Below are 263425 nucleotides of genomic sequence, written 5' to 3'. Positions count from 1 at the left end.
GATTAGTACTTTATATTATGCAATAGGAGTAAAAGCTATTGCAGATGGTAATAGCAAAACAGAGAGTTGATGAGGCTTCAAGATCATACAATTAAGTCCTCCAGGCATTCGATGCATAGTTCAGTTCGGAAAAAAAAATCATCATCAAGCAACAGAGGATTTAACTATCACAAAAGCAGGACAAATAATTTGACAGAACAAACTTAGGAAGCAAAACAGAGTGGATGTTTCTGGGTAAAATGATGTCCCTTGGAAAAGATAAGTGAGGTCAGTCAATATGTCAAACAGAAAAGTGTACTGAAGCAAAATTGGCGAAAGCTCACAAACTGCTATCCTGAAATGCTCTTGGTGAAGCAGGAAAACTCTGCACAAGAGGGATATCCAGCAGGGGGAGCAGAATGCCACAACTCTGGAAAATTAGGATATTTTTAAAGTTGTCGATCTAAAATACAAGTAGTATACAGGAAGAAAGAAAATAACAAGGCTTAGTCAAACCCAATAAGTGAAATAGCCACAGAAAGAAACAAATAACCTTCCTAGAGGTTAACGAAACAGAAAATAATTATTGGTGCATTAAATGAGAAATCGATGGTCACCCCACAGAATTCAAATAGATATTGGCGCAGATGTTTGCGTATTATCTGATGAACTAAAGTGGATTAAAAATATCATATTACAGCCATTCTCCATTCAATTGCAAAGTCCAGGAGGGATTACACTGAAAGTCATAGATCAGCATTTGTAGAACATAGAACATAGAAAATTACAGCGCAGTACAGGCCCTTCGGCCCTCAATGTTGCACCGACCAGTGAAACCAATCTAAAGCCCATCTAACCTACACTATTCCAATATCATCCATATGTTTATCCAATAACCATTTGAATGCTCTTAATGTTGACGAGTCCACTACTGCTGCAGGCAGGGCATTCCACGCCCTTACTACTCTCTGAGTGAAGAACCTACCTCTAACATCTGTCCTATATCTATCACCCCTCAATTTAAAGCTATGTCCCCTCATGTTAGCCATCACCATCTGAGGAAAAAGGCTCTCACTATCCACCCTATCTAATCCTCTGGTCATCTTGTATGCCTCTATTAAGTCACCTCTTAATCTTCTTCTCTCTAACGAAAACAACCTCAAGCCCCTCAGCCTTTCCTCATACGATTTTCCCACCATACCAGGCAACATCCTGGTAAATCTCCTCTGCACCCTTTCAACACTTCCACATCCTTCCTATAATGCGGCGACCAGAACTGTACGCAATACCCCAAGTGCGGCCGCACCAGAGTTTTGAACAGTTGCAACATGACCTCCTGGCTCCGAAACTCAATCCCTCTACCAATAAAAGCTAACACACCGTACGCCTTCTGAACAACCCTATCAACCTGGGTGCCAACTTTCAGGGATCTATGCACATGGACACCGAGATCCCTCTGTTCATCCACACTACCAAGTATCTTACCATTAGCCCAGTACTCTGTATTCCTGTTGATCCACTGGATCCTCATTGATCCACTGGAGCAAGCTGAGAGGGGTGATTGAAAAGCAGCAGTGCTGGTAAGAGATTAATTGGATTAATTGAATTGTTTATTTATTTAATTAGTCAGCTAGTGTGTGTATTTTTTTGGCCTTTACTTTAACAGCAGTTTTTCAAGTTTAAAGTGAAAACTAGAAGTGGGCAGCAAAGGAGTCTGGGAAGGGTTTTTATTTTAACTTTAAAAGTCAGTTACCTGGGAGGTTCCCCCTCAGTAGTAGTTTTTTTTTCTCTCGGGCCCCTAGCCCTATAAATTGGTGCAGAGGAGATACCCGATCCTCTACACTGGTAGAGGATCCCACCCTTCCATCCTCCTCTAACCTAATTATAAGTGTGGGGAAGTTTTTTGTTTTCTTTTTTTCTTGCTGGTAATGGCTTCAGGGATGGCAGTTCAGGCAGTATGCTGCATCTCCTGTGGGATGTATGTGGTGAGGAAATCCAGTAGTGTTTCAGGAGATTTTAGTTGTAAGAAGTGCATTAGATTGCAGCTTCTGGAGGAGCGTGTAAAGGAGCTGGAGGGGGAGGTAGAGGAACTCCGCATAATTCGGGAGGCGGAGGTGGAAGTTGATAGGAGTTATAGAGAAATAGTAACTCCTAGAAATGAGGCTTGGGTCAATGCCAGGAGGAGGGGTAAGAAGCAATCGGGAAGACAATCCCCTGGGGCGGTTCCCCTCCATAATAGGTTTTCGGTGCTGGAGGCTACAGTTGAGGAGGAATCAACTGAGCATAGAGAGCAGATCTCTGGGGGTGAGCCGAGTGAGAAAGCTCAGGTGGTTAGGGGCTGTAAAAGACTGGGCCTTGTGATTGGGGACTCCACAATTAAGGGGACAGATAGGAGGGTCGGAACTAAAGGTAGGGACTCAGGGTTGGTGTGTTGCCTACCAGGGGCTGGGGTCCGGGATGTGTCTGACAGGGTATTCAGGACTCTTAGGGGGGAGGGAGATAAACCACAAGTTATTGTACATGTGGGGACACACGACATAGGGAGGATAGGGGAAGGGGATATTAGGCAGGGATTTATGGAGTTGGGGTGGAAACTAAAGGCCAAGACTGACAGAGTGGTTATCTCTGGACTCTTGCCTGTACCACGGGATAGTTTAGAGAGGAATAGGGAGAGGGAAGGTTTGAATTCATGGCTGAGGGGATGGTGCAGGAGGGAGGGGTTCAGGTACTTAAGCAATTGGGGCTCGTACTGGGGAAGGTGTGACCTCTATGAGAAGGATGGTCTACACCTTAATCAGAAGGGGACCAATATCCTGGGGGGTAAATTTGCTAAGGCCATGCAGGGAGGTTTAAACTGATTCGGGGGGGGGGAGGGATCCTGAGTAGTGGGGCTGAAAGTGAGGGATGCATGGATGGGGACTGCAATGCACGGCATTGCAGAGGTGGGGTGGAGCAGGGTTTGAAATGTGTATACTTCAATGCCAGGAGTATTCGCAATAAAGTGGGTGAACTTGCAGCGTGGATCAGTACCTGGGACTTCGATGTTGTGGCTATTTCAGAGACATGGATAGAGCAGGGGCAGGAATGGATGCTGCAGGTCCCGGGGTTCAAATGTTTTAGTCGAAGTAGGGAAGGAGGTAGAAGAGGGGGAGGGGTAGCATTATTGGTCAGAGATTGTATCACAGTGTCAGAGAGGAGGTTTGATGAGGACTTATCTGTTGAGGTAGTATGGGCGGAGATTAGAAATAGGAGAGGAGAGGTCACCCTGTTGGGAGTCTTTTATAGACCTCCTAAAAGTTCTAGAGAGGTTGAGGAAAGGATTGCGGAGTCAATCCTGCTTAGGAGTGAAAGTAATAGGGCAATTGTTATGGGGGATTTTAACTTGACTAATATTGACTGGAATTGTTATAGCTCTAGCTCGTTAGAGGGGTCAGTTTTTGTTCAAAGCGTGCAGGAAGGTTTTTTGACTCAGTATGTAGACAGGCCAACTAGAGGTGAGGCTATATTGGATCTGGTGCTGGGAAATGAGCCAGACCAGGTGCTAGACTTGGAAGTTGGTGTGCATTTTGGTGATAGTGACCACAATTCGGTTACGTTCACCTTAGTGATGGAAAGGGATAGGCATGAACCTCGGGCCAGTGGTTTTAGCTGGGGGAAGGGTAATTATGAGGCTATTAGGAGAGAATTAGGAAACATAGGTTGGACTAGGAGATTACAGGGACTGGGAACGTCCGACATGTGGAGTTTTTTCAAGGAGCAGCTACTGCGAGTCTGTGATAGGTATGTCCCTGTCAGGCAAGGAGGAATTGGTAGGGCTAGGGAACCGTGGTGCACCAAAAAAGTTTCTTTGTTGGTTAAAAAGAAAAAGGAGGCTTATGTTCGGATGAGACGTGAGCACTCGGGTAGTGCACTAGAAAGCTTTAGATTGGCTAAGAGGGAGTTGAAGAGCGAGCTTAGAAGGGCTAAAAGGGGACATGAGAAGACTTTGGCGGATAGGGTTAAAGAGAATCCTAAGGCGTTCTATAGGTATGTCAAGAACAGAAGGTTGGTTAGGGCAAGTTTAGGGCCAGTTATAGATGGCAGAGGGAAGTTATGTGTGGAACCGGAGGAGATTGGTGAAGCATTGAACCAATATTTCTCTTCGGTGTTCACGCAAGGGGACATGAATATAGCTGAGGAGGACACTGGGTTGCAAGGGAGTAGAATAGACAGTATTACAGTTGATAAGGAGGATGTGCAGGATATTCTGGAGGGTCTGAAAATAGATAAATCCCCTGGTCCGGATGGGATTTATCCAAGGATTCTCTGGGAGGCAAGAGAAGTGATTGCAGAGCCTCTGGCTCTGATCTTCAGGTCGTCGTTGGCCTCTGGTATAGTACCAGAAGATTGGAGGTTAGCGAATGTTGTCCCATTGTTTAAGAAGGGGAACAGAGACTTCCCCGGGAATTATAGACCGGTGAGTCTCACTTCTGTTGTCGGCAAGATGTTGGAAAAAATTATAAGGGATAGGATTTATAGTTATTTGGAGAGTAATGAATTGATAGGTGATAGTCAGCATGGTTTTGTGGCAGGTAGGTCGTGCCTTACTAACCTTATTGAGTTTTTTGAGAAAGTGACCAAGGAGGTGGATGGGGGCAAGGCAGTGGACGTGGTATATATGGATTTTAGTAAGGCGTTTGATAAGGTTCACCATGGTAGGCTTCTGCAGAAAATGCAGATGTATGGGATTGGGGGTGATCTAGGAAATTGGATCAGGAATTGGCTAGCGGATAGGAAACAGAGGGTGGTGGTTGATAGTAAATATTCATCATGGAGTGCGGTTACAAGTGGTGTACCTCAGGGATCTGTTTTGGGGCCACTGCTGTTTGTAATATTTATTAATGATCTGGATGAGGGTATAGTTGGGTGGATTAGCAAATTTGCTGATGACACCAAAGTCGGTGGTGTGGTAGACAGTGAGGAAGGGTGTCGTAGTTTGCAGGAAGACTTAGACAGGTTGCAAAGTTGGGCCGAGAGGTGGCGGATGGAGTTTAATGCGGAGAAGTGTGAGGTAATTCACTTTGGTAGGAATAACAGATGTGTTGAGTATAGGGCTAACGGGAGGACTTTGAATAGTGTGGAGGAGCAGAGGGATCTAGGTGTATGTGTGCATAGATCCCTGAAAGTTGGGAATCAAGTAGATAAGGTTGTTAAGAAGGCATATGGTGTCTTGGCGTTTATTGGTAGGGGGATTGAATTTAGGAGTCGTAGCGTTATGTTGCAACTGTACACAACTCTGGTGCGGCCGCACTTGGAGTACTGTGTGCAGTTCTGGTCCCCACATTACAGGAAGGATGTGGAGGCTTTGGAGAGGGTGCAGAGGAGGTTTACCAGGATGTTGCCTGGTATGGAGGGGAGATCCTATGAGGAGAGGCTGAGGGATTTGGGATTGTTTTCGCTGGAAAGGCGACGGCTAAGAGGGGATCTTATTGAAACATATAAGATGATTAGAGGTTTAGATAGGGTGGATAGTGATAGCCTTTTTCCTCTGATGGAGAAATCCAGCACGAGGGGGCATGGCTTTAAATTGAGGGGGGGTAGTTATAGAACCGATGTCAGGGGTAGGTTCTTTACCCAGAGGGTGGTGAGGGATTGGAATGCCCTGCCAGCATCAGTAGTAAATGCGCCTAGTTTGGGGGCGTTTAAGAGATCCGTAGATAGGTTCATGGATGAAAAGAAATTGGTTTAGGTTGGAGGGTCACAGTTTTTTTTTTTAACTGGTCGGTGCAACATCGTGGGCCGAAGGGCCTGTTCTGCGCTGTAATGTTCTATGTTCTATGTTCTATGTTACTCCTTCCAAAGTGAATCACTTCGCACTTTTCCGCATTAAACTCCATTTGCCATCTCTCAGCCCAGCTCTGCAGCTTATCTATGTCCCTCTGTAACCTGCCACTTCCCTCCGCACTGTCTACAACTCCACCGACTTTAGTGTCATCCGCAAATTTACTAACCCACCCTTCTATGCCCTCATCCAGGTCATTAATAAAAATGACAAACAGCAGTGGCCCTAAAACAGATCCTTGCGGTACACCACTAGTAACTGAACTCCAGGATGAATATTTTCCATCAACTACCACCCTCTGTTTTCTTACAGCTAGCCAATTCCTGATCCAAACCACTAAATCACCCTCAATCCCATGTGTCCGTATTTTCTGCAAAAGCTTACCATGGGGAACCTTATCAAACGCTTTGCTGAAATCCATATACACCACATCAACTGCTTTACCCTCATCCACCTCTTTGGTCACCTTCTCAGAGAACTCAGTAAGGTTTGTGAGGCACGACCTACCCTTCACAAAACCGCTGACTATCCCTAATCAAAATATTGCTTTCCAGGTGATTATAAATCCTATCTCTTATAATCCTTTGTCAAGATTTGTCAAGATTAAGATACAAGAATAAAGAAATTATTGAACCCTGTTGTTATACAGAAGACAGGAGATAGGCTTCGCGCATATCGACACGGAAGTTTACCCCAGTCCAACACCGGCATCTCCACATCACGTTATACAGAAGCAAGAGTCATCTTTATTATTGAGCAGAAAAGCATGTTTTCAGTTGAGGTTGATTGACAAAGATGATGAAATTGTTGATGAGCAGTGCAGAAAAGAACTTCCATCCCTATTTTCAAGTTTAGAAAGGCTGAAGACAGAATATCATTTAACCCGGAGGATGGCTGCTAAGAATATGGGTCAGATTTCCCCTTCCATGCTCGGAGGGCGGTAGCGAGCATCAAAGACTGCATTTTACCAGCCGGCCACACTGGTGGGTTTTAGCATCATATCGTCCACTTCCTGCCTCGCTCCAGGTGCCATATTTAAATAGCACCCATATGTTTTCAATGTCTGCAGCCTAAGACTGTCACAGATAAGAGAGATGGCCCCAGAAGGGAAGAAGAAGCTGCATCCAGACATGGCGATACAGTTAGGAAAGCTAAACAAATTTAGCTCAACACTGGCACAGGTGTTCACAACACATATATAATGTTCACAGATGTAAATAAGAATTACACCATTCCACATCACCACTCATATATGCCTCTTTTTTTAATGATGGGCTGTATTGCTGTCAATCAGACGTGACAACATGGCCTGAATTTTACGCAGTAATAGCACAGCTTGTCTGACTCAAAAGAGTATAAAATTGTGTGTGCAATGTCGAACACGCATCCTAACGTCATTGCACACTTGAACAATATCGTTGGCAGGCATGTGCGAGTCAGAAGCCACTGAAGGCAATTTTATGTTGCCTGTGTGATTTAGTAGCTGTTGCACAGGCAACAGAGGCAGGGGGGCACGGTGGCAGAGTGGTTAGCGCTGCTGCCTCACAGCACCAGGGACCCGAGTTCGATTCCCGGCTTCGGTCACTGTCTGTGCGGAGTCTGCACATTCTCCCCATGTCTGCAGGAGTATCCTCCAGGTGCTCCGGTTTCCTCCCACAGTCCGAAAGATGTGCTGGTTAGGTGCTTTGGCCATGCTAAATTCTCCCTTAGTGTACCCGAACAGGCGCCGGGGTGTGGTGACTAGTGGATTTTCACAGTAAGTCATTGCAATGTTAATGTAAGCCTACTTGCGACTAATAAAAGGATGCCATTCTGTTTTTCCACTTTTCTCATCCAAGTGTGGAATAAAAGAGACCAGAGTACTGACTGTATGAGAGCAAAGTTCAAACGAGAGTTAACTGCTGCTTTATTGCTGAGATTTCATCGCTTTCTGTTATTTCTTCTAAAATATTTGTTTTGTTAGCTTTCGTTTTGATGACTTTTTGTATTGTCAACTCTTTTGGAGCATTTGTTGAGTACAGCTTTCAGTGCACAGGGCAGTGCCATCTACATTTCAGCAGATGTGGACTGTGTACTCTACTGGGAGACCTCCTTTTGAGAAGGATGTGGCGACAGTGTGCCTTTAGGAAATGTATTTGTGTCATGTTTCTTGTGAAGGATTCAACTCTGTTTAAACGGTGCTGCTTTGTCTGCTCCAGGCAGCCACCTACTGGGCGTGGTGGCACAGTGGTTAGCACTGCTACCTCACAGCGCCAGGGACCCAGGTTCGATTCCCAGCTTGGGTCACTGTCTGTGTGGAGTTTGCACATTCTCCGTGTCTGCGTAGATTTCCTCCGGGTTCTCCGGTTTCCCCCCACAGTCCAAAGATGTGCAGGTTAGGTGCATTGATCATGCTAAATTCTCCCTCAGTGTACCTGAATAGGCGCTGGAGTGTGGCGACTAGGGGATTTTCACAGTAACTTCATTGCGGTGTTAATGTAAGTCTACCTGTGACTAATAAATAAATAAACTTAACTTACTGAGAATGCAGAAGAATAATTGCTTATTGTTATTGGGATGTTTGTTTAAATCTGAGTTAATACAGTTTTGTTATTTTTTGGCTTGTCTCCTGGGGGTTGAGAGTAGGGTTTAATTAGGTTGATTGACCAAGAGCAAGTCATGTGTTAATGGGAGGAGTTAGGCTTACAGAGGAAAAAGGCAGGCAGTTTCTGCTTGGATCGGCAAGGAGAGGGAGCACTTCTCTTTCTGAGATTTGAAGACTAGCAGCCCAGCTAGTTTGCTAACTGATTTTGAAGAGTTTAAGTCTATGAGGAATATTGCTTAAATTGGAACTAATAGAGATAGGTTAGCAGTTTAGAATTGTATCTTGTCATGTTTAAGTATTTCATTTGGTAAAAGTTACACTAATTCTTTTTGTTATACTTAAACCATATCATTAAATAAAATTTGTTTTAATAAAAGCTTCTTAGTGGGTCAGTAGAATCACACCTGCAGTGAAATACCTGATCTTCACAGTAATGCCAAAATTAAAAAAAGTTGGGGTCTAGTCTAACTTCATAACATACCTTGGGGTTTCTGATTTAGTCCCTAACAAGGATGAGAGCGGCAAGAGACCAGCTGTCCTTGGGCAGCATTGCAGGGACCAACTTGTGGGAAGAAAGCTGCAGGTACAGAGCTACTCTGACGAAGGGTCATGCAGACTCGAAATGTTGGCTCTATTCTTTCTCCACAGATGCTATCAGACCTGGTGAGTTTCTCCAGCATTTTCTGTTTTCCAGCATTCGCAGCATTTTGCCTTTGCCAATAATTGTAGTTGTGGCCAAGTGATCTACAGGCTTGGGCACAGTGCTGTTTCAAATTCAAAAAGGTGGATAAAGGAGATCAGCTTATAATGCCTGAAGATCTCTCATGGACACAGAGAAAAGATGTTTAAATTTAGGAAAGAAGCACTAGAAGCCACATAGACCTGTGAGAAGTGCTCTGAGCATGTCATGGGATTAAGGATTAAAATTGAAACTGATCACAATTAGTTACCCTTCTTAGCTGGAAGAAAATTGCAAAAATGCTGCCTAGAATTCAATGTTTTAGATTGAGACTCATAAGATATGACTCATTTACTGAGTACGTTCAAGGGAAGTTCTAGACGACAGCAGATGCATTGTCAAGGATACAGTGGAAGGAGTCAAACTGGAAGATTTGAATTTTATTGAGAAAGTGGAAGCATATACTTCATAGAATCATAGAATCCCTACAGTGCAGAAGGAGGCCATTCAGCCCATTGAATTTGCACCGACCACAATCCCGCCCTGGCCCAATTCCCATAACCCCACATATTTACCCTGCTAATCCCCTGATACTAATTTAGCATGGCCAATCAACCTAACCCACACATGTCTGGACTGTGGGAGGAAACCGGAGCACCCAGAGGAAACCCACGCAGACACGGAGAGAATGAGCAAACTCCACAAAGACAGTGGCCTGAGGCCGGAATTGAACCCGGGTCGCTGGCACTTTGAGGCAGCAGTGCTAACCACTGTGCCACTGAGCTGCCCTTCACCCTTTACGAAATACTTAACAAACATGGAAACGAGGTGACATTAGATTAAGCAAGTAAAACAGAATAATGAATGCAAAAAAGAGTATTGCCAGAACTGATGGCTAGATTATACTAATAAACAAATATTTTGAACAGAGAAAACGCTTCACAAATATTGATTTCTTTGTTTTCAATGACTATTCATCCCAAAAACATTGTGCCTCGTAATTCTCCAAAAAAATACATGAAAGTCACTTCAGAATAAGAGCAGTCAGTTTGGTGGCTAGATATTAGTCTCTCAATTGAAGAATTAATCACAAATTACTTTACGGGTGCAGTAAATAGCTAACAGCAGAGCAAACCATTGGCACCCTCTACTTTTCCTTAAAGGCCATGGCAATGCCTGAGAATGGATTGATTTGCGTTTGAAGGCTAAGCTTTCATCATTGATATCTATTTCAGATGATTTGAAGTGAGTAAACTGCACGGCATTACAGTTTCATAACTTTGAGTAGGAATATGTTCATGCATGTGACCAGGTCACCAAGATATCTTCAGTCAAATGGAGAAGCAGAAAGGGAAATTCGAATATTCAAGGAATTGATGAAAAAAAAAATTAACTCAGCTCTTCTTAACGACAGAACCTCACAGCTAATAAATGAGTTCTCACCATCAGGACTATTAATGGGACGATGGCGGCAAGCCCAACTTCCTGCTCTACGATAAACACTGCAGCATAATGTTACCTCAGATGATCATGTGAGGGTTCCGAAGCATGAGGAGCAACAGGCAAACTCGGAATTTCAACTTCAGGCACAGAGCACAAGTCTTGAAAGTGCTACAGCCTGGGGAGAGAGTGTGGCTATTTGATCAACAGAAAGAAGGCATTGTGTAATAGAAAGAGCTCAACAACTCAGTTCATATAGAATTGAGACAGAGCAGGGAAATATCAGAAGGAATTGAAGACATTGGTATAATTGAGAAGGATACCAATGGAATCTCAGACATACTGGGCAAAAGCTTCCATTATTTTTCCTAAGTGCTGGACCTGGCGAGAAAACCGGAGTGCAGCTCACCAGCTGCACAGCAGGCTTTTCTCCCCATTTTTTCCAGCAGTAAAAAAAATGCTGGAAGCACGTCTCATGCTATCACCATAGCAGGGCAGGGCTTGATAGAACTTACACCATCAGCTCTGCAGAGATCAGGGCACCCTTTAAAAAGGGTGCCCCGAACCCAACCTTCCTGTGCGGATACCTCGTTACATCACTGGTGGGAGGACATGGAACTGGAAAATGAGAACTTTGTTTTCCAGCTCTCTCGAGTTTTTTTTTAACGCCAGTGGCGAACCCAGGTGAGAATACCTCCACTATATTTAGATCTGGATGAAGACAAGGAATCATAAACAAGTAGAAACTCTACAACCACCCTGGCAGAAGACACTCTCATCAAACAACAAGAGAGTGCAGTTGGCCTTCAACCTCAGAATGAAATCAGGTTCAGATCAGGGAGATACATCAAAGCATCACAGACACTAACCCTGTGAAGTCTGAGGCTTTTGCGGGAGGAGGCTGTATATAGAAATAGAGTTAACATTCCAGGCTTGGGGTCTTGGTGTTTATGCTCCACAACAATCCACTTTACTTCAACTTTCCCCTTCAACATATTTTCTGTACTGTTCTTCCCCTAAATGCATCTATGTATTTGCCGCAACTGTTTAATGTGGCAGCAAACTGCAATTCTCATCACTCGAGAAAAAATGTTTTTCTTGAATTCCTTATTGGATTTATTAGTTATTATCCTATCCTTAGCCCTTTCCTGTTTATAGGCTTGGGGGAAATATAGAGTAAACGGTTAACATCAGGAGCATCTGATGAAATGTCACATGATTAAATAACTGAGATCTGGTGAGAAGCAGAAATATAACTTGTGTAAAGTACTGAAATGTACATAAATTTGTAAACAAACAAGAATGTTTTTACAAATAATAGTTTATGCTAGCATTCCGTAGGGTAACAGGCAAACCCTAAAGAAATCCCATCTAGATCCTGAATATAGGAACAGAAAAGATCATTAGCAATCTATCTCCTTCACCAACTAGCGAGACAACATCAACATCACCAGCAAGCGACACAACATTAGAGACATCAAACACGATTCCTACAACACTAGAAGCAACAAACACAACATTGCCCATGCAGTGCGTCAACTCACCACTGAGCGATGAATACCAAATCTACAAGGTGGAGGCACAACATCCTACCGTCTAAGTAATACCGTAAGTATGTTGGAAAGGAGAGACATGCTGCCAAAGTTTTTCATCTAGCACTCATCAGGAAAAATGTAAGAATGACAAACTGTAAACAATCACAAACATTTACACTATGATGGAAAAGGACACTGATTTGATTGCCATGTTGACTCTGATTGGCTGAGATGTTGCCAAGGAGAAAGTGACAAAGAGCTGCAGGGTTTTAAAATATTATTTTTGTTTGCAGGGAACAGATCCTTGTAACTGAATGTATGTTGCTTTGTTGTGTACAAATTTCAGTTCCTGTGCAATGCCAGGCATGGAGGCTGTATGTCCCAGTGAATGGCTGATTGAATTGAACAGCATGTTCCTTCAGTTGTTCGTAATAGGCAGTGTGCAGACTATACTCAACCAACCCACCCTTATAGAACCCAAAACAAAGCATCGACTGTTAGATTTGATTACAAGTCATAGATATTTGGATAAGCTTAAGTTTGTGGAGGGATGGCTTGTGTATTGGAATGGTCTAATCAAGAAGTAAGAAAGGTGCGCCTGAGGTTTCAGTAGCAGCAGAGTCAGGCGAATTTTAGGCAATTTTAGTTATGGTATGGGCACCTGGTCGAAAGTTCACTTTGGGCAAGGTTGGAATAGTCAGATTGAACCCCAGACAGTTGTCAAGGAAATGGAGTTGGTGGCTAGGGAGCAGAGCTTATGGCAGGGACTGAAGGCAACAGCTTTGGCCTTCGCTGTACTTATTTATATAAAATTTCTACTCAGCCAGCATTGAATGTCCGACCAGAGGTCTGCGAATTTCGAGACAGTGGGAGGATCAAGAGTGGTGATGGTGAGGTAGAGCTGGGTGTGATCAGACTATGATGTTTTCAGATGTTGTTGCTGAGACCCAACATGTTGATTAGAAACAAGAAAGGGCTACGGGTAGAATAATAAATAATAAATCCAATAAGGAATTCAAGAAAAACATTTTTCCTCAGAGTGATGAAAACGTGCAGTTTGCTGCCACATTAAATGGTTGAGGCAAATGCATAGATGCATTTAGGGGAAGAACAGTACAGAAAATATGTTGATGGGGAAGTTGAAGTAAAGTGGATGAGATTGTTGTGGAGCATAAACACCAAGACAAGCCTGGAACATTAACTCTTTTTCTTGCTCCACAGCTGCTTATCAGACCCGCTGGGAGTTTTCAGCATGTTCTGTTTTAATGCCAGCATATACCTGTTGGGCCCTGCGACCTGTTGCTGTCCTGTACATTCAATGTATGTAATTCTATATATGTAATTTCTCCAACTCTTCCTCTTCTCCCCTTACATTTCCACAATGATATTTCTGTGAAAACTAAGTCAAAGTACTAACTTAATGCAAAAAACAGAAATGTTGGAAATATTCAGGTCAGGCAACAATCTGTGGTAAGAAACAGATTTAATGTTTCTGTTGGTGATGACCCTTCTTCAGAATTCATTTAATATTCCCTCGATTTATTTTGCCTGAATCTTTAAAATGTATTCATAAGATCCTTCTCTACCGTGGCTCAGTTGGTAGAACTCTCACCAACGTACTGGAAATTGGGCGGCACGGTAGCACAGTGGTTAGCACTGCTGCTTCACAGCTCCAGGGTCCCGGGTTCGATTCCCATCTCGGGTCACTGTCTGTGTGGAGTTTGCACATTCTCCTCGTGTCTGCGTGGGTTTCCTCCGGGTGCTCCGGTTTCCTCCCACAGTCCAAAGATGTGCGGGGTAGGTTGGTTGGCCAGGTTAAAAATTGTCCCTGAGATGCGTAGGTTAGAGGGATTAGCGGGTAAATATGTGGGGGTAGGGCCTGGGTGGGATTGTGGTCGGTGCAGACTCGATGGGCCGAATGGCCTCCTTCTGCACTGTAGGGATTCTATGATTGTATATTTAAATTCCATTTCAAGACTTGAGCATCCAAAGCAATACAACATTTACCTTAAAGCATGCAAAATTTGCAAATTATTCAGGACTGCTTGCACTTAACGCATCGCTTTTAATAGTACCCTGCTCCAACAAACCTCATCCAGCGCCTCATGTAATGTTTGAGTGACACTAGAACCATGACAGACCTGATGTTAAAGTTATACAAGTGTACACATGAAATGTTTAATTATGTTTTTGCACATATAGCAAATATCCACACATTTTATTGGGTTGTATATAACACAAATATCTGTGTGTGAGAAAACAGACATCGTGATAATTACACACAGTTGTAATAGGTAAGAAAATGCATTTTTGGTTTAACAACCAAATGTTACAATACACAGTTAAACAAGAGCTCCATTCTCCATCTCACCGAAAAATATATTTTGTTTCTGAAAATCTGCTGGGAGATTTTAGACCATAAGACCATAAGACATAGGAGCGGAAGTAAGGCCATTCGGCCCATCGAGTCCACTCCACCATTCAATCATGGTTGATTTCAACTCCATTTACCCGCTCTCTCCCCATAGCCCTTAATTCCTCGAGAAATCAAGAATTTATCAATTTCTGTCTTGAAGACGCTCAACGTCTCGGCCTCCACAGCCCTCTGTGGCAATGAATTCCACAGACCCACCACTCTCTGGCTGAAGAAATTTCTCCTCATCTCTGTTCTAAAGTGACTCCCTTTTATTCTAAGGCTGTGCCCCCGCGTCCTAGTCTCCCCTGTTAATGGAAACAACTTCCCTACGTCCATCCTATCTAAGCCGTTCATTATCTTGTAAGTTTCTATCAGATCTCCCCTCAACCTCCTAAACTCCAATGAATATAATCCCACGATCCTCAGACGTTCATCGTATGTCAGGCCTACCATTCCTGGGATCATCCGTGTGAATCTCCGCTGGACCCGCTCCAGTGCCAGTATGTCCTTCCTGAGGTGTGGGGCCCAAATTTTGGCTCAGTCCTTACTAAGATTAACTGAAAAATACAGAAACGATTTTACAAGAGGATGCAGTTAATCTTTGTACTGGAAAAGTACCAACTTTCAACACTTGGGAAACATGTGAAGTGAGGTTGGTCTGTGTGGAATTTAAATTATTTGAATAATAGATGTCGGCCTTCACATTAGGAACTCAAACACCGCTGTGAATAAGCCATTAGCGGGCTGTGAAATAAATCTCTGCAGGTTAATTTCCAGTCAGGTCATTAATAGACTTTCACCAACTTTTACAGATGCACCATAGAAAACATTCTTTCTGGTTGTATCACAGCTTGGTATGGCTCCTGCTCTGCCTGAGACCGCAAAAAACGACAAAGGGTTGTGAATGAAGCCCACTCCATCACACAAACCAGCCTCCCATCCATTGACTCTGTCTACACTTCCCGCCTCGGCAAAGCAGCCAGCATAATCAAGGACCCCACGCATCCCAGACATTCTCTCTTCCACCTTCTTCTGTCAGGAAAAACATACAAAAGTCTGAGGTCACAAGCCAACCGACTCAAGGACAGCTTCTTCCCTGCTGCCATCAGACTTTTGGATGGACCTACATCGCATTAAGTTCATCTTTCTCTACACCCTACCTATAACTGTAACACTACATTCTGCACTCTCTCCTTTCCTTCTCTATGAACGGTGTGCTTTGTCTATATTGTGCGCAAGAAACAATACTTTTCACCTTATGCTAATACATGTGACAATAATAAATCAAATCAAAGAATAATACAAAGACATTGCAGTAAGTCACTTGCCTGATCAGACTGAGCTGACCCTCCTCCCTTCCTGATGTCCCTGGAGACCAGGCTGACAGGGTGCTCGCGCTCCATCCCTCAATGGAATTCAAACCCCACCAATCCGCTCACCGCGCGCCAAAACCGCAGCCAATCAGCGTCCTCCTGCCGTTGTTTGTCCGTTGGAGGTTTGAATCTGATTGGCTGCGAGCGGTGTGACGTCACCTGCCCGCAATGCCTCACGGGAGTTGTAGTCCCCCTCGCCCCCGTTACTGAGGGTGAATTATTAATCATTTGCTTTCAGCATTATTTTAAAACCTCGCGGCACAGTGGCTGTCTTTATCACTGGCAGATTGATGCCGACCCTGGCTGGGTTTCCGGCACGTTTTCAGTTCTGGTATTAATTTAAAAAGCCGGAGGTCCCATCTGGACGATCGAGGCAACCATCTGGTTGAGCCAGGCACGGCCATTATCACCTAGCAGCCGCTTTACCTTTAGTTCCCTTACATCTTCTCCCTTTAAAGGCTCTGCCCTTTCAACGGCATGACACCCATCACATTTCAACCTTCCTTCAGCTCCGAAGAACAGCTATGTCAAGTGGAGCACAAGTTGCGCCAAACGCAAAACGTTTGACTTGTTCCACAAGATGCTGCCGGAGCCGCTCAGTATTTCCAGCACCTTCAGATCCCAGCAACCGCAGAGTACTTTGCCTTTACCCGGCACTTGCTGTTTTTATTTTCAGATTTCCAGCTCACGCAAATGATTTTAATTTTGAAAGAGAGCCTCCAAGTGGGAGAGGCGGAGAAATTATAGGAGAATGAGTTTGGGGCATGGGTGGCTGAATGGCGGGATAAAGGAAGGCGGGCATCATTGCAGAGGAAGCCAGAGTTTGGAGGAATCCCGGATTCTAGGAATACTTGGGGGAGAGGAACCGGGAGATATCTGAAACGTAGGTAATAAAACTGATCTGCTTGACCGTTTTGACAATGTTCCCCTTTGCTGTCTGGCTGCTTTGAGTTGTGATGTGGAGATGCCGGCGGTTGGACTGGGGTAAACACAATAAGAAGTCTCACAACACCAGGTTGAAGTCCATCAGGTTTATTTGGTAGCAAAAGCCACTAGCTTTCGGAGCGCTGCCCCTTCGTCAGGTAAGTGGGAGTTCTGTTCACAAGCAGGGCATATAAAGACACAAACTCAATTTACAAAATAATGGTTGGATTATCATTATTTTGTAATGATTGGATTATCATTATTTTGTAAATTGAGTTTGTGTCTTTATATGCCCTGTTTGTGAACAGATCTCCCCACTTACCCGACGAAGGGGCAGCGCTCCAAAAGCTAGTGGCTTTTGCTACCAAATAAACCTGTTGGACTTTGTCCTGGTGTGAGACTTCTTACTGAGCTTTGAGTTGCCCAGTTCCCTGAACTGTGCAGAGCCGCTGTCAATCATGCGGACGTCACAAAGGCCGGGTCGAATGGAGCGGGCGGCTGTGTTCGCATTCCCGGAAGAGGTGACGGGCCCGGCCAGGAGCAGCCGCGGTATGTGTGAGCTATGGAGGGGAAGAAAGTGGAGATTCCAACCGGGGTGCTGGACGATCTCTGCAGGTAAACATCCAAGAAGCAGCGTGTGAGGACACAAAGGCCGGCTTTTCCCATGGCTGCGGATGGGGGGGGGGGACAGGGTGGGGAGGAAAGAAGGAAGTGAGGGCCCAGGAGGAGGAGGAAATGCGCTCCGAGTGGAGAGCCCCACAGTAACCAGGGCCAAAGTTAAAATCGAAACCGATTCAGAGCAAATGGAGTTTGAGGGGATCCTTTGATATTTCAGATAAACCAGGAGAGGGAGAGAGCCATTGGCGAATTTCGTTCTTATTTCGAAACAAAATCGCACGATGCGAAATGTTGTAAAACGAGAGGACATTTTGTGCCATGGCTTTCTTAAAATATTTTACAATTCACATTGTAAAAAAAACCGAAGAGACTTTTAACATTTTTTTTCTTGAAACCCCTAATATTTTAAACGAAAAAGCCTGGGTTAGTGAGTAGCTTTATTCTTTCAAGTTGCAGAGAGGAACTGAATAACCACTATCTTTAATTACCAAAAACAGGAAATGCTGGAAAATCTCAGCAGGTCTGACAGCATCTGTGGAGAGAGAATAGAGCCAAGTCTGGATGACTCTTCGAAGGGGTTTCTGTTTTTGTTTCAGATTCCAGCATCTGCAGTATTTTGCCTTAGTATATCTTTAATTGTCTCTTTATTTTGTACATTGCTTTGCGATGCAGAATTTAACATGCACTTCACAACATAAATAAGCATTTTGGGCAGTACATATTTTATCTTTAAATGCTTTGCTGTATAAGTTTGCACATGTGGGACTTGACAAGATTTCAACAACTATACAATTTATGTAGTCTGTCGACTTTTAGTATGACTTTCAGATTCGCAACGTCCGCCCTTTAGGATGCATTTACAAAACCCCATTGATAATCACAACTGAGTTGGGCTGGTCATGACAATGCACTCGAGCTCTCCATAGACAGTTCACTTTACTGAGTGTCGGGCATTCTGACTACCTGACGGTCAAAGGAATTGCTGCAAGGAAACTCTGAAGGCTTTGATTAGGATCTTTTAGGTATTGACTTCTTGTCCTGGGAGAAGCTCTCACAGGATCACTGTTTTTGAAAGCAAGTGCACATCAGAGGCAGAAAGAAAATGCAAGTGGAGAGGAAAACCCAAGCCAGCAACTTGTCCAAAATGCAATTGTCTGTGGTATCCTGTCCTATTTGCATAGATTGGCTTTTGCAGTCAGTCACTTATCCACCAGACCCCAGGTGATGAACATTTTTGTCCTTCAACCCTCTATGGAGGGATCTCCCCCAATTACGTCGGGGACCTGGGGTGGAGGGTGATGTATGCAGCAGTGCCGCACAACCATAGGATTCACTGGTTCACGGGCTCCGAAGACTGCCCTTTCTGTGGCCTTGTGGAGTCCGTGGACCATGTCTATGTTGTGTGTCTTAGGCTGCACTCCCTTTTTGTTTTCCTAAAGAACCTTTTATTGATGTTTTGTTTGCACTTCAGTCCCACGCTCCTGATCTACGGACACCCGGTGCGGAGAGGGGAGGGTCGGGATGGCGACCTCCTCGTGAACCTGGGCCTGGCGAAACGCGCCATTTACCGGTCCAGGCAGCGGGCGATCGAGGGGGCCGTCCATCCTGACTGTCTGCCCCTCTACCGCAGCTACGTTCGCGGCCGGGTGTCCCTGGAGAGGGAGCATGCGGTGTCCACGGGCGCGGTTGACGCCTTCCGCGCCCGCAGGGGTTGGGGTGCGTTATTGACCCTAATAATCGCATTTTAATTTGATGTTTTTAAGTTTCCTTTGTACTTTGATTTCTGTTCAGGCTGTTCCCCCTCCTTTTTGGGGAGCTGCCCCTTTTACTTTGTCCTGACTTAATCTGAGTTTGTTTATTTGGTTTGACCTAAAAAGAGGGCAAAGATCATCACGAAGACTGCACTTCTGGATCAAAGTGCTTAGCTTTGCCACTAAGAGACAAGCATTGAATCTGGATTTACATTGTCAGACTGAAGTGTAAAACGCATCATTAATGCAGTTGTACTTTTGTGAAAGGTGAAATTATGTTTTCCCTTGTATATATGAATTAACAGGAGTAGGCCACTGGGCCCTTTGAACTTGCTGCAGTTCCTGATTTAATCTGAGTTTGTTTACTTGGTTTGGTTTGACCTGAAAAGAGGACAGTAAGATCGTAACTGATGGAAGGCTCACAATGCCAGGTTAAAGTCCGAAAGGTTTATTTGGAATCACGGGCTTTCGGAGTGTTGCTCCTTCATCAGGTGACTCATTCCAATTAAACCTGTTGGACTTTAGCCTGGTGTTGTGAGACTTCTTACTGTGTTTATTTATTTGTAAGTTTATTTATTAGTCACAAGTAAGGCTTACAATTAAGTTACTGTAAAATTTCCCTAGTCGCTACACTCCAGCGCCTGTTCAGGTCAATGCACCTAATCTGCACGTTTTTCGGACTGGGAAGAAACCGGAGCACCCAGAGGAAACCCACGCAGACACGGGGACAATGTGCAAACTTCACACAGACAGTGACCCAAGCTGGGAATTGAACCAGGGTCCCTGGCGCTGTGAGGCAGTCGTGCTAACCACTGTTGTCATGCCACCCCAGTCCAACGCCGGCATCTCCACGTCATCATAACTAATCTCATTGTAGCCTCAAGTCCCCATTTCTGTCTACCTCCAATAACCTTTCACCCTCTCGCTTATCAAGAATCCATCTACCTTTAAAAGGCTACTTGCATCGCCTTTGAAGGAAGAGAGTTCCAAAGACTTATGGCTCTCAGGAAAAAAATAATTCTTATTTGTGTCTTAAATGGTTGACCCTTTATTTTTAACTAGTGACCCCTAGTTCGAGATTCTCCCACAAGATAAAACATTCTTTCCACACCCACCCTGTTAAGACCTTTCAGGATCTTGTTTCAATCAAGTTGCTTCTTGCTCTTCTAAACTCCAGCAGATATAAGCCTAGCCTATTCAACCTTTCCTCATAAGACAGCCCTTCCATTCCAGGTAGTAAATCTCTGAACTCCTTCCAATGTATTTGCATCCTTCCTTGAATGGGGAGACCAATACTGTACATAGTACTCCAGATGCGATCTCACCAATGCTAAGTATAAATGAAGCATAACCTCTCTAATTTTGCATTCAATTCTCCTCGCCATAAGCAATAGCATTTTATTAGCTTTCCTCATTACTTGCTGCACTATCAGACTGATTTTTTTGCAATTCATGGACTAGGACATCCAGGTCCCTCTGCACCTCAGAGCTCTGCATTCTCTCAGCATTTAGATAATGTGCTTCTTTGCTATTCGTCCTGTCATACTGGACAGTTTGACATTCCTAACATTATACTCCATTTGCCAGATCACTTTATCTATGTCCCCTTTGTAGCCGCCTTATGGCCTCCTCACAAATATATTTTCCTACCTAATTGTATAATCAGCAAATTTAGCAACATGCCCTTTGGTACCTTCATCTAAGTTCTTTAAATTGTAAAAAAACAGGTCCCAGCACTGATCCCTGTAGCACACCATTCATTACATCTTGGCAACGAGAAAAAAACCGCTTTATGCCTATTATCTGTGAGTGAGCCAACATTCTATGCAAATATGTTACCCCTGACACCATGAGGCATTATTTTCCACAGTAATCCTTTGATGTGGCCCTATCAAATGCCTTCTGAAGATTTAAGAACAGTTCATCCATTGGTTTCCCTTCATCTACCGCATGTGTTACTTCAAAGAACTCCAATAAGTTGGTTAAACATAATTTCCCTCTGGTGAAAACATATTGACTTTGTCTGACTACCTTGACTCTATCTATGTGCCCTGTTATAAGATCTTTAATAATAGCTTCCAGCATTTTCCCGATGACAAATGTTAAGCTAACTGGCTTGTATCTTCCTGTTTTCTGTCTCCCTCCACTCTTGAATAAAGGAGTTACGTTTTCCAATCTAATGGAACCTTCCCCGAATCTAGGGAATTTTGGAAAATTAAAACCAATGCATAAATGATCTCCGCAACCACTTCTCTTAAGATCCTAGGATGAAATTCATCAGGACCCAGGCACACCGCAGCTTCAACTATTTACTCAGTAGCATTTGTCTGGTGATTGTAATTTTCTTGAGTTCCTCCCTTCCCTTTCCTGACTTGCAGCTATTTCTGGAATGTTACTTGTACTCTGTAATGAAGACAGATGCAAAATACCTGTCCAGTTAATCTGTTTATTTTCCATTATTAATTCCCTGGATTTGCTTTCTATCGGACCAATACTCACTTTGTTGGCTTTTTAAAAAAAATACTTGTAGAAACTAGCCAGTTTTCTCTCATGCTCTTAATTTTTCCCTCTTTATTAATCTATCGCAGATATGATAGTGAGTTTTAAGGGGCATCTGGACAAATACATGAATGGGATGGGAATAGAGGGATATGGACCCCGGAAGGGTAGGGGGTTTTAGTTCAGTCGGGCAGCATGGTCGGTGCTGGCTTGGAGGGCCGAAGGGCCTGTTCCTGTGCTGTAATTTTCTTTGTTATTTTTAGCTGTTTTCCGCGTTCTGTCCAGTCTTTTGACCTGCCACCCATCCTTGTGCAGTTACATGCTTTTTCATTGTGTCTGATACCAACTCTAACTTTTTTAGTTAACCATATATGGTGGGGCATCCCCTTGGAAATTTTCTTTCTTGTTGGAATTTACAGCAGGACCATTATCTAAGCCTGTTAGGGAGATTGTGCACAGGAGGGAGTCATTCTATATTTAATGTCAGTATCAAGTCAAATTCACTTTGCATTGATGTTGCCAGTTGCATAACTTACCTATTACTAGTTCTGCTGATTATTGTATGAATCGATTACGTACCTTATTTTCTTTTCCAATTTGACTTATCCATGTTTTGTGCCAAAAATGTAAAAAGAATCATAGAATCCCTACAGTGCAGAAAGAGGCCATTTGGCCCATTGAGTCTGCACTGACCATAATCCCACTCGGGTCCCTATTCCCATAACCCCACATGTTTACTCTGCTAAACACTAGGGTCAATTTAGCATGGCCAATCAACCTAACCCGCACATCTTTGGACCCACGTGCCCATGTGGCACCCAATCTGTCTGCCAGCACAATCGTTTTTTTTCCACCGGTGACAACATTGGTGTGTGCCTGTTGTCTTCCTCCCAGGAGTGATTTGGGAGGGGGGGGGGGGGGGGCACCATTAGTGGCCTTGTCTTCAGTTGTCTAGGCCTTAAACATGGAATTCCCACATCTTCTCTGTCTTTCCCCCCCCCTCCTTTCTTTTGGTAGATGATCCTTAAATTCTACCTCTTTGACCAAGCTATAGTAGCTATTACTATTATCAAATCCCTTAATAGTTTTAAATACTTTAGTTAGATCATTCTTTACAAAATCAATGGAATAGTTTATGCGGTTTATCCTCAATTTACATAGAATCAAAAAATATGCAGCATGGAGACAGGCTGTTCAACCAAGCATGTTCACTCTGATGTTTATGCTTCATAGAAGCCTTCAGTCCTTTTTCATCTAACCCTTTTGCTGTAAACTTCTATCCCTTTCTCTGTCACCTTTTATCTAGTTTCTCCTTGAATTCATCTAGTCCTTTAAGCTCTGGTGTTATTCTGGTGGATTTGTTCAACCGCCGAATCCATAGAGTGTGGCCCTGGCGTTCAAGCGCATACGCCACATCCATGGTCGTGACCATTTTGCACTTGGCATGCTCGGTGTAGGTAACCGCATCCCTGATAACATTCTCCAGGAAAACTTTCAGCACCCTGTGGGTCTCCTTGTAGATCAAGCCCGAGATCCGCTTGACCCCACCACGGTGAGCCAGGCAGTGGATGGCTGGCTTGGTGGTGCCCTGGATATTATCACGAAACACTTTGCGGTGCCACTTTACTCCGCCTTTCCCCAGTCCTTTGCCTCCTTTTCCTCTACCAGACATGATTCTTCTTCAGTGTTGCATTCTTTTCAAAGCTAATGCATGTTTCTTGAGATTTTCCCTGTAACATTGCACAGTTGTTTCTACTCAAATAATCATCTAATTCCCTCAATGGAACCTGCCTCCACCACACTTCCAGACACTGCATTCCAGGACCAAACCACTCGCTATGTAAAAAAAAAAGAGCTACCTCTCAACACATCTGCTTCTTTTGCAAATCACTTTAAATCTGTGCCCCTTTCTTATCGATTTTTATTCGAATAGGAACAGTTTCTCCCTATCTATACTTGTCAGCCCCCTCATGATTTTGAACACCTCTATCAAATCTCTGGATGAAAGAGATTTTTGATTACTATTTTGGTGCCGCTTCATGCTCTCGTCGAGACCTCAAAAAATTCATCAACTTCGCTTCTAGTTTCCACCGCTCCATCGCCTTCACCTGGTCCATCTCAGACACTTCCATTCCCTTTCTTGACCTTTCTGTCTCCATTTCGGACAATAGACTATCTACCAATATCCATTACAAGCCCACCGACTCCCACAGCTATCTGGACTACAGCTCTTCGCACCCTACATCCTGTAAGGACTTCATCCCTTTCTCTCAGCTCCTTTGCCTCCATCGCATTTGTTCCATTGATGCCACTTTCCAAAGTGGTACTTCTAAAATGTGCTCCTTTTTCCTCAACCATGGATTCCCATCTACAGTTGTGAACAGGGCCCTCAACAACGTGCGGTCCATCTTCCGCACCACGACCCTCGTCCCCTCCCCTGCCTCCCAGAACAAGGATAGAGTCCCCTTTGTTCTCTCACTTCACCCCACCACCTCCGCATACAAAGCATAATCCTCTGCCATTTTCACCAACTCCAGCGTGATGCCACCACTAAACACATCTTCCCATCACTCCATCTGTCAGCATTCAGCAGAGACTGTTCCCTCTGGGATAACCTAGTCCACTCCTCCACTATACCCAACACCTGTCCTGTCACTCATGGCACCTTCCCATGCAATCGCAGAAGGTGTAACACCTGTCTCTTTACCTCTTCCATGCTTGCCATTCAAGGTCCAAAACATTCATTCCAGGTTAAGCAGCATTTCACTTGCACCTCTTTCAATTTGGTCTATTGCATTCGCTGCTCCCAATGTGGTCTCCCCTATATCAGAGAGACCAAGTGTAGACTGGGTGATCGCTTTGCTGAGCACCTTCGGTCTGTGTGCAATCAGGACCCTGACCTTCCTGTTGCTTGCCATTTTAACACACGATCCTGCTCCCATGCCCACATGTCTGTCCTTGGCCTGCTGCAATGTTCCAGTGAAGCTCAATGCAAACTGGAGAAACAGTATCTCATCTTCTTGGTAGGCACTTTACAGCCTTCCGGTCTCAACATCGAATTCAACAACTTCAGATGATTAGCTCTACCCCACCTCGACCCCTTTGTTTTCATTCTATTTAATTTTTTTACTATTCTCTTATCTTTTATTTCTGTATTGTCTTTCTTCATTTTTCTTTCCCCCCTGCTGGACAAGGTTTAAAGGAGATGGACAAGGCAAGTTTTTTATACAGTGGGTGGTGGGTGCCTGGAACACGCTGCCGGGGGAGGTCGTGGAAGCAGATACGATAGTGACTTTTATGGGGCATCTTGACAAATACATGAATAGGATGGGAAGAGAGGGATATGGTCCCCAGAAGGGTAGGGGGCTTTGGTTCAGTCGGGCAGCATGGTCGGTGCAGGCTTGGAGGGCTGAAGGGCCTGTTCCTATGCTGTAATTTGCTTTGTTCTTTATCCCCCTTTCCTTGCCTTTTCTCCCCCTTCCCCCCCTTTTCTAAATTTTACCCCTCTCTCCCATTCCACCCCCCTCCCCCCGCACCTTTATCTGTCACAGCTCACCCTCTGATTTCAGCCATTCACATCCTTAATTCTCTCTGTGGGCTGCCATTAGCAGTCTTTTCCTTTGGTTTCTGTGGCTATGACTCATCTTTCATTCTCTCACCCTGCGGTATAAATATCTCCCACTTTTTATGCCTTTTAGCTTTGACAAAGGGTCATCTGGACTCGAAACGTCAGCTCTTTTCTCCCCTTACAGATGCTGCCAGACCTGCTGAGATTTTCCAGCATTTTCTCTTTTGGTTTCTATCACATCTCCTCTTAGTCTTTTCCTTTCCCTGAAGAACAGTCCCGACTATCTTCATAACTGAAGTTTCTCATCCCTGAAAGCATTTTTGTAAATCTCTTCTAAATTCTTTCCAATAAATGTGTTCACGCCATTCCTAAATTGTGGTGCCCAGAACTGTTCACTATTCCCCAGCTGAGGTCTCACTCATGTTCTATGCAAGTTCAGCATAACGCCTTGTTCCTGTACTCTATGCCCCTATTAATAGCGCCTAGGATATGTATATTTTATTAACTGCTCTCTCCACCTTTCCTGCTCCCTTTAATGACTTTTCAATTTATTTACGGAATGTGGGCATCGCTGCCTAGGCCAGCATTTATTGCCCATCCTTAATTGCCTTTGAGCAGTTGGTGGCAAGCTGCCTTCTGAACTGCTGTAGTCCCTGTGGCATAGGTACATTCACAGTGCTGTTAGGGATGAAATTCCAGGATTTTGACCCAGTGATAGTGAGAGAATGGCAATATATTTTCAAGTCAGGATGGTGAGTGACATTTGAAGGGAAACTTCCAAGTGGTGGTGACTTTTCCTTCTAGATGTTAGTGATCATGGGTTTGGATAGTGTTGCCTAAGGAACCTTGGTGAGTTCCTGCAGTGCAGCTTGTAGATGGTACGCACTGCTGTCGATGTTCGTCAGTGGTGGAGGGAGTGAACGTTTGTGGAAAGGGTGCCAATCAATTGGGTTTGCTTGGTCCTGAATGGTGTCGAGCTTCTTGGTGTTGTTGGAGTTGCACTCATCCAGGCAAATGTAGAATATTCCAGCAAATTCCTGACTTGTGCCTTGTAGATAGTGGAAAAACCTTGGGGAGTGGGGTGGTGAGTTTGTTGCCACAGATCTCCCAGCCTCTGACCTTCTCTTGTGACCACAGTATTTACCTGGCTAGTCTAGTTCATTTTCTGGTCAATGATAAGCCCCAGGATGTTGATAGTGGGGACTCGGCGATGGTAATGCCCCTGAATGTCATGGGGTAATGGTTGGATTTTCTCTTGTTAGAGATGGTCATTGCTTAGCATTTATGTGGCGCACACATTACTTGTCATCCCAACCCTGGATATTGTCCAGGCCTTGTTGAATTTGGAAATGGACTGCTTCAGTATCTGAGGAATCACAAATGATGCTGCTCATTGTGTAGCCTTCAGTGAACATCCCCACTTCTGACTTCATGATAGAAGAAGGATGGTCATTATTGAAACAGCTGAAGATGTTTGGGCTTTACCCTCAGGAATTCCTACAATGATGTCCTGGACTGAGATGAATGACCTTTAGCCACCACAACCATCTCCTTTTGAAACGCTTATGACTTCAACCAGCAGAGTGTTTTTCCTCTGATTCCTCTGATTTGACTCCAGTTTTGCTCAGGCTCCTTGATGCCACACTGTCAAACGCTGCCTTGATGTTAAGGGCGGCCACTCTGGTGAGCAGTCAGGAGTGCAGGATGGGGAATGCCAAACTCTTGCTTTTGGGAAGCAAGTTGTGGTTTATGCTTATATGTATCTTTGAATTAATTATTTGCTAAGCTATAAGTAAAATTGGACTGATACTTGGAAGCTTGAATTGAAAATTGCATTAGGCTTGTGATAGTCTATTCTTTGGAACCTCTGATATTTTATTAGTAATGGGCAATATTTTGGGAACGAGAGAAGTTTGTAGTGAAGGGATCAAAATCAACAAGACTTAAATTAAATTTGCTCAAAGGTTCAACGCTATAAACTTTCAAACTTCCCCTGATTTATTTTTTACCATGTGCAAGCCGGTGTTTCAGGCTGTTGCAGTGTGTTGTTTATAACACATTGCACAGTAGTATGGCGGGATCTACATCATAAAATTGCGAATCCTTTTATAAATGATAGTGACCCTAACAGTTTAATATTGTAACTATGTGGCTTATTTATTGAACAGCCGATTCATTTTGCATATTCCAAGTGAAGAAAGGGACAATGCGATCAGAGTGTGCTTTCAGATTGAGCTGGCCCATTGGTTTTACTTGGACTTCTACATGCAGAACACACCAGGATTGCCTCAGTGTGGGATAAGAGATTTTGCCAAATCAGATATCCTTTTGACTACATCTGAGGTAGATTTTGTTAACATCTGCAAAATATTTTCCTTGCAGAAATGTCGTGAGCTGATCACGAGATGTGTAACAATGTATTGCTGCCTTTGGAAATAGCAGGTTAGTTTTTGACAGTATGATTTGCTTCTTTGCAATTTCCCTGTCCCTTTTAAGCTCCAAATAAGTTGATTTATCTACTCCTCCCCATACACTTGAACACTTTGTCATGCTCAATTGACTCTTTCCTGGGACTCAAGTTGTGGAAAGCTCTATATTTATTATCTCTTCCATTCCAGCTTTTAAAACCCAAGCTGAGAATCTCCTAATCAGTACTTGAATTACCTGATCTTACCTCTTACTATTGCCACCTTTGTGATATCTTGCGCCATCTGGATTCAAATCTAATTCTCATGGCAAGAAAATCTGCCTGGCTGAAAGACATCTAACCAAAATGTTGTTTATTCCTTTACTGTTGTTGTCAAAATGTTGCTTATTCCTTAACTGCTGTTTGCACTCTTCAGTCACTGTTCATTTTTACTCCGGAAAGGGGATGACGTGGAAAAGATTTTAGATGAATGGAAGGAGTACAAGATGGGAGTGCCAACATATGGTGCAATTATACTGGATGAAACACTGGAAAATGTAAGTAATAACCTAGAATGACTGACTTTTGTAGTGCCAGAGACTCCATATGGTTTCATGTTTGGGAAATGTGAAAGTAGTTTACATCTGTGCAAAAGTCAAGATTGATGTTAAATAAAATGAATGTCAGGTCTTTGCCATATGTTTATGGAAGGAAGGTAGATCATTTTTAAAAAGCTAACGTGGTAAAGGTAGTTCCAACAGCCAGTGAGTCATAGCATCATGTAGGGCATATAAGGAGGCCATTCGGCCTATCAAATCTGTGCTGGATCCCCATGGAGCACCCACTTAGTTCCACTCCTACACTTAGCACTCATACTGCTGCAAATTTATTTCCTTCAAGTGCCCATCCAATTTCTTCTGAAACCTTTGACTCTTTCCACATTCATCACCTTCATGGATAGAGAGTTCTAGATCATTATCATTCACTCTGCATTCCCCCGGAATCTCTTGCTCAAAATCTTAAATGTGTCTCCTAGTCCTCGTACGATCAGTTACCATAAATCACCGCGTATATGCCAGGTCAATTAATAAGAACGTCTCATTTTTCGAGCCCCAAAAATCATGCTTTTGTATATAATCAGAGTGTAGGTTAACTCCTTCCCTGGACTTCCTCCCCTCCCAAACCCCAATAACATGAACTCGCATTAGTAGTCAGCCTCAATCTTTCACTCGACAAATGAATGTTTTATTTACTGATACCTTTACAACTGGGCACAATTGATCAAGCAGGGACTATGGGCTGTGCTGCAAAGATGCAAAAAAAAAAGGGGTTTGAAGAATAGGTTTTGTTTTCATGTAGAGTTGTTAAAAGGTGGAAAGGCCTGTCAGAAACAATACTCAAAACAGAATTAATAACAGTGCTTAAAGACAACTGAATATTGGAACAACACAAGAGAGTGAACAGAGGAAAAGGACTAAATGAATAGATTTTGCACAGAGTTGGCACAAGCATGATGAACCAAATGAGCCACCTGTCTTGTAAAATACAATGATTGTAATAGTTGACTACAATTGGCCTCAGCAGGTCTAAGTTAGGAAGGGGAAAATTCTACTGTTGATGGCTATCCAGTTTTCCTTGTTAGAAGCACACATTCTGGCTGGGTGTGGACATGATCTGGATTCACTATGATACCCATCACAATCATTCACTGATTAGTTACTCTTGAGCTATTCCTGAACAAGGTGTCAAGAGGTGTCAGTGTCTTCTTGTGGATACAAAGAACAGCACAGCACAGCACAGGAACATGCCCTTCGGCCCATCAAGCCTGCAGTGATCACGTTGTCCTTTCTAGACTAACCGCTTGTATCCCACTATTCCCCTCCTGTTCATGTGTCTATTCAGATAAGTCTTAAATGTCACTAATGTGTCTGCCTCAACCACCTCACTTAGCAGTGCATTCCAGATCCCCATCACTCTGTGTGAAACCCCTCCCCCCACCATGAACTTGTGCCCCCTTGTAATTGTCATTTCTGTCTTGTGAAAAAGCTTCCAACTGTTCACCTTATCAATGCTCCTCAGGTCACCCCTCAGCCTCCGTCTTTCCAGGAAGAACAATCCCAGTTTATTCAATCTCTCCTCATAGCTAATACCCTCCATACCAGGCAACATCCTGGTAAACCTTTTCTGCACTCCTCCAAAGCCTTCACGTCCTTGTGGTAGTGAGACCAGAATTGGACACAGTATTCCAAATGTAGCCTAATCAATGTTTTATATAACTGCAACATAATTTGCCAACTTTTATAGTCAATGCTCTGGCCGATGAAGGCAAGCATGCTTTCTTCACCACCATTTCCATCTGTGCAGCTACTTTTAAGGATCTGTGGACCTGTACTCCCAGATCTCTGTGTGACTAAGCTCCTCATGGTTCTGCCATTTATTTTGTAGCTCCCACCTGAGTTGGATCTACCAAAATGCATCACTTCACATTTGTCTGGATTAAATTCCATCTGCCATTTCTCTGCCCAATTTTCTAGTCTATCTGTATGCAGCTGTATTCCCTGACAATCTTCATCACTATCCGCAACTCCAGCAATCTTCGTAACATCTGCAAACTTGCTAATCAGATCAGCTACGTTTTCTTCGAAGTCATTTATTTATATATATATATAACAGCAGAAGTCCCAGCACTGATCCCTGTGGAACACCACTAGTTACAGACCTCCATTCAGAAAAACACCCTTCCACCGCTATCCTCTGTCATCTATGGCCAAGCCAGTTCTGAATCCTTCTAGCTAGTTCATCCCTGATCCCGTGAGATTTAATCTTTTGTACTAGACTGCCATGAGGGACCTAGTCAAGTGCTTTACTAAAATCCACGTAGACAACATCAACGGCTTTTCCCCCCTCAATTATTTTTGTCACCTCCTCAAAAAACTCAATCAAGTTAGTGAGACATGACCTTCGTTCGTACAAAACCATGCAGTCTGTTGCTAATAAGACCATTCAGTTCCAAATGTGTATTGATCCTATCCCTAAGAATCTTCTCCAACAATTTCACTATCACTGACATCAAGCTTACTGGCCTATAATTGTCCGGGTTATCCTCGCTACCCTTCTTAAATAACAGGATAACATTGGCTATCCTCCAGTCCTCTGGGACCTCACCTGTAGCCAACGAGGAAACAAAGATACTGAGAAATATGAGGTTATGAAGGATAGTATTTTCTGTAAGGCAGAAAATACATGCAACTAAATATATCAAATTTGTTAAATAGCCATTTCTTGGGTTCACTACTGAGCAGTAAAACTTTATACAAAATCAGCAAGATTTGAGATACTGGATATACCTTTTCATATTGTGGTTATATTTAAAAGGAAAAACCAACCCACTACACAGCCAATTGGTATGAAAAGTACATTTTGACCTGGTTACTGCACACTATATGATATGGAGTCTGAATAGAGTCAGAGGTTTACAGCATGGAAACAGGCCCTTCAACCCAACTTGTCCATGCTGCCCTTTTTTTTAAACCCCTAAGCTAATCCCAATTACCCGCATTTGGCCCATATTCCTCTATACCCATCTTACCCATGTAACTGTCTAAATGCTTTTTAAAGGACAAAATTGTACCCGCCTCTACTACTACCTCTGGCAGCTTGTTCCAGCCACTCATCACCCTCTGTGTGAAAAAATTGCCCGTCTGGACACTTTTATATCTCTCCCCTCTCACCTATGCCCTCTAGTTTTAGACTCCCCTTCCTTTGGGAAAAGAAATTGACTATCTAGCTGATCTGTGCCCCTCATTATTTTATAGACTTCTATAAGATCACTTCTCGGCCTTCTACGCTCCAGAGATAAAAAGTTCCAGTCTATCCAGCCTCTCCTTATAACTCAATCCATCAAGTCCTGGTAGCATCCTAGTAAATCTTTTCTGCACTCTTTCTAGTTTAATAATATCTTTTCTATAATAGGGTGACCAGAACTACACAGTATTCGAAGTGTGGCCTTACCAATGTCTTGTACAACTTCAACAGACGTCCCAACTCCTGTATTCAATGTTCTGACCAATGAAACCAAGCATGCTGAATGCCTTGTTCACCACTCTGTCCACCTGTGACTCCACTTTCAAGGAGCTATGAACCTGTACCCCTAGATCTCTTTGTTCTGTAACTCTCCCCAACGTCCTACCATTAACTGAGTAAGTCCTGCCCTGGTTCAATCAAGGTGATAAATGCATCACCTCGCATTTATCTAAATTCAACTCCATCTGCCATTCGTCAGCCCACTGGCCGAATTGATCAGGATCCCATTGCAATCGGAGATAACTTTCTTCACTATCCACTATGCCACCAATCTTGGTGTCATCTGCAAACTTACTAACCATGCCTCCTATATTCTCATCCAAACCATTAATATAAATGACAAATAACAGTGGACCCAGCACTGATCCCTGAGGCACACCGCTGGTCACAGGCTTCCGGTTTGAAAAACAACCCGCTATAACCACCCGACAGAAACCAATTTTGTATCCATTTAGATACCATGCAGTACCTTGTCAAAGGCCTTGCTAAAGTCCATGTAGACAACATCAACTGCGCTGCCCTCATCTATCTTCAAAAAACTCAATCAAATTTGATCATGAATAATGAAATCTATTTTAAATTTTTTAATGTACATTTTTATCAAAACTGCACTAAGATCATCCAGTAAGATGAATGGGAAAATGTTATCTTTACAGATTAAAACGCTCCAATCTAGATACCTGAGAAGATATCTAGTACTTACCTGCAGATTGTGTTTGTAGAAGCATAAAAAATAGTAGCAGAAGCAGGCATTTTGGCCCTTTGAGCCTGCTCCATCATTCATTGTGATCATGGCTGATCATCCAACTCAGTAACCTGCTGCCACTGTCCCCTCATATCCTTTGACCCCTTTAGCTCCAAGAGATATATCTAATTCTTTGAAAACAAACAATGTTTTGGCCTCAACTGCTTTCTGGGGTAAAGGGTTCTACAGGCTCACCACTGTCTGGGTGAAGAAGTATCTCCTCATATCAGTCCGAAATGGTCTATCCTCAGACTGTGATCCCTGGTTCTGGACTCCCCCACCATCGGGAACATCCTTCCTGCACCTACCGTCTAGTCCTGTTAGAATTTTATAGGTTCCATGAGATCCCCCTCTCATCCTTCTAAATTCTGAATATAATCCTAACCAAATTAATCTCTTCTCATATGTCAATCCTGCCATCCCAGGAATCAGTCTGGTAAACCGTAACTGCACTCCCTCCATAGCAAGAATATCCTTCCTTAGATAAGGCAACCGAAACTGCACACACTATTCCAGGTGTGGTCCCACCAAGGCCCTGTATAATTGCATCAAGACATCCCTGCTCCTGCACTTGAAGGCCAAAATACCATTTGCCGCCTTCACTGCCTGCTGCACCTGCATGCTTATTTTCAGCGACTGGTGTACGAGGACACCCAGGTCTTGTTGCACATTCCCCTCTCTTAATCTATAGCCATTCAGATAATAATCTGCCTTCTTGATTTTGCTAACAAAATGGATAACCTCGCATTTATCCACATTATACTGCATCTGCCATGCACTTGCCCACTTGCTCAACTTGTCCTAATCACACTGAAACGTCTCTGCATCTCCTCACAGCTCACCCTCCCACCCAGCTTTGTGTCATGTACAAATTTGGAGGTATTACATTTAGTTCATCTAAATCAATAATATACATTGTGAATAGCTGGGGTCCTAGCACTCAAGTCACTGCCTGCCACTTGGAAGAAGACCCGTATATTTCTACTCTTTGTTTCTCGTCTGCCAACCAGATCTTTCTCAATACACTACTAATCCATTGCACTTTAAATTTACACGCTAATCTCTTATGTGGGACCTTGTCAAAAGCATTCTGAAAGTGCCAATAAACCACATCCACAACCCCCCCCCCCCTCATTGACTCTATTAGATTCTCAAAGAATTCTAGTAGACATGATTCTAGTTAAGCATGATTTCCCTTTCGTAGATCCACGTGGTCTGTGGCTGACCCTGCCACTGTTTTCCGAGTGCTCTGCTATTAAATCTTTTACAATGGACTCTAACATTTCCCCTCTAGCATTTGTTAGGATTATATTTGGAATTTAGAAGGAAGAGAGGGGGATCTCATGGAAATCTATAAAATTCTAACAGGACTAGACGGTAGGTGCAGGGAGGATGTTCCTGACGGTGGGGGAATCCAGACCAGGGATCACAGTCTGAGGATAGACCATTTAGGATTGATGTCAGGCTGACTGGTCTAAAATTCCCTGTTTTCTCTCGACCTCCTTTTTTAAATACAGTGGAGCCCCGTTGTAATGCGCTTAGCATTAGAGTTAGCGTGAAATTGGATATGACGCGATCACGCGATGGACCCTTTTTTTGCTATTTCCAGTTTAGTGATTTAGCGCGACCCCGATAACATTCGCGATGACATTTTGTGGACTCCGACCGTCGCGTTACAACGGGGTTCCACTGTAGTATATCTAATGTTTAACTTGTAAATCTAATTCAAAAAATATCAGTTGCAAGACTCCTCTGAAATGAGGCAAATGGGAACTGGAATTGCGATTCATAACTAATATTTTTGGTCACTGTTTCCTCCTGTCTGTTTATAATTATTATACTGTGCATTGCTGTGATATTGGAATGAATTTTAGGGGGACATGTAAGAACTTATTTACTGCAAAATTTGCCACATTCACAATTGTTCCTTTCAAATGTTCTGAATAAATTAGTTTGGCTCAACAACACCAACTTTTATATTTATAGCACCTTTAACATAATGGAGTGCCCCAAGGCACTTTGCAGTAGCACTTTAAAACTAAGTATGACATCGAGCCACACAAAGGACTATTGCGTCAAAAAGCTAACTTTTATGGAGTGTCTTAGAAATGAAAGGTGAGTTAATGAAGGAATTCCAGGTGAAGGGACCCAGGCAGCAAAAAGGTACACCTACCGATGAGGGAGCAGTTATAATTGGCAGTGAACAATAGGCCAGAGTTGGCGACATGCTTTAGATATCTAAGAGGATTGTGGTGCTGGAGGATATCAGACAGAGGGTCAGGGCCAGGGAGGGATTTGAAAATGAGAATGAAAAGAATTCTTCCTGGTGTTGCTGGACCAGCAGCTGTTGTAGGTCAGTGAGCACATGGGTGATTGGGAAATGGGACTTGCTGTGAGTTGAGACACAGATAACAGCTTTTAATGACCTCAAATTTACAAAGAGTAGAATGTGGGAGATCAGCCAGGAGTATATTCAAATGGTCGAGCCTGGAGGTAAAGAGGTGTGAATAAGGGGTTCAGCAGGTGAATGAAAGCGGAGGTGAAATTGAGCAATGGAGGTGTGGTTATGGACAGTTTTAGTGAAGGCACAAATATGAGGTCAAAAGCTCATCTCAGGATCAGATGTGACACCAAGGCTGTGAACAGACTGGCTTAATCTCAAGACTAAGACCAGGAAGCAGGATGTGGTTACAGCAAGGTAACAGTGGTTCCAGTCTACTCTAATTGGAGGAAATCTCTGCTCATACAGCATAGGATGTCTGATGAGCAATCTGATGATTTAGCAACAGTGGAGGAGTCAGTGGTGGTGGTGAGGTAGAGCTGGATGTATTTTGAAAATTAACACTGGGTCTTTCAGGTGATGCTGCCCAGGGACAGCATGTTGGTGAGAAATAGGAGAGTGCCAGTGGGCGCACCAGAGATAATGATGTAGAAGAGAAACCATTGCAAGATAAAGAATGGCTTGGTGACAACATAAATGCGAAGTTCTGAGGAATGTTGTCTCCTTTTTGTTGATCCCATACCTTTCCGAGTACCAACTTTAAAAAAATGGTATTAAAATGTTAAATGTTTTGTAAACAAAGCAGCTTATAATTTGTTGCTGTTCCTATTTATGTAGGTACTGCTTGTTCAGGGTTATTTGGCAAAGTCTGGATGGGGGTTCCCAAAGGGCAAAGTGAACAAAGAGGAGGCCCCACATGACTGTGCTGTGAGAGAGGTAAAGTACAATGTGCATTTAAAAAGAAAATGCATTTTAATATGGATCATTGTAAGTCTTTAAGCAAAGTTACTTCATCTCTCCTCTGTAATCTTAAGACAATTTGTTTAAAACAATTTGTGGCATTGTTATTTCAAAAATATTTTTAAAGAGCTTTTGGGCGGGTTTTCATTCAAGTGCCAGTAGCTAATGTCTAAACTCTCAATCGTAATGCAGAATGTGTATATATACATTTTAGAGCCAGAAATGATTGATGACTAAATTTCCTCAGTATAGTTTTGAATTGTTTTGTCAGTGAATAATGATGAGAAGTGGTGTTCTGTGGAGCACCTCCTTTTTTAATTAACTTTTTGAAAGGGAAAAATCTCATCACTTTTCTTTCTGCCAACCCTCCCCTATAGACCATGCTAAATAGATTGAGAGGGGGATCGAAGCACCGGGAAAAATGCTTCCTTTCTTCATTTGATTACTTTAAATATCGTGCAGTTGTTTAAAAAGTAATTAGCATCGAATTGTATTGAGTTTGATTAAATCAGTGCATATATCTGTAATGTATGTTTGACATTCAGTGATAAGTTTTATATGCTGCTTTCAGGTTCTTGAAGAAACTGGGTTTGACATAAGAGATCGCATTTGTAAAGATGACTTCATTGAGCAAAGAATAAATGATCAATTAGCTCGACTGTATATAATCCCAGGTGTTCCAAAGGATACAAAGTTTAACCCGAAAACCAGAAGAGAAATCCGGGTATAAAATATTTGAACTTGAAAATTTAGTCTTTGTTGCATTTCTAAAGATTGCCCAGAAGTCTTGTGAAGCAGTAGTTCAATGAAGTAGTCATAAGACTGCTTTATTGCTTTGAATAGTGTGTTGAAGAGGATAGGTACATGTCTCTTTTGCCCTCTTGATCTCTTGTAATCAAAAGTTCTCTTCAGCAGTTGAATCATGCTTATTATATGAAGTGCAGATTTATCAAAAAACTTTAAATCTTCAAAAATTATGCAGACCGTTGGAATTGTGTTTAACCCAAAGTTGAGCTTTCTTCTCCACTCTGCCCAAATGACTGTCTTCTGCCTCCTCCCTATTCTCCTCTTTAAAGTTAAAGTTTATTTATTAGTGTCGCAAGTAGGCTTTACATTAACACTGCAATGAAGTTACTGTGAAATCCCCTAGTCGCCACACTCCAGCACTTGTTTGGGTACACTGAGGGAGAATTTAGCATGGACAATGCACCTAACCAGCACATCTTTTGGACTGTGGGAGGAAATTGGAGCACGCAGAGAAAATCCACACACACATGGGGAGAACATGCAGACTCTGCACAGAATTGAAGCAACTACTGTGCCGCTCCATTCTTTGATCTCGAGGCTTGATGTCTTCAGCCTGCTATCTGGCCTTCCCGCACCAGCCTTCCACAAGTTTCAATTTGCTCATAGCCAGACCTTTCACCCAAAGCCAGTTTGTTCCCATCCCATTTTCTCCAGTCTTTCGTATCCCAATGTGTCAATTTCAAAATTCTCATCTCGTTTTCAAATTTTTCCATGCCTGTACCCTGCCTTACTTTGCTGTATGTACTTCACTAACCTTAATATAGGAATTCTCCTTATCCCTGAATGTTGCTGCTCCACCTCTGATAACCTCTGCAGCCACTGTGCTGTAATCTGCAGCTAAAGTCAGTTCCTCTGCTTTGTCACCTCTTCTTGCGTTCAAAACCTTGCAAAAATACTTTTATGTTAAATCACGTCCTTAAGTTCTTATCCTAGCTTAAGCTTCTCTCCTTTTTCCCTAAGTCGTGACCATCCAACCTTTATTTTTGTTAAATGCTCTGTGGTGCTAGCTGGCAGATTTTGAAGTGCTATATAAATGCAAGCTTTTAATTCTATATATTTGGTTTTTAGAATATTGAATGGTTTTCCATCGAGAAGTTGCCATCCCACAGGAATGACATGACTCCCAAGTCAAAATTGGGTTTAGCACCAAATAAGTTTTTCATGGCTATTCCATTTATAAGGTACAGTTGAATGTGTGATGCCTCATCTTTTTTGCTTACAAAACCTAATTTATGATTTTGTTTAACAAAACTGTGTTCTGCCTTCTGTTTAAGGTGGGTTGTTATTTCAAGGTATACACTACCAATCCAGAAGCTTTTTTTCATTATTTAAATTTCTGTTTTGATTATTGGATGAGAAAATTACAAGATCCTCACACTGCACCAGGCTGATGCTAGGTTGTTCATTTATAAAGCTCATTTTGTTGATTTACAAGTTTGGTAAATCTTGTTGATATAAACCTAGCATCTTGTCACAGAAGCAAATTTTATGTTCAGCAGTTACTTCAGAGTTTTAAGTATGCAACTGTTATTAATACAGGCCACTGAGAGACTGGATATCCAAAAACTATGCAGATTCTTCAGATAGTGATGGCCTTGTATCCAATAGCACAACTCCATCCAAAAGTTTATTGGAAAAAGTCAATGCAAGGTAAGTGTTAGCGTATTTTGGATGACAGACATGACTGACATTTGAAAGCTTTGGACTTTGCTAGTATTCTGCAATTTTCTTTTTGTTGGGAAAGTATTGAAGAGATGCTATTACTCAACAGCTGAATTTGTTTTCCGAATATTAAAAACTGAAAATTCAGCGATTTGTTTTAAATTGGGAGTGCCATTTTTTTAATACATTGAACTTGGACTGTGGTTTAAACCACTATTTGCTCCTCTGGTTCTGATGCATTGAAGACCATTTATTTGTCGATATAGTGCCGTCCGGCCAGAGCATGTGTGACTGCTTTCTGTCACTTGCTTTCAGTGTCTCACTGTCTTTTGTAATCTCGTTCGCATTCAATAAATGTAGTGATGCAGCATTTATATCTTTTATATTAGTATAGGACGTAGCCGTTCAGTTTTGTTCTGCTTTGGTCTGGCAGTACTCTAATATGACAGTGGATTTCTATGAAAAACACTGCTCCACGATCCAACTCCAACGTGACGTACTGAAATAAACTCAATCTGTTCTCCTTAGCCCTTGAAGTGGGCATATAGGATGTTACTCTTTTTATAAATGAAAAGGATCACTAGAATTCATATCTAGCAAGTTATAAGTCCCAACAATTAAATAAAGGTGTACAATATTGAGGAATGTTTATCACATGAATTTTGCTCATATTGCACATTAGGTAATATGATAATGATTATTCCCTTTTCATATGCTGAGAAAGTTATTAAAAAAAGACAAGGAATGTTAATGTGTGACTGCAAGCTGTTACAGGTTTCATATTCCTGGGTGAATTTTTGAATGGAGAGAGAGGCTCAGCTGAATCAAAATGGCGCCATTGCCCCTGTGAAGAGAGTTAATAGAGCATTGGGTTACAATTTAATCTAATGTGGAGATGGCTATGGGGAAATTGAAGTGGGGCCAGTTAATGAAGCAGTTTTGACATAGTCAGAAGGCTTAGCTGAAGAGTAGAAAATAATGGGCAATGACCAAGAGCAAGAAACAAATACTGTAGAAGGGGCTAAGATCATCAAAAATCAAATTAGTAAATCAGGAAAAGAATAAGGTCAGTGCTACAAACTACATCAGAGTCAGGATTTAGAGTATGCATGTGAATGCACAAAGCATTCAAAATTATTGGAGACCTGGAAACATTAATAACAATAGATATGATCTAATAACTTTTCTGGAGATGTGGTTTAGGTTTGGACAAGACTGAGAATTGGACATCAACCTGAAACACCTGCCTTAAAATCTGTGCGTATTTATGTTTCGTAGATCAAGGGTACGGCAAAATCCACAGTTACTTGAGAGTTTCACAGGAGAGCAATTGGGATGTTCCAATAAACACAGACCACAGCAGAAGCCTTTCAGCCAAAGCAATCTGTGTGATACCTCTGAGACCACAAAGGCAAAGGTAATATTAACTGACCAAAATATCTAGACTTCCTGTGGAGTGCAAGTTGAGTAAATCTAAAAAAAAATCAATTAAATATAGCATAAAGCACTAAAGCTTTACAGACTCACTAGGGTGGTTTGCTAGCATCAGTCTTGCATGTTTGTTTATAACCTTGCTTCTTGCAAACATTCTAGAAACATAAGGTATTGAGCTCTGGCAGATATTTTGGATATGTAATTATTAATAGAATTTGAACATATAATCATGTAATTTTAATGTAGTACAGAAACAGAGAATAATTATTATTTTTCATTATTTTAGGCAAGTTTCTTACTTGCCTGCAAATCTAACCCCTTTATCTAACCAGTGGAAGCTTGATGTTCTGATCCATGCCTTCCCACTCCCCGCTTCAGACCTGATCTTGTGTTAATAATCACCCTGGCACCCTGCCCAAAGTTTGCCGTTTTTCTTTTAAATATATTTTTTAAGAATTTGTGCTCTCCAAAGGTCAGGCACATAACTTAAAATAAACATGTTGAGGATAATGAAATATAGGAGGTAGAAGTAACATTGAAGATAAATATTGTAAAAATTAAAAAATGTAAGCTGAAATGGAGAACCAACCAATTTCAAATAATGAAGAAGACCTGGGTTATATTTCATTTGTTTGAAGGTAAAATATTGGTGTAGCACCATCTGCTGTATCTGGGGTGGGGGGGCGGATTTATACCAGGAGTATTTTTGTAGTATGAGCTACAACTACATGCTGTTTCAAATTTTGTATTAACTTTGTTTTCAATTTTTCCCCTTTCATCTTCAAGAAATATTCATAATCTTAAATCCTGGTCATTTGTTAACTACAAAGTTAGGAATAATAATGGACAGGAAGAAATCCTCTGGTCTATCCATTCCAATCCCCGCAATTGATATTTTGTGCATCATAATATTTGTGCTTCCCCCTCCGCCCAAAACCACATGATCTGCTGGGAGTGGCAAGGAAGCAAATTTTAAAAACCTAGGCCAATCTGGAAATTTTCTTTACCCTCCCATTGGGTAATTAAAATTAGTTCTGGACATTTACTCTGGCTCGGAGAATTCTATGTAGCATTTACCTTTTATATGTTGTGATTTGCCCCCCACCCAGAAAGGGGTCCAGCTTTCAATTGGTCTAATTCAGTGAATCGGCATCCACTGTGCAAGCCCATAACCACAGTTCTCTTACCTTGCACAACCTAAAATTCTGACCACTGGTGGTCTTAAACTTACTAATGGGAAGTGTATACTCAAACACTATCTATTTCTTTGAGAGTCAAGTGTGTCACTGACCAATCCAAAGGTTGTGAGTCAGAGCCCCACTCCAGGACTGAGCACAACAATCCAGGCTGCCACTGTAGCGCAGTACTGAATGAGTGCTGCATTGTCTGTGATACTGTTTTTAGGTGAGACATTAAACTGGAGCTGTTCCTGCCCTCTTAGATGAACATAAAGATTCCATGGCACTATCTCAAAGGGCAAGGGAGTTATTCCTGGTATCCTGGCCAATATTCTCTCTTCAATGATATTCTTCTTTCAATCAACATCACACAAAAAAAACCCAAATTATTGCAAATTCTGGAATCTGAAACAATAACTGAAAATTCTGGAAAATCTCAGCAGGTCTGACAGCATCTGTGGAGAGAGAATAAAGGGCGGCACGGAGGCACAGTGGTTAACATTGCTGCGCCTCAGCGCGCAGTTCAATTCCTGGCTTGGGTTACTGTGTGGAGTTTGCACATTCTCCCTGTGCCTGCATGGGTTTCCTCCCATTGTTCGAAAGATGTGCTGGTTAGGCAAATTGGCCGTGCTAAATTCCCCCTCAGTGTATCTGAACAGGTGGCAGAGTGTGGCGACCAAGGGATTTTCACAGTAACTTCATTGCAGTGTTGATGTAAGCCTACTTGTGACAGTAATAAATAACCTTTAGAAGACCTTTTAGAGCTAACATTTCAGAGCTCTGACAAAGTATCATCCAGACTCGAAACGTTGGCTCTGTTCTCTATTCACATATGCTGTCAGACCTGAGATTTTCCAGCATTTTCTGTTTCTGTTACACACAAAATTGGTCATTATCGCGTAGCTGCTTGTGGCATCTCATTGTGCACAAATTAATTGTCATGTTTTCTACATTACAACAGTGACAACACTTCCAAAAGTACTTCATTAGCTGTAAAGCTCTTTGGGATGTCCAGTGGTTATGAAAGTTCCTATATAATTGCAATTCTTTTATAAAGATTATGGTTATCCTTTAAATTGAAGGCAACAATCCCAGAATATAGTGAACTACTTGAATATTAGTTCAAGGGGTTTTCATAACAGTTGTCTCTTCTCCTTGAGTACTTTCAGGTAGATACTATCCGGCTCACCTTTATCTATTTTCAAGTTCCTAATTCTATCTAAAACAATATGTTTATCTATGTTAACAGTTTTAATGACATCATTAACATCTAACAATTAAGTATAATTTTTAAAAGTGAAGACTGATGCAAAGTACTCATTTAATATTTCTGAAATAAATGAGGTGTAGATATCTTCATTTGTAGGAAAGTTGCTCTGCTGGTGGGCACTGCCATTTAAATGGAGTGAAGCAAGTGATTTTAAGTTTATTTACTTTTTAAACTTTTGTTAATTTTATATTAGTCACATAATGTCAGAAGTAATGGAAGAAAGCAGTACCAAGATATTCCAAACCAGAAGAAGAAACCTAATGGAGTAAATAATCAGCAAGTCAAACAATATCAGATATTGGTGAGTTTTTGCTATACATTTAGTCAAAATTCTGAATTGCTCTAGTGAAAATGGAAAATATTTGTGGAAAGGAAAAAGGTATGTTTATAATTCCAACAGTCAGTGTTATTTATAATGAAGGAAAAAGCTCACATCTTAAGTTTAGTATGTTGATGTTCTGAAAAAAAGCCATTTCAGATCTGCATCACATTTTAGCAAATTGGTAGGGTGTTTCAGCACATTTGTACAATCATAATATTTTCAGATTGTGTACCAGAGTCTTTATAGTTGTCCTTGGCTAATGGTGACCCCAATTTATACTGCTCCTGCAGCGTGGAGACAAGTTGATAACTCTGGTTGTGACATACATTTCGTGGCTAGCCAAGATTTAGGGTACGATTTTACAAAAAGATTCTAAGGGCTGAATGAGCAAGAAAACGGCAGAGAATTGCACCGGTTTTTTTCTGCGTGCTGCAAGTCGCAATCTAATGGCACTTAGTGCAAAAAAAAAACCAGGATGCAACTCTCACCAAACAATTGGGGAAGGACGGAGCTGGAGCTCACCGGGGAAGCCAGCTGAAGAGCTATTGGAGCGCCATTGTACATGCACCCTGATCTCCCACTACTGTCCCCACCCCCCCTTCCTGACACCGGTGCATCTGAACAAGGTGGCACGGCTACATCTGTGATAACTGAATTGGCATAGGTCCTTCAGGTCCTGGACCCTTGGGGGACACCTGCCAAAGGCATCACAGGCCATGGGGCACAGAACACAGCTGACCACCTCAGATGTGCACCCTGGCATCAGCTGAGACCCATGGCGGGGGGTTATGGACAACAGGTGGGGTTGAAGGCTCCTGGAGTGGATTGGAGGGAGGTTGGAACTGGTGGACCCCACACCACCTAATGGGAGAACCTTCTGACGATGAGAACCTCCCTTGCCATCCTGCCCTAATGGACCCTGGCTGCTGTAGTAGTGGGCCGTGCGAGAACAGTCCAGGCAGCGGAACCGCATCTTCAGCAGTCCGATGCACCACTCAGCACTGGACTGGGTGATAGTGTGGGTCTCATTGTAGCAGGTCCAAATCTCGGTCTCAGGCCTCCGCACCGGCATCATCAGCCATGACCGCAGCATGTAGCCCTTGTTCCCCATGAGCCATCCTAGCAGCCTAGGATGGTCCTTAAAGACCCCGGGGATGTCCGAGCTGCGCAAGATGTAACTATTGTGCACGCTCCCTGGGTGGCGTGCGCACACCTGCATGATGTTCAGCTGGTGGTCACACACTATCTGAACGATCAGAGAGTGGAGTATCTTCTGATTAATAAAGAGCACCCCTTCATCGTATGGGGCCTGCAGAGTGACATGCATTCCGTGGATGTGCACATGGGGTATCTCTGAGATGACAGCGAAGCCTTGGGCTCAGTCCACGTCAAAATGGATGTAGTTGACTGCCCGGGCGTCATCTCACGGATGCACTTGTGTGCAGAGCACTATGAGATGCCACAGAGGTCTCTACCGGAGGCCTGGAAAGGACCCAGTGATGTGGAGATTGAGGGCCGCCTTGACCTTTACTGCCAAAGGGAGCAGGTGTCCTCCTGCTGTGGACCCGGCATAGGTGCTGCACTGTCTCCTTGCTGAGACACATTCTGCAGGCAGCTCATTAAAGGATTTGCTGGGACCTACGTGCCACCTCAATGGGCTACTGACCGTTGCATGGACCTGAATGACTGGTGCACTGCTTTCCAGGAATGGTTTGATGTTCAGACAGATGGTGGAGAAGCACTCTCATGACTTCCATGTGATGGGTGATGGCCATTGCAGGGAGCACTGCAGAGTCCATGCAGTGTGAGGAGCTGTGTTAACATCAGCAGAGTTCACTAGATTGGGGTGACAGCTGCCCAGCCTGGTGCTTGTTACTGTTTGTGGAGCCTGGGATGGAAAGTCGGCAATACACCACAGAGCCTGCCCAGCAGACAGATGGCAGATCAGCCAGAACGACATTAATGGGATTAATGCATATACAACCCTTGGGGGTCGATCAGCGTCCAGGGGGAATGTGCACAACACGGACCCCAAGCCAGCAGCGATCCCAACCTGAGAACCCTCAGAGATACCCAGACTGGCATGAGGCCCCCCCTCAAACCCATGCAAGCCCCCCCCACCCCATCCCACATGATGGCTGAGCTCTAATGATATTGAAACCCAGTCAATCTCATGCTAGATAGGGCGTGAAGCTGTTCGCGCCACTTGGATGCGGCCGTGCAGATTGGAAACCATTTAGCATCGGGTGCAAATCGGATTTTTAACATGGCAAGCTAGTTTCACGGCCCGCTGCGCTGTTTTCTGGGTGCAGCGAGGTGGTAAAATCAAGCCCCATATGACTTCAGAGTTCAGATTTAAGAATGTTTTATCCATAAACTCCAGTTTACAATATGTTACGGTGTCATGCAGCTTCAGAAAGGTGCATATTTGGTCTGTGGCCTTTTGAACTTGCTGATATGAGCCAAGTAGTGACAGAGGCATTGAAGTTGGTCTGTGCGGTCTCTGGATTAGACGAGGGAAAAATCAGTTGTTTTTGGTGTCAAATGATACCAATTTCCCTCTAGTGCAAATGTGATTGTGAAGACAGAATCAGATAACTCAAATATGGCGCCATCATAACCAAATCTAATCCTGTCTCCAGTCAAGGAAAGTAAAGCCATTTTGTTGAAGTACGAGAATAATTCTGATACTTGTAAAACTGTACCTCCTGTATGAAACATCCTCTTCAGAAGAAGAAAGGTGAAAACTTAAAACAACTTGAATCTTTGAGGTGGTTGTGGATCAAACATTCCTTCAAAAAATTAAGGACCAAGTCTGATGTTCAGCATCAATTGATCCATTTGGTACTAATCCCTGAAAGCAGTCATCTTTGATTGGATTCCTCTCTTTCTTTCTGGTCATTTTGAAAGATTCCATACATTTATTCATATTTAAAGAAAAATATAGCCTGCTGCATGGATTACCCACCAGTGCATTATTAGATATTGAATTCAAACTTGAAACATTGTCTGCATTCCCTTGCAAATGTATAATATTATTTTAGAAAGTGGTCAGAAGTTAAAACACTCAATCCAGTTATCAATGTATGTATTTGTAATATTTTAGCATAATATTGATTTTGATATATATTTTTAAGTGAAATGCAGAGAAGTTATTCCACGTTATTTCTTCAAAGGTTTAATGATAGCACTTTACTATAAGCTGAATATTCCCAATACACGGCCTCTGTTAACTGATCTACCTTCCATTAACCAGTCACTTAACCTATTTCTGGCATGCGCTTCTTTACCTAATGCAGATATGTAACTTGTGGACTCATGCTAATTCCTGTATTGTGCTATGTTTTTGTGCTATATCCACAATGTCTTAACAGCCATCTGTTAGTAAACATTTGCTTGTTTCTTTTAAAATCTTTCAGAAATCTGATAAAAAGCTTCAGCCAAGACGATTGCAGGACAATTTTGAAATGGGTATGATCTGTGAAAAATATCCTCCAATGTTGTAAATAAGTACCACTAAATTATGTTAATGTTTATTCATATTTTTAAAACCATTTTGTCTGTGGTTATGGAAATATATATTTTTTTCCACTTAGATGCAGTCTGTGAACTATGCAGCTCTAATCAGTTCTTGGAATATACTGGGACATGCATATCAACTTCTGATCTCTCTGATTCCTGCAGTGGACACTCCAATTTTAGTTTTTCATCCAGGGCGTTTCTCAGCTTCAAGTTTGATCGAGATGCAATTATGAAATGCTTTGACCTATGACAGAAGATTGGGCTTTGACATGAAGAGATCATAAGGTTGCATGGAACAAGTTACAAGATCGATGAAAAACTGACCTTTTGACCCTTGGGTGTTCCTGAGTCCTAAGGATTTTAAAACATAGAGTGGGGTTTTTAAAAAGCGAGCAGAAATAAGTGCGATGAGGTAATGTTTAATGCAATTTAGCCTTTGTACAGAGGGGAACCTATTCAGTCCTTGGAATTGGCCATTGGTTTTCTTTTTAGGTGATTAGTGCAATATTGGAGAGGAATTTTTTTTTTCTAAGTATTATTTTCTTCCTTATTTCTTTTGGGTTATCCCCTTCTTACCCATGACTTTAGCTTGGATATGACATTTTCTGCTGAATGTGCAAATGCAGCTGAAAGATATCTGGTGTTCTGAGTGGGTATTTGGAAATACAGAACAGAATAGATTGTTGCAGCATTATACTTCTGTTTAATGCAGTTTAATGAATCACATTTATGGTGGTATTCATGAACCAGATTATGGGTACTTATTGCTCCTTTCCATTGTTCTGTTTTGTTAGAATGGTCTTCAGTGTTGCTGTAGTTACAGGATGTATTCGACTGTGTTTTCAGCTTATTGACTGTTCATTTCTGATGGTTTTCCCCAGACCCAGTGGTATTAAATGTTTTTTTCCTTCAATGTATTCAGTACCTTTGGTACAGTTTCAGGGAAATTCCTCATACATGGGTCAGATATGTTAACACTCTAGAAGTTCATTGTTAAAATGAAAAACTGACTGAATTTAAAAACCTTTTCAGACTCATTGTTGAGAATATTACCTTGTCCTATTAGTCATTCAGTCCATTAATGAATCAATGTTTAGATTGCATAGAATTCCTTGGTCTGTAAGTTCCAATAATCTATCTACTTAAAAATATTACAAGTGGCTTAGCAACAATTCCATTTATTGAACCTATTGATTCCCTTGACTATGTTTAATGTTTTATTAAAAAAGAAACTCTGGACTAGATAACGCACTTGATGTGATAAGTCACAAATCTTGACCCTGCACATTGGAGATCTAAAGGATGGACAGTCACTGGTTAAAATTCCATCAGTCTTAATCATCTTTGAATATTGCTCCACTGCACAAAGTTATCTGAATTCATTTTGGGAATAGACTTAGTGAGATGAAGGACACTTTTTTTAAAAAAAAGTAATTTCTAGTCCCTTTCCAGCTAATTCGTGCAATCGACATGCAATCTTGACTGCTATCCTACTGTAGACAAAAGAAACCTCAAAAGCCATTACCTTTTTTTTTGCTGAAGTCAGTTGTACGCCCCAAAACCAGTCCCTTTGCAGAAATGATGGTTTATTATAATTGATTTTATATTTCGAGAAATGTAAAAGATTGTGAAATTGAATTTATTTTCAATGTGTGATAATCCTGCTCAACTTCTCTATTTAACATTATAGTACATACAGTTAATGCAGAAGTGGCATCCAACTAATTTATGATAGTAGACTGTTTAATAACAAATAACTACGCTTTATTGAGTTTTATAAAAGTTTTAATTTTAAAATCGTGGCAATATTGTTATGATAAGGGATACACTTATTTTGCTTGTCCCGTTTTCATCATTCACCCTTTGAAGAGGGTGATAACGTGTTGAGATAGACTGTTTTGAGCTTTTATTGAAAATAAAATCAATTACAATAGAATAGAATCCTTGGGTGGGAAATTGTTTCAAAACTGAATGAAACTCTTACAAGTCTCTCAAGGTCTGGTGGTAAAATTTTAGTTTTGGGCATAATCAACAATCTGGCAAATTACACCCATGAATGTGCTATTTTTGAGAATTTTTTGTTTCTCAATTCTGTGCTAAAGCTCATTTGCATGTTGACGAACACACATTCTCCAGGAGCCAGTGCAATTGGGCAGTGTTTTGTAGTGTATTTTTTAATCTGTTGAAATATTTAAGAGTGGTTACTTGGTGCAATTTAATTATACAGCTGCAAATTGGTTTAATCACAAAAATATTTTAAACTATGTCGACCGCCTATGAGTAACCTGAATTTAAACATCTGAAAATAACTTCAAAAATATTTACAGAGCCTAGTTATAATGGAATACTGTAGTCAGTTTCATAGTAAATTAACAAGGGAATTTTACAAATGCTTTTATAATGTATCTCTTAGTGTCCTTTTATCCAAAAGAATCAGATTAAATTTTAGAGTCTCTGTGAAGGCTTTCAAACAAGTGCAATTAGCAGAAACTCCAAACAGTAGTTAACTCAATATGAACACACGCCAATTTGGTGACCACAATATTACTTTTTAAACTAGCGCAAACAAACGTGGACATTCAATCTGTGCTCAAAATTCTGCAATCTTTTGTGCTGGTTTCATTGATTTTTGGACAATTGTGTGTTGAAGAAAAGCTGTACAGCAGAGCAGAACCTCCAGGCCTCTTGTCTTTTATTCTGACCTCAATGCATAACAGAAGTATTATGGTGAAATTTCTGTTCTCTAAAGCTTAATCAACTTTTTAAAAAAAAATTCTGGGTGGTTGAGGCTCCTGATTTGTTTATAAAGCTTCATGCCTAAGACAGTTTTATCCAAAAGGTTACCCCAGAAATATTACAATAGCACTGAATTACAAAATTAGAAATGTCTGTTAAATACTGTTTTATTAAAACATTAACTATTCAAAGGACAAAATAAAACATCTGTGTTAAAATTTTAAAAAATTACTTGATCCCACTGCCTTCAATTCATTTCACTTTGGTTAAAGTGCAATCAAATTTTATAATGTGAATTTTCTCAGTACAGATTATGGGATATGACATAACAATTAACATTGGATATGTCAAAATTATTGTGCGGTGAAATGTTTTGGGTAACTGCCAGCGTTATCTGTGGTTCAAGTTGATAAATTTATTGGCTCAGTGTTGCTTCAAGTTATTACACAGGCTGCAGGTATGAGTAAAGATTAACTAATTGAAAAAAATAAATCCTTGCATATTTATAACTTGGAAAATGCAAAATTGGAATCGTATAAAGTACACTAATTAATTGTGTATTGGGATTATTAATTAATTTCATACAATTGGATAAACGGGAAGATTTTAGAAATCTATCTCCTACTTGTTGAGATCTGCCTGCAAGATTCATATCATTTTGTTGTCATCAGCACTGTTGCTTATAATAATTAAAATGCAACTCTATTACTAAAATGCAAAGTCTCTTGCTCCTCCACTGCCTCCTCCCATCCTCCCACTTTATTCTTATAAAGTGGTGGCTTGTGACTCTGCTGCTTGTGCCCGTGTCTGTCTGTGCCCTGCTTCAGCTCAACTGTTGCTGACATCTTCATCTAAGCCTTTATTTCCTCGAGACTCAACTATTCCAGTGCTTTCCTGGCTGGCTTCCAATCTTATATGCTCATTAAACTTGAACTCAACCAAAACTAATATCTATGTCTTAACTTCCATCAAGTATGATTCACCAATCATGTGAGTGTTTGCTGTCCACGTTATCTCCAGATCCAATCATGTTTTGGTAGTAAACTTCTTACCCTTGTTAGTAACCCCTCTATGACAACCCCTTCCTTACCTATGTAACTTATCCCAGTCCTACAATCTTCCAATTCTGGCTGCTTGCACTTCCCCCAAATTCATCACATCACAATTGTTGATTATGCTTTGAGTGCCTGGCCCTCAAGTTGTGGAATTCCTTTGATAAACCTCTTCATCCCCTATGCTCATTTTAAACCTGCTGCATTGACCAAGCTTATGATAACCTGTCCTAATGTTTTCTCAAGTGGCATGTTGTCAAATGTTTGATAAAGCTCATGTGAAGCAGCTTGGGACATTTTTTTACTACATTAAAGGAATTGTATAAATGCAAATTGTAGTTGATGTGAAGGAATGGAAAACGTATTCTAGTCTTTTTGTTTTTTGCTCAACTGCTTCTCTCAACCCACCATTTTGAACAAAACACATTTATCAAGAGCAATATAAAGAGTAAACATTTATTTGCTCTGTTACAGACATACTTTGATCTCACTATGACTAAGTATAGTATCCCTACCTATGAAATAAGTTTAACTCGGGTCCCTGATGTGAAACTAACATTTCAGGTGGTTAAATAGTAGGCAAAGGATTTTGATCGTCATTTAATATGCAAAAATATTCAAAATCTTGGTAGTAAAGGATAGAAACAAAATTTGTTCCTCAGTAAACTTCATCTATTTTAAAATTGACTTGCAATGATGTAACAGCTGTTCTGAAACTGTTGTGCTTATATATTTTAAACAGGCTTGTGAAGGTTTCAGAGTTGCATCAAGACACTGGATAGAAGTAAAATTGAGTCTTTGCAAATTATGGAACAATTTTAATAGGTTATTATCGCATAAATGGTTTCATAAAATGGGACTTAAATGGATTGTAGTTTTTACTGAAACCTGCCAGCACTGTCCCATAGGTTCACTTCTCAAAATAAAAATTACTAGATAACTGTGAAGCCTTCACCTGCACTTGACCTTCAAGTTCAATTTAGATTAATTTCTAGACTGATGCTTTTTCCTTGCTCTTTGCCTTATTGCATTGTATGCCTTATTTTCCACAACTTTGTCTGAAATTGGTTTGCAAGTGCTCAGACTTATTTACGTTTTCAGTGCAGAAGTAGTTTCTTCAAATTTGTTTGAGATATCATGTTGCCTATCTTGAAGCCCTGAATAGTGTAAAACAGGGGTCACAGATTTGGAAGGTACTGTCAAAAGGAGCCTTGATGAATTGCTGCAGTGCATATTGTAGATGGTACACACTGCTGCCACTGTGCCTCGGTGGTGAAGGGAGTGAATGTTTACAATGGTGGATGGGGTGCCAATCAAGTGTGCTTTGTCCTGGATGGTGTTGAGCTTCTTGTGTGTTGTTGGCGCTGTACCAATGCAGGCAAGCGGAGAGTATTCCATCACACTCATGACTTGTACCTTGAAGATGGTGGACAAGATTTGGGCAGTCAAGAAGTAGGTTAGACTCAAGAGTTCCCCAACCTCTGACCTGCTCTTGTAGCCACAGTATTTATATGGCTGGTCCAGTTCAGTTTCTGGTCAGTGGTAACTCCCAGGATGCTAATAGTGGGAAGTAGGGAACTCAGCAATGTTATGAGAATTGAATGTCAAGAGGAGCTGGTTAGACTCATTGGAAAACAATAATATATTATCTATTTTGTCACCAAGTTCAAGATGAAAAAAATGCTCAATAATATGAAATAACTGTGTTGTAATTGAGAATCATATCAGATTGAGGGGGAAAAGAAATTTAAATCACTATTTCAAATGCTTAAAATAATGACTGCTTTTGAAGATGATGTAGATTGTGGTGCATATCTCCAGTACATTGTTTACAGGTATATAGAATTTGGGGTAAGAACGGTAACACTGGGTGTATTTAAGATGCAGTTGGGCTGCTCTTAAATGGAAGTGAACAAATTGAACTGTAAGCTGAACCCAATAAATATAACTTCTCGTGGCAATGAATGCAAATAAAGATAAACATCAATTTTATCATTCTATCAATTAGGCCAATGAGAGACAGGAGTATGCACTACAGCTTTAAATATTGCAATTTTAAGTAGTAAATGAGTCTAATACAACATCAGCATACATATCAAGCATGTTCCATGGTATTTTTTAAAATTTTATTTTAAATGCTGTCTTTGTTTTTTGTGGATTTACACAAGTGTACTAATTCTAATCATTAAATTACAAAGAGCCAAACTTGTACAGAATATAAAAACTTATACAGATCTGGAAACACAGGTTTGGTATAACAGAACTTGTATTGCTTTAAAAAGAGACATGCTGTTAAAGTTCTTTTGTCTTGTACTTAACAGGACAGGTGGAAAAATGACAAATTTCAAAGCGAACAACAGTTTGTACTGCTTGAGAAAACGGTATTGATTGACAAGTTGGCACAGATTGGTCAAGATGTGCCATGCTTTTGCTTATTCAAAAAAGGTGCAATGTCTGAACATGTTCCTTTTGCCTGCAGAGGATAGAACTTTGCATATGAATAGATATATCCTCTAATAAGTATTAGTGAGCGACATTGTGAGCCTGACTGATGATCTTAATTTGATTGTTTGTATAATTCTTAGCACACTCAATATTGATCAATAGATGCTGCCCAATCATGGAATCAATCTAACATGAGACGTTATGTTCTGAGTTTTGCAAGCATGGATTGAATCAGTAGTCAGTATTCTTGTCTATTGCGAACAACCAAAGGGATGTGCTGTTTGATTTGACCTGCCAGTGGTTGGGCATACATCCGATGTGCCTGGCATCACACTGAAATGCAGATACGATGTTTCTGTTATGTGTGGTAGGCAAGATGCCTTTTCGGCATGATGGCAGCATGCTGTTGGTGGAAAACCGCTTGTGTTGCTATTGTCTTGTATCAGTGTGAATTGACCAGCTTCACCTATTACAAAGAAGCATGAGGTAGACTTGGGTCCTTTTCAGGTCATAAAGTGGGTGGCACAATGGCACACTGCTGCCTCACACACTAGAGACCTGGATTCAATTCTGGATGGCCATATGAAGTTTGCACATTCTCCCCGTGTCTGCATGGGTTTCCTCCCACAGTCAAAAGATGTGTGAGTTAGGTGGATTGGCCATGCTAAATTGACACTTAGTGTCAGAGGATTGGTTGGGTAAATACTTGGGGTTATGGGGATGGCGCCTGGGTGGATTGTTGTTGGTGCAGGCTCAATGGGCCAAATGGCGGCCACCTGCAGTGTAGAGATTCTATGAAAGTGGCCTTAAACCCATTTACTAGAGCATGTCTCTTTTTTCAACAATGTGTGGAAATATCTGGATTTTTTAAAACTGGAGCATTTGGATTACACCAATTGGATGAAATGTGCATAGTTTGAAAATATGCGCAGCAAAGTGTGTGCCTATTGCAAAACTTGAGATGCATTTATTCCATTTTCTAATATTGATAGCTCAAATCCTGATCTGATAAAATTAGATGGTTCATCTGATTTTAGTCGGAGAAATAATTTGATTATATTTTTAAACTAGATTGATTTCACTATAAATTGATGGTATTTAATCTTTCCACACTTGTGCTTGAAAGTGTGTAGAATGCCATTTAAAATATATTGTGTAGTTTATTAATAACATTGTGTATTCATTAGCTTATTTTGAGGTTTTAATTAGGATTCTGATTCTGAAAATACAACTTCTGTTCAGAAATGCCACATTAGATTTTTGTGTGTAGTGATGGAAAACAGTAGGTTTTTGCGGTGCAGAGATGCGATACTCTATATTTATAAAAGGTATTCAGAAGTCATTGCGAAGTGGTATTTTTGAGAGAATCCTTATATTTAAAAAGAATACATTAGCACTGAGAGAAATGATCATAAATTGATGTCCATTTCCTGGCAAGTAAGCAATCTTTTGGTAAGTGCTTTTTGTTGTCAGTGGATCAGAGGTTGCCTTGAAGCTTTTATTTTGTCTTGGGGGCAAGAGGGGAGGAACATGAGATTATAATGTGCTAATCCTATCAAAACTCACCACAGTGTTTGACTAAAATTACATTTAAAACCACAAGTTATTTGGTTTATTTTTAGATTGTGCTTTCTTTGTCACTGGTCCATTTTGAGTAATAGACACTGTGAAAGTATCTTGGCTTTGTATTTCATGTTATTGTATAAATGATTGAGTTACATCTTGAGATTTGTTCATATTTGGTGTTAGTTTACTTTTATACTAAAATTGTTTTGAGTTACCATAAGTGAAACAAGCCATTTTGAATTACATTTAGCAGAGGTATTGTGTAATATGATTTTACAGTTTTATGGTCATATCTTTTGCTTTGGGAAATCCTTTTAATACTGTAAAATTTGTATTCGTCACTTTTACCTGTTCAAGTTTTGAGAGCAAAGTAACAAACCTAGATCTGTAGAGAAACACAGTGCACCTAAACCATTAAAAAAAAACTTGTATTAGAGTGTCATGTGTAGTAACTATGAATAGAATATTTTAAAATTTTAATTTCCATATTTTTGACACAGTTTTGAGCATATAAAAATAAATAAGAATCAATTTGCATTCTGTCAGTTGTCTTTCTTTATTTTGAACGTGATCTTTGTGTTCTAAATTGCAACTGTGTGAATTTGTGTTTAAAGAATGCAGTTGATTATGCATGGAAGTTCAAAGGTTCCACTCAACATTTAAATGTTGTAATAATGTATTTTTTATGAAATTTTTTATTTAGACCCAAGATTATGTGTGCATTTTAGGAAGGGGGAGATGAGATGTAATAGCAGTGTAATTTCTATATTTTCATAGTTGACATTGTAGGTTTTTGTGATTCTGTTAAGCTGCTACTTTAACTTCTGCACCAAAATACAGGTTAAAAATTTATAATAAACTTGTGCTGGTACAATTGAACATTTTACAGGTTTTACAGCTGTGAGCCCAGTCAGCAATTCCAGATCCTCCCCACTAGAAGACAGAGGATAACAGGATCAGTAATTTGCATATTATAACACAAAATGTGGGACATTTGACCCAGTAGGTTTGCCCAGTAATTTTCCCCATGTGAGTCACTACTCTCCTGCTCACTCCCCAAATACTTAAATATTCTGTTTCAAGCAACTGTCTAATTCCCTGTTTTCATTATGTAAAAAATGGTCACTGTTACAACAAATGTTTATAGAAATCAGTTCCATATTCTAAACACCTTGTGTAAAGGAACTATTTTCTAACCTCCTTCTCATTGGTTCATGGAATTCTCCTGGGTCTACTTTTATTTGGCCAGCCTGCACACTGCTCTCAGGATCATCCTAGCAAGCAAAAATAACCCCAGTGGCTCCTTTTCTTCATTATTAGCTATAATTTTAAACCCTCTGGGCTCACTCTTTTCTCTTAACTGTGAGGAGCTCGTGGACTTGTACCACCTAATTAGTTGTCTCTGTTGCATCTTTCCCCCACACTATCCCAAGTCTGAACTGGCATGTTTCTCTAGTTTCTTTCTTGGGTCTATACTGTTTCTGAGCTCATCTTCTTCATTTGATACTTCTGCTCCCTAAACTGCATTCCTACTAAACCGCTGATTGTCCAACATCCCTACCCTGGTTGCCATGCTAGCTGTTTCTTCATTGTCACTGTCAAGGTAGGGAATTACTTGGAGGGTAATGCGCTTTTGTTCTAAGCAGTACAGGCAAGGTTTGGAAAATTCTGTCAAAGAATGCTGTAGTTTATCATGGTCGAGGTTAACTGATTCATCACAGGATGTAGACTGCATCGATGAAGTGCTGATAGTGGAAGAAGTGAACATTTAAAGTGGTGAATGGGATGCCATCTAGTGGGCTGCTTTATCCTGGATGTGGGTGATCTCCTTGAGTGTTAGAGCTGTGCCTACTCAGGTAGGTGCACCTGTCACGCTCCTGACAAGTGCTTTGCAGATGGGGGAAAGGCTTTGGGGAGTTGGGAGCTGAATCACTTTTTGCAGAATTCTTAACCTCTTACCTGCTTTTGTGGCTGGTCCAGTCTGATCTCGAATCTTGATGGTGGTGTATTTGACTCTGGTCATGCTGTTGAATATCAGGGAGATGGTTACTCCCTTCTTAGAGATGATTATTACCTGGCATGGATGCTACTTGCCACTTATCAGCCCAGGCCTGACCATTGTCCAGGTCCTGCTCCATACAGGCATATAGCTTTATTAGCTGAGGAGTTGTGAATGAAACAGCAGTATGCAGTCATCAATGTACGTCCCCACTTCTAATCTAGCAGAAGGGCCTTCGAAACAGCTGAAGATGATTCGGCCTAGTTTGACCAACTGCTGCAGCAGTATTCTGGAGGTGAGATGATTGGCCTCTAACGCTCACAACTGTTTTCCTCAGAACATCCAGTTCCCATAGACAGTGATCATTTTTTTTGTGATGTTGACCAAGATTCCTAATTCTTCAGAATAGTGCAATAGTATCCTTTTATGTCCATCCAAGTGAGAAGATTGGGCCTCTGTTGAGCATTTCAATGTAAGACAACTTGTATACCAGCATAGTAATCCCTCAGTATGGCATTGAAGAGCTGGCCTGGATTATTTGGTCAAGTCCTGAAATGGGACTTGAACCCATAACCTTCTGACCTCAAGGTGATGGTGCGTACCACTAGGCTGACTCCCAAATGTACAGTATTGAAGATGGTCTTCAAACTTAAGTATTATGTAATATGGCACTTACCAACTTGTAAAATAGGAATAATTAAAGGCAGATTCAGAAGCGTACAATTGAACATCCATATGTCAACAGATTTGTATACCATCACAAGCTGTAAGCTCATGGCTATCCCTCACACTTCCATTACCATCAAGGTAGGAGGTCATTTGGTGCAGTGGGGAGGGTAGAAATGGTTGCCAGGAACAACAAATACCTACAATGAAACTTGAGAAATGGGAGCAGTGGACTATCCAGCTCCTCAGGACTGTTCTGCCATCCAGTATGATCATGGTTACATATTAACATTAATTCCACTCTCCTGCCCTGCCAACTCCCCCTATTCCTTAATTCTCTGAAAAATCAATTGATCTCCATGTTGAATATATACTCAACAATGAAAAATCCACAGCCTCTGGGGTGGACAATTCCAGATGCACAATCCTTTGAGTGAAGAAATTAATCTTCATTTCAGTCCTTAAATGATTAACCTTTATCCTGAGGCTGTGACCCCATCTTTTAGACTCCCAGCTAGGAGAAACAATCTCAGAATCTACCCTATCTTGAATATTTCGATGAGATCACCTCTCATTCTTCTAAACACCAGAGAGTATAGACCCATTTACTTGGCCTCTCATCAGAGGACCATCCTCATCCCAGGAACCAATCTAGTGAACGTTCATCGTATTGGCTCCATGGCAAGTATATCCTTCCTTAGATTATGGAGGACAAAACTCTGTACAGTATTCCAGGTGTGGTTTCACCAAGCACTATATAATTGTAGTAGAACTTTCTTGTATGCTAATACTCTTGCAATAAAGGCCAATGTGCTACTTGTCTTCCTGCATGCTAATTTTTGGTGTTCCTTTTAGGAGTACACCCAAGTACCTCCTGAACATCGACATTTACAAGTTTCATACCTTTTATAAACTTTTATATATATTCTGTTTTTCTATTCTAACTTCACATTATACTCCATTTGCCATCCTGTTGCCCACTCATTCTTCTATCTCTTTGCAGCCTCTTTGTCTCCTCCTCATGGCCCATATTCTCACCCAAAATTGTACTGTGAGCAAACATGGATACATTACTCTTGGTCTCTTCATCTAAGTCATTAATATAGATTGTAAATAGCTGGGTTAAAGCACTGTTCCTTGTAGCACTCCACTGCTCATAGCCTGCCAACTTGAAAATGCTCCATTGCTACTTTCTGCTTCCTGTCAACCAAACCTCTACCCATGCTAATATTTCCCAGCTCTGTAAGCCCTTAGTTTGTGTGGCACCTTATTGAATGCCTTTGGAAATTCATATTACATCCATTTGCTCCCATTTATCTACCCTACCTGTTCTTTCCTCAAAAACCTTGAATAAATTTGTCAAACACTATTTCATCTTTGTAAAACCATGTTAACTCTGTCTGATTACTGTGATTTTCTAAGTGCATTGTCCAGATCTCTCTAATCATAGATTCCAGCATTTTTCTGATGTCAGGCTGAGTGTTGTTCCCTGTTCTCTCTCTTCTTCCTGTCTTGAATAATGTTGGTACAGTTGATAACTTCTAATCTGCTGGGATTGTTTGAGAATTTTGGAAAATCCTAACCAGTCCATCCACTATCTCTGTTGCATCCCAATAACATTTATAGTGATTTTCTAATTGACAACTACCAAAACTCATGCCTTCACCTGTGTCATCTTGGTGACCCTACACTTCTTAATCTTACATGGCCTACTGCAATGTTTAGGTGAAGGCCCAACTATGTCTGCACTATGATGTGCGAGCCCTCAGTGATGACCCTCTGAAACTGGATCAAGCTCTGGATCCTCTCAATAAGTCCCCTCAGCCTGGGCCAAGCTCTCAAGGCCTGCAGCTATGGCCTGCTGTGTCTTGAGCATACTCCCGGAGCCTTCAGCCATGGTCCTCAGCAGCTTGGTCATGCCTTGGACCCTTCCACTGATGGCAACCATTTCTTGCCCCAGGCTTTCCACCACGGTCACCACCCTTGGGGTGTTGGCCTGGGTGACACGCAATACCGGCACCACCTCCTGTGACTGAAGGCTGTGAAACTCCTCCAAACAGCCTTGCAGTTGTTGGAATGTTGCTGACAGCCCCTCCTACAATCCCCGGTTCTACCTCTGCATCTCCAGCAGCTTCGGGAGAACTGATGTCAGCAGCTCAGCATCTAACTGGGGGCCAGCTGTTGCCTCGGCTCTGGGATTCTTCTGCCTGCCCGAGCCGTTGGATGTTCCCATCTCCACTTGATGTGCATCAATGGTTGTGGTGTTTACCAGAAAGTGTCCTAGAAGCCTCACCACTAACATGTCCCACTGTGGTGACTATTTGTGCTGGTGGATGGTCCGTGTGATGTCTGTTGACTGTTGGATGCTTTCATCAGAAGTTTCCTTGGAGCTTTCCTCTGAGGTGTCAATGGGGGTCTTAGTGGGGGCTCCGGCAGGGGGTGGGGGAGCGGGGAGGAAGAGCTCCTGATGGTCCAGCCTCATCGGGGCCATCTCCTGCAAAACAAAACACATGGTTCAGTGCAAGGGAGGGAGAAGTATCTGGGCAGATTGCGACTTACTTGAGAGAAATTATATCAATGAAGGTTTTGTGGCTCCTCACTTCTATGGTGCACCCCGACCTGGCTGTTGGTAATGGCACTCTCCTGGAACTCTCCTGACAGCTCGATTGCACGATCCTCGAATGGAGTGAGGAAATGCAGTTCAGGGACCCCACCTCCGGTTTTCCTCCCACATCCAGTGATTATGGGCCATCTTCTCCTGGTGGCAGGGTAGCACAGTGGTTAGCACTGCTGCCTCACAGCGCCGGGGACCCAGGTTCGATTCCTGGCTTGGGTTACTGTGCAGAGTCTGTACGTTCTCCCAGTGTCTGCATGGGTTTCCTCTAGGTACTCCAGTTTCTTCCCACAGTTCGAAAGACGCGCTGGTTAGGTGCATTGGCCATGCTAAATTCTCCCTCTGCACCTGAACAGATGCCAGTGTGTGTCGACTGGGGGATTTTCACAGTAACTTTATCAGTTTTAATTTAAGTCTACTTGTGAGGATAATAAATAAAATTTAAATAAACTTTTAAGTGCCAAAAGATTGAAGTGGAATGCACCCAAAAGATCTGTGCGGGACACCCGTTTTCTCGCTGTTATGAAACTTAGAAAATTTTTGGGACAATTCTGCCCATTGTGGTAAATTAAGTATAGATCTCTCCATCTTTAGCAAAATTTATGTCTATTGTTCAGGTTTTCAACAAAGATGCGTGACAATGCATCTGCTGTGCTTTGTGGTCTGTCTCAATCGTAAACTTTAGACTTGGGACATGACAGCTAATGCTACTTTTTCAATTACAGTGTATGTTTGTTCCATTTCAGTTAATGATTGAGATGTGGAGTATGCTGGTTTGTTTACCATCTCTCTGAGTCTGAAAGAGTACTGCTCCTCGTTCAGTTGATGATGCATCTGCTGCAACTATCACAGGCAGTTCTGGATCATAATGAGCAAATACGCCTGGTGAAATGAGCATCTCTTTTATCCTTTTGAATGCAATTTATTGATTTACGCTCTCGTACAATGCCTGGTCTTGCCTTAGCAATTGTTACAATGGTTCATTTATATGTGCCAGATTAGGTAAGAACTTTCCTAGTTGATTGACCATTCCCATGAAGCACTGAAGCACCACAACATTGCAAGCTGGTGGAACATCTTTGATTGCCATGATTCTTTGAGGATCAGACCTGGTGCACGAATGATTGTCCTAGAAATTTAATGGTTGGTTGCAAAAATGCACATTTATTATTAAGGGTTAATACTGCTTCTTGCAAGCATTGTAACACTGCTTTCACACTGACATCATGCTCTAATGTAGTTGACCCGTGGATCAGGATGTTATCCATGTGATAGATGAAGAATGCTTGTCATTGTCCTCTGAAATATCTCTGGTGCTGATTATAATACCAATGGGTAACCAAAGCATTATCTCCCAAACAATATGATGAATGTTGCCAATAGTTTGGATTCTTCCTCCAAAGTTAGTTGCCACAAGCTACTATTTGTATCCAGTTTAGTTAAAAATGTGCTTTTTGTTGGCTTCGCCAGACTCATCCATAGTCATCATTGGGTGGCTCTCCCTTTCCACAGCTTTGTTTAACTGAGGTCAACTCCAATTTGCAATGAGCTGTATGGTTTTGGGACTGGAATCATATCTGAACACCTACTTGTACATTTTGTTACAGGTAAGATCACCCCCTGAGGCAGCTTTCACTCAATCTTTTGCTTCACATTCTGTAAAAATGGCTGTGGGACTTTCCTCGGGGCAAACAAGCACACTGGTTTGGCATCTGGTCTCGGCGTTATCATGTGCTATTTTCAACTTCCCGAGACCTCTAAATAAGTTTGAAATTTCTGTCCTGAATTCATTCAGTTTGTCTTGGCTTCCCACTTCTTCTACCTTTTATGGATGAGTTTCAGATCTGTGCAAGCTTTTCAGCTTAATGATGAAAACTCTTGGTTTTGAATAATGTACAAAGTTTCTGTGATTTCTTTTCCTTTGCACTGTAGTGGAGCAGTGTCAATCTTCAATTGAATGCCAACTGGACAATGTTGATATCCAGATGAAGCAACTATTATGTCTGAAAGAACTGAAACTCCTGCTCCAGTGTCTAATTTGAAGTTTGTTTTGTGTTTATATTGTCTGTACTCCAATATTTGCCATTAGATCCTGTAATTTCTTCCAAGCATTGCGCTTCATCATCAATACACCTTGCTTTAATTGATTTTTCTTTATATACCTGAGTTGAGAGTTTTTTGACTGCAGCTTTTAGCTTTAAAACGTCCTCTCTGACAGGACGTTCTTTATGTCGATGCAGCCTTATCCCACCACAGTGAAAACACTGAGTAATGACAACTACTGCAGCCTCTTCATCCTTTCCCCATTTTTGAGTAGATGCACTGATACCTCTATGTTCTACAAACTGTCAGCTATTTCTTTCCATGAAATCTCCGTCACCTTGAATAAATACACAATTTTGCTTTCTCACTTCTGCCTGCCTTATTAACTACACCGTCTACTAATATGAAATCGTCCTTCGACTGTAGAAAATCTGAAAGTCTCCTCTGCAACTCGTATAACAATATGATCCTGAATTAATTTGTCTTTCAGGGGTCCATAATCGCAACTCTCAGCTAGCCATTATAAATTGTTAATGAAGGAATTTATTATCTTTCCCAGTCTTTGGGTAACTCTATTGAATTTCACCTTTTTCTGATTGTTTCCTTCGAAGGCTACAATATGTATCAAAAGCTTTTATAACCTCTTCATGTGTCGCAGTTCTTTATTTATGCCCCACCTGATAATTTAGTCATTTGCATGACTGCCGAATGGCATAGAGAAGGCTACTGATCCGGTCCTTGTAGACTTTTCTACTAGTCCTGAAGCGGTTCTGTATCTGGTAAACCTATGACATCAGTTCTACCACTTCTGTGTTTGATCCAGGCCTTCCATGTATTCAAAACACTCTGGTAAGGGTAAGGTTTTCTCCATGATTTGTTTTCACTCTAGTCTTCCTTCACGTTGTGTTGGCACATGTTCCTGTGCTGTCTTTTCCTTGCAGTTTTGTTTGCTGTGTTTTTAGTCACTGAGCCATTTACTTAATGCTTTTTTTCTTTGTCTTTACTGCTATCACCATCTGTTATTATCATAGAATAGAATCTTTACAGTGCATAAGGAGGCCACTTGGCCCATCAAGCCTGTACTGACAACAATCCCACCCAGATCCATCCCCATAACCCATGTATCTATCCTGCTAATCCCCCTGACACTGAGGGTCAATTTAGCATGGCCAATCAACCTAACCTGCCCATCTTTGGACTGTGGGACTAAACCCACGCAGACATGGGGAGAATGTCCATAGAGTCACCCAAGGCTGGAGTCAAACCTGGGTCCCTGGCGCTGTGACGCAGCAGTGCTAACCACTGTGCCACCATGGGTCTTTACTTATGTTATCCTTGGTAAGGATTGATAGAGACTGCTGGAGGCAAGGCTGTTGGTAAACTTCAATTTTTATGGAACATTCTACTTATAGGATGAGGCTGAGCATGAGGCTTCACGTAGAACTATCTCTCAGCATGTTCTGTTGATCTTGCATCACTGATGTAGAAACTCCTTTCACATATTTAACACTAACCCTTTACACTGCACTAGGCATCACACTTCAGGAAAGATGTAAAGGCTATAGAAAGGGTACAAAGGAGGTTTGCTGGGGTGAGGTACTTCAGTTATGAGGAGAGTTGGGATAAGTTAGCACTATTCTCCTTCGAACAGAAAAGTTTAAGATGTAATCTAAAGTGAATTTTCCAGATTTGAAGGCTTTAATAAACTGTATAGAGTTAAGATATTCACTTTACTGCATGGGTCAACAGTTAGTGGTCATATATTTAAAAAGGGAGTTCAGAAAACATATTTTCACACACAGTTGTCAAGAACTGAAATGTTCTACTGACAAGGTGGTGAAAGCTAATTCCAAAAATAATTTGCACGGATACTTGAGAATGAGGAACTTCAACAAAAAGTGGGGACATGACAGGCTGCTCCATCTGACGAAGGAGTAGCGCTCCGAAAGCTAATGGTATTTGCTACCAAAAAAACCTGTTGGACTTTAACCTGGTGTTGTTAAAACTCTTACTGTGTTTACCCCAGTCCAATGCCGGCATCTCCACATCAAGGCTTTCAAAGAGCCAGCGTTGGTACATGTGACAAAAGACTTTCTTCTATGCTTTAAGTTTCTGTGATTGTGTATTATAGACTTTGGTCATTCACCAATAACTGAAGTGAGACTAATTGACCTTTAATTTCACAACTAATCTCATCAGATAAATCACACTCTGCAGTCCTCTAGCACAATTTTCCTTTCCAAAGAATTGTACAAAATTGTCATCAGAACTTCTATTTCTTCCCTACCTTTCTTTAAGATCCTCACAGATGTAAACGATAAAATTTGAGTGTTTTGTTTATCTTAAGTTCAGGTACATCTTGAGTACCAATTATTTTAAAATAATTATCTCCACTATTTGTTCTATTTCCAATAGTTCAAAATTCCTAAAAATCTATCTCCAATATGAAAACTGAAACAAGGTTTAAAACAAACAAAATAAATTATAATCTAAAATAAAAAATGAGAAGTGCAGGACGAGGCTTCAGGTTTGGGACCATTCATCAGAATTGACCTGAAGTATTTTGCCTTTCTCTCTCCCCATAAGATATTTGCTGCCTGACCTGCTGAGTATTTCTAGTATTTTTTGTTTTTATTTATTTGTTTATTTACTGGTCCTCATTATCCACCATGGCTCGCTCCTATTGCTTAACTAAATACAATCCTTTGGTGCTATAATCTGAACATACAACATCAGTTTCTGTGTGTGCCCTGATGCACAGTTCTATCACCACCACCTCTCTCAAACTCTCCTTTGTCTCTTAAATTGTCAGACTGTTCATCTGACATCCAACACTGGATGAGCAGAAATTTCCTTGAACAAATTAAAAATTCAGAATGTGATGATACTGTGCCTTTAAGAAATGTATTGTCATGTTTCTTACGAAGGAGATGATAAAATTCAACTCTATTTATACGGCACCAATTGTCTACAACCGGCAGCCCATGTGCTGAGCATGAGGAAGAATAATTGCTCCTAGTTATTGGGGTGTTTGTTTTGATCTAAGTTATCGCAGTTTTGTTTTTTTGGGTTATCCCCTGAGGTTTCAGAGTACGGTTTAATTAAATTGATTGACAAAAGGAGTCATGTAGATGGGCAGAGTTGGGCTTACAGAAGGACTAGCAGGCAGTTGCTGTTTAAATTTGAAAGGAGCAGCTTTTTCCCTCTGGAAATGGAAGTCAGGGACCGGCTCAAAAATAGGTATCTCTTTCCAGAGGTCTACAAGAAGCATTTTCTCCTTCTCTCTCTCTGGAGTTCTGCTGTTTTAAAGACAGGTCTTTCTCTGGAGTCTGCTGCGTGAGTGTCAGAAGACAGGTGTCTTTCTGTATCTCTGCCCAGAGGGGTTAAAAGGCTTGAGAACTGGCAACTTGCGAAAGCCTGTTTTTTTTTTTTGCTAACTGATGAAGAGAAGTTTACATCTATGGGGAATATTGCTTAAATTGGAACTAAGAGAGATAGTTAGCAGTTGAAAATTATGTCTCGTCATGTTTAAGTATTCCAATTGGTAAAAGTTATGCTAATTTTGTTGTAGTTAAACTGTATTGTTAAATAAAGTTTCATAGTGGGTCAATAGAATCACACCTTATGCTCACACTGATGCCAAAATCAAAAATAGTTGGTGTCTAGTATAACTTCATAGTATACCTTGGAGTTTCTGATCTGGTCCCTAACAGGAAGACAAAGCTTTGGCATTGGTCTCTGCTGCAACCATTTTCCTTACCACCAACTCCATTCCTCTCTTTGGAAACCATCTGAGGCTTAACCAGATTATTTGTGACTTCTGTGTCATATTTAACCTCAAAATAAGTTAAACCTCTGAACATATATCCATGCCATCACTAAGACTGCCTATTTATAACTCTGTAACTTTGCCCCTGTTTCAGCTCAGCTGCTACTAAAAACTGCACATGTATTTCTGTTACTTATAGACTTGACTAGTCCAATATGCTCTTAGTTGGTAATAATGTTCTACCCTTCCTAAACTTGAGGTTATTTTAAACTCTGCTGTGTATGTCCTGACTTGTACCAAATCCTGTTCACCCAACAATCCTATGCTTGCTGAACTACATTGGCTCCTAGTTAAGCAATACCTTGATTCCAAAATTCTCATTGTTTCCAAATCCTTCCACGGCCTTCTCCCTATCTTTATCTCCTCCAGCCCCTGCAAGATATGTGTTCCTTTGAATTTGGTGATGTGCAAGAGACCAGAATCATTGACTCCACCAGTAGTGGCTGTGGCTTCAGCTGCCAGAGCCCTCAGGTCTGGAAATCCCTTTCTAAAATTCTTTACCGCTCCTTCCTCATTAAAATTTACCTCTTTGATTAAGCTTTTGATCATCTACCCTAATGTTTCCTTATGTGGCTTAATATCGGATTTGCTTCATAATGCTTCTATTAAGTGCCTTGGGATGTTTTATGTTAATGGTGTTATAGTTACTATCACTGCTGTCAGTCCCTCATTCTATACTCCAAGTTTGTCTCCATTCTTTTACTGTCCTAATCCTTAAGTAACTAGTTTTACTAATATTACTGTGGCTAAGGGTGGCACAGTGGTTAGCACTGCTGTCTCTCAGCGCCAGGGACCCTGGTTTGATTCCTGGCTTGGCACACTGTCAGTGTGGAGTTTGCATGTTCTCCCCGTGTCTGCGTGGGTTTCCTCTGGGTGCTCCAGTTTCCTCCCAGGTGCATTGACTGACTGGAACAACTGCCAGAGTGTGGCGACTAGGGGAATTTTACATTAACTTCATTGCAATGTTAATGTAAGCCTTACTTGTGACTAATAAATTAACTAATAAAATATGGAACACTTTTCTATTACCCTTTGTTGGCTTGTTAGTTTTCTTTCATGTGCCCTCATGTGTAGCTGCCATTTTCATATATTTTCTATTCATTCTGGCCACCTTTAATAATCCTGTTAAATGCGTTTAAGTTTTAATTTTGATGTAATTTCCTTTATTAATGAAACTCCAATCTTCGATACATTCCCTTTCTTCACGAAATTTACTTGACTGCATGTTTGTTTGGTTTCAATGTTTCCCGTTCTGTTGTTAATGAAATAAAAGTTCGAATGTGAAATCATCTGGGTTTAATAATGCTGCGTGAGTTGGAAAAAAAATCAGCATATTGGAAAACCGCAGATAGCGAGAAAGGATGACAACAGATTTACATGAGGTCAGGAGAGAATCACTGACTTGCAGAGATTGAGAAAACAGCATTAATGCAGGTCGGGAGACAGCTAGCAAATAATAGATCTGTAGAGAACAAATGAGGGGAGGGCAGCAGATTTGTCATTGTCATAATTAGAGCTGTGGGAAGGCTGGGAGAGGGGTACAAAACATGACAATGAAAGCATTTTGAGTCAAGAAGATTGGACCTGTCTGTCTCTCTCTCTCTTTGGTTCTGGGGGTTGACAGAAGAATTGGTGGTCAATCCTATCTTGCATCCAGATGTCGGCAAAGGTGATAGACCCTTCCCTCACCTGACAACAACTCACCCTTTCCCTCCGCGTGCGCAGCTGGCTGGCAGCGAATGCGCAAATGGCCCTGAGCGTGCTGGCTCTGAGTGGATGGGATTTCTTTTGGGGGGGGGGGGGGGTGATGTGGGCTGCGCGCGGAGCGAGGTGGCAGCTGGAGCGTGCAGTTATCGTTTGGAACCCGGTTCTCGTGCGGGTGCGCGCGCGCGCCCTGCCTGCCTGGCTGACTGAATGTGACGTCGGGAGTTTAGGGGCTGGGTGAGGAGAAGATGGCGGCGGCAGTGAGCGCGAGCAGTGGCAGCAGTGACACTTCCAGCACCGGCGAGGAGGAGAGGATGAAGCGGCTCTTTCAGACCTGTGATGGGGATGGCGACGGCTACATCAGCAGGTAGGGCTCGTGTCTTGCTCCTGCTCCAAGCACTGCCTCGGGGCAGGGGAGAAGAGAGAGAGAACATTGAGGTTTGGTGAGATCACCGGAAAATCTTAAATGCTGCGAACAATAGTTTAAAATGCTGAGGAGGGTGCTGGGGGCCAGCTGCAATATGCATGATAAACTTTAACCTCATTTGCTACAGCAGTTGGGAGGGGGGGGGGGAGGGGTGAAGAAACTTTGTAGAAGTCGATGCGTTTTAAATTGCATGAACTAAAATGCGGTAGTGAATAATCGGGAAAGATTGAGTCTGGCACAAGTTGTAACAATATCAAACCATGCACCTTGTATCGTGTGCTGCAGAGAGAAAGCTTTCAGGAGGAAGAGACTTTCTCATTCTGTCCTGAAACTTGCACAGATTTGTTTTGATTCCGAACTTACTAGTGTTTTAACAAAATAAATGATCGAGCATCAGACAGACTTAAAAGACATGGACATTTAAATTGGAAAGCCAAAAGCAACATTTCCCATGTTGGCAGATAATGCGTTTGATAAGAATTTTTGGAGAATCCCGATGCCATCGTTTGAAGTAACACGAATGTGATGAGCCTGAACTAAACGATTGACGAAGTTTTTTTAAATTGACGATTTAATCGAAAAAACTGGTTTGTGATTGGTTGATGTGAAGAAGTAAATTAATAACTAATAATAAATCAAATAAGTCGGGGTTTTTTTCTCTACTTGTTTAAAGGTAAATCTGTGGGTATCCAAAGGTGCCGAACTACTCAGTAGAATAGTTCTCCTGCGTCGTTGAGAGCGGAGCATTGAGACACCAAGTGCACACATGAATAAAGTGCAATTGAACGAAAAATAATTAAACCACGAACAAACACAGCATTGAGTTTACACATCGATTTAAATCACGTCATTGAAATATTTTTTGTAAAAGTTTTAAAGAACGCATAACTGGTGAATACGTTAGCACACTGATTGCGAGGAATAAAGGTAATTCGCTGAAGCGAACAGAATGAATTTTCAAACATATTACACAATCGATGAACTCCAACTGATACTGAACAACTAGCAGAACATATGTGTAAGTAATTGAGCGACAGCCATGCTGAAAAAGAAACACTACTAAAAAAGAAATGTACTCGTAATTGGGGATAGTATAGTTAGAGGCATTGTCATTGTTCTCTGTGACCCAGGATCGAGAATCCCGAAGGTTGTAATGCCTGCCTGGTGCTCGGGTTTGGGATATCTCATCTGGGCTGCAGAGGAACTTGGAGTGGGAGGGTAAAGATCCAGCTGTCGTGGTCCAGGTAGGTACCAACGACATAGGTAGAACAGGAACAAAGGTTCTGCTAAGGGAGTATGAACAGCTAGGAGCTAAATTAAAAAACAGAACCAAAAAGGTAATAATCTCTGGATTACTACCTGATCCGCCAGCTAATTGGCACAGGGTCAATAAGATTAAGGAGGTAAATGCGTGGCTCAAAGATTGGTGTGGGAGGAATGGGTTTGAATTCATGGGACATCGGCACCTATATTGGGGAAAAGAGGACCCGACGGATGGTCTTCATCTGAATCATGTTGAGACCAGAGTCCTGGCGAATCGTATAACTAGGGCTCTAAACTAAATAGGGAGAGAGGAGGGGGGGGGGGGTGTGGTCAGTTGTATGGAGAATTAGAAAATCAAAGTTAAAGGAGAGGGTAGAAGTGCAGGTTAATGATGAGAACTTTCAACTAGTTAAAGGAGCCGAGGGCTCAGGGGAGGTTAGTAAAGTTTCCAGAGCACGTAATAGAACAGAGAAGGTGGCAGGAATGTAACCTCAGGCAGAGCAAAAAAGGTGACAAATATGAGAAGGGAGGTGGTCAATGCAGGACTGAGAGTGTTGTACTTAAATGCGCGCAGTATACAGAACAAGGTAAATGAGCTTGCTGCGCACATTGAAATTGGCTGGTACGATGTTGTGGGCATCACAGAGACGTGGCTGCAAGGGGATTAGGGCTGGGATCTAAATATCCAAGGATATGTGTCCTATTGGAAGGACAGGCAGATGGGCAAAGGGGGTGGGGTTGCATTGTTAGTAAGGAATGAAGTTAAATCGATAACAAGAAGCAATATAAAATCAGAAGGCATAGAATCTCTGGGTAGAGTTGAGGAATCACAAAGGTAAAAAGACCCTGATGGGAGTTATGTACAGGCCCCCTAGGAGTAGTCAGGATGTGGGGCAGAAAATATATCAGGAGATAGAAAAGGCATATTAAAAAAAGGCAATAGTACAATAATCATGGGGGACGTCAATATGCTGGTGGGCTGGGAAAATCAGGTAGGTAGTGGATCCCAAGGAAAGGAATTTGTGGAATGTCCAAGAGATGGTTTTTTTGGAGCAGCTTGTGACAGAGCCTACTAGGGAACAGGCAATTCTGTATTTGGTGATGTGTAATGAGGCAGACTTGATTAGGGAACCTTAAAGGAACATTTAGGGAGCAGTGACCACAATATAATAGAATTTACCCTGCAGTTTGAGAGGGAGAAGTTGGAATCAGATGTAACAATTAAATAAAGGTAGCTACAAAGACATGAGGAAGGAGCTGGCCAGAGTTGATTGGAAAGAGAGCCTAGCAGGGAAGACAGTGGAACAGCAATGGCAGGGATTTTTGGGGGTTATTCGGGTGGCACAATAGAAATTCATTCCAAGGAGGAGGAAATCTGCTAAGGGGAGGATGAGGCATCCATGGCTGACGAGGGAAGTGAAGGACAGCATAAAAGCAAAAGAAAAAGCATACAAAGTGGTGAGGATTAATGGGAAACCAGAGGATTGGAAAGCCTTTAAAAGCGATCAGAGGACAGCTAAAAAAGCAATAAGGGGGGAGAAGATGAAATAGGAGTGTAAATTAGCTAGTAATATAAAAGAAGATAGGGAGTGTTTTTTCAATATATAAAAGGGAAGAGAGAGGCAAAAATAGCCATTGGACCACTGGAAAATGAGGCTGGAGAAGTAATAATAGGAAACAAAGAAATGGCAGAGGAACTGAATAGATACTTTGCATCAGTCTTCACGGTGGAAGACACCAGTGCGATGCCAGAGCTCCAGGAGAATCAGGGGGCACAGGTGAGTGCAGTGGCCATCAATAAGGAGATGATTCTGGGGATACTGAAAGATCTGAAGGGATAAATCACCTGGACCGGATGGACTACACCCCAGGGTTCTCAAAAGCGATAGCTGAGGAAATTGCAGAGGCATTGGTGGTGATCTTTGAGGCATCACCGGAGGCAGGGAGGGTCCCAGAGGACTGGAAAGTAGCTAATGTAACACCGCTGTTTAAGAAGGGAGGGCGGCAGCAGATGGGAAATTATAGGCCGGTTAGCCTGACTTCGGTCATTGGCAAGATTTTAGATTCCATTATTGAAGTTGAGCTAGCGGAGTACTTGGAAGTGCATAAAATAGGACTGAGTCAGCACGGCTTCATCAAGGGGAGGTCATGTCTGACAAATCTGTTAGAGTTCTTTGAGGAGGTAACAAGGAAGTTAGATAAAGGAGAATCAATGGACATGATTTATTAAGATTTCCAGAAGACCTTTGACAAGGTGCCGCATAGGAAACTGTTAAATAAGTTAAGCGCCCATGGTGTTAAGGGTAAGATTCTGGCATGGATAGAGGATTGGCTGACTGGCAGCTGGCAGAGAGTGGGGATAAAGGGGACTTTTTCAGGATGGAAGCTGGTGACTAGTGGTGTGCCTCGGGTCGGTGCTAGGACCACAACTTTTCACAATATACATTAACGATTTGGAAGAAGGAACTGAAGACACTATTGCTAAGTTTTCAGATGATACAAAGATGCGTAGAGGGACAGGTAGTATTGAGGAAGCAGGGGGGGCTGCAGAAGGACTTGGGCAGGTTAAGAGAGTGGGCAAAGAAGTGGCAGATGGAATACAATGTGGAAAAGTGAGGTTATGCAGTTTGGAAGGAGGAATGGAGGCATAGACTATTTTCTAAATGGAAAAATGCTTAGGAAATCAGAAATACAAAGGGACTTGGGAGTCATTGTTCAAGATTCTCTTAAGGTTAACCTGCAGGTTTGGTCGGCAATTAGGCAGGCAAATGCAATGTTGGCATTCATGTCGAGAGGGCTAGAATTCAAGAGCAGGGATGTACTTCTGAAGCTGTATAAGGCTCTGGTCAGACCCCATTTGCAGTATTGTGAGCAGTTTTGGGCCCCGTATCTAAGGAAGGATGTGCTGGCCTTGGAAAGGGGAGGTTCACAAGAACGATCCTGGAATGAAGAGCTTGTCGCATGAGGAACGGTTGAGGACTTTGGGTCTGTACTTGTTGGAGTTTAGAAGGATGAGGGGGGATCTTATTGAAACTTGCAGGATATTGCGAGGCCTGGATAGAGTGGACGTGGAGAGGATGTTTCCACTAGCAGGAAAAACTAGAACCAGAGGGCACAATCTCAGGCTAAATGGACGATCCTTTAAAACAGAGATGAGGAGGAATTTCTTCAGCCAGAGAGTGGTGAATCTGTGGAACTCATTGCTGCAGAAGGCTGTGGAGGCCAGGTCATTGAATGTCTTTAAGACAGAGATAGATTCTTGCTTAATAAGGGGATCAGGGGTTATGGGGAAAAGGCAGGAGAATGGGAATGAGAAAAATATCAGCCATGATTGAATGGCGGAGTATACTCGATGGGCCATATAGCCTAATTCTGCTCCTAAGTCTTATGGTCTTATGAAAATCATAGAATGGTTATAATACAGAAGGAGGTCAATTGGCCTGTTCAGTCGTTGCTGGCCCTCTGCAAGAGCAATTATTTAATCCCATTTCCCTGACCTTTCACTGTCTCTGCAATTTGTTTTCTTCAAGTACTCATTCAATTCTCTTTTGAAAACCATAATTGAATTTGCCTCTACCACCCCATCCGTGTTCCCAGTCTGAATGAATAGCTATGTAAAAGGTTTACCTTCATGTTGCTTTTGGCTCTTTTGCCAATCATATATCTGTGTCCTCTAGTTCTTGACCCTTCCCACAATGGGAGCAGTTTCTACCTGCTATCTAGACTCCTCATGATTTTCAACACCTCTATCAAATCTCCTCTCGACCATCTCAGGAGAACAGCCACAGCTTCCACAATCCATCCACATAAGTCCCCCATCCCTGGAATAATTCTTGTAAACCTTCTCTGCACCCTTTCATGTCCTTCCTAATGTCTAGAATAGGACACAATACTGCAAATGAGGCAAATCAGTTTTTAAAAAACATATTCAGCTTAATTCCTTGCTTTTTTAATCTTTATTTATTAAACTCAGGATCCTGTATGATTTTTTAACCACTTCCTCAGCCTGTTCTGTCACCTTTAAAATTCTATTTTGTTAGAGTCACAAGTAGGCTTGCATTAACACTGCAATGAAATTACTGTGAAAACCCCCTAGTCGCCACACTCCGATGCCTGTTTGGGTACACTGGGGGAGAATTTAGCATGGCCAATGCACCTAACCAGCACATCTTTAGGACTGTGGGAGGAAACTGGAGTACCTGGAGGAAACCCATCATAGAAACCCCACAGTGCAGAAACAGGCCATTCGGCCCATCAAGTCTGCACTGACCACAATCCCACCCAGGCCCTACTCCCATGTCCCTACACATATTACCCGCTAATCCCTCTAACCTATGCATCTCAGGACACTAAGGGGCAATTTTCTAGCATGGCCAATCAACCTAACCCGCACATCTTTGGACTGTGGGAGGAAACCGGAGCACCCGGAGGAAACCCACGCAGACACGAGGAGAATGTGCAAACTCCACACAGACAGTGAGCCAAGCCGGGAATCGAACCCAGGCCCCTGGAGCTGTGAAGCAGCAGTGCTAACCGCTGTGCTACCGTGCCGCCCATGCAGACAGTGGGAGAAGGTGCAGACTCTGCACAAGCCGGGAGTTGAACCCAGGTACCTGGTGCTGAGAGTCAGCCGTGCTAACCACTGTGCCACCGTGCAACCCCGCCTTCAACAATGTGTGTGTTCATATAATATGTAAATAAAATATATATATCCCAGTTGTGTCCATTCATAAGGACAAAACAAATAGGAGCAATAGTAGGTCATACTACCCCCTCTGCTTTCCCTGAGCCTGCAGTACCATTCGATTATATCATGGTTGATCTGATTTTGGCCTCACTCCACTTTCCTGCCTGGACCCCATTAACCTTGACTCCCTTGTATTGTATATGACTGGTACATTGCGTCAACTATTTTAACTTTACCAAGTGCAACGCTGCTAGGGAATATAGTTTTTATAAATGTGGAAGGATGTGGTGAATGTGGTGATTTTTCTTTGTTCATCACTTCAGGAATGACTTGCTAATGGTGTGTCGGCAACTAAACATGGAGGAATCGGTAGCAGAGATTATGCATCAGTTGGGAGCAGATGAGAATGGAAAAATCTCATTTGAGGATTTTGCACGTTGTCGTATGCAGTTGGTTTCTGAAATAAGGAAGGAAGAAGGTGAACTTTCAGTGAAGTCTCAAGAATCTTGCAAAAAAAGAAAATTACGTGATCGAATAGCTTCATGGCCAACCAGCAGCGATAACAGTCTTGGTATGTAGCTGCATAACAGATGAATCTTTACTTCTGTGTAATTTCTAATACACTCTGATGCTGCATGAACATGTTCCACCCTAGTTGTAATTGGTATGCATCTGAATATGTCATAATGTATTTGACAATGTCATAGTTGAATGTGGTGGCTGTAACTTATAATGCTACACTTCAGATTCTCATTCTAAACTTGTATTGAATGTACAATAATCATTAGATCTTCAATGGGAAGATGTCATTTAACATTAACTGCTTGCAGTGCTTTGCTTAGGTTGGCTATGTTTGTCGTGATAGTCATCTGTGATGCAAGGGAAAGTGTGTATGTAATATGGAATAAAACTCATTTTCAATGTATGTTCTTAAATGATTTCAGTTGACTAACTGTCATGGTTTGTGACATTATTTCACTAATATCATTATTTCTAATTTTAATGCCACATTCTTCAAGGGTCCAACGGTAGTTCCCATAGTGAATTTTGTTCCCCTATCCTTGCAGAAATATGCACCTGCCAGACTAACAGTTACCCACATGCTTACTATATTAAATATAGTTTTATGTCATATAACCCCTACTTTTGGACATGGTGAATGTAAACTATGTAGACTGAAATAGCTGATATCTTGATTTGCAATTGAATGGTGCAAAAATCTTTTATATAAAATTCTGTAACAGATCTCATGAAGATTAATTGAAAAGTAAGGAGGTTACGCTGAAGTGTGTTGATCAAAGCCATCTGGAACATTGCTTCATTTTTGTCCATTGAACTCCAGGAAAGATGCATTTGCCTTGGGAGGGATTAGAGTGCAAAATCATTAGAATTATTTGAGGCCTTAAAATTTTGAAATGAAATAAACAGAAAATGCTCAGATCTCAGCATCTGTGCAGGGAGAAATAGAGTCAATGGTTCAGGCTGAAGATATTTCATCAGCGCAGGTTGCATAAACTTGGCATGTATTTCCTTGTGTTTAGAAGGTTGAAAGACCTAATTGAGGCATTTTAAAGGCATTGGATAGGCTGGATTGAGAAAATGTATTTCTTTATGCACGGGAATCCAGGGCATAACACAAGAAATAGAAGCAGGAGTAGACCACAAGGCCCTTGAACCCTCCCCCGCCATTCAATATGATCATGGCTAATCTATTCCGGCCTCAATTCCTTTTTTGTCCCATTTCCCCATGCCCTCTACTCTTGATCTATCTAATATCGATTCACCTCCACTTTTAAGAACTTCTTAAAAAAATGATTTCAGTTGACTAATTGTCATGGTTTGTGACATTATTATTTCACTAAGATCATTATTTCTAATTTTAATACCACGTTCTTCAAGGGTCCATAGTGAATTTTGTCCCCCTATTCTTGCAGAAATATGCACCTGTCAGACAAACAATTACCCACATGCTTACTATATTAAATGTAGTTTTAAAATGTCTTAAAAAGCATTAAAGTAGATAAGTCCCCAGATCTGATGTGATCTACCCCCCAGAATACTGAGGGAGGCAAGGGTAGAAATTGCTGGGGCCTTGACAGAAATCTTTGTATCCTCATTGGTTACAGGTGAATTTCCAGAGGACTGGAGGATAGCTAATGTTGTTCCATTGTTTAAGAATGGCAGCAGGGATAATCCAGGAAATTATAGTTCGGTGAGCTTTGTGTCATTGGTACGGAAATCTTTGGAAAAGATTCTTAGGGACTGGACTTAATCGCATTTGGAAACAAATGGACTTGTTAGTGATAGACAACATGGTTTTATGAAGGAGAGGTCGTGCCTCACTAACTTGATCAAGTTTTTCGAGGAAGTGTTGATAGATGAGGGAAAGGCAGTGGATGTTGAATACATGGACTTCAGTAAAGCCTTTGACAAGGTACCTCATGGTAGACTGGTACGAAAGATGAAGTCACACGGGATCAGAGGAGAGCTGGCAAGGTGATACAGAACTGGCTTGGCCACAGAAGACGGGGGGTAGCAGTAGAGGAGTGGTTTTCTGAATGGAAGGCTGTGACTAGCAGTGTTCCACAGGGATCAGTTCTGGGACCTTTGTTGTTCATAGTATAAATAAATGTAAATGTTTTGGAGGAAAATGTAGCTGGTCTGATTACTAAATTCGCAGACGACTCAAAAATTGGTGACGTTGCGGTTAGTGAAGAGGATTGTCAGAAGATACAGCAAGATATAGGCTGGTTGGAGACTTGGGCATGGAAATGGCAGATGGAGTTTAATCCGGATAAGTGGGAGGTAATGCATTTTGGAAGGTCCAATGCATATAGGAATTACACAGTAAATGGTAGAACCCTTCGGATATTGACAGGCAGAGAGATCTGGACGTACATGTCCATCGATCACTGAAGTGGCAACACAGGTGAATAAGGTAGTCAAGAAGACATACGGCATGTTTGCCTTCATCGGTCGGGGCATTGAGTATAAAAATTGGCAGGCCATGCAGCAGCTGTACAGAACCTTAGTTAGGCTTCATTTAGAATATTGTGTACAATTCTGGCCACCGCACTACCAGAAGGATGTGGATGCTTTGGAGAGGGTACAGAAGAGGTTTATCAGGATGTTGCCTGGTCTGGAGGGTGTTGGCTATGAGGAGAGGTTGAATAAACTTGGTTTGTTCTCACTGGAATGATGGAGGTCGAGGGGTGACCTGATCGAGGTTTACGCGATTGAGTGGCATGGACAGAGTGGATAGTCAGATGCTCTTTCCTAGGGTAGAAAAGTCAAGTACTAGGGGACATAGGTTTAAAGTGCATGGGAAAATGTGTGAGAAGATGTGCGAGGCAAGTTTTTTTTACACAGGGTGGTGAATGTCTGGAACGCGCGCTGCCCAGGGAGATGGTGGAAGCAGATACGATAGTGGCATTTAAGGGGCAACTAGACGATTACATGAATAGGATGAGAATGGAAGGACACGGATTCTGTAAGCGCGCATGGTTTTGGTTTAGGTAGACATCATGATTGGCGCAGACTTGGAGGGCCGAAGGACCTGTTCCTGTGCTGTATTGTTCTTTGTTCTAATGATTCAGCTTCCACTACCCTTTCGGGCAGAGAATTCCAGAAATTTACCAACTTTTGCGAGAAGAAATTTCTGTGCACCTCTGTTTTAAATGACTGGCCCTTTATCTTGTAACTATGTCCCCTTATTTGAGACTCTGCCATTGGTGAAAACATCTCGCCATCTCCCCTGTCAAGTCCCCTCAAGGTCTTGTATGTTTGAATAAGGTCACCTGTCACTCTTTTAAACTCCAAGGAATACAGACCCAGGCTATTTAGTCTCTCTTGATAGGACAACACTCTCATCCCAGGAATTAGCCTGGTGAATCTCCTTTGGACTGTCTCCAACGTTACTATATATATATATACTCCAACATTACTGTCAGGCAGGGAGGAAATGGCCGAGTGAGGGAACCATGGTTCACGAGAGAGGTGGAATGTCTTGTGAAAAGGAAGAGGGAAGCTTATGTAGGGATGAGGAAACAAGGTTCAGATGGCTCGATTGAGGGTTACAAGTTAGCAAGGAATGAGCTGGAAAAGGGGCTTAGGAGAGCTAGGAGGGGACATGAGAAGTCCTTGGCGGGTCGGATCAAGGAAAATCCCAAGGCTTTTTACTCATGTGAGGAATAAAAGAATGACCAGGGTGAGGTTAGGGCCGGTCAAGGACAGTAGTGGGAACTTGTGTATGGAGTCAGTAGAGATAGACGAGGTGATGAATGAATACTTTTCTTCAGTGTTCACCAAGGAGAGGGGCCATGTTTTTGAGGAAGAGAAGGTGTTACAGGCTAATAGGCAGGAGGAAATAGATGTTCGGAGGGAGGATGTACTGGCAGTTTTGAATAAACTGAAGGTCGATAAGTCCCCTGGGCCTGATGAAATATATCCTAGGATTCTCTGGGAGGCAAGGGATGAGATTGCAGAGCCTTTGGCTTTGATCTTTGCGTCCTCACTGTCCACGGGGATGGTGCCAGAGGACTGGAGAGTGGCGAATGTTGTTCCTCTGTTTAAGAAAGGGAATAGAAATGACTCTGGTAATTATAGACCGGTTAGTCTTACTTCGGTGGTTGGTAAATTGATGGAAAAGGTCCTTAGGGATGGGATTTACGACCATTTAGAAAGATGCGGATTAATCCGGGATAGTCAGCACCAATTCGTGAAGGGCAAGTTGTGCCTCACAAATTTGATTGAATTTTTTGAGGAGGTAACTAAGTGTGTTGATGAAGGTAGGGCAATTGATGTCATATACATGGATTTTAGTAAGGCGTTTGATAAGGTCCCCCATGGTCGGCTTATGATGAAAGTAAGGAGGTGTGGGATAAAGGGAAAGTTGGCCGATTGGATAGGTAACTGGCTATCTGATCGAAGACAGAGGGTGGTGGTGGATGGAAAATTTTTGGACTGGAGGCAGGTTGCTAGCGGAGTGCCACAGGGATCAGTGCTTGGTCCTCTGCTCTTTGTGATTTTTATGAATGACTTAGAGGAGGGGGCTGAAGGGTGGATCAGTAAATTTTCTGATGACACCAAGATTGGTGGAGTAGTGGATGAGGTGGAGGGCTGTTGTAGGCTGCAAAGAGACATAGATAGGATGCAAAGCTGGGCTGAAAAATGGCAAATGGAGTTTAACCCTGATAAATGTGAGGTGATTCATTTTGGTAGGACTAATTTAAATGTGGATTACAGGGTCAGAGGTAGGGTTCTGAAGACTGTGGAGGAACAGAAAGATCTTGGGGTCCATATCCACAGATCTCTAAAGGTTGCCACTCAAGTGGATAGAGCTGTGAAGAAGGCCTATAGTGTGTTAGCTTTTATTAACGGGGTTGGAGTTTAAGAGCCGTGGGGTTATGCTGCAACTGTACAGGACCTTGGTGAGACCACATTTGGAATATTGTGTGCAGTTCTGGTCACCTCACTATAAGAAGGATGTGGAAGCGCTGGAAAGAGTGCAGAGGAGATTTACCAGGATGCTGCCTGGTTTGGAGGGTAGGTCTTATGAGGAGTGGTTGAGGGAGCTAGGGCTGTTCTCTCTGGAGCGGAAGAGGCTGAGGGGAGACTTAATAGAGGTTTATAAAATGACGAAGGGGATAGATAGAGTGAACGTTCAAAGACTATTTCCTCGGGTGTATGGAGCTATTACAAGGGGGCATAACTATAGGGTTCATGGTGGGAGATATAGGAAGAATATCAGAGGTAGGTTCTTTACGCAGAGAGTGGTTGGGGTGTGGAATGGACTGCCTGCAGTGATAGTGGAGTCAGACACTTTAGGAACATTTAAGCGGTTATTGGATAGGCACATGGAGCACACCAGGATGATAGGGAGTGGGATAGCTTGATCTTGGTTTCAGATAAAGCTCGGCACAACATCATGGGCCGAAGGGCCTGTTCTGTGCTGTATTGTTCTATGTTCTATATCCTTTTTAAGGTAAGGGGACAGAAACTGTAGGTAGTATTCCAGGTGAGACCTCATCAACACCCTATACAATTGCAACAAAACCTCTCTATTTTTAAACTCCAGCCGCTTTGCAATAAAGGCCAAAATGCTATTTGCCGCCTTTACTACTCGTTGGACCTGTTGGCTAGGCTTTTGATTCATGCACTGGAACACCAAGATTCCTCTGTACTTCACTCACCTGCAGTCTCCCTCCATTTAGATAATCTGCCTTTTGATTCCTCCTACCAAAATGCATGATCTCGCACTTCACCATATTAAACTTCATTTGCCAAGTTTTTGCCAGTCACCCAATCTGTCTACCTCCCGTTGCAGAATCACAATATCCTTGTCATAACCTGCCCTTCCACCTATCTTTGTTTCATTGGCAAATTTGGAAACCTTACATTCTGTCCTTCCTCCAGGACATTAATGTAAATTGTAAACAATCGCGGGCCAAAAACTGATCCCTGGTAGTCCACTAGTCGCATGTTTCCACTCTGAAAAGGGTCCGTTTATTCCAACTCTTTTTTTATGTGACAGCCAGTTTTCAATCCATGCTAACACACAGGGAGGTGATGGCCTAATGGTATTATCGCTAGACTATTAATCCAGAAACTCAGCTAATGTTTTGGGGACCCGGGCTCGAATCCCGCTACGGCAGATGGCAATATTTGAATTCAATTTTTAAAAAATCTGGAATTAAGGATCTACTGATGACCATGAAACCATTGCCGATTGTCGGAAAAAAAACAAGTGGTTCACTCGTCCTTGAGGGAAGGAAATCTGCCCTCCTTACCAGATCAGGCCTACATGTGACTCCAGAGCCGCAGCAATGTGGTTGACTCTCAACTGCCTTCAGGCAACTGGGATGGGCAATAAATGCTGGCCAGCCAGCGATGCCCATGTCCCATGAATGAATTTTTAAAAAAATTCCTCCAATCCCACTGGCGTTTACTTTATGCACCGGCCTCTTATGCAGCACCTTGTCCCTGTTAGTGGGGGAACACTTTGGGACCAGTGATCATAATTCTATTAGTTTTAAATAATTATGGAAAAGGATAGGTCTGGTCCACAAGTTGAAGTTCTAAATTGGGGCAATGCCAATTTTGATGGTATTAGACAGGAACATTAAATATTGATTGGTGGAGGCTATTCACAGGTAAAGGAACGTCTGGCAAGTGGGAGACTTTCAATAATGAGAGAGCAGGGCCAGCCTGTCCCTGCTAGTTTGAAGGGCAAGGATGGCAGGAGTGTGGAACACTGGATGACTAAAGATATTGAGGCTCTGGTCAATAAAAAGAAGGAAACATATGTCAGGTATAGGTAGCTGGGCTCAAGCGAATCCCTTGAGGATAGGGGATGTAGGAGTATACTTAAAAGGAAATCAGGAGGGCAAAAAAGGGAAAAAGTGAGAAGGCATGGGATCCAAGGGGCTGCTGCCCTGTGGATCCCGAAGTGGCTTGCCCAAAGGAGGCAGAGAGTGTGTATAGATGGGTCTTTTTCTAAATGGAGGTCGGTCACCAGTGGTGTGTCCCAGGGATCTGTTCTGGGACCCTTGCTGTTTGTCATTTTCATAAATGACCTGGATGAGGAAGTGGAGGGATGGGTTGGTAAGTTTGCCGACGACACAAAGGTTGGTGGGGGTGTGGATAGTCTGGAGGGATGTCAGAAGTTACAGAGGGACATAGATAGGATGCAAGACTGGGCGGAGAAGTGGCAGATGGACTTCAACCCAGATAAATGTGTAGTGGTCCATTTTGGCAGGTCAAATGGGATGAAGGAGTTCAGTATAAAGGGAAAGACTCTTAGTACTGTAGAGGATCAGAAGGACCTTGGGGTCCGGGTCCATAGGACTATAAAATCGGCCCCGCAGGTGGAGGAGGTGGTTAAGAAGGCGTATGGTGTGCTGGCCTTTATCAATCGAGGGATTGAGTTTAGGAGTCTGGGGATAATGATGCAGCTATATAAGACCCTCGTCAGACCCCACTTGGAGTACTGTGCTCAGTTCTGGTCGCCTCATTACAGGAAGGACATGGAAAAGATTGAAAGGTGCAGAGGCGATTTACAAGGATGTTGCCTGGATTGAGTGGCATGCCTTATGAGGATAGGCTGAGGGAGCTCGGTCTTTTCTCCTTGGAGAGACGTAGGATGAGTGGAGACCTAATAGAGGTATATAAGATGTTGAGAGGCATAGATCGGGTGGACTCTGAGGCTTTTTCCCAGGGTGGAAATGTCTGCTACGAGAGGACACAGGTTTAAGGTGCTGGGGGATAGGTATAGGGGAAATGTTAGGGGTAAGTTTTTCACACAGAGGGTGGTGGGCGAGTGGAATCGGCTGCGTCAGTGGTGGTGGAGGCAAACTCAATGGGTCTTTTAACAGACTCCTCGATGAGTACATGGGACTTAATAGGATGGAGGGTTATAGGTAGGGATATGTTCGGCACAGCTTGTGGGGCCGAAGGGCCTGTTTTGTGCTGTAGTTTTCTATGTTTCTATGAGATAGTTTTGGCAGATAAGGTAAAGGAGAATCCAAAGGGCAAAGAGTAATTAGCGAGAGAATAGGGCCCCTCAGAGGTTAATGGGGTCATCTATGTGTGGAGCCATAGGAGATGGGTGAGATCCTAAACGAATATTTCTTGTCAGTATTTATCCTGGAGAAAGACATCGAAACTAGTGAACTTGGGAAGTAAATAGTGTTATCTTGAAAAGCATCCACATTACAGAAGAAGTCTTGGCCTGAGGTCTTAAAATGCATAAAGGTAGATAAATCCCTATGACCTGATCAAATGTATCCCAGAATATTATGGAAAGCTCGGGAAGAAATTGCAGTGCCCCCAGTGGAAATATTTGGATCATTGAAAGCCAGGGGTGAGGTGCCGGAAGGCTGGAGGCAGGCAAATGTTGTGCCGTTATTTAAGGAAGGCAGCAGGGAAAAGTAAGGGAACTACAGACTGGTGAGCCTAATGTTATTGGTGGATAAATTGTTCTGAGAGACAGGATTTACATGCATTTGGAAAGGCAGGACTGATTAGGGATAGTCAGCACAGCTTGTGTGTGGGAAATCATGTCTTAAAAATTTGAGTCTCTTGAAGGGGAGACCATGAAAATAGATGAGAGCAGTGCAGTAGACTTTAGCAAGGCTTTCGACAAGGTACCGCATGGTAGACAGATCAGTAAAGTTAAATCATATGGGATCCAATGTGAACTAGCCAAGCGGATACAAAATTGACTTGCTGGGAGGGGGTAGAGGGTTGCTTTTCCAGACTGGAGGCCTGTGACCAGTGGTGTGCTGCAGGGATTGGTACTGGGTCCACTGTTCGTCACTTATAGTGTACTCCGACACTTGTCTTCCTTCCCCTGCTGTTCATGGTTTCAACCCAAACTGATTCCACCTCACCATCCGCTGCGACTCAGCACTGCTCTGAAACCTTCTTTGATTAACAACGCTACGCCACTTACTTTCCCCTTTGGCCTGTTCTTTTGGAATATTGTACATCTTGAAATGCTGAGTACCCAATCCAGGTCATCCTGTAACCATGTTTTGATCATTGCTGACACATCATTCTCAACTGGTCCTCGCAACTCATTTAGTTGCAAATTGAGTATTCGGATAAAGTATATTTAGCTTAGATTTTTTTTTACAGTGCTTTACAGCTCTGGATTTGGTCTGTTACGTATTTTTGTTTATGTTTCCTGCCCCAGCCTGTCACATTATGACACTGAACATCCCCTCACTATCCTGTGCCACCGCTCCCTCATATACCCCTGAATTTTTTAGCTTTCCATTCTTGGAACCCTTCCCCCTCCTAGTTAAGGATCTTGTATGAGTCCTTGCTGTAATATAATGTTTTTATGACCTGTCACTACCTGTAGTTTTCTGACATTCAGACTGATCACTAACCTGCAATCCTACTTTTAACTTTGACTTCCCAATTTTCCAAGCAACTGAAACCTCAACCCCACTCTTTAGCTTAAAGCCCTCTTGACTTCCCTAATTATACGGTCTGCAAGAACACTGGTCCCTACATGGTTCAGATGTAGGCGGTCACAATGGCATTTCCCCCACTTTCCCCCAGTACTGATGCCAACGTCCCACGAACCGATATCCACTTCTCCCACATCAGTCTCTGAGCCATGCATTCATCTCTCCAATTTTATGTGCACTTTGTCAATTTGCATGTGGCTCAGGTAATAATCCAGAGATTATAGACTTGGGCGTTCTGTTTTTTAATGTAATGCCTAACTCCTCAAACTACCTACACAGAACCTCATTCTACCCATGTCATTGGTACCTATATGGACCATGACCACAGGATCCTCCCCTCTCCTACCGCATGTTTCTCTTCAACCCAGAGCAGATGTCCTGAACCCTGGCACTGAGCAGGCAACACAGTCTTCAAGACTCTCGATCCTGGCTAGAGAATCATGTAGCCCCTTGAATCTGCTTATAGTTCCGCAGGATCATGGCAGATCTCTGACCTTAACTGTACTTTTCCATTCATTCGCCTTATCCTTTGATTCTCTTTGAGTCCAAAAATCTATTGGTAACAGCCTTGAATATAATCAATGACTGAGCATCCACAATCCTCTGGGTAGGGAATTCTGAAGATCCACACCCTCTGTAAAGAAATGTTTCCACATCCAAGTCCTACATGGTCAACGCTGCAAATCATGACCCAGCCAGGAAATGTAGTTTCTTTGCATCCACCTGTCAAGTCCTCTCAATCTTTTGTTTCAATTAGACCACCTCTCATTCTTCTAAGCTTCAGAGAATATGTGTCCATTCAACTGGATCTCTGCTCAAGTGAAAATCCTCTCATCCGAGGAATCATAGAAACATAGAAACCAATCTATGTTATTAGAAATAGACCATTTAGGAGTACATTTGGAAAGTATTCTGAATGAAATCTTGAACTTGCTTCCCCAAAAGTCTGTGGGTGCTGGGTCGGTTGAAATTTTCAAGAAATAATGCCATCGATAGATTCTTAAGTTATCAAAGGATTAGAAATGAGGGTGGCTAGATAGATTTAAAGTCCAGATCAACCACTATATAATTGAATTGTGGAACAGAATTGAGGGGTGGACTATCAGTTAACAAGTTTCCTGGACTTGATGGCATGCATCTAGGGTCTTAAAAGAAGTGGCTGCAGAGATAGTGCATGCATTGATAGTAGTCTTCCAAAATTCTCTAGATTTTGAAAAGATCCCAGTAGATTGGAAAGCTGCAAATGCTACTATCACTATTCAAGAAAGGAGGAGACAGAAGGATGAAAGGCCTTTTAGCCTAACATCTGTCATTGGGAAAAATGCTAAAATAATTTTTAAGGAAGTAGTAGCAGGACATTTAGAAGGTCATTATACGATCAAGTAGAGTCAGCAATAGGGAAATTGTTTGAAAAAATTATTAAAGCTCTTTAAGGATATAACAAGCAGCTGTTGATTTAGTGCATTTGGTTTTCCAAAAGGCACTGACAAGGTGCCACATAAAAGGTTACTATGCAAAATGAGAACGCATGATGTTGGGGATAATATATTAGCATGGATAGAAGATTGGCTAATTAACAGGAAGCCAAGAGTATGGATACAATATTTTCAGTTTGGCAAACTGTAACTAATGGTCACCACAGTCCTAGGCCTCAACCATATTCATGACTTGGATGAAGTCCTGTATTGTAGCTAAATGTAGATAGCTAAGAAAGCAGGTTGTGAGGATACAAAGAGTCTGCAAAGTGATATGGTATTAAATGAGTGGGTTAAAATGTTATGAATGCAGTATATGTGGGGAAATGTGAAGTTTTCCATTTTGATAAGAACAGAAAAGCAGAACATTAATTAATTGGAGAGAGATTACAGTATACCGTGGTACAGAGGGATCTGAGTGTCCTTGTACATGAATCGCAAATGTTAGTATACAGACACGGCAAATGATTAGGAAGGCAAATAGGGTGTTAGTTTTCATGGCAAGGGGGATGGAGTATAGAATCACAGAATGCTTCCAGCACAGAAGGCGGTCATTTGGCCTGAAGTGTCCCTGCCAGCTTTATTATCTTGTAAATTTCTATCAGATCTCCCCTCAACCTCCTAAACTCCAATGAATATAATCCCACGATCCTCAGACGTTCATCGTATGTCAGGCCTACCATTCCTGGGATCATCCGTGTGAATCTCCGCTGGACCCGCTCCAGTGCCAGTATGTCCTTCCTGAGGTGTGGGGCCCAAAATTGCTCACAGTACTCCAAATGGGGCCTAACCAGTGCTTTATAAAGCCTCAGAAGTACATCCCTGCTTTTGTATTCCAAGCCTCTTGAGATAAATGACAACATTACATTTGCTTTCTTAATTACGGACTCAACCTGCAAGTTTACCTTTAGAGAATCCTGGACTAGGACTCCCAAGTCCCTTTGCACTTTAGCATTATGAATTTTGTCACCGTTTAGAAAATAGTCCATGCCTCTATTCTTTTTTCCAAAGTGTACGACCTCGCACTTGCCCACGTTGAATTTCATCAGCCACTTCTTGGACCACTCTCCTAAACTGTCTAAATCTTTCTGCAGCCTCCCCACCTCCTCAATACTACCTGCCCCTCCACCTATCTTTGTATCATCGGCAAACTTGGCCAGAATGCTCCCAGTCCCGTCATCTAGATCGTTAATATATAAAGAGAACAGCTGTGGCCCCAACACTGAACCCTGAGGGACACCACTTGTCACCGGTTGCCATTCTGAGAAAGAACCTTTTATCCCAACTCTCTGCCTTCTGTCTGACAGCCAATCGTCAATCCATGTTAGTACCTTGCCTCGAATTCCACTTTCTTGCTTTTTCCCCCTGTAATCCTGCCATTTATTTTCTTCAGATAAATATTCAATTTCCTTTTGAAAACCACAATTTAAAGGGGGAAAGTCTTACTCTGACTGTACTGAGCATGGATGAGATTACACCTGGAGTACTTCACACAGCTTTGGCCTCCTGATTTAAGGAGGGAAATATTATGTTGGAGGTAATACTCTGAACTCAGAGAAGGTTCATTTGGTTTTTTCTTGGGATGCAGGGATTGACTTAAGAGGAAAGCTTGAGCAAGTTGGGCTTATGCTTATTGAAACATTCTGAGGGAGCTTGGCATGGTCGATGCTTAAAGGATGTTTTCCCCTCGTGGGGGAATTTCGAACTGGGGGCACAGTTTCTAAACTTAAGATATCAAAGGATTAGAACTGAGGATGGCTAGATAGATTTAAGGTACAGGTCAACCATTATATAATTGAATGGTGGAACGGAATTGAGGGTGGACTATCAGCTAACAAGTTTCCTAAACCTGATGGTATGCATCTAGGATCTTAAAAGAAGTGGCTGCAGAAATAGTGTATATTGATAGTAGTCTTCCAAAATTCTCTAGATTTTGGAAAGATCCCAGTAGATTGGAAAGCTGCAAATGTTACCATCACTATTCAAAAAGGAGGGAGACAGAAGAATGAAAGGCCTAAATGGAATAAAAGGGAGAGCAGGAGGAATTTTTTAAGGAAGTCAAGGAGGGCAGACAGGAGTTGAGGCCACGATCAGATCTACCATGATCTTATTGAAAGGCGGCCAAATGGCCTTTTCTGTACCTATGACTTCCATAGATCTAAGTGATCACCTCTGGGATGTCTCCTTTATGAGGCTGGAATGCTCAACCTTTGCATTGCCTGTTATGATAATGACTAGCTTTGTGATTCATCTCTGCTTCCAATCCTTGAATGTTTCCTTTGTTTTGGCGCCTATTACTAGACACAGTAAGGTGTAGTCCGATGGGAGTTTGTATCATTGCCTTTTCTGTTATGTTATCTATTGTTTTAGTTATGTAGTCCAACATGGTTTTGTTGATTGTTGCACCATGTTAATTAGACATGTTGCGTATCTAGCATATTGAGATCCCTTTAGAAGGCCATCCTACTAAAAAGTGTAGAAATCAGAATGTGGAAATAAAGTGGTGTCACAAATGTCAGGCAAAGGCCATCTCCACCAAGAGGGAATCTAACCATTTTCTCCTGGTTGCAACAGCATTACATACAAACATATGAACAAGGAGCAGGAGTAAGCCATTCAGTTCCTTGGGCCTGCTCTGTAATTTAGTGTGATCATGGTTGATTTGATAGTAACCTCAAATCTGCATCCCGCCTACCCCTGATGACCTATCACCCCCTTGTTTACCAAGAATCCACCTCTGGTTTAAAATATTCAAAGAATCTCCATTTGCTGAATCCCCCACAAATCAACAACTGAAGGGTTATCATTGACCTGAATCTTAACTGGACCAGGCATAATACTGTAGCTCAATACTGTAGCTACAAGATCAGGTCAGAAACTGAGAATCCTGCGATGAGTAATTCACATCCTGATCCCCTGAAGTCTGTCCAACATCTACGAGACACAGGTCAGGAGTGTGATCCACTGGCCTAGGTAAGTGCAACTCCAGTAACACTGAAGCTTGACACTATCCGGTATACTGCAGCCTGCTTGATTGGTGCCTCTCCACCACCAGGCACAGTGGCTGCAGTGTATATTATCTACAAGATGCACTACGCAAAGCTCTTTTAACAACACCTTACAAACATGTGGCCTTACCACCCAGACAGATCAGGGCAGCAGACGCATGGGAACACCACCACCTACAGGTTCCTCCAAGCAACACACCATCCTGACTTGGAAATGTATTGCGTTCCTTCACTGCACCTGGGTCAAAATCCTGGAACTCCTTCCTTAAAGCACTCTGGGTATACATATATGGCATGTAGCTCATCATTGCCCCCTTGAGGTCAGTTAAGGATGGGCAACAAAGGCTGGCCTTGCCAACAATGCTCACAAAATGTGAATTAGTTAAAATTGCAAAGAAGCCATTTGGTCCATTGATTTGCGTTGGCTTTTGAGAGAACAAATAGGGCAAGTAAATTTGATTAGAATTATTTCCATATCCTTTCATCCATTTAGCTATCAAACCCAATCTTGAGAGTTGACATAGTTTCTCTCTCAAACATGAACACTTGAAAGTGAATTCCACAGCCTTCCAACCTGATATAGTTACAGCTGACTTCTGTTCTAAATTTGTTGCATGTTATCTTGTATTTGTGATTCTTAATTTGAGTTCTCAGATCTGCTTTCCTGCATATCCTTTCATAATTTTAAACACTTGCATTGTATTACCTCCTCATCTGCATTCTAATGAAAATCCCAAATTTTAAAATCTTATTTATGTTTCTTACCAGGTACATTCTCGTTAATCTTTATGGTACTTCCCCTAAAGCCTCTATCTTTCCATTAGTATGGAGTCCAGTTCTGCACATATGATATAGCTGAGATTCATTGGAATTTAATGTAGGCTTGTCATTGTCATGCTTTTATATTCTATTGTCACCCTTGATTCAGTGATAGCAAATTCATCTTTAAGATTGTGTTCGAGTCCCACTGTAGGGGCTTAGCACAAAATCTAGGCTGACAGTCCAGTGCTGCACTATTGGAAGTACCATCTTTTGGGTGAGACATTAAACTCCATCTGCCCTTTGAGGTGGGCATAAAAATATCCCATATTTGATTACAAGCGTCAAGGATTATCCCTCAGCTAAAATGTCATTATCACATCACTGTTTGTGAAATCTTTTACATTGGCTGCCATGTTTCTATATTACAATAACGACATTTCAAAGAGTAATTATTTGACAATAGAAGATAGTGTGGGGTTGTGAAGACATTATGTAAAAGTGTCTTCACTTTTCCTTTCTATTCTATAACTCATGATTTAAGCCTAGATCTTGCCTCTAATGTTCTGTGCATTGTACTCAAATTCCTTGGCATGTTTCAGTGTACAATTACTACTGCTGTTTTTTTTCTAACCAGTGTATTGTTCCACACTTGCTGACTTTAATTCTATCTGCCACTTCTTAGCCCTTCCATATCTCATCCGTATCCCTTTGCAAGTTCCTTTGGACTTCGAATGAATTAAATGTACCTCCTAATTTGGTATAATCCACAAATTTATACACTGTCTATACCTACTCAAATCATTGATGTTCACAGTGAATAAAACCTGACCTTAAGGTTTACTGTGATCCGCTTTTGGCGACTGGGAAAAATTGCCGTTCTATTCTTTTTTGACTGTTAAATCATTGAATGAATCATTCATGAATGAACACCGCTCGACAATCACCAGGCAAGACTGTTCTCTTCCTGTTGGGGAGCACTTCAGCGGTCACGGGCATTCGGCCTCTGATATTCGGGTAAGCGTTCTCCAAGGCGGCCTTCACGACACACAACGGCGCAGAGCCGCTGAGCAGAAACTGATAGCCAAGTTCCGTACACATGAGGATGGCCTCAACCGGAATATTGGGTTCATGTCACACTATCTGTAATCCCCACAGCTTGCCTGGACTTGCAGAGTCTCACTGGCTGTCCTGTCTGGAGACAATACACATCTCTTTAACCTGTCTTAATGCTCTCTCCACTCACATTGTTTGTACCTTTTAAGACTTGATTAGTTGTAAATATTCGCATTCCAACCATTATTCTGTAAATTGAGTTTGCGTCTTTATATGCCCTGTTTGTGAACAGAATTCCCACTCACCTGAAAAAGGAGCTTAAGGCTCCGAAAGCTTGTGGCTTTTGCTACCAAATAAACCTGTTGGACTTTAACCTGGTGTTGTTAAACTTCTTACGTTGTCTAAGTACACCAGTGGAGCTTTTGACTAGGGGCTGGGGGCATGGTGGCATAGTGGTTAGCACTGCTGCCTCACAGCGCCAGGGACCCAGGTTCCATTCCCGGCTTGGGTCGCTATCTGTGTAGAGTTTGCATGTACTCCCCGTGTCTGCATAGGTTTCCTCCCATAGTCCGAAAGACGTGCTGGTTAGATGCATTGGCCATGCTAAATTCTTCCTCAGTGTACCTGAACAGGTGTCGGAGTGTGGTGACTAGGGGAGTTTCGCAGTAACATCATTGCAGTGTTAATGTAAGCCTACTTGTGACACTAATAAATAACCTTTAAAAATACTGTTCTTGCATTGTACCTTTATAGTTCTATGAGTACCACCTCTTGTTTGTAGGTTTACCTGTTAACAGTTCATCCCGGTTTATTGTAGCTAGTTTGAAGTAGATCTTGTGGAAATTTAAAACATTAATTTTGTGGCTATTACTTCGTCTCTACGTTAATATGAAATTTATTCGAGTTTGTCACTGTTTCTATGTTCCCTTCCATAAGGAGATCAGAGAAGTTTAGTTGACTTGTGCTCAATATTCTTGAGTGTACTTTTAATTTCAAAGTTTATAAGTTGCTTTTTTTTCCCCTAGGTGCAATGTCAGGAGCCAGAGAGAGTTGGGAGTATGATTCTGGAGCTCGAGACCTTCAGAGCCCAGAACTACATAATAGTCACCCAATGCTTCAGAAACTATTAGAATGTGGCGGAGCTAGTCTGGATCAACAGGTCGCTCTGCAGAAACTCTTGGCACAGGCTTCAAGCTTGAGCCATCCAATGAGTGGCAGTTACTTGGAGCTCGCCAACACAGTGAGTGCTTCAGTTATCGTTAGTTGTATGTATTTATCTTCCCCCTCCCTTGTCTCAAAACAAATTGTTCAAATATGTAAACAACCTGGTTTTAGTGCATATCTGAAATGCAAGATCTGCTTGTAGTAAATCTCTCGACAGGAAAGAATGCCATCTCAAAAGTTAGGGTGTAGCATATACTGTGATTACATGTGTGTGTGTCAGTATGTGGTAGTATGCCAGTTTGCCACAAACTTTTGCCAACTATATGTAGAGACCATTGCTGCAGGATTTGAGTGGAACTGATGCTGAAGGGAGGGGGGAAAATTGATTTCACTGAAGAAATGGAAATGAAAGGGAAAGGACATGGGATAAAACGATTGAAATGAGTTAACGTGATCTAATTAGAGACAAGTGTCATTGTACAGGGGGAGGTGTGAAGATACCAATTTGAAGTAAATTAATAGTTTGTGGTGAGTTGCAAGGGTTGAAAATGCCACGTTAAATTGAGAGGGGCCAGTAGAAGCTTAAACAGGAAAAAGAAACTTTGAATTGAGAGTTGTAGAAAGTGAGAATGAACTGAAAGGATTGGAGAAGGTGGGAGTATTTCTGTGAAAGTGTTGAGAATTGATTTAAGCAATGTGGTTGACTCTCAACTACCCTTGGGCAATAAATGCTGGTCAGCCAGCGATGTCCCACGAATGAATTTTTAAAAAACCACAGTGGACAATCCACTTCAACCTACTGAGGTCTTCACCATCACAGAAGCCAGTGTTCAGCCAATTCAATTAGTGCCTAAGACCTCTGCTCCATGAGCCATGTCTTTAGCCAAGCTGTTCCAGTACAGATACAATGCTGGCATGTACCCAACAAAGTGGAAAATTGCCCAGTACATCCAGTCTACAAAAAGGACAAAGCCAATCCAGTCAATCAGTATAACCTTATCAGTATAATCCAAATCACCCAACAATGTGAGGAAATTCACTTCGGATCAGAATTGTTGGGCTGAAATCCGAACTGCAGATATTGTAGGACATCAGGGAGGAGACGGGGATGGGGATGGATCCACGTAGGAACCAATGATATTATTAGAACGAGGAATTAGGTTCTGTAATAAATTTAGTCAACTATTTTCCGCACCTTGGTTGATTGAACTGCTGTAGTCCATCTGATGTACTTGCTGTTGTTGAGGAGGAAGCTCCAAGATTCTGACTCAGTGGCAGTAAAGGAGTGGTGATTTCAACAGTTGATAGGTTCAGATAAAGGTCAATCACATACTTCCTGCTGCAGCATTGGAAGTAGTTATGGGAAACATGTGGAATCAAAAGTTCAGCTTGAAATTGAATAGGTCTCTTACTAAAATAGTGAATGATCTGGTGCAAACTGGAACAGTGCCCAAAGAGAGGGCGGGAATTTTTGGTAGGAGCTGACATCAATAGCTTCAGTCTTCTTGTATTTAACTGGAGGAAGAAATGGGATGTCTAATGCTGAAATTTCCACAGAAACTGATTGCTTTTTTAAAAAAAAGAAATTTGTACTTTCAGTTGGTAACTGAAAGGATGAGATAACAAAATTTCACAAGACTTTTACTATAACAACCAGATTAAAAGTGCTATTGACTAAACACATTTTGCGTTTAAACAGCAGAACAGAACTTCCCCTTTTTTCTGGTAATGCAATCCCAATACCTATTTCCCAAATATACTTTGTCCCTCATTTGATTTTCCTGGACCTAGTCCAAAATAATTCTTAACTCCTAAGGAATTACATCTGTTCCTTTCCTTTCCCTGGTTGATCTGGTCTCCAGAACCGTCTTTCATTGTGAACATTTTTCCTAGAGATTCTCCCTCTATTGCCAACTAGGTGAATCTTTGCGCCTCCTTTCAAATATTTAGAAATTTGATCTATCCAATTCAAGCGCAAGTTCCTACCCATATTCTTGTGCTGTGAACCGTAGAGACTTTCAACCTCCAGCTGCTCCCTCTCTCCCAGATTCTGGCAGACTATCTGTGTCTGAGAGTTTTCAGGGATATTTCAGAAACCACTCTGCTCTCCAAGCCCATCACCATGGCAATGTAAATCACATGGTCCTTGTATCCAGGTAGAAATGCTTATTAACTTTAAAGACAGCCACAAAACACATTATAAACATCATAATTGTAACAACTTTTCACATAATTGAAGTATTTTGTCTTTCTGATCCAGAAGAGTTCCTGTTATTAACTATGTCTTGTCAGTACTGTTTGTTTTTAAATGGTAGGAATTTATTTTTCCTCCAGGCCATGGAGCATATGAGTTTAGGTGATCACCAAATGGGGGATGATGAGTGTTTTGGTTTGTGCAAGGTGTTTTAATTATTCATTGTGATCCTGGTGTCCGTGGCAAGGCTGACGTTTATTCCCATCCCCAGTATATTGATATAATTGTATGGCTTGCTAGAACATTTCAGATGAAACATAAGAGTCAACCACATTTGGAAATTGCAAAGGACATGCTCGAACCATTTGGAGTTTTTGACAACTTCATGGTCACATATACTAGCTTTGTATTTCCATGTATTTTTTTGTAGCTGAAGTCAAATTTTCAACTTTCATAGTTGGAATAGAGTTTATCCTCTTTGGATTATTAGTGCAGGCCTCTGGATCACCATAACTGATCCACTCCTGGATTCCTGCCTGGTTCCAGATGAATGATAGGTTAATTTATTGTGAGTAATCCCTTTAGAAATGGGTATAAATTAGATTACATCATAATTAGCTGTGCGTGGTGTACTCTGAAAATTGTCGTCGGATTATTATACCAGTGTATCTTTCTTAATTGAACAAAAGGGGGCAGCAGTTCATTGTTATTACATAGAGGGTGCTTCAGTATTTTCTGTTGTCTCTGGAGGAAACAAATTAGACAATTTTAAAAAAACAAATGAAGTTTGCATCAGTCTGAGCTCCCTCGTGTCTTTAAGATTTTCAATTCTGAGTGATCCTAAAGAAATAAGGTCTTCTCAAGGATTGCTGTAATATGTTATGCTGACCTGCATAATTTAAAGTAGAATATGTGTAATCTTTGATAATTAAGTGTAAGCAGAAATGTGTATATTGTGATTGATCCAGGGCAAGGTCAAAGACGGTAAGGCATATAATGTAATTATTACCATAGGAACAGCAAGAGCCATGCGAAAGAGGAGCAGTGGTGAATAGTTGAGTTGGAAAGCCAAGTCTTGAAGAGGCTCTTAAAGATGTGTAGAGAAAGTGATGTTCATTCCAGAGGTAGGACCAAGATAATTGAAGGCTTGCAGTCTTCCCTTTAAAATGTAGTTCATATGTGCAGTTAGTTTTCAATGTGTGGTCCCTTTCATTGGTATGAATTGAGGCCAAGGTGGGAATGTTCCAACAAGAAAGAAAAATTCCAAGGAGAGGGCCCACCATCCATAGAAATCATAGAAACCCTACAGTGCAGAAGGAGGCCATTCGGCCCATCGAGTCTGCACCGACCACAATCCCACCCAGGCCCTACCCCCACACATTTACCCGCTAATCCCTCTAACCTACGCATCTCAGGACTCTAAGGGACAATTTTTAACCTGGCCAATCAACCTAACCCGCACATCTTTTGGACTGTGGGAGGAAACCGGAGCACCCAGAGGAAACCCACGCTGTGCGTGGTGTACTCTGAAAATTGTCGTCGGATTATTATACCAGTGTTTCTTTCTTAATTGAACAAAAGGGGGCAGCAGTTCATTGTTATTACATAGAGGGTCCAAAAGATGTGCGGGTTAGGTTGATTGGCCAGGTTAAAAATTGTCCCTTAGAGTCCTGAGATGCGTAGGTTAGAGGGATTAGCGGGTAAATGTGTGGGGGTAGGGCCTGGGTGGGATTGTGGTCGGTGCAGAACAGCAAAGAATGTGCAAACTCCACACAGACAGTGAATCGAACCCGGGACCCTGGAGCTGTGAAGCAGCAGTGCTAACCACCGTGCTACCGTGCCGCTATGATTAACTAAAAAGTTAAAGACAGCATCAAATGTAAAGAAAAAGAATATAATTATACAGAGATGGGTGGCAAATCAGAAGATTGGATAGAATATGCAGAACAGCAAAGAATGACGAAAAAATTAATAGATAGGGAAAAATTAGAATACCAGAGAAAGCTAGCAGATGGTAAGAGTTTCTATAGATGTTTTTAAAAAAAGAGTTAGTGAGCATAGGTCCATAGAAAGTGAGCCTGGAGAGTTGATAATGGAAAAGAAGGAAATGGCAGATGAATTAACAAGTATTTTGCATCAGTCTTCACTATAGAGGATACAAGCAACATCCCCGAAGCAGCTATGAATCAGGAAATGGGAGGGAGGGAGGAACTCAGGAAATTAACTTCATTCTAGGGTCGTAAAAGATGTGGCTAGGTTATACTTTTCCATAATTCCCTAGATTCGGGGAAGGTTCCATTAGATTGGAAGACAGTGAATATAACTCCTTTCTTCAAAAAGGGTAGGAGGCCAGTTAGCTTAGCATCTGAGATAGGGAAAATGTTGGAAGCTGTTATTAAAGATGTTATGGCAAGGCACTTGGAAAAATTCAAGACAACCTGGCAGAGTCAACATGGCTTGTGAAAGGGAAATCAGGTTTAACGTATTTATTGGAGTTCTTTGAAGAAATAATATGCTGTGAATAAAGGGGAATCAGTGGATGCATTGTTAGATTTTCAGAAGACATTTGGTAAGATGTCACATCAAAGGGTTTTTGCAGAAAATAAAAGTTCATAGTGTAGGTGGTAACATATTGCTATGGATAGAAGATTGGCTAGCTAACAGAAAACAGAGGGTAGCCATAAATGGGGCTTTTTCTGTTTGGCAGGATGTAATGTGTGGCATGCCACAGGAATCAATGCTGGGGCCTTAACTTGCAAGTTATATAAATGACTTGGATGAAGGGAGAGAAGGTATATTTGCCAAGTTTGGTAGAAAAGTGCTAAGTTTGCTGATAGCTGGGTAGAAAGCTGGGTAGAAAACTGCTCAAGTGTTTTTCTCCAATAAATTCAAGTGCAGTATTTTGCATCTTGGAATTATCTTTGAAAGCCAAGTTGGTAATGCCATTTGCATGACTCCATGAAACTATAAACAGCTAACCACTTTATCTAGTGATGTTCCTGGAGATGTAATAATCCAGTTTTTTTTCCAAAAATATTCTCTATTCATAAAATTTGTTAAGATACATAACAGTTCAAATCCTTCAACAGCTTGTTCCAAATCCATGGCCTCCAACACCGAGAAGGACGAGAGTAGCAGGTGCATGGAAACATCGCCACCTGCAAGTTCACTTCCAGGCCATAGGTTATCCAGACTTTGAACTATATTGCCATTCCTTCATTGTCACTGGATCCTAACAGCACTGTAGATGTGCCTACACCACATGGAAAAAAATAGTGGTCTAGCCAGCGACACCCACATCCTATGAAAGAAAAGCAATTGACATTACATAAGCTGCAATGTGTGGTACAGCAGCTCAGTATTTAGCACTGCTGTCTCACAGCACTGGGGACCCAGGTTTAATTCCAGTCTCAGGTCACTGTGTGGCATTTGAACATTCTCCCCGTCTGCGTGGCTTTCCGCTGGGTACTCCCGTTTCCTCCCACACTCTAAATGTGTGTGTGTTAGGTTGATTGGCCATGCAAAATTGCCGCTTAGTGTCAGGGGGACTAGCAGTGTAAATGCATGGGGTTACAGGGATAGAGCCTGGGTGGGATTGTTGTCTGTGTAAGCTCGATGGGCCAATTGACCTCCTCCTCCGCTGTATAGATTCTGTGATTCACATTGGTTTAATTCTTTGGTGTGTGGGATGCCTCAACGCTCTTGCTATTACAGAATCTATTTACAATGTACATTTACATTTCATGTCAAATGTTTTCTGATGCATACATCCCAAAGTGTTTTGCATAGTGTAATGGTCCAGATTAATCGGGATGTGATTACTCTCGTGAAATGATGGTTTCAAGCACTGTTTAATAGAAACTATGGTATTTTTCCTTCAGTATGGTACTCGTATATTCAGAAACATAAACACTGACAATTGTTTTGGTACAAAATGAGCTCAAGTATTCAAGATGTGGTTAGCTTTAATTTTTCATGAATCAAAGTTGTAACAAATGGGTGAAAAAATGTACAAACATGATTGATAAGGTGCATTAAAATAGGAGCTTGTATCAGACTTGTGTGTCAACATGTAACAGATATTCAGTTGGTAGTGCACGTTTTTTCTGCAAATGTGGGGGGCATTGAGTATCTTTAAGTAAGTAAATTGGATTCAGCTGCACAAGTTGCATCTTATATCTAGAGATAATGCATGCAGTTGAGTGACTTTTTTCAGAACAATAAGTTGTAGCAGTTGTACTGCAGTGATCTTGGGACAGTTAAACTGTAGAGGATATTTTGAATCAGATAGGGAAACTTAATTTTGCGAATTTATAGTTTCTGCCCTATTTGTCTGATCAGAGCAGAGGCAATAGTATTAATGAGAATCCTTGTCACCTAGTACTTGGACCAGTTGAAATTTACACCCATTTTCCTTTATCAAATTTGTTTATTTTCCTTTGGAAATAATTACGCTATTTGCCTCACCCACTTTCTGTAGTAGCCAGTTTCTTGTACTAACTTGTCTGAATAAAGAAATTGCTCTTTTTTCCCATTTTGGATTTATTAGTAATTATGTTGTAAAGATAAAATAAAAATCAATTTTAGCAATGCAGAAATTTCAAGGCATCAATCTGCTCCACTCCAGTGATGAGCTGGTGGCAAAACACCTGCTCTGGCTGTTCCTTTCATTGCAATCCATTGTTGTTGTGACAAGTTTACTTTGAATATTCATTCTTTTTCTGAATTTGTTTCTGTGGTGAACCATCGTTGGTTCACCACTGGGGTTGTTATTGTATTACTGTTGGGCTAGGGTGTTGTTGTTATGGGGGTTGTACTATGTTGTTGGGATAGGGTGTTTACCTGTCCTGGGTGTTATCATGGCACACTCCAGTGGGGTCCCGCCTCCGGTGGCAGGGTATAAGACCCCCTGCTCCGGCAGGACCCCTTCAGTCTGAACGGGTGAATTTGTGTTAGTAGTTTCATTGCTAATGTATTAAAGCCTTCAGTTCTAAAGCCTTGTTTCCGGGTGCTCATTGAGGTGCATCAATTTAATACATTAACTGAGAATATGGAACAGATCCTAAAACCGGATCGTCTGACACTGGACCCACGTGCGGTCGGTGCAGCTAACACGTTCGAACATTGGTGGAAGTGCTTCGAGGACTACCTGGCAGCCTCGGTAGCTATCACTACAGACAGTGATAGACTCCAGGTCCTCCACGCAAGGGTAAGCGACACGATTTACCTAGCCATTCGTGCAGCTTCCACTTACCAGGGTGCCGTCGAGCTCCTAAAGAATAGGTACATTACGCCACCCAACGAGATTCACGCTCGTTATCTCCTCGCTACACGATGTCGGCAGTCGGGCGAGACCATAGAAGACTACGCCAATGAACTCCTGCAGCTTGCCAGGGGTTGTGACTGTAAGGATGTCTCCGCCGAGCAGTACATGCAAGACCTCGCCCGAGACGCGTTCGTAGCAGGGGTAGGGTCCTCGTACATCAGACTTAAATTATTAGAAAAGGGGAAACTCAACTTGACCCAGGCAATGGGGATGGCCGTGAGGTTGGAGGCGGCGTCGAAGAGCTTGGCGCTGTACCCCGAGGACCACGTGCAGTCAACGTGGTTGGAGCAAGCTCTGCTCCCTCCTCGCCCCGCGAACCCGCGCTCCCAGATCGATTCGACGACGGCGGCAGCTCCAGGTGGCCAGCGATGCTATTTTTGCGGTGGGGCCAAGCATCCACGGCAACAGTGTCCGGCAAGAACGGCAATCTGCAGCCAGTGCGGTAAAAAAGGCCACTACGGCAAAGTCTGCAGGTCCAAACCTAAAAACGGCAGTGCAGCTTGTAACCCTCCAGAACGGAGACCATCTCTTTCGGCGCTGCAGTACCCACGAGGTCCGACCACGTGCGATCTCAGGACGGCGCCATCGTGGCAGACAGAGGAGGAGGAAGACCACCAGGAGTCGCTGCGCTTGGAGCCCTCGGCCACATGCGATTCATGGGGGCGGCCATCATGGTCCACGACGACTAGGAGCGACCAGCAGGGGTCCTCAGCATCCACATCGGCAGCATGCAGCAGCGACCAGCAGGGGTCCTCAGCATCCACATCGGCAGCATGCAGTGACGCCCAGGGGCCAACGGTGGCGTCGATCTCTCTGGATCAGACCAGGCATTACAGACTGGAACATTCCATGATGGAGGTAAAGGTTAGTGGCAGAACTGTAAATTGTCTGTTTGACAGTGGGAGCACCGAAAGTTTCATACACCCTGAAACTGCTAAAAGGTGTGGACTCCGGGTTCTCCCTGCCAAACAGACAATTTCCATGGCATCACGGTCCCGGTCTGTACCGATCCAAGGACGATGTATGGTAACTCTTGAGGTACAGGGCACAGTTTACGAGCAATACAGGCTCCTTGTGCTACCTCACCTTTGCGCGCCAATTCTCCTCGGACTAAACTTTATGGCCCACATGAGGAGTGTGATCCTACAGTACGGTGGGCCACTCCCTTCACTGGCAGTAGGGAACCAGCCGCAGCCTCCAAATTGCCCAAAGCGCCCCGCGTGCAATCTATCCACCCTGAAGATCACGACACCATCCCTTTTTAAAAATCTGGTACCTGGCTGCAAGCCCATCGCTACTAAAAGTAGGCGTTACAGCGCTGAGGACCGGATCTTTATTAGATCTGAGGTTCAGCGGCTCCTCAAGGAAGGGATCATACAGGCCAGTGCTAGTCCGTGGAGAGCGCAGGTCGTGGTAGTCAAAAGCGGGAACAAACCTCGGATGGTCATCGACTATAGTCAGACCATTAATAGATACACGCAGCTGGATGCGTATCCTCTCCCGCGCATTTCTGATATGGTCAATCAGATTGCGCAGTACCGAGTGTTTTCTACCATAGACCTTAAGTCCGCCTACCATCAACTCCCCATCCGCCCAGAGGACCGACAATATACGGCTTTTGAGGCGGATGGTCGTCTATACCAATTCCTCAGGGTTCCATTTGGTGTCACCAATGGGGTCTCGGTCTTCCAGCGTGCTATGGACCGAATGGTGGACCAGAACGGGTTGCGGGCTACCTTCCCGTACCTGGATAACGTCACCATCTGCGGCCATGACCAGCAGGACCACGACACGAATCTCCAACACTTTCTACGCACTGCATCTCGCCTGAATCTGACCTATAACAGGGAGAAGTGCGTATTCCGTACGCATAGGTTAGCCATCCTCGGATACGTGGTGGAAAACGGGGTCATTGGCCCTGATCCAGACCGTATGCGCCCACTCACTGAACTTCCCTTGCCCGCTAGCACGAAAGCACTGAGGAGATGCCTCGGGTTCTTTTCGTATTATGCACAGTGGGTCCCCAACTACGCGGACAAAGCTCGTCCGCTCATTAAGTCCACGACCTTCCCACTTACGCCGGAGGCCCAATTGGCCTTCAAGGTTTTGAAAAGCGACATCTCGAAAGCCACGATGCACGCGGTGGATGAATCCATCCCTTTCCAGGTGGAGAGTGATGCATCGGACTTCGCCCTAGCCGCCACACTAAACCAGGCAGGCAGGCCCGTCGCGTTTTTTTCCCGCACCCTTCAAGGCCCAGAGATTCGGCACTCAGCGGTGGAAAAGGAGGCTCAGGCCATTGTGGAGGCAGTCAGACACTGGCGCCATTACCTGGCAGGTAAGCGGTTCACCCTGATCACGGATCAACGATCCGTGGCGTTTATGTTCAGTAACACGCAGAGGGGCAAGATCAAGAACGATAAGATCTTGCGGTGGAGAATTGAGCTCTCCACCTATAATTACGATATTATGTATCGTCCAGGGAAGCTCAATGAGCCCTCGGATGCCCTCTCGCGCGGAACATGCGCCATCATGCAGGAGGACCGCTTGAAGGCTCTCCACAATGATCTGTGTCATCCTGGAGTCACCAGACTCTACCACTTCATAAAAGCCCGCAACCTACCCTACTCGGTGGAGGAGGTCAGGTCAGTTACTAGAAGTTGTCGGATTTGCGCAGAATGCAAACCACACTTTTATCGACCAGACCGGGCACATTTGGTCAAGGCCACTCGCCCTTTTGAGAGGCTGAGTGTAGATTTTAAGGGCCCCCTTCCCTCAACGGATCGGAATGTCTATTTTCTTAACATAATAGACGAATTTTCCCGGTTTCCGTTTGTTTTCCCCTGTGCGGACACGTCGACTGCCACCGTCATCAAGGCATTCAGTGAGCTTTTTACCCTGTTCGGGTACCCCTGCTATATTCATAGCGACAGGGGCTCGTCGTTCATGAGCAACGACTTGAGGCAATTCCTGCTCTCATTCGGGATTGCCTCTAGTAGAACCACGAGCTACAACCCTAGGGGTAACGGACAGGTGGAAAGGGAGAATGCTACAGTCTGGAAGGCTGTCCTACTGGCACTGAAATCCAAGGGCCTTCCAGTCTCCCGGTGGCAGGAGGTCCTTCCAACTGCGCTCCATTCTATCCGCTCCCTCCTGTGTACGGCAACCAATGCTACTCCCCACGAGAGGATGTTCTCATTCCCTCGGAAGTCGTCCTCGGGGACCTCATTGCCAGCCTGGTTGACGTACCCAGGACCCGTCCTTCTGCGGCGCCATGTGAGGGCTCGCAAGTCCGACCCCTTGGTCGAACCGGTCCAACTCCTCCACGCCAACCCTCAGTATGCCTATGTGGCATATCCTGACGGGCGAGAGGACACTGTCTCCATTAGAGACCTGGCGCCCGCAGGGGACGTAGCAACTCCTGTCGCTCCTATTCCCCCAGTCACAGATCCACTACTCCTCATTACTTCCCCAGACGTGGCGCGGTCAGCACCGGGACCAGTGCATAACACTTTTACTCCCATGTACAGCTTGCCTGAGACTCGGAGATCGGCGCCACCATCATCACCACCACCACCACCACCAAACGTTCCAGGATCCCCTACACCATCGCCTCATCAGGGCCGGCCGGCCCGGGAGTCTTTGAGGGGACAGCCAGATGTTGTTTTGAGAGAGCCACCGCAAGCACCTGCTCCGGTTTCGCAACCGGTGTTGAGAAGATCGCAGCGTCGGTGCGGTCCTCCAGACCGTCTGGACTTGTGAATCCTGTTATTTTTTTTGTCATTGTCTGTTTTCATCCACCCCGCCACCTTTGGTTCCTAAAGGAGGGGTGAATGTGGTGAACCATCGTTGGTTCACCACTGGGGTTGTTATTGTATTACTGTTGGGCTAGGGTGTTGTTGTTATGGGGGTTGTACTATGTTGTTGGGATAGGGTGTTTACCTGTCCTGGGTGTTATCATGGCACACTCCAGTGGGGTCCCGCCTCCGGTGGCAGGGTATAAGACCCCCTGCTCCGGCAGGACCCCTTCAGTCTGAACGGGTGAATTTGTGTTAGTAGTTTCATTGTTAATGTATTAAAGCCTTCAGTTCTAAAGCCTTGTTTCCGGGTGCTCATTGAGGTGCATCAGTTTCCATGTTAACAAATCAAGAAGTTGAACTTTCAACTTTTAAAGTACCGTAAATTTGAATCAAAGGGTTGGCCTCTAGTTTGAATTCTTCAAGTGGAAACATTGGCTTGGATATTATTGTGAGTAGCAAAGGAACAGCTCTACCCATTTGAAGAAAAACTCCAATAGGTGCCCACAATTTTTTGATAGACTTCAGAGTGGTGACTTCCTGCCTTGGGGTGTAGGTGATCTGTGATCTCTATGCCAGTGTTCTCCCTCCCTCACCCCAGATATTTTGTCGGGTTATAGCGCTGGAGGTTAATAGAAATAAGGAGGGGCAAGGCCATGGAGGTAAGCAGGGAGGACAATTTTAAAATAATATTTCTTAACTGGGAGCTAATGTGGGTCAGCTTGCACAGGTGATGGGTAAGTGGAATTTGGTGGGAGTTGGGATGTGGTTCATTGTTATTGGCCCCTCAGCTAGTTTTTGTTTTATGAAAGTCTAGTGAAGTACATTGGGACTTCCAATTAAATAGCGCCTTTAAAGTAATTAACAAGTTATCACTATTACATTTCATTCTTATTGAACTATGTGTGCCACTTTTTGTCTATTCCATCATCTAATCAATATTACAAGAACTGAGGACACTGGAAAAACTCAGCAGGTCTGCCAGCATCTATCAGGAGAGAAGCAGAGTTAATGTTTCCTTTGCATTATTCACTGGTTGTCTATTTTAGTGTAAGTTTTCATGTAATGTGATATTTACCTAATATCATCAAATAATTTTCTTGAAAATTTCTATCACTTGCTTTTTTAATCATTTTAGCCATTTGCTGCAGAATAGAACAGATTAAAGATGAAAATAGACAGTGTGCTGGTAGCCCTTGAAATGCAACTGTCTACTGTAAACTCCTTCTCCTATTACTTTCTGTAATCTTTTATACGTTTAAATCATTGACCTATTTATTTTTAAATAAATTGTTATCTTGGACTGCTTGATAACTCACTTGAGTCTGAAAGACTTAGTTTTAATTCCCACAGTGGACTTAGCATAAAATGTAAAGCTGATACTCATAAGCACATTAAGAATTGGGAGTAGGTTTAGACCAAACGGTCTGTTTATTCAATACAATCATGGCTGATTAAGTGGCGTTTAGACCATGATCTTATTGAATGACAGAGTATGCTTGAGGAATTGTAAGATCTAGTTGTGCTCTTATTTCTTATGTTCTTATGGCTGATCATCTGCCTCAGTTCCACTTTTCCTGCCTGCACCCCACACTTCCTGAATCCCTGAGAACTAAACAACAATCTCAGTCTTGAATGTACTTAACTAAAGGCAAAATACTGCAGATGCTGGAATCTGAAACAAAAACAGAAAATGTTGGAAAATCTCAGCAGGTCTGACAGCATCTGTGGAAAGAGAATAGAGCAAATGTTTTGAGTCTGGATGACCTTTCAAAGGGTCAAGCCTGCTGAGATTTTCCAGCATTTTCTGTTTTTGAATGTACTTAACCCTGGGATAGATAATTTCAAATATGCACAACCTTCTTAGTGAAGCAAATGTTCCTCATCCAATCTCTAAATGGTCATCCTTTTTATATTGAGACAGTGCCCTGCAGTCTATATTTCCTCACCCAGGGGAAACAATCTTTGTGTCTGCCCTATCAAGTCCCTTCATAATTGTGTATGTTTCAGTGAGATCATCTCTTGTTCTTCTTAAATCCTGACTGGATAGGACCAATTTACTCAGCGTGTCATAGTAACATAGTCCTATAACTTCCTTACTCCCCAGCATCAGATTTGAGAGGATGCCCTACATGAGGAAACGTCCTCGCCACGTCTACTTTGTCAATCCCTTTATTACCTTGTAAGCCTCAATTAAATAATCTCTCATTTTTCTAAATTCCAGGATGTATAGTCCTTAACTGCTCAATCTCTCTTCCTAAGACAAATCCCTCATCTCTGGAAACAATCTAGTGAACATACACTGAACTTCCTCCAATGCAATTATATCCCTCCTCAAGGGGAACAAAACTGTGTACACTATTCTAAGTGTGGTTTCACTAATGCTTTGTATAGTAGCAGCAACACTTCACTACTTCTATATTCTATCCCTTTGGCAATAAAGGCCAAGATTCTATTTTCCTTCCTTATTACCTGCATACTAGTTATCTATGATTCATGCATGAGAACACCCAGATCCCACTGCACTGAAGCACTCTGAACTTTCTCTCCACTTAGATAATTTGCTTTTGTATTTTTCCTACCACAATGGATAACCTCACTTATCTACGTTAAACTCCACCTGCCAAATTTTGCCTCATTCACTTAATCTATCCATATCCATTTCATTATCGCAACTTACAATCCCACCTATTTTAGTGTCATCTGCAAATTTGGCTATGGTGCCTACTATCCCTGCATCCAAGTCATTAGTATAGATTGTAAATAGTTGGGGCCCTTTGGCACCCCACTCGTTACATCTTGCCCACCAGAAAAAGACCCATTTATCCCGACTCTCTGCTTTCTGTTGATTAGCCAGTCCTTTATCCAAACTAATAAATTACCCCTAATCCCATGTGAACTAACCTTGTGTATTAACCTTTTGTGTGGCACCTTATCAAATGCCTTCTGAAAGTCCAGATATACTACATCTACAGGATCACCATTATCCACTTTGCTTGTTACATCTTTGAAGAGCTCAAGCAAATTAGTTAAACATGATTTATCCCTCATAAAACCATGCTGCCTCTGATGGATTGCATTTTAACTTTCTAAATGTCCTATTATTACTTAATAATGGATTCTAGCAATTTCCAATGACAGATGTTAAACTAATTGGCCTACAGTTTCCTATATTTTGCCTCCCTCCCTTCTTGAATAAGAGCATTATATTCGCATTTTTCCAATCCACTGGAATCTATCCTGCATCCAGGGAATTTTGGAATATTGTAATCAATTAATCCATTATCTCCAACATCACTTCCTTTAAGATCCTAGCATGTTGGCCATCAGGCTCTGGGGACTTGCCTGCTTTCAATCCCAATAGTTTGCTCAGTATTTTTTCCCTAGTGGTGGTGGTAGTTCTAAGTTCCTCCTTTTCTATAACCTCTGAATTTTCTGTTACTATTGGGATGGTACTTGTGTCCTCCACTGTGAAAACTGAGGCAAAATATTGATCGCGTGTTTCAGCCATCTCTGGGTTTCCTGCTTTTAACTCCCCAGCCTCATCTTCTGCTATTAACTCCCTAGCCTCATCTTCCAAGGGACCGACATTAACTTCCCTTTATACACTTATAGAAGCTTTTGCTGTCTCTTTTTATATTTTATATCAGATTTTTTTTTGTAATTTACCTTTCCTCGTTTTATTGCTTTTTAGTGACCCTTTCTTGATCTTTAAAAGCTTCCAACCTTCAAGTGTGCCATTGGTCTTTGCAATACATTCTACATCTTGGACTCGAGTGTCGAAATCATTTCACACTACAGCACTCTTCCTTAACTAATGAAGCTGCACCCACCACCTCTTCTTTCCTGCCTATCCTTCCGAAATGCTGAATACCCTTGAACATTCAAGTAAAGTATAAGTAAAAGCAAATTGAAATTCTAAATTAAATACATTCTAATAAAATAGGGATGCAGGGCCAGGCAATGTATTGTAGCTGCAACATGTGGGAATTGGTGGACCCATTGTTATTCACAGCGACCACACCTGTAGCAAATGTTGGTTGCTTGAGGAAATTAGGCTGGGTGTTAGTGAGCGGGAATCTGAGCTTTAGACTTTGTGACACAGCAGGAAGGGGGAGAGACCATGCAAGACTTGAACGTGGAAACATTTGTTTACAGAAGGTGTGGAACTTCAGAATTCCCTACCCAGAGGATTGTAGTTGCTCAGTCATTGATTATATTCAAGGCTGTTATCAATAGATTTTGGACTCAAGAGAATCAAAGGATAAGGGAATTGAATGGAAAAGTGCAGTTGAAGTCAGAGATCTGCCATGATCCTATGGAATAGCAAACAGGTTCAAGGCGCCACGTGGTTCTCTGTAGCCAGGATCAAGAGTCTCAAAGGCTGTGTTGCAGATTTCCACTCCATCTGACAAAGGAGCAGTGCTCCGAAAGCTAATGGTATTTGCCACCAAATAAACCTGTTGGACTTTAACCTGGTGTTGTTAAAACTCTTACTATGCCTGCTCAGTGGCAAGGTTCAGGACATCTGCACTGGGCTGAAGAGAAACATGTGGTAGGAGGGGGGAGGATCCTGTGGTCGTGGTCCATACAGGTACCAACGATATGGGTAGAACAAAGAAGGTGGTTCTGTGTAGGCAGTTTGAGGAGTTAGAACAAAATTGAAGAACAGAACCTTCAAGGTTATAATCTCCGGATTATTACCTGAGCCAAGTGCAAATTGGCATAGGGTACATAAAATCAGAGAGATGAATACATGGCTCAAAGACTGGTGTGGGAGAAGTGGGTTTCAGTTCATGGGGTACGAGAGAAAGTGGGGGCTGTACTGTTGGGACGGCCTACATTTGAACTGTGTTGGGACAGCTTACATTTGAACTGTGCTGGGACCAGTGTTCTTGCGGACTGTATACTTCGGGATGTAGAGAGGGCTTTAAACTAAATAGTGGGCATGAGGGTTCAGTTGCATGGAAAATTAGGAAGTCAAAGTTAAAGAATCTAGGAATACAGGTTAGTGATGAGTCTGAGTGTTAGCAGAAAGTGGTGATAGATCATATGCAAGTCATATTGCACCAAGGACTCTTATAAGATGAGGGAAATTGGATAATAAAACAAACTTAAATGCATTGTATCTGAATCTATAAAGCATTCGGACGTATAGGTATGATTACTGAGATGTGGTTGCAGCCAGTAGAGGTGTCGATGTAGTTGTCCAAAGTAGATAAATGAGCTTTAAACTCTTGTAATTCTAGTGGGTCATGACTTTACACCACTGAGTGGAAGTTATGGCCCATAGAAAATAGGAGCAGGTGTAGGCCATTCGGCCCTTCAAGCCTGCACTGCTATTCAATATGGTCATGGCTGATCCTTTATCTCAATACCATACTCCCATGCTCCTCCCCATACCCCTTGACACTTAAATCCATCTATCTCATCCCAGGAGCCAATCTAGTGAATCTTTGCTGTAGCACTTCCAATGCAAAAATATCCATCCTTATATGGAGATTAGAACTGTGTACAATATTCTAGTTTTAGTCTTACCAAAGTCCTGTACAATTGCAGCATGACTTCCTCATTCTGGTACTCCAATTTTGTAATGAAGGCCAGCACACAATTAACCTTCCTCGTTACTTGCTGCACCTGCATGTTAAATTTGTGTTCCTTGTATGAGTATACCAGAGTACCTCTGAAAATCAACACTTAGAGATTTGGTGCCTTTTCAATAATCTGCTAATCTATTCTTGCAACTAAAGTGAGTAACCTTGCGCTTCCTCATAAAACTTCATCTGCTGCCTTGTTGTCCAGTTACAATATCTGTCTATATCTCTTTGAAGCCTCTGTGTCATCACTGCTTACATTTTCACCTAGCTTTGTATTGTCAGCAAACCTAGATGCATTACTTACAAGTACACAAAACTCATAAGCAGGCCATGTGGCCCGTCCAGCCTGCTCTGCCATTCAGTACAATCACTGAATCAATTGTCCTATCAATATCCTATCAATTGTGACCTTCAGAGGAATGGAATGCTACTCTTTTAGAAGTGCCCGGATTTTGGATAAGATGTTAAACAGAATCTTGGTTTATCTGTGGACTTTTGATTTGTGTGAATTGGCTGTCCTGTTTGCCTATATGATAGTGACTTCTTTGGTTGAGAATGTGATAAGTCACTAAATAAATGCAAATTTGTTTGTCTTAATGAACATGTGATGAAGTAATCTGAGCCCTTTGTGTGTAAAAAAAAAATCAGCTGCTTTCTTTTTAGTGTAACTTTCAGTCTAGGCATCTTATGTCAGTTTGTTAACCAATGGAATAGTCTTTCATGAATGTGCTCGAAATCATCCATAATTTTGAAAACCTCTATTAGATCTTAATTGTAGCTGTTCCAGTGGGGGGAAAAAAACATTTTTTTCCAAGACTTTCTTGATCACTCATTCCTGATATTCTAGTGAATCTTCAATCTCCTCCTTGTCTGGATTTAATATATTTCCTTGTGGCTCAATCAGTGTTATACCAATTCATCACCACTGCCTTGTTTTTATTGTTCAAAACTCGAATTCCCGCGTGATTTCATAAGAGCTGATGGAATTTCCGGAGAGGTAGAGAGGCATTTCTATCTCTCTCCAGCTCTGAAGAAGTCATATGGATGTGAAACATTAACTTTGTTTTTCTCTGCATAGATGCTGCCAGACCTGAATTAAGTAAGGAGTCTGACAACACCAGGTTAAAGTCCAACAGGTTTATTTGGTAGCAAACGCCCTGTTGGACTTTAACCTGGTGTTATTAGACTCCTTACTGTGTTTACCCCAGTCCAACACCAGCATCTCCACATCATGAGACCTGAATTAATCCAGCATTTCCTGTTTTTTATTCCAGATTTCCAGCATCCACAGTATTTTGTTTTCATCCCATCACCAACCTCCTTTTCCTCTCAAGTCCTAGAATCATCGAAATCATAGAAACCCTCCAGTACAGAAACAGGCCATTCGACCCATCGAGTCAGCACCGACCACAATCCCACCCAGGCCCTACTCCCATATCCCTACACATATTACCCGCTAATCCCTCTAACCTACGCATCTCAGGACACTAAGGGGCAATTTTAGCATGGCCAATCAACCTAACCCACACATTTTGGACTGTTGTCACCAAACACCGTTCATAGTCACAAGTTATATCCTGTGTGACTTGGGAAGGTAAACTTTCCTCCTCTATCTTCTTGACATTTCTACAGCCTTTGACCCAGCTGAGCACACCATCTTCCTCAACGTCTGTCACCTGTCAGCTAGCTGGGTGCCACTTCTCTTGCGTTGTTCCATTCTTAGCTATTTAACCATAGTCAGAGAATTAATTACAATGACTTTCTGCTCCTCCACCATTACCCCTGGAGTCCCTCAAGGATCTATCCTTTGCCCCATACTATTTTTCTTTTATGTGCTGCCCTTCAGTGACATCATCTCACAACCACCACAATAGTTTTCACGTTGATAGCTAGTTTAATCTTACAACTTCTCTCTTGACTCCTCCACTGTTATTAAATTCTTGAATGCTTCTTTGACATACAGTACTGGATGAGCAGAAGTTAACTCCAATCGAATAAGAACTGTAAGAAATGGTGGTGTTAGGAATCCTAGAATCAGCAAGCATAGAATTGTGAACGCAACGCAGTAAGTTGTATGCTTTCTTCCTCTTTGGGGGGGGGGAAGCTCTTTGTCACTAGGGACAGAGATCTTTGTCACTAGGGACAGAGATAAACAAAAGTGAAAGCCAAGCAGAACGGTACTCTTGGCTCTCAACTCCGGCTTTTATGTTGACATTCCTGAATGGACAAGCTTGGATCTTGTGTCCTCCAAGTGAAAGAAGTGAGTTAGCAAATGGCACTAGCATGATATAAGCTGAAAGATAATCTCAAGGCAAGCAGTGGACAGGGGAGGTACTTTATCAGAAAGGATGAAACTAGTGACTGATAAAGGGTAAGCTATTGGACTTTAGAAATACAGCATATAAATGTGTATTTGGAGGGACAGCAGAGCAGCCTTTATCAGACAGAAGAAAACTGGCGAAGAACTTCTTAACCCAAAGAGAAAACGCTGGAAAATCTCAGCAAGTCTGGCAGCATCTATAAGGAGAGAAAAGAGCTGATGTTTCGAGTCCAGATGACCCTTTGTCAAAGCTTTGACAAATGGTCATCTGGACTCGAAACATCAGCTCTTTTCTCTCCTTACAGATGCTGCCAGACCTGCTGAGATTTTCCAGCGTTTTCTCTTTTGGTTTCAGATTCCAGCATCTGCAGTAATTTGCTTTTATCAAGAACTACTTAACACTTGGTTAAGAACCAGAAGGAGCTACTACCACCAGTCATCGGCTACAGAGACTAGTTTCACCCATCTGTTCATCCTCCACTTGTTTTTTTTCTGTTTATTTAGTTAATACATTATATATATATACTGTTGCTTCTTACATTATTTTAAAATGAGATCAGCTCCCTCCCCTTTCTTGAATAGTTTGTGATTATCAAACTCATAGAAATTGCTGACATTGTTTTTGGTTTCAACCTGGGGTGAGTCAATGTGTACTTACCTGGCAGAGGTGAAACTATGATCAGGCAGGGGACGCAGCTAGCCCATTGCACTTGGGGTGTGCTGATGCCTGCAATCATGGTTTGTCTGTGCGAGGGTAGAGCAAGTGATTAGGGTAGCCAATGAGGTTAAACCAAGGCTTTACCTGATGCAATTTTTAAAAGCCATCTGGGCCTTTTGGCAAAGATGAAACTCAGGTCAAGTCTGGGAGGGGGTGTAATGCCTCATCCTGTCAGCTTGGATCTGGTTTTGATCAAGCCCAAGATGGGATGTATATCCTGTCTTGTCAGTTTGGATCTGGCTTGCCCTTCATGTGGGGACTTGGATTGGATTTAATTGGCTTTTTTGATTAGGAATAAATTACCGAAAGGTACAAAAAAAACTCCATCTCTCTCTCCTCCTGATAATAGTTTTGTGACCTTGGTTTCACATTTGATCCTGAGATGAACTTCTGACCTCATGTTTCTGCCATCACTATGACCACCTATTACTACCTTCATAAATGCCTGAATTTGTTGTCTCTGCTCATCTGCTGAAACTATTATTTATGCCAGTTACTTCTGAACCTGATGATTTCAATGCATGTCTAGTTGGTTTCCCACATTCTACCCACTGTAAACTTGAAGTCATCCAAAACTCTGCTGCCAGTGCCTGAATTAGCAGCAAGTCCCATTTGCCAACCACCCCTGTACTTGTTGATGTGCTCTGGCGCCTAGTCAAGCAAAGTTTTGATTTTAAAACACTCAATCTTTTCAAATCTCTCCATGATCTTTTCATTCCTTGTATCTGCAATCTCTTCTTAGAATCACAGAATCTTTACATTGCAGAAGGAGGCCATCCTGTCCATTGAGTCTCCACTGGCTTTCTAAAAAAAACACTCTAAGCCCCAGTCCCCTGCCTAATCCCTATAACCTTGTACATTCTTTCTTTTAAGATAGCAATCCCGACCTGTATGTCGGCGGCCCGTCCAACTCGATTCCCGAAGTCTTATCTATACTAGAAAGGATTGGTCGTATTTCGGGGTACAAGCAACACTCATTGTTCCACTGGAGCAAGCAGAGAGGGAGTGATTTGTGGCAGGAGTGCTGGTGAGAGATTGATTGATTTTATTTATTTATTTAGTTAGTTAGTGTGTTTTTTTTGCCTTTATTTTTGTAGTAGTTTTTTTCTTAATTTTAAACTGAAAACCAGAAGTGGGCTGCTAAGGAGTCTGGGAAGGGTTTTTTCAGTGCGCGAAGTATAAAAGGTAGGCCGCAGTATACAGCGGGCAGCGGAGTGTGTGGGTAGCAGAGTGTGAGCTATAAGGGCTTTGGCTCCCAGGCTTCGGGGGACAGGGGGAGCAGGGGTGAGTTTTTTTCATTCTTGTTTACTTTTCTCTGTGTACCTTGGTATAAAGGGGCAAATATGAGTGTGAGGCCACTGTGCTGTTCCCAGTGTAGGATGTGCGAGGTCCTGGAGGCACCTGGCCTCCTGAACATCCACATCTGTGAGGGGTGTGTCGAGCTGCGGTTCCTGAGGGGCCGTGTCAAGGAGCTGGAAGTGCAGCTCGAGGATCTTAGGCTGTTAAGGGAGAATGATGAGGTGATAGACAAGAGCTATCATCAGGTGGTCACACCAGGGCCACGGGTGGAGGCCAAGTGGGTGACGGCCAGGAAGGGTAAAGCTTGGGTGATTGAGAGCACCCCGGTGGATGTGCCCCTACGCAACAAGTACTCCTGCCTGAGTACTGCTGGGGGGGACAGCCCGCCTGGGGGAAGCAGCAGTGGCCGTGTCTCCGGAGTGGAGTCCGGCCCTGTCACTCAGAGGGCTAAGGAAAAGGGGAGGAAGGCAGTGTTAATCGGGGACTCGACAGTAAGGGGGTCGGACAGGCGTTTTTGCGGAGGCAGGCGGGAGTCTCGGATGGTGGTCTGCCTCCCTGGGGCCGGGATCCAGGATGTCACTGGTCGACTCCCGGAAATCCTGAAGGGGGAGGGAGAGGAGCCAGAGGTAGCGGTACATATTGGTACCGCTGATGTGGGAAGGAAGGGGGAAGGGGCCATGAAAAGAGAGTATAGGGAATTAGGGAGACAGCTGAGAAGGAGGAAAGCAAAGGTAGTAATCTCAGGATTGCTGCCTGTGCCACAGGAGGGTGAGGACAGGAATGGAGTGGAGGATGAATGTGTGGCTGAGGGACTGGTGCAGGGGGCAGGGATTCAGGTTCCTGGACCATTGGGACCTCTTTAGGGGCAGGTGTGACCTGTACACAAAAAACGGGTGGCACTTGAATCCCAGGGGGACCAATATCCTGGCGGGAAGGTTGGCTAAGGCTACTGGGAGAGTTTAAACTAGATAGGTTGGGGGGAGGGGATCGAGACGAGGTGACTGGGAGTGAGGAACTTAGCTCGCAAACAGAGAAGGGTTATAGACGATGCAAGAGGGAGGATGGACGGGGGATAGAGAAGGGGAGAGCTCGGACCAAAGGATTGAGATGTGTTTACTTTAATGCCAGGAGCATAGTGAATAAAGGGGATGAGCTCAGAGCGTGGATCGATGCCTGGAAGTGTGATGTGGTGGCCATTACGGAGACTTGGATGTCTCAGGGACAGGACTGGATACTACAGGTGCCGGGATTCAGATGTTTCAGGAAGGACAGGGAGGGAGGCAAGAGAGGGGGTGGAGTGGCACTGCTGATCAGGAATAGTGTCACAGCTGTAGAGAAGGTTTATGCTGTGGAGGGATTGTCTACAGAGTCTCTGTGGGTGGAAGTTCGGAGTGGGAAGGGGTCGATCACTTTGCTGGGAGTTTTCTATAGGCTGCCCAATAGTGACAGGGAGGTGGAGGAGCGGATAGGGAAACAGATCCTGGAGAGATGCAATAATAGCAGAGTTGTTGTGATGGGAGACTTTAATTTCCCAAACATAGATTGGAATATCCCTAGGGTAAGGGGATTGGATGGGGAGGAGTTCATTAGGTGTGTTCAGAAGGGTTTCCTGACACAGCATGTGGACAAGCCTACAAGAGGAGAGGCTGTACTTGATCTGATACTGACCAATGAGCCTGGACAGGTGTCAGATCTCTCAGTGGGAGAGCATCTTGGGGATAGCAATCATAACTCTATCTCCTTTATGCTTGCATTGGAAAAAGAGAGGATCAGGCAAGCTAGGAAAGCATTTATATGGAGTAAGGGGAAATATGAAGACATAAGGCAGCAAATTAGAGGAGTAAATTGGATGGAGGTATTCTCGGGGAAATCTACTGAAGAGAGGTGGCAGTTTTTCAAGGAATGTCTGTCTAGGATTCTACAGGACAATGTTCCGGGCAGACAGGGAGGAGTTGGTAGGTTAAAGGAACCGTGGTGCACGAAAGCTGTGAGGGACCTAGTCGAGAAGAAAAGGAAAGCGTACAAAAGGTTCAGAGAGCTTGGCGAAGATAGGGATCTAGATGAGTATATGGCCTGTAGGAAGGGACTAAAGAAGGAAATTAGGAGAGCCAGAAGGGGTCATGAGAAGGCCTTGGCGAGCAGAATTAAGGAAAACCCTAAGGCGTTCTATAAATATGTGAAGAGTAAAAGGATGAGATGTGAAGGAATAGGGCCTATAAAAGGTGAAGGGGGGAAAATCTGTACGGAACCAGTAGAAATGGCAGAGGTGCTTAATGGGTATTTTGCCTCGGTTTTCACAGAGGAGAAGGACATGGGTGGATGTACTGTGGGCTTGCGGTGGACTGAAAAGATTGAGTATGTGGACTTTAACAAAGAGGTTGTGCTGGAATCTTTGAATGGCATCAAGATAGATAAGTCGCCGGGTCCGGATGGGATGTACCCCAGGTTACTGTGGGAGGCGAGGAAAGAGATTGCAGAGCCTCTGGCGATGATCTTTGCGTTGTCGATGGAGACGGGAGAGGTGCCGGAGGATTGGAGGATTGTGGGTGTGGTTCCTATTTTCAAGAAGGGGAATAGGGATAGCCCAGGAAATTACCGACCGGTGAGTCTAACCTCAGTGGTTGGTAAGCGGATGGAGAAGATCCTGAGGGACAAGATTTATGAGCATTTAGAGAGGTTTAGTATGCTCAAGAATACTCAGCATGGCTTTGTCAAGGGCAGATCGTGCCTTACGAGCCTGGTGGAGTTCTTAGAAAATGTGACTAAACACATTGACGAAGGGAAAGCGGTAGATGTGGTTTATATGGATTTTAGCAAGGCGTTCGATAAGGTCCCCCATGCAAGGCTTCTCGAAAAAGTGAGATGGCATGGGATCCAAGGGGCTGCTGCCCTGTGGATCCAGAACTGGCTTGCCCAAAGGAGGCAGAGAGTGTGTATAGATGGGTCTTTTTCTAATTGGAGGTCGGTCACCAGTGGTGTGCCCCAGGGATCTGTTCTGGGGCCCTTGCTGTTTGTCATTTTCATAAATGACCTGGATGAGGAAGTGGAGGGATGGGTTGGTAAGTTTGCCGACGACACAAAGGTTGGTGGAGTTGTGGATAGTCTGGAGGGATGTCAGAAGTTACAGAGGGACATAGATGGGATGCAAGACTGGGCGGAGAAGTGGCAGATGGGCTTCAACCCAGATAAATGCGTAGTGGTCCATTTTGGCAGGTCGAATGGGATGAAGGAGTACAATATAAAGGGAAAGACTCTTAGAACGGTAGAGGATCAGAAGGACCTTGGGGTCCGGGTCCATAGGACTCTAAAATTGGCCCCGCAGGTGGATGAGGTTGTTAAGAAGGCATGTGGTGTGCTGGCCTTTATCAATCGAGGGATTGAGTTTAGGAGTCCGGGGATAATGTTGCAGCTATATAAGACCCTCGTCAGACCCCACTTGGAGTACTGTGCTCAGTTCTGGTCGCCTCATTACAGGAAGGATGTGGAAAAGATTGAAAGGGTGCAGAGGAGATTTACAAGGATGTTGCCTGGATTGACTGGCATGCCTTATGAGGATAGGTTGAGGGAGCTCGGTCTTTTCTCCTTGGATAGACGTAGGATGAGAGGAGACCTAATAGAGGTATATAAGATGTTGAGAGGCATAGATCGGGTGGACTCTCAGAGGCTTTTTCCCAGGGTGGAAATGGCTGCTACGAGAGGACACAGGTTTAAAGTGCTGGGGGGGAGGTACAGGGGAAATGTTAGGGGGAAGTTTTTCACACAGAGGGTGGTGGGCGAGTGGAATCGGCTGCCTTCAGTGGTGGTGGAGGCAAACTCAATGGGGTCTTTTAACAGACTCCTGGATGAGTACATGGGACTTAATAGGATGGAGGGTTATAGGTAGGCCTAAAAGGTAGGGATATGTTCAGCACAACTTGTGGGGCCGAAGGGCCTGTTTTGTGCTATAGTTTTCTATGTTTCTAAGCTTAACTTGAATAAGAGTGAGCTCCTTCCTATGAATGCAGTGGCTCGTAGCCTCCCGCTCCACACCTTGCCTTTCAAGATTGTCATTAGGCAGTTTACTTACTTGGGAGTGCAAGTGACTAGCAAATTTAGTGGGCTCTTTGGAGCTAACTTTGCTCCACTCATGAGGCGGACGGAACAGGACCTCAAACATTGGTCCATCCTCCTGTTATCGTTAGCGGGCCGTATCAATGCGGTGAAGATGAACATACTACCTAAGTTTTTATCTCTTTCAGTGCATCCCGATGTTCATCCCCAAATCCTTTTTTCACAGACTTGATTGGTTCATTTCAAGCTTTGTCTGGAATAGGAAAAACCCAAGAATACGGAAGATAGTCTTGCAAAGCCCTAAATGGGCGGGGGGTATGAGATTGCCCAATTTTCTATTGTATTATTGGGCAGCCAATATGAGAGCTGTAGTGCGTTGGGTGCAGAGAGAGAGGCAACAGGAGGTTCCTTCTTGGCTGCAGTTAGAATCTTCCTCCTGTGCTCCGTCTTCCCTGGCTGGCTTGATATGTTCCATGGTAAATTTCCCCCCCTCCCAGTATACTAGGAGTGCACTTGTCAAGTCTGGTAGATACCAGTAAGCTGGAGAAGATGAGGTGCATGCTACATGAGTCCACTGCTAGGTTCTATAAGACCTGGCAACTATTTATAGCGCATGTTGGGACACTGCAGTTGGAGCGGGTGAGTAGTTACCTGATGGCCCCATGACCCCGGTCCTCCCACGGAACCCCCCCTCCCCCAATTGGTGGACGTGCCCTGGCCCTTTACCTGAGTACACCCGCCCACCCTGCCGAGGTGTGGGGACCAACATGAGAACTTTTCTCTTTTCCCTCGCTCTCTTTCTTCTCTCTCCTTTGCTGTCTCTCTTTCTTTTCTCTGCTCGCTAGTTTATAGCCTGGGCTGTTTGGGTGCTCAGTTGGTTCTCCAGTGGCATTCCTCTGCTTTTTGTTTTATATTATTACCATCATTACCGGTGCAATTAGATGGGACTTGGGCGGGGTGGGTGCCGGGGGTACCAAGGGCTTGTCCCCTGGCCATGGGGAGCCCTGTGCCCAGTCGTGTTGGAATGTACACGCAAGCACTGTGTGGATCTGTATCTGCGTTTGTTTGCTATGTAAAATATAAGAAAATTTTCAATAAACATATATTAAAAAAAAGCAATCCAATTCCCTTTTGAATAGCTTAATCTGACCTGCCTCCACCACCCTTTCAGGAAGTTCGTTCCAGGCTCCAATTACCCTCTGGGTGAAAACCTTTTCCCTTGCAATCGCCCTCTGGCTGAAAACCTTTTCCTTTGCAATCACCCTCTGGGTGAAAACATTTTCCCTTGCAATCACCCTCTGGGTGAAAACATTTTCTCTTGCAATCATTTTCAGTCCTTTTGCCAATTATTCTGGATCTGTGCTCTCTATTTTTTGATACTTTCTTGAGTGGGAGCAGTTTCTCACTATTTATCCTGTCCATATCCCTCAGCATCTTGAACACCACTATCGTGTCTCCTTTTAGCCACCTTTTCTCCAAGGAAAACAGCCCCAACCCCTCCATTCTATCTTCAGTTCTTTTATCCCTGGAATCATTCTTGTGAGTCTCCTCTGTACGCCTCCAAAGCTTTCAAATTCTTCCTGAAGGATGACATCTAGAACTGGACGCAGTACTCCAGATGAGGGCCAACTAATGTCTCATATAAGTTTCACATGACCTCCTCATTTGTACTCAGCGGCACTATTAATAAAGTCTAAGATGACTGTGCTTTAGTTACTGCTCTCTCAAAATGCCCTGCCACCCTCAATGACTTATGTACATATACACTGAGGTCCCTTTGTTCCTGCACCTCTTTTAGAGTTTCTCTCTTTATTTTATAGTCTCTCCATATTCTTCTTGTCAAAATGAAGCTCTTCTTCTCAGTTCTCTGCATTGAACTTCATCTGCCACTTATCTGCCCAATCCACCAACATGTCTATATTCCTTTGAAGTTCAAGATTATCCTCATCCCAGTTGATAATGTTTCCGATATCCATATCAACACATTTTGAAATTGTGCCTTGAACATCACAGCCTAGGTTATTAATATGCATCAGAAAGAGCAAGGATTTCAACACTGACTCCTGGGGAACTTCACTACAAAGCTTCCTCCAATCTGAAAAAACAATCATTTATCATCATGCTCTGTTCCTGTCACTCAGCCAATTTCTTATCCATGTGCATACTTTCCCTTTTATTCCATGAGCCAAGAGTTTGATCACAAGTCTGTTGAGTGGCATTGTATTAAATCCCTTTTGAAAATCCAGTACACTGCATCAACTGACGAATGGCAGATGGAGTTTAATTTAGACAAATGCGAGGTGATGCATTTTGGTAGATTGAACCAGGGCAGGACTTACTCAGTTAATGGTAGGGCGTTGGGGAGAGTTACAGAACAAAGAGATCTAGGGGTACATGTTCATAGCTCCTTGAAAGTGGAGTCACATGTGGATAGAGTGGTGAAGAAGGCATTCGGCATGCTTGGTTTCATCGGTCAGAACATTGAATACAGGGAGTTGGGATGTCTTGTTGAAGTTGTACAAGACATTGGTAAGGCCACTTGGAATATTGTGTGCAATTCTGGTCACCCTATTATAGAAAGGATATTATTAAACTAGAAAGAGTGCAGAAAAGATTTACTAGGATGCTACTGGGACTTGATGGATTGAGTTATAAGGAGAGGCTGGATAGACTGGGACTTTTTTCTCTGGAGCGTAGGAGGCTGAGGGGTGACCTTTTCGAGGTCTATAAAATAATGAGGGGCATAGACAAGGTATATAGTCAACATCTTTTCCCAAAGGTAGGGGAGTCTAAAACTAGAGGACATAGGTTTAAGGTGAAAGGGGAGAGATACAGAAGTGTCCAGAGGGACGATTGTTTCACACACAGGGTGGTGAGCGTCTGGAACAAGCTGCCAGGGGTAGTAGTAGAGGTGGGTACAATTTTATCTTTTAAAAAGTATTTAGATAGTTACATGGGTACGATGGGTATAGAGGGATATGGGCCAAATGCGGGCAATTAGGACTAGCTTGGGGGTTTTAAAAAAAAGAGCGGTGTGGACAAGTTGGGCCGAAGGGCATGTTTCCATGCTGTAAACCTCTATGACTCTCTAACAGCATTGTCCTTATTAGCTTTCTCTGTTACCTCCTTAAAAACTCCAGCAAGTTAGTTGAACATGATTTTCCCTTAACGAATCCATGCTGGTTTTCCCTAATTATCCTGTAATTATCAAAGTGAATATTGTTTATTCCTGAGCAGAAGTTTCCCTACCACAAAGTCAGACTGAATGGCCTGTAGTTGTCAGCTTTATCTTTGCACCCCCTATGTAACATTCTCAATTCTCCAGTCCTCCAGTCCCTGTGTCTAGGGAATCTAGTTATCACGAGTGCCTGTGCAATTTCCACACTCTCTTCTTTCCATACCCTTTAATGCATCTCATCCTGTCTTGGTCCCTTATCTGCTTTAACTAAAGATAGCCTTTGTATCATGTCCTCCTTCTCAATTTTAAATTCTTCTTGTGTACCAGTCACCTCTTCTCTCCTTGGTCTGGGTTGGATCATCTTTAAAGACGGATGCAAAGTACTTGTTTAATACTTCAGCTACTTCTCCTGTGTTCATGTTCAAGTTGAAGGTTGGTTAGGGCAAGTTTAGGGCCAGTTATAGATGGCAGAGGGAAGTTATGTGTGGAACCGGAGGAGATTGGTGAAGCATTGAACCAATATTTCTCTTCGGTGTTCACGCAAGGGGACATGAATATAGCTGAGGAGGACACTGGGTTGCAAGGGAGTAGAATAGACAGTATTACAGTTGATAAGGAGGATGTGCAGGATATTCTGGAGGGTCTGAAAATAGATAAATCCCCTGGTCCGGATGGGATTTATCCAAGGATTCTCTGGGAGGCAAGAGAAGTGATTGCAGAGCCTCTGGCTCTGATCTTCAGGTCGTCGTTGGCCTCTGGTATAGTACCAGAAGATTGGAGGTTAGCGAATGTTGTCCCATTGTTTAAGAAGGGGAACAGAGACTTCCCCGGGAATTATAGACCGGTGAGTCTCACTTCTGTTGTCGGCAAGATGTTGGAAAAAATTATAAGGGATAGGATTTATAGTTATTTGGAGAGTAATGAATTGATAGGTGATAGTCAGCATGGTTTTGTGGCAGGTAGGTCGTGCCTTACTAACCTTATTGAGTTTTTTGAGAAAGTGACCAAGGAGGTGGATGGGGGCAAGGCAGTGGACGTGGTATATATGGATTTTAGTAAGGCGTTTGATAAGGTTCACCATGGTAGGCTTCTGCAGAAAATGCAGATGTATGGGATTGGGGGTGATCTAGGAAATTGGATCAGGAATTGGCTAGCGGATAGGAAACAGAGGGTGGTGGTTGATAGTAAATATTCATCATGGAGTGCGGTTACAAGTGGTGTACCTCAGGGATCTGTTTTGGGGCCACTGCTGTTTGTAATATTTATTAATGATCTGGATGAGGGTATAGTTGGGTGGATTAGCAAATTTGCTGATGACACCAAAGTCGGTGGTGTGGTAGACAGTGAGGAAGGGTGTCGTAGTTTGCAGGAAGACTTAGACAGGTTGCAAAGTTGGGCCGAGAGGTGGCGGATGGAGTTTAATGCGGAGAAGTGTGAGGTAATTCACTTTGGTAGGAATAACAGATGTGTTGAGTATAGGGCTAACGGGAGGACTTTGAATAGTGTGGAGGAGCAGAGGGATCTAGGTGTATGTGTGCATAGATCCCTGAAAGTTGGGAATCAAGTAGATAAGGTTGTTAAGAAGGCATATGGTGTCTTGGCGTTTATTGGTAGGGGGATTGAATTTAGGAGTCGTAGCGTTATGTTGCAACTGTACACAACTCTGGTGCGGCCGCACTTGGAGTACTGTGTGCAGTTCTGGTCCCCACATTACAGGAAGGATGTGGAGGCTTTGGAGAGGGTGCAGAGGAGGTTTACCAGGATGTTGCCTGGTATGGAGGGGAGATCCTATGAGGAGAGGCTGAGGGATTTGGGATTGTTTTCGCTGGAAAGGCGGCGGCTAAGAGGGGATCTTATTGAAACATATAAGATGATTAGAGGTTTAGATAGGGTGGATAGTGATAGCCTTTTTCCTCTGATGGAGAAATCCAGCACGAGGGGGCATGGCTTTAAATTGAGGGGGGGTAGTTATAGAACCGATGTCAGGGGTAGGTTCTTTACCCAGAGGGTGGTGAGGGATTGGAATGCCCTGCCAGCATCAGTAGTAAATGCGCCTAGTTTGGGGGCGTTTAAGAGATCCGTAGATAGGTTCATGGACGAAAAGAAATTGGTTTAGGTTGGAGGGTCACAGTTTTTTTTTAACTGGTCGGTGCAACATCGTGGGCCGAAGGGCCTGTTCTGCGCTGTAATGTTCTATGTTCTATGTTCTAAGTCCCTTTTTGTTTAATTCCTTTATGGACCCCCCTCCCCCCCGCCCCACCCCATGCAGAGATCTCCCCAACACCCCCACTGCAGAGCACCCACAAGCCCTGCGCCCCCTCCCCACCACAGAACTCGCTCTTCCCCTTCCCCACTGTGTAGAACACCCATAGCCTTTGAGGGATCGGCACACCTCTAATTCTCTTGTGCACCCTAAATTTTAATAGTTCCACTACTGATGGCTGTACGTGTCGTCTAGCGTCAGGCTTTGGAATAATCTTCCTATACATCTATGGCTACCCACCTTGCTTTCATTTTTAAAAGAGCTGCCGAAAACCAATCTCTTTGACGAATCCTTTGGTCATCAGTCTTAATATCTTCATGTGACTTGGTGTCATACTTTGTTTTATAATGCTCCTGCGAAGCACCTTGGGATGTTGTATTGTTTGATTTATTATCATCACATGTATTAGTATACAGTGAAAAGTATTGTTCCTTGCATGTTACACAGACGAAGCATACCGTTCATAGAGAAGGAAAGAAGAGTGCAGAATGTAGCGTTACAACCATAGCTAGGGTGTAGAGAAAGATCAATTTAATGCGGGGTAGGTCCATTCAAAAGTCTGACAGTAGGGAAAAAGCTGTTCTTGAGTCGGTTGGTTTGTGAACTCAGACTTTTGTACCTTTATCCCGACGGAAGAAGGTGGAAGAGAGAATGTCCGGGAGCGTGGGGTCCTTAATTATGCTGGCTGCTTTTCCATGGCAGCGGGAAGTGTAGACAGAGTCAATGGATGAGAGGCTGGTTTGCATGATGGATTGGGCTTCGTTCAGAACCTTTTGTAGGTTCTTGTAGTATTACAATAAAGGCTTGATATAAGTACAAGTTGCTGTTGAACTATTGCCGTTGTAATAGATTAATCGAATCATCATGTGACCTGCCACATTCACATTTTCAGTAAATAATTGAATATGGGCTCAGGCTGTAAAGCAACAAGAATAGAATCAGGGAATGAACAGTTTTCAGTAGTTTGGTAGTACAGAACTTTAGTATTGTTTGAAAAAAGACATTTTCTCAAAGCTTTTCATCTTTTGCTCATCACAAGAATATCAATGTCATGGGAAACAACAGCTTTATATTGTATGAGGAGAGTGCTGATTGGTTGGCACGCAGGCTCAGATTGGTAGAGGCATTGCCATGGAGAATGCACCAGTTAATGGTGACTGCCAGTTAACTGGCAAGCATTGTTTGAAAATTTAAACTGGCAGCTTGACAATTGATTGGTCAAGGGTTTGCATGTACTGGAAATTACATAAATTAATGCACAGGTTCCTGTTCTTTGCAGACAAAGCGCTTTTGAGTCAAGATGCCTAAGTGATCATTGTTCATTGTTACTGCTGCCAACAACTTGCCAGGGGGTTGACACGACAACATGTATTGTAACGACTGGTAATTTTTTGTGTGATCCTATGTTTCTAATCTCTTGCGCTGTTACTATTAAATAATTCAAATCAATCTATCAAAGACAAAATATCTGATTGCCTATCACAGGCAAAATGTTTCATTTTTAACATTCACATTTAATCATTTATATAACTGGAAAACTCAAGGGCTGCAGGGTGGCACAGTGGTTATCACTGCTGCCTCACAGCGCCAGGGACCCGGGTTCGACTCCCGGCTTGAGTATCAATGTGTGGAGTTTGCACATTCTCCCCGTGTCTGCATGGGTTTCGTCCGGGTGCTCTGGTTTCCTCCCACAGTCCAAAGATGTGCAGGTTAGGTGGAATGGCCATGCTAAATTGTCCCTTAGTGTCAGGGGGACTAACTGGGGTAAATGCATGGGGTTATGGGGATAGGGCCTGGGTGGGATTGTGGTTGGTGCAGATTCGATGGGCTGAATGGCCTCCTTCTGCACTGTAGGATTCTATGATTCTATCTCAACAGAAATGTCAGTACTCAAAGGTCCATCAATCTGACACACACCCACTGATCACCACTCTTGTTTTTCCTTAAGTCTGTGGTTATATTCTATTTAATGCTTTAAGTATTTTTGCAACTCTCTTGTGTGGCAACTATCAAAGGCCGTCTGAAAATTTTATATATGAAAAAAATTAATTTATTTATTGCTCTCTATCTAACCATTATATTCCATGGATAATTCATTATTTTATTGAATTCAGTTACTTATTTCTTCCCAATTTATACTGCAAAGGGGACAGAAGTATATCTTAATGTTATAAAATAAGAACAAAATGTGACTTTAATGCCCTGGTTCAATTATTTCTTGCTGTGTAACTTCCCTTCACCTGAAGATATAGTTAGCCTGGAAATTCAGTATGTGCAATATTGTGAAAAAATGATTAGTCCACATTTAATCGCTTGTTAATTACACTGTGCCTTTTAAAGATGCCACACCCAGGTATGGCAAAAAATGAACAACTGAAATGATGAGTTGTTAAATCGCTAAATATCAGTTTGTTTAAATGCAAGTAAATCCTTGTATAGGAGTACCTGTCTTGGCCCCAGTCATTCCCACCTAAGTCCTGCAATTATCTCATTGTCTCTTGTATAATAAGAGTGGAAAATGAAATAGATGAAGAGAAAAGTGAGTGAAAAAGACTTTTATTGATTAAGATAAACGGGGAATGACTTTTGCCACGCTGCTGAAGTGATGTTTGGTCTGTCTGCTGACTTAATGATGCTCCGAAGCCTTTTGGCTTCGTTGCTTGTTTACCCAACTCTAATGATTCCCTGACAGTCAGCCCTGAGTACCCCTCACAGTAAAGGCTAATCAACAGTGTCATAGAAACATAGAAAAACTACAGCACAAAACAGGCCCTTCGGCCCCACAAGTTGTACCGAACATATCCCTACCTTTTAGGCCTACCTATAACCCTCCATCCTATTAAGTCCCATGTACTCATCCAGGAGTCTCTTTAAAGACCCCATTGAGTTTGCCTCCACCACCACTAACGGCAGCCGATTCCACTCGCCCACCACCCTCTGTGTGAAAAATTTCCCCTGTACCTACCCCCCAGCACCTTAAACCTGTGTCCCCTCGTAGCAGCCATTTCCACCCTGGGAAAAAGCCTCTGAGAGTCCACCCGATCTATGCCTCTCAATATCTTATATACCTCTATTAGGCCTCCTCTCATCCTATGTCTCTCCAAGGAGAAAAGACCGAGCTCCCTCAACCTATCCTCATAAGGCATGCCAGTCAATCCAGGCAACATCCTTGTAAATCTCCTCTGCATCCTTTCAATCTTTTCCACATCCTTCCTGTAATGAGGCGACCAGAACTGAGCACAGTACTCCAAGTGGGGTCTGACGAGAGTCTTATATAGCTGCATCATTATCCCCGGACTCCTAAACTCAATCCCTCGATTGATAAAGGCCAGCACACCATACGCCTTCTTAACCACCTCCTCCACCTGCGGGGCCGATTTTAGAGTCCTATGGACCCGGACCCCAAGGTCCTTCTGATCCTCTACAGTACTAAGAGTCTTTCCCTTTATACTGAACTCCTTCATCCCATTTGACCTGCCAAAATGGACCACTACGCATTTATCTGGGTTGAAGTCCATCTGCCACTTCTCCGCCCAGTCTTGCATCCTATCTATGTCCCTCTAACTTCCAGACTATCCACAACCCCACCAACCTTCGTGTCATCGGCAAGCTTACCAACCCATCCCTCCACTTCCTCATCCAGGTCATTTATGAAAATGACAAACAGCAAGGGTCCCAGAACAGATCCCTGGGGCACACCACTGGTGACCGACCTCCATTTAGAAAAAGACCCATCTATACACACTCTCTGCCTTCTTTGGGCAAGCCAGTTCTGGATCCACCGGGCAGCAGCCCCTTGGATCCCATGCCCTCTCACTTTTTCGAGAAGCCTTGCATGGGGGACCTTATCGAACGCCTTGCTAAAATCCATATAAACCACATCTACCGCTTTCCCTTCGTCAATGTGTTTAGTCACATTTTCGAAGAACTCCACCAGACTCGTAAGGCACGATCTGTCTTTGACAAAGCCATGCTGAGTATTCTTGAGCATACTAAACCTCTCTAAATGCGCATAAATCTTGTCCCTCAGGATCTTCTCCATCAGCTTACCAACCACTGAGGTTAGACTCACCGGTCAGTAATTTCCAGGGCTATCCCTATTCCCCTTCATGAAAATAGGAACCACATCCGCAATCCTCCAGCACCTCTCCCATCTCCATCGACAACGCAAAGATCATCGCCAGAGGCTCTGCAATCTCTTTCCTCGCCTCCCACAGTAACCTGGGGTACATCCCATCCGGACCCGGCGACTTATCTATCTTGATGCCATTCAAAGATTCCAGCACAACCTCTTTGTTAAAGTCCACATACTCAATCTTTTCAGTCCACCGCAAGCCCGCAGTACATCCACCCAGGTCCTTCTCCTCTGTGAAAACCGAGGCAAAATACTCATTAAGCACCTCTGCCATTTCTACTGGTTCCGTACAGATTTTCCCGTGTCATTGGCTTTCCGTTGATTTGAGGATGACATCTACTCAGGATCGCAAGTTTCTGCCATGGGGCAGGACATCCAACAAGGTAGTAGAATCTGGAGTGTCGAAGTTGTTTTCTTTTTAACCACTGCTTTGCCTCACCATTAAGACATAGTCACTCAAAGCATGATGCAGCTAGATGGATGTGTTGTTGGCATTCTGAACGTTTGATAGCTAACTCCTCCAGTCATTCATGTCAGTGCTTTTGTACTTCAAGGAGAGCTTCAGAGTGTCTTTGAAATGTTTCTTTAAGCATTGGTCATTTGAGAGTTGAGAAAACAAGACCTAGAGGATGAGATGCTTTTTTGACCACATGGGCACAGTGTACAGTCCATCGAAATTGATTTTATAGGGGTTTTGCTTGAGGACTTGCAGAGCTGGCTTGAAGAAGGACACTAACATTTGGTTGGCGGTCCTCCCATTGAACCTAGAAGATGTGGTGAAGACAGTGATGAAGGAACTTCTCTTGCGCTCTTGTTTGTCATTGATGCGCAGTTCAGGCCTGACTGTTATATAGGAGTGTGATGATGACAACTACTCTGTACATAAGGACTTTTGTTAAACTGCAGAGGGCTTTGTTGTCAAACAATGTGCACCGTAGAGGCTGAATTGGTACAGTTGATCCGGTGTTGGATCTCATCAATAGTGGCCTTCTGAAAGAAGTGGCTGCCATGGTATTGTTGCCAACTGTTCAACATATTCTAGAGACTCTCCTTCAATCTGGGAGGAGAAATATTTAGCTGACTAGATTGATATGTTTTGTTCTGCTAACATTCAACGACAGGATTGTGGGCAGAATTGAAGTGATTGAGAGTGGCTTGCAAATCTGGTGCAGAGTAGGCAACAGCGTTGTAGTCGTCCACAAACTGTAGATCATGTATATCTTTGGATGCATTATATAAATCCCTTCACCATGTAAAGGTGGTAATCTATGAAGAAGAATGAGCAGTGTAAAAACTGGAGGAAGAGAGCAAAAAATGAGAAATTATAAGGAAGTGGCAAATTTGCCTATGACATTTGTGTCAGTCCAAGTGCTCCAATTGGAACAATCTCATTTCCTTGCTCTTTCTGTTCATATTCTTTATTATAAAATAGTTCTGATTTGTTTTTACATTACATTCTTTCTGACAATCCTGAGTTTGCCTTTTTATTATCCATTGACTAACTACTGGAAGCAATCTTTAATTATTGAATATTTATTTTCAGTAGTGACTCCCACATTACCTTCAAGTAGAATATACAAAAATATTTTATTTTGCATTATGTTAAATAGACTTGAGTTCTAAATATGTTTTGTTTTGATTGTACACATTACATTAACATTGCATGTAGAATGTCTTGCGTTTTTGTGAGATATTATAATACATAAGAAACATTATATCACTTTGAATAAATATTTCATACCTGCATTCATTCAAACAATACCAATCCAAATTGATTGGAACATAGATTTTCCATACCGGTAGTTAACTATAATTTTTGAAACAATGGCAGGAAGCGATGTAGCCTGTTAGTGGACCCACCCTACTAAACTTCATAAACATTTAGGAGCAAACTAGGGTTATTGAATTTGGGAACAAAAGTATTTTTTTTTAATGTTTAACTTCAATCAACTTTTGCTCTGTCATGAAAGCACCAGTTTGGCTGACTTCTGTGCCTCAGCAACACTTTAACAAAAATCTGTAGTTAAATTTTCATTACGTGTGAAATGCACATCAAACCAGCTATAAATCTTTAGGAATTGGTTGAACATGGCTTTCTTACTTCAGAAAAGGAGCTATTTCATTGACAACCATATTGTCTTAATTGAAACTGAGGAATCTTTGGCATGATTATTAACCCCCTACTTTGCTGTTGAATACGCTCATTTATACTGGGGCAGAGGTGTGTATGGGAGAGGAGGGGCAAAGTGTGAAGTACGGATTTGACAACAGAACTGTTCACGTGTTGTTTCTACAAACGTAACTTTAATGTAGACATTAATACAGAAATCTGTCCTTATCTAATACTATGGAAGGTTCATTCAATTCCAGCAATGGTAAAAGCTCCATGCACTCAGTTGCAAAGTCAACCATGTATATCTCATGCAAGGTTCTGAAGTAAGGTCTGTTGGGCAGAATAGTGACTTTGGTTTTATTGTACATGAATATCTAAAAGTTCACTACTAGTTGTGAGCATATAGCAAAAGCAAATAGAGTATTAATATTTATTACGAAGATCATGAATTATAAAACAAAAAACCTATATTGTCATTTATTGGGCCTCATTTAGAACATTTTTTAGTTTTAGTCACCTCATATAGAGATTTTGAGAAAGGTTCAAAGGAGACCCAGTAGATGTCTTTGTTAAGGACTATAATATGGGTACTTAGGTTAGTGAGGTCAAGTTACATAAGCTTAGTTTAGTCAGCCAAGGTTGATGGTACAGTGAGCATGAATTTGCTGCAAAAGGAAAAGGTACAGATTCCTGTTTGTACTGCTAGTTTTGCCATTGATGCTGCCCAAGTTCTTCTTCCTCACCATATTGTAGCTCTCTGCAACCTTACCAAAGTGCCGATAAAGAACTGGAGTCCATTTGTATTTGGTCCAGCATTGGCCATAGACAAGGTACCAGGTCCTTTGTGTGCCAGCTGGAAATTCTCATCCTTAAACTTTTCACCATTGATGGATTTCCCATCAGTGCCGTTGTGCTTTGTGAACTTACCACTCTGGCACATGAATTCAGAAATTATCCTATAAATATCGAGCCCTTGTAATCAAATCCCTTCTCACCAATGCACAATGCATGGAAATTTTCTGCAGTTTTTGGAACCACATCAACCTTGAGCCCCATCACAATCCAGCCCAGGGATTTGCTTAGGGTTTTACATTTGACAAGTGTCGATGATGAGACTTAATTGAAAAAAATAGTGCAAATAAATTTTACCAATAAGTTCCAAGACTGCCAGTTTTATCGACATATTTGTAAATGATTGGTTCTTTGATTGGACTATTATCAAATTATCTTAGTGATGGCATGAAGGTGAAGCTCGAAGCTCATCTTGGGATCAAATGCAACACTAAGTTTGTGAACAGGCTGCCTTAATCTCAGATGTTGTCCTGAAAAGGATGCAGTTGGTAGCTAGGGAAGAATGGCTTCAGTTCTCCCAACATTTAAATTTTTAAAAATTTGCTTATCCAGTGCTAGATGTCAAGTAAGCACTGTGGATGGGTTACCTACACCACATGGTCTGCAGCAGTTCAATAAGGTGGCTCACCGCAACCTCTTCCTGGGCAATTGGGAATGGGCAATAAATATTTACCTAACCAGAGACATCTACCATGCTGTGAAAGAATGAAATAAAAGCAATCTGATTTAGCAGCAATGGTGGAATTGAGAGAGGTGTGGTGAGGCAGACTGGGTTTTGTTATCATGCACGTGAAAACTCAGTGTGCCTATGGATGATTTTGCTGAGGAGTAGCATGTAGATGACAAACAGTGTGAGAATAAGGGTGATGGGATGTGAAATAATTCATTTAATTATGGATCTCTAAATATTTTTATATTTGTGTGGAATACAGAAAAACACTAAGCTTTAATTTTGATCATTCAAACATTTTCTTGGATGTTGGCTCTTAAACCAATGTTTGAAATTATTCTGGCCTAATCATAAGAAGGAAAGGGTAATTTTATATTTTATGAGCTGCGTGTTTAGATTTCATTATTTGGTGCTTCAGTGATTCATCCAGTACAAAATATATGAACTTTATCAAAATGTTTTTAGACTTGTGTCTTGTGTTCTGTAAACTTATTTTTGAGGTACCTCAGTTTATCCAAAGTCCTTTGGTCGATTTAGACAAGTTTTCTGCACTGAGTTGTCAAAACGCATGCCATTTAGTAAGGAAAAGTTACTCAGTATTGAAATTTCAAAACTCATCACAGAAGGCTGGAAACCAGATTTTGCAGTGAATTGCAGCATTTAGGGTAACTGAAATGGATGATAGATAGCCTTTTGATAGTATCATTTTAACATTATTGATTTTAGTATGTTGCAGTTTTTCTGAGCTCGGACAGACTTGGTGCAGAAAAACTGAGGAAGGATGTGCATCGAACCTTGTGAAGTTGATGGCATTTCTATGATTATTTAATTTAATGTTCGACTGTAGTTTTTCAATGTAAAATTGTTGTAATAATGGAATGTCAGAAAACATTTGTGAGACTGGTGAGCCATCTTGAGCAATGTTATTTATGAAATATTCAAAACATTTAGTAGCTTGGAAATAGAATGTTGATGTAGCTAGATAAACTAACCAAATGCAGTTTGGAAAGTTATGAAGTGAACCATTTAGCTGAGAACATAATGTTTGTAAAGTTATTTGATTCCCATTTTTCACTTTAACAATTTACCGAAACCTTTACACTTGAATTTTGTCTGAGTCATCCTGCAGTGGGTTGAGTTTAAATATCTGCTTGCTTCTGTCACGAGGTTTTCATTCGCAGATGATGAAGTATTAATGACTCAGAATCCTAAACCTCGGCTTGAGTTTACCAAATTAAATTAGGACTTGGAACCACAGCTTTGCGTGCAAATGGTGGGATAGTCAGCAGTTTTGGAGATAAAACCTATTACCTCGTACTGGCCAAGGTACTTGTGTAGCAAATTGGCATAAGTGGAGCCTTGCAGGGAACTCAAACTGCAGCTTTGGTGAACCCCAATCAATGACTCGCATCATTGAAGATTTTACCCTGACAAAATTCAGAGGAGGGGTCACTGTGGAAGGCTATTGCCTAGCTAGATGATTACTGCACACTCTTCATTAAAAAAAACCTTGTACTGTTGTATTTCATGTGAAGAATTCCTGAATTTAGCTGTTATTTTTAAAGGAGATTTTTAGAAATGTGGTCGTGAAGTAACTAAAATGTTTTCCATGCCGTGCTAGCTTTTGACTATTCGAAATAAATGTTACTGTAGATGCAAGCCTAATTTTGCTAAGTGTCATTAATGTGAATTTTTGGAGCACCACACCTCAGCTTTGGAGCAGTAAAGTTTCATGCTCTACTAATGAAGATAACTTGCTTCTGGAAACTTGTGTACTATGGGTGGAAAAATCTAATGGCGAACTTCAAAATATGTATCTTCATAGTTTGTGCTTTGGCTGCATATCAGAGAATGGCTAAATCAGATTAAAAAAAATATAATTCATTGAATGTGGGCTTCGCTGGCTCAACCAACATTTCTAATGCCCATCCCTAATTGCCCTTGTGAAGATGGTAGTCAGCTGCCTTCTTGAACTGCTGGAGTCCATGTGCTGTAACTACACCCACAGTGCTGTCGGGGAGGAAGTTCCATGATTCTGACCCAGCGACAGTGAAGGAATAGCAGTATATTTTCATTTCAGGATGGTGTGTGGTTTCAAGCGGAACTTTTAGGTGATGGTGTTCCCATGCATCTGCTGCCCTTGTCCTCCTAGATGTGATTTAAGGTGATTGATAGAAGGATTAGAGGGAAAGTGCGGAAAAACTTCTTGGTGGATGGATGTCTGGAATTCGCTGCCTGATTTAGTGGTGGAGGCAGATACTCTCAGCTCATTTAAAAGATATCTGAATCTACACCTAAAGTGTTGTAATCTGCAAGGATAAGGACCAGCTGAGTTCCTGCAGTGCATCGTGTAGATGGTACACATTGCTGCCACTGTGCATCAGTGGTGAAGGGAGTGAATGTTTGTGGATGGGGTGCCATTCAAGCAAGCTGCTTTGTCCTTGATAGTGTCAAGCTTCTGAAGTTGGAGCTGCACTCATCCAGGCAAGTGGAGAGTATTCTATCATGCTCCTGACTTGTGCGTTGTAGATGGTGGACTGAGTTTGGGATGTGGGGTGGTGAGTTACTCACTACAAACTTCCTAGCCTCTGACCTGCTGTTGTAGTCGCAGTACTCGTATGACTAGTCCAGTTCAGTTTCTAGTAAATGGTAACCCTGGGATGTTGATAGTGGATGATTCAGTGACGATAATGCCATTGAATATCAAGGGCAAATGGTTACATTCTCTCTTGTTGGAAGTTTTCATTGCCTGGCACATGTGTGGTGTGAATGTTACTTGGCACTTGTCAGCCCAAGCCAGGATATTGCCCAGGTCTTTTTTTTTATACTTTTCCAATTCAATCAAATCAAGTCCAATTCAGAGTCTCAACAAGTTGAGACATTTCCGATCTAGGCTGGCAAGACAGGGCAAGCGACCAAATTACCTTGTCCTGGGCCTGATCTACATGAGCCAAGCTGATTGGAGGAGGGAAAGCAATACCTCCTCCAAGACTTGAGCTCATTTGCATCTTAGCCAAAAGGCCGAGATACCGCTTTTAAAAAATTGCTTCATATGAAACATATGAAGCTTCAATGTAACCTAATGACCTCAGCCAAGCGTAGCATCCAATCCATACTACACTTGATCTTAGCCAAAAGGCCGAGAAGCCCAGGTCTTGCTACATTTGGACAGGGACTACTTCACTATCTGAGGAGTCGCAAATGTTGCTGAGTATTATGCAATGATCAGCGAGCATCCCCACTTCTGACATTATGATGGAGGGAATGTTATTGAAGCAGCTGAAGAAGGTTGGGCCTGGGACACCACCCTGAGGAACTCGAGTAGTGATGTCCTGAAATCTGCAACAACGCACCATCTTCCTTTCTGCTAGGTATGACTCCAACCAGTAGAGAATTTCCCCCTGATTCCCATTGACTCCAGTTTGGCGAGGGTTCCTTGATGCCACATTCAGTCAAATGCGGCTTTGATCTCAGGCTGTTAATTCACCTTTGAAATTGAACTCTTTTATCCATGTTTGAACTAAGGCTGTAATGAGGTCAGGAGCTGAGTGATCCTAGCGGAACCCAAACAGAGCACCAGTGAACAGATTATTGCTAAACAAATACCACTTGATAGCACTGTTGATGACCCCTTCCATCATTTTATGTTGTGTTGTTGATCATTTACTGTCACTAGAATAAATTTTGCTTTTCAAGTAAAATGGGTATTGTTAAAGCACCTTCTGAGGAGGACCAAATGTATCCTAATGAAAGATGTATAAATTGTTTTATAAATTGCTCAGGTGGATTTATTTATGTATTTGCAATTTATGGTAAATTTCTGAAGCAAGCAGAATCCATTGCTGGTGAGGATTCTGCCACAAATTCTCTCCTACGTAGCCCATAGCAAGAGAAAGCTTGGCTTAATATATAAATCACATATGTATACAATGCTTAAAAGCTACAAACCTGGAATTAAACACAGCAGAAATATAATTTCTGCAAACAAACCTTTCTTTTGATGAAGGAGATGAATGGCTTGCCACTGGAGCTGCCGCATTTACAACAAGCTCTCAAAATAGGCAGTACTTTCAGTTCCTCTGGGAGGTGCCTTCAATCTAGCAGCTAAACAGCACACACAGTGTGGGGGAGGTACTGTAGTACTGACTTGTCTTCTAGGAGAGCATAACAGTGGGGGCTGGACAACTTCTGGGCAAATTTTTAACCAACAGATGATTAATTATTCTACCTATGTTATCACACTTTGAGATAATGTATTACTCTACATTTAATTATTTTCTAAGTGGAGGATGTTCAGCTTGTGGAAGATGTCAGCAGGCTTGCATCATTAATTCAGGCTGTGAGTCCGTTTTGGGTTGAAAATGGCTGGCTTTGCTGGAAAGTAGCAGACAGAAGAAGCTGGAAGCAGTTGGCACAGTATATATGGTTTAAATTCTGGGACATTTTGATACTGCACACTAAAAGCTAGCACTATGAGCTCGGGAGTTGATGGTAAATGTGGAACTGATTCAACAACAGAGAAAAATGAGGTAAGAGCTGTGGAAGTGGGCTGTGGGGGGAGATGAAACTTTAATGGACTTTGTGCATCTATGGACTTTTGAAGCTTACAGCATTAGTCAGGAAATGATCTGCATGCTTTTGCACTGGCACAGCATCAGTTTAGATTTGTCAGGAATGTCAGTTGGACAGGAAAAGCAGGGGTAAGGAAACATTTAAATGTATTTTGCAGGAGAAATTTTGAGTGGAAGAAATTTGATTTTTTTTATCCTTGTCAAAGAAATTAATTTGGTTCGATGTGCAAGATTCAAAATTTCTTGTTAAATTTGGCAATAAATTACAAATAGCGACAGCAGCTTTAGTCTTCCTCCTTTTTGCATTTAACAGACAGTGATATTCCAGATGCCAGGATGTAGTTGATTGTTTTTTTAACTGGGGGAAGGGTCAGGAAGTTGATGCTTTAGGGGAGTTTAATGTTCCGAGCAAAGACCAGATAGAAGTCATTTTCCTTATTTGGTCTCTTTAATAAACAATCCTCCTCTGTTCCCTCTGCCCCCCATAGAAATATTTCAGTTTTGCTTAAGTAAGGACTTTGTCTTGAAAACATAGTTTAGTATTGTTCTGTGAATTTAATATCTAATCATTAGTTATGAATTATATACATTTTTTAACTGTGCAATCATGCATTTACATTTGGGGAGGAAAAAAAAACAATTTTCCGTGTTGGGCTTGTGGTTTTTCAATTTGATTTCAGTTTGGCACAATAAATGGAATGAAGTTGCTATTTGTTTCCTAACAGATACTTAAATATAACTTGGTTATAACCCTTCAACACAGCCAACTAATATCTTTTTTGTTTAAATGAAATCCTGCATGGCATTACTAGTATAGTTGCATCTTTATGAATTTAACTCCATTTCTTTGCTGGTGAAAAAGATTTACAAAGTTTTAAGTGATGTCAACTATGAAACTGTCTAGAGACCAAAACATCAGGTCTAGATTATTGCGTAATTTGCAAATGATTTAAAAAGGGTTATCTCTCCCACTTCTTTTGGAATTAAAAAAAATGAAATCATTGCAATAGTAAATTGATGCCAGAAGTGCAATAGAATGGTTAGTACTGCAATACTTTCAGTACTAACTGTTGGAAGATTTGAGTCCATTGTCACACTTAGAACTGACAATTTAAATGATTTTGCTCTTTACCGTGGGCTGCACAGTGGTTAGCACTGTTGCTTCACAGAGCCAGGGACCCAGAATCAATTCTGGACTTGAGTTTGCACATTCTCCCCATGTCTGCATGGGTTTCTTCCCACAGTCCAGAGATGTGCAGGTGAGGTGAATTGTCCATGCTAAATTCACCCTGAATCTCCAAAGGTTACGTGGGTGGGGGGTGGGGGGGGGGGGGGGGGGGAGGTGGTGGTGGTGTGGAAGCTGGGCCTGGATAAGATGCGTTTTCACAGAGTCGGTGCAGACTGAATGGCCTCCTATAGATGGCAGAGGGAAGTTATGTGTGGAACCGGAGGAGATTGGTGAAGCATTGAACCAATATTTCTCTTCGGTGTTCACGCAAGGGGACATGAATATAGCTGAGGAGGACACTGGGTTGCAAGGGAGTAGAATAGACAGTATTACAGTTGATAAGGAGGATGTGCAGGATATTCTGGAGGGTCTGAAAATAGATAAATCCCCTGGTCCGGATGGGATTTATCCAAGGATTCTCTGGGAGGCAAGAGAAGTGATTGCAGAGCCTCTGGCTCTGATCTTCAGGTCGTCGTTGGCCTCTGGTATAGTACCAGAAGATTGGAGGTTAGCGAATGTTGTCCCATTGTTTAAGAAGGGGAACAGAGACTTCCCCGGGAATTATAGACCGGTGAGTCTCACTTCTGTTGTCGGCAAGATGTTGGAAAAAATTATAAGGGATAGGATTTATAGTTATTTGGAGAGTAATGAATTGATAGGTGATAGTCAGCATGGTTTTGTGGCAGGTAGGTCGTGCCTTACTAACCTTATTGAGTTTTTTGAGAAAGTGACCAAGGAGGTGGATGGGGGCAAGGCAGTGGACGTGGTATATATGGATTTTAGTAAGGCGTTTGATAAGGTTCACCATGGTAGGCTTCTGCAGAAAATGCAGATGTATGGGATTGGGGGTGATCTAGGAAATTGGATCAGGAATTGGCTAGCGGATAGGAAACAGAGGGTGGTGGTTGATAGTAAATATTCATCATGGAGTGCGGTTACAAGTGGTGTACCTCAGGGATCTGTTTTGGGGCCACTGCTGTTTGTAATATTTATTAATGATCTGGATGAGGGTATAGTTGGGTGGATTAGCAAATTTGCTGATGACACCAAAGTCGGTGGTGTGGTAGACAGTGAGGAAGGGTGTCGTAGTTTGCAGGAAGACTTAGACAGGTTGCAAAGTTGGGCCGAGAGGTGGCGGATGGAGTTTAATGCGGAGAAGTGTGAGGTAATTCACTTTGGTAGGAATAACAGATGTGTTGAGTATAGGGCTAACGGGAGGACTTTGAATAGTGTGGAGGAGCAGAGGGATCTAGGTGTATGTGTGCATAGATCCCTGAAAGTTGGGAATCAAGTAGATAAGGTTGTTAAGAAGGCATATGGTGTCTTGGCGTTTATTGGTAGGGGGATTGAATTTAGGAGTCGTAGCGTTATGTTGCAACTGTACACAACTCTGGTGCGGCCGCACTTGGAGTACTGTGTGCAGTTCTGGTCCCCACATTACAGGAAGGATGTGGAGGCTTTGGAGAGGGTGCAGAGGAGGTTTACCAGGATGTTGCCTGGTATGGAGGGGAGATCCTATGAGGAGAGGCTGAGGGATTTGGGATTGTTTTCGCTGGAAAGGCGGCGGCTAAGAGGGGATCTTATTGAAACATATAAGATGATTAGAGGTTTAGATAGGGTGGATAGTGATAGCCTTTTTCCTCTGATGGAGAAATCCAGCACGAGGGGGCATGGCTTTAAATTGAGGGGGGGTAGTTATAGAACCGATGTCAGGGGTAGGTTCTTTACCCAGAGGGTGGTGAGGGATTGGAATGCCCTGCCAGCATCAGTAGTAAATGCGCCTAGTTTGGGGGCGTTTAAGAGATCCGTAGATAGGTTCATGGACGAAAAGAAATTGGTTTAGGTTGGAGGGTCACAGTTTTTTTTTAACTGGTCGGTGCAACATCGTGGGCCGAAGGGCCTGTTCTGCGCTGTAATGTTCTATGTTCTATGTTCTATGTTCTATGTACTGCACTCTAGGGATCCTATGGATTTAGCAACTATGATGTATGATTTAGGATAAGTTGTAGCATGTAATGTAAAAAAGAATACTGGCAAATTATTTTGATTAAGGTCAAAATGTCTTGAGTGAATACCAATGACAGTAATGATCTCCAGGTTTGCAAAGATAATTTAATATTTAGTAGCAAGGATTCTGTTCTTTCTCTCTGATATCAGAATACTTCCAGCTGCTTTGGGCCCAAGACAGAACCACTTTGGGGTTGGGTGGGGTGGGGGAGAGGGGGAGGGTGGTGCGGCATGATGAAAGATTCCCAAGTATGGGATTAGGAACATGTCATAGCACATTATCCATACTGCATCAATTGTGACTCGGAGATTCTCTTCCGAGAGACCGGGGATGATGTTATCGTCCGCATACTGAAGTTCTACAAGCAATGTTAGTGTCGTTTTCTTCTTGGATTTCAACTGGATGAGGTTGAAAATGTTTCCACCCATTCTGTAAATTATGCACACTCCACTGCGAAGCTTGTTCTTGACAAGGTGAAGGATGATAGTGATGGAGGAGAAGGTGGGGGCGATGACATATCCTTGCTTGATTCTGGTCTTGACCTCAAAGATTTCTGTCATATTTCCTTCTGTGACATCTTGTTGTGGAGAAATCGGAGGATACTGATGAATTTCTCTGTAGAGCTGGCCTTTGACGAGGTCTTCCATGGTACTTACCGATTGAGTCAAAACCCTTGGTCAGATCAAGCTATGTAGAGTGGTTGATGTTGCTCCTGGCATTTCTCTTGAAGTTGTCGAGCAGTGAAATTCATGTCCATTGTTCCACAGTTTGGTTGGAAGCCACACTGGCTTTCTGGAAGGATTTCTTTAGAAACTGAGAGAAGGTAGCTAGTGAGAATTCAGATGATGATCTTCCTGCTGCTGGAGAGTAGGGAGATTCCTCGGTAGTTCCCACAGTTCACTTTGTCTCCTTCAAAGAAAATTGCAGCCCAGGAACAGGCCCTTCAGCCCTCCAAGCCTGCACTAACCTTGCAGCTCGACTGAAATAAAACCCCCTACCCTTCCGGGAACCATATCCCTCTATTCCCATCCTATTCATGTATTTGTCAAGACACCCCTTAAAAGTCACTACCGTATATGCTTCCACTACCTCCCCCGGCAACGAGTTCCATGCACCCACTATTCTCTGTGTAAAAAATCTGCCTCGTACATCTCCTTTAAACCTTGCCCCTTGCACCTTAAACCTGTGCCCCCTAGTAATTGACTGTTCCTTGATAGTCGTACCCCTGAGGATGGCAGGGATTTCCTCGCTGTACCAGGTTTTCAGGAACAGCTGATGGAGATGACGAGTGGTTTCTCCCATATCCTGTCCACTCCTACGGTTTTTCAATTCTTCATATGTTTAATGACGGCTTGGACTTCAACCAGGAGTGAAGAAGTCAAAGGTCATCTTTGTGGAGTTGGTGGATTTCCTCGAACATGTCCTCATCTACAATTGCATTACGGTTTAGGAGTTGTTTGAAGTGTCCACTCCATTGAAGGCTAACATTTTTTCTCTTTTCATAAGGGTTCCGTCCTTACTCCGCCCTGGTTTGAGGACTAGTGTGTTGGGTCCATACATTGACTTGATGGCACTGAAGAAGCCCCGGGAGTCGTGCTTGTCAGTGAAGGGTTGCAGCTCCTTAGCTTTCTCAATCTACCATTGGTTCTTGATTTCTCTAGTTGTACTTTCTACCTCCACTTTTGCTGTTTGAGTTTTTCCCTTTGTCTTGTTAGTTATGTTGTTTTGCTAGGCATGGAGAGGTTTACTTTTCCTATCGATGAGGTCTTGGATGATTTGGTCATTCTCATTGAACTAGTCTTGATGTTTCCTGGTCTTGTATCCAATGGTTTCTTCGTAGCTTAAGATGATGGCTGTCTTCAGCTCTTTCCAGTTTCCCTCCACTGCATTCGAATGAATGCTTTGGAAATTTTGGTGAAGACATTATTGGAAGCTCACTAGAATGCTTGGCTCTTGAAACCGCTCATCATTGATCTTTTTCTGAGCTGTTTCTTCATCTTCTCCTGCTTCTGTGGAGATTGATAGTCATAGAGTGGATGAGCCGGTGGTCTGTCCAGCAATCTTCTGCACTGGTCATCGCTTTGGTGGTGAGGGCATCCTTTTGGTCTGTGGACTAGATGATGAGGTAGTCGATCATATACCAGTGCTTTGATCATGGCTGTGTCCAGGAAGTCTTGAACTTGTCTTTTTGGCGGAATAGTGTGTTAGTGATGACAAGCTGGTGTCCCAACATATCTGGTGAGCAGAAGAACCCAGTTGCAGTTCCCAACTCTTTTTCCTTTCCAATGTTTTCTTTCTAGACTTGGGAGCCCTTTCCAACCCTGGTGTTGAAGTCCCCAAGGAAGATGGCACCCAAGGTTGGGATGCCCATTGCCTGCTAGTTCTTGGCAAATTGTAGACAGAGTCTTTTGTTAATACCAACAGAGAGCTCTGAGTTGGTTTATGAGTTCATTCTTGATGGTGAATCCAATTCCATGTGTTCTGAGCTGATCCTTGGATTTTCTTCTCCAGAAGAAGATGTAACCACTGCCTTCTTCCTCAGCTGCCTGCTCTTCGGGTCTCTTGCAGGACAGCAACATCAATGTTTAAGTGTCTGAGTTAATGGGCAGAAGGGCAATTCTCGTTTTGGTCATTTGTTTTGCTCATTATCCATGAGAGTTCTTACATGCCAGGTTCCAAAATTTAATTTAATTTTGATTTTCTGGTTGCAGGGAAATTAGCCCACTGGATTTGGTTTTACAGCAAAGTTGTAGATGGAAAACACTATTTTTAGAACACCTTTTCTAGCCCCTTCCCCATGTGGGGTGAGCAGAGTGGATCCTGAAGAGGGCTGCTCAGTTGTGAAGAAAGCTGCTGAAATGCTCTCCTGTTCCTATTCCAAGAGCGATTCCATGGAATCAAACTCCACCGCCTACGTGTCAGTCCAAAGCTAAGGACTTCCAGATCTCACAATCCTGTCCCGTCACCTCTCGCTGATTACTGCAGGGTTGGTTTGTGTCGGGGTGTGTTGGTTTCCTCTAGAGGGATGCCTTGTTTGAGACATCTATTGATGTGAAAATGCTGTGCACGTCAGCAGAAACATGGGCTTTGACAGAAGGTAGGTCCAGCTCCAGTGGTAAGGGAACCTCGATGACCCGGGATCTCCCCACTGTAGCAGCCTTTATCTACCGTCGCAGTTGCTGATTTCACATAAGTATCTTCCGCCTGATTCGCTGCTGTTGGCTTGTTTAGGATTGTGCTTTGCCTGGTTCCTCCCCTTCGGCCTTGCCGTCATAGGTGACCCTGTCAGGAGTTTAAGACTCCCAAAAGCATCATTCTCGGGATGAATGGGATGTTCAGATTTTTCCACTCTGGCAAGATGGCAATCCACGGAAAAATAACAGACGGGTAATTAATGTACTAGTCAAAAACCAAGTAGAAATGGAAACATCCTAAAGTTGAAATAAATTACAAATGAAGGTGAACCAACCAATTGTTCTTAATATTTTTGAAATTCTTTTGGCCATCAATTTTTGTTGGCCAACAACCTTGTTCAGAAAGTAACTTCAAGTCTTGATATTAGTTTATCATAAAACACTGAGCAAAATAGTGGAGTGACAACACTGTTTGCCAAAGCCCAGTTGGCATAAATGGCTATGGTCCTTTTCATAAGCTGAATATTAAATAATGGTTTGCAATGAAAAGAAAATGAAAAATGACACAGCTTTCCAAGTATAGTATTTTCGGTGTTTGAAATGCTGCAATAGGGTTTCAAACCTGTACCTCTGTGCTGTTAGAGTCTTGTATTTCCAACTTTTACTGTCAACTGAAGAAACTACCAAGACTTGCAATTTGTAAACTTCATCTTCAATAGAAGATTGCTCAAAAATACTGACAAAAACATTTTGGGACATTGAGTGTAGCAATTTTTTGTATAGAACATTGAAAACAAATCAAAATATGAATTTAACCCCCTTTTTCTAGGCACTTTCCTGAGGAAGGTGATGTTGATTCCTACGTGGTATTCAAGTGATTCTTTGCATTATATTATGTACATGATAAATGAAACCTTACACAGTTAATTTCAAAGAACAAAGATCAAAGAAAGGTACAGCACAGGAACAGGCCCTCTGGCACTCTAAGCCTGCACCGATCATGATGCCTGCCTAAACTAAAACCGTGTGCATTTACGGAGTCTGTATCCTTCCATTCCCATCCTATTCATGCATTTGTCTAGTTGCCCCTTAAAGCTGCTATCGTTCCTGCTCCCACCACCTCCCCAGACAGCGCGTTCCAGACATTCACCACCCTCTGTGTAAAAAAAAAAAACTTGCTGCACATCTCTAAACTTTTCCCCATGTACCTTAAACCTGTGTCCCCTAGTACTTGACTTTTCTACCCTAGGAAAGAGCATCTGACTATCCACTCTGTCCAGGTGACTCATAATCTTGTAGACCTCTATCAGGTCACCCCTCAACCTCTGTCATTTCAGTGAGAACAAACCGCGTTTATCCAACCTCACCTCATAGCTAATACCCAGACCAGGCAACATCCTGGTAAACCTCTTCTGTACCCTCTCCAAAGCATCCACATCCTTCTGGTAGTGTGGCGACCTGAATTGTACACAATATTCTAAATTGGCCGAACTAAGGTTCTGTGCAGCTGCCAATTTTTATACTCAATGCCCCGACCCATGAAGGCAAGCATGCCGTATGCTTTCTTGACTATCCACCTGCATTGCCACTTTTAATGATGGGTGGACATGTATGCCCAGATCTCTCTGTCTGTCAATACTCCTAAGGGTTCTACCATTTACTGTATAATTCTTACAGAATCCATTATCTCGCACTTGTCCGGATTAAACTCCATTTGCCATTTCTCCGTCCAAGTCTCCAACCGGTCTATTTCTTGCTGTATCCTCTGACAATTCTCTTCACTATCCGCAACTGCACCAGTTTTTGTGTCATCTGCGAACTTGCTGAACAGACCAGCTAGATTTTCCTCCAAATCATTTATATATACTACAAACAACAAAGGTCCGAGAACGGATCCCTGTGGAACACTGCTGGTCACAGCCTTCCATTCAGAAAAGCACCCCTCTACTGCTACCCTCTGTCTTCTATGGCCAAGCCAGCTCTGTATCCATCTTGCCAGCTCTCCTCTGATCCCATGTGACTTCACCTTTCGTACCAGTCGACCATAAGGTACCTTGTCAAAGGCTTTACTGAAGTCCATGTATACAACATCCACTGCCTTTCCCTCATCTATCATCTTCGTCACTTCCTCAATAGTGAGGCACGACCTCCCCTTCACAAAACCATGCTGTCTATCACTAATAAGTCCACTTGTTTCCAAATGTGAGTAAATCCTATCCCTAAGTATCTTTTCCAATAATTTCCCTCCCACTGACGTAAAGCTCACCAGCCTATAATTTCCTGGATTATCCCTACTGCCCTTCCTTAAAAAAAGGAACAACATTGGCTATCTTCCAGTCCTCTGGAACTTCATCTGTAGCTAATGAGGATACAAAGATTTCTGTCAAGGCCCCAGCAATTTCGACCCTTGCCTCCCTCAGTATTTTGGGGTAGATCCCATCAGGCCCTGGGGACTTATCTACTTTAATGCTTTTTAAGATGTATCATTTTTTCAAATAATACTTTGCAATACATTGTAACTCATTACTGCAGCTGCCTCTTTTGCTAACAATTCAAAAGCTTGTTCATATAGAAAATTCAGATAGCTGCTTATACAAGAAAAATTTTGTTCATGTAGAATTATACAGGACATGAGTACAGATGCAAATTTTTCAGATTGTTTTGAGTGTCCTTACCTGATAATTGTGTGAACAAGTTTTTAAAGTAGTTGATTCAGAATGAACAAATCGGGAAATGATCCAATTTGGCTGTAGGTAACTTGCATTTAGCTGAAAAATGTATATATTAGCCAATTTATTGCCTGGTTTTCTGGAGTTTTCATAGACACTTTGGAATTAAATTATGTAGCTGTCTTTTTTTTTTCAGGAACCTATGTGATTTTAATATTGGTTTAATTTACATATTTGATTTTTAATTCTACTTTTTAAAGATTAGAATAAAGAATACATCAGAACAATAACAAAATGTTTATAATACCATTAATTTAGAGAAACCTGTCAAGAGGTTTTCCAGAGGTTTGAGTCAAAATAAGAACGAAGCTAAAGGAGAAGAGATTGGGAGGGATCATCAAAAGTTTGGTCAAGGAAGTGGGTGTGTTCTTATGGGTTAGCATTGGGTTGCATGTTATTCTTTCTTTCCATGGATAATTTGAACAAAATTGCAATAAGTACAATCTCAATTTGCTGCTAACAATGTAAGGTTTTGATATGGTATGGGTTTTGGAAAGCAGCAAGAGTGACTGCAAAATGCATTTTTGGTGGTTCTCAGATTAGCAGCTGGGTTAGTAGTTTGGAAAATAGATGACGGACCTATTTCAATATGCAGCAGTGTAGGAGACAAAGTTAAGAATTCGGTAATACCCTCAATTTAAATGCACTGAAAGATCTAGATGAATTTTGACATCAAGAGATAAAATAAATTCTCTGAAAGTGTGTCTGCAAGTTGGCAGAACCATTTAAAAACAAAGCCAGTAACATTTTGATTTAAAAAATAGCATATTATTCAAGAGTAAAGAAGTAATAATGAATTATTATACAAAAATATTGATCAAGTTACTGTGCACAGCTTTGAACATCCCATTATAAGATCCTCGGAATAATTCCATTGGTTCAGAGAAGACAAGGAAGATTTAATGGAGATTGTTTTTAAATTATGAAGGGCTTTGATATGTTGAGCAAGAAAACATATTCCCTTTTCTTGGTAATCAATTTTAAATTGCCATTGAGGAAGAAGATCGACGTTAATAGAAAGTTGCATGCTTTGTTCAACCTTGGAACTGAATATTTTGAAGCATCTTTTTAAATGCATTGGAGCCTTTTCTCAACAATTGAGTTGATTTTGGCTTAAACCTTAATTCATTTTCAGTTAGCTGGGTACTCATGCTCGCTTTAAAGATTTTGGGTTTGGGTAGAGCCCAGGTATATTTCCAAAAAGGTGAATGGTAGAACTAACAAAATCCAGAGCACCTTAGATGACTAAAGAGTGATGAAGAAGACAAAAGTATGCGTATAATACAAGTGAGAATCAGGCTTAATACTGAAGGTTTAGAGGGGAAGTGAAAAAGCAAATGAGAAGCCAAAAGAAAGTATGAGGAGAGACTTGCAGTAAACTTAAAAGAGATTCCCAAAGTCTTCTATTAGCATTTAACTAGTAAAAGTGGGGTAAAAGGCAGAGTCGGGCTGATTAGGGACAACAAAAAGGATTCATGCACGGGGTAGAGGATTGCTAAGGTATTAAATTAATACTTTGCATCTCTTTTTATCGAGAATGATGCTGCTGCACATGTCATGGTGAAAGAGAAAGCAATTCAGACACTAGAAAGAATTAAAATTGATCAGATGGTATTGGATAAACTACTTCAAGTTAGAAGTCTCACAACGCCAGGTTAAAGTTCAACAGGTTTATTTGGTATCACGAGCTTTTGGAGCGTTGCTCTTCATCAGGTGAGTGGAGAATTGGGTTCACAAACAGGGCATATATAGACAAAGACTCAATTGCAAGATAATGGTTGGAATGCGAGTCTTTACAGGTACAGACAATGCGAGCGGAGAGAGGGATAAACTCAAGTTAAGGAAGTGTGAATTGTCTCAGCCAGGACAGTTAGTAGGATTTTGCAACCCAGGCCAAATGGTGGGGGTTACACGTAGTGTGACATGAATCCAAGATCCCGATTGAGGCCATCCTCGTGTGGAACTTGGCTATCAGTTTCTGCTTGGCAATTCTGTTGTCGTCGTGTGGCTTGAATGCCGCCTTGGAGAACGCTTACCCGTAGATTGGAAGCTGAATGCCCTTGACTGCTGAAGTGTTCCCCGACAGGAAGGGAAAACTTCTGCTTGGTGATTGTCGAGCGGTGTCCATTCATCCGTTGTTGTTGCGCCTGCATGGTCTCGCCAATGTACTGTGCCTCGTGACATCCTTTCCTGCAGCATATGAGATAGACAACGTTGGCCGAACCGCATAAATATGTACCGTGTACCTGGTGTATGGTGTTCTCATGTGTGATGATGGCATCCGTGTCGATGATCCGGCACGTCTTGGCGAGGTTACTGTGGCAAGGTTGTGTGGTGTCATAGCTGCTGTTCTCCTGAAGGCTGGGTAGTTTGCTGTGAACAATGATCTGTTTGAGGTTGCGCAGTTGTTTGAAGGCAAGAAGATGGGGTGTGGCGATGGCCTTGGCGCAATGTTCGTCTTTATCGATGACATGTTGAAGGCTCCGAAGAAGATGTCGTAGCTTCTCCGCTCCGGGGAAGTACTGGGCGACGAAGGGTATTCTGTCGGCAACATAGATAGCCAGCTGTTGAGGTTTATACTGTGTCGTGTATAATTCTTGTAATTGGTAAAAATTATGCTTAATCTTTTTAATATATTCTAACTATGTTCTTAAATAAATTTTGTTTGATAGAAGCTTCCTAGTGGGTCACTTGAATCATACCTTGAGTGAAACACTTCTGCTCACCCATGAATAATTCAAATGTAAAAACTTAGGGTTTAGGCTAACTTCATAATACACTTGGAGCTTCTGGTCTGGGTCTTAACAATAGACATGACCGGAACTTGTATTAAAAGCAAATTACTGTGGATGCTGAAATCTGAAATAACAACAGAAAATGCTGAAAAATCTCAGCAGATCTGACAGCATTCGTAGAGAGGGAACAGAGCTAATATTTCATAGAAACATAGAAAATAGGAGTGGGAGGTCATTTGGCCCTTTGCGTCTGCTCCGCTATTCATTGTGACCATGGCTGATCCACTAACTCAAAACCTGATGCTGCCTCTGCCCCCATATCCTTTGAACCTCTTTGCCCCATGTGCTATATTTAACTGCTTCTTGAAAACGAGCAATGCTTTGGCTTCAGCTGCTTTCTGTGGTAGTGAATTCCACAGGCTGACCACTCTCTGGATGAAGAAATATCACCTTATCTCTGTCCTAAATGGTCTGCTTTGTATCCTCAGACTGTGACCCTTGGTTCTGGACAACCCCACCATCGGGTATATCCTTCTTTCATCTACTCTGTCTAGTCCTGTTAGAATTTTATCGGTTTCTGAGATCTCCTCTCATTCTTCTGAACCCCAGCAAATACGATCCTAACTGACCCAGTCTTTCCTCCACCCCTGGAGTCTGGTAAACCTTTTCTGCACTCTCTCTAGAGCAAGAACATCCTTCCTCAAATAAGGAAACCAAAACTGCATACAATATTCCAGGTGTGGCCTCACCAAGGCCCTGTAGAATTCAGTCCAACTAATTGCATCAAGACATCCTTGCTCCTGAAATTGAATCCTTTTGCGATGAAGGCCAGAGTGCCATTTGCCTTTTTGACTGCCTGCTGCACTTGCATGCTTGCCTTTAGTGACTGGTGGACGAGGACACCCAGGTCTCGTTGCGCATTGCCCACCTAATTTATGGTCATTCCGATAGTAACCTGCCTTCCCATTTTTGCTACAAAAGTGGATAATCTCACGTTTACCCAAATTGTACTGAACCTGCCATTAATTTGCCCACTCGCTCAACTTGTCCAAATCACATGCTAGAGAGCATATAAGGTCCAGAGAGCTAAAAAGGAAGCCTTTCAATATAGTTTTCCAGGTAATGATATTAAATTAATGAAAATCATACCAAATGGCATGCAGCTACAATTTCAAAATATTTATGCATTGGGATTCCATTTCCTTTGAAGCCCTTATGCCTGCTTATTGTAATCTAAATTATATGCGAGTCATGTTGGTTAGTGGTGCTGATAATATTGAAAAAGCAAACACAAGAAGGAAAGGAGAGTGTGTAGAATGTAGTGTTGCAGTCGTGGCTGAGGTGTAGAGAAAGATCAACTTGGTGTGGGATGGGTCCATTCGGGGGTCTGGTGGGAGCAGGGAAGAAGCTGTTCTTGTGATCACACCGACTTAGGGATGGCTCCTTCCCTGCTGCCATCAGACCTTTGAATGGACCTACCTCATGTTGAGTTGATCTTTCTATACATCGTGGCTGTGGCACTGTGTTCTGCACCCTTTCCCTTCCTTCTCTCCTATGTACTCAATGAACGGTATACTTTGTATAGCACGCAAGAAACAATACTTTTCACTGTATACCGATACGTGACAATAATATATCAAATCAAGATGTATTACTACCACTTACTTTCAATCCAGCTCCTGATATCAAGAATCCTTTCTTAACCCCATCTCAAATCAAACTTTCCCTTCATTTAGGTATCATTCACAAAACTTTCAAAATCATAATATCACCTACCTTGTTAGAAAGTCCACTTTTGTTAGTTTTAGCATTAGGATGAGCATGCCTCAGGTGCTAATTTCATCAACCCCATTAACTACCTACACAAGTTTAGCTAAAACCTTCTCCATTCCTGAGTTTCGTTTTCAATCCCACATCTGGTGCATTCTAAGACCCTGTACTTTCCCCTCCAAAACATTGTCTGCACACACCTCTCATTTTGCCTCCACTCTTATTCAAATGCTCATCCATAGCTTCATAGTGAAGAATAAAGGTTAAATTTTAGATCTCATTGAAACTTACAGAATACTGAAAGACCTGGATAGAGTGCAAGTGGAGAAGATGTTTCAATTAGTAGGAGAGACTAAGATCCAAGGACACAGCCTCTGAGTAAAGGGACGACCCTTTAGAACAGAGATGAGGAGGAATTTCTTCAGCCAGAGGGTGGTAAATCCATGGAATTCATTGCCGCAGAAGGTTGTGGAGGCCTGGTCATTGAGTATATTTAAGACAGAGATAGATAGGCTCTTGACTGGTAAGTGGATCAAAGGTTACAGGAAAAAGGCAGGAGAATTAGGATTGAGAAACTTATCAGCCACAATTGAATGGCGGAGCAAACCTGATGGGCCAAGTGGTCTAATTCTGCTCCTATACTTTATAGTCTTATTGTTTCTTGTGCACTATACAGTCAAAACTTACTCTTCATAGAGTACATAGGGGAGAAGGAAAGGAGAGAGTGCACAATATAGTATTACAGTCACAGCTAGGATGTAGGGAAAGATCAGCTTGATATATGGTGGAACCATTCAAAAGTCTGATGGCAGCATGAGTTGGTTGTGATCTCAGACTTGTATCTGTTTCCCAATGGGTGAAGGTGGAAGAGAGTATGTTCGGAGTACGTGGGGTCCTTGATTACAAAGAACAAAGAACAATACAGCACAGGAACAGGCCCTTCGGCCCTCCAAGCCCGCGCCGCTCCCTGGTCCAAACTAGACCATTCTTTTGTATCCCTCCATTCCCACTCCATTCATGTGGCTATCTAGATAAGTCTTAAGCGTTCCCAGTGTGTCCGCCTCCACCGCCTTGCCTGGCAGCGCATTCCAGGCCCCCACCACCCTCTGTCTAAAATACGTCCTTCTGATATCCGTGTTAAATCTCCCCCCCCCCCCCCCCCCCGCCCCCCTCACCTTGAACCTATGACCCCTCGTGAACGTCACCACCGACCTGGGAAAAAGCTTCCCACCGTTCACCCTATCTATGCCTTTCATAATTTTATACACCTCTATTAGGTCACCCCTCATCCTCCGTCTTTCCAGTGAGAACAACCCCAGTTTACCCAATCTCTCCTCATAACTAAGCCCTTCCATACTAGGCAACATCCTGGTAAACCTCCTCTGCACTCTCTCTAAAGCCTCCACGTCCTTCTGGTAGTGTGGCGACCAGAACTGGGTGCAGTATTCCAAATGCGGCCGAACCAACGTTCTATACATCTGCAACATCAGACTCCAACTTTTATACTCTATGCCCCGTACTATAAAGGCAAGCATGCCATATGCCTTCTTCACCACCTTCTCCACCTGTGACGTCACCTTCAAGGATCTGTGAACTTGCACACCCAGGTCCCTCTGCGTATCTACACCCTTTATGGTTCTGCCATTTATCGTACAGCTCCCCCCTACGTTAGTTCTACCAAAATGCATCACTTCGCATTTATCTGGATTGAACTCCATCTGCCAAATCTTTGCCCAAATTTCCAGCCTATCTATATCCTTCTGTAGCCTCTGACAATGTTCCTCACTATCTGCAAGTCCAGCCATTTTCGTGTCGTCCGCAAACTTACTGATCGCCCCAGTTACACCTTCTTCCAGATCGTTTATATAAATCACAAACAGCAGAGGTCCCAATACAGAGCCCTGCTGGCTGCTTTTCTGAGGCATCGGGAAGTGTAGACGGAGTCAATGGATGGGAGGATGGTTTGCATGATGGGGTGGGCCATGTTTGCAACCCTTTGTAGTTTCTTGTGGTCTGGGTCAGAGCAGGAGCCATACCAAGCTGTGAAACATCTATGGTGCATCTGTAAAAATTGGTGAGAGTTGTAGTGGACAAGCCAAATTTCCTTAACCTCCTGAGAAAGAGATCAGGAAAAAAAATGAGCAAACTGGAGGGGGGACCTGTGATTTGTGGAGCTGGAGCAGGAACGTGGGAAAGACAAAATCTGTGGCATGAGGCACAGTTCTTCACTGATTCTGTCTACCACGTTCACTTTTTTAATTGATTCATGGGATGTCTCTCTCACAGGCTAGACCAGTATTTGTTGCCTATCCTTAATTATCATCAAGAAAGTGGTGGTGAGCCACCTACTTGAATTGCTGCATCAAGCTGCATCACACTTTTAGTTCCAACATGTTAATGATGAGGCAGACAGTTGGCAGAGAAGGAAGGAAGAGGAAGCAATTACACTCTGGACCCCACTACAAGTGTCCAAAGATCTGTGGGTCAAGAATTGGCCTGTTCAGTCTCACAAATTCATGATAGAAGCTCATAACCCTGAGTAGACATCATAGAGACCCTACAGTGCAGAAAGAAGCTATTCGGCCCATTGATCCTGCATCGACAACAATCCCAACCAGGCCCTCTCCGCATAACCCCACGAGTAATCCCCGTGATACTAAGGGGTAATTTATCATGGCCAGCCCACCTAACTGACACATCTTTTTACTGTGGGAAGAAAGCGGAGCACCTGGGGGAAACTCACGCAGACACGGAGCGAACATGCAAATTCCACACAGACCTGAGGCCGGAATTGAATCTGGGTCCCTAGTGCTTATTGAGGCAGCAGTGCTAACCACTGTGCCACCGTGCCGCCTTGAATCGAGGATCAAGATAGTACTGCAGACGATCTTGCATGATGTAAAATTAAAGCCGATGATGATAGTCAAGCACAAAGCTCACTCCAAAGAAATTCCATGTTAGTGTTAACGAGAAAAGCTGGATGAATGAAGGCAGTTGCAAGAAATAGATCAAAGAAGTATGAAATTTGAGACCAGGAAGACCATGCAAATGAAAAGGTTTTCTCACCGGTAATGTGTTCCAATCCCTACCTATCGACAGTAGTCTGTGATGTGAAATCAACCAACACTGACATGAGAGTTATTCCCCAAGGTCTTACAAGTGTTGTTTATCCATTGTATGCGTGTATAAATAAAGCTCTTAAAGACAGCATCCGAAATATATGGGTTGGAATTTTAATGTCCCGCCATCATGGGAATCAGAGTAGGCGAGGGACGGGCCATGGGAAGCTCCGTTGACCTCGGGCGGGGTTTTGCAGTTTTGGGACAAGTGAGGCTGTAAAATCCCGGATATGGTTTTATGTAGAACAGTGGGATGTTGAAAGGCATTATAGCATTCACTGAAGGCATAAATTGGGTTCTCTTTCGCCATCTGATCATTTCTTTTGTCGTCTGCTGTTTGCGCATTCTTCCTTATTGTTTGTCTCCAGTCATTCCAGTCAGCATTAAGGACTTCGGGATTGGCAGTCACCTCTCTCAAAAGGTCACTGTGGTAACATGGCCATTTTAAGGGATGATCCTATGCAGGCCACATGATCGGGCCAGACCCTCTTTAGCAAAGACACAAGAAGCCAGGCCAATCTGAAGCGAGGGTGTGAGTCCTGGGATTGGGAGGACCTCAGTTGGAATCAGGGAGAAGAGTGTAGACCTGTGCATATGTTTTGTCAGACCCTTGATGTGTAAATAGTCTCCTCTGCCTCTTCCCTCAACTCTGAGAAAGTTGACGGAGATCTGGTAATGGTGTGCAAGATTATGACAGGTTTGCATAAAATAGGCCAAGGAAAGCGGTTTCCATTAGCTGATGGTACGAGACCAAGGGACACAAATTTAATGTTCTGTGCATGAAATGCAGGGAGAATCTAAAAAAGAGCATTTTTATGCAATGAATGTTACTGATCTGGAACTCCATGTGAGGATGGTGGAAGCCGACAATCAATGATTTCCAAAAGAAATTGGATGTGCACTTAGTAGAAATGAAGTTGTAGGGCTGCAAGAATTGAAGTGGTGGAATTAGATTGGTCAGATCCCTCGAAAGAGAGCTAGCATTCATGGACTGAGTACCCTCTTTCTGTGCTGAAATGACTGATGTTGTGATTAGGACCTTCAGGGTGCTGCTCTTCTGTCTTCAGTAAGCTTAGTCAGTACTCCTCTTCCTTGTAGCTTTGCCCTCCCAGACAGTTCTAATGAATCTTTGCACAATTTTTGTTACCAGAAAGGTGTTAGCATGAGATTTTATGCCATGTGTTGATTCTTGCATATGACTTGCTATACTGTGGTGAATTTCTGAAATAAAATTTAAATGTAAAAATGATTTTCCTTCAAGATTGATTTATTGCCTTGTTTTCACTTTTAATGTTCCGTATCATGGACCATTACACCTTTTCAGATTCCTAAAACTAAATATGTATGATGTATACATACCCCTTTATAAAAAAACACATGGGGCTATTTTTCTGATTTGACTGAACAAATCTTTACATAGATGAATGAATATTTTCCAGTGTCAAATGCCCAACATCCATGTTCAAGTCAGATGCTCGATTATGTTTTTGGCTCGACAGATTGAGCAATTTGGTTTGTTAACTGCTTTGCAGACCATCTTGCGTAGTGTGTAGGGGGTTCTAATTTGTTGAATTTTGAGATAGTGGAATAATATCAATTTCTTAACTGACTTAAATATTTTCAGACGAGCTAAATGGCGATGATTTGTCAGAATTTGAAAGTAAATGCACAGCGATGTAAATGTGAGAGGCTGCTTTTGTTCATTGTTTTTTTTACCTGAATGCATCTTTGGCTGGATTTTCATTGTATGAATGTAGAATGAGTATGTTGCTTCATGTGATTCCTTGAAGGAAGAAGTCTCGCGGTGCTTTGTTCTGTAGTTGGATTGAGTCCAGATTCTGGATTTCCATTACAATAGCAGCATTGATGTAAAGAGAAACCACAGAGATGTACTGGAGTTGTAACATAATTATGTTAATTTTCTATTGCTACACTTTAGGGTTGTGAATCCTGTTTCTTAGCTTAGTGCTAAGCATCCCTTGTTATTATGTAGTTTATGATTTTGGTAATATTTATGCATGGACAAACTATGGCACAAACTCAAGCTTTTGAGTCACATTGCTTGCAAGGTAAAGCATTGCTTTTAAATATCCTTCGTGAGAAAGACATAGTTTAAAGATCATTTATGAGAGGGGAAAATGTATCAGAATAATTATATTTTAGAAAATGTTACACAACTGAATGTCTCTCTTCCAGAAATGTTCCAGAGGTTCAGGCAGTAGAGCTCACTTGCAAAAGAGTACATTTAATCCTAATTGTCATATTTTTCTTGTATTTCTACACCAAACCCACATTTGATCAATTACTTAAAGCTTTAGAACCATCATTTGCTTCCCTTATTTTGGTTTATGTCCTCCAGTGTTAACTAATGTTAATAGATGAAGTGTTCAGTTCACCACTGCTCACATATAAATAAAAAGGATTTTTTCAAATTCTCATCAACTTTGAATAAACTTCTTAAGAGTCTTTGCACTTTAAAAGTGTTAAAATGAAAGTAAACTTCAAAACTGTAAACTGTTTTCAAAATCTTGTCTTGAAGGCAGAACTTTTTTCCTTGCAGTACACATTCATCAGTGCACTAATGTCATACTTATCTTGACATTAGTAACTGGATTAGTAAAGATTGTTGTGATGTGATTAAAACCTATTTTGTTTAGAGTTATCACTACAGCCAAATAGACGTTTCAAAAGATTTCATCAAGGCTCCTGGAGTGAATAGGATTCAATTTGTGTCATGTGCCATTTTAGTATTGAAGAAACATTTTCAGTGAAGATGCAGTTCAGTTTATCTTGTTAAAGATTAAAGAAGTAATCTGAACATCCATCATTTAACTGACAGAACAATTGCACAAGATTTCACGTTTAAAAAAAACCTTATTGTATATCAAAAAGAATTAAATAAGCTCTATTAATCACATACTATAAGGACTTATGCTATAAACTTAGTTCTACTTTCTAATCCTACCAAGAGACTAGATGAAGTAAGGCGATGAGATGGTTTTCGAGGCAGTGATGAAAAGGAGGCATTGGATTTTGAAGACCCACGTTTACAAAACCCAATATGTCTCACTGTCCAGTGCTTCCAAACATAACCAATGCACACCCTCCACAAATTCACCGCTCTTTTGGCCCTTTCTTCGTCAATGCGCATTTCAAGAACTCGTCCCAGTTCTTAGTCCAAGTCCTGCTCTCTCCATCTCCTGTGCTTTGGACTGCTATTTGCCCTTCCACTGTCGGCGCATCCCTTTACTGTTGACCTCTCATTATGCCCTGCCCAATGCCACTAGACTCTTAAATTGTTCTTTTCTGTACTGCTGGACCTCATAGGCAGATTCCCGATGCCAAAAACTATCTGGGGACTCAAAAGACCCGATGAATTGATGTAGACATATTCCTGTCTCCTCTTGTCCTGCACATACAGAGATCCCATCATACTTCACTTCACTACTCATACAACAGGGTAAATTCCCCAAGGCTGTCAATCTCTCCCTTGCATCAAAAAATCTTAGCCCCACAAATATGAAGCCAAACTAGGTTCTTTATTGTGTTGATGTGGAGATGCCGGTGTTGGACTGCGGTGGGCACAGTAAGAAGTCTCACAACACCAGGTTAAAGTCCAACAGGTTTCTTTGGAATCACGAGCTTTTGGAGCACTGCTCCTTCGTCAGGTGAGTGATGAAGGAGCTCACCTGATGAAGGAGCAGTGCTCCGAAAGCTCGTGATTCCAAATAAACCTGTTGGACTTTAATCTGGTGTTGTGAGACTTCTTACTTTATTGTGTTGTTTGCAGAACCTTCAGACATAAGACCATCAGACATAGGAGCAGAAGTAAGCCATTCGGCCCCTCAAGTCTACTCCACTGTTCAATGAGATCGTGACTGATCTGAGATAATCCTCAAATGCATTTTCCTGTCTTATCTCCATAACGCTGGATTCCCTTGCTGATTAGAAATCTGCCTATCTCAGCCTTGAATATACTTAGTGACCCAGCTTCTACAATCCTCTGCTAAAAAATTCTACAGATTCACTACCCTCAGAAGAAATTCCTCCTCATCTGTCTTAAATGAGTGACCCCTTACTCTGAGATTGTGTCCTCTGGTCCTTGACTCTCCTACAAGGGGAACCAACTTCTCAACATCCACCCTGTCAAGTCTTCAGAGAATCTTGTATGTCTCAATGAGGTAGCCTCTCATTCTTCTAAATTTCAATAAGTACAGACTGAACCTCTCCTCATAAGAAAATCTTTTCATATCCGGACCAACCTGATGAACCTTCTCTGGACTGCCCCCAATGCCAGTCCATCTTTCCTTAGATATGAGGGCCAAAACTGTCCAAGGCTTCCCTATTTTTATATTCCATTCTATTTGAAATAAATGCCAACATTCCACTTGCCTTCCCTATTACTTGCTAAACTTGCATGCTAGCTTTTTATGATTCATGCATGAGGATCCCTGTATCCTTCTATGCTGCAGCTTTCTGCAGTCTTATCCATTTAAATAATATTCGGATCCTTTATTCTTCCTACCAAAGTTCATAACTTCACATTTTCCTACACTATATTCAATTTGCCAAGTTTTTGCCCACTCACTTAACCTGTCTATGTCACTCTGTATACTCTGTCATCCTCACCACTTTCCTTCCCACCTATTATTGTGTCATCGCAAACTTGGCAATAGTATAATCACTTCCCTCGTCCAAGTCAATATACATTGTTACGAATTATGGCCCCAGCACTGATCCCTGTGGTACTCCACGATTTACTTCACGATTTATCATGAGTATGCCCCTCTTATCCCAAATATCCGTTTTCTATCAGTGAGCCAATCCTTCATGAATCCCTTCATGAAGCGATGCTGACTCTGCTTGATTATATTATGTATTTCTAAATGCTCTGCTATTACATCCTCTATAATGGATTTTAACATCTTCCCAATGACAGATTTTAAGCTAACTGGCCTATAGTTAGCTGTTTTTTTGTCTCCCTCCCTTTTGAATAAGGGAGTTACATTGACAGTTTTCCAATCCTTTGGGACTTTTCCAGAATTTAAGGATTCTTGGAAGATTACTAACCAGTGTTTTCCACTGTCTCTGCAACAACTTCCTTTAATAATCTAGGATGCAGCACATCAGGTCCAGTGGACTTATTGGCCTTCAGCTCCATTAGTTTCCTAGTACTTTTTGTCTAGTGATAGTTATTGTATTTATTCCCTCCCCCATTTTGGTCCCTTGATTATTTAGTATTTTTGGAATGCTATTAGTGTCTTCTACCATGAAGACTGGCGCAAAGTATTTTTTAACTCCTGCCATTTCCTGGTTTCCCATTATTATTTCTTCCGTCTCATTCTCTGAGGGGCCTGTTTTTACTTTGGCCTCTCACTTCCTTTTTATGTATTTAAATAAGCTCTTATTTTTATATTACTCTTATTGTTAGTTCGCCCTTAGTTTATCGTTTTTTTGGTCAGCCCTTGGTTTTAAATCTTTCCAAATCCTTTGGCTTACCAATAACATTTGTCACATTGTATGTTTTTTCTTTCAATTTAAAACTATCTTCAACTTCCTTGGCTAACCATGATTGATGCGTCCCCTTCCTAGAATCTTCCTTCCGCACTGGGATATATTTTTGTTATGAGTCATTAATTATTTTCATAAACAGTTGCATTGCTGATCAATCGTCCTTTCTGCTAAATTCTTTTCTTAGTGTACTCGAGCCAACTCTGCCCTCATTCCTTTACAACTGCCCTTATTTAAGTTTAGCACAGTTGTTTCTGACCCGAGGTCCCCAGCCTCCATGTAGTATTGAGAAATGATGAACAGACTGTATACAGCAAAGTCTATGGGCCCTAACAGTTATGGGGTTAAACCTTGAGTGGTTGGGGAGAGTTTTAACTAATAAGGTAGGGGGATGGGAACTATGCAAGGAATCAGAGGTTGGGGAATCAGGACAAAAACAAAATACAGAAAGGGGAATAAGTAATAGATAGAGAAATTAAGGGCCAGTGTGAAATATTGGGAACAGGGCAAGTAAAGTTAAAAAGACAAGCCTGAAGGCTTTGTGTCTTAATATGTGGAGCATTTGCAATAAAGTGGATGAATTAATTGCACAAATAGATGTAAACTGGTATGATATAGTCAGGATTATGGAGACATGGTTGTAGGGTGACCAGGGATGGGAACCAAGCATCTAGAAGTAGTCAATATTTAGGAAGGACAGACAAAAAGGCAAAAACTGAAGTTGCATTGCCAATTATAGAGGAAATTAATGCACTAGTGATGAGGGATATTAACTGCGACAATGTGGAATCTGTATATGTAGAGCTGCGAAACACTAAAGGTCTAAAAACGTTCGTGGGTCAACACTACAGACCCAAAACTGTAGTGTTGATGCTGGGAATGGCAAGACACAGGAAATTGAAAACACATGCGATAAAGGAATATCTGTAATGTTGGGTGATTTTAATCTGTATATGGACTGGGCAAATCAAGTTAGTCACAATGCTGTAGAGGAGGAATTCCTGCAGTGCATATGAGATGGTTTCCTGGACCATTACATTGAAGAACCAACTAGAGAACAGGCTTTACTAGACTGGGTATTGTCTAATGAGAAAGGAATAATTGGCAGTATAGTTGTGTGAGACCCCCTTGGGGATGAGAGATCATAATATGCTAGAATTTTTCGTCAAAATGGTAAGTGAAGTAGTAGATTCTGAGACGTAAGGAGAGGCTGGATAGACTGGGAGACTTAAAGGAGACGACGATAGTTTGAGGCACGAGTTGGCTATGATGGATTGGGAAACATTATTTAAGGGGATGATGATGGATAGTCAATGGTAAACATTCTGGCACAAAAGTAAAATGGGAAAGGTGGCCAAACAGCGTGCAATGGAAATTAGAGACAGTTCCACGAAAAATAAATCCAAGGAAGAGGCATACAAATTGGCCGGTGCAGCAGGTGGTAAAGAAGGTGAATGGCATGATGGCCTCCATATTGAGAGGATTCGAGTACAGGAGTAGGAATGCCTTGCTGCAATTAATGGGCCTTGGTGAGGCACACCTGGAATATTGTGTGTAGTTTTAGTCCTTAGCTGAAGAAGGAGGATGCTCTTGCTATAGAGGGAGTGCAGAGAAGGTTTATCAGACTGATTTCTGGGATGGCAGGACTGACAGATGAGGAGAGGTTGAGTCGGTTAGGATTATATTGACTAGAGTTGAGAAAAATGTGGGGTTTTTTGAACGGATCCTATAAAATTCTAACAGGACTAGATAGGTTAGATTTAGGAATAATGTTCCTAATGGTGGGGGTGTCCAGAACCAGGGGTCATAGTTTAAGGATATGGGATAAACCTTTTAGGACTGAGAAAAGAAGAAACTTGTTCACCCAGAGAGTTATAAGCCTGTGGAATTCGCTACCACAAAGTAGTTGAGGCTAAAAACGTTGTATGTTATCGAGTCATAGAGGTTTACAGCATGGAAAGAGGCCCTTCGGCCCAACTTGTCCATGCCGTCCTTTTTTTTAAACCCCGAAGCCAGTCCCAATTGCCTGCATTTGGCCCATATCCCTCTCTACCCATCTTACCCATGTAACTGTCTAAATGCTTTTTAAAATACAAAATTGTACCCGCCTCTACTACTACCTCTGGCAGCTTGTTCCAGACACTCATCACCCTCTGCGTGAAAAAAACTGCCCCTCTGGACCCTTTTGTATCTCTCCCCTCTCACCTTAAACTTATGCCCTCTAGTTTTAGATTCCCTACCTTTGGGAAAAGATATTGACTAACTAGCTGATCTATGCCCCTCATTATTTTATAGACCTCTAAGATCATCCGTCAGCCTTCTATGCTCCAGAGAAAAAGGTCCCAGTCTATCCAGCCTCTCCTTATAACTCAAACCATCAAGTCCTGGTTGCATCCTAGTAAATCTTTTCTGCACTCTTTTTCGAGTTTAATATTCTTTCTATAATAGGGTGACCAGAACTGTACACAGTATTCCACATGTGGCCTTACCAATGTCTTGTACAACTTCAGCAAGATGTCCCAACTCCTGTATTCAATGTTCTGACCAATGAAACCAAGCATGCTGAATGCCTTCTTCATCACTCTGTCCACCTGTGACTCCACTTTCAAGGAGCTATGAACATGTATGCTCTCAAGGAGTTCGGTATAGCTCTTGGGCGAAAGGGATCAAAGGATATCGGGCGAAGGTGGGATCAGGCTATTGAGCTTGATGATCATAAGACCATAAGACATAGGAGCAGAATTAGGCCATTTGGCCCATCGAGTCTGCTCCACCATTCAACCATAATCATAATAAATGGTGGAGCAGGCTTGAAGGGCCGTATAGCCTACTCCTGCTCCTATATTCCATGTTTCCATACCAGCGGGCAGTTGTTTTAATGAGCATTCATGAGATGCAAACAGCGTTCATGCCACCAGCAGGTTTTTGATTTTATTGGCTCATGCTAGATTCTCAGCTCCCGCCTGTTACCAAACCTACCGTGGGCAGGGTTGGAGAATTTTGCCCAAGATGTCTAAACATAGCAAACATGGTTAGCACTGCACTCCTGCAGAAGTTGCATTGAAGAAGTGGAAGCAGCTCTGAGTAAACACATCCCTGTGTCAGCGTTGAAGAATAGATCAAAGGAGCAGGAAGTGGTGATATAGGAACAAAGCAAGCACATGGGCTCTGATTGCCATTTAAAACATTATTTAAAAATACATGCACCGCACCGATATTTGCACCAATTAATTGTAAAATTGAGTATTGCAAGTGTATTACATTGATTAAATGCATTTTATATTGATTTAAGTTGAAGTAGGAAAAATTAAGAACTTTCAGTAATAATGTTTTCTTGCAATTTGTACCAACAGTTTGACTTTTAAAAGAAAACTTGGCTTGAATATTTAAGTTCGTTTCTAATTTTGAGATAAAACTTCCAAATAAATTGGATACCGTGTTACAGTGAAACTATGTGCAACATTTAACACCTGCATAAAAAATAGGAGCAGCAGTAAGCCATTTGGCCCACCAAGCCCTACTCTGCCATTCAATATGGCTGATTCTCTATCTCAATGACATAAACCCACTCTCTCTGCATACCCTTGATGCCTTTAGTGCCTAGTACTAAATATGATTCCAGTGTGAATTCCCCTTGGTTTCCATTGACTCTAGTTTTTCTAGAGCTCCTTGATGCCATACTGGGTCAAATGCTGCCTTGCTGTCAAAGGAATTCACGCTTGCCACACCTCTGGAGTTTAGTTCTTTTTTCCATGTTTGAATCAAGGGTATAATGAAGTCAGGAGCAGAGTGACCATGGTGAAACACAAACTTCGCATCAGTGAGCAGATTATTACTAAGCAAGTGCTGCTTGATAGCACTGCTGATAACTCCTTCTATCACTTTACTGCTGATTGAGAGTAGACTGATGGGGTGGTAATTGAACAGCTTGGATTTATCCTGCTTTTTGTGGACAAGACATAGCTGAAGCATCACATTGCTGAGTAGATTGCTGTTGTAGTTAGTTGTACTGGAACAGCTCGGCTGGCATGGGTAATCTGGGAGCACAAGTCTTCAGCACTATTGCCTGAATATTGTCAGGGCTCCGAGCCTTTACAGTATCCAGTGTCTTGAGCCATTTCTTGCTATCACATGGAGTGAATCAAATTGGCAGAAGACTGATATCTGTGATGCTGGGAACCTCTGGAAGGAGTAAAGATGGATCATCCACTTGGCTCTTCTGACAAATGCCTTATCCTTTGCAATGATGGGCATGGCTCCCCCATCATTGAGGATGGGGCAGTTGTGGAGCCTCTTCCACCAATGATTATTTAATTGCCCACGACCATTCACGACTGGGTGACACAGGATTGGAGAGCTTAGATCTGGTCTGTTGTGCAAACCCTCAGCTTTATCTATCACTTGTTGCTGATGTTGTTTGGCAAGTAATCCTGTGTTGTAACTTTACCAGGTTGATGCACTTTTGGGTATGCCTGGTGCTGCTCCTGCACTGTTCGTTGAACCAAGGTTGGCCCTCTGGCTTGGTGGTGATCATTGAATGGGTAAATGCTGGAACATGAAGTTACAGATTGTGGTTGTGTACAATTGTGCTACTGCTGATGGCCCAAAGGCCCCCATAATTGCCCAGCCTGTATTGCTAAATTTGTTGGCAATCTGACCCATTCAGCATGGTGGTCTGGTGCACAACATGATGGAAGGTATCCTCAGTATGAAGTCAGGACTTCATCTCCACAAGGACTGTGCGGTGGTCACTCCTCCCAACAGTATCATGGACTGGATGCTGTCAATTTGCCCTCTTGTTGGTTCCCTCACCACCTGCTGCAGAACCAGTCTAGCAGGTATGTCCTTTAGAAGTCAGCCAGATTGGTCAAGAGTGGTGCTTGACAGTATGGACATTTAAGTCCCCCACCCAGAATACAGTGCTTCCTCCAAGTGGTGTTCATCAGCTGAAGGTGAGCATTACATGGTAATCAGCCGCAGGTTTCCTTGCCCATGTTTGATCTGATGCTATGAGACTTCATGTGATCTGGACTTGGTGTTGAGGACTCCCAGGGCAACTCCCTCCCAACCGTATTCTACTGTGCTTCCATCTCTGCTGGGTCTGCCCTGCTGTTGGGACAGGACATATCAAGGGATGGTTACGTTTGGGACATTATCTGTAAGGTATGAATCCGTCAGTGTGTGGGTTTGACTGTTGCTTGGTTAGTCTAATGGATTGCTCTCCCAATTTCGGCACCAGTCTGCAAATGTTAATAAGGAGGACTTTGCAAGATCAACAGGGATGTTGTAATTTCCGGTGTCTGGGATGATACCTGATGGTCCATCTGGTTTTATTGCTGAGAAACATCTAGAGGTTTGATACAGCTGAGTGGCTTGCGGTCACCCTATTATAGAAAGGATATTATTAAACGAGAAAGAGTGCAGAAAAGATTTACTAGGATGCTACCGGGACTTGACGGATTGAGTTATAAGGGGAGGCTGAATAGACTGAGACTTTTTTCTCTGGAGCGTAGGAGGCTGAGGGGTGACCTTATAGAGGTCTATAAAATAATGAGGGGCATAGACAAGGTAGATAGTCAATATCTTTTCCCAAAGGTAGGGGAGTCTAAAACTAGAGGGCATAGGTTTAAGGTGAGAGGGGAGAGATACGAAAGTGTCCAGAGGAGCAATTTTTTCACACAGAGGGTGGTGAGTGTCTGGAACAAGCTGCCAGAGGTAGTAGTAGAGGTGGGTACAATTTTGTATTTTAAAAAGCATTTAGATAGTTACATGGGTACGATGGGTATAGAGGGATATGGGCCAAATGCGGGCAATTGGGATTAGTTTAGGGGTTTTTTTAAAAAAAGAGCGGCATGGACAAGTTGGGCCAAAGGGCCTGTTTCCATGCTGTAAACCTCTGACTCTATGACTCTATTTAAGAGTCAACCACATACCTGTGAATCAGGAGGCACATGCAAGCCAGACCAGGTAAGCATGATTAAGACAAATTTCCTTCCCTTCAGGGCATTAATGAACCAGATTGGTTTTTTTTAATGACAATTCATTTCTTGTCATCATTAGACTTTTAATTCCAGATTTTTATGGGTTGAATTCAAATTTCACCATCTGTTGTGGGATTCAAATCCAGGTCCTGTCACTATATAGGACAGGAGGAACCCAACTTCCAGACATTGGCATGATCCTGTAACCACTGGGTTACAGTGGCAAACAGTCTTTCTCTCTCTTGTGTAGGGATGTCTTGTACCCCTGAATCTCCTCCAGATGTAGAGATGCCGACATTGGACTGGGGTAAACATAGTAAGAAGTCTCACAACACCAGGTTAAAGTCCAACAGGTTTATTTGGTAGCAAAAGCCACTAGATTTTGGAGCGCTGCTCCTTCGTCAGGTAAGTGCACTTACCTGACGAAGGAGCAGCGCTCCGAAAGCTAGTGGCTTTTGCTACCAAATAAACCTGTTGGACTTTAACCTGGTGTTGTGAGACTTCTTACTGTGTCTCCTCCAGATGTGGAGATGCCGGCGTTGGACTGGGGTAAACACAGTAAGAAGTTTAACAACACCAGGTTAAAGTCCAACAGGTTTATTTGGTAGCAAAAGCCACACAAGCTTTCGAGGTTCTGAGCCCCTTCTTCAGGTGAGTGGGAATTCTGTTCACAAACAGAACTTATAAGACACAGACTCAATTTACATGAATAATGGTTGGAATGCGAATACTTACAACTAATCCAGTCTTTAAGAAACAAAACAATGGGAGTGGAGAGAGCATCAAGACAGGCTAAAAAGATGTGTATTGTCTCCAGACAAGACAGCCAGTGAAACTCTGCAGGTCCACGCAACTGTGGGAGTTACAAATAGTGTGACATAAATTCTGATTCTAGGATCGCATGATAAAGACTCAGGAGGAAAAAAGCAGAAATATTTATGTGAAATAGTGTGACATAAACCCAATATCCCGGTTGAGGCCGTCCTTGTGTGTGCGGAACCTGGCTATCAGTTTCTGCTCCGCGACTCTGCGCTGTCGTGTGTCGCGAAGGCCGCCTTGGAGAACGCTTACCCGAATATCAGAGGCCGAATGCCCGTGACCGCTGAAGTGCTCCCCAACAGGAAGAGAACAGTCTTGCCTGGTGATTGTCGAGCGGTGTTCATTCATCCGTTGTCGCAGCGTCTGCATAGTTTCCCCAATGTACCATGCCTCGGGACATCCTTTCTTGCAGCGTATCAGGTAGACAACGTTGGCCGAGTTGCAAGAGTATGTACCGTGTACCTGGTGGATGGTGTTCTCACGTGAGATGATGGCATCTGTGTCGATGATCCGGCACGTCTTGCAGAGGTTGCTGTGGCAGGGTTGTGTGGTGTCTTGGTCACTGTTCTCCTGAAGGCTGGGTAGTTTGCTGCGGACAATGGTCTGTTTGAGGTTGTGCGGTTGTTTGAAGGCAAGAAGTGGGGGTGTGGGGATGGCCTTGGCGAGATGTTCGTCTTCATCAATGACATGTTGAAGGCTCCGGAGGAGATGCCGTAGCTTCTCCGCTCCGGGGAAGTACTGGACAACGAAGGGTACTCTGTCCACTGTGTCCCGTGTTTGTCTTCTGAGGAGGTCGGTGCGGTTTTTCGCTGTGGCGCGTTGGAACTGTTGATCAATGAGTCTAGCGCCATATCCTGTTCTTATGAGGGCATCTTTCAGCGTCTGGAGGTGTCTGTTGCGATCCTCCTCATCCGAGCAGATCCTGTGTATACGGAGGGCTTGTCCGTAGGGGATGGCTTCTTTAACGTGTTTAGGGTGGAAGCTGGAGAAGTGGAGCATCGTGAGGTTATCCGTGGGCTTGCGGTACAGTGAGGTGCTGAGGTGACCGTCCTTAATGGAGATGCGCGTGTCCAAGAATGCAACCGATTCCGGAGAGTAGTCTATGGTGAGCCTGATGGTGGGATGGAACTTGTTGATGTCATCATAGAGTTGTTTCAGTGATTGTTCACCATGAGTCCAAAGGAAGAAAATGTCATCGATGTATCTAGTGTATAGCACCGGTTGAAGGTTGAAGCCCCGAACATCACCCAAGCACAACGTAACGCCATCCACGCTCTCAAGACCAACCGCAACATTGTCATCAAACCAGCAGACAAAGGAGGGGCCATCGTCATACTGAACAGAACGGATTACTGCAAAGAAGTGTACCGACAACTCAACAACGAGGAACACTACAGACAGTTACCTGCAGATCCGACCAAAGAACACACCCGTCAACTCAACACTCTGATCAAGACCTTTGATCCGGACCTTCAGAACACCCTCCGTGCTCTCATCCCACGTACTCCCCGCGTTGGAGATCTCTACTGCCTCCCGAAGATACACAAGGCAAACACACCCGGCCGTCCCATCGTATCGGGCAATGGGACCCTGTGCGAGAACCTCTCCGGCTATGTCGAGGGCATCCTGAAACCCATTGTACAAAGAACCCCCAGCTTTTGTCGCGACACGACGGACTTCCTACAGAAACTCGGCACACATGGAGCAGTTGAACCAGGAGCGCTCCTCGTCACAATGGATGTCTCAGCACTCTACACCAGCATCCCCCATGACGATGGCATTGCTGCAACGGCCTCAGTGCTCAGCGCCAACAACTGCCAGTTTCCAGATGCAATTTTACATCTCATCCGCTTCATCCTGGACCACAATATCTTCACCTTCAACAACCAGTTCTTCATCCAGACACACGGAACAGCCATGGGGACCAAATTTGCACCTCAATATGCCAACATCTTCATGCACAGGTTCGAACAAGACTTCTTCACCGCACGGGACCTTCAACCGGTGCTATACACTAGATACATCGATGACATTTTCTTCCTTTGGACTCATGGTGAACAATCACTGAAACAACTCTATGATGACATCAACAAGTTCCATCCCACCATCAGGCTCACCATAGACTACTCTCCGGAATCGGTTGCATTCTTGGACACGCGCATCTCCATTAAGGACGGTCACCTCAGCACCTCACTGTACCGCAATCCCACGGATAACCTCACGATGCTCCACTTCTCCAGCTTCCACCCTAAACACGTTAAAGAAGCCATCCCCTACGGACAAGCCCTCCGTATACACAGGATCTGCTCGGATGAGGAGGATCGCAACAGACACCTCCAGACGCTGAAAGATGCCCTCATAAGAACAGGATATGGCGCTAGACTCATTGATCAACAGTTCCAACGCGCCACAGCGAAAAACCGCACCGACCTCCTCAGAAGACAAACACGGGACACAGTGGACAGAGTACCCTTCGTTGTCCAGTACTTCCCCGGAGCGGAGAAGCTACGGCATCTCCTCCGGAGCCTTCAACATGTCATTGATGAAGACGAACATCTCGCCAAGGCCATCCCCACACCCCCACTTCTTGCCTTCAAACAACCGCACAACCTCAAACAGACCATTGTCCGCAGCAAACTACCCAGCCTTCAGGAGAACAGTGACCAAGACACCACACAACCCTGCCACAGCAACCTCTGCAAGACGTGCCGGATCATCGACACAGATGCCATCATCTCACGTGAGAACACCATCCACCAGGTACACGGTACATACTCTTGCAACTCGGCCAACGTTGTCTACCTGATACGCTGCAAGAAAGGATGTCCCGAGGCATGGTACATTGGGGAAACTATGCAGACGCTGCGACAACGGATGAATGAACACCGCTCGACAATCACCAGGCAAGACTGTTCTCTTCCTGTTGGGGAGCACTTCAGCGGTCACGGGCATTCGGCCTCTGATATTCGGGTAAGCGTTCTCCAAGGCGGCCTTCGCGACACACGACAGCGCAGAGTCGCGGAGCAGAAACTGATAGCCAGGTTCCGCACACACAAGGACGGCCTCAACCGGGATATTGGGTTTATGTCACACTATTTCACATAAATATTTCTGCTTTTTTCCTCCTGAGTCTTTATCATGCGATCCTAGAATCAGAATTTATGTCACACTATTTGTAACTCCCACAGTTGCGTGGACCTGCAGAGTTTCACTGGCTGTCTTGTCTGGAGACAATACACATCTTTTTAGCCTGTCTTGATGCTCTCTCCACTCCCATTGTTTTGTTTCTTAAAGACTGGATTAGTTGTAAGTATTCGCATTCCAACCATTATTCATGTAAATTGAGTCTGTGTCTTATAAGTTCTGTTTGTGAACAGAATTCCCACTCACCTGAAGAAGGGGCTCAGAGCCTCGAAAGCTTGTGTGGCTTTTGCTACCAAATAAACCTGTTGGACTTTAACCTGGTGTTGTTAAACTTCTTACTGTGTCTCCTCCAGATGGCAGAGGATGCCAAGACAACCACTGTCATGAGCCAACTAGAGCTGCACAATGCCAAGTACTCAAACCAATAGAGTATTCAGACTTTGATTTTAGCTCTGAACTCTCTTCACTTTCCAGAGCAGGTTGGTCCATTCTCATTGCAGGTCCTAGAAACTGCCTGGTGGTCAGCCCCGCCCAATCTCCACAAAGCTATTGTTCAAAAAAGATCATGTAAAGATAAAAAATTATTTTTCAAAACTTTATATTTGAACTCCATACCTTCAATATAAATTTAAAATTTGATGCAAAGCAGTTTTTGGAAACTAGTGAGGATAGACTCACTAAGCAAAAGACTTCAGACAGACATATAGATAAATCAACAATATATGTAACTGGGTGACAGATGTAACTTAATATAGACAAGTGTGATGGTATTTTGAAAAAGTGTGGGGTGGGCACATACGCTCAATAAAAAATACTGAAGATCATTGAGAAATCGACTGACATGGGGTGCAAATACATAACTCTTTGGAAGTATGAGTATATGGAAGCAGTAATTTTTAAAAGTAGGTCCCAGGATATTTTGAATTTTATGAAGTACAAGAGCAATGAGTTAACTTAAATGAAAGGCAAACGTTGATTAAGCCACATTTAGAGAACTATGGATGCTCTAAGGCAGTGGTTCCCAAAGGGTGCGGCGCGCCACACTGGTGCGGCGAGAGAGGATGGCAAGTGTGGCGGGAAGATTCAAGGACAATCAAAGAAACATTTAAACATGGTTTAAACAAGCATTGTTTTATACTTTCTGGATGTCTCATGATCATATTATAAAGTAGTTGTGTTCTGTTATGAATCAAGCACTGCTAGAAGTTGTTTTGTTTTGTTTTTGAATGTATTTCTTATCAATAAAAAATTCGGTGTGGCGCGAGCAAATTTTTATTCCGAAAGTGCGGCCCAGTGAAAAAGGTTTGGGAACCACTGCTCTAATAAGGATAAAAAAATTGGAATACCATGCTGAAAACACCCTAAGCAAAGAATGAGAAATTTTAGTTATAAAAGAAAAGTAAGATAATTTGGTCTATTTCATTGTAGCAGAAAGGAAACAAAATAGAGGACTTTAAATTATGAAGAGTTTTAAATGCGGAAAAATATTTTCTTTGGTTAAGGAGTTGGTGACAAAGGGTTAACAATTTGCAGTTGTGACTTGAGTGCGAGGAGAATTGTTAGTTGTGGAATGCTGTATCACAGGACTGGTTGAGACAGCTAATGTTGAACTTTCAACAGAAAATTGGATGCATGTTTGAAGCAGAGGAATGTGCCAAGTTGACAGGGAAAGAGAGACTCTGGGATTATTTTTGGACAGCTAGCAAGGCATGATTTGTAACATTCAATGTTTCTATGGCTCTTTTTTTTTGTCCTAAATGCCAGTGCACACCAATTTGAACCAACATGTTGCAACTGAGTGGCTAATGTTTCTAGATCTTGAGACTAATAGGAACGGTAACATAGTAGTAATGTTATTGGACTAGTGAGCCAGAGGCTTAGGTGAATGCTCCAGGGACTTGAGTTCAATCCTGCCATGACAGTTAGGGACTGTAAATACAATTAATGAATACATTGGGAATAAAATGCAAGTTTCAGTAATAATCAGGAAACAGATTGTTGTAAAACCCACCTGGTTCATTAATGTCCTTCACTTAGCTATGTCTATTGCTTGCTGCTTCCACTGTTTGGCATGCAAGTTGTGTTGTGTAGAAGCTTCACCAGGATGACACCTCATTTTAGGTATGCCTGGTGCTGCTCCTGGCATGCCCTCCTACACTCTTTATTGAACCGAGGTTGATCCTGGCTTGATGGCAACAGTAGGCTGGGGGATATGCTGGGCCATGAGGTTACAGATTTTTTAAAAATTCTTTCGTGGGGCATGGACGTCGCTGGCTGGTCAGCATTTATTGTCCATCCCTAGTTGCCCTTGAGAAGGTGGCGGTGAGCTACCTTCTTGAATTGTTGCAGTCCATGTGCTGTGGGTTGACCCACTATGCCATTAGGAAGGGAATTCCAGGACTTTGATCCAGCGACTGTGAAGGAATGGCGATATATTTCCAAGTCAGGATGGTGCTGTCTAAGGATCTTTGGTGAATTGCTGCATTCGAATGCATTTCTGTTGCTGCTGACGGCCTACAACTCCTCATGGGTGCTCAGTTGTGCGTTGCTCGATCTGTTCAAAATCTATCCCATTTAGCATGGTGATGGTGCTACATCACATGATGGAGGGATCATTGGTTTGATGGCAAGACTTTGTCACCACAAGAACTGTGTGGTGATCGCTTCTACATATATTGTCATGGACAAATCTACCTGCAACAGATAGATGGGTGAGGACGGTAGGTGATAATCAGCAGGAGGATTCCTTGCCCAGGTTTCAATTGTTAATGGGGTCTGGAATTAATTGAGATGACTCCCAGGGCATGTCCCTTCTGACTGTATGCCACTGTACTGCCACCTCTGATAGCTTTTTCCTACCATTGGGACAGGACATACCAACAGATGGTGGTGGTGTCTGGGACATTGTCTGCAAGGTATGGTTCCATGAGTATGTTATGTGAGGCTGTTGCTTGACTAGCCTGTGGGATAGCTTTCCCAATTTTGACACAAGCCCCCTGATGCTAATACGGAACACTTAGCAGGATCCTCAAAACAGGTTGCCATTTGTGGTGCCGACGTCAATGCTGAGTGGTCCATCTCGTTTCATTCCTTTTTGAATTTGCAGCAGTTTTGATTCAACTGAGTGGCTTGCTAGGCCATTTCGGGAGACATTTATGTGTCAACCGTATTGCTGTGGTCTGGAGTCATGTGGGCAGACCAGGCAAGGACAGTAGATTTCTTCCATTAAAGGGCATTAGAACAGATAGATGAAAAGAAGTCTGTCAGTCTCAACACACAGTTACAAACAGACACACATGCACCAGCCAGAATATTGAGCAAATAAAGACTGAAAATGCTCATCAGGGATGGTGGCATCAGTAGAGAGTGAATGATTGCTGTTATAGATCTGTGACATTTCATCAGACTTCTATTGCTGAGTCTGGAACCATGACAGATGGGGAGGAAGAAAATTTAATGGGACAAATATGGCATCTATACTATGATTTGAACTGGAAATGGTTAGCTTGGAACACGCTATGATTAAAACTGTGACGTCAACATGGTGGCAGCATGATGGCACAGTGGTTAGCACTGCTGTCCACACAGCACCAGGGCCCAGGTTTAATTCCGGCCTTGGGTATGGGTTTCCTCCCTGTTGTACAATTATATATGAATTGGTTTGCTCAAGTTAATAGACATTTTACGTAGTTAGATTATATCTCTCACTTTTCTAAAAATGCTGAAAGATTGATAATTCCTTCCAATTTGATTTCAATATTTTGCAGTTTTTAGTGACTTTCCACCAGGAGTTAAGAAAAATCCTAAAAATAGAAGATATCCTGCAGTATACTTGTTGTCCCTTCACCTAATTCCCCTTGACTCGGTATGGTTTCATCTCAGTTCCTGCATTTCATTTCCTGGTTTAAAAGACATTTGTGTTTACCTTTGCAAGGAAGGCTGCAGCTGCTCTATGTTATTCAGATGAAAAATCTGGCCCTCAGGAAAAAAAAGAGGAGGGGCGGAACACAGGCTTGTGGTTAAGAACCAGCTGTGACCACTATCAAAGCAGTCACTCAAAACTCGTAGTCTCCATTTGAACAGGATGTGAGGGACGCATGCAAGTCAATAGCTAAATGGATGTCTAAAACGTTGCTAGATTTGGTGCTTTACGAATGTGAGTAATCAACAGAATAGGCAAAAAGTTTAATATAAACAAATTATAAAGTAAAAGTAAGTGTATTTATTTTTAATACACAAGCTGAAGGTGTGTGGAATAACATTTTTCTGTGGCCTTTGTGGAAAAAGTTGAGCAATTGTCAGGAAAGCAAAGATACTGCAGCAGCAAATAATAATGGAAATTATTATTTCAGAAATAATCCATTATATGGAAATAATAGAGTTTCCTTATATGAAGGAGTGACATTTTCCTTTTAAAGAAGAAGGCAGAATGTCTATTTTCTCCTCAACAAATGTAATTACTTTCACAGAAATCTCTCCATTTCAAAGCTTTGCGTTCTTGAATTTTTGGAGGAAACAGGCATTCTTCCATTTTTCATAAATTGAATTTAAAATGTGTTTTTATTCAAAGTTTTGTGAATGTATATATTTTTGCCAGTGCAGTTTATTTTCACTCTTGCCCTTCTGGAATGGGCTGTGATAGGAGAATTACATTATAATAAAATATCAGGCATGTTTATTAAATAATGATGCAGTTAAATGATGATGGACAAAGACCTGCTGCCTCTGTTGGTAATGCAGTGATAGGTGTTTAAAATATTTACACTGCCTTCGCACAACCTGTATTGTGTACAATAACTGTATAGTGCAATAGTGTCTTTATAACATGTTAATAGCATATCAAGTTTCCACAGTTGCTTTCTCAAAAAACTGCCATTATTTTCTCAGCTGAAATTTCAAGTGCCCAACAGCTTTTAAAAGACAAAATTGTATATTTTGTAGAAACATTATCTATTGGATTATTTCTTAGTTATAATTTGTCTACCTTTCTTAAGTTTTCATTCGAATACCTGATACCTTGGGTTGTCATGATTTTGTACCCAGAATGGGATTCTGAACTGAGTACAGAACGGCCCATAACTTCCAACTAGTGGCGGAAAGCCAAGGGGTGCCAAAAATACACAAATCTTTTGCACACTTACCCAAGTTGAAAAATCATGCTCCAACTCCTGATGGGAGCTTCAACCTTCAGAGGACAATCTCCACAGACCCCAGTGTGGTGTGGGAGTGCTCTAGCCAATGTGACAGGGCCAGACTGGGAATGCCCATTAAGGTCTTGCTTTGAAACAGCAGTTTGGTATTGAAAAAAAAATCAAAAGCATTTCCTGCTATTATAAAGGTATGTTGAATTCGGTTCATTTAAAGTGTAATTTTTAATTTAATTTTTATGATTGAAGATATACATGCATAAATGAATATAGATATTGTTTGTTTTTAAATCTGTGACTATTTAAATCTGCACTATTTAAATTATATAACTTTGGGTGGCATGCTTATAAGTGTTTGTATGGTTTAATTTAGAATATGGAAACTGAAAATATAATTGGGGAGAAGGGAAGTCAGAACTTCTTGGACCATGATTTGGATACTTTATTGCATGAGGTTGAAGAAAGGAGAGTTCACATTTTGGGCAGTGGAAAATCTAAACCACTGTGTTTATTATTAGTATTCCTATGCCTTGTTTACTTCATGTACAATTATCTCATATTTAACTTGGGGCCGGCACAGAGGTTAGCACTGCTTCCTCACATTGCCAGGGACCCAGGTTCGATTCTGGCCTTGGGTGACTGCCACTGTGGAGTTTGCACCTTCTCCCTGTGTCTGCATGGGTTTCCTCCAGGTGCTCCGGTTACCTCCCACAGTCCAAAGATGTGTAGGTTAGGTGGATTGGTCATGCTAAATTTCTCCTCAAGTGTCCTAAGATGTGTAGTTTAGGACAAATATGTGAGGTTACTGGGATAGGACATGGGGATGGGTCTGGGTATGACTCTGTCGGAGAGTCGGTGCAGACCCGAAGGTCCGAATGGCAACCTCTGCACGGTGGGGATTCTATGATTAACTGTTGTGTTTTGATATTTCAATAAAGCATTTGTATGATTTCATATTTAATTTTTTTAAATGTTTCAATAAAGTATGAGTAGAATTTGGTAAGGTTTATTGGAAAACATTTATTAACAAAAATAATGTTATAAATACAAAACTTTGATACCATGTTAACATTTTAACTTGACATTTTACTTTAGCACTGGTAACTAACTACCTCAGCTTTTCAAAATTTCTTGCAATAAATATATTTTTTCAATTTAACACACACAATATTTTTCTAGTTTGACACAACGGTTCTATTGCATTTTTGTAAACAAGGAGGTAAGGGGGAGGAAGTGCGGGAGAGATAGAGGGGGTGGGGGGGAAATGTTTGGACATATCAGATATACATTTTACAAACTCAGTGTCCAAAAACAGCAGCTGCCAGATAATCTTGAACTGCCCTTGCATCACCTGGAGCTTGGGCTTTCCCATCTGCACCAGGAGGTATGTCTGCGTCAGGCTCAATACTGTTCCTCCATTCCTGTTGGCAAGTCATCTTCCAGGTGAATGTCACTGATGCCACATTGAAAGGATCCAAACATAAAAACTTTCAGTGCTGTTATGACTTTCATCTCCACTGGTACAGCAGCGTGGCAGTTAGAATTTGGATTTCACAAGGGTGTCCCATTGCCTCCTTGCTGAAGTGCAGTCTTCTGGCACACATCTCCTCTGACATTGTTTCATATAATGTCCTTTGCCTGTACACTCTCACAGGTGGGTAATTGATTTGCTTCCTTGCCAGGCGAAGATGTAGCCTGACTCCTCCTCCTCAGCTCTCTGCCTACATCAAAACCTCAAAAGAACTTCAGTGATTTTAAGAAGCAGTGCTAAAAATGAGGGGTTCCAACAGGTGGAACGTGATTCCTGGAATCCTCTGTCTGTTCATGCCTCACTGCCATTGCAAGCGAGGATAGAGAATTTGGTGCTAATCCAAATCTCCATTCACTGCAGCAGGGCCAGAGAATTCTGTTGGCGTGAATGGCCAGAGAATCTCGTCCGAGATTTTCAGTTTGCATAGGATTTACATTTATACAACACTGCTTAAAATGCAGAGCAAAATCCAAATGGACTTTAGCTGAAACTTATTGCAAACACTGCAAATCCATTTTGTTATATATGAATAGAAATAGAATAGAAACCCTATAGTGCAGAAGGAGGTCATTCGGCCCATCGAGTCTGCACCGACCACAATCCCACCCAGGCACTACCCCCACATATTTTACCCACTAACCCCTCTAACCTACGCATCCCAGGACTCTAAGGGGCAATTTTTTAAACCTGGCCAATCAACCTAACCCGCACATCTTTGGACTGTGGGAGGAAACTGGAGCACCCGGAGGAAACCCACGCAGACACGAGGAGAATGTGTAAACTCCACACAGACAGTGACCCGAGCCGGGAATCGAACCCGGGACCCTGGAGCTGTGAAGCAGCAGTGCTAGCCACTGTGCTACCGTGCCGCCCCGTATGAATGTACATTTTACTGGAATTACTGTCATGACAAAGTTGTTTAAAAAAAATTTAAAACTTTCTTTAACTTTCTGTGCTTTACATATATTTAAAACATCTTTAAAATGCATTTACAAAAAAATTAATCCAAAGAATGTCTACTCACTGCAGTGAGACCAGAAAAAAGCGTGCAAATAAATAAATGTAAAAACTTGTCTATCATCGGGGCAAGTGATGGAAGTTAGGGGGACATTGCAGCGCTTCAATACCAGCAGCTTTAAAAAGCAGAATCGGAGGCGTGCTTTCAGCGCGTGAGTCCATGCGTCGGGACTTCTGCATAGTCCTGACATGGATGTGTGGCGCACAATCCCTGTAAATTGGGATTCGGACCAGTGGTTACGGGCCAATGTATCTGATGTCACTGAATGCATCAGTATCGTTCAACCAACTGTGTTCATAGACTATTCTAGCAGTTTTTATTATTTCCAAATGATCTTAAGTAAATTTGGAGAACTAATTTTGAAATCATTAGTGAGGTGAAATTTATATTGAAATATTTTTGAAGAGGGGATGTGTTTGTTTAGATATGTGAATTAGATATTTAAAAAAGATTATACATGCCTGTTGCAACTTTTGTGTTCTATAAATGTCAAAGTACATTGTCATTAGAGATGGTTTCTTCTTAATTATTTTTTCCAAAAAACAAGTTTTAATTTTGAAGCGTGCAGTTACCTCACTGTGGCAGTTAGGCAATGCAATCATTCTAATTGTTGACAGCTGTCCAGTTTAGAGCCACAGCAACAGGGAGGCAGCTTACTTTCGTTTAATTTGTTATTCTTTACAAAGTAAAAGCAGAAGACTTGAATTTTGAAAAAAAACACTTGTTTCCATTTGTTATTTTGGTTGTAACTGTAATTTTTCCAGCCAAATGAGCGATGACATGCATCCAGTAGGCAATCTCAAATATTAAATGTAATGTTTATAGATTTCCTAGGATAACACCAATCAGTAGATAACACATGAGAGATCCTTTCATGTTCTTACCCTCCCTCACCCCCAGTGAAAACCAATATTGTCAGCCCATGCCCCAACCTTAGTCCTGACAGGCATCAGCAATTCACTCATGAGACAAACCTTGCATTCAAATCCTCTGGCTTACCTTTCATACATCTGTTGAATCTCAGGCTTTCCATCACAATGATACCAGATCATTATGCCAAACTCACGTCAGCGTCATTGCGGTACCATCAAACTCCAGGACCATTATATATCTTTTGCTAAAGCCCAGCACACTAACCAAGCACAGGACAGTCCAAAGTGTAGCTAAACCTTATTCTCCCTCTCTGGGATGACAGAGTACCAGTTATCTGCTTCTATTTGATGCAAATTCTATGCCCTCTTGCCTGTATTTTCAGCTTTGAAAATGTTGAATAAAAATTAAAATGCACACGTAAGGTTAGGTGTACTGTTTTTTGAAGAATTATGGGCTTTCCCTTTTAATTCATCCATAGCATGTGAGAATGCCTTGAACCACTTGTCCACATGATGTAGGTCTCCCATGGTACTGTCAGGTTCAAAGTTCCAGGATTTTGACCCAGTGCTAATGAAGGAACAATGATATGATTCCAAGCTAGGATGGTGTGTGACTTTGAAAAAAAATTGCAAGTGGCAATTGTATGGGAGCACCTTGTTTCTCTGAGTGGTAGTGGTCCCTAATTTGGAAGGTGTTGTTGAAGAAAGCTTGGTGAGTTTGTAGATAATACACATATAACCACTGTGTGATGGTGGTAGAGGGTATGATTGATTGTTTAAGGTGGTGGAGGGGGTGCCAATTAAGTGGGTGGGTAATTCCTGGATGATGAGCTTGTGTAGTAGGCATGGCACTTATCCAAGCTATGGCATTACATCACATTCCTGACTTATACCTAGTGGACAGGCTTTGGGGAGTCAGGAGGTGATTCAATTGCCACAGAATACTCTAAACTGCTCCTGCAGACACAGCACTGATGTGGCTCGTCCAATTAAGTTTCTGGTCATTTGGAACCAGCTGCATGTAAAAAGTAAAGTTTATTTATTAGTCACATGTAGGCTTACATCAACACTGCAATGAAGTTACTGTGAAAATCCCCTAGTTGCCACACTCCAGCACCTGTTCGGGTACACCGAGGGAGAGTTTAGCATGGCCAATGCACCTAACCAGCATGTCTTTCAGACTGTGGGAGGAAACCAGAGCACCCGGAGGAAACCCACGCAGATACAGGGAGAACGTGCAAACTCTGCACAGACAATGACCCAAGTTGAAAATCGAACCCGGGTCCCTGGAGCTGTGAGGCAGCAGTGCTAACTACTGTGCCACCATGGTGTTGAAGAAACCTTGGTGAATTTGTAGATAATACACGTGACCACTGTGTGATGGTGGTGGAGGGTGTGATTGATTGTTTAAGATGGTGGAGGGGGTGCACCGTGGTAGCATAGTGGTTTTGTCAGTTGACTTCCCTTCGCATTGTCTTTAACAAGGGATGCGTATCCCTTGTCTAGGTCCCTGAGATAGTTAATAGCTTGATTATTAAGAATTGAAAGAAATGTTGCGGGGCCTTTTGTCCTGGCAGACATACTCTGGCCAACCAACATACAAATGTAGATGGCCTTTGTATAGCTCTCATTGAAATGTGCAGAATATATGGAGAGAAAAGCAGAGTTAGCAGTTCTGATGAAAGGTCAGCTACAGAGCTAACTCTGCCTCGACATAGATGCTGCCTGATTTGCTGAATATTTCCAGCATTTTCTGTTTTGGTTTCTGGACGTATATTTTCCTTCCTTCAAGTACTGTAATAACTTGTTGAATGTTCTTGAAAACTGTAACTTCAAATGAAACAACGTTAAGCAAGTCAGAATTTTCATTATAACTAACATAAATATTTGTAGTTAGATTCTGTAGGCCCTTTCACATCAGAAAATACACACATTAAAACATTATATACTGCAAGTTGAAATATTTTACAATGTGAAATTCCAGCCACTGTTGACCTTGTGTCTCACCAAGTTTCTTGGACCCTTGCTTTGAGCTAGGGTTTGAAAGATGAGCAGCGAAGAACAGAAAGAACTGCAGGTGTAGGTGTAATCTACAAGTGGAAATGTGGCAAAGAGAAGGTTGGCAGTGATTGGGATATTTGGTAACAAGGAAGGTCTGCAGTGACCAGGAGGGTCAGGGAGCAGGAAAAGCCATTCCAAAATGGTGCCAATCGGGTCAGGCAACCCTACTTTACGCCCAGCACCAGATATGTTAAAATGAAACCTCTCATGCTGAATGTGAATGCTAGCCACTAATTAGTTGACACTTGATCATTCATGGGATGTGGGCATCACTGGCTAGGTCAGTATTTATTGGCCACCCCTAATTGCCCTTAAGAAAGTGGTGGTAAGCGGCCTCCTTGCGTCGCTGCAGTCCATGTGATGGAAGTGGTTAGGGAGGGAACTTCAGGATTATGTTAAGGATATATATTACTGTACATTGGATTAAAATTTTGGAATTCCTACTGACAAATTGTGGATGTCATATTATAACAAGGCTTGCAGCAATTCAAGGAAAAATGTCTGCTGCCAACTTAGGGCAGTTGGAAGTTGCCAATAAACGTGGTTCATGTTCTGAGAGCCAATCAAAAAACATGAAAGCTATTTAAGTTGGATGGTGAACTTCAAATGAGAAAACATGAATGTAACATACTACAATAGTGGTTAACTCTGTTGATTATGAATTTTAAAATCTATGTTAGTATAAGGTTAGGAAAATTGATAAATTGTCTCTGGAAAGAGATGATTGAATGCTGTGGAACATTTGCTTCTGAACTGTTTGTAATAATTGAAGATTTACTGATATTCTCAAACAAAAGTCTGCGGAAGTGATCCAATTCAGCTGGTTTTTTAAAAAATCATCAGGTGGAGCTTGTCCAGTTCAAAATTCTGCTCATTGTTCCATTCCGATTTTAAACATCAGAACATAATAATGGAAGCAGGTGAATTGGTTCCTCGAGTCTGTTCCGTCACTCAATAAGATCATGGTTGACTCTCTTATTGACCAGAATATGTCTAACTCAGCCTTGAATATATTCCATGACAGCCTCCACTGTTGTGAAAAATGCATGCAAGTGATCAAGTGCTGCAATGATTATTTTATATCTTTGTCATTTATTTGGGAAATACTATTTTCTACTCTAATAAGAACATTTTTCATTAATTTTATCTAGTTTTGTCTGATTAAAACTTGAGGTTTTCTGGTAATGGTCAACCACTTGTAATTTGTTGAACCAATATTTTAAACATCACAAAGGCATTTTGTGAGTTAGTTTGTGAGATGGCTAGAATGTGCAGAATCCACAATCGGTTGAGGCATTTCTGAGGCCTTTCACCACCTTGGCTCATTGTAATATCGTGGTATAAGCCATAATTAGGAACCCTTGGTCAACAAATAACACGACATGAAGAGAAAGATGTGTGGTAGAATAGTCTGTACCGGTGAACAGCTGGCCCTAATTTGCAGCCCTGAAATGATAAAAGTCACTTTAGAGAATCAGCAGATTTATGTGTTTCTTCTTAAATTGAGTTCTTGACTAATTTTGTTTTGCTTTCCTTTACCAGCTACATTTAGCAGCCCTGGCATCATTAAAAACAGACATAGTGGATCTCAATAAAAGACTCCAACATACAGAACGGGAAAGAGACGTGTTGGAAAAGAAATTGGCAAAATCCCAGGTAAGCAAAGGACGGTTTTAGGTTTTGTGCTGTAACACTGGTTATTGTTCAGAGCAACCGGATTTGTTAAACTAATTATGCATAAAATGTGAAGATATTCAATTATTTTCAATGTATGATTAAAGGAAAAGCTTTTGCAAATAAAGGGTAGATTACAACATTTCTGCAGAGAATGTATATTACTTTTCTCCTGAAATGACATGCAGTCATTTTTAAATTCAGAATTTATTTTTATAGAATGGAGGCTGTTTAAATAGAATCTCAATATTACTTTTTGTGAACAGTGTTTTTGAACATGCAAGATTTATGTGTTTGTGTATATATACTATACATGCACAGTAAGATGTGTAGATGGAAAATATTAACACTGATTCAGTGAGGGAATGGGCTGGTTGGTGCTGAAATACATTTAAAAACTTCTGTTTAAAACTTGGATTGAAACAAACTTTTGGCTAAGGTCAAATGTTGGATCAAGCCCAAGATTTTCAACTTGGATCTTGTTTGTCTCTCTTGTGGGGACCATGAACCGGATTCAATTTGAATTTTGTTTTTGGAGCAAGCAAGGAGCTGGATTCGGGCATGCCTAGTCCTTTCTGAGTATTGGCTTTGTAACTTTAAGAATAGAGTTTAAAAGTTTTTTAAAAACTTGTTGAAACAAATTGTTTCCAGAGGTAAGAGGGTGGTCTGGTAGGTTTTCCTCGTTGGATTGAACAGGACTGGGATAATGGAGAGGGAATGCTGCTAGGTGAGGGAGAACAAGGAAGGGCTTTCAGCAGACCATATCCACTGAGGTTCTTTGAAGGGAACAATTCTCTTCCTCAACTTCAGCAACAATCGATGCTTGAAAGGTCTTCACTAAAGAAGTATGATTGAAATCTGCCAACAAATTCTTCTCTAAGCCATTCACTATCCTATCCTAACTTGCAACTATATTGCCATTCTTTCACTGGATCAAAGCCTTGAACTCCCTAACAGTATTGTGGGTGTACCTACACACATGGACTGCAGCGGTCAAAGAAGATTGCTCAGCACTTTCCTTTTGAGGAAAATTAAGGATGGGCAATATTTGCTAGCTGGCTGAGGTAGCAAAGCCCAAAGAATAAAATAACCCTGTGACCTCACCATAGGACAAAGACAGCAGCTCTCAACTTGTGTGTGTCTGACTCCTTCCAGACTGCCACTGGAGATGCAAGCAGCAGTTTGCAGTATAGTGATGAATAAGTTGCTCCATACAAAGGCAGGTAACTCTCGGCCTTTTGGCTAAGATCAAGTGTGGCGTGGTCGGCAGCCCATGGTCGGCCGCACTTGGTTGAGGTCATTGGGTTACACTGAAGCTTCATATGTTTCATATGAAGCAATTTTTAAAAGCGGCATCTCGGCCTTTTGGCTAAAATGCAAATGAGCTCAAGTCTTGGAGGAGGAACCTCCCCCTTCTCCAATCAGCTTGGCTCATGTAGATCAGGCCCAAGACAGGGTGGTTTGGTCGCTCGCCCTGTCTTGTCAGCCTGGATCTGAAATGTCTCAACTTGTTGAGACTCTGAATTGGATTTGATTTGATTGAATTGGAAAAGTATTAAAAAAAAGGCAGGTAATTTTATTGTATTCCCCTTTACTAAAAAGAAGCAGGCCAAACAAGCACGAGAGCTTGCATGGATTGCAGGCTTCCCCTATTGCAGGGTGCCATAGGTGCCATACTGCTGATCAGTAAAACAGATCTTGCTTGCAGAACACACTTGCAGCGCATTCTTTTATTCATTCTTGATGTCAACCTTGCTAGTGAAACCACAATTTACTATCCATCCTTTATTATCCATGCAACGTGGTGGTGAGCTTCCGCCTTGAACATCTACAGTCCATGTTATGTAGGTACACCTAAGTTGTTAGGGAGAGGTTTCTAAGATTTTGACCCAGTGACAGTGAACAAACAACAATTTAGTTCCAATGGTGTGTGGTTTAGAGGGGAACTTGCAGGTAGGTAGTGTTCTCATGCACCTGCTGCCCATGTCCTTTTAGGTGGGTGGAGTTTGTGGGTTCAGAAAGTGCTGGCAAGGGAGACACGGCGAGTTGCTTCAGTGCATTTTGTATACAACACGGTCATTGTGTGCCAATGGCGGAAGGAGTGAATGGTTATGTATGATATAGCCAAGGATTCAAGAGTAATTATCTAGAATGCTCATGGGAAATATATTTCCAGTTTACATGTGTCCTCGTGAGCAGAAGGAGCACACAGAAGAACATAAAATGGAGGACTGGGTACAGGAAGTCAACATCATAAACATCCCTTTCTGCCTGGGCTTTGCACACTGAAGTAATTGGAGTGATACTACTAAACTCACCTCCCCATTCGCCAACAATCCCATATTCTTTGCTTTCCTTCATCGCTGATCATCATATTGTCCTTGTGGTAACTTGACACCACAATAAAGGTAGTCAATGTCTTGTTTAAAACAAGGAACTTCTTTATATAAATAAATGACAAAGTTTGACAATAACTCAGAACACTAATAACTATGAAAACAGGAGCAACTAGTACATAGAATCTCTACAGTGTAGAAGGAGGCCATTTGGCCCATTGAATCTCCACCGACCCTCCAACAGAGTATCTTACCCAGGCCCTAACCATGTAACCCCACACATTTACTAATCCCCCTACCTACACATCTTGGCACACTCGGGCAATTTAGCATGGCCAATGAACCTAACCTGAACACCTGGAGGAAACCCACGCAGGCATGGGAAGAATGTGCAAACGCCGCACAGACAGTCACCCAAGGCTGGAATCGAACCCGGGTCCTTGGCACTATGAGGCAGCAGTAAAACAGATCTTGCTTGCAGAACACACTTGCAGACTGGAAAGCCCTCCAAAATCTGCACATACTCAGAACCCTTAACAGACGCCAGTAAAACATTGACATAGGAGAAAAGGCTTATAAGAACACTCTGTACTCAAAATGACACTCTGTAACATTTCTCCCCCCCCCCCTTTAAATTTCAATCCCCCATCAGGACAGAAATACAAAGAAAATAATGTCTTTTAAGTAAGTTATTTATTAGTCACAAATAAGGTTTACATTAACACTGCAATGAAGTTACTGTGAAATTCCCTTAGTTGCCACACTCTGGCACCTGTTCAGGTCAATGCACCTAACCAGCATATCTTTCAGATTGTGGGAGGAAACCGGAGCACCCGGTGGAAACCCACGCAGACATGGGGAGAATGTGCAAACTCCACACAGCGACCCAAGCCGGGAATCGACCTGGATCCCTGGTGCTGTGAGGCAGCAGTGCTAACCACTGTGCCACCGTGCCATCTTAACTAAATAGAAGTCTGTCAGGAGCTTTGCGGTTGTGTTGCGATCTACACAATATCACTGGTGAATCTTGTAACAGTGGATCTGGAATAACATAAGAACTAGGAGCAGGAGTAGACCATCTGGCCCCTCGAGCCTGCTCCGCCATTCAATAATTTCATGGCTGATCTTTTTGTGGAGTCAGCTCCACTTATCCCCCGCTCACCATAACCCTTAATTCCTTTACTGTTCAAAAATCTATCTTTGCCTTAAAAACATTCAACTGCTTCACTGAGCAGGGAATTCCATCGATTCACAACCCTTTGGGTGAAGAAGTTCATCCTCAACTCAGTCCTAAATCTGCTCCCCCTTATTTTTAGGCTATTCCCCCTAGTTAGTTTTACCTGCCAGTGGAAACGACCTCCCTGCTTCTATCTTATATTCATAATTTTATATGTTTCTTTAAGATCCCGCCTTATTCTTCTAAATTCCAATGAGTATAGTCCCAGTCTACTCAGTCTCTCCTCATAAGCCAACGCTCTCAACTCCGGAATCAACCTAGTGAATCTCCTCTGTACCCCCTCCAGTGCCAGTATATCCTTTCTCAAGGAGACCAAAACTGTACACAGTACTCCAGGTGTGGCCTCACCAGCACATTATACGGCTACGACATAACCTCCCTGTTTTTAAACTCCATCCCTCTAGCAATGAAGGACAAAGTTCCATTTGCCTTCTTAATTACCTGCTGTACCTGCAAATCAACGTTTTGCAATTCATGCACAACGACACCCAAGTCCCTTTGCACAGCAGCATGCTGCAATTTTTTTACCATTTAAATAATAGTCCATATTGCTGTTATTCCTACCAAAATGGACGACCTCACATTTACCAGCATTATACTCCATCTGCCAGATCCTTGCCTACTCAAACTATTAATACCAACAATATCATTAATATTGAACATATTGCAAGTATGCTTCTCTGTGAAGGGTGGTGAGGTAGAAAAAGGGGACAAGAGTGAAGGTCCAACACAAATTAATTGAACACTTTATCAAGGGAAGACAATATTCAGTCTCTTCACAGGATTCTTTCAGGAAACAGTCGTAAATCTCAAAGCTACACTATGTATCTACTTCTGACAGGCGCTTCTGAGGATTCGCTATACCCTATCCACAGGTCCCTATCACTGTATTTAATTAGTTTGTCTGAAAAGACTGGTAGTACCCATTCAGTAAGGTTGGGACAGGCTGTTCTTCAATCTTTGAGCATTGGCTGATGTTTCAAGATCTGCAGTTGTTCATTTGGACTTTCCCTCTCGTCGAGGGCTGATTCTGGTCTTTGGATCTGATCAGTCTAATTGAGACTCGCCATGAGGTTCAAGGATTTGGTTGCTGTGCTGCTCGGCTGCCAGTCGAAGGTGCTGTCTGGAGACGTTGAAGAAGGTACAAAAAACAGAGGGAGCCAGGACTCCTTTTATCCCCCTCTTCGCGCCCTTTTCAAAGAATCTGTGGCCTATGTCCAATACTAGCATCGAGCAGGGGCAGGAAGATCCAATGAGATGACTATGCTCCATATTAGGAGGCCACAGAACATGATTTTTAAACTTCAACTATCAAGTGCTGTTCTAGTCATGCTATGTCTCTGGCCTCCTGCAGAACAGGGTGCCACCAAGTCTCCGTAGCATTCTTCTAACGGAGCAGGTTCACGGGGGTGTAAACAACAGTTCATTCTGAAACAGTGTGGCCGTTAGCACCTGGCCAGGCAGTTGCAGGCCTGTTTGGTTTTGATGGAGGCTGATTACCCAAGGCCTGTCTGCATGAAAACTGGCTGTTCCAGCTCTGCAGTTTGCAAATTGCAGAGTCCGGCTAGATTTAAACTTGGCTTCCACATTTCAAGTTTTTATCCATGCTCATGGAAAAATATCAGTATTTCTGTAACAATCCTGGAGGTCATGGATCACTAGACCACACCTCTGCCTGTTCTGAGCTTTCCACGTGGTGCCTAGCTGATTGAGGCATCTTTAAATTTAAATTTTTTTGTTCAGCCTTCACCTGTTGAATAGTAGTATCCACGCCTGTGATAGCAACAGTCCAAGCTTCTACTGCAGTGTAAGCAGCTTCCATCAAAAGATCTGAGTGACATGTGGCCTCAGATGCAGCATCATCATGGATTCCACACATGTACTGGTGAAGATGATTATCTATTCAATTTTCTTTAAAGGATGGGCTCCAAGCTCTGGTGCAGGACTCCAGCTTTGGCTCTTGACACTGGGCACAGCTTTCTGTCAGGCTTTCAGTGGTGGTTACCACCACACTGTCCTTGAAGCCAAAATTCCACCTTGACAGTGAGGACACTGTATTGTGTGGCACAACCACTGTGCTAAATGGAATAAGTTCAGAACAAATCTGATGGCTCAAACCTAGATATCCATGAGATTCTATGGACCATCAGCAGCAACAAAATTGTATTCGATCACAATTTGCAAACTTGTGGGCCAGCAAGTCCCTTGTTTTATCATTTCCATCAAGACAAGGGAGCAACTCTATTTCAGTAAGTAGTCTTGAAGAGTATGCCAGGAGCAGTACTAGGCATAGCTATAAATGAGGCAGCCTGATGAAGCAAAGCATAATATTACATGTTTCAAGGCCTGGAGGGAAAAGGAGATGGTGGATTCTGTTGGATAGTTCCCTGAGCAGATTGTCAGTCATTTAGCAGAACGCTTTGTCATCAGAACTTTCAAACAAACGCCAAGACCTAGCTTGGCTGATGGTGAGAAGGGCACACCCGTCAAATCCTTCATGCACGCTCAAAGTCTCTGTGCCACTGCATGCTGCCCTTGGAGCAGCTGTGGAGGGAGGAGACAATGGCACACCTCGTTGTGGAATGTGCCTTTCAATAGAACGTCTGGAGAGAGATGTAATGGTATTTGTCAAGGTTTATCTCGAGCAGCTCTGTAACGCAGGACTGTGCTCTATGGGCTGTTCCCAGGCATGTTCACGAACTGCTGCTGGATCATCACACTGGGTGATTGTTTTGTAGAACACCTCCATTTCATTTACAAGTGTGATCCTGAGTTTCCAGTTGCCTGTCATTTTAATTCTCCACCTTCGCTTTCTTGATTCAACATTGAGTTCCACTTTAAATCATGACCTCCCCATTTTGTTTTATTCTTTTTGGTTTGTTTCTTCTCTCTCATTGGCCTCTTATTTTCTTTACTTTGCATTTGGATGGCAGCTATTGTGCCATTCACACCACCTGGGCATATCTTTTGTTTCTTTACTTGTCCCATTACCATTCCCTTCAGTCTTATATCATGAAACCTTCTGTCATTTAATCTCTCCTCTCCACTTTATCACAGACCTTCCCTGATGTTCTTCCCCACGTCCCCTCTTTCACTTTGAAACTTAATACATTTCTGACTTTGCTCAGTTCTGATAAAAGGTCATAGACTTGCAATGTTAATTCTGTTTCTCTCTCCATACATGCTGCCTTTCCTGCTGAGTATTTCCAACGTCATTTTTTTAGACTAACAAAGGGCAACCTTGATTCAATTTTTCCCATAATTGTCTTTTCAGTGCGAACAATCTCATTTAATGCGGGAACATGAAGAGACTCAGGAGAGGGCAACTTTACGCTATGAAGAACGTATCACTGAACTCCACAGTATAATTGCAGAGTTAAATAAGAAGATTGACAGGCTACAGGGAATAACAATAAGGTAAGCTAAATTTGAATAGCGTGTAAAAAATACAGGAGTGTTTTTAATTTGTTCTTGGAACATGGACAATATAGATAAGGCTGCATTTATTGCTCATTTTTAATTACACTGAGAGATTGCTAGTGGGTTGTTAACATTAAGGGGCTATGATGCTTTATTTGTAGATAGGAGTTGAGTTTTTTTTCTGGATGTTAACCTTTTTTTCCAATTTCTCCTGTTAGCTCTGCCCTCTGAGGCTGTATATTATATTTATACAGGAAAACAAAAACACCTAGTGAAGGGATTTCAACTGATGGATAGATCTATGTCTGTCTGACATTCAGTAAGATAATAACTTGATTGTGGCCTCATTGCTGATATCCTGCTTACATCCAATGCCCTCGATGTTAGTCAAGAAATGATTTACCTCTACTTTAAAGGTATTCACTGATCATTCCCTACGGCTCTCTAGGAAGAGTTCCACAGACTAATGACCCTCCGAGAGAAAAGGCTTCTTGTCATCTTAGTCTTAAATGGGAGACCCCTTACTTTTAAATTGTTGATTTGATTTATTATTGTCACATGTGTTGGTATACAGTGAAAAGTATTGTTTCTTGCCTATTATACAGACAAAGCATACCATTCATAGAGTACGTAGGGGAGAAGGAAAGGGTGCAGAATGTAGTTATGGTCTCTTCCACAATGAAAAACGTCCTTTCAGCATGCACTCTGTCAAGCTACCTCAGGATCTTGTGTTTCAATAGGATGATTCTTCTAAATGCCACTGGATTCAGGCCCAACCTCTCCAATCATACCTTCATCCCAGAAATCAGTCGAGTACTCTTTCTCTGAACTGCTAACACAATTATGTCCTTTCTTAAATAAGCTGACCAAAACTTTACACAGTACTGCAAATATGATCTCATCAATGCTCTGTGTAACTGTCGCAACATAGAACCATAGAAAAGTTATGGTGCAGAAAGAAGCCATTCAGCAGAGGAAAAAGGAACTGTCCAGTACCTGGTCCATAGCTTTGCAGCTTACGCAATTTAAATGCAGATCCAGGTACCTTTTAAATGAGTTGAACATTTCAGCCTCAACCACCAACTTTGACAGTGAATTCCAGATGCCCACCACTCACTGGATGAAAGAGGTTTTCTTTCTGTCCTCTCTAATACTTCCACCAATCTCCTTAAATCTATGCCCTCTGGTAATTGACCCCTCAGCTCGGGGAACACAAGTCTTTCCTGTCTACCCTATCAAGGCCCCTCATTTTTTTACATCTCAACTAGGTCACCTCTTAGCCTCCTCTGTTCGAAGGGAAACATCCCTGGCCTATCCAATCTCTTTTCTTTGCTGCAATTTTCAAGCCCAAACAACATTCTTGTAAATTTCTACTGCATTCCCTCCAGAGCAATTATATCCTCCTAAAATGTGACCAGAACTGTACACACAAATCCAGCTGTGGCCTAAACAGCCTAATCCTAAACGTATATGTTTACATCATTACATCACTCCTTTTGTATTCAATACTTGTTCAGTAAAGGAAAGCATTCCACATGTTTTCTTGACCACCTTCTCCACCTGACCTGCCATCTTCAAGGGCCTGTGGACATTCACTCCAAGTTGTCTCACTTACTCAATCCTTCATTTTCCAAGTTATTAAGTATTTCCTTGCTTTGTTTGCCCTCCTCAAATGCATTACCTCACACTTTTCCAGATTGAATTCCATTTGCCGCTTCTCTGCCCATTCAATCAAACCATTAATATAATTCTGGAGTTGACAGCTATCCTGTTCACTATCAATGACATGGCCAATTTTTGTGTCAGCTGCAAGTTTCCCAATCATGCCTCCCACATTTAAGTCTAAATCATTAATATATACAACAGACAGCAAGGGCCCCAAGACTGAGCCCTATGGAAATAGAAGCCATTCTCCATTCGCAAAATCATCTATCAATTATTACCCTTTGAATCATCTGTATTTTTACATTCTGTTCTCCTTGCAATAAATTCCAACATTCCATTTGTCTTCCTAATCACTCGCTATATCTGCATACCAACTTAGAAATCATAGAATTTCTAAGTTGGTATGCAGATATTTGTGATTTATGTACCAAGACACCCAGATATTTACCTAGAGTTCTGCAATTTCTCTATGTAGATGATATGTTGCGTTTCTATTATTCCTGCCAAAGTGGACAAGTTCACATTTTCCCACATTATGCTCCATTTGTCCACTCATTTACACTGTCAGTATCCCTTTGTAAATCCCTTATGTTCTTTTCACAACCTAATTTCTTATCTATCTTTTGTCTCATCAGCAAATTTAGCAACCATGTTCCTTTCATCCAGATCATTGACATAGATTATAAATAGTTGAGGCCCCAGCACTGATCTCTGTGGCACTTCACTTGTGAAATCCTGCCAACCCAAAAGTGGCCTATTTATGCCTACTCTCTATTACTTGTTGGCTAACCAGTCGTCCATCCATACTAATATTTTTAAAAAATTTCTGTCATATGATGTGGGTCTTGCTGTTTAGGCCCACATTTTTATTGCACATTCTGAATTGTCCTTGAGAAGGTCGTGGTGAGCTGTTTTTTTGAGCCACTGTCGTCCAGTGCTGTTAGGTAAAGTGTTCTAGGATTTTGACCTGGCAAATGCCAGGAGTGTAGTGAATAAAGTGGATGAGCTTAGAGCGTGGATTGCTGCTTCGAATTGTGATGTGGTGGCCATTACGGAGACTTGGATGTCTCAGGGACAGGACTGGGTGCTTCAGGTGCCGGGTTTTAGATGTTTCAGGAAGGACAGGGAGGGAGGCAAGAGAGGGGGGGGAGTGGCACTGTTGATCAGGGATAGTGTCACGGCTGTAGAGAAGGTGGACGCCGTGGAGGGATTGACTACGGAGTCTCTGTGGGTGGAGGTTAGGAACAGGAAGGGGTCGGTAACGTTGCTGGGTGTTTTCTATAGGCCGCCCAATAGTAACAGAGATGTTGAGGAGCAGATGGGGAAACAGATCCTGGAGAGATGTAGGAATAACAGAGTTGTCATGATGGGAGATTTTAATTTCCCAAACATAGATTGGAATATCCCTAGGGCTAGGGGTTTGGATGGAGAGGAGTTTGTTAGGTGTGTCCAGGAGAGTTTCCTGACACAGTATGTGGATAAGCCTACTAGAGGAGAGGCTGTACTTGATCTGGTGCTGGCTAATGAACCTGGACAGGTGGAGGATCTCTCGGTGGGTGAGCATCTTGGGGATAGCGATCATAATTCTATCTCCTTCACGATAGCATTGGAAAGAGATAGGATCAGGCAGGCTAGGAAAGTGTTTCTCTGGAGTAAAGGGAAATACAGTGTCATCAGGGAGGATATTAGACGGGTAAATTGGAAGGAGGCATTCTTGGGGAAAAGTACCGAAGGAAAGTGGAGGATTTTCAAGGAATGTTTGTCTGGAGCTCTGCATGACAACGTTCCGATGAGACAGGGGGGTGTTGGTAGGGTACGGGAACCGTGGTGCACGAAGGTTGTGATGAACCTGGTGAATAAGAAAAGAGAGGCGTACAGAAGGTTCAGAGAGCTAGGAGGTGTTAAGGATTTAGAGGAGTATACGGGATGTAGGAAGGAGCTTAAGAAGGAAATTAGGAGAGCGAGAAGGGGTCATGAGAAGGCCTTGGCGGGTAAGATTAAGGAGAATCCCAAGGCTTTCTACAAATATGTCAAGAGTAAAAGGATGAGATGTGAAGGCATAGGACCCTTAAAAGGTGAAGGGAGAAAAGTTTGTGCGGAACCGTTAGAAATGGCGGAGCTGCTTAATGAATACTTTACCTCGGTATTCACGGTGGAAAGGGATCTGGGTGGTTGTACTGCTGGTTTGCGGTGGACAGAAAGGATCGAGCATGTGGACATAAAGAAAGAGGATGTGTTGGAACTATTGAATGGCATCAAGGTTGGTAAGTCGCCGGGACCGGATGGGATGTACCCCAGGTTACTGTGGGAGGCGAGGGAGGAGATTGCGGAGCCTTTGGCGATGATCTTTGCATCGTCGATGGAGACGTGAGAGGTTCCGGAGGATTGGAGGATTGCAGATGTGGTCCCTATATTCAAGAAAGGGAACAGGGACAGCCCGGGAAATTACCGACCGGTGAGTCTAACCTCAGTGGTTGGTAAGTTGATGGAGAGGATCCTGAGAGACAGGATTTATGATCATCTAGAGAAGTTTAGTATGATCAAAAGTAGTCAGCACGGCTTTGTCAAGGGCAGGTCGTGCCTTACGAGCCTGGTTGAGTTCTTTGAAAATGTGACCAAACACATTGACGAAGGAAGAGCGGTGGATGTGGTCTATATGGACTTCAGCAAGGCGTTCGATAAGGTCCCCCATGCAAGACTTCTTGAGAAAGTGAGAGGGCATGGGATCCAAGGGGCTGTTGCTTTGTGGATCCAGAACTGGCTTGCCTGCAGAAGGCAGAGAGTGGCTGTGGAGGGGTCTTTCTCTGCATGGAGGTCAGTGACCAGTGGAGTGCCCCAGGGATCTGTTCTGGGACCCTTGCTGTTTGTCATTTTCATAAATGACCTGGATGAGGAAGTGGAGGGATGGGTTGGTAAGTTTGCTGACGACACCAAGGTAGGTGGTGTTGTGGATAGTTTGGAGGGATGTCAGAAGTTGCAGCGAGACATAGATAGAATGCAAGACTGGGCGGAGAAGTGGCAGATGGACTTCAACCCGGATAAGTGTGTGGTGATCCATTTTGGCAGATCCAATGGGATGAAGCAGCAGTATAATATGAAGGGTACCATTCTTAGCAGTGTAGAGGATCAGAAGGACCTTGGGGTCCGGGTCCATAGGACTCTTAAATCGGCCTCGCAGGTGGAGGATGCGGTCAAGAAGGCGTACGGCGTACTGGCCTTCATTAATCGAGGGATTGAGTTTAGGAGTCGGGAGATAATGCTGCAGCTTTATAGGACCCTGATTAGACCCCACTTGGAGTACTGCGCGCAGTTCTGGTCACCTCATTACAGGAAAGATGTTGAAGCCATTGAAAGGGTGCAGAGGAGATTTACAAGGATGTTGCCTGGATTGGGGGGCATGCCTTATGAGGATAGGTTGAGGGAGCTTGGTCTCTTCTCCCTGGAGAGACGAAGGATGAGAGGTGACCTGATAGAGGTTTACAAGATGTTGAGAGGTCTGGATAGGGTAGACTCTCAGAGGCTATTTCCAAGGGCTGAAATGGTTGCTACGAGAGGACACAGGTTTAAGGTGCTGGGGGGTAGGTACAGAGGAGATGTCAGGGGTAAGTTTTTTACTCAGAGGGTGGTGGGTGAGTGGAATCGGCTGACGTCGGTGGTGGTGGAGGCAAACTCGTTGGGGTCTTTTAAGAGACTTCTGGATGAGTACATGGGATTTAATGGGATTGAGGGCTATAGATAGGCCTAGAGGTGGGGATGTGATCGGCGCAACTTGTGGGCCGAAGGGCCTGTTTGTGCTGTGGCTTTCTATGTTCTATGTTCTATTAACAGTGAAGGAAAGGCAATATAGTTCCAAGTCAGGATGTGTGTAGCTTGTAGGGAAACTTGGAGGTGGTGGTGCTCCCATGCATTTGCTGTCTTTGTTTTTCCCAGACGATAGAGGTCACGGGTTTGGAAGGTGCTGTTGAAGGTACCTTGGTGAGTTGCTATAGTGCATCTTGTCAACGTGCACACTGTTTCCATTGTGTTTTGGCAGTAGAGAGAATGAATATTGAAGGTCATGGATGGAGTGCCAATCAAGCGAACTGCTTTGTCCTGGGTGGCGTAGAGCTGCCTTGTCCTGGGTGCCGTTGAGCTGCTTGAGTGTTGTTGGGAGTAGAGTATTCCGTCACACCCATGACTTGTGCCTTGTAGATGGTGGTCAGGCTTTCGTGTGTCAGGAAGTGTGTTACTTCTGTCTTTTAGGGAAGGAATTTTGCCAAGATTATGTGGTCTGGCCTACATGTGACTCCAGACCCACAGCAATTTGGTTGACTCTTAATGCACTCTGAAATGGCTTCGCAAGCCAGAGTTCAAGGGCAATTAAGGATGGCAACAAATAAGACCATAAGACATAGGAGCAAAATTAGGCCACTTGGCCCATCGAGTCTGCACTGCCATTCAATCATGGCTGATATTTTTCTCATCCCATTCTCCTGCCTTTTCCCCATAACCCCTGATCCCCTTATTAATCAAGAACCTATCTGTCTCTGTCTTAAAGACACACAATGACCTGGCCTCCACAGCCTTCTGCTGCAAAGAGTTCCACAGATTCACCACTCTCTGGCTGAAGAAATTCCTCCTCATCTGTTTTAAAGGATCGTCCCTTTAGCCTGAGGTTGTACCCTCTGGTTCTAGTTTTTTCTACTAGTAGAAATATCCTCTCCACATCCACTCTATCCAGGCCTCGCAGTTTCCTGTAAGTTTCAATAAGATCCACCCTCATCCTTCTAAACTCCAACGAGTACATTCCCAGAGTCCTCAACTGTTCCTCAGATGACAAGCTCTTCATTCCAGGATCATTCTTGTGAATCTCCCCTTTCCAAGACCAGCACATCCTTCCTTAGATACGGGGCCCAAAACTGCTCACAATACTCCAAATGGGGTCTGACCAGAGCCTTATACAGCCTCTGAAGTACATCCCTGGCTTTGCCGGCAAAGCCTACATCCTGTGAAAGAATAAAAAAAATTATTTGCAGAATCCCTAACCTCTGACCTGCTCTTGTAGCCACAGTATTTATCTGGTTGGTCCAGTTCAGTTTCTGGTCAATGGTAACCCTCAGGAAGTTGATAGTGGGAGTTTCAGCAATGGTAATACCATTAAATGGGAAAATAAAATGGTTGGATTTTGTCATGTTGGAGATGGTTATTGCCTCGCACTTGTGTGGCATGAATGTTGCTTATGACCTGTCAGCTCAAGCCTGAATGTTGACCAGATCTTGCAGAATATGGGCATAGACTCGTTCAGTATCTGAGGTGTCACTGCAAAGCCGTCTAAATGGTTCTGACAGTACCCTACTAGACCTAGGAAAGGTCGGAGGGCACTCGCATCTCGGGGCAGTGAAAGGTGCTCTATGGAGTCTATCCTTTACTGTTCGATCTCCCTCTTCCCATGGGTAATCACTGTACCTAGGTATATAACCTTGGGTTGCAGAATTTGGGTCTTTTTTGGGTTGACTTTGCAGCCTAATGAGTGGAGCAGTGCGAGTAATTCATCCAGCAATGTTATATGCTCCTCTTTGGTGTTAGTCTGTAACAATAAATCATCTACATATTGGACCAAGCACTCGGGTTGGGAAAACTTTTCTAGTCCGGTAGCTAGTCGCCTGTGAAAGATGGACGGGGAATTATGGAAACCCTGTGGTAAACAAGTCCAAGTGTATTGCTGTCCTTGGAAGGTAAAAGCAAACTTGTACTGGCAAGACCGATTTAAAGGGATGGACCAGAAGCTGTTACTAATATCTAGTACCGTGAAAAACTTTGCCTGGGCTCCCTGTCTCATCATGGTGACGGGGCTTGTGGCTACTGTGGAGGCCGCGAGTGGGGTAACATTCAATTCCCGGTAGTCGACTGTTAACCTCCATGATCCATCTACCTTCTTCATGGGCCATATCGGCGCATTATTTGTGGATGCCACTCGTCTCAACACCCTCTGTTGTAATAGACTATCAATTACTTTGGCTACCTCCCCCTCTGCCTGTCTGGGGAAACCGTATTGTCTCTATGATTTCGGATCCGGCCCTTCAATTAACACCTCCCCAGGTATCTGGCCACAATCATGTTTATGCCGCGCAAATACCCCATTGCTTCTTTGAAGCACCTCCCTGATGGCTGGATCACTGCTAATCGTTAAGGGATCAAACTAGAATTCCCTTATTGTGCTAATCCTATTAGCATATGTCCCGACTGGAATGATTGATGGCGCTCTGCTAATCGTAGCCATTTGCCAAATGCATTGATTAGCTGGATCGAATGAAAGATTACATTTATTCATATAATCGGACCCCAGGATGTGTTCAGCGCTTGGGGGAAGGTCAACTAACACCACCGGATAGTCACACACCATGTTACCTAGGCGGACCTGTACAGGGGCTGTAATGCGTCCCTCCTGCATGTGTCCTGTGAATCCACTGAGTGTAATTGTGCCCGTAGTTGGCCAAGAGATGTCTGTTTTTAATTTTGATACATTTAGGGTAGTTTGGGAGCCTCCGGTATCCCAAAGGAATTCTACGAGGTGGCCTCTTACCTCACCGTTAACTAGGGGTCTCCCTACGCTATCCCACCTGGTGCTACAGACCCAGGTTAGAGAGGCCGGGCACCGTCAATCTAGAGTTCCATAGGCGGGGACAGTTGGATACAGTGATGGGCTCGTGCTTACGGTATGCATGGGGTGACCAGGACCTTCCATCGGTGGTGGGCGGTGTTCTCTCTCGTACCTAGGAGCTGCCCTAACTGGTGGAGCCGGTAGTCCTGGTAGTCTCGGGGACCGTGTATATGGTGGTGGGGGTCTCCTACAATCTTGAGTGAAGTGTCCTGGCTGCCCGCAATTAAAACATGTCCATCTATCTCTCCCCGGGGCTGCTTTGTGAGGTGGAGCTGTACCTCTCTGGTATTGGTGATCCCCTCTACCCTCGTTTCTCCATATTGGACCCTGGCTAGCCCTTATCGGAAGCATTCTCGTCTCCCTTTCTGACCATGACATTGGGGCTCCCTGAACTTCCTGTTCCCAGACACGAGCTAAGCGTCGGAGAACCCATGCTTCATTGTGTGTGGTCTCTGCGGGGTCAAAATTAGCGCAGGCTTTCTTGCCTTCCTCTGTGGTGTGTGAGACTAATGTCCTAGCCCATTTGGATGAATCAGCTTCATTCAATCTAGCCTGATCTAATTCCCCATATACTCCCGTGAAGTGGATCCATAAACGACCAGCAAAGGCAGTCGGATATTCCCCTTTCCTCTGTCTACATTTATTTAACCCATCTACAGGATCCCCTTTATTAAATCCTACCGCGGTCAATATCGCTTCCTTAATTTCCCCGACATTTTGAGGGGCTGGCAGGGCAGTCCGTACAGACTTGCTTAAGCACATGACTATCAGCTTCACCTCTTCCCTTTCATCTCGCCAATGCATTATCTTCTGCTGCCTAACATCCTCAAAGAAACTGTGGATCAGCCGATGGGGCGATGGCTCAAAGGTTGTGATTTTATTTGCGATTTCGGCCAATTGTGCCACTGTAAACGCGGTTGTATGTGTAACAGCTGGGCCCTGAGACGCTCCTACCCGACGTTCAGTCGTCACTGGGTGCATCGGTACTGGAGGTGAATCTGGGGGCGCAGTGGGTATGACTTCCCCTGGGAAAGATGGTGGTGGACCCCAATCCTCGGTTTGCGTAACGTAAAGTCTAGCATTCTCCTTTAACTCTCCCCAATCCGCATCCTCTATCTCCTCTTCCTCTACTGTCCCGAAGGTACACAAAGATCCATTTTGAACCAATAATAGGGATTCCAGCCGTGAAATTTCTCGCTGGCATTTGGAGTGGTCAGCGGATGCCTGTCTCTGTTCTTTACTGGCTTGATGTAGCGCTTTTATTGTCGCCTGCAGATCAGTGCACTTGGCTTCCAATCATGCTACTGCCTGCTCGGCTTCACCTTTGGGCAAGACAGCACGCTGGGTGTCTTGGTAGGCTCTCTCATACTGGGTTTGAAAATTGCCCAGATGTAATAAATTTGCCTGGTTGGTTCTCAATTCATCCACCTCTCTGTCCTTTTCGGCTCTTATCTGCTCTATCCTCTCCTGCTGTTGTTCCTTTAGTTTCTTAATCTCCTCCTTTTCAGTTCTTATTTGTTCTATCCTCTCCTGCTGCTGTTCTCCTCCTTTTCCTCCTGTGCCTGCTTCGATTCCTCCAGTTCCTTACGAACTGTGTTTAATTCTTTTTCTGTTCCTAGCAGCTGTCCGAAGCAGCTCACAATGGCAATTTCTTTCTCACTTTTGTCTGCCCGTTTTCCCTGAACTTCCCTTAGATCATCCCAATATTTCTGCCCTAGGGATCCCGGTCCTGTCTCAGTATTGACACAAGATTCTGCCCATAGGGGCCACCCTTCTTAATAAATTCCCTGATTTTTGTTTCCCATATGGGACACTTCTCTGTCTCTGTGCTGTTTCCTGCCATTCTATATTCAACGACAAGGGGTAGGGAGTTGATCGGACTGCGGGTACGGCTTTGGGCTATGTTCCGGTCCTAATCCCTCCGGATTCTAATGTAAACCTATGGAGTTTACCCTATCCTCCTTGTTAGTAACAATGCATGCACAATAAACAATTTCCCGGAAGCAGTTATTTGTCCAGTAAGGAGTTTACACCTGTTGGCTCTGAGTTTTAAATAATTGTTTAATATAGATTCTGCGGGATTCGATATCGGAGCAACAAAGTTACTTCTTGTCGATGTCCTGGCGGAGTCGCCAATTGTTGTGCCTGCCGCACAGTCTGTTTTAATCCTTATACGGTGGACAAATAACTGCGAGTAGACGTCTTGTTAGTACAACCAATATTTATTTAAGACACACAATCAATAATCACCCACCCAACCAACAGTAAGTTATCTTACAGAAAATACTAGAGTTCAAGTCCAATACAAGACCGTGACTTAACTTTGCGTGACTGGCAAGTACCCAAGCAGATATTGGCCTTTATCTGTGCGCTGGTCTCGGTCATCCTCTGCGTAGTCTGGTCCTTTGGTCTGGTCTGGCGCTCTGGTCTTCCTTCCTTCTTGGGTGTGGTGGCTCTCGTCGTGCTGGTCGTCGCTGGCGATGGTCACCAGTGTTGTAGCTTGTTCGTGGGGTCAGAGAGAGGGAGTGATTCTTAGTTGCGCAGCACTGTTTTATACCCCGTTGGGTTTCACGCTCCTTTTGGCCATTGCCAATCAATCGATCAGAACTTGATCACCCTGATCGATAAAGTCCAATCGGGTGCTGCCACACCAATCTCTGGGTGTGTCCTCAACGGTCATGTCTGCAGGTGCTGGGGGCACGTAGAGTTCACACCTCCCTCCCAAATAAGGGGTTACGGCACCCTTATGTCTGGTAAACAACCCAGTTTGACCAGAAAGTCCCTTTTGCCCTGGAGTTGACCCATATCCTGTGTATTCACACGTCCGGGTTGCAGCCTGTTTATCTCTGTCTTTTAGGCTGCAGCCTGTCGTTTTAGTTCTTGCCCAATTGTCCCAGAGTGCTTTACAAATCGTCATTTTAGATGGCCCGTTTGGCCACAATTGATAAAACAGCTGAAGATGGTTGGGCCTAGGGCACTATCTTGAGACACTCCAGCTGAAAGTTCCATTGGTTAAAAGATTGAGAACTAAAGGTCACAGATTTAACGTGATTAGCAAAAAAAGCAGTGGCAAAAACTTTTTCATGCATCGTGTGGTTAACGTTTGAAATGCATTCCCTGAGAGTATGGTGGAGACAGTTTCAAGAGGCCAAATTTGCAAGGTTATGGCGAAAGGCACTTGGTAATTTGCTCTTGTAGAGTGCTGCCATAGACAATATGGTACATGCTGCAAGAATCCTATGATTCTATTATTAACTAGGCTGATTATGCTAGCACTATGGAAGGAATATATGGACTCTAAAATAAAAAAATAATGAAGTAGAATTTGGTTAAACTTAAACTGTGTTGGAAGGTTGCCTCAGAAAACTTATTTTCAGTCATTTTTTACAGTTACCTAAAATATATATGGTCAGTGTAGATATTCATTTTTACATGGTTACTGAACTGTATATTGAAAGTCATCTTTAGAAGGATTTATTTTAATTTAATTGTAGTAGTAATAAATATTTTAAGTTCAGAAAAGTTAGTCTAAAAGTCTGAAACGCAGTTACCTCCATTTTGATGCAGTTCTAAATGGCTTATTCCTTTCTTCCACAGGGAAGATGATGAGTGTTCCGAGTTGCGTTCAGAACTTAGCCATAGCCAGCAGGAGGCGAATGATGATTCTCGAAGTATGGATCAGGATCAAACTTCTGTCTCTGTGCCTGAGAACCAGTCAATGATGGTCTCTGCAGATATAGGTAAGATGATCACACCTCAAGATGTTTTATTCCAGAGGTTCCTAAAATTCGCCTCTTCCAAATTTAGCAGCAACCCAAATGCCCAAACCAGCTTATAGGTTTAATATTTTAACCAAAAGAGAAAATGCTTTGACAAAGGTTCATCTGGACTCGAAACGTCAGCTCTTTTCTCTCCTTACAGATGCTGCCAAATCTGCTGAGATTTTCCAGCATTTTCTCTTTTGGTTTCAGAGTCCAGCATCCGCAGCAATTTGCTTTTAATATTTTAACCATATGAATGCCTAAGAATTGTACAAGACATAATACAAACAAAAGATATGTCTTAATAGCAATACTCTCCATTAATATGACCAATGAGGTTGTTTGAGAATTGCCATAATGTTAGGAGTGAAAGGTAGTACTTTAAATAGCAAGTTATAGTTTGAGTTATAAATTGTTCAGTAAGTTGGACTGTGACAATTTGAGTTCCACAGTGAGTGAACCAAGCCTCATGTCCTTCCCATCACCAATAACACCAATTTCCAGCTGTGCAACATTGCTGCCCTCTTGCTGAAAATCATCTTCATTCTTTGTTACCTCTAGATTTATTCCAATGTCCTCTCATCCTTCACAAGTTGTCATTTGTTCAACACACAGCAATCTGTAAACTGCTCCCCCCTCTTAAAAAAAACCCTCTACTTATCTACAAATCTCTGCTCCTTTAACAATTATCTCAAAAAACATATTTTTTGGCTAGGTTTTGGTCATCCCTTGCTAATCTTTCCCTCTGTCGTTTGCATTCCTTTTCCTGCCAGCTTCCATTTGTAAAGTCCTTTGGCATATTTTCCTTGATGTTAAAAGCGTTTTATTGATGGAGGCTTTTGTTTGAATTTGCTGTTGAGGAAGTTGGATTGTATCTGCAAATCAATTGAACTTTACTACATCAAAACCCCTCCAAATGCAGATACCATCTTGCAAGCTTTTATATAAAATATAAATGATACATTTGATTATGATGACTAGATTTTCTGATTTTGTTTTATTAAAGAGTTAGATTTAAAAAATAAGCATGAAAGCTCCGAACCTCTTGCTAAAATGGCTGAAGTTTTCAGCAGTCTCATGCCCTGCATCATATGTTACTAGGAACCATTCAACCTCACTGTCCCTACCTAGCTCCCTTGCCTCAGCCTTGAAGAACCAGGCTCCCTTGGCTAAGCTTGGAAAATTGGATGTGAACAGCATACCTCTTGAGTCTGTTTATAATCCGCCAATGACTGTTTCAGTCTAAACGGCACTAATATCTGTTAAGTTTATATTTATATGATCTGGTGTAACTGCCATCAGGTTTATTCTCTCAAAAATGCAGGCCAACAATAAATAATTGAATGGAAAGGAAGCTCCATTGAGTTGAGGAATCATAGGCTCAGGATCAAGACTTGAATGTGAAGAGATCTAACATTGTTAATATTGTTTCAGAAGTTTGCTTTGAGGCTTGTAAAATAGTACAGGAGACTGAAATTCCAGTGAAGTGTTTTTATAGCCAGCAGTAACCATGAAACTGAATATGTATAATGTGGTTTTTTTCATGTTAGACAACTGTAGTGACCTCAACTCCGAGCTCCAGAGGGTATTGACTGGACTGGAGAATGTAGTCTGTGGAAGGAAAAAGAGCAGTTGCAGTCTATCAGTGGCAGAAGTGGACAGACACATTGAACAACTTACCACAGCCAGTGAGCACTGTGATTTGGCTATAAAGGTATTCATTCACTTGATTCATCAAATGTTTTGGCCCTTCACTTCATCTAACAGCTTTCACACTGCCATCTTAATTTTGTTAAGAACAGCTTCGAGGAAACAAAGAACAATACAGCACAGGAACAGGCCCTTCGGCCCTCCATACCCGCGCCGCTCCCTGGTCCAAACTAGACCATTCTTTTGTATCCCTCCATTCCCACTCCGTTCATGTGGCTATCTAGATAAGTCTTAAACGTTCCCAGTGTGTCCGCCTCCACCACCTTGCCCGGCAGCGCATTCCCGGACCCCACCACCCTCTGTAAAATACGTCCTTGTGATATCTGTGTTAAACCTCTCCCCCCGCACCCCCCCCTCACCCTGAACCTATGACCCCTCGTGAACATCACCACCGACCTGGGAAAAAGCTTCCCACCGTTCACCCTATCTGTGCCTTTCATAATTTTATAAACCTCTATTAGGTCATCCCTCATCCTCCGTCTTTCCAGTGAGGACAACTTCAGTTTACCCAATCTCTCCTCATAACTAAGCCCTTCCATACCAGGCAACATCCTGGTAAACCTCCTCTGCACTCTCTCTAAAGCCTCAACGTCCTCCTGGTAGTGTGGCGACCAGAACTGGGTGCAGTATTCCAAATGCGGCCGAACCAACGTTCTATACAACTGCAACATCAGACCCCAACTTTTATACTCTATGCCCTGTCCTATAAAGGCAAGCATGCCATATGCCTTATTCACTACCTTCTCCACCTGTGACGTCACCTTCAAGGATCTGTGGACTTGCACACCCAGGTCCCTCTGCGTATCTACACCCTTTATGGTTCTGCCATTTATCGTATAGCTCCCCCCTATGTTAGTTCTACCAAAATGCATCACTTCGCATTTATCTGGATTGAACTCCATCTGCCATTTCTTTGCCCAAATTTCCAGCCTATCTATATCCTTCTGTAGCCTCTGACAATGTTCCTCACTATCTGCAAGTCCAGCCATTTTCGTGTCGTCCGCAAACTTACTGATCGCCCCAGTTACACCTTCTTCCAGATCGTTTATATAAATCACAAACAGCAGAGGTCCCAATACAGAGCCCTGCGGAACACCACTAGTCACAGGCATCCAGCCGGAAAAAGACTCTTCCACTACCACTCTCTGTCTTCTGTGACCAAGCCAGTTCTCCACCCATCTAGCCACCTCCCCCTTTATCCCATGAGATCCAACCTTTTGTACCAACCTACCATGAGGGACTTTGTCAAACGCTTTACTAAAGTCCATATAGACGACATCCACGGCCCTTCCCTTGTCAACCATTCTAGTCACTTTTTCAAAAACCTCCACCAGGTTAGTGAGGCATGACCTCCCTCTCACAAAACCATGCTGACTATCGTTAATGAGTTTCTTTTCTAAATGCGCATACATCCTATCTCTAAGAATCCTCTCGAACAACTTCCCTACCACGGACGTCAAGCTCACCGGCCTATAATTTCCCGGGTTATCCTTCCTACCCTTCTTAAATAACAGGACCACATTAGCTATCCTCCAATCCTCTGGGACCTCACCTGTGTCCAGTGACGAGACAAAGATTTGTGTCAGAGGCCTAGCGATTTCATCTCTCGTCTCCCTGAGCAACCTTGGATAGATTCCATCAGGCCCTGGGGATTTGTCAGTCTTTATATTCCCTAAAAAAACCTAACACTTCCTCCCTTGTAATGGAGATTTTCGCTAACGGGTCAACACTCCCTTCCGAGACTCTCCGAGTCAACACATCCCACTCCTTTGTGAATACCAACGCAAAGTATTCATTTAGGATCTCCCTTATTTCTTTGGGCTCTAAGCATAATTCCCCACTTTTGTCCCTGAGAGGTCTGATTTTTTCCCTGACAACCCTTTTGTTCCTAACGTATGAATAAAATGCCTTGGGATTCTCCTTAATCCTGTCTGCCAAGGACATTTCGTGACCCCTTTTTGCCTTTGGGCTTTTATCTTGTTCACCAATTATGCCATCTAGCTCATCTCTTTTATCTGCCTTGCTTATTATATCACAATTTATGACAAAAATTAGTATTTGCTGAAATGAAGATTTACCTATTGTTACTGTTCACAAAATCAGTTTCATTCTGTGGGATAAGGAACAATAAAGATTGAATAGGCAAGAAAAAAGTGATCAATTAAATTCCTCAATTGACAAATAGGAACAACCAACCAAGTGAAATGCAAAGATTTAGTGAAGTTGATTTGGCAATTTGACCCCCTTCCCTTACTTGTGTAACAATCCTTTCTTGTCTTCTGTGTACAGATTGTCCCAATCCTACCTGGGCATACCAGACAAGACCTGTGTTTGATATTTCTGTCCTAGTTCTTGATGTAGTCTGCAAGTTGCACTGTGGTAGCTGTCAGTGTCTGATCAAATTGAATGGTGGAGTAAGTTCAATGGTTTGAATGGCCTACTGTTCTTCCTATGTTCCTAGGAATTTTAGGCACATAGGACGAGGAGAGGACCATTCAACCCATTGAAGCTGCTCCTTCAATCAATTTGATCAGACACAGCCATATCATATGCCACAGTGCAACTTGCAGATCACATAAAGAACTCTGGCAGCTCCTCGTGTTAACCACATCTGATAATGGTGTTCTTGGTATACAGCACCCTAAAAGAACCTCCTTCCCCTCTCGCACAATATTTACATGCCTGGTTAGATGAACTTTGCTGCTAGTGTATATCTCCGTAATAGCTTAATATTAAAGATCCCATGATACAGGACAAAATTGCATCCTTCTGGAATTCCAGGAAACGTTTCCTTCTTAGCCAATGCCACCAAAAGCAAACTGACTGGTCATTCCACCATAGAGTTTTGTGGGACATTTTCTGTGTGCAAAACCCTCGAGGCTTTTGAGAACTTTTACAGAGGTAATAAAGTGCTGAGTAAATCGTTTTTTTTATAGAAATGTTTTCAATAAGTTAGCTGAAAAATTTGGGAGAGGCTAGATTGACCAGTTGACATTTTCCTAGCAACATAAGAAGAGTAGGCCATTCAACCCATTGAACCTGCTCCACCATTCAATTTGATCATGGTTGATCAACTACATCAAATGCCACTTTCCTGTACTATTTCCATATCCCTTTATGTCATTGGTCTCCAGAAAGCTATTGTTTTCTGTCTTGAACATGCTCAGTGATTGAGCTTCCACAGGCCTCTGGGGTAGAGAATTCCAAAGATTCACCACCATCTGAAGAAATTCCTCCTCACCTCAGTATTAAATAGCCTATGCCTTAAACTGAGATTATTCCCCTGGTTTTAGACTCTCAAACCAAGGGAACATCTTATCTACCTCCACCCTATCATGCACTAAGAATTTTGTAAGTTTCAACGAGGTCCCCCCTCATTCTTTGAAACTCTAGGGAATACAGGTCCAGTCTCCTCCTCTTATGTGTCTCTGTTGCACTCACTCAGGATGGCAGATTGTTAATAATGGGGTATCACAAGGACCGTACTGGGTCTACAGATATTCACAATCTATATAAATGATTTGGATGTCAGGACCAATTGTAATATTTCCAAATTTGCTGATGACACAGAACTTGGTCATCCAAGTATGTCCTTCCTTGGATAAGGCAACTGAAACTGTGTACAATACTCCAGATGAGGTCTCACCAAGGCACTACAGAATTGCAACAAGAAATCCTTATTCCTCTACTATGTGGAGTTTGCATGTTCTCCCTGTGTCTGCGTGGCTTTCCTCGGTGCACCAATTTCCTCCCACAGTCTAAAGATATGCAAGTTAGGTGGATTGGCCTTGCTAAGTTGCCCCTTAGTGTCCAAAGATGTGTAAGGTAGATGGATTAGCCATGGTAAATGGTGTGGGGTTATGGAGATCAGGCAAAGGGAAGGCCATGGGTGGGGTGCACTTCGAGAGAGTTGCTACCGATTCGATCGGCCAGGTGGTCACTTTCTGCACTGCAGGGATTCAATGATTCTATTCTATGGTTCTCTTCAAATCCCCTTACGATGAAGGCCAACATGCCATTTACCTTCCTAATTGCTTGCTGCACCTCTATGCTAGTTTTTAGTGATTTATGAACAAGGACACCCAGATCCCTTTGGGCATCCACACTTCTCAGTCTCTCACCTTTTGAGAAATACTTTGGCTTCTTATTTTTCCTATCAAAGTGAATAACTTCACATTTATCCACATTATATTCCATCTGCCACGTTCTTGTCACTTAGCTTGTTCAAGTCATTTTAAAGCCCTTTTGCAACCTTCTCACAACTTACATTCCTACCAAGCTCTGTGTCATCAGCAAATTTGGAAATATTAAATTGGTCCTGACATTCAAATCGTTTATATAGATTGTGAATACCTGTGGACCCAGTACGGTCCTTGTGATACCCCATTATTAACAACCTGCCACCCTGAGAATGATCCATTATCCTTACTCCCTGGTTTCTGTCTAATAACCAATTCTCAGTCCTTTCCCACAATCCAAATGCACTCTCAATATTATTTAATAATCTCTTGTATGGGACATTATTAAAAGCCTTCTGAAAATCTAAATACACTACATCTACTGATTGTCCCTTATCAATGCTGCAAGTAACATTCCCCCCAAAAAACTCCAAGGTGACAAAGAACATTGGCTCTGTTCTCCCCCCCAGATGCTGGCTGAGATTTTCTAGCATTTTCTGTTTTTGTTTCAGGTTCCAGCATCTCCAGTACTTTGCTTTTATGCAAAGAAAATAGTTTCTCTGCCATTTTCCTGTTCTCCACTATAAATTCCCCTATGCCCAGTTGTAATTTGCCCACATTTATCTTAGCTAATCTTTTCCTTTTCATGTACCTAAAGAAACTTTTACAGTCCACCGTGATGCTCCTTGTTAGTTTGTATTCATATTCTATTTTCCCTTTGTTAATCGGTTTGTTGGTCTCTTGTGTTCATACTTGGGTTTATGGTAATATCTTCACTTTAGAAGTAGGCAGTGGGTTCAAAACTCACTTCTGCTCTTGAGCAGATAATCTTACCTGACACATGCCTTAGTGCCATCTTTCAGAAAAGAGTTAACCTGACATCCAATCCAGTTGAATGTGAAATAAAATCATGGCTCTGAAAGAGAAGCAGGGATTTCTCCTGGTATCCTGGTCAACTTTCATCTCTCAACCACCAAATAATTTGATTTTTACATACTGTTTTAGCATTCATATTCCTGTAACTGAAACTACTGTACTTTAATAATTGCAAAGTATGAAGTATGTTTTATTTGTATTAACATTATTAAGACTGTAGAGGAGATTGAGGGAGTACTGGGACGTGACTTCTATCCAACCCTTGCTGAAGAGAGATCTCGATGGGAGAAGGAGTTAGCAGCTCTTCGGGAAGAAAATGAAAGCCTCACAGCGATGCTTTGTAGCAAAGAAGATGACCTAAACAGGACAAAGGCCACCATGAGTGCTATTCGTGAGGAACGAGACCGGTTACGTAGGAGGGCAAGTATCTGTTCTGCAAATAATTACACAGTAAGCTGAACAAGTAACATACAAACTTGCATACCTGGTGAAAAACTTGCAAAAGTCTCCATGCACCAAAAACAATCTGAGCCACGAATAAGATCAGCATTAACTTTACAGACCTTCTGTTCATCTAAATTTTTATCCTCATGTTTAGTATCCAGAAATGCAGATTTTTAATCTTTCTCATTTATGCCAGCCTACTCCTATCCCTTTTCCAGTCATGATAATTACATGGTAGTTCTACACATTGGCTTTATTCCTGGATGTGCTGCTAATTTATTTGTTTGTTCTTCACAACTCATGATATTGAACTTTTGTCTTCATTTATGCAGATGAATATCAAAAATATTGTGGATTGATTGTAACTCCTTGATCTGCTTGGAAATTGTGAGAGGGACTCCCATTTTATTCCTCAAACAAATTTCCATTTCACTGACATCAATAGGAAAGAAAATTAGATAGGTTACAAAACAAGCATCCACCATGCTGCTTACTAAATGGATTGATGTAACAGTTTTTGTTTTGACTTTATATCAGAGTGGATTTCTAATTCTCGTTAAAACGTTGTGGTAAAAAGCTGTGCCTGTTGCTTTTGTATATCATTACAGAAATAATTTAAGAATTGAAATTGTGTAAAAAGTTCATTTTCCTCTGCCACTCGGCGCTTGCAGTTCTTTGTAAATTATTCTACCTCTTATTCTGTAGGTATTCCAGTTACACTATGTAAAAACAGAAAATAGGAGCAGCAGGAGGCCATTTGGCTCTTGAAGCCTGCTCTGCCATTCATTATGATTATGTGATCATCCAACTCAATAGCCTGATCCCGCCTTCCCCAATATATAGTAGGGTAACAACTATTGCTTCCTTAAATTTTCTTTTTATTTGTCTGTCTTGCTCTGTCGATTTTGGGTTCGTTTCTTGCTTGGGTGCATTGCCCCTTTCAATTGTGCACAGGCCCTCTTGGCTCCTGGTATCCTTCTCCCAATCTTTGAGAAAAATCCATATGATTGACAGCTATACATTTGAAAATGCTAGATGCTTGAACCTATCTTTACACCATCGCTCTGGTGACAAATTTAGATGATGCAAAGCTTTGTAGGTTCTTTTATTCTTTCATGAGATGTGAATATCGCTGGCATGGCCAGTATTTGTTGCTTATCTCTAATTAGGATGGTGGTGATTTGCCTTTTTGAACTGCTGCAGTCTGTGTGACGGAGTTTAAGAATTTAAGATAGAAATGTGGATAGTATATTAAAATATAGAGCCTAATTAATCCAATCTACTTAGTCATTCATTTTAACTCTTTCAGATTTGAATGAGAATTAACCAACAGGGTAAGATAAGGCTCTTTAGATAGCAAACTCTAAGAAGTTTAAAGAGGAATATAAATTGATATGGTTAAATTCAAATATATAAAAACCATGCATCCATACAAAAACTCTCGGTTTTTAGTACACTGAGTATATGTCAATTATTAAAATCATTCACTATCCTCTTTCTTTACTAACTAACTTCTAGACTAACTTCTAATTAAAGATTTTTTAAAAACTTTACTTAGAAGTTGGTCTCGTAAAGAAAGAGGATAGTGAATGATTTTAATTATTCATAAATTATTAATAATACAAAGTATAAGGTAAAGGTACCATTGTCCCAGATGACCAATGGCCTGCTCTCCCCTTTGAGGGGGTGAGCTGACTGGTGCTGATTTAACCTGAGAATCACCACACCTCAGGCAAGGGGCAAAATTGAGAAGGCGGTGCCTTCATTAACCTTAGACGGAATTGAACTCGCGCTGTTGGCATCGCTCTGCACCATGAACCAGCAGTCCAGCCTGACAGGCTTCCAGTAGGTGATCAGGCCCCAAAAGGGGAACTTTGATCTTCGTTTGAACATGTGTTCTTCAATTAGAACAAGGCTCGCAAACAGTGTTTCCCGAAGGACTCATCAGTGGCCGTTGTGTCATGATTAGCTCATTGATTGGTTTTAGCTATCATGAGAGTAATTTGATTTGTTTAGTTGTCTTGGGCTTTTCAAAGCTCTTTCTAAAATAGAGATTCCAACCAAACTGAAAGTAAACAGCCTCCAATTTACTTTGAACTGAAACCACAACTCCATATTTTTCACCCTTAATATGATCACAATAGGAATAGTTGTAGCAATAATATGGGGAGGCAGTGGCATAGAGGTATTGTCACTGGACTAGTAGACCCAGGGCAAGATCTGGGAACCCAGGTTCAAATTCCACCATGGCAGGTGGTGAAATTGGAGTTCAATAAAAAATCTGGAATTAAAAGTGCAATGATGACCATGAAACCATTGTCAATTGTTGCAAAAACCCATCTTAGAATCCCTACAGTGCAGAAGGAGGCCATTCGGCCCATCGAGTCTGCACCGACCACAATCCCACCCAGGCCCTACCCCCACATATTTTACCCGCTAATCCCTCTAATCTACGCATCTCAGGACTCTAAAGGGCAATTTTTAACCTGGCCAATCAACCTAACCCGCACATCTGGTTCACTAATGTCCTTTAGGGGAGGAAATCTGTCATCCTTAACCTGGTCTGGCTTACATGTGACTCCAGACCCACAGCAATGCCTCTTAAATGCCCTCTGAAATGGAGGGCAATGGATGGGCAAGACATGCTGACCCAGCCAGAGACACTCCCATCCCATAAATTAATTTAAGACAAATTTATATTAATTTAGTTTATTATATTCAATTCATTTTATAATTTATTTAAGCTGCATTTCTTAAAGATCACCCATTTATTTTATCTGAGACTGTGTTGTTTGATACCAGTCTTTGTTCAATATATATTCTTTAGTTTCAAATGACTGTTCAAGCCCATGGAAAACTGGTTTCCTGGTTCTTCTAATCTGATAGCAAATTGAATGTTGGTCTTTATTTCCAAGGGAATGGAGTATAAAACTTGCTAAAACTGTACAAGGCATTAATAAGTAGTAGCTGATTGTCAGTATAACATAATATGAGATGGTTACTATTAGGAAGCCACATGTTACGATTCAGATGGTTTCTTTTCACCTTGTTAGCTTATCTCAGTAAGTTTAGTCTGAAAATGGGCGAGTTTTAATGAAAGTCACCACCCAAGCTCACTTGCAGTAGTTATACCCACAGTGCTGCATTTGTACAGGGCATTGGTGAGGCCGCAGCTGGAATACTGTGTGCAGTATTGGTCCCCTTATTTGCGGAAGGATATATTGGCCTTGGAGGGAGTGCAGAGAAGGTTCACCAGGTTGATACCAGAGATGAGGGGTGTTGATTATGAGGAGAGACTGAGCAGATTGGGTTTGTATTCATTGGAATTTAGGAGGCTGAGGGGGGATCTTATAGAGACCTATAAGATAATGAAGGGGCTGGATAGGGTAGAGGTGGAGAGATTCTTTCCACTTAGAAAGGAAACTAGAACTAGAGGGCACAGCCTCAAAATAAAGGGGGGTTGGTTTAGGACAGAGTTGAGGAGGAACTTCTTCTCTCAGAGGGTGGTGAATCTCTGGAATTCTCTGCCCACTGAAGTGGTGGAGGCTACCTCGTTGAAGATGTTTAAATCACAGATAGATGGATTCCTGATCGGTAAGGGAATTAGGGGTTATAGGGATCAGGCGGGTAAGTGAAACTGATCCACTTCAGATCAGCCATGATCTTATTGAATGGCGGGGCAGGCTCGAGGGGCTAGATGGCCTACTCCTGCTCCTATTTCTTATGTTCTTAGTGCTGTTCGGATTATGAAAGTACCAAGTAGGACGGAGCACCTCATGAACCTTGAAAATATATACTTGATTTCCCCTCTGAATATTTAAACTGTTATAATTCAGGTCAGAAACTCCAAAGTATTCTATGAAGTCCACCTGGATCATAAGTTTTGCACTTTGAATTTGGCTAGGGTGAGCATGACATATTTCAGCAATGATTTGACTGACCCACTAAGGAACTTTTATCAAACAAAGTTTATTTAAGTATGCATGGAAAGAAAATTAGCAATAACTTTTACCAATTACAAACAAGAAAAAAGCAATCATGGTATTGTATAAACCTTAACAGGTAAACACCGTTTCAACGAAACCAGTCCTATAAACAAAACCCTTGCCAGAGATTTAACACAGCAAAGACTAATGCTCATGTGATACTGGAATTAAACCCTTTGGCTGAATGCTGCAATTTTCTTGAGGCACAAACAGACAAGCTTGGAGTCAGAACAGCTTCAGTCCTTGGGTTGGGGAATTGAAACCTTGATTTCTCAGTCTTGTAACTTCCACCAGCCCTCTGGATACACCCAGAACAGTTTGAAGTCAGAACAGCTTCCCAAAACACCAAGGAGAGAAAGACTCTAGGCAAATCAACAACCAACAGCAGATTTTCCACTCCAGGAAGACAAGAAGCCTTGCTTTCAGCTAATCAGCAGAATTCCCAGTGCCAGGGACAGAAACACTGCTTTCAGTCTGATGTCCACTCCCTTCTAAACTAAAACTGAAAAATGAACATAGAACAGTACAGCACAGAACAGGCCCTTCGGCCCACGATGTTGTGCCGAGCTTTATCTGAAACCAAGATCAAGCTATCCCACTCCCTATCATCCTGGTGTGCTCCATGTGCCTATCCAATAACCGCTTAAATGTTCCTAAAGTGTCTGACTCTACTATCACTGCAGGCAGTCCATTCCACACCCCAACCACTCTCTGCGTAAAGAACCTACCTCTGATATCCTTCCTATATCTCCCACCATGAACCCTATAGTTATGCCCCCGTGTAATAGCTCCATCCACCCGAGGAATCCTTAGTTTTTTCCCTGGGGAGGAACCACCTGACTTTTACTTGTCAATCAATCTTTCTCCTCACAATGCAGGGTAATAAAACAAATCCCAGAACATCCCTGAGGCCCGTGGTAAAAATGAACAAAATTCTACTTAAGCCATTAAAGTAGTAATAAAATGACTTCTAGCAGACGGCCTGGCAACAATGAAACCAAACCTGCTTATAGCTGCAGAGAACATGATTTTAAAAAACAGCATTTCTTAAAGGTACACTAACATCACAATGGCTTACCAGGAGGGAGCAAACTAACGTGAGCCTTGTGAAACATGGCCCTGGATATTGTTCGACAATCTCACCTAGATATCTTCACTGGTTTCCACTCAAGAAATAAAAGCAGGAGCAGAGCACCAGGCCCTTCAAGCCTGTTCCTCCATTCAGTACAATCATGGCTGATCTAAGCTGGCCTCAACTCCCTTTCTGTGCCATTTTCCCATAGCCCTCTATTGCTTGATCTATTAGATATTGATCCACCCCCACTCTAAATGCTTCTAATGATCCAGCTTCACTACCCTTTGGGGCAGAGAGTTTTGCAGATTCATCACCCTCTGTGAAGAAATTTTTACGTACCTCAGTTTTAAATGACTGACCCTTTATCTTGTAGCTATGTCCCCTTGTTCAAGACTCTCCCACTAGTGAAAACATCTCTCAATCTACCCTGTCAAGCCCCCTCAGGATCTTTTATGTTTGAATAAGTTCACCCCTTGCTCTTCTAAACTCCATGGAATACAGACCCAGACTATTTTGTCTCTCTTGATAGGACAACCCTTTCATCCAAGGAAAGTGAATCTCCTTTGGACTGCCTCCAATGTTACTATATCCTGTTTTTAGATAAGGGGACCAGAATTGTACGTGGTATTCCAGGTGAGGCCTCACCTGGAATACCACGGTGTGTATCCTGTACAATTGCAACAAAACCTCCCTATTTTTAAACTCCAACCCCTGTGCAATAAAGGGAAAATGCGGGTTTGCCTTCTTAACTACCTGTTGGATCTGCTTGCTAGCTTTTTGTGATTCATGCATTAGAACATCTAGATCCCTCTGTACTTCATTCACCTGCAGTCCTTCTCCAGTTAGATAATCAACCTTTGAAAGTTTATTTATTAGTCAGAAGTAGGCTTACACTGCAATGAAGTTGCTGTGAAATTTCCCTAGTTGCCACAATTCGGCACTTCAGGTCAATGCGTCTAACCAACACGCCTTTCGGACTCTGGGAGGAAACCGAAACACCCTGAAGAAACCCACACAGACAAGGGTAGAACATGCAAACTCCGCACAGTGACACCCAAGCCAGGAATCGAACACAGGTCCCTGGAATTCTGAGGCATCATTGCTTGCCACTGTGCCGCCCCCAAAGCGCACGACATCGCACTTCCCCACATTAAAGCCCATTTGCCAGGTTTTCGCCCAGTCACCCAATCTATCTATATCCCTTTGCAGAATCTCAATATCCTCATCACAACATGCCCTTCCATCTATCTTCATATCATTAGCAAATCCGGAAACCTTGCATTTTGTTCCTTTCTCCAGGTCAGTAATGGAATTGCAGACCAAGAACTGATCCACAAGGTACTCCAATAGTTACATCTTTCCACTTTGAAAATGATCCAATTATCCAACTGTCTGTTTTCTATGTGACAGCCAGTTTTCAATGCATGTTAACACACTTCCTCCAAATTCGTGGTCTTTGACTTTATGCTCCAGCCTCTTATGTGGCACCTTGTCAAATGCCTTTAGGAAATCTAAATACATTACATCTACAGGTTCCCCTCTATCTGCTCCCTTTAACATCCTCAAGGTATTCGAGCAAATTTGTCAAAAATGATTTACCTTTCATAAAACCGTGTTGACCAGGTTTGATTATAATCAGCTTTCCTAAATGATTAGCTGTTTCCTCTTTGATTATTGATTTCAGTGTCTTGCCAATAATAGACATTAAACTAACTGGCCTATAATTCCCTGCCTTCTGCCTTTCTCCCTTTTTGAACAAGGAAGTCTCATTGGCTGTTTTTTCAAGTTTCTGGTACCCTCCCAGAATTGAGCAAGTTATGAAAAATTTCAACCAAAGATCCATTATCTCTGCAGCCACTTCCATTAGAACCCTCCACGTGTTAACTAGCATTGATTACAGTTCTTTCTTCAGGTATTATCCTTCTCGCCTTTAAATCTGCCATTGTTATCCACTGCCCTTGCAAACTACCACCCCACCTCCAACCTCCCTTTCCTCTCAGAAGTCCTTGAATTGTTTTGCCTCCCAAATTTATTCCCATCTTTCTTGAAACTCCATGTAGAATTCCCTCTAATCGGGTTTCTGCCCATGCCACAGTATCTAAAGTACTCGCATCAAAGTCACGTGACTGTGATACTGAAGCAGTCCATGTTCAAATGCATCAAGTTCTGGACAATATCCAGGCTTGGGCTGACAAGTAACATTCATGCCACACAAATGCAAGTCAGTGACCATCACCAATAAGAGACACACTAACCACTGCCCCGACATTCAATGGTGTTACCATCACTGCCAACATGGTTACCATTGACCAACAATTCAACTGAATCTGCCACATAAATGCAGTGGCTAGAAGAGCAAGTCAGAGGCTAGGAATAGGAGAGAGACTCACCTCCTGACTCCCCAAAGCCATCTACAAGGCACAAGTCAGGAGTGCGATGGAATACTCCCCACTTGCCTGGATGGGTGCAGCTCCAACAATGCTCAAGAAGCTTGACACCATCCAGGGCAAAGCAACCCACTTGATTGGCAACACATCCACAAAAATCCACTCTTTCTACTACCAATGCTCAGTAGCAGCGGTGTGTACAATGTACAAGGTGCACTGCAGAATTTCACCAAAGATCCTTAGACAACACTTTCCAAACTCTCAACCACTTCCATCTAGAAGGACAAGGGCAGCAGATACATGGGAACATCACCTGCAAGTTCTCCTCCAAGCCACTTACCATCCTGACTTGGGAATTTCTCATCATTCCTTCTCAATTGCTGGGTCAAAATCCTGGAATTCCCTCCCTAAGGGCATTGTGGGTCAACCCACAGCATGTGGACTGCAGCATTTCAAGAAGGTAGCTCACCGTCACCTTTTCAAGGGCAACTAGGGATGGGCAATAAATGCTGGCCAGCCAGCAATGCCCATATCCCATGAATGAATAAAAAAAAGTAAACTGTCCTTCCTGTCCCCTTGATCTGTTTTGCAGCCATTGACATAGTTAACCATGCCAAACTTTTTCAACAGTTCTGCATTGTTGTCTAATTGTGTAGGATTGCATTCACTTTCTTATCCAATTAATTGTGCTGAAGAATCTTCTGCAATGGCTGCTCTTCCCACTTCCTCACCACTGCTTCCCTTGACTCCATCACTGTTGCTGAAGCATCAGACTGCTTGGCTGATATCTAATACTGGATGAACACAAATTTCTTCCAGTTAAAGATTGGAAAGTCTGATGCCATTGTCCTCGTTCCCTGCTGTAAGTTCTATTACTGATCTGCTCACTCTTTTGTGCTCTCTGCCACCTGTCCGTCACTGAACCAGACTTCCAACCTTGTTACAATATTTGACCCTGAGATGAGCTACTGATTACATACCGGACCATCATTTAAGATTCCCTATTTCCACCTTTGTGACATCAACCAATGCTGCCTCCCCTCAGTTAATCTGCTGCTGAAACCCTAATCTGTCTTTATTACCTCTGTACTGAAGTACCTTAGTGCACTCCTGGCTGGCCTCCCGCACTCTATCCTCTTGAGGTCACCCAAAACTCTGCTGTCCCTACCCTCATTTGCACCAAATCCGATTGACCTATCACCTTGCTGAGCGACATTGACTCCAAGTGTATGAACTCCTTGAAAGTTTAAATTCCCATTTGTTTTCAGATCTATCTATTGCCCATCCCTCCTGGTCTCAATCTCCTCCTGCCTCGTAACTCTCTGAAATATCTATTTTCATGTAATTCTAGTACCATGAGCCTTCTCCATTTTAATCACTCCACTATTGGTGACTGATTCACAGCCCAAAACTCTGGAACTTCCTAAATCTCTGGCGCTCTCTCTTTTCTCTTTTAAGTTTGCGTTAAAACCTGCCTCTTTGATCAGATTTTTGACCATTTGCCCTCTATTTGCCTTGTATGGGTCAGTGTCAGTTCTTACTTTATAACCTATCCTGTGAAGTGCCTTGGGGCATTTATTGCATAAACTCAGCTTTAAAGATTGTACTGTACCCTGCAAATCCACTACAAAATCATTGTGTTCTCCTGCAAGTCATAATTTAACAATAAAATGACTATCCTTAGAATAATTTATTTCTGCTTTAAACAATGGTTGCAATAGTTTTTCTTTTTATTTCAGGTTCGGGAGCTGCAGACGCGTCTACAAAGCATACAGGCATCTGGCCCAGCTAGTCCAAGTCGTTTGACTGCAGCCAATCGACCAGTCAACCCCAGTACTGGTGAGCTCAGCACCAGCAGCGGCAGTAATGATATCCCTATTGCGAAGGTGAGTCTCTGTGGCCTCTGACCTTTTCACATTATATGCAACAGTCACTGTCATTTTGCAGCTGTTGCATAGGCTTAACAATCAGCTGGGAAATCATATTGCTTTCTCTTGGGAGTGTTTTAGAGTAGTCATGGAGAGGGTACATAGACTTGCACTGGAGGAGGAGGGAGATTTTTATTGCTGTTTATTCAGAGGTTTTAAAGTAGATTTAAAGGGTATATATTAGCATTATTTGTAAATTAATTTTATAATGTGATACAGTTTTTGCATGGTGTGCATCAATTACTAATTCTAACAGTCAATTCCTGATTGGTAGGTGGCTGAGCGAGTAAAACTGTCCAAGACAAGATCGGAATCTTCATCTTCAGATCGACCAGTCCTGGGCTCAGAGATCAGCAATATTGGAGTAAGTATTTAAAACATGATGGCGATGACAGTTCTCAAATGGTCTATAATTATCTGTCATGGTTTATAAATATCTGGTCATGTCCTAATTTAACCTTTAAGAACCATTCACAAGCAAACATCTGATTGACCATACATTTCTTTCTGAATGCCAGGTTGGTTAAAACAATTGAAATCATCTTCCTACCCCAGGGATAGCATTATTTATATCATTGTGGCCGACCCTTGCTTTTACAAGGGTACCCAATTCCACAAGGTAGCAGGAAAATGACTTTGCAGTATGGGGAGGAGGAGACAGAGGTCGTTATTGGACTGAAGAAGTTAATTTAAAAAACTAATTATTTAAGGAAAATATTGGCCTGTAGTGGGAAAGAATCAGTTTGGAATCTGTTACTTTAGCACTGCAATACCCATAATATGTCCCTGGAACAAGCACACGCAGTTCATGCTCGTATTTGTTGAAACAGCGAGGCTGGAGTTTTTTTACTGCACAGAATTACTGTGGCAGCCTGGTACCTGCCCGGACCATTGTTTTGCCTTCAGCTCCCGAAACTGTATGTGGTTTGGTGATAAGAAGAGTTGCCCAACTCTTCACTGTCCAGTTTCTGCCCTAACTCACCTTCATCATCACCACCACTCCCAGGGCTATTCAAACTAGTTGATTAAACACAAATGTAACGTAATTTTGTTACAATTAGAAAATGTTGGAAATACTCATTTAATCTGGCAATACTGTGGAGTGAGAAATAGAGTTAACACTTGAGGTCTTTGAACATTCATCTGTTTCTTTCTCCACATGCTACTAGACCTGCTGAATATTTCCGACATTTTGATTTTAATTTCAGATCTCCAGCATCCGCAACAGTTTGCTCATATTTTATTGTTATGAGCTGGGTGAAAACCAAAATAAGTGTATCACATGCCTCATTTCTTCCTTTTTTCCCATTATTCCATCTCTCCTGAAGGTGCATACTGTTATTTTGTAGGCACCTTTTGCAAGCGAGTAACTCCTTTGCAAATTTAGGAAGGGGGTTTGTCCACGAGTATAAGTGCAATCTGATGCCCACATGCTCACTTTCGGTGAGGGTGGCTGGATAGCAATCGGCAGAGGAAACAATATGAATTTTCTTCTTTTGCTCCCACAAACCGCTTCCTTCAACTTCCTCTTTTGCACTGGGGCAGCAGGACCAATTATAGTACTGAGAAAACTGATTCAGCATCCAGTTGAGGGCTATATTTGTGATACACATTCAACTTCTAATGGTACGTTTATATTGGCTCTCAGCTTTGTTAAATGTTGCTTTTTGTAATATATTGAAAATAGTGAGCCCAGAATTTGTAAATGCTATACTGTAAATAGCACTGTCAGCATAATGTTTGTGATCAGTTGGAAACACACAGGGTGCCATGTAATGTTACATCACAGCTGGCTGCATTTTCTGATTCGTGTCATCCGATCCACCCCTTTCACTGAGAATTCTCTTTTTAGAGATACTGTCCACTAAACAGCACCCCTTCCTGTACCTTTCCTTCTTCACTCCTCTCTCCTTCCCGTCTTCATAACCTTTCTTTGCTCCCTTGCCCATTTTGCTCCCTTGCCCACTTTGCTCCCTTGCCCACTTCCCTTCAGCCATACCCTCCTTTCTCTTCTACCCATTATCCATTCTACCTCTCTTTCCTCCCGTCCTCCTATCTGTGCTCACCTTATCCATTTCCTAATCTATCCAATTCCATCCTCTTGCACTGGAAAATGTAAATTGGTCTTGACTATTTTGTGCAGTGTCAAAAGAGATCAACTAACAAGTCGACAAATGAATGCTAAGATATTGTGTGCATAAGTTCAGTGTTTTTCCTGGCTGTTGGCAAAAGCGAGAGCAGAACTATGTTGGCACAGACTTGGTGGGCTGAAGGGCCTGTTTTGTTCTGTACTGTTCTTCTTTGTTCAGAAATACTTTTTGGCTTTTCAGTGTGTCAGAAGAAAAAAGTGAAGATTTTAAAAAAATATCCTGCACCTTATGTCTAATTTTTTCTGCCATACTATAATTATTATTGCTAGATAATCCATTACAATCCAGCAAATCCCTCAGTGATGCTGTCTCAGTGATGTTAATCAGCCTGCTGTCCCGGTAATGATTCACTTAGATTTTGTGCATCTGCATGTAATGGCATACTTCATAAAGATCATATAAACTTTATTTGTTATGCCTATACAGGTGTCCAGCAGCGTGGCAGAACATCTAGCGCATTCTTTGCAAGATTGCTCTAATATCCAAGAAATCTTTCAGACTTTGTATTCTCATGGTTCAGCTATCTCTGAAAACAAGATCCGTGAATTTGAAGTGGAAACTGAAAGGCTGAACAGGTGAAACACTCATAACTGTTTTAAGTTAGTTTTAAGAGGGACAGGGAAGAAAATAGTTATTTTTAGTTAAACAGTGTCAATGGTATAAATTGACACAGCATGATCTTGCTGCAAATGACGGTGGTGCCCTGACCCCATGCATAACTTAATAAATGATCACGCTTGCTCATTAGCTAGGCATTCCTGAAACATGCTTCTCTTAAGGTCAAGGGGGAAAAGGGAATAATGCATGATATGTCCCTAGCATTGGGTTCAGTTTGTCATTAGCAACGGCTTAGGAATAGATAATCATCTACTTGATTGACAAAGGGGTGAGAGTGAAAAAATGGGGAAGGGCTGGAAGCTAAATGAAAATGTAGATTTCTTTCCAACAGTGTTGAACAAAATTACGCACCGTGGATGTTGTAATTATAAACTTTCCTTGGCACAAAGACCATGAGGGAACATTTCATTTGCACAGTGCTGTTTGAAGCAACACTGCACAGATTTATATCAATTCCCATGGTCTGAGAGCAGGGTGGGTCACCACCTGCACGGCCTGCATAGGTGGATGTCGTCTATATGGATTTCAGTAAGGCATTTGACAAAGTCCCACATGGCAGGTTGGTTCAGAAGGTTAAGGCTCATGGGATACAAGGAAAAGTGGCTAGATGGGTGGAGAACTGGCTTGGCCATAGGAGACAGAGGGTAGTGGTCGAAGGGTCTTTTTCCGGCTGGAGGTCTGTGACCAGTGGTGTTCTGCAGGGCTCTGTACTGGGACCTCTGCTATTTGTGATATATATAAATGATTTGGAAGAAGGTGTAACTGGTGTAATCAGCAAGTTTGCGGATGACACGAAGATGGCTGGACTTGCGGATAGCGAAGAGCATTGTCGGGCAATACAGCAGGATATAGATAGGCTGGAAAATTGGGCGGAGAGGTGGCAGATGGAGTTTAATCCGGATAAATGCGAAGTGATGCATTTTGGAAGAAATAATGTAGGGAGGAGTTATACAATAAATGGCAGAGTCATCAGGAGTATAGAAACACAGAGGGACCTAGGTGTGCAAGTCCACAAATCCTTGAAGGTGGCAACACAGGTGGAGAAGGTGGTGAAGAAGGCATATGGCATGCTTGCCTTTATAGGACGGGGTATAGAGTATAAAAGCTGGAGTCTGATGATGCAGCTGTATAGAACGCTGGTTAGGCCACATTTGGAGTACTGCGTCCAATTCTGGTCGCCGCACTACCAGAAGGACGTGGAGGCATTAGAGAGAGTGCAGAGAAGGTTTACCAGGATGTTGCCTGGTATGGAGGGTCTTAGCTATGAGGAGAGATTGGGTAAACTGGGGTTGTTCTCCCTGGAAAGACGGAGAATGAGGGGAGATCTAATAGAGGTGTACAAGATTATGAAGGGGATAGATAGGGTGAACGGTGGGAAGCTTTTTCCCAGATCAGAAGTGACGTTCACGAGGGGTCACAGGCTCAAGGTGAGAGGGGCAAAGTATAACTCAGATATTAGAGGGATGTTTTTTACAGAGGGTGGTGGGGGCCTGGAATGCACTGCCAAGTAGGGTGGTGGAGGCAGGCATGCTGACATCGTTTAAGACTTACCTGGATAGTCACATGAGCAGCCTGGGAATGGAGGGATACAAACGATTGGTCTAGTTGGACCAAGGAGCGGCACAGGCTTGGAGGGCCTAAGGGCCTGTTTCCTGTGCTGTACTGTTCTTTGTTCTTTGTTTATTGATTGATATCCTTGGAAAAAAAGCTGTTTGGGCTGTGCAGGTGGCAAATGTGAGCTGTCTGCCCCTGGAGATTTCGATGTAGCCTGCGTAGTGCCACCAATATTTATGTTTACGGACACCTGGCTGATGCACTTTAAAATGTGAAGTGATGCATTTGGGAAAACAACATGGCGATATCATGAAATCTAAGTGATAATACCTTGTGGTATGTACAAGAATGGAGGGACCTGTGGATGCATTTTGACAAATGCTAGAAGGTGGCAAAGTATGTTGATAAGCAGTTACAAAAGTGTATGGGATATTTAGCTTTGTAAATAACAGTATTGGATACAAAGCAAGCCATGCTAAACATTTGCAAATCACTGACTAAACCTCAACTGGAGAAATATGGACAATTCTGGGCCCCACGTGTCAAGGTCTTCAGAGGGTAGAGTGGAGGTTACCAGGAATGAAGGAATTCAGTTATATACAAAGAGAGAAGCTCCAATTGTTCCGCTTAAAGTAGAAAGAGTTAAGGAGAAACTTAAATGGAGATGTTCAAAATTGAGGGGTTTTGATAGAGCAAGTTGGAAGAAGTTGTTCCTTCTAGTAAGTGGATCACTAATCAGAGATCATAGATTAAAATAAAAGAACTAGAAGGGACATGAGAATATTTTCCATGAGTTATCTGGAATACACTACCAGAAGAGTGGCAGAATTAAATTCCGCTGGAACCTTTGAGAAGCAATTTGAAATGCATTTGAGAGGAAGTAATTTCCAAGATTTGGGGAAAAATGTACTATCTGGGACTAAGTTAAATCGCTCTTCTAAAGAGCCAACACAGGCACGATGGGCTGAATGGCCCCATTTTTTTGTTGTTGCAAGATTCTGATTCTAATGCTTCTCTGAAATATCTTGGTTATTTTACTACGTAAAGGAGCTTTATAAAATGCAAGCTGTAGTTTGGCATCGTAACCTCTGTTTCATTAATTGTTCTATAATTTTAAAAATTCATTCTTGGGATGTTGGCGTTGCTGGCTAGGCCAGCATTTATTTTGTCTTTTTCTTCTGTAGTCGAATTGAACATCTAAAATCACAGAATGACCTTCTAACTATAACGCTGGAAGAGTGCAAAAGCAATGCTGAAAGAATGAGTATGCTGGTTGGTAAATATGAATCCAATAGTACAGCATTAAGACTTGCACTGCAATACAGGTAAATGCAACAAATACTGAAACCAACTTTACTAATGCGTTTAGTGCACTAATGCATTCAGTTTATTTTTAATTGTTCATATGAGGTCTGAACAGAGTAGATTGAGAGGAAACTTCCCATTGGTGGAGAGTTTGAGAGCAGAGAACACTGATGTAAAGTTATTGGCAAAAGAACCAAAGTGACATGATGAAAAATGTTATGCAAGTGGTGAGGATCTGGAAGGAATTGCCTGAGAAATTGGTGAAGGCAGATTCAATTGTGGCTTTTAAAATGGAATTTGGATAATTATCTGAAGAGAAAAGATTTTCATGGTGACAGGGAAATGGTTTAGGGAGTGGGACGAAATGAGTTGCTCCTGCAGAGAGGCAGCACAGATATAATGGGCCAAATGGCTTCCTTTTATGCTATAACATGAACGATCAGAAGGACTGCAGACTACTTCATTTAATAGTATCACTGTCACTTTGTGAATAATATGTGACAAATCTGAAATGTCATAAATTTTACATTGTACAAGTCTTTAAACTATATATTGTTGATTTGATTAATCTGCATTAAGAAAAAATGAATTCTCATCTCAAACCTAAGGACAGTTTCAGTTGTCAAAGTCACTTGCTAGAAATGCTGATTTAATTCAAAAATACACAAATTTAACAATTGAAGAGAGCCCATAGCTCTGCCATGCTGTGTTAACTCAATGTTAAGACAATTTTGCAGCTCTTCTTTTGAGACTTTTCCTCCAAAGTTGATGCTCAAAGTTGAAAAAACATCTTTTTATTAAGAGCTTTCAACTCACTGTGGAGATTTCAGACCAATCTACAACCAACAATCTGCTCTGAAAACATTTTGACAGCTGTGACAATTTGCCCTATAGCAGCTCAGACAATTAACAACAATCTAAATAAAACAATGCACAACAATTTTTTTAAAAAGTCAATTCGCCTTAATTCCCAATGTTAATGAACCTTTGAAAAGATTTCAGGATCTGGAGTTGGTGCTTTGCCAAAAACCTATCTATTCATCCTTGAACCATACCTTACCCTATTTGTATACTAAAGTTTGTTGTAATCCGTTCATTCCTTTTAGAAATATATTGTTTACAAAAAGACTAATGGGATATAAACATTATCTCTGCCCCACCTTCAATGGTGGCGATAATTATAACTCTCTTTGTAGCAAACTGATTAATTGAACAATTCCTATTACGTCCAGACATTACTGATCCTTTTCACAATCAACACTGTACAAACTAATCAATAATTCAGCAGTTGAAATCCACTATAATTAGAACATAATGTTTGCTAAATGCTTTCCTTGCTTCCCTGTGAATTAGCTGATTAGTTTTGGGCTATTTGCTAGAAAATTATGCAAGTAGTTTCTTTCATTTAGCTAACTACTGAAATTATCTCTCTTGCTTCTCCTTTGATCTGCCATCTTGTACTTTTAATATTATACATCTCCTGCTTGGGTTTGGTGTTGGCACACTTGCCTCTGAATCGAAAATTTATCGGTCCAAATTCCAGTGCACTGCTTGTGCACATAATCTAGGCTCGAAGTTCAGTGTGGTACTAAGAGAGTGCTATATTATCGAAGGTGGCATATTTCAGGTGAGATCAAAGCAAAGCCCAGTATTCTCCCTCATATGGACATGAACAATGCCATGGCCTTATTGGAAGAAGAGTAGTATGTAAATTTGTTCCTCAAACAAAACCAAGACAAGTTAACTGGTTGTTTAATTTATTGTTGTTCATAGGACTTCCTGTGTGCAAATTGGTTGTTTTCTTAGACAAGAACAATGACTCAGTGTAATTTATTGGCTGGAAAGGACATTGCTGTATGATTTTAAATTCTTTCTTTACATATAATCCAATGTATCTATCCTTGCCTCTCAGAGGAACAAAGATTTCTGGGCAGGGAGCAGGGGTTATGGAAGTGAATGATAGGAAGAAAGTTATAAAAATAGCGAGGTCTAGAATGTACTTGAAAACAAGGATGAGAATTTAAAGTTGAAGGTTAAGGAACTAATGTAAACCTGCAGGGAAAGGAACAATGGGTGAGAGGATTTCGTGCGGGAGACCATTACAGCAGCTATTTTTGACAAGGTGAGGTTCAGAGGGTGAAGTATGAAAGACAGGCCAACAAAGCTTTAGAATAGTGAAGTCTAGAGGTGACAAAATCATTTATCAGAGTGGACTGAGCCAGATGATGTTGCAGAAATGGATGTAGACAGTCTTAGGGAGGATTTAGGTTTGTAGGTTCAGCTCAGGGGCCAGTTTATGGGGAAACCAAAAATGATAACTACAGTCTTCCTAATGCTCTCACTGGAGGAAATTGTAACTAATAAGCATGGTTGTTGGATAAGCAATTTGACGTCACATGCACTGGAAGAGTTGAGAGAGGTTGTGCAGTGGGACTGTGATTAAAGTGGATGTTGTGAGCATATGTATGGAAGCTTACCTATGTGCTTGGGTGATGTTAACAGTGGGCACTGCGAACTGGGTGGGGCTAAGGATATGATCGTTGGCATCTCCAAAGGTAACAGTGTGGGAGCAGGATGAGACACTATTGTTGGATGTTCTGACAACAGTTTGATAAGCAAGAGTGGAACCAAGTGAGTTGGACACCTGGAGGAATTGTATTGGAGAAGGGTGATGTGTCCTTTAAAGACTTTAAAAAGTTGAGGAGGACAAGAAGGGAAATTTTAAATGGACCCAAGCTAGATGATGAGATGTGAAACAAGACATCAATCTTTTCCTTGTTCGTGGGTTTAGTCACATCATTATGGATCTCTGCCTCCAAACTACACATCCAGTGTCCAAGCTGACTCTCTCTTTGCTCTCACTCCTTACACTGGGGTTGGGCATTGTTTATCTTTATTAACATAATCAATCAACCAATCATTAACAGGAAAATCCACCATGGTTACAGTTACAGAAGTTGTTATTTTTGACGTTAAGGCAGTTTCAGTGCTGTAACAATTTAAGAAAATGACATAACTAGAAGCAGGACTGAGCAATTCAGACCTTTGAGCCTACTTCTCCATTTGACATGATCATGGCTGATCTTGTCTTGGCCACATCTAACCCATTTCTATTTAAATGTTTATAGAGGACTTTTGCATTCCATTTTACATTAGTTGTCAGTGAGTTCTCTTACTGTCTTGGCCTTTTGTATTTCTTTTTGCATTTCCCCCATGAACTTGTGAACTTTGTATATTCAGTTTGTTTCTCACTTGTATTTTTATCTATCATGTGCCCCATTCTGCTGCTTCATCTTACTCATCATCACCTCACCAATAGCTCTCTGGCTTTGCTTTCCCCATCTTTCCGCCTTGTGAGAATATACCCCAAATGTACCTGAACAATCTCCTCTTTGAAGGCAGTCCAATGTTCTATTCCGGTTCTACCTGCCAATTTTGCCAAACCCATTCTTGCCCCGTTGAAATTAATCATCCTCCAATTGAATATTTTTACTCTTAAATTTCTCCTTGTTCTTTTCCATAGCTAACCTATACATTATGATCTGCGATCATTGACACTTCATCCAGTCGACCTATCTCATTCTCCAGAGCTTGATCCAACAATGTCTCCTTCCTCACAGGGCCATAATAAGCACACTGGTCATGAACATTCTTCAGAAACTTTTCCCTGTCCTTCACACTATTACTATTCCAGTCTTTGTATTGTATCTGAAATTCCTCATTATCACTGCTCTATACTTTTTGCAGCTCTTCGCAATTTCCCTGCAGGTTTTCTCTGTGATGTCTTTCCCACTAGATTGTGGCCTATTAAATACATTCATTAGTGTGATGGTAGAATTGCAGGTTGCTATTCAGTTACATAAGTTGATGCTATAATGTTTAGTTGTAAAATATGATTGTTCACATTTATACTTTTTGTATCTCCAGTGAACAATGCATAGAAGCCTATGAGTTACTGCTGGCTCTGGCTGAGAGTGAACAAGGACTCATTCTGGGCCAATTTAGGGCTGCAGGTGTTGGATCTGTTGGTGGGTAACAAAGTATTCATATGTGATTTGTATCTATTTATCATATATAATTTAAGTTATGTATGCAATACTGTATACACTTCCAGGGCATGTTAACTTTCCTTGGCATTATATTTTGATCATGTATTCATGTACTCTATATCAAAAATATATAGCAATATTAGAGTCACAGCCATGTCTTCTAACCTATATGTCAAACAAATAATGCAAGATATCTTTCAGGCTTCCTAACACTAAGCTGCAACACAGCGTCTGTTGGTCCTAGTTCTGCCTATCATAGGTTTTAACTTGTACCCCAACAGAGTTTCAACACATTCCCTTGCCTGAAATTTGGGGCAGTCAAGTGATACCTGCTGGCACCCAACAAGAATGAACTCCAATCTAGGCCATTGCTTAGATGTTACATCTCTGTTGGTAATAGTGGTGAAGCAGCAATCTCAGTGGTTAACACACACACGTACCACATGCACCCAAAATGTAACAGCTGAAAAGCCAAGTCCCTATCTATCTTCAAATGCAAATGTTTAAAACTCAACCTATTTACTTACAAGCCCACTTCACCATGGCCTCTTATCACAAATGTATGCACTTAGCACTTTTCATCCCTTGTATCTTTCAACTCTGTAAGAAGTCTCACAACACCAGGTTAAAGTCCAACAGGTTTATTTGGTAGCAAATACCATAAGCTTTCGGAGCGCTGCTCCTTCGTCAGATGGAGTGGAAATGTGCTTTCAAACGGTGCACAGCGACACAACATCAAGTTACAGAATACTGATTAGAATGCGAATCCCTAAAGCCAGCCAGGTCTTAAAGGTACAGACAATGTGGGTGGAGGGAGCATTAAACACAGGTTAAAGAGATGTGTATTGTCTCCAGACAGAACAGCTAGTGAGATTCTGCAAGCCCAGGAGGCAAGCTGTGGGGGTTACTGATAATGTGACATAAATCCAACATCCCGGTTTAGGCCGTCCTTGTATGTGCGGAACTTGGCTATCAGTTTCTGCTCAGCGACTCTGCGCTGTCGTGTGTCGTGAAGGCCGCCTTGGAGAACGCTTACCTGAAGATCCAAGGCTGAATGCCCGTGACTGCTGAAGTGCTCCCCCACAGGAAGAGAACAGTCTTGCCTGGTGATTGTCGAGCGGTGTTCATTCATCCGTTGTCGTAGCGTCTGCATGGTTGAACACCGCATGAATGAACACCGCTCGACAATCACCAGGCATGACTGTTCTCTTCCTGTGGGGGAGCACTTCAGCAGTCACGGGCATTCAGCCTTGGATCTTCAGGTAAGCGTTCTCCAAGGCGGCCTTCACGACACACGACAGTGCAGAGTCGCTGAGCAGAAACTGATAGCCAAGTTCCGCACACATGAGGACGGCCTAAACCGGGATGTTGGATTTATGTCACATTATCAGTAACCCCCACAGCTTGCCTCCTGGGCTTGCAGAATCTCACTAGCTGTTCTGTCTGGAGACAATACACATCTCTTTAACCTGTGTTTAATGCTCCCTCCACCCACATTGTCTGTACCTTTAAGACCTGGCTGGCTTTAGGGATTCGCATTCTAATCAGTATTCTGTAACTTGATGTTGTGTCGCTGTGCACTGTTTGAAAGCACATTTCCACTCCATCTGACGAAGGAGCAGCGCTCCGAAAGCTTATGGTATTTGCTACCAAATAAACCTGGTGTTGTGAGACTTCTTACTGTGTTCACCCCAGTCCAACGCCGGCATCTCCACATCATGTCTTTCAACTCTCCCAGACAAGTTGTCGTTATTAACCTCCCCAGTTTATTTAAATAATTTGCACACACACAAACAAACACTTTTACGGAATAGCCCAATATTCCCCCAAAATATTTAAAAATCATTCATCCTCACAATTGTGACTTGATGGGCGGCACGGCAGCACAGTGGTTAGCACTGCTGCTTCACAACTCCAGGGACCTGGGTTCGATTCCCGGCTTGGGTCACTGTCTGTGTGGAGTTTGCACATTCTCCTCGTGTCTGCGTGGGTTTCCTCCGGGTGCTCCGGTTTCCTCCCACAGTCCAAAGATGTGTGGGTTAGGTTGATTGGCCATGCTAAAATTGCCCCTTAGTGTCCTGGCTTGCGTAGGTTAGAGGGATTAGTGGGTAAAATATGTGGGCATATGGGGGTAGGGCCTGGGTGGGATTGTGGTCGGTGCAGACTCGATGGGCCGAATGGCCTCTTTCTGTACTGTAGGGTTTCTATGATGATTTCTATGATGCTGCCATTAAAAGTTGGTTTTCTTTCCATCTAGTCAAATTGATCTTTAAGGTATGGAGTGTCAGATTTTACCCGTATTTATGCAATCCAATGGTTAATTTTGCTCTTGGGCTTTGACCATTGTCACTTTAAAGCCAACCAATCTGTGAGTACAGTCTGGGCTGGCACCACAAACACCTTCCCGCTTTCACGTTGTAAATTCTTTTCTGTTAACGTGTGACCTGTCAGATAGCAGTGCATTATATTGAAGTTCTAAAATGTGGCATTATTTTCCTGGTAATTAAAAAGTAATTAAATTGGTTGTGGATGTGCAGTTTAAATCTCAACTTTGGCATTCATAACTTACTTTCTGTATCATCGTTAAACCTTCCAATTATTTTATTATAATTTGAAAAAACTATCCTGTTCAGTCTATTACTAAATTATTGAACTCAGAAAATGAGGTTTCTGTGATTCTGTTCACAGTTGTTACTTTGTCTTTATTGTCATTAATAAGATAAAAGTCATCCCTTCTGAACAGGTGATCAAAATGGTGAGGAAAACATAACAATGATGTTAAAGAGAGCACATGACTGCAGGAAGACCGCAGAGAATGCTGCAAAAGCACTACTAATGAAACTTGATGGCAGCTGTGGTGGAGCCTGCACTGTAACAGGATGTAATATACAGCCATGGGAAAGTCTGTCTTCTCACAGCCACACCAGGTAAGAAATCTAGATCAAATGTTGAACTGCTAAGGAGAGGAGGGTTTGGTTGTGGGCAAGGGTTAAATCCCCAAAAAGTGACCTCTGGTCAGGAACGCTACATGATTCCACTTGCTTCATAGTTAACCAAGGTGGGTTGCAAGCAGGAAATCCCCGTGAACCCCTCAATTAAGTTATGAAAATATTCAAAAAGATGGTTAATTCACGTTTCAGCTTTAATAGCCAGTGCATAGTGTCAAACTCGCTAGGGTCAACCAAGCAAGAGCACAGTGGGGGCTGCTTATTCTAATAAAACTAACAGGCTGGGAAGCCTTCAAACAGTGAAACTAAATAGCCATTCCTAGGTAAGAAACTGGCACGCACTTCTCAGGCCTTCTGAGAATCTGCTCTTGCTGCTTGACAAATTTACTGATTTCCAATTTCTTGAAAGTCAGTTCACCTCCCTTGAATTTCACTCCCTGCTGTCAGCCTTCACTGTGGCTTCAGAGCAGCTTACAAAGCTCCATCTTGTACTTTGGCTGAGGAACAAGAGGAGAAACATCAGCAGCAGTACCAGCTGTTTTCTCGTTAGCCACATGCTGCATCGCAGGTCAGAGGGAATTGTCACAGAGATCCAACATGAAGATGTGCAATATGTAGTGTCTACAGAGGATCACGCTTTCATGGCTTGTCATTGCTGACACCTGTAGCCTCTTGGAATACAACCTGCTTCCCAGTGGACCAGACGGGCATTCATTACCGGTGGCTAAAACTGGAGCTCCCCATCCTGTTTGTCTGCCTCTCCCTTGTACTCTCTTCAGCAAGAATAGAAAACAGAGTTGGAAGTGTGAGAAATGGATTGTGTGGGAAGGAAGGGCAACATTTATGAAGGGTGACTGAGGTGTGGGTGTGAGAAGCCATAAATATGAGGATTAGTGTCAATATTGGCTGTTTCCCTGGATAATGTGTGGCAGAGCTCTGTGTGTTGGTCTGAGGAATGTTGTGCACAAGAAATCTGGGAAAATCCATGTGTGGGACTTGGAAGTGTTATGGCACTCACTTTTTCTACCCTCCTTGAAAGTCTTGAGATACTGCCTCCAAGGCCTTCACTCCTGCTACTCACTTCCTCACTTGTTTGGTTGGAGAGACTGGCCTCTTCCTCCAATCTGTGATAAACATCATCATACTTCAGCCCCTCAGATCCCACAGCTGGTGCCCCTAGTTAAGAGTTTGAGGCCAGGGTGGCGTGGGGTGGGGTGGGCACCATTCCCAGTCCTCTATTCCATTCAATGATCACTGAAGCCAAAGTTCAGTTATTCTGAGCCCTATCAGAATTCCTTTCAATACAAATTCATCATCTCACCCACCCTCTGATTGGAAGCCTGGGAGAGGGATACTAATACAGTGTCTGAAGGGCCACAGCAAAGCCTGCTTCAATTACAAATGTGTTTCCAACCCCCTTCTGACTGGGTGATTTGATAAAATTCCGCCTATAATTTCAATGTAACACTGCAGCCATTTTGTTTTGCAGAGGAATTCTTATTGGTTCAAATTTGTCACTCCCAATGAAATCATAAAGATGTTCTCACTCCCTATATTAAAATAGAGCCAGTGAAGAGCCACCACAAATGCAACCAATCAAAATATTAAAACTTTAAGTTTTTTCATTGATTGTTGATGCCCTCCATTCCATTTCCTATCCCCAAAATTAAACTTGGTTGTCATAAATACTGCAACTATTATAATTCCTTGAGGGAGAAAACAAAGTTTCACCATAAAGTTAGCTATTAAAAGTTAATGTGTCGAAGATGTTTTCCTGCACAATTCAGCTCCTTTCTCACGGTTATAGTTTGAATTCTTCTTAACTGAACAAAGAACAGTACAGCACAGAAACAGGCCCTTTCCCTCCAAGCCTGCGCTGACCATATTTGCCTATCTAACCAACCACTTGTATCCCTCTCTTCCCCGTTTGTTCATATGCCTATCAAGATAAGTCTTAAGTGTGACTAACATATCTGCCTCAATCACCTCACTTAGCGGTGCATGCCAGGCCCCCACCACCCTCTGTGTAAAAACAAAGCTTCCCCTGCACATCTCCACTGAGCCTTTCCCCCCTTATCTTGAACTTGTGCCCCCTTATAATTGTCATTTCTGCTCTGGGAAAAAGTTTCCAACTGTTCACCGTATCTATACCTCTCATAATTTATAAACTTCTATCAGGTTGCCCCCTCAGCCTCCGTCTTTCCAGGGAGAACAATCCCAATTTATTCAATCTTTCCTCATAGCTAATACCCTCCATACCAAGCAACATCCTGGTAAATCTTTTCTGCACTCTCTCCAAAGCCTCCGCATCCTTCTGGTAGTGTGGGGACCAGAATTGGACACAGTATTCCAAATGTGGCCTAACCAACGTTTTATACAACTAACATAATTTGCAAACTTTTATACTCGATGCCCCATCCGATGAAGGCAAACATGCCATATGCTTTCTTCACCACCTTTTCCACCTGTGCTGCCACTTTTAAGGATCTGTGGACCTGTACTCCCAGATCTCTGTGTGTCAATGCTCCTGATTGTTCTGCCATTTATTTTATAGCTCCCACTTGAATTGGATCTACCAAAATGTACCACCTTGCATTTGTCTGGATTAAATTCCAACTGCCATTTCTCCGCCCAATTTTCCAGTCTATCTATATCCTGCTGTATTCTCTGACAAGCTTCATCACCATCCACAACTCCGCCAATCTTCGTATCATCCACAAATTTGCTAATCAGACCAGCTACATTTTCTTCCAAGTTATTTATATATATATTACAAACAGCAGAGGTCCCAGCACTGATCCCTGTGGAACACCACTAGTTACAGACCTCCATTCAGAAAAATACCCTTCCACCGCTACCCTCTATCTTCTATGGCCAAGCCAGTTCTGAATCCATCTAGCTAGTTCACCCCGACCCCATGAGATTTTATCTTTTGCGCCAGACTGCCATGAGGGACTTGTCGATTGCCTTACTAAAATCCACGTAGACAACATCCACAGCTCTTCCCTCGTCAAACATTTTTGTCACCTTCTCAAGGCTTCTGTTGACCCATTCCATATGTGGGAAGGACATGCTGCCAAAGGCGTTACAGTTATCAGACATTTTCTATGGACACAATTGCTGGAGTACACTCTGACAATCTGCATCCCATGATCATACCCCAGATTTTGCTGTAGTAATATTGGTGAAGCTATCAGTGTGACCTTTATCAGGGGTAAATTGGACAGCAACCTCCATTTTTTTATTCCTGTAGAAACCAATAACTTTATTGAAAAAAAAATTGAATTTGTGGTGACTGATTGGAAGGATCATATGAAAAAAATTCAAGTTTTTAAGACTTTTACTGTAACAAACTAAAAGCAACCTTGTCTAAGCAACTATTCAACAGGCAATTTATGCTCTAAACTACAGAAAAGGTCCCCTATTTAACTTTTAAAACAACCAAAATTCCTTAAGGTCATGTTGACGATCAATCAAAATATCCTGATACTCTTTTCTAGCCAGTTCACAAATCATTTTAACTTCTTTTCCCTTCTTGCCAAAAACTTTGCTCAATTATTCCATCATAAGCACAACAGTTTTGTCATTCTGAAGTTTTAATTTATGGCCCAAAACTCAAATTTGGAGTTCCACAATATCATTGTTTGTTATAGCTAGGTTATTTTGTTTTAAAACATTGTCTTCCTTTGTTTCTCTTTGATACCTGTGGCTTAGTGCCTGCCTGCAGGACTGATGCAAATAACCTTAAATCATTTCCAGATGTTTGTAATTCTGTCATTCTGATGTTCCAGTGTTTTTTTTAATCTCAGGAGTCTGAGATTTTGACCCTTTGGACACATCCTTGGTTGGAACTGTAATTTTCATAGTAGGAGTATAGATAGCCTGCTCACATGGAGTTAATACTAAGCATGTCTCTGATCAGCTGCTTGAGGGTGCAATATTATGAGAGACAAGTAGGAATTCGAACTCGTCTCCCCTACTTAAAACAAGCCAGTACTTTTAATTGAGAGGCATATTTTTGATTTGTTTTATTATTGTCACATGTATTGGGATACAGTGAAAAGTATTGTTTCTTGCGTGCCTTACTGACAAAACTTCACAGAGTACATAGGGGAGAAGGAAAGGAGTGGGTGCAGAATACAGTGTTACAGTCATAGCTGGGGTGCAGAGAAAGATCAGCTTAGTATATGGTAGGCCCATTCAAAAGTCTGATGGCAGCAGGGAAGAAGCTGTGGAAACCACGACTTGTGTTCTCACTGCATGATTACAGCATGAAACTGCTGCTTTACCTGTTGCTCGAATTTTAAAGATATTTTAACCTCCCAGCTAAGTTGAGGTAGACGGAGTACTTTTCAGGTCCCAATCAAAACATTGCTCGCTATGTATCATGCATATATATGAATGGATTGAAGGTCGCCACTTTTGGACCTGAATGATTTGGATGCTGCCATCAAATGAAAAATACTTCTGCCTACCTCACACATGTGCTAAATGAAATTCAATGCTGGGGTGATGCCAGGTATGCAAGTCTTCTGTTCCAATGATTGATGGTGGATCATGTGAAATAGCATGTCCCTTTGGCTATTCGTAATAGGCAGAGTACTGACTATACTCAGCCAACCTATGCTTGCAAAACTCAGAATGTAATATTTAGCATTAAATGTAATTCCGTGATTTGGCAGCACTTGCTGAACAATCACAAGTGTGCTAATAATTACACTAACAGCCAATTTAATGTTATCAGTCGGGCTCACAATGTAACTCTCTGATGCCTGCTAGAAGCTACATATATTCACATGCAGGGACCTTTCCTCTGCAGGCCATAGGAATATGTTCAGTCATTGTCTCTTTTCTGAATAAACAAAAGCATGGGGAACTGGTGCATTCATCATGGCAACATCTCAAACCAATCAGAGTCAAGTGGTGAACCAATCAGCACCCCTTTTTTCATGCAGCATAAAATGTTGTTTCCTTTGAAATTAGGTGTTTTTGTGCCTGCCTTAATGAATATGAGACATTAAGCTTCGAAAGCGTGTCTCTTATTTTCGTCAATTACACAGTTATATTTGATAGTAGTCCGGAATAAGTTTTTAACCAGTATTTTGTTAAATGTTAAATTTAAAATGTCTCCTTAATGCACATTATAATTGTCCCTTCAGTACTACAAGCTCAACTGCTAGCAGCTGTGATACAGAGTTTACAAAAGAAGATGAGCAGAGATTAAAGGATTATGTTCAGCAGCTTAAGAATGACAGAGCAGCAGTCAAGCTAACTATGTTAGAGCTGGAAAGTATTCATATTGATCCACTTAGTTATGATGTTAAACCTCGGGGAGATAGTCAACGACTTGATTTGGAGAATGCAGTTCTAATGCAGGAACTCATGGCTATGAAGGTGAGTGAAGAATTACTGACTTTTAGCATTGTAACAACTTATTTTATAAAATCTACTGAAAAAGGTGGCTGCATTTTAAAGGAATTGTCCAAAGGTAATTCAATTAGCTAATGTGAAACAAAAATAGGTGTTAAGTACTTAACAGATCAGATAGCGTTTCTTAGAACAGCCAACTGTATTGTAATGCTTTAAGTCAGAATCATGTTTGAAACTTGATAATATTTTATGGCTTTATCTTAAATATTACAATCCATATTTGTTTTCCTAATACCTTAGAACAAAATTAGTTTTAGAACAAGGGAAAACATTTGATTTCAGTGAAGTGGTGGGTTTCATATTTGTTGTGTGATACCAATAAACAATGGATACTTTGATTAAATAGGGATATAAAGAAGAACTGAAAATGCCCAGTGTTCATAAAGTTCTGCAGAATCTTCAAAGAGAAACGATAGATTAATATTTTGGGGTGTAGCTGGTTTGTCATAACTGGAAACTAGATGATTTATAGGACCTAATAAAATGAAGAAAGGGCGAACAAGTAAATATCAATCTGGAATGCTGACCGCTATCACAAAGAAACAAATACACAGGTTTAATAGCCTATGATTAGTTCATTTAAAATGGGTAGGTAAAATATGATCTAATTTAGAGGCTGAAAAAGTGCCAGTAATACAAAAAGGATTAAAACAGCTGTAAGATATGAATTGCATTTCTTGTAAATCGTTCAGTGTTTCCAATGCAATCATTATTTTGAAATGCAGTGACATATATATATATATATATATATATATATACACAAACCTTGATATCCATTTTATAAACAGCAAGATCTAAGAACAACAATCATCATCAACAATGATCAGTTTTTTTGGTTAAAATTGAGGTGAATGAATAAGAATGTTGAACTGGAGAATTTCTGCCAATTTAAGTACTTTAGTGGTTCACGTAGAAATGTTTTAATGGAAGTAAGGCAATTAAATTTGCAAATGACAAGCCAAAGAGAGCTTAGGAACATGCTTTTGTACAGACTAGAGATGCAGGCAATGTTGTCAACCAATCTTAATTTAACCACTTTAAACTGGGATATAGTATGCTTGGAAGAAAATCTCCATTTGCACAGGTTTTGAATTTCGCTGCATTTGGACGCTGAGTAAAATGAAACCAATCTCTTATCACTTCTGCTTCAACTGAAGTAGTGCTTTGCTCCATCCCCACTCAAGTTCCCATTTGTGTAACTGCTCAGCTCCCTCGCCCCATACTGTATTTGTTGGCAAACTTCTTTGATCCCCTCCCCATGTGAAAGCCACTGGTCTGTTTGAATAAAAACAGTAAGTGCTGGAAACGCTCAGGAGGTTTGACAGCATCTGTGAAAAGAGACAGTTAATGTTTCGAGTCAAGTATGATTTTTCTTCAGAAATATTTACCACAATGCTGTGATCGAGGCTTGATCCCATGTGAAATGCCACTAAATGCCATTCTGTGGATCAGTTGCTTAAATTGCCATTCTTCTGCACGTGGAGCCAAGGTATTAATGAGCTCAAAGGCTCCTTTACTAGTGGCTGTAATATACACCAGACAAACCTGATATATTTAAGTGTACCCAAAGCTTGAATATTTTTGACATATATTTGACACAAGCCATTACATCTTTTTATGATTGGAAACATATTTCTGTTTGAAGGAGGAAATGGCAGAACTCAAAGCTCAGCTTTATTTAATGGAAAAGGAGAAGAAAGCACTTGAATTGAAGCTGAGTACTCGAGAAGCCCAGGAACAAGCTTACTTAGTACATATTGAACATCTGAAATCAGAAGTAGAAGAACAAAAGGAGCAACGCATGCAATCTCTCAGTTCAACCAGCAGCGGAGGAAAGGATAAACAAGTTAAAGTAAATATCACGATTAGTCTAGTTGTTAAGTACTTTGTAAGAATCCTGATAATGTAACATTGCTGTTTAGAAATTATTTTTTCTGTTATATACAGCTGGGAAGGAGCTGCTGACTCTCAACCTACCAATACCAGCTACAATATTTTCCTCTAATTTGTCTCTCCTTATCTCTGAATCATTCATTCTGTTTTCTACTGGCACTTATTATCTTTCTCTGACTTTATTTTCAACCTATCTCACTTGCACAAACTACAGAAGAAAACGTGTAGAGAAACATCAAGATTACAAACAATTGTTATGGTAATATATTTCTACAGTATTTTACTGGAAGGTCTTAGCAGTTATATGTTCTTCTAGAACCATCAACTGCATTCCTTCAAGATCAGCCACTTGTTTTGCATCCCCATGCTCTCTACATTGTCAGGATCTTTTTCCTTTGTGTGCTTTTGAAAACTATTCTCACTTTATCACCAATTCTTTCCCACAAATCTCTCAAACTCTCCTTTCATTTATCAACTCAATTTCAGCTTTAAACCACGTGGAACTCATTGGACTGGATTTATGCTCCCCCGCACCTCCCTCTGGCACGCACCCAGCCACATGCCCTCCCCTCTGGCGCATGCTCAGCAGTGTGCCCTACCCTCTGGTGGGTGTCCAGCCGCGTGCCCTCCCTCTGGCAGGTGCTTGGAAAAAAAACAATTTATTCCCACTCTCTGTTTCCCCTCTCATTATGCCAATATGTTACCCCCATCCCATTTGCTATATTTTTGCCCACTAACCTCTGAGGGACTCTATCAAAAACCTTCTGAAAATCCAAATACACTACACCCATGGTTTTCCCATATCTATTCTACTAGTTACATCCTCAAAAAGATGCTAATAGATTTGTTAAGCATGATTTGCCTTTCATAAACCTGGCTTTGCACAATCTTGTTAATGTTTCCCAAATGTTCTGTTGTTATGTCTTTTATGATAGACTCTAGTATCTTCCCCAATACTGATATCAGGTTAACTGGGCAATTTTCAACAAAACATGGTATATCGATCGAGTGTGACCTAAGGAAGAACTGATTAGATTTCAGTGAAAGTCAGGCCTGGAATTTTTTTTACAGGGGCCATTAACATCGGGAGATAGACAACTTGACTTTTTTAGAATGTTGTTTATTTAGAAGTTTGTGTTTTAAAATATTGTGGATTGTTCCAGGGGTCACGAAATGTCCTTGGCAGACAGGATTAAGGAGAATCCTAAGGCATTTTATACATACGTTAGGAACAAGAGGGTTGTTAGGGAAAGAATCGGACCTCTCAGGGACAAAGGAGGGGAATTATGCTTAGAACCAAAGGAAGTAGGTGAGATCCTAAACGAATACTTTGCATCAGTATTCACAAAGGAGAGGGACATGTTGACTGGTAGTGTCTCGGAGAGATGTGTTGACCCGTTAGAAAAAAGCTCAATTACAAGGGAGGAAGTGTTAGGTTTTTTAGGAAACATTAAGACAGACAAATCCCCAGGGCCGGATGGCATCTATCCTAGACTCCTCAGGGAGGCAAGAGATGAAATTGCTGGGCCTCTAACAGAAATCTTTGTCTCTTCACTGGACACAGGCGAGGTCCCAGAGGATTGGAGGATAGCAAATGTGGTCCCGTTATTTAAGAAGGGTAGCAAGGATAACCCAGGTAATTATAGGCCGGTGAGCTTGACGTCCGTGGTAGGGAAATTGTTGGAGAAGATTCTTAGAGATAGGATATATGCGCATTTAGAACTGAATAATCTCATTAGCGATAGACAGCATGGTTTTGTACGAGGGAGGTCATGCCTCACAAATTTGGTTGAGTTTTTTGAGGAGGTGACAAAAATGATTGATGAGGGAAGGGCTGTGGATGTCGTCTATATGGATTTTAGTAAAGCGTTTGACAAGGTCCCTCATGGCAGGCTGGTGCAAAAGGTTAAATCTCACGGGATAAAAGGTGAGCTAGCTAGATGGGTGGAGAACTGGCTTAGCCATAGAAGACAGGGTAGCAGTGGAGGGGTCTTTTTCCGGTTGGAGGTCTGTGACTAGTGGTGTTCCGCAGGGCTCTGTACTGGGACCTCTGCTGTTTGTGATATATATAAATGATTTGGAGGAAGATGTAGCTGGTGTGATCAGTAAGTTTGCGGACGACATGAAGATTGCTGGAGTTGCGGATAGTGATGAACATTGTCAGAGAATACAGCAGGATATAGATAGGTTGGAACATTGGGCAGAGAAATTGCAGATGAAATTTAATCCAGATAAATGTGAAGTGATGCATTTCGGCAGACCTAATGTAAGGGGGAGCTATACAATAAATGGCAGAACCATCAGGAGTATAGACACACAGAGGGACCTGGGTGTACAAGTCCACAGATCCTTGAAGGTGGCAGCACAGGTGGAGAGGGTGGTGAAGAAGGCATATGGCATGCTTGCCTTTATTGGACAGGGCATAGAATATAAAAGTTGGCATATGATGTTGCGGCTGTACAGAACGATGGTTGGGCCACATTTGGAATACTGCGTCCAGTTCTGGTCGCCACACTACCAGAAGGACGTGGAGGCTTTGGAGAGAGTACAGAAAAGGTTTACCAGGATGTTGCCTGGTATGGAGGGTCTTAGCTATGAGGAGAGATTGGGTAAACTGGGGATGTTCTCCCTGGAAAGACGGAGGATGAGGGGTGACCTAATAGAGGTGTATAAAATTATGAAGGGCATAGATAGGGTGAACAGTGGGAAGCTTTTCCCCAGGTCGGAGGTGACGAACACAAGGGGTCATGGGTTCAAGGTGAGGGGGGCAAGGTTCAACACAGATGTCAGGGGGACGTATTTTACACAGAGGGTGGTGGGGGCCAGGAATGCACTCCCAAGCAAGGTGATTGAGGCGGACACGCTGGGATCATTTAAGACTTATCTTGAGCAGACTGGGAATAGAGGGATACAAATGAATGGTTTAGTTGGGCACATGAGCGGCGCAGACTTGGAGGGCCGAAGGGCCTCTTCCTGTGCTGTATTGTTCTTTGTTCTTTGCTGTGGTGCAATTGTGTCACAGCTGTTAAAATGTGAGCAGCTTTTTCAGAGCAGATATAGATTAACCTGAGCCGCCCTCCATGAGATGGAAGCTCTTAAATGATTTCTTTGTTCAGCTTTGTAGCTACAGAACATCAACCAGGCTGGAAAACCTGAAAGTAAGAGATATGTAATTGTAATAATGTTGAATTAAAACAGCATAATTTGGTGGAGTTATGCACTCAGAGTACCCTCTTCATTTGTTGGCAGAACATGGCTAGTGCTGATCCATAGGTTATATGTGTTGGAGCCTCAACCAATCACCATATTATTGACTAAGGTGATGGGATAGAATGTTACATACCTAAATTTGCCAATGACACAAAGATAGGTGGCATTGTAAGCAGTATAGATGAAAGCATACCATTACATGGAGAAATTACTTGAGTGGGTAAAACTGTGGTCCATGGATTTGGTCAACCACTTTGGACCTAATGAGGATAGAACAGAGTATTTTGTATATTGTCAAATGCTAGGAATAGTAGAAGTCCGAAAAAGCTTACGGGTCCAGATAATGGATCATTAAAATGCCATGAACAGGAACAAAATGTTTTCATATTCTGTATGCCACCTCCCTTTCTCCATCTTGCTTCCCGACTAGCTACACTCCTTAAAATCCACAATAATCAACCTTTCATTCATCCTTCTTAACATCTCCTCCTTTGGCTCAACATCTAATTATGCCTGATTATGTCAATGTGAAATATCCCAGGGTTTTTTGTATTAACGGCAGAATATGAATGAAAGTTATTGATAATTTAGAAGAGGAGCACAAAGGTCAAGCAATGGCAAATTAGATTGCAAAATACCTCTGAAGAGGATTACCATATAAACTTGTGTGTAAGGTAAGAATGTTCCTTGTTTCCAAAGGGAAGACTTAAAATGATCTGTGGTTTGATAAACGTACAGCGTGATAGCTTATTAATTTATGTATTTCTATGCACATCAAGGTCGTGGATATTAATCCTGGGAAACTAAACTCTTCCATTTCAGAGAGCCACTGTCAGCATCGAATCAGATCTAAAACTGTGCATTTCATTTGAACTATTTCATGTGTAGTTAAGTTAAAGTTGAAAATGTAATTTTTGCAGGTACTAGCTTATTAAAAATGGTGCATTGTCTGAAGAATTTAAAGTACCTTGTCATTATGTCAACAACTCCCAAGGCTCCTTTGACAGCACCTTTCAAACCTGTAACCTCTACCACCCAGAAGGAAAAGGGTAACTGATGCATGGGAACACCACCACCTGCAAGTTAGGCTCACAATCAAACACCACCCTGACATGGAACTGTATCGCTGTTCCTTTATTATTTCTGGGTCAAAATCCTGGAACAAACTCCCTAATGACACTGTGGGTATTCCTTTATCACATGGACTGTAGTGGTCCAAGAAGGCGGCTCATACTCACCTGTTCAAGAGCAATTAGAGATGGGCAATAAATGCTGGCCTAGCCAGCAGCAGCACACATCACATGACTGAATAAAGAAGAAATGTCTCAAAATTCCAATGAACATGGTGCAGCAAAAATTATTTGATAGCAAGTAAAACATTTAAATTTTTTAAGCAGCTGGTGACGCAGTATGCTGGACAGCAACTCTTTGTTGCTTCATGAAATTTCATGTAGAATGGTTGTGAACCTTAAAATAAAAGCAAAATATTGCAGATGCTGAAAATCGGAAATAAAATCTAAAATAAAAATAAGTTGTAAACCTTATTGGTTCATTCAAAACAACCTTAATTGAACATGGTGCAATTGATGTAACAATTTCACTCCAAAGAGTGGATTTCTGATTGTTCTTGTTTGCTTCTTTTCCATCAGGAATGCAGTGATGGAGTAACACATCCTGTCGCACTAACTGAACTCAGAACATACAATGATAGTGAAATTGCAGTTGAGCTAACCAATGCATTGAGGCGGTGAGTGGAGTTTTCATGCGATGAATCCATGATTTCAGAAAGATTAAATCATGTATACTGTTAACAGCAGGGAACTACATTTCAATTTAGTTTTTTTTCTTGTCATAAGTTAATTCTGTCAATGTAGAATGAATTTGTCACCATTATTCTCAGGAAAGAATATCATGTGTGCACACAAGCATTTTTACACAATATACTAAAAAACTGGTAGCATTTAACTGTTAAAAATGCATTTTATCAAAGTTGAATTGTTAGAAATAAATCAAAACAAAACACTGATTAGAAATAATATTTTAAATTTTATTGTTGTTTCCATCAACATTTTTTTCCACAGAGAAGAAGTCACTGCAGCATTTTTGCTCCTCCATGTGAGCTAATTTTCTCCAACAAAATTCTTCTGGAATTCTATTCCACTTGCTTGGAACTGCATTAGAGCTCCATTTAAATCAACTTGTTTGACTTAACAAAAAGGGAAAGCATCAAGTTGTGCAGCCAAACGGGCACAATGTATAGGTGTACAAACCTGTGTTGCCCTTAATTAGTTGAATTCAGATGCAGTGCATTTGGATTTTTTTCGTGTGTTAGCTATGTTTTAGGGTAAACATTGATGTTTTTCTAAATTTTAGGCAATAAAATGTATGCTTTCACCTCATGCCTTGAAAGGGTTATTTGTTAAGCCTAATAATATAATTTATTCTGCACGTTATTCCATATCACGTATGCCAATTAGGTTAATTAGAAAGACTTGCGTAGTAACGTAATTGCTCAGAGAATACTGGCAGAAAATGGTCCAGTATTAAACATATGGATTTGAATTTAACTTAATGGTACAATAATACATTATTAATTTTCTTAACAGAACAATGATATAACAGTTCATGCAAATTTTAAAGCTTGGAGTGGTTATACTCCACAAGCCCTGAATCCATGTTATTTGAAGTGGTGGATAGAGAAAGTGTTCAATATAATAAAGCACTATAAATGCATATTTAAAACTAAATTCCACAAAGCTATCAATTGTTTGTGGTTGGCTGCATATGTAATATTGGATTCTGCAGATACTTGATTATGGTTTCAGTCTCCACACATTGCTGTCTTCCTGAAAAGAAATGATAACTGTTGATAACTAGTTTTAAATTCTTAAAGCCATTTTTAACTAATCTAAAGTAGTCTGATGTCAGTCAGGTATCAGTAATGCCAGACTGCAGTAATGCTTGTGTCATTTTTCAAGGTCTAAGTGTAGAACTGACAAATATTGAACTGTTCTTTAGCTAATTAGGCAGTGCACAATGTTTTAATTTATGTTAATTTCTTATGAGTCAGTTTTCAGGTATTGTGAACATATGTTAGTAAACCAGCAGCATCATGCCAATCCTGCGAATTGCTTGTATATTCATACTCAATATGGCTTAGTATTCCAAATGCAAGTTGGATTTATTTGCATGATTGACTGGAATGCTGAAGAAATTGAATTCAGCAAATGTGCATGAGCTAGATTTGGTCAAGCCACATCAGACCTCATCACAGAAATTGACTTGCCTCTGATCTGAGAAAATGCTTTGTTTAAACAATCATTCCCTACCAATGCTAGTGCAAGGGAAAGAAAAGATTATATGGGTATGTTTGAAGTAATTGTTGGTGGTCGTTATAGAAAGGAGTTTGATCTTCCATTGACATATAAATAGTTATAGGGTAATAAAGGAAGGAATAGGGCTCATTAGGGACCAAAAAGAGGATTTACACATGGCTCAAGTATTAAATGAATATTTTGCATTTGTCTAGATTCTGTTTCCCCTATTGGGAGAGTCTATGACCAGAGGGCATTGTCTCAGAATAAGGGTGCCAACTTAAGACTGACATGAGGAGGAATTTCTTCTGAGGGTCGTGAGTCTTTAGAATACCTTACCACAGAGAGCTGTGGGGGCAGAGTCCTCGTGTATATTAAAGGCTGAAATAGATGTTTGATCAATAAGGGAATCTTGTTTACGGGGAAAGGGCAGGAATGTGGACATGAGGAATGTCGGATCAGCCATGATTCTATTGAATGGTGGAGCAGGCTCAAGGGGCCAAACAGCCTACTCTGTTCCTATTTCTTATGGTATTTATTGAGGAAGAAGATTCTGTGCAGGCCATGGAAAGATGAGGTTGTTAAGACACGTAAAGGTCTTAAAATTGCAAAGGGAAGACATATTGGAGATGTTGTCTGTACTCAAAAGATGATACAACACGAGGAACAGGTGTGATGCATCCAAGGATACTGAGGGAAGTGAGTTTGGAAATTTGCAGAGGCATTGACCATAATTTTGCAGTCTTCCTTGGACTGGGGTGGTATCCTTGTTTGAAAGAGGGTGCAAAGATAAATGCAGCAAGTACAGGCCAGTCAGATTAACTTCAGTGCTGGGGATCCTTCTAGAAACGATAATTCAGAACAAAATTAGTAGTCACTTGGGCAAATGCAGGTTAATTGAGGAAAGTCAGCATGGATTTGTTAAGCGGATATCATGTTTAAACTAATCTGTTTGAGATTTTTGGCTAAGTTGTTCCAGTTGTTGGGAGGTGGTGCCACAGTGGTATTGTCACTTGACGAATAATCCACAGATCCAGAGCAATTTTCTGAGGACCCTCAGATGGTGAAATTTGAAATCAATAAAAATATGAAATTAAAAGTCTGACCATGAAATGATTGCTGACTGTCGTAAAACCCAGCTGATTCACTAATGTTCTTTTAGAGAAGAAAATCTGCAATCCTTACCTGGTCTGGCCTACATGTGACTCTGGATCCACAGCAATGTGGTTGACTCTTAAGTCCCCCCGACGGGCAATAAAATGCTGGCCCAGTCAGCAACTCCCATTCCCATGAACAAATTTTAAAAAAAGTATTGCTGCAACATAGATATCTCTGCAACAATGTGAAAAATTGCATAGGTAGGTCCTCTCCGTAAAAAGCAGGCCAAAGCCAACTGGGGCAATTACTGCCCCACATTAGCAAGGTGATGGAAGGGATCACCAACAGCACTATCAAGGACTACTTGTTCAGCAAAATCCTGATGCTGAGTTTTGGTTCCACCAGTGCCACTCAGCATCTTATCTTAAGACAGCCTTGGTCCAAACATGGAGACGAGCTGAACTCCAGAGGTGAGGTGGGAGTAACTGCCCTTGACATCAAGGCAGCATTTGACCAAGTGTGGCACAAAAGAGGCCTAGCAAAACTGAAGTCTATGAGAATCAAGGGGAAAACTCCACTGGGCATGTTGGTTAGCACTGCTGCCTCACAGTGCCAGGGACCTGGGTTTGATTCTGGTCTTGGGTGACTGTTTGTGTGGAGTTTGCATGTTCTCCCAGTGGGTTTGCTCCAGGTGCTCCCATTTCCTCCCACAGATGTGCAGATGAGGCGAATTAGGTTGGTTGGCTATGCTAAATTGTCCCTTAGTGTCCAAAGATGTGTAGGTTTGGTGGATTAGCCATGGTAAATGCACGGGGTTACAGGGATAAAGGTCTTTCAGCATTTTGGTGCAGACTCGATGGATTGTATAGCCTCCTTTGGCACTGTAGAGATTTGACAGTTTGAGTCATACCTAGGACAAAGGGAGATCGTTGTGCTTGTTGGAGGTCAATCATCTCAATCCTAGGACATCATTGCATGAGTTCCTCGGTAGTATTCTAAGCCCAATCATGTTCAGCTGCTTCATCAGTCACCCTTTCCCTATGATAGGGTCGGTGGTGGGGATGTTCACTGATGATTGCACAATGATTAGCACCATTGCGGCGACTCAGATACTGAAGCAGTCAGTGTTCATATGTAGCAAGACCTAACCACATTGTGACTCAAGCTAATAAGTGGTGAGTAACATTCGTGCCACACAAGTGCCAGGCAATGACCATCTCCAAGAGAGAGAATCTAAACTTTGACAATCAACGGGCATCAACATCTCCCTTTGACAATCAATGGCTTTCCAACTGCTGAATCACCCACTATCAACATCTTGTGGAAAAGTTACTATTGTCCAGAAATTGAATTATTCCAACCATGTAAAGCAGCAAAAGCAAGTCAGAGGCTATGAATTCTACTGTAACTCTCCTCCTGATACCCTAAAGTTTGTTGATCTACAAGGCACAAGTCAGGCATGTGATGGAATCCTTTGGACGGGTACAGTTTCACCATCCAGATCAAAGCAGCCCGCTTGATTGCCACCTTAAACATTTACTGTTTGTAGAATCTACAAGATGTGATGCAGTAACTCACCAAGGCTCCTTCGACAACATTTTCCAAACTTACAACCTCTACTATCTAGAAATTCAAGGACAGCAGATGTATGTGAACACCACTGCCTGCAAGTTCCTCTCCAAGCCACACACCATCCTGACTTGCAACTATATCACAGTTCCTTCCCTGTTGCTATGTCAAAATCCTCCAACTCCCTTAGAACAACATGGACTGCATCAGTTCAAGAAGCCAGCTCACCACCAACTTCTCAGGGGCAATTAGGGATGGGCAGCTGACCTAGCCAGCATGCACATATCCTGTGAACAAATATTTTTTTAAAACTGCATTGTTCAGCTACCATTTCTCCTACCAGCCTTTGACTCCAATTTATTTGCTCTGGATCTGTTCTTGCCTCCAAGTTGAGTTGTCTAATTACTCCAATTCCCCTGATCTTTTTCAACAGCCGTGAAACTATTTTTTCTTAATCTTTTATCCTATTTGCTTTTGAAAAGTATTATTGAATTCAGGTCATAACTTGCCACGTAAAAGTAAATGTTCTCACATCAACTTTGTTCTTCTGCTAATTACCTTAAATCAGTTTCCCCCGATTACTAATAATTCTGTTGCTGGAAATAGTTTCTTTTAACTTTCTCCATCAAAACTCATCAAGATTTTGAATACCTCTATCAAATTTGCCTTTAATCTTCTATGCTCTAGAGAGAAAAACTCGGTTCCTCCGGTGTCTACATAAACTTTCATCCCTGATACCATTATAGTAAATTTCTTTGTACCCTCTCTAAGGACTTGATCTACTACTTAAAATTGTGGTTCCCAAAATTTGCCACAATACTCTAGCTGTGGCCCACAATACTTACAAAGATTTAGCATAACTTAATTGTTTTTGTACACTGAAACATAGAAAATAGGTGCAGGAGTAGGCCATTCGACCCTTTGAGCCTGCACCACCATTCAACATGATCATGGCTGATCATGCACTTTCAATCTCCTATTCCCGCTTTCTCTCCATACCACTTGATCTCTTTAGCCACAAGAGCCACTTCCAGCTCCCTCTTGAACATATCTAATGAACTGACCCCTACAGCTTTCTGTGGTAGAGAATTCCACAGGTTCACACTCTGAGTGAAGTTCTTCCTCACCTCAGTCCTGAATGGCTTGCCCCTTATTCTTAGACTGTGACCCCTAGTTCTGCACTTCCCTAACATCAGGAACATTCTTCCCACATCTAGTCTGTCCAGTCCCATCAGGATTTTGTATGTTTCTATGAGATCCCCTCTCATTCTTCTAAATTCCAGTGAGTACAATCCCAGTGGATCCAGTCTGTCTTTCTATGTAAGAGCTGCGATTCCAGGAATCAGTCTGGTGAACCTTTGCTGGACTCCCTGAAAAGCAAGAATGCCTTCCTCAGACTAGGAGACCTAAACTTCACACAATACTCAAGGTGTGGCCTCACCAAGGCCCTGTATAACTGCAGTAAAACATCCTTACTCCTATACTCAAATTTCTTGCTTTGAAGGCCAGCATGCCATTAGCTTTCCTCACCGCCTGCTGTACCTGCATGCCAATCTTCAGCGACTCTTCCGCCATGACACCAAGGTCATATTGCACTTCCCCTTTCCTAAACCGCCACCATTCAGATAATCTTCCTTCCTGTTTTTGCCACCAAAGTGGATAACCTCACATTTATCCACATTATGTTGTATTTGTCCACTCAGCCAGCCTGTCCTACTCACCCTGCAGCCTCTTAGCATCCTCACAACACACACTGCTGCCCAGCTTAGTGTCACCTGCAAATTTGGAGATATTGCATTCAATTCCTTCATCCAAATCATTAATGTGTGCTATTTACTTCATCCACCCTTTTCATTACTTCAATTAGCTCAGTTTACCCAGCACAAATTTGTGCTTACCTTTTATTAGCCCAAAGACAATAGCATTGGTCTTCCCAATATTCATCTGGAGGAAATTGACTCAATCATGACTGTATTGTCAGATTGCTTGTTGAATATTCAGAGATAGAGAAGGGCTCGAAATAAGTGGTGGAGAGATCAAACTCTGCATCATCAGCATACTTTGAAAGCTGCCTCCATGTCTGCAGATGATGTGCTAGATTGAAACATGAGAGAGAGCCAAATATATGGATCTTTGGGGGTAAGTAAAGTAAGAGTAGAAAGCACTGAGGGCAAACTCAGTAAATCTAGGAGTGAAAATACATAATCCTTTTGGAAGTTTGAATCCAACTTGATCAAGCTGATAAAAAGACAGTTTTGGGTTTTGTAAGTAGAAAAATAGAGTAAAAGCAAAAAGTCATGCAAAATTTGCACAAGGCCAATGATGAGGCCTTTGTAAATGTACCATGCACAGATATAGATGGCCTTTTAAAGAAAAGCCAAAGCCATAGAAGAGCATCAACACAAATACTAGGATGTTAAATTATAGTTGAGAGAAAATTTAAATTGGAATTATTCCACAAATAGAGAAGGCAAAGAGGAGATTAATAAGGTTTTTAAATTATGATGGGTTTAATTAGATAGAAATAGATAGAAACCCTACAGTGCAGAAAGAGGCCCTTCGGCCCATCGAGTGCACCGACCACAGTCCCACCTAGGCCCTATCCCCATATATTTTACCCACTAATCCCTCTAACCTACACATCTCAGGACTCTAAGGGGCAATTTTAGCATGGCCAATCAACCTAACCTGCACATCTTTGGACTGTGGGAGGAAACCGGAGCACCCGGAGGAAACCCACGCAGACACGAGGAGAATGTGCAAACTCCACACAGACAGTGACCCAAGCTGGGAATCGATCCCAGGTCCCTGGAGCTGTGAAGCAGCAGTGCTAACCACTGTGCTACCGTGCCGCCCAATTAGGTGAACTAGTCAAAGGAAAGTTGCCCAGGGAGCAGGACATGGGGAGAAGCTTCAAAACCAGGGAGTGAGACAGAATAAGATTCCAGATGACAGTCCCTAGTAGGGATAAATACAGAGATCAGAGATAGATCCCACTGAGTCAAGATGTAAGCCAGGAGCAGAGAAAAAGAACAAGCTGTGGGGAGCAGAAGTGAAGAAATGTGGGCTTGAGATAAGCTTGGAGTTTTGGAGGGGGCAGCCAAAGGTTTGTGACTCTGTGCTGCAGGTTGTAAGGGAAATGATACCCTTTAGAAGCTGTGGTATTCTGCTTGGCATGGCCGAAGGTCTGAATATCTGCTTGAAAGATGAGGTGATCCAGAGGAAAGGAATCTCAGAAGGCAATATTAAAATCCTGGAGATAAATCCTTGTGGAAGCCTTCTGAGTGAGAGTATTGTTTGAAGAAAATTCCTGGGAAATTTCTTCAAATATGGAGAAAGACAGTGTGTCAGTGAGACCAGTTGGCTTGGTGGGTTGTTAAGAAATCCATAGAATTTGCTTTGGTCACTTGTCATTTTCCGTGGTGTGTTCGACACACAGTGCCATTTGGTTCACATGTACCATATACTTTCCCTGAATAGTAGAATATAAGATAAGTATTGTAAATTGTTTAACTTTTCTGAATTTGTATATGTCTGTAAAGACATAGCTAGAGTGAAAGAATCATGAATATTTCAATCATTTGTACTGAAATCTTTCCAACCTATTTGTCTGATGTAATATAGTTCATTTTTCTTCTTTAAGAAATGTTTTTTTTTGCTAAAAGTTAATTAATAGACTCCTGTGAATTTCTTCAGTTTCTTAAAATATATAAGTTAAGATCTTTCGAGCTGGCTTTCACTCTGGGACCTGACTTGTCCAATAGAAGTAGCATCATGTGGGATCGTAACATTACATGTTTGTTGAAGCCACACCCAAGGTCAGCATGGCCATGATGGCAGAACTTTGGAAATGCAGGTTGTTCTTGAAGTCCTGGGTGAACACTCGCACCTGGTGCTGGAAGGGCAACTTGTGGATCAGCAGCTCAGTGGATTTCTAGTAGTGGCAGATCTCCCGCAGCGTCACGGTGCTGCATCTTGACCCCACCAGTGGCCAGGGCACGAAGCTTGCCTGGATGAGCAATTTGAGGACACCAATCTGTGCCATCCACACCAAGCGGGTCATCGTCATGGCCAGGAACATCCACCTGGACCGGCAGATCCGAGGGGAGCGGGCATGAATCTGCTTTTAGCTGCATGGAAATAACAAAGCTATATCCAATCATTGTATTTAACAGGAAATTGGATAAACATTGAAGGGAAAAAATAAAGAAAACCGAGCATGGGAAACAGTGCTAAAATGGATGCCAGCAGTAGGGAAGATAATAGCATAGGTATGGTGGATAATTATCTTTTCCTGTTCTAAATCTTGCATTACTTTGTTCTGTTTATTCTTGTATTTTGGTACACAGAGAGAAAAAAATGAAATCTCGTGTGCAGGAATTGGTAACCGCTTTAGAAAGAATGACAAAAAGCAGTGAAGTGCGACATCAACAGTCTGCAGAATTTGTTAATGACCTCAAAAGAGCAAACAGGTATGTGATTTGTGATGGCAAAAGAACAGAACTAATATTTAAATATAGTACTTTTCCTAGCAAAACACTTGATTTGTTATTTTAGGTCTTGCAAAATTAACTGATTCAAACAGGATTGGCGCTGAGATGAAATAATATAAAGTTTAAATAGTGGCTATCAGCAGGGCAGGTGGAATTGCACAATACTTTCCCATTCTGCCTTTTCATTTTCACAGTAGCAATGCGAACAATGTGAAGTTGAGCATCTCGTGCTCAAGGTCTTTGATAACAACTTGGATCTTTATGAAAATCAGTTCCATGAGCTGACACCTAGTGCTGTTGTATACAGCTCCCTTGTCTCTGGCAGAATTGCAAATCCAATGTATAGTGGGTCTACACTTTACCCCGTGATAATGGAACTTAATATAATAATGTAAGTAGCAAAGAGGTAGCCCTCTGCTCAAAGCACAAAAAGAAAGCTGCCAGACCCAGAATCCAAACTAAATGTGCACCTTTTACTTGTTTTGATGTACATCATCTTGTGATTATTTTTTTCCTAATATAAAAATATTTTTTTCTCACCTCCATTCCTGAAGGCACAGCATCATGCTCTGATATAGTTAGCTGAGTGTTGGCAGCTATCTGATACCTAGTCCATGTCCCACTCTTTGAGTATGAGCCTGGACCATGGGTGTCAACAGTCTATTTGGCCAAGCATGGCCTTGTCCACATATGACATATAGATATTTTCTGGCACAGTTAAGATAACTGTAACGAGAAGCTGGTTTGCTTCTCTTTGTGCCTTTTCTTCCTAGGGGCTGAGGCCACTAATCCTGACTATTGTCATAGCTGTGATCAATTAATTCGGCACTGACTACAAGTAGGACCTTGGATCTTCTGATTTGTATGGCTTTGTGCCACACGAAGCAGTGCCTCTACCCACTAGCTCAAACTTTTAAGATCACTCTTCCATATTTCAATTTTAAGGTCAATATGTCACAGTGAGCATTAGCGCATATCTTGGTCTGATTGAAAGAAGGCTGCCTTGTGGACCAGAATATTAACTACTTTAATTTGGATTATAGCATGGTGTTAAATTGGAGTGTAAAGAGTTTTACACTCTACCCAATTGACACTGAGACAGGGTTGCAATAAACATTGAAAATACATCCAAAATGCATAATATAAAAAGGACCTTTATTCTACTGCAGTATTATTTCATATTAATGGAAGCTCAATAAAGAATTAAAGGTTGATTTCAGTTGCATTATAGCACTATACGGTGCAAGTTGAAACAAAAAAGCTCTTGTTTATTTTTTTTGTTTTCTACGTATAAATGGTCGTTGAATTGGATGTCCAGATTTCTATTTCTTCTATAAAGCCTGATAAAAGCACTGTCCATAAGGCAGATGCTCCTTCATATGGGAACTGCGCTACATTTTAATCGGGAACGTCCCATATATACTCATGTTAAAGTCAATTTCATCTTGAAAGTTGACTCCATGATTTTTGTAAAAATTGACCCCAGTTTTTCCAGGGATCAAAGCCCAAAACCTTGAGAACCAAAGAATAAGTGGAGTTGGGACAGGGATTGCTTTCTATGTTCAGGCAACAATTGAAAAGGTAAAAGTGAAACCAAATGCAGTAACAAAAAACAAATCCTAGTCATAAAAGTTAGATAATTACAGTGATGGGATTATAAATGCTGAGATTAAAGATGTTGGTTTATTATTTGGAATTTTACATAGTGCAAGAGTAGAAGTTGGACCCACTGACATTTCACTCAAACTGTAGCAAAGGGAGAATGTTTTATAAAATGCAATTACAGGCTAGGTTTTTTGCAGCACTCTGATTAAGAATATTGAGCAAAGGATCAGGTTTGAAAAGTTTATTTAACAGATTTAAGATCCCTTTTATAATGGGTTAAAAACTATTGAAATTAATTTGGCAAACTCAACTTCCTAGCCACCAGTGGTCCCTTTCACCACTTAATATGGCCCAAATTAAGCACGCATGTCAACTACTGTAAAACATTATCCATGCAAAAGTTGACTTTTGACCTAAAGAATTGATTTCAAAAAAATCAGCTTTTGTATATCACATTGATATAGTTTCTTCACATTTATAATTTGTAAATTGTTTTGACTTTTTTAAATTGTAGTAATTTAGTAGCGGCCTATGAGAAAGCAAAGAAGAAACATCAAAACAAATTGAAAAAACTGGAAGCACAAATGATGGCCATGGTGGAGAGACATGAGACACAAGTGAGAATGCTTAAACAAAGAATTGCGTTGCTTGAGGAAGAAAATTCCAGACCTCAAACAAATGAGACATCACTATAAGAAAACATGAATGATATGGATGCTGTGAATTCATCAATTCTGCCACATCAACTCAGAAAATTTAAACATCGGGATGAGAAAAGTGAAATTGTATCTTTCTTTTGATAAGTGCAAATGTATCCAGGTACCATGTAAAGCACCAGCATAACGTTATTGTGGAAGCCAAGCTTCTAATAAAAATGACTGAAGTGGCATTGGACTAAATATGGGACACTGGTAAATCAGCTCTTAGCTGTGCCCAGAAACATACATAAACATACTTACATCTCAAAAGGAACATGCATTTTTAATATTGTCTAAATATGGTAAATGAACAGTTGTAACTGTGTTATCACCAAGTTTTATCAAATAGGCACTTGATTGTATAGCAAGAATTTGAAGTTTAATAGCTATTTAACTTTTCAGTCATTAATGTTCTATTCAAATTCATGATCTTACAAATATGTTTTAAAAGAAATCTTAAACTATCTTCACACACTAAGGCTGTTATGCTGCAGTTGTCAAGGTTGACATCATGTGAAATACTTCTCGTAAAGACTAAGTATTTCATGTGATACTGATGCAGAACCAGGAACAAATCAACAGAAAAAAGTTCCTCAAACCCCACTGGGCTACATTTTATTTTAAAATATTGTGTAGCTCAGCCACAACTTAAAATTTGCCAGTCCATATTTGCTATCTACAGAATGGACCACCTCAGTTCCAAATGGGATAAAGAAAGATGATCCTTGGTATTTTCCGTTACTTTATATAAGAGACAGTTATGATTATTATTCATAACCCTGTCTAAAGTATTATTTCACCAGAATTAGTTTTGGCACATCACATGATGTTGGCTTTGGATATTCATTTAAATTTGAACCAAAATAACGCACGATTGTTGAACACAGGCAAGTCGGAGCTGACCAAATTGGTTTCATCCATACAAATGCAAAGTCATCAATATTTCTGATTTAATTTGCTAATTCCACATATGATTATTAGTTAAGTACAGAAATAAAAAACCAATGGGATTCTTGTTCTTTTTGGAAAATTGTAGTGCAAATCTACTTTATTCTTTCTAGCTTTTTATCATGTAATTTCCAGATGGCTGCAGTTAATTCTTTTTTTCCTTAGAATGGGTCAAACAAAAAAGCTTCTTTCAATTAGTCCGATATTTTTGAAGGCATATTTGGTAAATTATCTGCATTTTACTGCCTAGAGTGGTCTAAGTTAGAGCTTTAAATTCAAAATCTGCACCCTGATTTAGTTTTGAATTCAAGTGACATTGTAATCCAGGTATCTATTTCTTGAAACACAAAATTGGCTCCAGAAACTGATGTTACAAAAGATTTTGATTAACATATTGCACATTTCAGCATTGCTATTTTATGCAGGTTTCTATTCGCTCCATTTAATTGAAAACTGACTTAAACCACGGCAGTTGAAGAAGAACGCTTACCAGCACCTTCTCAAGGGTAATGACAGATGCGTAATAAATGCTAGCCTTGTCAGTGATGTTCACATTCCAGGAACAAATTTTTAAAAATCATGGTCATCCATAAGTAAAGGTTGTACAAATTTCAGAATGATACATGAAAATAACTCTCACTTGAATCTATTATTTAAACCAAGTGCACCCTGGACTGGAATATCTTTTAAATCGGCCTTTCCTATGTTAATATCTTTGAGAAACAGCTATCCATATTCAAAATGTCCATCAAACAGGATATAGGGAAAGATTAAAGAACCAAACTCCATTATCTAACCTCACCTTGGCCGGTCAGGACACTGACCAAAAGTAATTCAAAGATTACATGGGTGCATCATACTATGCTACCAGTTGGAACAGATCACTAGACAAGTGACCACAGTAGAGCAAAAGATGTACTCTTGGCAAATTTGTGCTTTTATCTAGACATTAAGGCAGGTGGGTGCTCCCACTTTTTATTAAGATACAGTTTAGAAGAACATTGACGAATATGTGAACTAGAATTGCAAATTCATATTTAAGTGTAGTAATCACTTTTTAAATCAAGATGTACCTGACACCACCTTCTCTATCAGCGTCAATTTAAGCTCAGTTGGCTGGACAGGTGGTTAGCAGGTGGTTCAATTCCCATATGGCTGAGGTTATGCATGAAGGCCCTGCCTTCTCAACCTTGCCCCTTGCCTGAGATGTGATGATCCTCAGGTTAAATCACCACCAGTCAGCGCTGTACATCCTCTGGAGAGGAATAACGTTCTGAATATGTCTCACCTGTCCTATCTTGCAATTAATCATATATTTGTGCATAAACATAGGACAATCTTAGAACTATTATAAGGAAAGTGTTAGTTTGAGGAACCTTATAGTAAATGGTTCTTGTAGTCAAGAATGAAAGCTTGCAAGGTAGAAATATTTGATTGTCAAGGCCCAAAGGGTTGCTTATTACTGTGTTTTCCCGATGGTTTACTTAAACTAACTATGATATGTGGAATATGCTTATTTTAAAAATCACTTAAAGGTGAATATGTATGATCACTTTTCTCTGTTCTGTTTTCATTTTAATAATTGACCAACATGTTTGTGTTTTTGAAAATCATGTTTCTTCCAGGAAATTATTTAAAATGTGTAAATTACAAAAAGTGTTTTTATTTATAGTTTAAAAGTACTATATGTGAGATGAAAGAACAGGAAAAATATTTATTTCCCTGAACAAGATCCATATATTTCTCATCTATGTCCTGGTTACATGTATTATAGGAGACAGGAGCTGCTATCCACAGTATTATTTGTTGCTTGATAATACAGAACTTGAGTACTGCTGAAAAAGAGACAAGGTGTTGAAGCTGTTCATTTTGCACTGTCAGAACAGATGCAAGAATGCCAAATTTGAGCAGCAGGTGAAGCTAGTTTCATTCTGCCACCATTTGTGGCATCACAAGTGGTGTGTTCTGCCAACACACAAATGAGTAATGTGGTATAAGAATGGGATGCTGGGATCATGTCAGTTACATGGGCCGTAGGTCCCATTGACTGGCGGATCATATCAAATGCCATATCCCTTTGACTGCAACATTAAAGTTCATAGTTTATTTATTGGTGTCACAAGTAGGCTTACATTAATATTGCAATGAAGTTACTGTGAAAATCCCCTAGTCGCCACACTCCAGTGCCTATTCGGGTACACTGAGGGAGAATTTAGCATGGCCAATGCACCTAACCAGCACGTCTTTCGGACTGTGGGAACAAACCGGAGCACCTGGAGGAAACCCATGCAGACACAGGACATACAGTGACCCAAGTCAGGGAATCGAACCCGGGTCCCTGGCTCTGAGGCAGCAGTGCTAACCACTGTGCCGCCGTGCTTTATAGGCAAAGTACTGGCCATATTCTACCAACCCGTGCATGCAAAACTCTGAACATAATGCCTAACGTTAGATGCAATTCTGTGATGCGGAAGCATTTGCTGAACAATCCCAAGTGTACACCAACAAATTTAAAATGATCAGTCAAGTTCACTTGCTAGAAGTTACATGTATTCATACGCAGGGACTTGTCCCCTATAGGCAAAAGGAATATGTTCAGTCTTTACACCTTTTTTGAATAAATAAAAGCATGGGGAACAATTAGTTCCCTGATGCATTCACCATGGCAACATCTCAGTCAATCAGAACCGACTTGCTATGTATGCCTTTTCTCATGTAGTATATTGTTCCCTTTGAAATTTGGCATTTTTGCATCTGTTCTGATGAGTACAAGTTGAAAAGCGTCAACAGGACGTCTGTTTTTCAGCAATACTCAAACATTGTAGATATTCTTAGTGCCACTTTCGAGTACATATCCTTTTATGACATGAAATGGAATTGAGAGCTGTGAATATCAAAGTAAATCCCACCTCTAAAGAAATTATGAACTGAACTTGTGGCTATAGCCCTTTATCATGCTTCATTGGAGTGGTATTTCCAAACCAACTATCTGTTCTCAGTCTACCCAGAATTAAAATCATGAATCATGAGAAGACTGAATGGCACTAGTAAGTTCCTATGAATTTCCCTTCAGGCTTTATTTATTATGCATGGAGAATTATGTCAATTCAGGCAAATACCATTTCCTGCTGTCTAACCTTGTGTTGTAAAATTGAAGGTTTTTTTGGAGGGGAAGGAATCCTGAATTTGGAAATGGACAGATGAACAGAGCACCAGAAAAATGTCACAAGCAAGGTTGTTAAATATATGACAGCACTAATGGCTTAACTTCTACACTTTTAAGATGTACAGCTGTTTTTAACAAAATGTTGGGATTACTTTTACTCACAAAATGTACAAATGGCTGGCACCTACACCCTATTTGTTTGTTCCAGATCAGTTGGAATTAATCTGGGAATTTGAACACCTCTGATCTTTGAGGGTTGTTATATATATATATATCCCCATTGTATTTAATAACTGCTTTATTTTAGTTTTCCTAGTTGCTGTAAAATGTAAAACAATTTATTTTATATAGAATTGTACAAACTCTGCATTTATTTATATGAAGAGACATTTATACTATTATTTTCCAAAAGACCTTGTATCTAGAATAAATACTTTTATTGACAATTCGAGTGTTAATAGTTTAACCACATTTTGAGATTCATATATAGTTGTTTAAAGTCTTTACGTGATCACCTGTGGGTATATTAGCATATGGGTTATAATACTGGACAAGTAGTCCAAAGCCTGGGCTAATAATCTGGATTGAGTTCAAATTTTGCCATGATAACTTTTGAATTTTAATAGATTTTTTTGGGACGGTGGCACAGTTGTTAGCAATGCTTTCTCACAGCGCCAGGGATCAGGTTCGATTCCTGGCTTGGGTCCCTGTCTGTGCGGAGTTTGCACACAGGGTGTCTGCATGGGTTTTCTCCGGGTGCTCCAGTTTCCCCTCTCAGTCCGAAAGATGTGCTGGTTTGTTGCATTAGCTATGCTAAATTCTTCCTCGGTGTACCTGAACAGGAGCTGGAGTGTGGCAACTAGGGGATTTTCACAGTAACTTCATTGCAGTGTTAATGTAAGCCTACTTGTGACACTAATAAATAAACTAAAATATTGGTGACAATGAAGATGCCAGATTTATGTAAAATTCCAGCAGCTTCACAAATGTCCATTTAAGAAAGGAAATCTGCCCTCTAAAATGGACTTAGCAAGTCACTCATCTGTGTCAACCAGACAAGTATAATGAGAATAAAATTGAAGGGACCATTCAACTTTGACCTGATTCAGATACGACAGAAGGTGCCAGCCCATCCGACCCTACAGAGGAGTCTTCAGTAACGTTTGGAGACTTGCGCCAAAATTGGGAAATCTTCCAAACAGATGAAAAGCAGCCACTTCCTACTTTCAATGATATGTAACAACCAATGTCCAAGATTCCTCCTCTTAATCTGTGACAGGTCCTGCCAATGCGGCAGGATATAATAGAGGCTGTGGCACATTAGTATAGAGGCCAGAAGGAGTGGCCCTGAAGTCCTGATTACCAACCCCATGCAGTGGCATCAGGTCAAACATGGGTAAGAAAACCTTGTTTATTATCTGCTCCCCTTTCTGCTGATCATTCAGTCACTTCACACTGACACCACTTGGAATGGCACAAAATTACCCTAGGTAGGGAACTTCAATGTCCATCATTAATGACACCATTACTGACCCAGTCATGAAGGACTGAATTGGAGACTGGCTTGCATGGTGGTGGTGAGAGATCAAACACTGAGAAAAAGCCTAATGAATCTCATCTTTACCAATCTGCCTACCCTTGACTGTATTTGTATGAATGATTACTGCACATTCCTTGTTGTGAAGAAGTTTCATCTTTAAGCCAAAGATATTCTCCATTTTGTGTGATATTACCAGTGTGCTAGATGGCATAGATTCAGAACCGGATAGCCAGAAAAATTGTATTCCACCACCAACTATAGCCTTGTGGTCTTTAATATTCCTTACTCTACCATTACCATCAAGCCAGGTAACCAACTCTGGTTCAGTGAGTATAGTACAGCTTTAGGTGTGCCTAGAAATGAGGTGCTAACTGGGTGAAGCTACAACACATGCTGAACAGTGGAAGCTTTGACCAAGCTAAGCAAACCCACAATCAATAGGTCAGATCAAAGTTCTGCAGCTTCCAATCACAAATGGTGGCAAACAAAACTAATTGGAAGAGGGGCCCTGTGAACATTACTCAACCTTAACACTGGCAGAACCCATAAATAAGGCTGAAATATTCACAGTCATCTGCAATCAGAGTACTGAGTAGGTAATCCATCTTGGCTACCTCCTGAGGTTCCCACTATTCCAACTGTAATGCTGTAGATTTGAGTGCTAAAATGAGCCATGCTTTTCACCAAATAGAGTTCCAGTATAACTATAACGTAGGTATTTGGGGAAATCTGCCCAGATATGTCTTGCCTAGAAAAAGTACGCCAAACGCTGTCTTCTAATATTTTGTAAATCCTTCAAACCAGTCAACTCCTGCTATCTGATGTTGCAGATAGATTTCAGACAGCAAAGATGGAATGTTTCTAGTTGCGTTACGTGACACTGGTAGGTTGTTCAAGTCTCGCAACCATAAAAGAAGTGATGTGAGAACCATGGCCTTGTAAATTTTGGTCTTTATTCTGAGACAAACTCCCCACTCTTTCCAAAGTCAGTGAGCGAGCTGCCAAACTCTTAAGCTTGCTTGTGCCCGGCAATGGCTGATTTCATCCTCCAGCAGGAGCTAACTTTTAAAAATTGCCCTTTGGTGAGAGAAGTGTTATTGGAAAGGATACACACATGATAGCAACACATCTGTACTGATCGCAGAGGTGTATTGTTGATAGTGACTGTGGGGTCTTGAAATATGTAGCCAGAGACAGTTTATTAGATCTTCATCTTGTTCAGACTTATTGTCAGGACAAAGCCTTTAGGGCTAGGGCAAAGTAATCAACAAGCAGCTAAATATCCTCCAGTGTTTGTGCTATGACAGCACAGTCTGTAAGAAAATGAAGTCTTTAATAAATTGGTATTTTCTGCATAGTATGGATGAGCGAACACTTTTCTCACCAAAAGGGCAATTTTTAAACAGTCCCCAGAAGTGTCAGGGTCACCTGGTTCAAGCTTCCATGTTGACAAGGATGGTAAGTTGGTCGGACGGTGTCTTGTGCACCCCTTATCCATGCAAGTGTTTAGAAAGGGCCAGGAAATGACATTCAATGTGTTGTAAACTAAAAAGTTGATCTCAAACAGGGTGATGAATGGGGTTAGAGGAGCCTTAACTTCCTGGGTACCTGTATGTGTGGAATCTGCACATTCTCTTCGTGTTTGCATGGGTTTCTTCCGGGTGCACCTGTTTCCTCCTACAGTTCGAAAGACGTGCTGGTTAGGTGCATTGGCTATGCTAAATTCTCCCTTCATGTACCCAAACAGGCGCTGGAGTGTGGCGACTAGGGGATTTTCACAGTAAGTTCATTGCAGTGTTAATAATGTAAGCCTACTTGTGAAACTAATAAATAAATTGGTTAAAAGGGTTTGAATAGGTGATGGTCACTGGGAAAGCTACCAGCCTCCAGAAAAAGATATGTTAATAAGTGTTTGGGAACGGGGGCAGTGCTGGTCAGGCAGTTACCACTTTCAAATGGAAAATGGACTGGAAGAAGACCAAGGGAAGAGTTCCCTAACACTTCAATTAGAGAACTGAATGCTGCTGTTACAAGCTACTGAAATCAATACATTCTGTGCTAACTATCCATTTATCCTTTGGGATCGGTAAAATGCTCTCAACTGTCATAGGATGTATGTGTTTTCTCTCTGACCAGTGCATCATATCTAAGCTGTTGCTTTTTGATAAATTTAATAAACTATTTTAAAATTACTTTCAAATAGTCAGCTGCCTATCTTGGGTATCTGTGGATCCTGAATCCAAAATCATACAAGTCACAGGATCACAGAATTGTTATGGCACAGAAGGAGTCATCCATGAACAAGGTACACTCAGTAGCTGTTCAGTAGCCTTTGTGTAAGCCTTGAGCCTTTGCAAGTTATAGGTTGCTGTCCGTCCTGAATTGAATGTGCATTCTGGTGTCAAGATCTTTGAGTACATACTGGAATATGCCGAACAGTATATGGCAAATAGAGCTGGAGCTAATATATAGCCTTGCTTCAGCTATTGTTAACAGGAAAGGCATCCGATGATGTGCAACTTTGCATCACACTGGCTATTGTGACATTGTGAAATGAGTTAATAACACTGATCATCTTTTCAGAGCAGCCATATTTATATGAAACCTTCCAAAGGCTTTCCTGCTTTACTATGTCAGAAGCCTTTTTCAGGTTTATGAACACCACGTAAAGATCATTTTTCTGTTAAGACTTTTCTTGAATTTGATATACTGCAATATTGGCCGGAATTCTCCCGTGCCGCCCACCATGGGAATTGTAGCCGGGGTTGGGGGGGAACCATGCAAATGTCCGCTGACCTCGGGCGGGATTCTCCGGTTTTGAGATGAGGGTGGCAGAGAATCCAGCCCATAATGTCTACTTTTCTACATCCTGCACAGAAGCCACAATGTGATTCTGGGCACAAAGAGTCAATGAGGTGAGTGACAATTTGGTTATGAAGAACCCTTGCAAGGAGGCTGAGGGGTGACCTTATAGAGGTCAATAAAATAATGAGGGGCATAGATAAGGTAGATAGTCAATATCTTTTCCCAAAGGTTAGGGGAGTCTAAAACTAGAGGGCATAGGTTTAAGGGGAGGGGAGAGATACAAAAGTGTCCAGAGGGGCAATTTTTTCACACAGGGTGGTGAGTGTCTGGAACAAGCTGCCAGAGGTAGTAGTAGAGGCGGGTACAATTTTGTCTTTTAAAATGCATTTAGATAGTTACATGGATAAGATGGGTATAGAGGGATATGGGCCAAATGCGGGTAATTGGGATTAGTTTAGGGGTTTAAAACGAAAATGACGGCGTGGACAAGTTGTGCCGAGGGGCCTGTTTCCATGTTGTAAACGTCTATGACTTCCTGCTGTTGAAGGAAAATGACATTCCACGATGATTGTCACAGATGGATTTCTCCCTTTCTGTTTGCAGGGATGAGTTATGGGAGGCATCCTTGAAGTCCTAGGGCACAGTGTCCTGGTTCCAGATTAGGTAGAAGAATCAAGAGAGTTTCAGACCATATGAGTCCCTCTGTATTTCAATACTTCAGATGGAATGCCTTCAGCTCCCAGCGATTTGCCCATAAAAGGCTGCTTTATACCCTATTTATGTAGTTGCATGATTGCTTGAAGAGCCAGTCACATGATTTTATGGTGATGTCATTGGGGTGTTCCACAGACTGCTTTTAGTTTGATTCTTCTCTGCACAGGCAACAGCTCTTACAATAAACCTTCTTGTTGTTAGTTTGAATCTGTGTGCAAACCACGTCTTTTTAAAAATGTAAACCCACAACTCCTAACGTAGTTAGGAAATTACAAAAGAAAATTGACATTGAGCCGAAATTTTGTTTCACTGAGAATATCGAGAAAAGATCTTAAGTAGAGAAAGAAAACATCATGGGTTCTCACACTTTGATATTAGAAGGCTGAGGAGAAGCAACGACAGGATTAAAGATTGCGAGTGCTTGAAGAACGAATAAAGTTCTCTGTGTGGTTTTGAAAGAGGGTTTTTTCCCCAATCAATGCAGGGTGAGATTTCGGGTAGTATCTGTCATATTTGAAAAGTAGGGATGCTTTGCTGTATGAGTGGGGTTATTTGCGGGGGAAAAAAACAAGTTTCCAGGGTAAAAAGGCATCTTCTGGGGAGACAGTAAATAAATAAAAAAATCCTGAGCAGTCTCGAGTAATTAGTACCTGAAAGAGAAATATTGGGTCAATTAGGATCCATGGGTTCTTTCAATGAAGAAAATAAATCATGGAGTTCATTGGCTGAGCATTTTCAGTACTTTGTACAAGCGAATAAAATTGCAATTGAATTGCTCATACCAGCTGTTCTCAGTACAATATGAAATAAAACCTTCAATTTGCTCTGGAGCTTGATTCATCCAGCAAAACCAGGAACCAAAACTTATGATGACTTGACGAAGATCCTTGAAGAGCATTGTTCTCCAAAGCCACTGATCACCGCGGAACGGTTCAGGTTCCACCAAAGAAATCAAGTGAATGGTGAAAGCATAACAGAAAGTTTTGAAATCAGAGTAATCTTCTCCTTGGTAGACCAGCAATTAAAGCAAATGAGCCCTATTAACCTGGAGCTGTCGAGTTTATAGTTGTCAAACACCCACCTTCATACAAAATAAAAGCAAAATCAGCCGGTCTGACAGCATCGGTGGGGAGAGAAAACAGAGTTAATGTTTTGAGTTCATATGACCCTTCTACAGAACTGCACCTATAGTTCTAAATCAGGGATTGACACGTGAAGCCAGACAGTAGGAGTTTGATTAAGAGGCCATTTGAGATGCTGACCAAATGGCACTTTTTGTAGATGAAAAGCATCTCAACTTTCTTCACCATCCCAGTCCTTCCTAACTCTTTGAGCCCCATGACTGGTAAATCCACAGTGTTCACATAAATCCAGGGAATAATTGTACCACAACATCTGGAATTTATATAGTGCCTTTATGATAATAAAATGTCACCAAGAGACAGTATGAAGACAAAGTATAGACGAGGACAAAGATGGATCCTTGAGGGTGTCGGAGGTAATAGTGTGGGAATGGAAAGAGATGCCATTGCAAATGATGCTTTAATGATTAGATAAGAATGGAAGCAGGTGAGTACAGTCACATTCAATCAGAGGACAGCGGAGAGGTTTGCCACAGTCGCATAGGATATCATCTTCGACTTTGATAAGAGCAGTTTTGGTACTGCAGTAGGTCTGTAAACCTGATTGAAGGGCTCTGGGAATGATGGGCACAGATTTGGAAAGATACAATATATTCAAAGACTTTGGAGTGGAAAGTGGAAGTTGCGAATGGAAATTATCAAAGGTTTTTTTTTCAGAGGAGTGATCATGATGGCAGATTTGAAAAAAAGGTGGAAGAGTTCCTGAAGAGACAACTATTAACAATATAGGCTTTTAAAAATTCATTCAAGGGATGTGGGCTTTGCTGGTTGGGCAAGAATTTATTACCCATCCCTATCTTACTATATAGGCCTTACTATATTTCCCTTATTCCAGATGCTAGATTTTCACACACAGTCCCTTACACTGAGTTACTGATTAATCAACTCAGCAGTTTCCTGTGATGTCACTGTTGTCTTTTTTCCCCACTGCTGCCTCACAGCAGCTGAAATACTCACCAAATAACCAACCTCTACTTCAACAGGCAAGACCACTGCTGAAATACTCACCAAATAGCTACAGAGAATTGAAGAGTGGAAAATGTGACACTTTATTCAAGAAAGAGTGTAAAGACATATCTGGTAATTACAGCTGGTTGGTTTAACATCAGTGGTGGGTAAGATTTTAGAAACAATCGGGGAAAAATTCCATGAAAGGAATGTGCTAATTCAGGCAAACCAGCACAGATTTGTAAAAAGCGGATTGTGCTTGATTAATTTAATTGATTTTTGATGAAGTAATAGAGGTGGTTGATAAAGGGAAAAACAATGGATGTTGTCAAAATCAATTTTAAGTCATTTAACCAAGTACCACCCAAAAGCTAGCAAACAAAACTGTGGTTCTTGGATAAGAAGATTTGCTTAAGGACAGAAAACAGCAAATTGTGGTAAATGCTTGTTCTTTTTCAGACAGGAGGATGATAGATAGTGGTGTTCCCTGATGTTCAGTATTGGGACCACTACTTTTTTTGATATATATAAGTATATACATATATTGAATATTGAATACAGAGTAAAATTTCAAAATTTGCTGATGGAGGTGTGACAGATTGCGTGTTATACCAATTGACACTAACAGGAAATGGATAGGCTGGCATAATGGGCAGAGAAGTGGCAGATGGAATTAATACAGAGAGGTGTGAGATGGGGAGAGGTAATAAATGGTACAGTTCTAAAGAATATGCAAGAACAGAGAGACTTCGGAGTTTATGTGCATTTGTTTTTGAAGATGGCAGGACATATTGAGAGTAGTTGGCAAAGTGTTTTCCTAAATAGAGGTACTGTGTACAAAAACAGGAAAGTTATACTGAACATTTAAAACTGGTTAGGCCACAACTAAAGTACTTTGTCATGTTCTGTTCACACTTTAGGAAGGTGAGAGTCCTTGAGAGGGTGCAAAGATGATTTACCGGAATGGATCCAACAATGGGCGATTTTAGCTACTAAAGGCTGGGGTTGTTGATGGATCAGAGGAAATTCTGCAGAGCTTTGATAGAAGTACACAAGATTGTAACAGGTTTAGATAAGGTAGACAAAGAAAATATTTCCCCACTAGATGATGGTAAAGCAACTAGGGGACACAAATTTTGGATTTTAGGCAGGAGATCTGGGGATTATTCAATGAATGGTAATGACCAGCAAAAGATCAATGCTTTCAAAGGGAAATTGGATGGGCACTCAAGTGAAATAAAGCTGCAGTGCTAAAGGAATAGGGGCTGATTTGATTGTTCTACAGAGAGTCAGTATGGTCTCAATGGGTCAAATGACTTCCTTCTGTGTTGTGACTATTCTATGATTAGCTCCCTGTACCTCTCTGAACTAATGCCATGGGATTTTTATATCCGCCTGACAGAGCAAACACAGTTTGATACATCTCCAACAGTCCAACACTCCCTCAATACTGCACTAGAACGTTAGCCTGGATGTTGTGCTCAAGTCTCAGGAGTTGGGGCTTGAACCCACAATTTTCTGACCTAATAACAATAGTGTTAGCAATTGAGCAACAGAAGCCTGAATTCTGGCAGCTATTTATTGAAGAATATTTCACAGAACAATCTGTACATTAAGTCACATCTAACATTTATTCCAGGCCTTTCAATCTCTGCTAATTTACTCATTTACACCCTTTACTTACATACAATCACTGAGCTGTGACCCCAAAGTGTCTGTTAAGTGAACCCTATGCTTCAATGAATTCAGTGCAAAAAATGGAAGGCTGCTGCCGCTCAGAATGGGGCACTTGAGTTAGTCATTGTAAACTAAATTAGGAGCTTGGGTATGAGAGGACCCAACTATAACATTTTGGTAGTTGCCAGGGTCATCTTCCCCAGCTGGCATATAAATATTAGTTAAGGGCGTGGATATTAAAGATCCCATTCCACTATTTCAAAGAAGAACAAGCAGATCTCTCTGGTGTCCTGGTCAATCCAAAACAGATTATCTGATCATTATTACACAGCTGTTTGTGGGAGCTTGCTGTGTGCAAATTGGCTGCCATGTTTCCTATATAACAGTGACTACATTTTAAAAATATTTCACTGGCTGTAAAGCTTTGGTAGGTAGGTGATTTGATGGCAGAAATAGAAGTAAAAATATATGATCCATTTGCCATTACAGAAACATAGCTGCAGAGTGACCAAGACTGAATACTGATGGATATTCAAGGTTTAGGAAGGACAGGCAAAAAGGAAAATGAGGTGGGGTAATGCTGATAATAAGGGATGAGACCAGTACGTTAGTGAAGAATTGTTAGATTGTAAGTAAAAGATGTAGAATCTTAAAAGGTGTAGAATCTGTTTGGGTGAAGCTCAGAAACAGCAAGCGGCAGCAAACATTGGCAGGAGTTGTTTACATGCCACCAAACATTAGTGATATTGTATTGTGGTGATATAAACAGGGCCTAGTTTTAAGGCTGATAAAATTGGATATCCTAAGTTAAAGAATTGGGCATATTAAAATCAAACACAGTCAAACCTCGGGCAGGCCAATTGTACAAATACACAAACATGTCTGGGCCTGACCCATCAACCACCCATCAAAGGTCGTTGCACTCTACTGATACTTAGCAGGAGATCATTGCACTTCATTGAAATGTACCTGCCTATTGTTAGAAGCCCAGATCGGACCAGACTTTCCGTCACCGA

The 263425-nt window shown here is 42.0% G+C and overlaps 2 protein-coding genes and 1 pseudogene across 7 annotated transcripts; 2 read left to right on the top strand and 1 right to left on the bottom strand.

The window, feature by feature from the left end:
- Positions 1-17259: 17259 nt before the first annotated feature.
- Positions 17260-54194, top strand: dcp2 (decapping mRNA 2). 5 transcript variants are annotated; one of them, XR_013498181.1, is made up of 12 exons: positions 17262-17366; positions 27356-27507; positions 28024-28151; positions 35541-35639; positions 36235-36387; positions 37539-37651; positions 38010-38120; positions 39411-39549; positions 42208-42315; positions 45756-45807; positions 45933-46270; positions 51968-54194. XR_013498181.1 is itself a non-coding variant. In XM_078214658.1 (11 exons), exons 2-11 carry the CDS (start codon positions 27593-27595, stop codon positions 46106-46108), a joined length of 1083 nt encoding a protein of 360 aa, XP_078070784.1. In that variant the 5' UTR covers positions 17260-17366; positions 27570-27592; the 3' UTR covers positions 46109-48816. The 5 variants fall into 5 exon arrangements, 3 of the variants coding, with proteins under 3 accessions (XP_078070784.1, XP_078070781.1, XP_078070783.1); XM_078214658.1 differs by lacking the exons at positions 27356-27507; positions 51968-54194 and adding an exon at positions 27570-27629 and having other exon boundaries at positions 17260-17366; positions 28057-28151; positions 45933-48816; XR_013498182.1 differs by lacking the exon at positions 38010-38120.
- Positions 54195-66760: 12566 nt separating this feature from the next.
- On the top strand, positions 66761-250051 carry mcc (MCC regulator of WNT signaling pathway). 2 transcript variants are annotated; one of them, XM_078214653.1, is made up of 19 exons: positions 66761-66879; positions 73213-73460; positions 90190-90404; positions 177761-177874; positions 184740-184882; positions 196788-196930; positions 198502-198665; positions 203929-204135; positions 213347-213493; positions 213810-213899; positions 216112-216260; positions 219042-219182; positions 223090-223190; positions 225955-226138; positions 231319-231553; positions 233235-233441; positions 238342-238439; positions 247023-247145; positions 249286-250051. In XM_078214653.1, the coding sequence occupies exons 1-19, from the start codon at positions 66761-66763 to the stop codon at positions 249464-249466; spliced, it is 3009 nt and encodes a 1002-aa protein (XP_078070779.1). In that variant the 3' UTR covers positions 249467-250051. The 2 variants fall into 2 exon arrangements, with proteins under 2 accessions (XP_078070779.1, XP_078070780.1); XM_078214654.1 differs by lacking the exons at positions 66761-66879; positions 73213-73460; positions 90190-90404 and adding an exon at positions 132958-133369.
- LOC144495439 (U2 spliceosomal RNA) lies at positions 131787-131991 on the bottom strand (annotated as a pseudogene).
- Positions 250052-263425: the final 13374 nt, after the last annotated feature.

This window comes from Mustelus asterias, chromosome 6 (assembly GCF_964213995.1).
Source record: "Mustelus asterias chromosome 6, sMusAst1.hap1.1, whole genome shotgun sequence".
Taxonomy (NCBI): Eukaryota; Metazoa; Chordata; class Chondrichthyes; order Carcharhiniformes; family Triakidae; genus Mustelus; species Mustelus asterias.
The sequence above is the reverse complement of the archived record's forward strand: the minus strand, read 5'-3'. Positions and strand labels throughout refer to the sequence as shown.

Excerpts from the sequence above, each read along its gene's own strand:
- dcp2 (XM_078214655.1), top strand. The coding sequence starts at position 17,314 with ATGGAGGGGAAGAAAGTGGAGATTCCAACCGGGGTGCTGGACGATCTC. Across the intron at positions 36,388-37,538 it reads AAACCAGAAGAGAAATCCGG|AATATTGAATGGTTTTCCAT; the intron begins GTATAAAATATT and ends TTTGGTTTTTAG. Across the intron at positions 39,550-42,207 it reads CTGAGACCACAAAGGCAAAG|TCACATAATGTCAGAAGTAA; the intron begins GTAATATTAACT and ends ATTTTATATTAG.
- mcc (XM_078214653.1), top strand. The coding sequence starts at position 66,761 with ATGGCGGCGGCAGTGAGCGCGAGCAGTGGCAGCAGTGACACTTCCAGC. Across the intron at positions 73,461-90,189 it reads CAGCAGCGATAACAGTCTTG|GTGCAATGTCAGGAGCCAGA; the intron begins GTATGTAGCTGC and ends TTTTTCCCCTAG. Across the intron at positions 231,554-233,234 it reads AGGAACTCATGGCTATGAAG|GAGGAAATGGCAGAACTCAA; the intron begins GTGAGTGAAGAA and ends TTCTGTTTGAAG.